The following is a 215,159-nucleotide window of genomic DNA, read 5'->3' on the forward strand; positions in this document are numbered from 1 at the left end:
TCTATTTATTCATTTATTCATTTTGTACATATCTATTCTATTTATTTTATTTTGTTAGTATGCTTGGCTTTGTCTCCCCCTTTTAGACTGTGAGCCCACTGTTGGGTAGGGACTGTCTCTATATGTTGCCAATTTGTACTTCCCAAGCGCTTAGTACAGTGCTCTGCACACAGTAAGCGCTCAATAAATACGATTGATGATGATGATGATGCCTGTCCACTTGTTTTTTTTATTGCCTGCCTCCCCCTTCTATTCATTCATTCAGTCAATCCTGTTTATTGAGCACTTGCTGTGTGCAGAGCACTGTACTAAGCGTTTGGGAAGTACAAGTTGGCAACCTATACAGACGGTCCCTACCCAACAAGGGGCTCACAGCCTGGAAAAATAATGATGGGATTTGTTAAGCACTTACTACCCATCATTCACTCATTCAATCGTATTTATTGAGCACTTACTGTGTGCAGAGCACTGAACTAAGCGCTTGGAAAGTCCAAGTCGGCAACCTATAGAGACGGTCCCTACCCAACAACGGGCCACAGCCTGGAAAAATAATGATGGGATTTGTTAAGCACTTACTACCCATCATTCACTCATTCAATCGTATTTATTGAGCACTTACTGTGTGTGCAGAGCACTGTACTAAGCGTTTGGAAAGTCCAAGTCGGCAACCTATAGAGACGGTCCCTACCCAACAACGGGCTCCCAGCTTAGGAGAATAATGATAGGATTTGTTAAGCACTTACTATTCATCATTCACTCCTTCAATCATATTTATTGAGCGCTTGTGTGCAGAGCACTTTACTAAGCGCTTGGGAAGTACAAGTTGGCAACATATAGAGACGGTCCCTACCCAACAGTGGGCTCACAGTCTACGAGGGGGAGACAGGGAACAAAACCAAACATATTAACAAAATAAAATGAATATAATAAATATGTACAAATAAAATAAATAAATAAATAGAGTAATAAATGCGTGCAAACATATATACATGTGCTGTGGGGAGGGGAAGGAGGTAAGGCGGGGGGATGGGGAGGAGGGGAAGAGGAAGGAGGGGGCTCAGTCTGGGGAGGCCTCCTGGATGAGGTGAGCTCTTAGTAGGGCTTTGAAGGGAGGAAGAGAGCTAGATGATGATGGCATTTGTTAAGCGCTTACTACTACTACTAATGATGATGATGACATTTATTAAGCACCTACTATGTACAAAGTACTGTTCTAAGCGCTAGGGGGAGTTACAAGGTGATCAGGTTGTCCCATGGGGGGCTCACGGTCTTAATCCCCATTTTACAGATGAGGTGACTGAGGCCCAGAGAAGTTAAGTGACTTGCCCAAAGTCACACAGTAGACTATTGGCGGAGCAGAGATTTGAACCCATGGCCTCTGACTCCAAAGCCCGGGCTCTTTCCATTGAGCCACGCTGCTTCTCATGCTGCTACTATATTCCAAGCACTGTTCTAAGCGCTTGGGGGGGATACAAGGTAATCAGGTTGTCCCCCGTGGGGCTCGCAGTCTTCATCCCCATTTTACAGCTAATGTAACTGAGGCGCAGTGAAGTGACTCGCCCAAAGTCACACAGCTGACAAGTGGCGGAGGCGGGATTAGAACCCATGACCTCTGACTCCCAAGCCCAGGCTCTTTCCACGGAACCACGCTGTTTACTGTGGTTTGTACTCTCCCAAGCGCTTAGTACAGTGACCTACAACCAGCAAGCACTCAATAACTACCATTGATTGATTGATTGATTGATTTGGGGTTGGGGTTAGAAGATAGGATGAACTGAGATCTAGAGAATTTGAAGGTGAAGGGAGTAATAATAATAGTAATAATAATAATGGTGGTGTTTGTTAAGCACTTACTATGTGCCAAGCACTGTTCTAAGCGCTGGGGAGGAATACAAAGTGATCACAGTCTTTTAATCCCCCATTTTGCAGATGAGGGAACTGAGGCACGGAGAAGTTAGGCATATAGAAGCAGCGTGGCTCAATGGAAAGAACCCGGGCTTGGGAGTCAGAGGTCATGGGTTTTAATCCCGGCCCTGCCACTTGTCAGCTGTGTGACTTTGGGCAAGTCACTTCACTTCTCTGTGCCTCAGTTCCCTCATCTGTGAAATGGGGATAAAGACTGTGAGCCCCATGTGGGATAATCTGATTACCTTGTTTCCCCCCAGCGCTTAGAACAGGGCTTGGCACATATTAAGCGATTAACAAATAATCATCATCATCATCAATCGTATTTATTGAGCCCTTACTGTGTGCAGAGCACTGTACTAAGCGCTTGGGAAGTACAAGTTGGCAACATATAGAGACAGTCCCTACCCAACAGTGGGCTCACAGTCTAAAAGGGGGAGACAGAGAACAAAACCAAACATACTAACAAAATAAAATAAATACAATAGATATGTACAAGTAAAATAAATAAATAAATAGAGTAACAAATATGTACAAACATATATACAGGTGCTGTGGGGAAGGGAAGGAGGTAAGATGGGGGAGATGGAGAGGGGGACGAGGGGGAGAGGAAGGAAGGGGCTCAGTCTGGGAAGGCCTCCTGGAGGAGGTGAATAAATGCCATTATTATTATTATTAAATGACTTGCCCAAGGTCACACAGCTGACAATTGGCAGAGTCAGGATTTGAACCCACGACCTCTGACTCCAAAGCCCGTGCTCCTCCCACTGAGCCACGCTGCTTCTCTAATACAGTCTAGTACACTGACCTGCACCCAGCAAGCCCTCAATAAATACTATTGATTGATTGATTGATTGATTGATTGATTGATTGATTCGGGGTTGGGGTTAAAATAGGAGGAACTGAGATCTAGAGAATTTGAAGGTGAAGGAAGTACCAGGTGGAACAGAAGTTGGTGGGGAGAGAGAGGAGAACCGTTAAAGCTAATAATCCAGAATTTCTGTTTGATGCCTAATGGTTAATAAATAACCCCAGAACGGTGGCTGGGGAAACACCTGAAAAAGAAAACATCCTGAAGTTCCTAAAAGGTCTATTTATTTGTACCTATTTATTCTATTTATTTTATTTTGTTAATATGTTTCGTTTTGTTGTCTGTCTCCCCCTTCTAGACTGTGAGCCCGCTGTTGAGTAGGGACCGCCTCTAGATGTTGCCAACTTGGACTTCCCAAGCGCTTAGTCCAGTGCTCTGCACACAGTAAGCGCTCAATAAATACGATTGATTGAATGAATGAATGAATATTAGAGTTACTGATCAAGGAAGTACCTTGGCTCAATACAGTTCAGAAGGAGAATGGAGGAGTTAGATTAGTTATTAAGGTACCTAAGGTAAGTTAGGAAGAGTTTGTTCATTTTGGCTACCCATCCCAAAATTAAGGCTTTTATTAGGGGGGAAGCTGGAGGAGGAGAGATAGCTAAAACCCTCTCTGATCCCTCCCAAGTCAACAGCCCGTTAGGTGGATTATTCACCCCAAGGACAATTAGTAGTGACTAATAACCAGAGGACTTGAAAGCAAGGGGTGTGCACACAATAAATGCTCAATGAGAAGCAGCGTGGCTCAGTGGAAAGAGCCTGGGCTTGGGAGTCCGAGGGCCTGGGTTCTAATCCCGGCTCTGCCACTTGTCTGCTGAGTGACTTTGAGCAAGTCACTTCACTTCTCTGGGCCTCAGTTCTCTCATCTGTAAAATGGGGATGAAGACTGGGAGCCCCCCGTGGGACAACCTGATGACATTGTAAACTCCCCAGAGCTTAGAACAGTGCTTTGCACATAGTAAGTGTTTAATAAATGCCATTATTATTATTATTATTATTATTATTATTATTCTCTGTGCCTCAGTTCCCTCTTCTGTACAATGGGGATTGAGACTGTGAGCCCCCCGTGGGACAACCTGATCACATTGTAAACTCCCCAGCGCTTAGAACAGTGCTTTGCACATAGTCAGTGCTTAATAAATGCCATCATTATTATTATTATTATTATTCTCTGTGCCTCAGTTCCCTCATCTGTACAATGGGGATTGAGACTGTGAGCCCCACGTGGGACAACCTGATCACCTCGTCTCCCCCAGCTCTTAGAAGAGTGTTTTGCATATAGTAAGCGCTGAACAAATGCCATCATTATTATTATTAATGAATATGAATGAATGAATGAAAATAGGTTAAAAAGGGCACAAAGATTCATTCACTCATTCAATCGTATTTATTGAGCGCTTACTGTGTGCAGAGCACTGTACTAAGCGCTTGGGAAGTCCAAGTTGGCAACATAAGATGAAATAGGGGGATCCACAGAGTTTGTCTGATGTGTTCTGGGTTTTAGCCCATAGGGTCAGTGTTCAGAACTGGGGCAGGAATCAGATTTGGATTGACCTGTTATTGATTTAGAAAGCGATACCTCATAAATTCCCTTTTTAGAGTAGAACCTCCTATACCCAGTAACCTGGTCCTATGTATTCCAGGAAGGGAGAAGGGGGCTTGAGATCCCTCCAAACTAAAGGCCTTCCCTCTTACTCCCTCTCTTCTTTGGAAAATCCTTGGAATCCTGGATAAAAAATTAAAGAATGGATGGTCGCGGTCTCGAAAGTTCTGTACAAAAGAAAATATTCGTTTTGGTTTTGAGATCTCCCCGAACTAAAGGCCTTCCCTCTTACTCCCTCTCTTCTTCGGAAAGTCCTTGGAATCCTGGATAAAAAAAATAAAGAATGGATGGTCGCGGTCTCGAAAGTTCTGTACAAAAGAAAATACTGGTTTTGGTTTTGAGATCTCTCCAACCTAAAGGCCTTCCCTCTTACTCCCTCTCTTCTTTGGAAAGTCCTTGGAATCCTGGATAAAAAATTAAAGAATGGATGGTCGTGGTCTCGAAAGTTCTGTATAAAAGAAAATACTGGTTTTGGTTTTGAGATCTCTCCAAACTAAAGGCCTTCCCTCTTACTCCCTCTCTTCTTTGGAAAATCCTTGGAATCCTGGATAAAAAAATTAAAGAATGGATGGTCGTGGTCTCGAAAGTTCTGTACAAAAGAAAATATTCGTTTCGGTTTTGAGATTTCTCCAAACTAAAGGCCTTCCCTCTTACTCCCTCTCTTCTTTGGAAAGTTCTTGGAATCTTGGATAAAAAATTAAAGAATGGATGGTCGTGGTCTCGAAAGTTCTGTACAAAAGAAAATGCTGGTTTTGGTTTTGAGATCTCTCCAAACTAAAGGCCTTCCCTCTTACTCCCTCTCTTCTTTGGAAAATCCTTGGAATCCTGGATAAAAAATTAAAGAATGGATGGTCGTGGTCTCGAAAGTTCTGTACAAAAGAAAATATTAGTTTTGGTTTTGAGATCTCTCCAAACTAAAGGCCTTCCCTCTTACTCCCTCTCTTCTTTGGAAAATCCTTGGAATCCCGGATAAAAAATTAAAGAATGGATGGTTATGGTCTCGAAAGTTCTGTACAAAAGAAAATATTAGTTTTGGTTTTGGGATCTCTCCAAACTAAAGGCCTTCCCTCTTACTCCCTCTCTTCTCTGGAAAATTCTTGGAATCCTGGTTAAAAAAATTAAAGAATGGATGGTCGTGGTCTCGAAAGTTCTGTACAAAAGAAAATACTAGTTTTGGTTTTGAGATCTCTCCAAACTAAAGGCCTTCCCTCTTACTCCCTCTCTTCTTTGGAAAATCCTTGGAATCCTGGATAAAAAAATTAAAGAATGGATGGTCGTGGTCTTGAAAGTTCTGTACAAAGGAAAATACTAGTTTTGGTTTTGAGATCTCTCCGAACTAAAGGCCTTCCCTCTTACTCCCTCTCTTCTTTGGAAAATCCTTGGAATCCTGGATAAAAAATTAAAGAATGGATGGTCGTGGTCTCGAAAGTTCTGTACAAAAGGAAATATTCGTTTTGGTTTGTGAGTCTCAATCATTTAGTCAACGGCATTTATTGAAAAGTTAATTGTGCGCGGGGCACTGTATGAAGCACTTGGGAGAGTACAATACAAAAGAGTTGGTAAACATAACAGGATTTTACAGTCTAGAGACCAAAACAAATTATGGGTACGTATAAAAGTGCTGTAGGGCTGAGGGTGGGATGAATATCAAGTTTTTAAAGGATACAGATCGAAGTGCAAGGGCGATGCAGAAGGGAGAGCGAGTCAGGGAAAAGATGGCTTGGAGAAGTCCTCTTTGAAGAAGATGTGATTTAAATTCTGTAAAATGGGGATTAAGACTGTGAGCCCCCCGTGGGACAACCTGATCACCTTGTATCTACCCCAGTGCTTAGAACAGTGCTTTGCACATAGTAAGCGCTTAACAAATACCATCATTATTATTATTATTATTATTTAAATAACGCTTCGAAGGTGGGTAGAGTGGTGGTCTGCCAATAAATCAATCAGTCGCATTTATTGAGCACTTACTGCGTGCAGAGCACTGTACTAAGCGCTTGGGAGAGTACAGAATAACAGAGCCGGGAGACACGATGCTGAGAGCCAGGAGTGGACGGTTTAGAAAATGTTTCCAGGAGAAGGGGATGGTCCACAGTGCCGAAGGCACCTGAGAAGATGAGGAGGATCGGAGTGGAGTGGACATCAGCCCGGGAGTCCGAAGGACCTGGATTCTCAACCCGGCTCCACCATGTGTCTGCTGTGTGACCTTGGGCAAGTTACTTAACTTCTCTGTGCCTCAGTTACCTCATCTGTAAAATGAGGATTGAGACTGTGAGCCCCACGTGGGACAGGGACTGTGCCCAACCCGATTTGCTTGTACTCACCCCAGCGCTTAGTACAGTGCCTGACACATAGTAAGCGCTTAACAAATACCATTATTATTATTATTATTCTCTGGGCCTCAGTTACCTCAGTTGTACTTCCCAAGCGCTTAGTACAGTGCTCTGCACACAGTAAGCGCTCAATAAATACGATTGATTGATTGATTGATTATGAGTGTGAGCTCCACAAGTTAACCAGGGCGGATGCAGTCCGTGTCCCGCATGGGGCTCACAAGGGCCTGGGAATCAGAAGGTCGTGGGTTCTAATCCTGGCTCCACCCCTTCACTGCTCTGTGACCTTGGGCGAGCCTCGCTGTGGGCAGGGAATGTGTCTGATGCTCCATTGTCCTCCTCCAAGCGCTTAGTACAGTGCTTTGCACACAGTAAGCGCGCAATAAATACAAATCAAAGGGACGAATGAAGGAGTGGAGTCACTTCTCTATTCTATTTATTTTATTTTGTTAGTATGTTTGGTTTTGTTCTCCGTCTCCCCCTTCTAGACTGTGAGCCCACTGGTGGGTAGGGACCGTCTCTAGATGTTGCCAACTTGTCCTTCCCAAGCGCTTAGTCCAGTGCCCTGCACACAGTAAGCGTTCAATAAATACTATTGATTGAACAGGTACCATTATTATTAACGATAAGCGCTTAGTACAGTGCTCTGCACACAGTAAGCGCTCAATAAGTACGACTGAATGAATGAATAACAACAGTCTATTATTACTCTAGTAGTCTATTATTACTCTATTACTCTAAATATTACTCTATTTATTTATTTATTTATTTTACTTGTCCATGTCTATTCTATTTATTTTATTTTGTTAGTATGTTTGGTTTTGTTCTCCGTCTCCCCCTTTTAGACTGTGAGCCCGCTGTTGGGTAGGGACCGTCTCTCTATGTTGCCGGCTTGTACTTCCCAAGCGCTTAGTACAGTGCTCTGCACACAGTAAGCGCTCAATAAATACGATTGATTGATTGATTGATTGATTGACAGGGACTGTGTCCACCTGCTTACCTGGTATCTACCCTAGTGCTTAGTACCTGGCACATAGAAAGTGCTTAACAAATACCATTATTATTATTGTTATTATTATTATTATTATTATTATTCAGCAAGCCGTAGCTTGTCAGGGGACTTACTGTGAACCCCTCCAGATCTGCGGCTGAGAAGCAGCGTGGAAAGAGCCCGGGCTTGGGAGTCGGAGGTCATGGGTTCTAGTCCCGGCTCCGCCACTTGCCAGCTATGTGACTTTGGGCAAGTCACTTCACTTTTCTGGCCTTACTTCCCTCATCTGGAAAATGGGGATTAAGATGTGAGCCCGACATGGGACAACCTGATTACCTTCTATCTACCCCAGAGCTTAGAACAGTGCATGGCACATAGTAAGTGCTTAATAAATATCATTATTATTATTATTATTATTAAAGAGCCCGGGCTTGGGGGTGAGGGGTCATCAGTTCTAATCCCTGCTCCATCACTTGTCTGCTGTGTGACCTTTGGAAAGCCACTTAACTTCTCTAGGCCTCATTTACCTCCTCTATAAAATGGGTATTAGGACTGTGAGACCTATGTAGGACAACCTGATGACCTTGAACCTCCCCCAGCGCTTAGAACAGTGCTTGGCACATTGTAAGCACTTAACAAATAAGCGCTTAACAGAGAAGCAGCGTGGCTTAGTGGAAAGAGCACGGGGTTTAGGAGTCAGGGGTTTTAATCCCGCCTCCGCCACTTATAATAATAATAATGTTGGTATTTGTTAAGCGCTTACTATGTGCAAAGCACTGTTCTAAGCGCTGTATATCAGCTGTGTAACTTTGGGTAAGTCATTTCATTCATTCATTCGATATTTATTAAGCACTTACTGTGTGCAGAGCACTGTACTAAGCGCTTGGGAAGTACAAGTCAGCAACATATACAGTCCCTGCCCAACAATGGTTAACTTCTCTGTGCCTCAGTTACCTCATCTGTAAAATGGGGATTAAGACTGTGAGCCCCGCGTGGGACAACCTGATCACCTTGTATCTCCCCCAGCGCTTAGAACAGTGCTTGGCACATAGTATTGATTGATTGATTGATTGATAGTAAGCACTTAACAAAACCATCATTATTAGAGAAGCAGCGTGGCTCAGTGGAAAGAGCACGGGCTTTGGAGTCGGAGGTCATGGGTTCAAATCCCGGCTCTGCCAATTGTCAGCTGTGGGACTTTGGGCAAGTCACTTCACTTCTCTGGGCATCAGTTCCCTCATCTGTAAAATGGGGATTAAAACTGTGAGCCCCCCGTGGGACAACCTGATCACCTCGTATCCCCCCTCAGCGCTTAGAGCAGTGCTTTGCACATAGTAAGCGCTTAACAAATATTATTATTGTTATTATTATTATTGACCCCCGGCCCACGTCATCCCCCGGCCTGGAATGCCCTCCCTCTGCCCATCTGCCAAGCTAGCTCTCTTCCTCCCTTCAAGGCCCTGCTGAGAGCTCACCTCCTCCAGGAGGCCTTCCCAGACTGAGCCCCTTCCTTCCTCTCCCCCTCGTCCCCCTCTCCATCCCCCCATCTTACCTCCTTCCCTTCCCCACAGCACCTGTATATATGTATATGCATATATGTTTGTACATATTTATTACTCTATTTATTTATTTATTTTACTTGTACATATCTATTCTATTTATTTTATTTTGTTAATATGTTTGGTTTTGTTCTCTGGCTCCCCATTCTAGACTGTGAGCCCACTGTTGGGTAGGGACTGTCTCTATATGTTGCCAACTTGTACTTCCCAAGCGCTTGGTACAGTGCTCTGCACACAGTAAGCGCTCAATAAATACGATTGATGATGATGATGTATATGTATATATGTTTGTACATATTTATTACTCTATTTATTTAATTATTTTACTTGTACGTATCTATTCTATTTATTTTATTTTGTTAATATGTTTGGTTTTGTTCTCTGGATCCCCATTCTAGACTGCGAGCCCACTGTCGGGTAGGGACTGTCTCTATATGTTGCCAACTTGTACTTCCCAAGCGCTTAGTACAGTGCTCTGCACACAGTAAGCGCTCAATAAATACGATTGATTGATTGATTGATAGTATTGATTGATTGATTGATTGATAGTAAGCGCTTAACAAAACCATCATTATTAGAGAAGCAGCGTGGCTCAGTGAAAAGAGCACGGGCTTTGGAGTCGGAGGTCATGGGTTCAAATCCCGGCTCCGCCAATTGTCAGCTGTGGGACTTTGGGCAAGTCGCTTGACTTCTCTGTGCCTCAGTTCCCTCATCTGTAAAATGGGGATTAAAACTGTGAGCCCCCCGTGGGACAACCTGATCACCTTGTATCCCCCTCAGCGCTTAGAGCAGTGCTTTGCACATAGTAAGCGCTTAACAATTATTATTATTATTATTATTATTATTATTATCATTACTATTATTGTCCGCGGACCGTCCAGTAGGGGGCGATCACCGGCCTGATACAGGGCCCGGTACTAGCATCTCTTGCCCACTAGAGGGCGGTCGTTGAACAAAGATGACATGACTCCAACGCCCTTGAATTCAAAGAATTAAAATGCAAGAGGGAACCTATAGAATTCAAAGAATTAAAATGCAAGAGGGAACCTATAGGTCATTGAATTTATTCCTGGCTTTCAGACAAGGCCCGGCCTGAAGCATTCACTCATTTTCAACGGTGCTTTCCAGCTCTCATAGCTAGAGACAAAAAGTCACTTAGGCCAAAAATGGACCTTAAAGCATCCCAGCCCCGGATCAGTTACATCTTAAACACGCTAGAAGCTTTCCAAGGATCAGGTAGATGAGGAAGGGAACTGCCTGTTTACTTGTTCTGATGTCTGTCTCCCCCTTTCTAATAATAATAATAATAATAATAAAATAATGGCATTGGTTAAGCGCTTGCTATTTGCAAGTGAGCCCACTGTTGGGTAGGGACCGTCTCTATATGTTGCCAACTTGTACTTCCCCAGCGCTTAGTACAGTGCTCTGCACACAGTAAGCACTCAATAAATCATAATAATAATAACATTTATTAAGCGCTTACTATGTGCAAAGCACTGTTCTAAGCGCTGGGGAGGTTACAAGGAGATGAGGTTGTCCCACAGGGGGCACACAGTCTTAATCCCCATTTTACAGATGAGGGAACTGAGGCCTATAGAAGTTAAGTGACTTGCCCGAAGTCACACAGCTGGCAATTGGCAGAGCCGGGATTCAAACCCATGACCCCTGACTCCAAAGCCCGTGTTCTTTCCGCTGAGCCATGCTGCTTCTCCATGCAGTGTGACCTTGGGCTTGATCTTTGGATCTCAGTTTCCTCATTTATAAAATGGGGACATGATAGACTGAGAGGGACAGGGACACTGTCCAATCTCATAACTTTGTATCTACCCAAGCAATTAGCACATAGCATTAATAATTGTGGTATTTGTTAAGTGTTTATTATGTGCCAGGCACTGTACTAAGCACTGGGGTAGGTACAAGCAGCGTGGAAGCAGTGTGGCTCGGTGGAAAAAGCACGGGCTTTGGAGTCAGGGGTCATGGGTTCAAATCCCAGCTCCGCCAACTGTCAGCTGTGTGACTTTGGGCAAGTCACTTAACTTCTCTGTGCGTCAGTTACCTCATCTGTAAAATGGGGATTAAAACTGTGAGCTCCCCGTGGGACAACCTGATCACCTTGTAATCTCCCCAATGCTTAGAACAGTGCTTTGCACACAGTAAGTGCTTAACAAATACCATTATTATTATTATTATTATTATTACAAGGTAATTGGGTTGGACACAGTCCTTGCCCACATAGGGCTCAAGTCTTAATCCCCATTTGCCATATGAGGTAACTGAGGCCCAGAGAAGTGAAGTGATTCGACCAAGGTCACAGAGCAGACATGCGGCGGAGCCAGGATTAGAACTCAGGTCCTTCGACTCCCAGGCCTGTCCTCCAACCACCAGGCCACATAGTAGTACTGTCTGCCAAGCCTGCACACAAGTGGAAATTAGAATGCAAAGGTGAGAATTAGACTTCATCCTTGACAGGTCACAATCAATCAATCAATTAATTGTATTTATTGAATGCTTAGTGTGTGTAGGGCTCTTTGGATTCTGGGGTTTCTATGGAATAAAGAGCCAATTGGTGTGATTAAGCTGAGCCATTTTATTTCAAAATGCCTGCTTCCTAAATTTGACTCCACACTACAAAATTCAAATCACTCCCTTTACTTCAGAAAGTATCCTAATATTGGCAATATTTGTTAAGGGTTTACTGTGCCCCCAACACTGTGCTAAGCACTGGGATAGATAGTTTACTTCAGAAAGTATCCTAATATTGGCAATATTTGTTAGTGTTTACTGTGCCCCCAACACTGTACTGAGCACTGGGATAGACAGAAGATAATCAGGTCAGACACCATCCCTATCCCTCATAGTTCTTACAGTCTGATGGGGAGGAGGAACAGGCATTGAATTTATAGATGAGGAAACTGAGGCACAGAAATTTTAAGTAACTTACCCAAGGTCACACAACAGACAACACACAACAGACAACACACTCCCAGACTGAGCCCCCTTTTTCCTCTCCTCCTTCCCCTCCCCACAGCACCTGTATATATTAATTAATCAATAATGGCATTTATTAAGCGCTTACTATGTGCAGAGCACTGTTCTAAGCGCCGGGTGTTCGTACAGATTTATTACTCTATTTATTTTACTTGTACATATTTACTATTCTATTTATTTTGTTAATGATGTGCATTTAGCTTTAATTCCGTTTGTTCTGACGACTTGACACCTGCCCACATTTTCTTTTGTTGTCTGTCTCCCCCTTCTAGACTGTGAGCCCGTTGTTGGGTAGGGACCGTCTCTAGATGTTGCCAACTTGTACTGCCCAAGCGCTTAGTACAGTGCTCTGCACTCAGTAATTGCTCAATAAATACGATTGAATGAATTAATGAATGAAAGTGGTCGAGCCAAACTTAGATGCCCAGGCCTACACTCCTTCCACTGGGCCACGTTGCATCCCAACATACTTTGTGGATCTCTGGGGAATTAAAGACTTCTCTCCTGCCTGTATTTTTCACTCTGATGACACCTAGGAATATTTCCATCTGTTGTCAGTTTAGATTCTCCTTCCCTCTGCCCTTTTGGCAATTGATCAGTGGCAATTATTGAGCTCTGTGTGCGGGGCCCTATACTTTGCACTTTGGAGAGTATAATATAAGGATTGGTAGACACGTTCCCTGCCCACAAGGAGCTTACAATCTAGATAGACATTAAAATAAATGATGTTTATGTACATAAGTGCTATGGGGCTGAGGGCGGGGGGGGATTATCAAGTTATTAAAAGGAACAGATATAAGAGTAGAGGTGATACAGAAGGGAGAGGGAGCGGGGGGGAACGAGGGCTGAAATCGGGAACAAAATGTGCAGTCTGGGTTGTAATAGGAAATCAGTGAGGAAAGAAAGGAGGGGGAAAGGGGATTGAGGGCTTTAAAGCCGGTGGTAAGGATTTTCTCCTTGATGCAGGCAGCCACTGGAGGTTCTAGAGGAGTGGGAAATGTGGGCTAAATATTTTTCTAGAAAGATAATCTGGGTAGAAGAGGGAAGAATGGAATGGAGGGGGGAGAGACAAGAGGCGGGGAGGTCAGCGAGGAGACTGATGCAGCAGTCAAGGTGGGAGAGGATAGGTGCTTGGATCAGGGTAGTAGAAGTCTGGAGGGAGAGGAAAGAGTGGATTTTAATGTTGCTGGGAGGGTAGAAACGACAGGATTTGGTAACAGGTGGATGAGTGAGATGAGTCAAGGATAATGCCAAGATTATGGGCTTGCAAGTCAGGGAAGATGGTGGCCTTGTCAACCGTGATGGGAAAAACAGGGAGAGGACAGGATATGGGTGGGAAAATAAGGAGTTCTGCTTTGGACATGCTATGCTTGAGGTGTCTGCAGGACGTCCAGGTAGAAATATCCCGAAGGTAAGAGGAAATGTGAGACTGTGGAGAAGCTACGCGCAGGGAGGCAGCTGTAGAAATCTGGCTGAGGCAGTAGAAGGGAGATGTCACACCAAATTCCCGACTGGAAGCCAACTACTCAGAGCTGCCATTTCCCCTGGCCTCCCGTTTCTCCGCGGAGATGTTGCTGCTTGCTATGCAGCTCGATGTGGGCAGGGAATGTGTCTGTTTACTGTTGCCTTGTATTCTCCCAAGCTCATAGCACAGTGTCCTGCCCACAGCCAGTGCTCAGTAAATACGACTGCCTGACTGTGAAGTTACTTTAGAGTTACTTTAGGGTCACAAGACCATTTGAGAAGCAGTGTGGCCTAGTGGAAAGGCCTGGGAAGCAGAGAAGCTGGGTTCTAATCCAGGCTCTGACACACAACCTTGGGCAAGTTGATTGATTAATCAATAGTATTTGCTGAGCACTTACTGTGTGCAGAGCACTGTGCTAAGCTCTTTAAGGCAGAAGAGTGTAGTAGAGTTGGTAATCACATCCACTGCCCACAATAAGGGTGTAGCCTTGAGTTTATACAAGAAACAGTCAATCATATTCATTGAGTGCTTATTGAGCACTGTACTAAGAACTTGGGAGAATAAAATAAAATAAAAAACAGATACATTCCCTGCTCACAATGGGCTTTCCTCATCTGTAAAATGGGGATTCAATCTTATTCCCTCCAACCTATCCTGCAAACCCCATGTGGGACCGAGACTGGGCCCAATTTATTAACCTCATATCTACCCCAGCGCTTAGAATAGTGCTTGCCATGTAGTAAAGCACTTAATGAACAACATAATTATTATCCTAGGGCCCATTCCTCTACAGTGCCTCTGTACTCAGGAGGAACCGATCCTGGATTTCTGGTCATGACTTCCTCTTTTAATCTCAACCTAAGTCCTCATTCCTTAAGAGTTCAAGAAAAGTACCATAAGAAACTAAGGAGAATGGGAGAGGGTCTCTTTATCTTGAGGAATAAAAATGTAAATTCTCCCTCATTAACTTAAATAATAATAGTAATCGGAGTGGTATTCATTAAGCATTTACCACGTCCAAAGCACTGGAATAAATGCAATAGAAGCAGATGGGCTCACAGTCTAAGGGAGAGGGAGAAGATATATTTATGGAACTACCTGAATGAAAAGCAAATTTTACTGTTAACTTTTCTCCCAGCACTCATTTCGAAATGATTTTATCTAGGGATCATTTTACCTGCCAGTATTATGAAATTAAAATTTAACAATAGGGAATTAAAGATATCAAATTGAATATTTCAACAGTGTTCTTTTATTCCGCGAAGTCTTCTGGAAAGTCATATGTCAGGGCGAAGCAAGGTAAAAGGTATTATTGTGTCCAATAATCTGGAAAAGGAAAACTTCTGGATGGAAAGTATTGGAAGGGAAAAATAATTAAAAAAATTAAAGAAAGCTTTTATTCTTACAGCAAAAATGTTGAGAGAATCGACCAGGATGTCTCTTCCAAAATTTCCCCTCTGCCACCCATCTCGTCTCGACCTACATTTAGCTTGTGCTTAAATGATCAAATTTCTAGAAATTTGAAACTACCCAGACCCGCAACCGCCCTTATTGAAATAGTTCTTCCTAACTAAATTTAGTGAAAAACAAGTAACAGCGGCCCATATCCTGCCTCTCCAGTGACTGCCCTTGTTTTCAACGTAACTCATCTGATCTGGGCCTAGAAGATGGAGAACAGTGATTAGATGGTGGTAATGGAGCCCAGCAATGAGGTCAGATTGATTTAACAGAGTACCATTCATTGTTTAAAAATCTGCTCCAAAAGTTTAACCAGAACAAGAAAAATGAAAGTTGATACATGGAGATACCCCTAGATTTTCCTCCATATTTCAGCTCAATGTGACTATGAAAATGAATGCGTTTCGGAGGAGCCTGAAAATGTAGCTTGTTTCAAAGATTATTAGAATTCTAATAAAAAACTAATAACCATAGTAATTGTTAAGCACATACCGTGTTCCAAGCGTTGGATTAAGCACAGGGATACATGCAGGGTTATGCTTTCCCAAGCGCTTTGTATAATGATGATGGCATTTATTAAGCACTTACTATATGCAAAGCACTGTTCTAAGCACTGGGAAGGTTACAAGGTGATCAGGTTACCCCACGGAAGGCTCACAGTCTTAATCCCCATTTTACAGATGAGGTAACTGAGGCACAGAGAAGTTGTATAATAATAATAATAATAATGGTAGCATTTATTAAGTGCTTACTCTGTGCCAAGCACTGTTCTAAGCACTAGGGAGGTTACAAGGTGATCAGTTTGTCCCACGGGGGGCTCACAGTCATCATCCCCATTTTACAGATGAGGTAACTGAGGCTCAGAGAAGTGAAGTGACCGGCCCAAAGTCACACAGCTGACAAGTGGTGGAGCCGGGATTTGAACCCATGACCTCTGACTCCAAAGCCCGTGATCTTTCCACTGAGCCACACTGCTTCTGTCTGCACCTGGTAAGTGCTCTGTACATATGACTGGTTGATTGGTTGATAATCAGGGCCGTCTCACCAGGGGATCAAAGTCTAAGGAGGGGGAAAAATAGGTTTGGAATCCCCATTTTATAGAGGAGGAAACTGAGGCCCAGAGGACTTAAATGATTTGCCCAGAGCCACACCAATTTCTTTCCTTCAAGACAAGAGCCTTTCATTCAAGAGCCTGACTTTGCTTCCTCCTTTGAGAGGAGAGGTGCTGAAGGACTATGCATGGACCTGTGGCTAGAATAGTTCCATATTGAATGGGCAAGCCCAAAGCCCTTCTATGAAAAGATGTTCATAGATGCCAATTTGTACTTCCCAAGCGCTTAGTACAGTGCTCTGCACATAGTAAGCGCTCAATAAATACGATTGATGATGATGATGTTCAACCTGGCCCAACCTTGCAATACCTGTTAACAAACCTTGCCCCATTCAAACTGCCTCCCTTCTGCGGGGCTGAAGGAGGGAGGAGTAAGAGAATCTGGAGAGGATTCAACAGTGACTCTTTGGAGTCAGTCGGTGGTATTTATTGAGCGCTTACTAAGTGCAGAGCACTGTACTAAGCCCTTAGCACTGTACTTTGGAGCAAGTACTGTCTCCACTGTCAACCCAGGACAGACCAAGCTAGGAAGATTTTAAGTGAGGGCAGTTGGTTTCCTTCCCTAGCCTTTACATAATAATAATAATAATAATAATGGCATTTGATAAGCGCTTACTGTGTGCAAAGCACTGTTCTAAGCACTGAGGAGGTTACAAGGTGATCAGGTTGTCCCACGGGGGGCTCACGGTCTTAATCCCCATTTTACAGATGAGGGAACTGAGGCCTAGAGAAGTTAAGTGACTTGCCCAAAGTCACACAGCTGACAATTGGGGGAACCGGGGTTTGAACCCACAACCTCTGACTACAAAGCCCGTGCTCTTTCCATTAAGCCATGCTGCTTCTCTACATAACTAGGAATGTGGTAGCAAGAAGAAGCCAGCTCACTGCCCTCCCATGCAGACTAGCTGTGCCGGAGAAACTGGAGATACCTGGGTTATAATCCAGCTCTACCACTTGCCTGCTGTGTGACCTTGGAAAAGTCACTTAACTTCTCTGGGCCTCAGTTTCTTCAGCTGTAAAACAGGGATTAAAAACCCTTCTCCCTCCCACTTACGCTGGGAGATAGAGGTGGAATAGGGTCTTTGTCCAACTTACACATCTTGCCCCTACCCCAATGCTTAATACATTGCTTGGCACATAGTAAGGACTTAACAAATACCGCAATTATTCTGAATACGGCAAAGAGGTTGTGTGGTACGTCTATCCTGGGAGCGAAGGGAATAGAACTTACTGATTTGAAGCAAAAAAATGAGTTGAATTTTTCTCAAAAGAAAAAGCTTTTTCAAGCACCCGCAAGTGGAAAGCACATATATTAACCAAAGAAAATGTACAGGCCCAAATGTTTCTCAGCAGTCTGAGCCAAATCATGTCTTATGAATTTAGTACCACCCTCCTTGGCTTAACAGTATTCACAAATACCGCACACGTATTCCTCTGAAGCTTTTTGACACTTTTCTTTGCTCTCCAATACCCATTTCCTTTCCATATTGTCTTTGGAAGCAGGAACAAATTGGCAGTTACTTTGAGTTATTACATGCGGGAAAAACTATGACTTCCTAAATTTTCATTACCGTTCCTCATTATGGCAAGCCTGAAGCTTCCTGGTCAGTCAGTCATTCAATCACATTTATTGGGCACTTACTGCATGCAGAGCATTGTACTAAGCGCTTAGGAGAATATAATATAGCAATATAACCAACTCATTCCCTGCCCACAACAAGCTCACAGTCTAGAGGGGAAGGCAGACATTAATATAAATAAATCAAATTATAGATATGTACGTAAGTGTTGTGGAATTGGGATAGAGAGTGAATAAAGGGAACAAGTCAGGGTGAGGCAGAAGGGAGCAGGAGAAGAGGAAAGGAGGCCTAGTTAAGGAAGGCCTCTTGGAGATGTGCCATCAATAAGGATTTGAAGGTGGGGAGAGTATTGTCTGACTGATATGAAGAAGGAAGGCATTCCAGGCCAGAGGCAGGACATGAGCCAGAGTCAGTGGTGAGATAGATGAGATTGAGGTACGGTGAGAAGGTTAGAATTAGAAGAGTGAAGGGTGCAGGGTGGGTTGTAAATAGGAAAGTAGCATGATGAGGTAGGAAGCGGCAAGGTGACTGAGTGCTTTAAAGCCAATGGTGAGGAGTTTCTGTTTGATGCACAGGTGGATGGGCAATCACTGGAGGTTCTTGAGGAGTGGGGAAGCATGGCCTGAACATTTCTGTAGAGAAATTATCTGGGCAGCAGAATGAAGCATGGACTGGAGTGGGGAGAGATGAGAGGCTGGGAGGTCAGCAAGGAGGCTGATACAGAAATTAAGGTGGGATAGGATAGTCCTGTTCTGCTTCATTCTCCATAGCTAATGAGGTTAAGTAGTTCTGCAGTGTAAATCCAGATCAATCAATCAATCAGTGATGTATACTGAGCAGTTGTTATGTGCAGAGCACTGTACTGAGCTCTTGGGAAAGTACAGCAGAGTAGGAATATGTGATCCCTGACCATAAGAAGCTTACAGTCTACAAGGGGTCAGATTAGATCAGTTTATTCTGCTCAGTCACTTTGAAATTTCCATCAAGAAGTCTGTACGTTGACATTAGTTCCATATATGCTCTGATCCTCCAGGAAACTGTTCCAAATCAATGATCTGTGATCATCATCAAGAATCCTAGAGACACTGCTTCATGCTCTTTGGGAGTTGGAGAGGATTGAGCCCAAAAGGTCTGTAATAATAATAATAATTGTGGCACTTGTTAAGCACTAAGTCACAGTGCTCCTCACCTGTAGATGAGGGTGAATCAATCTGCAGAATTAACCCGGTGGTATGGAGTTATGATAAGACTGAAGAATCTGCCTAGTGGATAGAGCATGGGCTTGGGAGTCGGAAGGACCTGGGTTCCAATTCCGGCTCTGCCTCTTATCTGCCATATGGCCGTGGACAAGTCACTTCACTTCCCTGTGTCTCAGTTACCTCATCTGTAAAATGGGGATGAAGACTGTGAGCCCCGCGTGGGACAGGGCCAGTGTTCAGCTCGATTTTCTTGTATCCACCCCAATGCTTAGTACAATGCCTGGCACATGGTAAGCACTTCACAAATACCACTATTATTGTTGTGATAATAATAATAATAAGCTCCCTCTAGACCCTAAGCCCGCTGTGGGCAGGGAACATGTCTACCAACATTGTTATATTGTACTTTCCCAAGATCTTAGTACAGTGTTTTGCACACAGTAAGCGCTCAATCAAGATGATTGATTTTGATTATATCCCCTCTGGAAGTCTCTCTGAAGCAGCTCACTTTAGTCACCTCTCCCACTGCTATTCCCTTGGCCATTGTCTAGGACCCTTGGAAAAGTGTTACTTATTTCTGGTTGAGACAATGACGGTGCTCTCCATATTACTTTGACCGAAAACTGAGATGTCAGAGAACATTTCTGACTTCTGTTGGAGACCTAGAGGCAAGCAAGAAAAGGTGGGGAACTGCGGTATTCGCTGGCGGAATTCTGATCCATCTGGACAATGGCTCATAGAGTGATGTGGGGGCCTAAACTGGGCAACTTCTGATGCAGATGTAGAAATTTGAACATTTAATGCTGGTGACAACAGTTGGGGGATGAATAATTTATTTAGGATACTCCTAATTTTGGAACAGGGTCCATTGGAAAGAGCCCAGGCCTGGGAATCAGAGAACCTGATTCCCTGCCAAGCACTGCTCTAAGCACTGGGGTAGCTACCCTTTAATCAGGGGCTTACACTCTTAATTCCCATTTTCCAGATGGGGGAACTGAGGCCCAGAGAAGTGAAGCAACTTGCCCAAGGTCACACAGCAGAAACGTGGCAGAGCCGGTATTAGAACTCAGGTCCTTCTGTCTCCCAGAATCGTGCTCTCTCCACTAAGACATGGGTTCTAATCCCAGCTCTGCCCCTTGCCTGCTGTGTGACCTTCGAACAAGACACAACTTCTCTGTGCTTCAGTTTCCTCACTTTTAAAATGAGGATTCGATATCTGTTCTCCCTCATTCTTAGCCTGGGAGCCCCATGCAGGACAGTGAATATGACCAACATGATTATCTTGTATCCACCCCAACACGTAGTAATATGATTGGCACATAGTAAGCACTTAATAAATACCACAATCATGGTATTATTATTATTATTACTGTTGCTCAGGGCAGTATTCAAAAACTTGAACTCCTCACAACAAACCAAGCTATGTGGAAAAGCATGAAATTTACTTAAACAAATGCATGAACCATGTCTTTCCTTCATTTTTCAGCAATTTCCTCTTCCCTCCCAAACTAGGACAACACTTTACAAAACCACCCACAGTTTATCATCCAAGAGGTCTCATAAGTTTTCCGATCATTCCACCCACTACGGAAAAAGTACTCGATTACCTAGGAGGCTGAGAGAGACTTTTAATTTTGATGTTTCTCTTGGGTGCTCACCCTCTAAGAACAGGTTAGGGATATGAGAATGCATAAAATGAAAAGGCAGAAAGACGGAGAGTGCAAATCACAGGGGAAAAACTACAATCTGAACAAGCAATAAAAATAAATCTTTTCAAAACACGAAAGGCACTGTTATGATTTCAAAACCCATAATTTCACTTCCTTTGTATTTGAAAGGAAAAAAAAAACTGTTGACCTTTAAATACGTTGAAAAATCACCCACCCTTCCATCACTTCATTTTTCAAATCCAAAAGGCCTTATTTTGGTTGGACTCAAATGGTATTTAGTATGGGCCTCCTACCAGCTCTGCAGCTGTAGATCCCAAAATCCATTTTCCAAACCCTGCTGGTCATGTACCATCAAAGGATCAGAGGCTCAGCGACCACCTCTGGGCAGGACCAGGAGAGGGAAATCAAAAGCCCAATTCCCCTTGTAAATCACATGCCTCTTCTGGAGAATTTCCCTTGGGCACCAAAGAAACAGACAAAGTGTGGAAGAAAAGTCCTACTAGGTGTAGAAAATGTCTACATAAATATATACATATATATATATTTTAAAAATACAATTTGCCCTCAGCTGACAGTTGAGGGCGTGGGAAAACGGGGATCTTAAAAGTTAAGATCAGTTGAGTATTTTAATGGATCTGCTTTCGTCTTTCAGAGCAAAAAGAAAGAATTTGCATTAACTCTTACTAGCTGGTAGTTCACATCCCTGGCTCCCATCTCAGCCTCTTTAAAGCAGTGTTCATTGCCTTGTTGTCTTTTTCAAGAGGAGGCAGTCCTGGGGCCAGTGTATGCCAGGATAAGGGTTGGGAGAGGGGAGAGAGGTAAAGGAAGAAAAACTTCAGGTTGGAAATGGGTACTTGAGGGGTACAGCATGCTAAACCACAACTCCCTCTACATTTGGAAAGCTTCCGGGCATCATTACAGTTCTGCCTCCTCCAGGAAAGGGACAGGGAATAGTAACCTAGATAATAATGATTTGATAATAATTTGGGTATTTGTTAAGCGCTTACTATGTGCAAGGCACTGTACCAAGCACTGGGGTGGATACAAGCAAATGAAGTTGGATACAGTACCTGTCCTACAAGGGACTCAAACTCTTAATCCACATTTTACAGATGAGGTAACTGAGGCACAGAGAAGTAAAGTGCCTCAGTTACCTCATCTGTAATGGGGATTGAAACTGTGAGCCCTATGTGGGACAGGGACTGTGTTCAATCTGATTAGCTTGTATCTATCTACTTAGAACAGTGCTTGACATATGGTAAGCACTTAACAAATACTATTATTATCATTATTATTCATAATAAACTGGCCTGGTGGCTGATTGCAGAGTGAAGAGATGCAGTCTATCTAGGAAGTGGATCCGTTTCTGTCTTTATTTCTCTGTGCTTGCTAACCAGTCAGGACAAAATATCCCAATTCTCAAATTCCACATCAAAGCAGAAGTCATTTACAATCAATCAATCATATTTACTGAGTGTGTACTGTACTGAGAACTTGAGAGAGTTGGTAGGTATGTTCCGTGCTCACAACGAGCTCATGGTCTAGAGGAGGAGACTGATATTAATACAACTAAATAAACTAGGGATCTGTACCTAAGTCCTCTAGACAGTAAACTCATTGTGGGCAGCAAATGTGTCTATTATAGTGTTGTACTCCCATTCATTCAGTCGTATTTATTGAGCACTTACTGTGTGCAGAGCACTGTACTAAGTCTTGGAAACTACTCTCCCAAGTGCTTAGTATTCATTCTTTCAATCGTATTTGTTGAGTGCTTACTGTGTGCAGAGCACTGTACTAAGTGCTTGGGAGAGTATCGTACAACAATAGACACATTCCCTGCCCAGAATGGGTTTAAAGTCTAGAGGGGGGAAGACAGACATTAATAGAAATGAATAAATTACAGATATGTACAAAAGTGCTGTGGGGTGGGGAGGGGAGAAGAACAAAAGGAGCAAGTTAAGACCATGCAGAAGGGAGTGGGAGAAGAGGAAAGGGAGTGAGGGGGGGCTTAGTAAGGGAAGGCCTCCTGGAGGAGGGTACAGTACAGTGCTCCATGCACAATAAGCGCTCAATAAATACAACTGATGGATTTCTGTGGGGTTGAGGGAGGAGTGAATACAGGGTGCCGAGAATCAACATTTCATGATTAGTACTGGACAATCCCAGGTGCTTAGTCCAGTGCTCTGCACACAGTGAGCACTCAATAAATACCATTGTGAATGATGATAATTTTGCTTTGGCTCATAAGGGGCACTGGTAACGGGGCACTGATTGTGGGTTTTTGTGGCTGTCCTCAGCCAGGCATGGCTCAAGGGTCTGGTGGCGTGCAGACACACACACACACACACACACACACACACACACACACACACACACACACACGTCGAGTTATCTGAGCTGAGTTTGGCTCTCTAGAGGGAGAGATAGACATGAATATAAATACATAATTTATAAAATCCCCAAAAGGTCAGGAAGTACAACTCCCACGGCCGACTCATCTAAATGAGCCTTGAGGGACCAAAATGGTGTGTCTGCTAATTTGGCACAGTAAAAATGTCTATTTGGTTACAAATCACTCAATCAATGGCATCTATTGAGCGCTTACTATGTGCAGAGCACCGTACCTCGTTCTCGCCTCTCCCGCCGTCGACCCCCGGCCCACGTCATCCCCCGGGCCTGGAATGCCCTCCCTCTGCCCCTCCGCCAAGCTAGCTCTCTTCCTCCCTTCAAGGCCCTGCTGAGAGCTCACCTCCTCCAGGAGGCCTTCCCAGACTGAGCCCCTTCCTTCCTCTCCCCCTCGTCCCCCTCTCCATCCCCCCATCTTACCTCCTTCCCTTCCCCACAGCACCTGTATATATGTATATATGGTTGTACATGTATATTACTCTATTTATTTATTTATTTATTTATCTTACTTGTACATTTCTATCCTATTTATTTTATTTTGTTGGTATGTTTGGTTCTGTTCTCTGTCTCCCCCTTTTAGACTGTGAGCCCACTGTTGGGTAGGGACTGTCTCTATGTGTTGCCAATTTGTACTTCCCAAGCGCTTAGTACAGTGCTCTGCACATAGTAAGCTCTCAATAAATATGATTGATTGATTGATTGATTGATTGATACGGAGCACTTGGGAGAGTACGATGCAGTTGTAGACACAATCCTGGCCCAAAAGGAGCTTAAAGTCTTGTGCGGGAGACAGATGTCTAAGTAAGCCACTTTTTAGAGAAGCAGCGTGGTTCAGTGGATAGAGCATGGATCTATGAGTCAGAAGGTCATGGGTTCTAATCCTACCTCTATCTCGTGTGTTCTGTGTGATCTTGGGCAAGTCACTTTACTTCTCTGTTCCTCAATTCCCTCGTCGTAAAATGGGGATTGACTGTGAGCCCTATGTGGGACAGGGACTGTGTCCAGTGTGCTTACCCGTGCTTAGAACAGTGTTTGGCACACGGTAAGCACTTAACAAGTACCATTTTTATTATTATTATTAATAAGGAGGAATTTAAAAGGAGAAATTTGCTATTGTGGTGCTTACTGCAATGGGGGCAGAGTGAAGGAAGAAAGGAATGGAATCTGTTCTTCCACTTAACTTCTGCGGGCCTCAGTTACTTCATCTGTAAAATGGAGATTAAGACTGTGAGCTCACTGTGGGACAAGAACTGTGTCTAACCTTGTATCTACCCCAGCGCTTAGTACAGTGCCTGGCACATAGTAAGCACTTAACAAATACCACAATTGGGAAGCAGCATGGCCTAGTGGCAAGAGCCCGGGCTTTGGAGTCAGAGGTCCTGGGTTCTAATCCCAGCTCTGCCACTTATCTGCCTTGTGATCTTAGGCAAGTCACTTAACTTCTCTGTGCCTCAGTTACCTCGTCTGTAAAATGGAGATTAAGACTTTGAGCCCCATGTGGGACATGGACTTTATCCAACCTGATTATCTTGTATCTACCCCAGCATTTAGAACAGTGCTTGGCACATAGTAAGTACTTAACAAGTACCATTATTATTATTATTGTCATCAGTCAGTGATATTTATTGAGCCTTTACTGTGTGCAGACCACTGTACTAAGTGCTTGGGAGAGTACAATAGAACAACAGACACATTCCCTGCCTACAGCGAGCTTACAGTCCAGAGGGGAAGACAGACATTAATAGAAATATATAAATTGCAGATATGGACATAAGAGCCACGGGGCTTTCTGAGAAACTACGCGGTAAGATCTTGTCAAGCATCTCCCTCTAGACTGTTTTCTTCCCCTCTAGACTGTGAGCTTGTGTGGACAGGGAATGTGTCCGTTTATTGTTATCTTGTACTCTCCCAAGCACTTGGTAAAGTGCTTTGCGGACAGTAAGAGCTCAGAATATAATAATGATGGTATTTGTTAAGCGCTTGCTATGTGCAAAGCACTGTTCAAAGTGCTGGGGAGGTTACAAGGTGATCAGGTTGTCCCACGGGGGACTCACAGTTTTAATCCCCATTTTACAGATGAGGTAACTGAGGCGCAGAGAAGTTAAGTGACTTGCCCAAAGTCACACAGTTGGCAGAGCCGGGATTTGAATCCATGACCTCTGACTCCAAAGCCCGTGCTCTTTCCATTGAGCCAAGTAAGAATGAATGAACGAAGTCTCCGCCATTTAGTGGGCTCTTAATTCCACAGGCAGCATGGAGAATGTCGTAGTCACTTTAAACAAAACAAGTCAAGGCCCGGAGAGGCCCTAACCATACCTCGAGGTCACTGGCAGGCAGCCAGACCACCCCCGGCCACCGGCTCAGTTTAAAGCACTTTTTCTCCCGAGTTTCCATACCATAAGAGGATCTGTAATAGGAGGCCTTCCCAGACTGAGCCCCTTCCTTCCTCTCCCCTTCGTCCCCCTCTCCATCCCCCCCATCTTACCTCCTTCCCTTCCCCACAGCACCTGTATATATGTATATATGTTTGTACATATTTATTACTCTATTTATTTATTTCTTTTACTTGTACATATCTATTTTATTTATTTTATTTTGTTAGTATGTTTGGTTTTGTTCTCTGTCTCCCCCTTTTAGACTGTGAGCCCACTGTTGGGTAGGGACTGTCTCTATATGTTGCCAACTTGTACTTCCCAAGTGCTTAGTACAGTGCTCTGCACACAGTAAGTGCTCAGTAAATACGATTGATTGATTGATCTGTCTACCCAGAGCCGAACTGAACTACAAGAGGGCCCGATATTGTTTTCAGCAGGTTATAGGAGACAGGGCATGACGTAGTGGCTAGGGCACAAATCTAGGAGTCAGAAGGACCCAAGTACTAATCCCAGCTCTGTCATCTGTCTGCTTTGTGACCTTGGGCAAGTCACCTTTACGTCTCTGGGCCTCAGTTACCTCATCTGGAAAATGGGGATTAAGACTGTGAGCTCAGCGTGGGACAGGGACTGCGCCCAACCCAATTACCTTGTTTCCACCCCAGCGCTTAGTACGGTGTCTGGAAAATAGTAAGGGCTTAACAAACACCACAGTTATTATTATCACAGAACCAGCCACCACCTGGAGCTTACCACCCAGTAAGCATGCAAAAAACACCACTACTAAGAGAGACTGTTTAGTCCAGAGAACATTTTTCGCCCCAAGAGCCTCCTCAGGCTTTCTGTGGAGTGAAGTTGATAGGCCACATCTCGATCCAGGCTAGATTAATTAACGTGCTTTCATCCTGTGATTGGCCTTTGGTTTCTAAACGTCCTGGACCTATAGTGAGGAAACTGAGCCACCTCAATAATAATAATAATAATAATCATGGTATCTGTTAAGTGCTTATTATGTACCAGGCACTGTATTAAGCACTGGGGTGGGTACAAGCAAATCAGGTTGGGCACGGACCCTCTCCCAAATGGGACTCACAGTCTCAATCCTCAATTTATAGATTGAGGCCCAGAGAAGTGAAGTGACTTAACAATAATAATAATAATTATGGTACAGTTTAAGCACTTACTATGTGCCAAGCACTGTTTTAAGCAGTAGGGTAAATAGTTGGACGCAATCAAGTTGGAGACAGTCCCTGTCCCACATAGGGCTCATACTCTTGATCCCCATTTTCCACATGAGGTAACTGAGGCCTGGAGATGTGAAGTGACTTGCCCAAGGGCACACAGTAGAAAAGTGGTGGAGGCAGGATTAAAACCCATTACCTTCATCATCATCAATCGTATTTATTGAGCGCTTACTATGTGCAGAGCACTGTACTAAGCACTTGGGAAGTACAAATTGGCAACATATGGAGACAGTCCCTACCCAACAGTGGGCTCACAGTTTAAAAGGGGGAGACAGAGAACAAAAACAAACATACTAACAAAATAAAATAAATAGAATAGATATGTACAAATAAATTAAATAAATAAATAGAGTAAAAAAATATGTACAAACATATATACATATATACAGGTGCTGTGGGGAAGGGAGGGAGGTAAGATGGGGGATGGAGAGAGGGACGAGGGGGAGAGGAAGGAAGGGGCTCAGTCTGGGAAGGCCTCCTGGAGGAGGTGAGCTCCTTCAGACTCCAAAGCCCATTCCCATTCACTACGCCACGTTGCTTCTCCGCCTCAAACCCTCTACTCCTTTCCTGGGAGTCAGGATCTCTCATTCCTGGATAACTGGCCCTCAGTCAGCCTTATATCCACCCCCACTTCGATGAGGTCAGCGCTCTCATTTCTCTTTTGGAAACTGTAGCCAAAATACCCTGCATCTGGAGTTCTATCAATCTTTGCATTGTTCCTGCTGGCCTCTCCGTAGCCTTTTAAAGGAAGCACTTTAGTCCATTTAGTTGCTGCCTTTTCTTGGATTTCGGCCAGGGCATTATCAGGTCACCACCGAAAGGGAAAATTACACTGGCACACAGAACAATAGACACTGCTTAGCAGAAGAAAATGTAAGGGAGATGTGTTCATTAACTAGATCGCAAGTCGAAAGATATTTGGGAGTGGAGGAGAGAACAATAGAAATTTAGCTGGTGACTACAAAAAATCAAGAGTAACTTCCTTGTGCAGTCTTTATTTAGTAGATTTATAAGAATGTGCCAATCATAAAATTTCTGGGCACACGTACAAAATTTTGAAAGACTGCGACGTGATGGAATGACATATATCCAAACACAATGATTTCTCTCTTATTGTCCTTTTCAGCCTAACACACTACTGGGGAAGATATTTGTCTCCTGGAAAGGCAAGAAAATTAAATTTGATTGAACCCAACAAGGCGGCAAGTAGAAAAGCTGACTCATTTTGAGTTTCCCTTCCTGTTCCTACCCCCTCTTGTGAACAGAGACCTGAATCCGAGAGCCGGAAGGAGGAAAAGAATCCAGCAAGAGGAATGGATAATGCACAAATTGGATAATCCACCTGGGAACAATTAAGTGCAAATAATCACATGGATTCCAGCTGTCAGCTCTGAGACTAGCTCCCAAGCAGAGTCCGTTGTTGAGTAGGAATTGTTTCTATTAGTTGCCGAATCGTACTTTGCAAGCGCTTAATACAGTGCTCTGCATGCATTAAGCACTCAATCAATATGATTGAATGACTGAATCCTTGGTGAAACTGTTTTTCAGGATTCGATAACAAATAGGATGATAATAAGAATAATAACAATAATAATAAGTTAATCAATCAATCAATATGTACTGAGCACTTTTTAAATTGGCATTTGTTAAGGATTTATTATGTGACAGGCACTATACTAAGCATTTTGGGAGATGGGAGACAAATCATTTTGGACACAGTCGATGTCCCACAGTGGACTCACAGTCTTAATCCTCATTTTACAGATGAGGGAACTGAGGCAAGGAGAAGCTAAGTGACTTGCCCCAGGTTACATAGCAGACAAGTGGCAGAGCTGGGATTAGAAACCAGGTCCTCTGACTTCCAGCCTGTGCTCTTATTCAATAGTAATAATAATAATTGGCATTTAGTGTTTACTCAGTGCCAGGCACTGTACTAAGCATTGGGGTAGATACAAAGTATCAGGTTGGACACAGTTCATGTCCCACTTGGCCCTCACAGGCTTAATCCTCATTTTACAGATGAGGGAACTGAGGCACAGAGAAGTGAAGTAACTTGCCCAAGGTCGGACAAGTTCAACAGCAGAGTAGGAATTAGAACCCAGGTCCTCTTTCCACTAAGCCACGCTGCTTCTTATTTTGTTGTATTGTTCTCTCTCAAGTGCTTAAGTGCTCACCTGTATATATGTATATATGTTTGTACATATTTATTACTCTATTTATTTATTTATTTTACTTGTACATATCTATTCTATTTATTTTGTTTTGTTAGTATGTTTGGTTTTGTTCTCTGTCTCCCCCTTTTAGACTGTGACCCTACTGTTGGGTAGGGACTGTCTCTATATGTTGCCAACTTGTACTTCCCAAGCGCTTAGTACAGTGCTCTGCACACAGTAAGCACTCAATAAATACGATTGATTGATTGATTGCTTAATACAGTGCTCTATACATAGTAAGCGCTCAGTAAATACCACTCACTGATTGATTTCCATTAGGCCACAATGCTTCTCACTGTGAAAAGAGCACTATACTAAGCACTTGGGAGAGTCCAATACAATAGAGTTGGTAAACATATTCCCTGCCGGTGGGGAGCTAGCAAAGTGCTAACTATGTGCACAGCACTTAGTGGACCAGGAATCAAACCTGAAGGTATAAGAGTTCTGATTCTAGACTCTAAGCCCTACTTCTAGACTAGAAGCTCCTTGTGGGCAAGGATCATGCCTACAAGCTCACTGTATTGTACTCTCCTGCACACTCAGTACAGTGCTCCACACTCAATAAATACCACTGATTGATTGATTAATTGATTGGGTCCCACCAGCCAATCCCTAGAGCCCCTAATAATACTAATTATAGTATTTGTTAAGCATTTACTATGTGTCAAGCGCTGGGGTGGGTACAAGCTAATCAGGTTGGACACAGTCCTTGTCCCACATGGGCTCACAGTTTTAATCATTCATTTCATTCAATCGTATTTATTGAGAGCTTACTGTGTGCAGAGCACTGTACTAAGCGCTTTGGACGTACAGGTTGGTAACATATAGAGATGGTCCCTACCCAATAGCGGGTTCACAGTCTAGAATCCCCATTTCACAGATGAGGAAACTGAGGCACAGGAAAGTAGCCTCTGCAGATGAAGAACCCGGCAGACCCCCACCCGGTGGCTTCCTGGGCTAGAAAGATTTTTTTCTGGCTGGAACTCGCTCCCCATCCTGCTTTCCTCCTTTCAGAACCAGATAATGGCTGTTTGGTAAGGGACACTTGCTTGTGGTTGATGATTTCTACTGTCACCTCTGGCGGGCTGCTTCTCCATGCTGGGGGAGCCAAAATTGTTAGGGCAGGGTGGGTACAGAGCCATGGCATGCAGTTCTACCAGTCACCCCTTCTGGCCCTGCCTTCTTAATAATAGTAATGATGGTATTTGTTAAGTGCTTACTACGTGCCAGGCACTGTACTAAGCCCTAGGGTAGATACAAGCAAATCAAGTTGGACACAGTCCCTGTCCCACACAGGGCTCACAGTCTCAATCCCCACTTTACAGCTGAGGTAATTGAAGCACGGAGAAGTGAAGTGACTCATCCAAGGCCACTCAGCAGAAAAGTGGCCTAGCCAGGATTAGAACCCAGGACCTTTTAACTCCCAGGCCCGGGCTCTATCCACTAGCCATGCTGCTCCTCTTCTGCGGCCCTGCAGCCTGGCTCACATTCAGAGGCAAGGACCTGCCCCCACTCCCACCAACCTCTTGAACTCAGAGGGCTGACACATCTCTGGATCAATTAATCAGTCAGTGGTACTTGCTGAGCACTTACTGTGTGCACAGCACTGTACTAACCACTTAGGGAAGCACAATATAACAATGTGAGCCCCATGTGGGACAGGGGCTGTGCCCAACCTGATTATCTTGTATCTGTTATCTTGAGAAGCATCATAGGTAGTGGATAAAGCATGGTCTTGGGAGTCAGAGGGACTTAGCTTCTAATCCTGACTCCACCATTTCTTCATTCATTCATTCAATCGTATTTATTGAGAGCTTACTATGTGCAGAGCACTGTATTAAGCTCTTGGAAAGTACCATTCAGTGATAAAGAGAGACAATCCCTGCCCACAGCAGGCTTACAGTCTAGAAGGGGGAAGAGAGACATCAAAACAAGTAAACAGGCATCAATATAAATAGAATTATAGATATATACACATTGAAACAAGTAAACAGGTATCAATATAAATAAATAGAATTGTAGATATATACATAAGTGTTGTGGGGTGGGGGGAAGAGCAAAGGGAGCGAGTAGAGGTGACGTGGAAGGGAGGGGGAGCTGAGGAAAAGGTGGGGCTTAGTCTGGGAAGGCTTCTTGGAGGAGGTGAGGCTCCAGTAGGGCTTTGAAGTGGGGAAGAGTGATTGTTTGGTGGATTTGAGGAGAGAGGGCGTTCCAGGCCAGAGGTAGGACATGAGCCTGGGGTCGACGGCGGGACAGGTGAGATGGAGGCCCAGTGAGAAGGTTAGTGGTACCAGAGGAGCGGAGTGTGCAGGTTGGGATGGAGAAGGAGAGAAGGGAGGTGAGGTAGGAGGGAGCAAGGTGATGGAGAGCTTTGAAGCCGAGAGTGAGGAGTTTTTGTTTGATACGGAGGTTTACAGGCAACCACTGGAGATTTTTGAGGAGTGGGGTGACATGCCCTGAGCGTTTCTATAGAAAGATAATCCAGGCAGTAGAGTGAAATATGGAGTGACGTGGGGAGAGGCAGGAGGCTGGGAGGTCAGAAAGGATGCTGAGGCAGTAATCCAGTCGGGACAGGATGAGTGACTGTACTAACGTGGTGGCGGTTTGGATGGAGAGGAAAGGGTGGATTGTGGCGATGTTATGAAAGTGAGACCGGCAGGATTTGGTGACGGATTGGATATGTGGGGAATGCTGTGTGACCCTGGCCAAGTCACTTCACTTTTCTGGGCCTCAGTTACCTCATCTGTAAAATGAGGATTGAGAATGTGAGCCATATGTGGGACAGGGATTGTGTCCAACCTGATTAGCTTGTATTTACCTCGGCTTGTAGAACAGTGCTTGGCACATAGTTAAGTGCTTAACAAGTACTATTATTATTATTATTTACCCTAGCTCTTAGAAAAGTGCTTGGCACGTGGAGAGCACTTAACAAATACCGTTACAAAAAAATAAAAATACAACAGAGTTGGCCGACACGTTCCTGGCACACAAAGAGCTCACGGCCCAGATGGGGAGATGGATAATACTGTAAATAAATACGCTATCGATACGTACACCTGTTTCGTAGGGCTGAGGGAGTGGTGAATTGAGAGTGCAAATCCAAGTGCAAGGGTGAGGAAGAGTCTGGAGGAAGAGATGAAGGTGGGGGCCTGAAGGGAGGGAAGACTGATGATGATGACCACCGGGGAGGGGGCGAGATGGACGAGGAGGAGTGATGGTCATCCTCGCCATTCCTCTACTTTCTAACTTGCTTTCTCCCTGCTTGTACACTAACGAAGGCATGTTGTTGGAAATCTCTGGGGTTATCCCGCTGACTTGACAGTCCACAAAGGCCTCTTGCAGTTCCTAATAGATCTTGGCCATGCATAATGTATGAGCTTCTTCTAAAAAAGCTGGGTGGGATCAATAGGGATAGAAATATGTCCACTGTTGTGGCGGTCTTGGCCCCGGCTCCTCTTTGATGCTTTGCTCTTCTTCTCAAGAGGTCCATTGAGCGAATTAAAATACCAGTTGCTTTCCTTCAAGTCGATCAAACCCTTTATTCATTCATTCATTCAGTTAGTCGTATTTAATGAGCGCTTACTGTGTGCAGAGCACTGTACTAAGCGCTTGGGAAGTCCAAGTTGGCAACATATAGAGACGGTCCCTACCCAACAGTGGGCTCACAGTCTAGAAGGGGGAGACAGACAACAAAACAAAACATATAACCCAAATAAAATAAATAGAATAAATGGCAGTGTGAGAGACCTGGCCATGCTACTACTACTACTACTACTACTACTACTACTACCATTAATAGTAATTATAATAATTATTATGGCATTTGTTAAGCACTTACTATGTGTGAGGCACTTTTTTTTGTGTGCTGGGGTGGATATGAGATCATCAGGTCAGATACAGTCTCTGTCCCACATGAGGCTCTCCCAATCTAAGGGGGAAGAAGAAAAAGTATTGAATTCCCATTTTATACATGAGGAAACTGGGGCCCAGAGAAGCTCAGTGACTTGCTCAAGGGCATACAGCATGCAAGGGGATTAAAATTCACGTCCTCTGATTCCCAGGCCTGTCCTCTTTTCACTATCATGCTGCTTCTCCAGGCACTTAAAAATGCTCTTCCTAGTCATTGCTGGAACCAGTCTGGATTCTGATCTGGTATAAGAAGAGCTCTGGGGTGGCAACAGTGTCAGGAGGATGGAGAAGGCTAGGCCAGCTGGAGAGGGGATGAGCTCCTCCCTGTCCCTTGCCTCAGTTTCCTCATCTGTAAACTGGGGACTAAATCCTTCCCTGTTAGAGCATGAACCCCATGTGTGGTAAAGGCTGTATCTGACCTGATTGTATGGTATCTACCCCAGTGCTTGGGATGTAGTGAGGGCTTAATTAGCCAATCAATCAATCGTTCAACTGTGGAAACAAAGACTCAGTGATAATAGCTGGGCAAGTCAGGCCAGAGAACTGATGTGCTCTTTTGATGTGACTGTAAAGAGCCAAATCTGGAGTGTATGAAAGGAGGTCAAAGAGAAAAGCGAAACAAGAAAGGTAAAAATCAGATTCCATCTGTATACCCACCAGCAGTTTTCCTTTAACACACATTTCCAGGAAGGGGCCGTGTCACCCCGACAAGACCGTCTCTTCCACTTCATCGCTGCTCCCCGAGACAAACCCATCCCTTCCCGGTGAGCTCCACCTCATCCCAGACTCACCCCAAAAGCTCCACCGCACAGAGGTCAAGCCCAGAAAATCCATCACACACCTGTAGGCTCTGCAATTCCTAATAGCCTTGAAAGCCCCTGGAACTATGAGATGACTTATCTTCTTCCATTCCAGAAGTTACACAGCTCCAGCTTTCTCAACACCGTGTAACAGATTTAGTCACACACACCGCCTGGGCTGTGATGCAGATTCACAGAACTTTGACGCTACCCTTTTAATTGTTTGCTCTGTTGCAGAGAGAAACCCATCCAGCAGTGGAAATAATTATCGTGGAGGTTTCTAAGAAATGCCCTTGTTGTTAACGTCCTCCTGTATAGAGAACTTTTAAACGGTATTTGGCTGGTTGTCATACGGGAATCACCCTTAGGTTCCCGAGAGGATTTCCCAGGAGAAAATTCCTTTTTTTTAATGGTATTTGTTAGTGCTTACTACGTGACAGGCCCAGTACCAAGCGCTGGGATAGGTTCAAGATAATGGGGTTGGACACAGTCCCTGCCCCACACAGGGCTCACACTCTTAATCCCCATTTGACAGATGAGGTAACGGAGGTACAGAGAAGTTGAGTGACTTGCCCAAGGTTGCACAGCAGACAAATGTAGGAATTGAGATTAGAACCCTTGTACTTCCCAAGCGCTCAGTACAGTGCTCTGCACATAGTAAGTGCTCAATAAATATGATTGAATGAGTGAATGAATGAACACAGGTCCTCTGATTCCCAGGCCCGTGCTCTTTCCACTGCTTCTCGTTTTTGCGTGAGTTCTCTGGCTGCATAGGGCAGCCTGCTTTAAATGCTCTTTTCCCTATTTCCCTGATTCCTTCTCCCTTCCTGCGTCGCCTCAGCACTTGGATCTGTATCCTGGATCTGGATCAAAGCCCTACTGAAGGCTCACCTCCTCCAAGACGCCTTCCCAGACTAAGCCCCCCTTTTCCTCAGCTCCTACTCTTCCTCCCCACCACTGCAACTCGCTCCTTTGCTCTACCCCCCTCCCTGCCCCACTGCACTTGTGTATATTTGTACATATCTATATTTATATTAATGCCTGCTTACTTGTTTTGATGTGTATAAATCTATAATTCCATTTATTTATATTGATGCTATTGATGCCTGTTTACTTGTTTTGGTGTCTGTATCCTCCCTTTTAGGCTGCGAGCCCACTGTGGGAAGGGATTGTTTCTATTGCTTAGAACAGTGCTTTGCATGTAGTAAGTGCTTAATAAATGCCATCATTATTATTATTGCTGAATTGTACTTTCTAAGGGCTTAGTACGGTGCTCTGCACACAGTAAGCGCTCAATAAATACAACTGAATGAATGAATGAGTCTGCACTTGGTATCACCCCACCCCCAGCCCCACAGCACATAATCCGTAATTTATTTTAATATCTGACTCCCCAATCTAGACTGCAAGGTCTTTGTGGGCCATAATCCCCTAAGTGCTTAGTACAGTGCTTTGTACACGGTAAGCACTCGGTAAATACCAGTGATTGATTGATTGATTAATTGAGGCTTGTGCCAGGAATCCCACTTTGAAAGTCACCCAGAACCTCTGCTGTCAGCAGGTCTGTCTCTTTGACAGACTGCATTTCGGTCTTTTCCCCCGGGCCATGTCTTTCCTGGCTGTCTTTTCCCTGGAAGACCTCGGAGGAAGGGCCAGAAAAGGTAAGAACAGGGCATCACAAGTCCCAGCTTTTAGCCCCAGCAATGCCACTGACCTGCCGCATCATTTTGAGCAAGAAACCCTTTCCGGGCCTCAGTTTCCCCATCCAATAAAAGATGTAGGCAGGGAATAATAATAATAATGATGATGATGATGGGATATGTTAAGCACTTATTATGTGCCAGGCATTGTACTAAGCGCTGGGGTGGATACAGGCAAATCGGGTTGGACACAGTCCCTAGCCCACATGGGGCTCCCGGTCTCAATCCCCATTTTACAGATGCGGGCACTGAGGCGCAGACAAGTGAAGTGACTTGCCCAAGGCACATCAGACAAGTGGAGGAGGCGGAATTAGAACCCATGACCTTCTGACTTCCAGGCTCTCGCTCTATCCACTAAGCCATGCTTATTCATTCATTAGAGAAGCAGCAGGGCTCAGTGGAAAGAGCCCGGGCTTGGGAGTCAGAGGTCGTGGGTTCTAATCCCAGCTCCACCACTTGTCAGCTGTGTGACTTTGGGCAAGTCACTTCACTTCTCTGGGCCTCAGTTACGTCATCTGTAAAGGGGGGATTAAGACTGTGAGCCCCATGTGGGACAACCTGATGACCTTGTATCTTCCCCAGAGTTTAGAACAGTGCTGTGCACATAGTAAGCACTTCACAAATGCCGTCATTATTATTATTCAGTCATATTTATTGAGCCCTGACTGTGTGCAAAGCACTGTACTAAGTGCCTATTGTTGTACTGTCCTCTCCCAAGCACTTAGTGCAGTGCTCTGCACACAGCCAGCTCTCAATAAATACGATTGACTTGAATTTACTCTCTCCAGACTCTAAGCTCGTTGTGGGCAGAGAATGTGCCTGTTTATTGTTGTATTATACTCACACAAGTGCTTAGTACAGTGCTTTGCACATAGTGAGTGCTCAAAAAATACGATTGAATAAATGAAAGAAGGATAAAATACCTGCTCCTAAATAATCAATGATATTTGTTGAGCGCTTACTGTGTGCAGAACACTGTACTAAGTGCTTGGGAGTGTACGATATAACAAGTTAACAGACACATTCCCTGCCCACAACGAGTTTACAGTCTAGAGAGCTTACATTTGGACCGTGTGGGATTTGATTCTCTTGCCTTTACCTCAGCGTTGTTTACAGTGCTTGGCACTTAATAAATACCACAGCCGTTGGAAGTCTTTGAACTCCAGCTGAACTCCAGGACTTGGGGGACCCCAATATTTGGGGTTAGGGTCAAGGACAGCTGTTTCTTCTGGCTGCTGAGAGTTGGTCTGGCCCCCACTTCCAAAAGGCTCTGGCTGAAGGTAGATGGAAATTCTCATTTTTAGTGGGGATTGTGTCTGTTTATTGTTATATAGAAGCAGTGTGGCTCAGTGGACAGAGCATGGGCTTTGGAGTCAGAGGTCATGGGTTCAAATCCCGGCTCCGCCAATTGTCAGCTGTGTGTCTTTGGGCAAGTCACTTAACTTCTCTGTGCCTCAGTTACCTCATCTGTAAAATGGGGATGAAAATTGTGAGCCCCCTGTGGGACAACCTGATCACGTTGTAATCTCCCCAGCGCTTAGAACAGTGCTTTGCACATAGTAAGTGTTTAATAAATGCCATTATTATTATATTGTCCTCTCCCAAGCGCTTAGTACAGTGCTCTGCACACAATAACCCTTCAATAAATATGATTGAAATAAATGATAGCTCTAAGATAGACGGCCCCCCAAACCACAGGATGTAAAGTCTTTTACATGTTGTGAGCAGGGAATGTGTCTGTTTATTGTTGTATTGTACTCTCCCAAGAGCTTAGTACAGTACTCTGCAAACAGTAAGCGCTCAATAAATATGATTGAATAAATGAATGAATGTAATCACCTCAGTGGACAGTAACTGCCAACAGAGCCGGGATTCTGCTCGAACTAAGGTGTCCTCCCCTGTGAAGCAACATGGCCTAGTGGAAAGGGCACAGTCCTGAAAGTCAGAGGACCTGAGTTCTAGTCCCCCCCCACCGACACTTGCCTGCTCTGTGACCTTGGGCAAGGAATCGTAATCGTGGTCTCTGTTAAGCGCTTACTATGTGCCAGGCACTGTACTACTCACCTGGGTGAATACGCAGTCCCTGTCCCACACAGGGCTCACGGTCTTAATCCCCATTTCACTGGTGAAGTAACCGAGGCACAGAGAATTGAAGTGACTTGCCCAGGGTAATGCGGCAGACAAGTGGTGGAGCCGGGATTAGAACCCAGGTCCTGCTGTCTCCCAGGCCCAGGCTCTAACCATTAGGCCATCCTTCTTCTCCCTTAACTTCTCTGGGCCTCAGTTTCCTCATCCGTAAAATGGGGAGTAAATCCCTCTCTGTTATGGTATGAACCCCTTATGGTGTAAGGACTGTGTCTGATATGATGGTATCAAATCTCCCCTAATTCAATCATATTTATTGAATGCTTACTGTGTGCAGAGCACTGTACTGGCACAGAGCGCTTAACAAATTAATGATCACTATTGTTATTATCATGGCTCCTTCTCCAGGGAGATGAAGAACCCCTCCCAGCACTTGCTAGGAAATGCACAGCCCTCATTAAAGTGGGAGGATTAAGGGAAACTGAGCCAATAGGGCATATTGCTGATCCTTTAGAAGGAACTGAGAAGATGTTTCTCTTCTTTCCCTGCCACCCACGTTGTGTTTATCCCTAACGACGCAAAGCTGAAGATTTTTTCCCTCTTAAGAACAGTAACAATTTTTCCGCTCCCCCTCTCTTTTTCCAGAGCACAAGTCTCATCAAGGCGAGCAGCATGGGCTAGTGTGTAGAGCATGGGCCTGGGAGTGAGAGGACCTGGGTTCTAATCCAGACTCTGCCACTTACCTGCTATGTGAGCTTGGGCAAGGCACTTAACTTCTCTATGCCTCAGTTTCCTTATCTGTAAAGTGGGGATTCAATACTGGAGTAGCAGCATGGCATAGTGGATAGAGCATTGTCCTGGGAGTCTGAGGGGTTTTAATCCCGGCTCTGCCACTTGTCTGCTGTGTGACTTTGGGCAATTCACTTTACTTCTCTGTGCCTCAGTTACCTCATCTGTAAAATGGGGATTGAAACTGAGCCCCGCGTGGGACAGGGACTGTGTCTAAACCAATTTTCTTGTATCCACCCATGCTTAGTACAGTGTCTGGCACACAGAAAGTGAATAACAAATACCATTATCATTATTATTATACCTGTTCTCCCTCCTACTTAGGCTGTGAACCCCATAATAATAATAATAATAATGGTATTTATTAAGCACTTACTATGTGCAAAGCACTGTTCTAAGTGCTGGGGGGATACAAGGAGCTCAGGTTGTCCCACGTGGGGTTCACAATCTTAATCCCCATTTTACAGATGAGGTAACTGAGGCACAGAGAAGTTAAGTGACTTGCCCAAAGTCACACAGCTGACAATTGGCGGAGCCGGGATTTGAACCCCTGACCTCTGACTCCAAAGCCCGGGCTCTTTCCACTGAGCCATTCTGCTTCTCTCATGTCCCCCATGTGGGACATGAACTAGTATCTCAATCAGTCAATTGTATTTGTCAGTCAATAGTATTTATTGGGCACATATTGTGTGCGGAGCACTAGTATCTCAATCAGTCAATTGTATTTGTCAGTCAATAGTATTTATTGGGCACATATTATGTGCGGAGCACTGTACTAAGCACTTGGAAGAATACAATACCACAAGTAACAGACACATTCCCTGTCCACAAGGAGCTTACAGTTTAGAGGGGGATACAGACACTAGTATCATCATCATCAATCGTATTTATTGAGCGCTTACTAAGGGCAGAGCACTAAGCGCTTGGGAAGTACAAATTGGCAACATATAGAGACAGCCCCTACCCAACAGTGGGCTCACAGTCTAAAAGGTGGGCTCACAGTCTAAAAGAGTACCTACCCAGTGCTTAGAACAGTGCTAAACACATAGTGAACACTTAACAAATTACTATTAAAAAAAGGGATGGGGCCCTCAGGTCAGCTTTCACCTTCCTCCCTGTTCCACCTTGTCTTATGGAAAGTCGGGTTGGATGAGCGTTTGCCTCAGCGGAACAAGGGAAATGTTTTTACTGAGTATTTCGACATCTGCGATTAACACCCTGCCCTTGCAAGCTCCGAAGTAAAAATAAATCCTTCCCACAGGCATGTTTTCATTTGGTTTCAGCTGGGCTTGTCAGAAAGGCGTCCCTGAATGTGGGACATTTGATCTCATTCTCCAGTGATTCTAATAATAATAATGACTGTGGCATTTGTTAAGCACTTATTGGGCATTAAGGACTGGGCACAGGGGTAGATACAAAGTAACCCGATAGGATACAGTCCCTGTCCCGCCTGGGGCTCACAATCTAAGAGGAAGGGAGAAGAGGAATTGAATCCCCATTTTAAGCGTGAGGAAACCAAGACTCGGGGAAGTTAAGCAACTTGCCCAAGGTCCCACAGCGAACAAGTGGTGGAGTCGTGATTAGAACCCAGGTCCTCTGAACCCCAGGCCCGTGATCTTCCCATACGGCCATGCTGCTTCTCCCTAGTTCCTTCTCCTTCCAAACCCACTTTTTCCTCTAAAAATAATAACCGTGCTATTTGTTAAATGCTTGTTATGTGCCAGGCACTGTACTAAGCGCTGGGCTGGATCCCAGCAAGTTGGGTTGGACACAGTCCTTGTCCCACATGGGGCTCATCGTCTCCATCCCCATTTTCCTGCATATATGTATATATGTTTGTACATATTTATTACTCTATTTATTTTACTTGTACATATCTATTCTATTTATTTTATTTTGTTAGTATGTTCGGTTTTGTTCTCTGTCTCCCCCTTTTAGACTGTGAGCCCACTGTTGGGTAGGGACTGTCTCTGTATGTTGCCAATTTGTACTTCCCAAGCGCTTAGTACAGTGCTCTGCACATAGTAAGCGCTCGATAAATACGATTGATGATGATGATTGATGATGATTTTCCAAATGAGGTAACTGAGGCCTAGATAAGTGAAGTGACTTGCCCAGGGTCACACAGCGGACAAGTGGTGGAGCTGGAATTAGAACCCAGATCCTTCTGAGTCCCGGGTCATGCTGATTCCCTCTGTAATGGACTCCAAACCCTAACTCATCTTGGAATTGGGGGATGTTTCCTGTGGTTCTCCCATGGGCCATGACTGTCTTCCTGCCCTTCTGCCAGTTCCCCCTCACTCAAATTTTCATTTCAGAGAGATAGCTCAGTTCAGTCCAGTCTTCCACCCGACGAGAAGAGCGCTGGTTCAATTAAGATCCAAAAGGAGTGTCCCAGGGTGGTAACACTGTACAATTCCACCCACTGTCTCTCAAATGGAATTAAGATTAAAAAAAAAAATTCCAGTCTGTGGAGCAAAGGAAAAATTCCTTCCTGGCCAAACTCAGCTCCACTTTAATTCTGCTGATAGTCTGGGCTGCCAGTCAGATCATCTTCAGATAGCTTCACCCAACCAGCACTAGTGGAGTGCTTGCAGGAGTAGGGATCATGAGTTCTAATCCCAGCTTTGCCACTTGTCTGCTGTGTGACCTCGGGCAAGTCGGTTCACTTCTCTGGGCCTCAGTTATCTCCTCTGTAAAATGGGGATCGAGACTGTTTAACCCCCTTAGGGGAGAGGGCCTGGGTCCAACCCGATTTCTAGACTGGGTAGGGACTGTCTCTATATGTGGCCAACTTGTACTTCCCAAGCGCTTAGTACAGTGTTCTGCATACAGTAAGCGCTCAATAAATACGATTGATTGATTGATTGATTGATTGATTTGCTTGTATCCACCCCAGTGCTTAATACAGTGCCTGGCCCATAGTAAGTGCTTAACAAACACCATCATTATTACCATTATTATTATTGTTATTAGGGGATAACAATATAATATTAGGGGATATAATAATAATATATTAAGGGGTATAATAGTAATAACTAGGCTGGGATACTGAGAAGCAGCGTGGCTCAGTGGAAAGAGACCGGGCTTTGGAGTCAGAGGTCATGGATTCAAACCCTGGCTCCGCCAATTGTCAGCTGTGTGCCTTTGGGCAAGTCACTTCATGTCTCTGGGCCTCAGTTACCTCATCTGTAAAATGGGGGTTAAGACTGTGAGCCCCCCTTGGGACAAACCTGATCACCTTGTAACCTCCCCAGCGCTTAGAACAGTGCTTTGCACATAGTAAGCGCTTAATAAATGCCATCATGATTATCATACTGACCCCAAGGACCAAGTCTCCTTTTTAAGAAAATGAAGGAGAAGTACAGTTTTGCTGAAGTGCATAAAGCACTCTTTGGGTCATCATCATCATCATCAATCGTATTTATTGAGCGCTTACTGTGCGCAGAGCACTGTACTAAGCGCTTGGGAAGTACAACTTGGTAACAGCCTCCTCATTCTTCTCCCTGCCTCCAGTCTTTCCCCTCTCCAGACCCTACCTCACTCTGCTGCCTAGATCACCTCATACTCCATTCTCCCCCTTTTAGACTGTGAGCCCACTGTTGGGTAGGGACTGTCTCTATATGTTGCCAATTTGTACTTCCCAAGCGCTTAGTACAGTGCTCTGCACATAGTAAGCACTCAATAAATACGATTGATGATGATGATGATGATGATACTCATTCAGTGGTATATATTGAGCACTGTATTAAGCGCTTGTGAGTGTATAATACAACAATAAACACACATCATTCTGCATCTCCCAGACTGAGCCCCTTCCTTCCTCTCCCCCTCGTCCCCCTCTCCATCCCCCCCATCTTACCTCCTTCCCTTCCCCACAGCACCTGTATATATGTATATATGGTTGTACATATTTATTACTCTATTTATTTTACTTGTACATATCTGTTCTATTTATTTTATTTTGTTAGTATGTTTGGTTTTGTTCTCTGTCTCCCCCCTTTTAGACTGTGAGCCCACTGTTGGGTAGGGACTGTCTCTATATGTTGCCAATTTGTACTTCCCAAGCGCTCAGTACAATGCTCTGCACATAATAAGCGCTCAATAAATACGATTGATGATGATGTATCCCCGCTTCTCAAAAACCTTCAAATTTTTCTCTTTGCATCTAGCAGAAATGGCTGCCCACTGGTTTTAAGGCACTGAAACAGCTCTCTCCCTCCTACTTACCCACTCTCGTCTCCCACCACACACCCGCTCACTTCCTTTGTTCTTGTCAAGTCAAACAACTCACTGTCCCTCATTGTCATCTCTCCGAGAATTGTCCTGTTGCTGGTGCCCTCTCCCCTGTCCCGTTTCATATCCCACGGAACACAGCTCTTCCCATCTTCAAAGCCCCCCTGAGATCACGTATATTCCGGGGAGGGTGGGGGGGTCTTCCCCTCGTCATGGGTCATGGGTTCAAAAGCCGCCAACTGTCAACTGTGTGACTTTGTTCAAGTCACTTCACTTCTCAGTGCCTCAGTTACCTCATCTGAAAAATGGGGATTAAAACTGCAAGCCCCCTGTGGGTTAACCTGATCACCTTGTAACCTCCCCAGTGCTTAGAACAGTGCTTTGCACGTAGTAAGTGCTTAACAAATACCATCATTATTATTATTATTATTATTATTATTAGTCATAATAATAATACCATCATTATTATTATTATTATTATTATTAGTCATTTCTAACTTCCACACCTTATATCTCTCAACTGTTATTTACAGTTTCACCTAAACACTAAATTGCCACAACCCCTGTATCACTTATGTACATATCTCACCCACTCTATTTCTCCTGCTACCTGAAATGTATTTAGAGAAGTAGCATGGCTTAGTGGCAAGAGCACGGGCTTGGGAGTCGGAGGTCTTGGGTTCAAATCCTGACCACTTGTCAGCTGTGTGACTCTGCGCAAGTCACTTCACTTCTCTGTGCCTTGGTTACCTCAACTGTAAAATGGGGATTAAGACTGTGAGCCCCACATGGGACAACCTGATTACCTTGTATTTATCCCAGTGCTTAGAACAGTGCTTGGCACATAGTAAGCACTTAATAAATACCATTATTATTATTATTATTATTATTAATATTATTATTATTATGAGCCTGCCTCTCCAACTACATTAAAAGCTTCTTGAGAGTAGGAAGTATGTCTTCTAACATTTTTGAACTCTCTGAAGAACTAAATATACTGTATTGCACACAATAGGGGCTCAATAAACACTACTGCTTGAGGATTGAATGATTATGACCTTTGTTTCTTGTTCCCATCTTCCCTCTGGCTGTTGCTGATTCACCCCTCATAATAATAATAATAATAATGGCATTTATTAAGCACTTAATATGTCCAAAGCACTGTTCTAAGCACTGTGTGGACAAGGATTGTCTCTATTGCTGAATTGTACTTTCCAAGCGCTTAGTACAGTGCTCTGCACACAGTAAGTGCTCAATAAATAAGGTTGAATGAATGAATCCCTTTAAGATGATTTAAGAATCCTGTACAAGAGCAAAATGCTACTTGCACTTTCTCTTTCCTGTTCTTCCCATTTTTCTCTTCAACCAATCCCCGCAAAACTCCCCCCATCAGCTCCTGCCAACAAAAAAACAATGAAAAGAATCACAGTCATTCTATAACTATTCAATGCATCAACGAATACAAAATTTTTCCAAAGAAGGTCCAAAGATGATTTTTATGCCAATGGAAATGTCGATTCATTTGACCCTTAGCTTCTGATGAAATCCATGGAAACTGCACCCTCAGGTTTCAGAATCTCGGATTACACTTTCCCCTTCTGTTTTTATGGAGGATCCCATAAAACAGCTCCAATTCCAAGTCCTGGGTCAGTTCCTAGAATTCACATGTAATTCATTAACTCAGCAAAAATGTTGGAGAAAAAAAAAGGTCTTCAGTTAACTATTGACTTTGCCTTTCGACACAGCAATGCAGAGTTGGGCTTTCAAGACTTGGGGCTTCAACTGCTCCATAGTCTCCCCCAAAAGATGTGAGACCATCTTCTACTTTCCACTATTTCCCTTTCCCAGTGCTTAGTGCAGTGCGCTGCATACAGGAAGCACTTAATAAGTACTATTACTACTACTACTCAAATCTCACATTCAATTTACTGCCAAGTCAGCCTGGTTCTTTTTATATAACATCTCCTGGATCCGCCTCTTCCTCTCCACATAGTTACAAGCCCTGATCTCAACCATGGTTAGGGCAGACACAGGCACATCTCCTCCAAGAGGCCTTCCCTGCCTAAGCCTTCCTTTCCTCTTCTCCCATTCCCTTCTACGTCGTGCTGACTTACTCCTTATGTTCATCCCCCCTCCCAGCCCCACAGCACTTACATACGTATTTGTAATTTATTTATTTCTATTAATGTCCCCTTCTGGACTGTAAGCTCGTTGACGGTAGGGAATTTGTCGGTTGGATTGTTAGATTGTACTCACCTGAACACATAGTACAATGCTCTCCCCACAGTACGTACTCAATAAATATGACGGAATGAACAAAAAGACATGTTCTTTGCCCACTAGAAAGCTTCTTATCTGGTTTCCTTCTACTTCTGAGTTTCTATGTAAGAGTTTTCTAGTTTTATTCTAATGCTTGGTAAGAAGCTCTGTTCTAAAGCTTGTGAGAAGCAGTGTGGCCAAGTGGATAGAGCACGGGCCTGAGAATCAGAAGGACCTAGGTCCTAATGCCAGTTCCGCCACATGTCTGCTGTGTGACCTTGGGCAAGTCACTGCACTTTTCTGTGCCTCAGTTACCTCATCTGTAAAATGGGGATTGAGACTAGGAGCCTTGTGCGGTACAGGGACTGTGTCTAACCTGACTAGCTTGTAACAGCCCCGTCACTTAGAACAGTGCCTGGCATATAATAAGCCCCTAACAAACACTATTATTATTATTATTTTCATTTTTATTATTAAGATGCCCCAGGAAATCAAGGCGCCTTGTCTCTTCAGTATAAAACTGTAAAGATTCATAATGTTAGAAAGTTCCGGATACAATTTTTCTCTTCGATATGTCACATGACACAACCTCAAAATCCCGAGAGACAAGAGAGAAGCAGCATGTCTTCGAGAAAGAGCAAAAAACTGGGAATCAGGAAATCATGTCCCTCAGTTATTTTCCTGCTGTGTGACCTTGGGAATGTCAAGCTCCTTGTGGTCAGGGAATGTGTCCACCAGCTCTGTTTTATTGTACTCTCCCAAGCTCTTAGTACAGTGCGCGGCAGACAGTAAGCACTCAATAATTATGATTGATGTTGATTGACTTCTCTGGGCCTCGGTTTTCTCATCTGAAAAATGGGGATTAAATACCTGATCTCCCTCCCCCTTAAACTATGAGCCCCAAGAGGACAGGGACTGTATTAGCTATTCATTCATTCAATCGTATTTATTGAATGCTGACTCTGGGCAAAGCACTGTACTAAACAGTTGGGAGAGTACAATATAACAACAAAAAGACACATTCCCTGCCCACAACTGGCTCCCAGACTAGAGGGAGGGGCAGACATTGATATAAATTAATGAATTACAGATATATACATATATATGATTTATGATTATGATAGTTGAGGTTATTATTATGGTTATGATTGTGTTGTTTCTTACTGAGTACTTAGCCTATAGTTACTGCCTAACAAATACCACAATTAGTCTTTATTATTACAGGATCTATTTGTGGAAGAACAAGCCCAAACTCTACAGATACCTTCCTTCCAATGCTTAGAACAGTGCTTGGCATATAGTAAGCGCTTAACAAATACCATCATTATTATTCCCAAAATGGCCAACAGAAGCGATGTGATACAAACACCAGAAGGTGCAATATTCTCCAGCCAGCTCAGGCTAAGTGAGACATGATGAGCTGAGAAAACTGGATGGGGTCAAAAAATAGGATGTCTCTATGGGGGAACGGCACAGATAACAGTAATAATAATGGTGGTATTTGTTAAGCATTTACTAAGTGTTATACACTGTTCTAAGTGCTGGGATAGATACAAGGTTATCAGGTAGTCCCACGTGGGGCTCACAGTCTTCATCCCCATTTTACAGATGAGGGAACTGAGGCACAGAGAAGTGAAGTGACTTGCTCAAAGTCACACAGCTGACAAACAGCAGAGCCAGGATTAGAACCCATGACCTCTGCCTCCCAAGCCTGGCTCTTTCCACTAAGCCATGCTTAGTGTATGGGAGAGAAGGCAGGTGAGGAGGTTGTGGTCAGATAGAGGGATTTCAGAGCTGGTTAGGGTAGCGACTGCGGAGTGGCTAGAGTTGAGGAGAACAAGTGTGTGTCCAAGTTGGTGAATGGGTGAGGAGGGTTGGAACAGGAAGTCGGTGCAGTTGAGAAGTGATAGAAGGCGGACTGAGGAAGGGTAATCAGGAACATCTATGTAGATATTGAAGTCCCCAAAGATCAATGTAGGTATGGAGAAAGAGAGAAGGAACGCGAGAAAGGGATCAAAATCGTTAAAGAAGTTGAGGTGGGACCTGGGGCCTCCCACTCTCTTCTGTGTCCTACTGACTTGCTCCCTTTATTCATCTCCCCTCCCAGCCCCACAGCTCTTATGTAGGTATCTGTAATTTATTTATTTCTATCAATATCTGTTACTCCCTCTAGACTAAACTCGTTGTGGGCTGGAAATGTGTCCCTACAAGTTGGGTAGGGACCGTCTTTATATGTTGCCAACTTGTACTTCCCAAGCGCTTAGTACGGTGCTCTGCACACAGTAAGCGCTCAATAAATACGATCGAATGAATGAATGAGTGAACGGGCTCACAGTCTAGAAGGGGGAGACAGACAACAAAATAAAACATGTAGATAGGGGTCAGAGTTGTCAGAACAGATAGAATTAAAGCTATATGCACATCATTAACAAAATAAATAGAATAGTGAATATGTACAAGTAAAATAAATAGAGTAATAAATCTGTACAAATATATACAACTGCTGCGGGGAGGGGAAGGAGGTAGGGCTGGGGGATGGGGAGGAGGAAGAAATGGAAGGGAATGGATATTACATGGTAATCAGGAAGTCAGAAAGGTTTATCATCAAAATAATAAAAGTGAGAAATATTCATTCATTCACTCAAACGTATTTATTGAGCACTTACTGTGTGCAAAGCACTGTACTAAGCTCTGGGAGAGTACAATATAACAATAAACAGGCACATTCTCTGCCCACAATGAGCTCACAGTCTAAAGGGGGAGACAGACATTAATACAAATAAATAAACACATAAATGAGAAAATTCGCAAACAACAGCTGAAGCACATAAGCTATTATATGGCCTATGGACTACACGGAAGTGAAAGTTGGTCACTATTAGATAAGCAGTCAAAGAAAATATTGGCCGTTAAGGTGAGGTTTCACAAGAAGTTTCAGTTTATATATTAAAATCAGATAAAGATGTGAGGCAGAAACAAGCTAGGGCTGGATTGAGAAACATCCTGCGTGATAAAGACATCAAGAACCAGCCTGGCCCAATGGAAAGAGCGCAAGCCTGGGAGTAAGAGGACCTGGGTTCAAATCCCTGCTCCACTACTTGTCTGCTGGGTGACCCTGGACTAGTCACTTCACTCCTCTGAGCCTCAGTTTCTTCATCTGCAAAATGGGGATTCAAAAACTGTTCTCCTTCCTACATAGACTGTGAACCGCATGTGGAACTTGATAATTTTGGTACAGTGCTTGGTGCATAGTAAGTGGTATTTGTTGAGCACTTTCTACGTGCCAAGCATATATATATACACATAACCAACTTTCACTTCCATATAGTCCACAGGCCTTGTAATAGCTTATGCGCTTCCAATTTTGTTTACAAATTTTCTTGTTTATTTATTTGTTTATTTATTTATGTAGATGTATATGCCTGTCTCCTACTCTAGACTCTGAGCTCATTGTGGGCAGGGAATGTGTCTGTTTTGTGTATATATATGCTTGACACGTAGAAAGTATATATATATATATATTCATTCAGTCGTATTTATTGAGCGCTTACTGTGTGCAGAGCACTGTACTAACTGCTTGGGAAGTACAAGATATAAACTCTAAGTTCTGTGTGAGCAGGGATCACATCTACCAACTCTCTTGTATTGTACTTTCCTAAGTGCCTAGTACAGTTCTCTGAACACTGTAAGTGCTCAATAAATACCATTAATTGATTGATTCAGAACCTTCGGGCGACTATCTGAAACTGATTATAGGCCACCTATGTAGTCAAGCCTTCTGATTCCATTTTTTCAAAACTTCTAATTCTCTCTTCATATGGAAGGGACAGCAAATTAGTTCATATATAAAGAAATGCTTGGGAATCAGAGAAAAGTCAGTGCCTGAATCAAAGGGGGTGATGAGGTCTTATTTTTCATTTTCTAGAATGTCAGTGCGATGTATTCTACGGAGGGAGCATCTTTTGAAAGCACGCAAATTTATTATTCTTCAGAAACTGACAACGAAACATGGGGCCCTGGAGGAAATTTGCGGGAGTTGGAGGTCAGATTATTATATAATTTCTGCCACATCCATTTTGTTGGTTTGTTTGGTTGGTTTTGGGGGGATCTGCTAAGATCTTACTATGTGCCAGGCACTATACTAAGCTCTGGTGTAGACACAAACTAGTCAAATTGAACACAGCCTTCTCAGGGTAGGCCTAAAGCTAAGCACTAGCCTTCAGCCACAGTTTCAGAGCTTATGGATACGAAACAGACAGTAAAGAGCCTTAGCACGCCAGCCCCATCGCTAAAGACACCTTTGAATTCTTCTGCCAGTGTGTCTAAATGTACACCTAAGTGGTACAGAGTAGTAGCACTAATAGTAGTAGCAGTGGTAATAACAGTTTTTATTAAGAGCTTACTACGTGCAGAGCACTGTACTAAGTGCCAGGAGAGAAGCAGAGTGGCCTAGTGGATAGCACACAGGCCTGGGAATCAGAAGGACCTGTCACATAAAATAAAAATTGATGGTATTTGTTAAGCGCTTACTATGTTCTAAGCACTGGGGTAGATACAAGGTCATCAGGTTGTCCCACGTGGGACTCACATTCTTCATCCCCATTTTACAGATGAGGGAGCTGAGGCACAGAGAAGTTAAGTGTAAGTCACTTCACTTCTCTGTGCCTAGGTTACCTCATCTGTAAAATAGCGATTAAGACTGTGATCCCCATATGGAACATGGAAGGTGTCCAACCTAATTAGCTTGCTTCCCACCCAGTGCTTAGTACAGTGCCTGGCACATAGTAAGCGCTTAACAAATACCATAAAAAATACGCAGGTGGGAATTAATCATAGCCCTTGTCCCTGGGGGGCTTGCTATCTAAGAATATAAGTGGGCAGAAGGGAATGGAGACAGACGCATAAGAAATGATGAAATATTAAAACCAAACACAGACAAGTACACAAAATAAAAACAAAATCAATAGGGCGCTGAAGCGAGATGTTGTGGCTACACCCGTAACCTATGCGACCACTACAGCAGTCACCAGGCTTCTCAAGTCAGTCAACCGTATTTATTGAGGGTTTACTGAGTGCAGAACACTGTACTAAGCGCTTGGGAGAGTACAATAGATAAATATAACAGACACATTCCCTGCCTGCCACGAGCTTACAGTCTGTGCGGTGGGGGGAAGACAGACTTAATAGAAATAAATAAATTCTCTAGATTTGCGGAGGCCTCGTGCTGTGGGTGGCTTTCCCTTTCCCTGCCGGGGTGGAGGAAGGCAGGGTGGAATGGAATCTCCTCGATGATGTGGAGGAGAGTCGGGGATTGGCGGTAACAATAATAATAAAATTCGTGGTATTTGTTAATAATGGTATTTATTAAGTGCTTACTATGTGCAAAGCACTGTTCTAAGTACTGGGGAGGTTACAAGGTGATCAGGTTGTCTCATGGGGGGCTCACAGTCTTAATCCCCATTTTACAGATGAGGTCACTGAGGCACAGAGAAGTTAAGTGACTTGCCCAAAGTCACACAGCTGACAATTGGCGGAGCTGGGATTTGAACCCATGACCTCTGACTCCAAAGCCCGTGCCCTTTCCACTGAGCCACGCTGCTTCTCTGTACTGCTTCTCCGCTGCTACTGTACTGGACATTGTACTGTACTGGTACTATGTGCTGGACACTGTACTAAGTGATGGACTAACACAGCTTTAGGGACAGTGTGGTGACAATAGCTTCAATAGCCAAGTTGCAATCTAGACTGTTAGCTCATTGTGGGCAGAGAATATGTTTGGTTATTTTTATACTCTCCCAAGCACTTAGTACAGTGCTTTGCACACAGTAAGTGCTCAGTAAATATAAGTGAGTGAATGAATGAATGAATCTACATTGGCCACAATAAGAACCAGTTCTCCTATAACGCAAGGGACACATTCTCAAAGAACCCCAGTTATGGCAATATTGCTTTGAGTTGTCCAGTGCCACATAATAATAATGGTATTTGTTAGGTGCTTACTGTGTGCCAAGCACTTTTTTAAGCACTGGGGTAGATACAAGGTAATCAGGTTGCCCCACATGGGGCTCAAAGACTTAATCTTCATTTTACGGATGAGGTAACTGAGGCATAGAGAAGTTAAGTGACTTGCCCAAGGTCGCACAGCAGACAAGTGGCGGAGCCTGGATTAGAACCCATGACCTCTTATTCCCAAGCCCGGGCTCTTTCCATTGAGCCACGCTGCTTCTGCAGCCATGCTCTACCAGCACTGATTGAGCCCCTTCCTTCCTCTCCCCCTCGTGCCCCTCTCCATCCCCCACATCTTACCTCCTTCCCTTCCCCACAGCACCTGTATATATGCATATATGTTTGTACATATTTATTACTCTATTTATTTATTTATTTATTTTACTTGTACATATCTAGTCTACTTATTTTATTTTGTTAGTATGTTTGGTTTTGTTCTCTGTCTCCCCCTTTTAGACTGTGAGCCCAATGTTGGGTAGGGACTGTCTCTGTATGTTGCCAATTTGTACTTTCCAAGCGCTTAGTACAGTGCTCTGCACATAGTAAGCGCTCAATAAATACGATTGATGATGATGATGTTCTATCCAGATGGAAGAACATGGTTTAATTCCCCCAAAGTGCCCAACCCAAAACACACAGTGAAAGCACATCTTATGTCAGAACTGACCACTGTAGCTAGCAAGCCCCCTTTTTCGTCAAACGACGACTGCTGCATTATTAAACTCTATAGCCATCTGACCCCTCCCTCAGACATATTCCTTGTAGGCACCATTTACAACCTCCGCTTCCTCACTCTCTATAAAGAAGCTATTGTATTGGTATCGACTCTATCAACCTTCCAGGATGTTACGAAGGTAACGGACATTCAGAGTATCTTTGTACGAAAGGCAAAGAGAAATTATCATTATGACTCCATCTCTTTCAGCGTCTGTAGAATCAATAATGAGACTTAGAATCTTGTTCTTTAGACCTTCAGTTTTACCTGACCATCGAAACTGGATCACATTGGCATGAGGATGATGTGTTCTGCAGCAATAGGAGTCCTTTTTTACAGGATGAGCTAGCAAATTTAAATGACAATTTAATAATACTTGTTTCTAGACTGAAAGCTCATTGAGGGCAGGGAATGTGTCTGCTTATTGTTATATGGAACTCTTCCGAGCGCCTAGTACAGTGCTCTGCATACACTAAGCTCTCAATAAATACTATTGGCTGATTGACTGCAAAAGCAGTACTACTGGGGGCAAAACAATAATAATAGTAATTATGATATTTGTTAAGCGCTTACTGTGTGCCAAGCGCTCCGGTAGATACAGGATTATCAGGTCCCACATAGGGCTCACTAAGTCATAAGGAGGAGGATTTAATCCTTATTTCACATTGTCAATAAATCAATCAATGGTATTTAGTGAGTGCTTGCTATGTGCAGGGCACTCTACTAAACTCTTGAGAGAGTATTACAGAATTAGCTCATACGTTCCCTGCCCTTAACAAGCTTACAGTCTAGATGGGGAGATAGACATTAATATGAATAAATAAGAAATTTATAATATATGATTTAAAGATATACATGTAAGTAAGTGCTGTGGGGCTGGGGGTGGGGAGAATAGCAAACATCCACAGGGCACAGATCCAAATGCCTAGATGATGTAGAAGGGAGAGGGAGCCTGGGAAAAGAGGGCTAAATCAGGGAAGGCCTCTTGGAGGAGATGTGTCCTTAATAATCCTTTGAAAGGGGAGAAAGTGGTGGTCTGCTGTATATGCATATGGAGGGGGAGGGAGTTCCAGATTAAGGGGAGGAAGCGGGAAAGGGCTCAGTGGTGAGATAGATGAGATTGGGGCACAGAGATTAAGCTGGGGCCAGAGGAGCAAAGTGAGTGGGCTGGATTGTAGTAGGACATAAGTGAGGTGAGGTAGGAGGGGGAAAGGTGATTGACTGCTTTAAAGCCAATGGTCAGGAGTTTCAGTTTGATGCAGAGGTGGATGGGCAGCCAGAGGAGGTTCTTGAGGATTGAGGAGACATTGACTAAACATTTCTGTTGGCAAATTGTCCGTGCAACAGAGAGAAGTATGCATTGGAGTGGGGAGAGACAGGAGGCTGGGAGGACAGTGAGGAGGTCAAGCATGGTAACAGTTTGGACGGAGAGGGAAGGGTAGATTTTAGCAATGCCTTGAAGTTCGAACTGACAGGCTTTGGTGACAGACTGAATATATGGGTAGAATGGAAGAAATGAGTCAAGGACAACACCAAAGTTATGGGTTTGTGAGGCAAGGAGGATAGTGATGGGAAAGACAGGGGGAGGACAGGGTTTTGGTGGGAAGATGAAGAGTTCAGTTTTGGATGTGCTTCATTCGAGGTGTGGACAGGACAACCAAGCGGATATGACTTGAAGGCAGAAGGAAATGTGAGATTGCAGGGAAGGAGAGAGGTCAGGGCTGGAGATGTAGATTTGGGACTTATTGCGGAGAAATGGGAATTGAGGCCATGGAAGTTAATGAGTCCTCCAAGGGAGTGAGTGTTGAGGAAGAATAGAAGGGGCCTTAGACCTGGGCCTTAGGGGACCAGGTAGGTGGCAGAGGTAGGAGGCAGCAAAAGAGACTGAGCAGGAGCGGTCAGAGAGATAGGAGAACCAAGAGAGGACAGTGTGAGTGAATCCAAGATTGGATAACGTTTCAAGGAGAAGGGGGTGGTCTACAGTGTCAAAGGTGGCTGAGAGGTCTAAGAAGATTAGGATGGAGTAGAGGCTGCCAGATTTGGAAAAAGGAAGGTTATTGGTTACTTTATAGAGGGCTGTTTCTGTGGAGTGAAGGGGGAAGAAGCCAGATTCGAGGGGGATCTAGGAGAGAATTGGAGGAAAGGAAGTGGAGACAACGGGTGTAAATGACTCTCTCAAGAAGTCTGTAGAGAAATGATAGAAGGCAGTTGGGGTGATAACTGGAGGTCAAGGAAGGGCTTTTTTAGGTTAGGGGATACATAAGCACGTATGAAAGCAGTGGGGAAGCAGCTGTTGGAAAATAAACAGTTGAAGGTGGAAGTTACGGAGGGAAGAAGGAAGGGGGGTGAGTGTTTTAAAAAGGTATAAAGGGCTAGGGTCAGAAGCACAAGTGGAGGGAATAGTTTTAGAGAGGAGGCAGAGCTTTCATCCGATCTGCCCAAGGCATGTGCCGATTTGGAAAATAATTCTAGTGCTGAGCTCTTAAATCCGTCCCTTAATCCTTTAATCTATCCCTTATTTATTGAGAATTTACTGTATGCAGAGTACAGTAATTCATTCATTCATTCAATCCTATTTATTGAGCGCTTACTGTGTGCAGAGCACTGTACTAAGTGCTTGGGAAGTACAAGTTGGCAACATATAGAGACGGTCCCTACTTGGAAGAGTACAATAGAATGGTAAACTACAAGACCTCCCCTCAAGGAACTGTAATCTAGCAGCAGATTCAGACATTAAAATAAATGACAGGGGAAGCACCTGAGTTTAAGGATATGTATCTAAGTGCTGGGCGAGGGGCAAGTATAGGAGTGAGTCCCTAAAGCGCTTAGGTGGCGTGAGGACTCAAGTGCATAGGCGATGTAGTATGGAGGGAGAATAAAAATGGGGCGATAGGAGATTAGTCAGAGAAAGAGATCACAGGCCTGGGAATCAAAAGAGCTTTGCTGTGCGACCTTTGGCAAATCACTTAACTTCTCTGTGCTTCATCTGAAAATGGGGATTGAATCCTACCCCTACCCATTTAGGCCACGAGCCCCATGTGGGATATGGACTGTGTCCAACCTGATTAGCTTGCATCTACCCCAGTGTTTAGAACAATGCTTGGCACATAGTAAGCTTTAAACGAGAAGCTGCGTGGCCTAATGGCATGGGCTTGGGAGTCAGAAAGACCTGGGTTCTAATCCTACCTCAGCCACTTGTCTGTTGTGTGATCGTGGACAAGTTGCTTTACTTCTCTGTGCCTCAGGTACCTCATGTGTGAAATGGAGATTAAGACTGTGAGCCCCATGTGGGACAGAGACTGTCCAAGCTGATTAGCTTGTATCTACCCCGCTACTTAGTACAGGTCCTAGCACATAGTAAGTGCTTAACAAATACCATAAAAGGTACCATTGTTATATTAGTAGTAGTAGTAGCATTATAGCTTCCTGGAGAAGCTATGATTTTAGAAGGGAGAGGGAAGAAAGTGAAAGGAATAGAATTTCTTACCCAAGGAAGTCGTGTAAGCAGAAAATTTAGTTTGCTTTAAGAGAGGTTATTTGTCCCTTTTCCTTACACTACTTTAATGTTTCAGTGTTTCATTGCACTCAACATGAATATCTCCAGCCCCCCCACCTCTGATATTCATAGATTGTGAGCCCCTCTGAGGAACACAGTCAGTTCTAATTCCCACCTATGTACCATTCCCCAGCACTTAGTACAGTGCTCTGCACACAGTAAGTGTTAGTAGGAAGAAGGAAGGAAATAAAAGGAAAAGAATCCTCACCCAAGAAAATTGTGTGTGCTTAATAAATATTGTGAGTAATCACTAGGAATTCCTGAGAGAATAGTCCATAATGACTCACTAGAGGAAAAGTAAGGGTGGTTACAAGGGGAAAGTTTGGACACTTAGGTGGTCTATCTTTAAGCGTTAAGATAAAAATTCATGAGGGCAACAATCACAGCATTCCTTCCAACTTACTGTGCACCTGTCAGAGACTCACTCCTGTGCTGGTGAAAGAGACACCCTACTGGCATTATGCATGGTTTTAGATTATTATCTGCCTCTAGAAAGCTGTATGTAATTCTCATCTCTGGGGTCAAGGAAGGTAAGGAGCAATCACTGCAATGGCCAAAGAACTGGTGTCAGTGTCTTTGGTTGCTGCAATCTCTGTTGTTGCAAATTACCTCCTCCTAATACGGATATTCTACCAGAATGATTGCAGGTGGAGAGCGGGGTATTCGGGAAGAGATGTGTCCGTGGTGTCTCTTGTGGGTTGGAAACGACTCGACAGCATAAGACAAGACCAGTATTCCTGGTTCTGGGCTCTAGCCTCTCCCTGGAGTTCTTAGCTAAGCCACCACTGCTAAAAATAATAATAATGATGGTATTTGCTAGGTGCTTACCATATGCTGAGCACTGTTCTAAGTGCTGAGGTAGATACAAGGTAATCGGGTTGCCCACGTGGGGCTCACAGCCTCAATCCCCATTTTACAGATGAGGTAACTGAGGCAGAGAAGTAAAGTGACTTGCCCAAAGTCACACAGGGGACAAGTGGCAGAGCTGGGATTAGAACCCATGACCTCTCACTCCCAAGCCCATGCTTTTTCCACTAAGCCACAGCTGCCGTCCGAAGGGCCCGAGTGCAGACCTCTGCCTCACTCCTTGTGGTCAGGGAATGTGTCTGTTGTTGTACTGTACTTTCCCAAGTGCTTAGTACAGTGCTTGGCATACAGTAAGTGCTCAATAAATACAACTGAATGAACGAATGAAGAGCTTACAGTCTAGAGGGGGAGCAAGGAGTTCATTTTTATAGACACAGTAGCAGGTTTGAGACGGACTCAAGAGGAGAGAGCAGAAGTGCAAGATGCAGGGAAATGAAGAAGGTCATAATAATCCAGGTGTGAGGTGCTCAATTCCTGAGTCAGAGATTTTGCCATAGGGGTTTAGAGGGAAGATTAGATCCGCTAGAGTGATCAAGAGAAGGTGAAAAAGGAATCAGCCTGGAATGACTCATCCACCAGCAAAGCTAGCTCTTTTCCTCCCTTCAAAGCCCTACTGAGCACTCGCCTCCTCTAGGAGGCCTTCCTAGACTGAGCCCCCCCTTTTCCTCTCCTCCTCCTCCCCTCCCCTTTGCCCCTCGCCCTACCCCCTTCCCCTCCCCACAGCACTTGTGTATATTTGTACATATTTATTACTCTATTTATTTTATTAATGATGTGTATATAGCTATAAGTCTATTTATTCTGATGGTATTGACACCTGCCTATTTGTTTTGTTTTGTTGCCCGTCTCCCCCTTCTAGACTGTGAGCCCGTTGTTGGGTAGGGACCATCTCTATATGTTGCCTATTTGTACTTCCCAAGCACTTAGTACAGTGTTCTGCACACAGTAAGCCCTCAATAAATACGATTGAATGAATGAATGACTCCAAGGTAGTATCTACCACTTACTTTATCAAATAATGATAGTACTGAGCTCCATCATTCCAGTAAGAAGTAAATTGGACACTTTGGTAGCTCTTTGTGTTAACTCTTTCAGTTAAACTAAAGGACCGCTTAGCCCATTGCAGCACACATTGTGCAAGCACTTCAGCAATACCCTAAACAGTCCTCTAGTGAAATGAAAGAGTTAATGCTTCTCCCAAAGTGCTTACTTTACTAAGAGAAGCAGTGTGGCTCAGTGGAAAGAGCCCGGGCTTTGGAGTCAGAGGTCATGGGTTCAAATCCCGGCTCCACCACTTAGCTGTGTGACTTTGGGCAAGTCACTTAACTTCTCTGTGCCTCAGTTACCTCATCTGTAAAAGGGGGATTAAGACTTTTAGCCCCATGTGGGACAACCTGATCACCTTGTATCCCCCCAGTGCTTAGAACAGTGCTTTGCACATCATAAGTGCTTAACAAATACCATTATTATTATTATAATTATTATTAAGAGGAGGTAACCGGGTAAATTGAGCTAGCTACATTTAAAAAAGCTCTTCAAGAGAAAGACCAGAGCGGGCAATGAAAACTAATATTTGATAGAAAGAGCATGGGTCTGGGCGTCAGAAGATCTGGGTTCTAAACCTGACTCGGCCGCGTGTCTATTGTGTGACCTTGGGCAAGTCATTTAACTTCTCTGGGCCTCCGTTTGTCTCTTCATCTGTAAAATGGGGATTAAATCTTTCTCCCTCCTTTTACAAAGGAGGGAACTGGGGCACTGAAAGTTAAGTGACTAGACCAAGGTCACCCAGCAGACAAGTGGGAGAGTGGGATTGGAACCCAGGTCTTTTTACTCTCAGTCCTTTGCTCTTTCTACTGTCCTCATACTCAATAGAAGATGTTGCCCATGATGTAAAGACCCACCTGGTGGAGGCTCAAAATTGTCTTTTTACCTCTTCGATAGTTTAGGCAAGACTGAACTTGGAATAATAATGCTTGTCAATGAGTATAATGGTGAGCAACAGTTTCTGCAAACTGAGCAAGCACTGGTAAGGCTTGGAATCTTTGGAGGAAAACATTTGACAAGGTTAGTGTTCATTTTGTTTTTCCTTGTAAACAGTCGGCATTATTTTTTGGAACACTGGATACCATCTTATGATAGAAAACCACTGTGTTGTGGTAGGAATGAGATGAATCCCAATGTCTTCTATCTACCCCAGTGCTTGGTAGGGTCCTTAACACATAGTAAGTGCTTAACAAATCAATCAATGATTATTATTAATGCAGATTGTGCTTTGATGCACCCCACCTGAGAAAACCATACCCATACACACAAAATGATTTGAGACATATTAGGCAAAGTCAGAGATTGAATCAAGTAAATTGTTTTCCCAAATATCAAGGTATCTGCTTTGAGAAAGCAACTCTGTCTACTTTATCCAATGTCAGAGAAGTCTTTAATAATAAGAATGACTCCATCATATTGATAAGGAAACAGCAAGGATAAAATATTGGTGAAAAATAGAGCCAGCCTATTGAGCTCTCCCCAAGTTCTCAATTCAAATGGAATTGAGTTCTTTCTGCCTCTATCAGCCCAACCTGTTTTTTTAATGACATTTATTATGCGCTTACTATGTGCAACGCACTGTTCTAAGCGCTAGGGAGGTTACAAGATGATCAGGTTGTCCAACGGAGGGCTCACATTCTTAATCCCCATTTTACAGATGAAGTAACTGAAGCACAGAGAAGTTAAGTGACTTGCCCAAAGTCACACAGCTGACAAGTGGCAGAGCTGGGATTTGAACCCATGACCTCTGACTCCAAAGCCCATGCTCCTTCCACTGAGCCATGCTGCTTTGTTGATCACGCAGCTGGCATTTTCAGCCACACTTCCTTACATGAAGAGAAACAACAATAGTAGCAGCATCTTTAAACACAAGTGACAAAAGCACAATTAAGCACAGTAGCAAATAGCCCAATTTTGTGCATATTCATGGGCAATGAGCTAGCTTTCCCCACAATTCTACCAGTGGCTTTTTAAAAACCACAAACCCTTAGGTCTTGAGGTTGATACTAAAATGGAGAGCACATGATTTATGCCTCTTAAATCCAGTTAATTGAAAAAGCATCTGTTCTAGATTAATCAATCAATCAATGGTATCTATTGAGCACTTACGGTGTGCCGAACACTGTACTACATGCTTGGGAGAGTACAATGCAACAGTGTGGGTAGACATGTTCCCTGCCCAAAAGGAGTTTGAACTCTAAAGTCGGTCAGCTGTATTTATTGAGCACATACTGTGTGCAGACCACTGTACTAAGCCCTTGGGGAGCACAGTACAACAATAATTAGGCACATTCCCTGCCTAGAAGGAGTTTGCAGTCCAGAGGAAGGTCATTCCCTTTGTCTGTATGTATTGCAACTAGAACAAGTTAATCCCTTTGCTCTTATCTTCTGAGAGAAAGTCTTAGTTGTGTGTTCGGATAATGAACTTCTTGGAAAAAGTTTAAACAAAACTTTTAAATAATTTAGCAGACATTCTGCAGAGTCTCCTAGTGACTGACTCTCCCTTTTTTTGTTTATTTATATTTTTAACAGTATTTCTTCATTCATTCAATTGTATTTACTGAGCACTCACTACATGCAAAGCACTATACTAAGTGCTTGGGAGAGTACAGTATAACAGACACATTCCCTGCCCACAACTAGCTCACAGTCTAGAGGGGGAGACAGACAATAATATATATAGATAAATAAATTACAGATACATAGATATCTGCTGTGGGGATGGGAGGAAGGACAAATGAAGGGAGCAAATCAGGGTGACGCAGAAGGGAGTGGGAGAAGAAGAGGAGAGCTTAGTCAGGGAAGGCTTCTCAGAGGAGATGTGCCTTTAGTAAGGCTTTGAGGTTGAGGAGATAAATTATCCATCTGTTATGAGGAGAAAGGACATTCCAGGACAGAGGTAGGACATGGGCGAGAGGACGTGGGTGGCAAGGTAGGCGAGATCGAGGTAGCACTAGAGGAGCGGAGTGTGTGGGCTGGGCTGTAGAAGGAGAGAAGGGAGGTGAGGTTGGAGGGGGCAAGGTGATTAATTGTTTTAAAGCCAATGGTGAGGAGTTTTTGTTTGATGTGGAGGTGGTTGGGCAGCCAGTGGAGTCTCTTGAGGAGTGGGGAAACTCCATGGGAACTCAATAAATTATTGTTGATTGACTGCATACTATAGGATGCATCCAATGTTAATATTTAACATACTGTAATGGTCAAATGAGTCTCAGGTAGAAATTACTCTCAAACTTTAATATTTAACATACTGAGTCTCAGGTAGATATTACTCTTTCTGCTTCCTCTGCCCAGTTTGTCCTTTGCCATAACCATTCTGGCCCTTCCCATCGATGGTCTATTAGACTGTGAGCCCACTCTTCTAGACTGTGAGCCCACTGTTGGGTAGGGACCATCTCTATATGTTGCCAACTTGTACTTCCCAAGCGCTTAGTACAGTGCTCTGCACACAGTATGAGCTCAATAAATACGATTGAATGAATGAATGAATGTGTCTATTGTTATATTTTACTCTCCCAATGCTTTGCCCACAGTAAGCGCGATATAAATGTGATTGAATGAATGAATGAAAGGCCAGCTTTTTCTTCTAAAACTGTGTAAATGTGGAAGTCTTTTTAAAAATTCTTAATTGCAATCAATGTAGTACACAGTATTCCCTCTTTAGTACCTAAACATTTTCTTTCCCAGTCCACCTTCAAGTAGCTTGCCTCCTCTCCTGCAGCCAGCCCCTTGTCTTCACTTCGAAGACAGACATCTTAGAAACTCAGTCTTGTCCACGCAGAAATGCACTTTCCTCCTCATCCCCCATTATTTTCTAAGGCACCGAGTTCACTTCCCTGTTTATTTCAGCCTGGCCATGTTCTAATCAATCAGTGGTATTGATTGCGTGCTTACGATGTGCAGAACAGTGGACTAAATGATTAGGAGTGTACAATGTTAAGGGGCAGGGATTGTGTCTGTTTATTGTACTCTCACAAGCGCTTAGTAGAGTGCTTTGCCCACAGTAAGCGCTCACTAAATGCGATTGAATGAACGGAGTTGGCAGAAACATTCCCTTCCCACAACAAATTTGTGGACTCAAGGGTTTTATTAGCTTGCTGCCTGTTCTGAGGACTGCTTTTTTATGAGCAATGAATCAATTAACTGGACAAATGATATAATTGCTAAGAAAAAATGCAGTTATTACTCTCTTAAGCAGTGGAAAGTGGGAATCAGAAGACCTGGTTTCTAACCTCCACTCCACCACCTGTCTGGCGTGTGAACTTAACCGCGTCATTTAACTTCCCTGTGCCAGCTTCCTTATGTACAAAAAGGGAATTATGTCCTCCTCGCTCCTCTTTAGAGGGTGAGCCCCAGGTGGAACAGGATGAGCTTGGCTCCCCTCCCCGCCCCGCACTCAGTACAGTGCCTGGCACTTAGTAAGCACTTAAACACCATGGTCCTTTTTATTCAGTGTGGCTCAATGAAAAGAGCCCGGGCTTGGGAATCAGAGGTCGTGGGTTCCGATCCCAACTCTGCCACTTAGCTGTGTGACTCTGGGCAAGCCATTTAACGTCTCTGGGCCTGTTACCTCATCTGTAAAGTGGGGATTAATAGTGATGGTATTTGTTAAGCAGTTACTATGTGCCAAGCACAGTTCTAAGCGCTGCAGTAGATACAAGGTAATTAGGTTGTCCCATGTGGGGCTCACAGTCTTCACCCCCATTTTACAGATGAGGGAACTGAGGCCCAGTGAAGTGACTTGCCCAAAGTCACACAGCTAAGTGGCAGAGCAGGGATTAGAACCAACGACCTCTGACGCCCAAGCTCTTGCCCATGTGGGACAACGCGGTTGTCTTGTATCTACCCCAGCGCTTAGAACAGTGCCTGACGCATAGTGAGGGCTTAATACCAAAATGATGATAATCACCATAATATTCTTATTTCTGGTGTCCCCATGACCCAAGTCAGTTCGGAGTGGGGAAGGGGACTAACCCAACCCATCACCCCGGGTGCCAAGCGGACCACTTTGGCTTGCCCCAGCGCCAAAAATCTCCTGCCTCTCTCCAAGGCCGCTCCCTATAAATAAATAATCCGTCCTGGATCCCAGCAGGGCAACTCCTCAACGTGGAAGAGGGAGGAAGGGGGCGGGATTGGATTTCCCACCCCTGATCCTGCCCAAACCACCTTTCTCCACCCTGGCTGTCCAGCCCTGCAGAGCGGTCAGCATAGAGTTGAAGCCCCCACCACTCACCTCTCCCTGCCCCTTTAAAAGAGGGCTGGGGGGGTGGAGATTGCTTTCTTTGAAATCGCACCGGTTTTTCCAGCCCAGCCCTTGCAAAGCGAAAAGGAACAGCAGCAGCAGCAAGCCGTTGGGTGAGTCACTGCTTGGAGAGGGCGGGTTGTGGGATGGTGCGTTGTGATGTGTGTGTTTGTGTAGGGGGGAGCAGGATGAAGGGTGTCAGGTGGGGCAGAGGAGGAGCATGCAGCCGGCTGTAAACACAGACCGAAGGAGGAGAAAGGAAAAAGAGCTGCTAGTGGGGGGAATTTCAGTGCTGCGCCTTGCTGGTCCAAGGACCCGCCCTGGGTCCCATCAGCATTAAAAGAGGCTCCTTCTGAACAAGGAGAAACCCGGGAGGAAGGAGGAGAAGTGGTGATTTTATTTTTCTCCCCCCACCACCGGCCTTCCCTGCCTGCATCCGCTGGGTTTAGGTGTGTGTTTTGGTTTTTTCCTAGTTTGCATCCTGGCCTTTTAAACCGGTACAGAGGCTCCTCCGAAGCGCCCTCTCCAACTTGCAACCATCTTTAGGTGAGTCAGTATGGGGAGATTTAACTTCATTTGCCAGCCGGGACACACGAAAGGTCAGACAGGGTCAGGGGATGGATGATGGATGGATGGATGGGTGGGTGGGTGGTTGCCACCCCCTTCTCCCCCTGACATTGCAGGAGAGACCCAACCCCCTTTCTGTGATGTCGACAGAGAGCTGGACACTCCCGGATTTTCTTCTGGTCGAGCAAACGAATCCACTGCCCGACCCATCAGCTGTCCCTATTCAGGAAATCCTGGCATCAATCAGGGCCTTCCCTAATTCCTTTCCCAGGAGCTGTGACCCATCCCTTCTGGCTGCTGGGAAATCCATCTTCTGCAGGAGACCGTCTGCAATTTAGATCCTAAAATACTTCAGATCACCTGTGCAGTCCATACTCTGATTAACCGGTCACGTTTAAGCACTTCAACAGGATTTAGGCCCAATTTAACGGTAAAGGTGTGTTGTCTGAATCCCCCTCCCACTGCTGAGCCCTGCCCACTGAATAAGGAACTTTAACGAGATGGTTTCTGTGCAGCTGCAGCTCTTTAGAGTTTCACAGCTTAAATGATGGTTTTTGTTTGTTTTCTAAATTCCTAATTGACATGAGTGGGTTTGGCGGGGAGAGAAGGGAGGGGAGAAGAAATTGTTGCTATGAGGTTTTGGCTTTGTTTTGGTAAAGTGGATGGTGGACCTGCCCCTGAAATCTAGGATGTGTTCAAAGTGAAAGTCAGGTGAATTGTTTTACAGAAAACTTGATAAGATGCACGGAGTTTCAAGTTTCAGTATACAATGAGCATTGTTTCCGAAGGTAGAACTGTCGGTTGTCAAAGAGGCTGAACCTTTTGCACGTGTGGGGGGCTGGGGTGGGGAGGGGTGTCTAAACAGCAAGTTAGTGATAAAACTAAGGGAAATATTTTGGTAAGAAGTTGAAAAGTTTTTTTTCTTAATGCCCCAACCTCAGGCATTCTTTTGGAAGGAGATATGAAGGCTTCCGAGATCCATTTAATGGACTGATAATGTAGCTTTTTTAGGTATTTTCTCTTTTTAAGAAAGTTTGGTAAACAATATGTACATAGTTGAAGATCTTAGGGAAAAACCTCTCTCTAGCTTGCATCCTTTTCAAAGCTCTTCCCCCTTCCTTCCTCCCCTTCACCATCCCAACGTGTTTGCACCCTACCACAAAAAATCGGAGGAACTTTATCATTTAAATCTGAAATTTAAAGTAAAGTTCAGACGTGTTATTTTGAGTGTGACCATTTTCAAGTCCTCAACACACCTTCCCACCAAAAAAACCAAAAACAACCCCAAACCCAGACTCTTTTAGAGAGTGATATAGGGTCTGAACTTAAAATGTTGGTCCAGGTATTAAAGGATGGCCAAAACTGAAGCAGATTTTACGCTAGTTGGATTATTGTGGGGACAGAACAGGACTCTCCCCATGGGTTAAACAGTGAATGAAAATCAATTATGAGGTGGAATTAAGATATTAAAAAATATGCTTACTTGGGGTTTAACAGTGAGAATTACAGGCTCAACTCCTTCCACCTGTAAACTATCAATTTACAGTTATCTTTTGCAGCGATCCCATCCATGATATTTACATGTTTTGCCCCCAACTAGTCTCTGGCTATTTGGATATGTTTAGCTGTTTGGATATATTTAGATATCTGAATACCTTGTATTGTACTCAAGTGTTTAGTACAGTGTTCTGCACAAGGTAAGCACTCAGTAAATACCATTGATCTTGAATGGTAGTTCAAATTAACCAAAATAATTGGACAAATACCTATTCATGAAAACGGATCAGTTGGTGGCATTTACTGAGGGATTCCTGAGTGCTTACTGTACTAAAAACTTGGGATAATGCAATAGACTTAGTAGACATGTTCCCTGCCCACAAGGAGCTTTCAGTCTTGAGGGGAGGAAGACATTACTATAAATAAATAAATTATGATTATGTACCTAAGTGCTTTGGGGAAATGGTCAAATCCAAAATTTGAGTTTGACTATTGATTATCTGATCTAAACTCAGATCCAGTTTAGATAATTTACTTCTACATTTTTCAGAGTTTTTTTCAGTCTAGTTTTCCTTCAATTAATTTTCTTAAAATAAAAACTCAACATACAGGCTTTCCAAAACAGTGGTTTGAATCTTATTAGCAATGAGGAAACTAAACCCTTCTTTGAAGGACTAGGATGGTGCTGATTTTTACTGTTATAAAATGTCATGAATTCTCTGTTAAGTACAGTCTGTAAAAACCTGTTCAACTCTGGAGTCACTTAAGCTATTACGGGTCCCGAGTCTGAAAATACTGTTAATGGGTATTTATCACAAAATAAAGGAGTTATAATCCTCGGCCAAAGAGACATTTTATTTTGGCATTCAGAACGCTGCAGTAAGCCTTTTTCTTAAGCTTAGACGTGTTGGTACCCTTCAAAGTAGTTATTTTATAAACCACTTTTTAAAATAATATACACAAATGTGTTTCTGAAGAGGTGCATTAATAAAAAGAGGTGCTTTTGACTGACTAATAGCTTAGATCCTAACCTACTAATAGTAATTGTGGTATTTAAGCATTTACTATGTGCCGCGCACTGTTCTTAGCAATGAGGTAGATACAAGCTAATCACAGCCTAAATAGGAAGAACAGGCATCGAGGCCTCACTTCACAAATGAGAGAACTGAGACCCGGAGAAATGAAGTGACTTGCCCAAGGTCACCCAGCAGACAAGTGGCAGAGCTGGGACTGGAACCCAAGTCCTTTGACTTCAGGCCAATGGTCTTTCCGTTAGGCCATGCTACCCTGCTTATGGTCCTGCAGAGGAACCGCTCTGAGAATCAGGAGTACCGGGCTCTAGTCATGGCTCTGCTAATTGGGGAAGGCCTGCTTGGCTCAGGCTATAGAAGATTTCTGATTGAAGAATGACGGAAGGCATCGTACGAGGTGGGCAAGCCCAGCAGAAAGAATGAAAATTTCGGACTCCTACGGGCGGTCAAGCCCGCAGCAGCTTTGAAAGCAACCACCTGCTGGTTGTGTCCAATCCGATTTTGCTTGTATCCACCCCAGTGCTTAGTATAGTGCCCGGCACATAGTAAGCACTTAACAAATATCATCATTATTATTTTGGAGCAGTGTAGGCACTCTGCTGCATTTACGTGGGCTAAAAATGAGTCCTACTTTATTTTTTATTTTTTTTAAATCAATCAATGGGATTTGAGAATGTACTCTGTTACGGGCAGGAAACCTGTCTGCTAATTCTGTTGTATTGTGCTCTCCCAACTGCTAAGTACTGTGCTGTACACATAGCAAGTACTCAATAGGGAAGAAGTGTGGCCTATTGGTTATACCTTGGGCCTGGGAATCAGAAGGACCCGGATTTTAATTTCCACTTCACCACTTGTCTGCTCTGTGGCCTTTGGCAAGTCACTTCACTTCTGTGCCTCAATTACCTCGTTTATAAAATGGGGATTAAAACCATGCTCACAGGCCATGTGGGACGACAGGGACTATGTCCAAACCACTCATTTTATGTCAATCCCAGCACTTATTACAGTGCCTGTCACATAGTAAGTGCTTAAGTACCACAATTACTAGTGTTAATAAATATCGTAGATTGATTGCTATCACTGTGTGAAGCGTTGGGGAATCTACAACATGAGAGTCTGTCGGCATAATCGCTACCCTGAAGGAGCTTATACCCGTGCTTTAGCTACTCGTTCATTGCCTTCCGTGAGCCAGCAGGTTTACAGCTGGCACTATCACATAATCAATCACTTAGCCTAGATTCTTGCCCCCGAAGTTTCAGGACCAAAGGTCAACCACCATTCTCAAAGGGAGGGTTTAGTGTTGCCATCATCACCTAGCCTATATAACCTTCCCTCATGCATGGCAGATATTGGGTTTGTTCCTTGACAACTTAAAAATATACAGGCACCATCAAGTAAATTGATTTCATGATCCCTGCAGAAAAATCTATTTAGATTTTAGTATTGGTTATGTTTCTCCTTATTTTTTTATTTTTAGATTGAGCCGGCTCAGGGACAACTCTCACCTTTCTTTACCAGCATCTTAGTTCAGTGCTCTGCACACAATAAGCACTTAATAAATGCCGTACTACTACAAATACTATTAGTACTAAGCATCATTTTTTGCGAATAAAATAACTTGCGACAGCAGCCACTTAAATTCTCGGGCCCAGGCAAAGTCTTGAAGAGAACTAACTGTGTTTCTGCCCATGTTATAGGGAAACTTTCAAGCTCAAGACTGCTCTAAAATTTCAAAACTTAAGAATATTTAACCTAAAGTTTTAAACACAAGAAGCTGGAGGAAAAAGAGCTGAGAGGGTCGAAATGGAAGAGAAGGTCTTTTGAGGGAAAGGGTTGGCTGGGGAAGAAACCGGAAGGGTGGGATCCAGGTCAAAAGCAGCCAGGCCTTGGTGTGTGGAGTTGCTGAGATTTCCTTAGAGCTTCATCTCTGGTAGTGCCAGTGATGAATGTTGAGGGTAGGAAAGGCCAAATGATGGATGCTTTCCATTCTGGGCCAATAATGTCTGGTTTTCAGTGCTGCCTTCTGCTGTCTAAGCTCTATCCCAACTGTGAATATTGGCGGCTTTCTTCAGGATATACTGACACAGTCACCTGAATGCCTTCTGCATGCATCCCTTCTTGTTCCTTTCTTCTTTCCCCTCCTTCCCCACTCCCCTCCTACCTTCGATATTCTCCCTTGGTTGTGCCTAAATTCAGATGGTCTCTGAAGGGACGGCATCTTGGAATTCTGTTGGCATTTTGAGTTCTAGCTGGCGGATGTGCACCTTTATTTCCAACACCAATATTGAGTAAATATTGTGCCTATCTTCCCTTATTTCATTCTCAAGGTTTGAAATATAAAATCATCACCTCATGTATGGAAATTATTTTTCATTTGACTTTTCCCAACCACCTGTGGTTTTTAATGCCACGCTCCAAGTGCTCTGTCCACAAGGCATTTCACAATGCTGTACTCAGATGGTTCTAAAGTGAGCTGTCATGGCTGTGAGGCATTAAAGCGACAAATATATAATACTGCTCAATTCCCAGCAGATGCTGGGTAGGTAGTGGAACACAGCTGCTACTGTCCCTAGAGATCTGGTTCTTCTGGGAAAATTATTTGTACCAAGATCTCTACTGTCCCAGAAAATGCTGGGAGACATGAAGGATCACAAACACCACTGTCTCAGCAGATGCTGTGAGTCTTTAGGAGCTACAAAAGGCACTGATGAGAAGGTTTATGGAACACAGATGATTCTGTTTTCTGCAATTTGCATTTGCTGAGTTCTTTTACTCTTCTGGGCATTACTGCTCAATAGTTGTTACTCAACATTCATCACTGCAGAGGATAGTGTTTCACTCATTTGTGACTGTTTTATTTGTCACTCTTAAGAGTTTCATTATTGTGTATGTGAGTATACATATTCTGAATGCTGAATGAGAAAATAACTCCCTTGGTATGAGTTTGAAGCTTCTTAGAAAACCCTAACTTTTTAAAGTGTTATTTAAGTGCTTGCCATGTGCCAGGCTCTGTACTAGATGCTGAGATACATATGAAATAATCAGATCGATCTTGGTCATTGTCCCATTTAGGGCTCATGTTCTTAATCCCCATTTTGCAGGTGTGGTAACTGAGGCACAGAGAAGTGAAGTGACTTGCCCAATGTTACATAGCAAACAAATGGCAGAGTGGGATTAGAACTCACAATCCCACTCCCAAGCCCACACTCTTTTCACTAGGCCATGCTGCTTCTCAGTGTAAGCACCAAATCAAGACTTCTTGACTTCTTGTGACTTCATCTCGTGTCACCTCTTCCAATGTATAAAGTTGGTGTGGGTTTGTCCATATTCAATGGATCCATTTTATGATCACTTGGTTCTATTACCTAGGAAATTCAATTTGAGACTCACCTAAAAAATCAACAAACCTAAGTAGCTATTACTTTGGATTGCCAAAAAGTAAATTTAAGGTCAGAAAGAGAGATGGATTTTTATTCGTATTTGATTCTAAACTTCAATACTTCCGTAAAATTGGTTCATGCTTTACTAACTTGCAAAAGCCTACACAGTATTGTTTGCAAAATAATTTTGTTTGAAGCAACCTCATGTGGGCTGTGTGGCAGCAGGCTGCCTAGGTCTTGTAAAGTTTTCGCTTTTTAGTTCCCTAAGGCTTGGGGCATTTTGGCAATGGGGAATTGTTTAAAAACAAAATTACAATCTTACCAGTAAATATTCTTGCATAAAGAGTGTGTACTTCAACAATCGTGGTAAGGATAAAGGATGCTAGCCATTTGTGATCTACTGAAGCACTCAAAATTGGCATCTGAATGCTACTATTCATTCATTCATTCAATCAATCGTATTTATTGAGCGCTTACTGTGTGCAGAGCACTGTACTAATGGCTGATACTGGTCAGTGACTGGCATCCTGAAAGGGACAATTTAAGGGAGAAAATGCTAATAACTAATTACAGATTTTCAAAATTTTAATAGAACAAATGCAATTGAGATTTGAATTTTATTTTTTCATGATAGTGTTTTTTTCTGAATTGATTCAAGTGTTTGGTTCTTTTAACCAGTAATTCAGTAAAAGGAAACGTGCTGCATTTTATAAAATATTCACTAAGAGATCCAGTTATGGAGAAAAGTGCACCTGAACAAATAAAAAAAGCCCTCATTATCAGCTCATGTTCCACGATCAAAAGGACAAAGTCATAAGCTTTTATTGTCTTACATTAAATATTGTATTTTCTGAATAGACCCTTTTTAAGTAATTGCCTGAAGGCATTCTAGTCTAGAGCATTCCTACTATGTCCCAAAGCATTCGGTTTAAAAATCCAATCTAAGGTTTGGGTTCAACCTACTTTTATGTTCTCTTTCCCACTTGTATGAAACGGGAGCTGGCCGGCTCCTCTCTTTCGTTGTGGATTTGCTATGAACTACTCATAACAGAAAATTTCTGAGGTTGATGTAGGTTTCAAGCTTGTTAAAAAGAACATTTAGAGAATGCTTGGTGCAATTATCAATCGGTCAACCCGTGACACGTATTGCGCACTTACTGTGTGCAGAACACTTTATTAAATGCCTGGTTAAAATGCTTCCATTGATGACAAAGTGCTTTTCACTGCTTTTGACATCTTGTTGAATACGACCATTAGACGAAGTCTGCTCTTTCTGGGTACTCCCAGAAAAGACATTCTTAGTACTTTTGTGTTCCCTAGTCTCAAGCCTTTTTTTCAATGTATTTTCATGGTTTTTAAAATGCTTCATATGCTCCAGGCACTGTTCCAGGCGCTGGGGTAGAGCACGTGGCTAATCGGGTTGAACACAGTCCATATCCCACGTGGGGCTGAGGCCCAGAGAAGTGAAGCTACTTGCCCAAGGTCACAGAGCGGACAAGTGACGGAGCCGAGATTAGCAACCTAGGTCCTTCTGATTCCCAGGCCCAGCTCTAGCCACTAGACCACACTGCTTCTCCTCACTTTGCCAGTGTGTCATTAGTTCTTGACAGTTTATGTAGTCAATTCAAAATCAATCATATTTATTGAGTGTTTACTGTATGCAGGGCACTGAATTTAGTGCCTAGGAGAATACAACACAACACTGACAGACACATTCCCTGCCCAAAATGAGTTTATAGTCTAGAGGGGATGTTTTAAAATCCTACCCTTCCTCTAGGAGTCCTTTCCCAGTTAATTTTTCTTCTCCCCCATTTGTTTCCTCCCAGCTTTTCCATTAGGGCCCACACATATTTATTCACAGCCACCTGTTGCACGCACAAGCTGCTTCATTTCTCTGTGCATCAGTTCCCTCACCTGTACTGTAAAATGGGGATTAAGACTGTGAGCCCCACGTGGGACATGGACTGTGTCTAACATGATGAGCTTGTTTCTACTGCAGTGCTTAGTACAATGCCTGGCTAATAGTAAGTGCTTAACAAATGCGATTTAGAAAAAAATAAGTGATGGAATAGTAAGATGAGTGCTTGGGGGGGGGGGGGGCAGTCAATCCCTGATGCTTAATGTGTGCTGAGCACTGTCCTAAGTGCTAGGGAGAGTACAATAATACTGAGTTGATGGATACATGTTTGAGTACTGAAGACCCCAGGTCATACCAGTGTGGCTCAGTGGAAAGAGCCCGGGCTTGGGAGTCAGAGGTTGTGGGTTCTAATCCTGGCTCCACTACTTGTCAGCTATGTGACCTTGGGCAAGTCACTTCACTTCTCTGGGCCTCAGTGACCTCATCTGTAAAATGGGGATTAAGACTGTGAGCCCCACGTGGAACAACCTGATTACCTTTTATCTGCCCTAGCGCTTAGAACAATGCTTGGCACATAGTAAGCGCTTAACAAATACCATCATTATAATAATAATTATTATTCCCTAGTGCTAGAACAGTGCTTTGCACATAGTAAGTGCTTAATAAGTGCCATCATTGTAATTATTATTATGCACAAGTGCTGAAATGGCAGTTTGGGGTTATAAAGTGGGAAAATTAGAAATTTACTGCAACTTTCCAGAGGGGCATACTGTAGGGGGAAAATAAAACCCACTCCCAAACAGCTTATTCAAGCCCAAGCACCTTTATTTCTACTTTCCAGGTCCCAGCACACGTCCACAGGTCCAGGCCCAGAACTCGTGTTTCCAGCAAAATTTGTCGGTCTTAGCTTTTGTCCATTTACTCAATCCCTTCCCGCAGATAGTCATGCTGGCATAATCCTCCATGGCCTCCCATTGGTTGTTGGGTTGTCAATCTGGTACCTAAGCCCATCAGTGGTGGTTGCCCTCAGCGTCCCCTCTCCCAGGGCTCCCTGCTACCACAAGGTCAGAGTCCGGGGTTTAAACGCCGGGCGTAGGAGAGGGGTCAGGGCCAGATGGATATCTGCCAGACTCAGGAGTGCAGGGAGGTGGAACGCGGTGTCCCACCATGAGGCTAAGCATTGGGGAGCGGGAGGGGAAGGGGACATCTTGGAGGCTGGGGGTGTTGGGTGGAGACCACGTTTTGCTCGACTTCCAAAATGATGGGGTGGGGGAGAAGGAGGTGGAAGGGTGATGGAGCCAGGATTCTGATCTCTGAAGAGAGGGGGAAGCGGGTGCCGTCCCTGAGTAGTAATAATAATTATGTTATTTTCTGAAGCGCTTACTATGTGCCAAGAGCTGAGGCAGATACAAGATAATCCAGATGGCCCACGTGGGGCTCACAGTCTCAATCCCCATTTTAGAGATGAGGCTACTGAAGCACAGGGAAGTTGAGTGGCTTGCCGAAGGTCACACAGAAGACAAGTGGAGGAGCTGGAATTAGAACCCACATCCTCAGCCCATGCTGTTGCTACTAGACCATGCTGCTTGCTTGCTGAAGCAGCCCGGGTTCTCGGTGAGGTGCATGTGCCTACCGAAGGACAGCCCTCCTGTGCTCCCACCCCCACCACAGCAGGCCGAGCGCTTGGCTCAGTGTACAAGCCTGCCCTCTTTCGCAGCCACATCCCAGACCCAGCTCTCTCTGTCCCCTGATACTGCTTGCCCACATCCCAGGAACACCAAAACTCCCAACTTCCCCCCCCACCCCCTTCAAGCCACCACAGGAACACTCCAGGCCAGGATCCTGGCTTCTTCCTGGCCGTGCAACCAGCACAGCCCAGATCCATGGCTCCCGCCAACCTCGATATCGGACAGGGTATCCCCCTCTACCTGGTAACGCTCCCTCCCCTTTCATTCTCATGGTCGATTAGTCTCATAAGGTCAATGTAACAGTATGTCGTAATGGATAGAGCACAGCTCTGGGAGTCAGAAGGTCATGCATTCTAATCCTGGCTCAGCCACTTGTCAGCTGTGTGACCTTGGGAAAGTCACTTCACGTCTCTGGGTCTCCGTTGCTCTCTAAAGTGGGGATTGAGACTGCAAGCCCCACATGGGAGAGGGACTATGTCCAACCCAATTTGCTTGTATCCACCCCAGCTCTTAGAACAGTGCCTGGCACCTAGTAAGGTCTTAACAAATGCCATCAACATCATTAGTAGTATTATTATTAAACTTCCTTCTGTGGTTTCCCTTTTAATTGTGATAAATTTGCAAGGCAAGTTTTCCCTTCACCTCCCTGTCACCCACCAATTCTAGGGCCAACCAGACACATCGCCAAGAGGGTGCCTTCCCAAAGTGGGACCTGAAATGCCCCTATAACTGGTCTAGAGTACCTTATCCACTGTATGAGACAAGACTGGTGTGGTACCATCCCTCGTGATGATGATGATGGCATTTGTTAAGCACTTACTATGTGTGAAGCACTGTTCTAAGCTCGGGGCGGGGGGGGGGGGATACAAGGTGATCAGGTTGTCCAATGTGGGGCTCACAGTCTTCATCCCCATTTTACAGATGAGGGAACTGAGGCTCAGAGGAGTTGAGTGACTTGCCCAAGGTCACACAGCAGACATGTGGCGGAGTCAGGATTAGAACCCATGCCTTGTGACTCCCAAGCCCGTGCTGTTGCCGAGGCACAGAAAAGCAAAGTGACTCACCCAAGGTCACACAATATACAAGTGCTAGAGCCGGTATTAGAACCCACATTTTCTGACTGATTCCCAGGTTCCCCCTCCTTCCATTGGGCCACACTGCCTCTCACCTAGCCACTAAGTCCTAGTTTACAAAACCCTGGCTGATGGTTATTCCGAATCAGCAGGGCAGAGGAACCACTTTCTGTAAATCTCAAATCATCACAGCAGCAATAGCAAGTTGTTCTGATGATTTTGACACCAGTCACCATGTTTTGTTTTGTTGTCTGTCTCCCCCTTCTAGACTGTGAGCCCATTGTTGGGTAGGGACTGTCTCTAAATGTTGCCGACTTGTACTTCCCAAGCGCTTAGTACAGTACTCTGCACACAGTGAGCGCTCAATAAATACGATTGAATGAACGAATGTATCTTCTGCATCACATTGAGCCTTGTCATTCTTGTGGAGAAATCTTGGCAAGGTTGGTGGTGGTAACCCTGTAAATGCTGCTTTGAAAGGCTCAGTAAAATAAGCCAAACCATGCAATGAAAAACCCTAGAAATAGCTTATTTAGCTCAAAGAGCGACTGCCTAGGGTGAGCTGTTGTGTCAGGGAAATAGCAGAGTATATCGATCAAATAAAAAACAACCAGGCCCAGTGTAATAAAGATCCATATTTGGAGTCTCCTGAGTGAGGGCAGAGATCATTTCTACTAATTCTTTTCTACTCCCCCAGGTGCTTAGAGCAGTGTTCTGCGTTCATAGTAGGTGCTCAATAAAAATAATAATAATAATTGGGGTATTAGTGCTTACTATGTGTCAAGCATTACAGTAAATGCTAGGGTAGATGCAAGATAATCAGGGTCTGATACAGTCCCTGTCCCACATGGGGCTCACGGTCTAAGGTGTGGGAAAGCAAGTATTCAGTCCTCATTTTGCTGATGAAGAAACGAAGCGGAAAAAGGTGAAGTGACTTGCCAAAGGTAACACAGCAGGCAAGTGGTAACCCTGGGATTAGAATTCAGGTCCTCCGACTCCCCCAGGCTCCTCAGTAGGCCACAGTGCTTCACAATCAAATACTATTGATTGCTTCCCCTTAGCAGAGAGAAATATGCTGGGATAGAGCGTGGACTTGGGAGTCAAAAGGACCTGGATCCTAAACCCAGCTTGGCCACTTATCTTCTGTGTGACCCTGGGCAAATCACATCACTTCTCTCTGCCTTGGTTACCTCATCCGGAAAATGGGGATTAGCCCTGTGAGCCCCATGTGGGATGTGGACTCTGTTCAACTTGATTCACTTGTATCTATCTACCTGGCCCATAGTGAGTGCTTAACAAATACCATTTAAAAAGAAAATTCCCACAAAACCTATTCTGGGCCTTTGTATACTATCCAACTACAGCTCCCTAATTTTTCTCCATCTTTCTACTCTTGAAGGATTTTTATGAAACCACTGCGCACCTGTCATTGCCTACCATGAGAAGCAGCATTGTGTAGTGGATAGAGCACGGGCCTGGGAGTGAGAAGGTCATGGGTTGTAATCTCTGCTCTACCATTTGTCTGCTGTGTAACTTTAGGAAAGTCACCTCCCTTCTCTGGGCCTCAGTTACCTCATCTGTAAAATGGGCATTGAGACTCACAATGAGCCTCACTGTGATCCTCATGTGGGGCAGGGACTATGTCCACCCCAATATTCTTGTATCCACACCAGTGCTTAGTACAGTACCTGGCACAAAGCAAGTGTTTGACAAATACCATAATTATTATTATTATTACCAGGATCATACTGTTTGAATTCACTCTTGTTCCACCAAAATTTGTTAAAGAGCTCGGTCCCCTTTGAACAAGCTGGGGAAAACCGTGATTTTACTGCTCATAGATACTGCATATTGTATTGGTTCCCACTGATCCTTTTCATGGAATGGATGTAGAATTCCAGTGATTTGTCACCTCTCAATCAATTTTTGGCTTGAAACTGATCTCCTTCCCTTTCAGCTCACCCTCTAATTCACTTGTTTTCCACTTAAATGCTGTTGTCCTCATACTGCAATACTTCAATTACGGAAGTTGCTGAGGAGATAGGGTATCAGTAACAGAGGGTTATGGCTTCAGCCCATATCCTGCCTCTGCCCTGGAATGCCCTCCCTGCTCAAATCCACCAGACAATTACTCTCCCTCCCCCTTCAAAGTCTTATTGAAGTCATATCTCCTTCAAGGGGCCTTTCCCGACTAAGCCCTCCTTTCTCTTCTCCCACTCCCTTCTGCGTCACCCTGACTTGCTCCTGTTATTCATCCCTCTTCCCAGCCCCACAGCACTTATGTACATATCTGTAATTTATTTATATTAATGTCTCTGTCTACCTCTAGATTGTAAGCCCATTGTGGGCAGGGAAATTGTCAGTTGAACTCTTCCAGGTGCTCAGTACACTGCTCTGCACACAGTAAATGCTCAATAAATACGATTGAATAAATGAAAGCTAAAAGGATACGAGAAAGCTTGTGTTCTCCTGAAACACTCATTCTGTTTTCTTGTAAATAGGCCCAAGGATAAAATGGAGTGTGTATGTGTGTGTGTGTGTGTGTGTGTGTGTTTGGGGGATGGCAGGGGGAGAATATGCAACTGTATATGTGTAGCTTGGATATTTCTAAAATATTTAGAAGTGGCTGGTCACCTGAAGGAGCGCTGAACCATTCATTTCCAGCTCCATAAATCCTGAGGGAGGGGAATGTGGCAAATACCTAAGTGCTTATGGGTTAAGGACTCCAGTTTTAGGTGAGGCATAAGGGAGAGAAATAGTGTGGTAAATTCTTTCTCGTGAAGGTACTTAAAACACCACTCTCTGGAAGAGGAATGTTTAATATATTTCATGTTTGCATGACACATTTTCCTTGGAAACGCTGAGCAATATATCTATTCTGGTTCTTGCCACTTTGAACTCTGGTTTAAAGGGAAACAAGGAATTTAGAATACTCTTTTTTTTTTTCCTTAATGTATACTTGAAGGAAAACAGAATTAAGTGATTATAAAGAAAACCGTGGATTTATTATGTACAATGAAATCCAAGTAGGAGATCCCAAATATTCAAAGAACCTTTTTTCAGGGGAAGGGGAGAGAGTAACTGCTATTAGTCTCCTAAAGCAAGCTTCACTGTAGTTGGTGACTGTTTGGAAAGGTGCCATCGCATGATGGTATTGATAATATTGTGGTATTCTTAAGTGCCTCTTGGGAGGCAAGCACTGGGATGGGTATGAGAATGTTAGATCAAGTCTGACCTCATGCAGACAGTTTATCACTGTCTGAAGAGGGACAATAGAAAAGTCATGTTGTGAAAGTAGTGAATGAAAGGATGTTAGAGAGTTTACTTTTTGGTTGCACATAAAACATATGCTGCATCTTGAAACTTGGGGGTAACTTAATTCCTTTAAGGTGATCCTGAAGCAGCGTGGTGCTTCTGTAAGACTGTAGATTGTAAGCTCCTCGTGGGCAGGCAGCATGTCTACCTGAAGGCATATCTCCTCCAAGAGGCTGTCCCAACTAAGCCTTCCTTTCCTCTTCTCCCATTCCCTTCTGCATCACCCTGACTTGCTCCCTTCATTCATCTCCTCCTCTCAGCCTCAAAGCACTTATGTACATATCTGTCATTTATTTCTACTGAAGTCTGTCTCCCCTTCTAGACTGTAACCTTGTTTGGGCAGGGAATGTGTCTGTTATATTGTTATATTGTACTCTCTCAAACAGTACAGTGCTCTACACGCAGTAAGCGCTCAGTAAATATGACTGATTGCCCGACTACCAATTCTGTTATATTGTTTTGTCCTCTAAGTGTGTAGTACAGTGCTCTGTATTCCCCGCCTGCAATGAGCTAAAAATCTAAAGGAATGGAGGAGCTGGACAACCATGAGCAAATCATTGTTTCTGGTTAGCAGCTTCACTTGGAGAGATGAGCTCTCTGCTAATGGAAGTTCTGGGATTTTTCTAGTGGCTCCCTTCTTAATAATAATAATTATGGTATTTAAGTGCTTACTATGTGTCAAGCACTGTTCTAAGCCCTGGGGTAGATAAAAGGTCATCGGGTTATCCCACATAGGGCTCACCGTCTTAATCCCTATTTTTACAGATGAGGTGACTGAGGCACAGAGAAGTCAAGTGACTTGCCCAAGGTCACACGGCAGACAAGTGGCGGAGCTGGGATTAGAACCCACTACCTCTGACTCCCAAGCCTGTGCTCTTTCCACTAGTAGCTAATAGAAAGTCAATTGGAGCTCTCTAGTGAAAGGTGGGCATGTGAAGCGCTTAGTACCATGCTCTGCACACAGCACTCAATAAATATGATTGAGTGAATGCCCAAGCAGTACCAACAACATTGGCCCCTCTACATGGCTGAAAGGAACCCATCCTCTAGACACAGTATATAAGGTTAATGCAGGTTTTTTTATTGTTTCTGATGAAGAACTCCAATATACCCAAGCAAGGTTTCCCACCTAGACTGTGAGCTCTTTGTCTCCAACCTGAAAAATTCATATCTATCCCAGCACTTAGAACAAGTATTATCAAAAAAATAAAATAATTGGGGTATGTGTCCTGTAGATTCGAAGATCCTCCTGTAGTTAGTTGTATTTATTGAACGCTTATTGAAGTAGTAGTAGTAATAATTGTGGTACTTATTAAGCACTTACTATGTCTGTACTAAGCGCTGGGGGGAAATACAAGCAAGTCAGATTGGACAAAGTCCCTGTCCCACACCAGGCTCACAGTCTTCATCCCCATTTTATGGATGAGGTAACCGAGGCGCAGAGAAGTGAAGTGACTTGCCCGAGGTCACAGCAGACAAGTGGCAGAGCTGGGATTAGAACCCATGACCTTCTGACTCTCAGGCCCGTGCTCTAACCACTAGACCATGCTACTGTGTGCAGAGCACTGTACTAAGTGCTGGGGAGAGTACAGGATAACGAGAGGGGAATCGGTAGTATTTGCTTGGGAAGCAGTGTGGCCTAATGGAAAGAGTATGGGCTTAGGAGTCAAACTGTAGCAGGGATTGTGTCTACCAACTGTATTGTATTGCACTTTTCAGTGCTCTGCACACAGAAAGCATTCATTACCATTAAATGATTGATTCATCAGGTGTTTTTACTATGTGCCAAGAACTGTTCAAAGCACTGGAGTAGATTCAAGACAATCAGGTTGGATACAGTCCCTGCCCGACATGGAGTCTGTGATCTAAGGGGTAGGGAGAACAGTTATCATCTTATTCCCATTTTACAGATGAGGAAACTGAGGCACAGAGAAGTGAAGTGACTTGTCCAAGGTCACCCAGCAGATAAGTGGCAGAGTCAAGATTTGAATCCAGGCCCATGCTCTTTTCAGGTATAAAAGTAGGGAGAGGGAGTTGTGACCAACGCACAAGGAGTGAAAACCCGTGCCTTGTGATGAAAATACCCAACAGCACTGCATTGCAAATGCAGCGTCAGACTAGCAAATGCCTCTAATGGCAAACCTCGTGGAGAAAAGTGTATGGCACTTAAAATGGAACAATAAACATTTTTTTTGGAATAAAGCCAGTATCTCTCAGCAAAATCAGACATGGTCTTCTGGAGAGAGGAGCTTCATTTTCAATTTTTCTGTCCCATGGGGGATGAGCCTTTTCAAACACAGTACTGGATGCTCCCAGGGGGATCCCGATAAAACACCACTTGGGGGATGAGTCGGGCTCGCTGCTAGGTGGGGCTCCTTCAGACTGTTATTTTGCAAATGTCTGAGCCCAGCGTTTGTGGTTAAGGCGTGTGTGGGGAGGCTAGGATGAGAGAGAATTTCATTGACTGAGGCTTTCAACTTCCGAGCTTCCTTTTAGCATCAGAGTACAAATGGCGTCTCCCCATGTAATCGTGACTAATATGCGTGTGCGATGCAAAATCCAGTGGTCCTGCCATGTTGAGACTGCAAATTAAGCCTTTCGAATCCTGAAAACCAAGCTTAGATTCTCAGATGCTGTTTTTTTCCCTACACCATATGCAGTATATAATAATCTCTATGTTTAGCAGTCTTAAGTACATGTAGAATAAAAACAAATTTAGGTTAGTCGTTGAGTGTCGTGGGTGAGTTCACATGATTGCATACACCAATCACTTTGTTATCTTTCCCAGAGGGTGTTCATTTGCAGTCTTAAGCATTCTATTATTATTTCATCTCTTGGCTCTTCTGTTGACCCTATTGTTTTGGGAATCAAGACTCCTGGGTGCTAATCAATCAGTCAGTGGTATTTATTGAGCACTTACTATGTGCAGCACTGTATTATTATTATTATTAATCAATCATATTTATTGAGCACTTACTGTGTGCAGAGCACTGTACTAAGCGCTTGGGAAGTACAAGTTGGCAACATAGAGACAGTCCCTACCCAACAGTGGGCTCACAGTCTAGAAGTGGGAGACAGAGAACAAAACCAAACATACTAACAAAATAAATAGAATAGATATGTACAAGTAAAATAAATAAATAGAGTAATAAATATGTACAAACATATATACATATATACAGGTGCTGTGGGGAAGGAAGGAGGTAAGATGGGGGGATGGAGAGGGGGACGAGGGGGAGAGGAAGGAAGGGGCTCAGTCTGGGAAGGCCTCCTGGAGGAGGTGAGCTCTCAGTTATTATTATTAAGCCCTTATTATGTGTCAGAAACTGTACTAAGCACTTAGGGGATGCTGTGTACTATGCAAATCAGGTTGGACACAGCCCCTGTCCCACATGGGGCTCAAATTTTCAATCCCTATTTTACAGATGAGGTAACTGAGGCACAGATAAGGGAAGTGATTTGCCCAAGGTCACATAGGAGACCAGTGGTGAAGCAGAGATTAGAACCCAGGTCCTCTTACTTCCAGGTTAACGCTCTATTCTCTAAGCCATACTGCTACTGCTGTACGAACGTCTTGGGAGAATACAGTATAATACAGGGTTGGAACGTGCATTCCCTGTCCTCAGTGAGCTTACAGTCTTAAAGTTCTAGTCTTAGTTCTACCTGCTGGTGGTCACTGGTGAAGGTTTCCGGCCTGAGAATCACCAGAGCCATTCTTTGCGGTGGACAGACCCAGCAAAAAAAAAAATCCCTAAAAATGGTGGGCTCACTGGGGTAGTGGAGATGACCCCCAGGAGACCCCAAGCCAACTAACTGCTGGCTTGTGGTGCTAGATGCTAGAACACTATAGGCTGTAAACTCATGCCTCTGGGGAATGTCTGCCAATGCTGCATCATCTGTGCACTTCAGTCTGTGACCTTTGGGCACTTGATATTTTCCCCAGCCAGAAAAGCAGTGTGCACATATCTTTAAATTATAGATTATTAATTGCTCATTTATTAGAATTAACGGCTCTCTCCCCCTCTAGACTGCAAGCTCATTATGGGCAGGGAATGTCTGCTAATTCTGCTGTACCCTTTACTACACATAGCAAGTGCTCAAGGAATACTAGACTGTGAGCCCGTTGTTGGGTAGGGACTGTCTCTATATGTTGCTGATTTGTACTTCCCAAGTGCTTAGTACAATGCTCTGCACACAGTAAGTGCTCAATAAATACGACTGAATGAATGAATTGAATTCCATTGTACTGTACTCTCCCAAGTGCCTAGAACAGTCTGCACATGGTAAGTGCTCAATCAATCAATCAATCAATCGTATTTATTGAGCGCTTACTGTGTGCAGAGCACTGTAATAAATACCATGGATTGATTGGATTACGTTGGCAGTATTCTCTGAGCACTTCAGTCCCAAGAGGGTCCTACTCAGAAAAACAAACAAAACTTGTTTTGCTTCAAACTTGTCCATCTTGCTCATTGCATCGAGAACGTGATGGATGGGGGTGCTTAGCACAGTGCTCTGCACACAGTAAGTCCTCAAATACAGTTGGATTGAAAAAATGTGATACAGCACAAGCCACAAGTAATATTGGTACTCACTCCAGCCCCCCAGCACTTACAAACATATTATTATGATCTAATATTTCCCATATTAATTTATTTTCATGTCACTCTCCCCCTGCTAGACTGTAAACTCTTTGTGGGTTGAGACTGTGTGTACCAACTCTATTACGTTATACTTTTCCAAACACTTAGTATGGTGTGCTGCACAAGTAAGCACTCAAATGTTACTGATTTATTTCATCTTGTGGATTCTTGGTCCCAGAGCAATATGGCTCAGTAGAAAGAGCACGGGCCTGGGTGTTAGAGGATCGGGGTTCTAATCTGTGCTCCACCACATGTCTGCTGAGTGACCCTGGGCAAGTCACTTCACTCCTCTATGCCTTAGTTACCCCACCTATTAAATGGGGATTAAAACTGTGAGCCATGTGCAAGACTGTGTGCAACCCAATTACCTTATATCTGTCCCAGAGCTTAGTACGCTGCCTGGCACACAGCACTTAATAAATACCTTTTTTTTTTTTTGTTAAGTCTCAGAATGAAGTCCTGTCCATAGTCACCCACTGGGAATTATCTCAGATCTCTGGGTTGATTTTATTTTGATTTTGCATTTCCCTCAATTATCTCCTAGAATTCCAGGTTTTTATGTTTCCATGCCTCAGAAGTTGTTCAACAGTGAATTCATCCCGCAGAGAACCAGTAATGGCTGTATCCATTTCCTCCTCATCATCATCCTTCTGTACATCTTTAAGAACTGGAAGGGCCTGAGAAATTTCCCAACTGCTTTTTTTTTTACCTCCCATCGTTTGCCATAGCTTTTACAGGACAGAAAACCACCTACTGACCCTCTCAGGGTCACACCTGGAGAGTTTCCAGTACTCTACCAGTCTCGATTTACAGGAGGAAGAGTCAAGCAGAGGCATGCCCATTCCATCCCTAGCTTGGGCAGGAGCTAGTGGGTATCATCATCATCATCAATTGTATTTATTGAGCGCTTACTGTGTGCAGAGCACTGTACTAAGTGCTTGGGAAGTACAAGTTGGGAACATATAGAGACAGTCCCTACCCAACAGTGGGCTCACAGTCTAAAAAAGGCAGTCTGCTAAAAATCAAAACTCCCCTGTGCTGGGCAACAGCGGCATGGGAGGGAGTTGAAGGCACATTCTCGTTTACTGCGTGAAAGGAGGCAATGGTAAACCACTTCCATATTTTTACCAAGAAAACTCTCTGGGTACTCTACCAGAAAGATTGCAGATGGAAGTAGGGCATTCTTGGGAGAGATATGTCCATGGCATCACTATGGGTCGGTCACGACTCGGCAGCATGACTACAAAAAAACACCTTTCGAGTTTTCACAAGCAAAAAGGCACCCTGAGCAACGTTCTCTCATAGCTTTTGGTATTTCTGCAGTAATGATTGATCTCGGACTCGCCTGTACTTTCAGATGTGTTTTTGTGGCTTGAGCTGGTTTATAGGGTAGGGTTACTGTCAGACGTTACTTTCAAGAGAAGAGAATAATATGTCCTTCTGAATGGCAAAGATTACTATGTTAAAAGGCAGGATTTGAATGTTTCAGATCAGAGCCGTAAATAGACTTTTATAACTCATTTCACCACTACCGTCCTTTTTGTTACGATAATGTTAAGAAATAGCTTAGTGGAGATTTTGCCTGGAAATTTTAGTCACCCACAAGGGTGGATTGTTTGTCAGCCAGTGGATTGTATTGATTGCTTACAATTTGCAGAGCACTGTGTCGAGCATTTGGGAGAGTACAATAGAATTAGTAGCCGTGATCCCTTACCTCAAGGAGTTTGTCAGTCGTGTTTATTGAGCACTTACGGTGTGCAGAGCACTGTTGCAATAACAATAATTGTGGTATTTAATGTTTACTAATCAATCAATAGTATTTACTTAGTACTTACTATGTGCAGAGCACTGTTCTAAGTGCTTTGGAGGGTACAGAACAAGAGAATTAGCAGACATTATGAGTTTATAGACTAGAGGGGAGTTTAGTGTCAAGCACTGTGCTGCCTAGATACAGTGAGCTTTAGATTGTGAGCAGGGAACATGTTCACCAAGTGCATAGCACACACAGTAAGCGCTCAAATACCGCTGCTGCTGCTGATACGTAATAATCAGATTGGATCAAGTATCCCACATGGGGCTTATGTAGGAGGGAGAACAGGTTTTGAACCCCCATTTTACAGAGGAGGGAATTGAGTCTGAGAAAAGTTGAGATTTGCCCAACGTCACATGGCAGGTAAGCGGTAGAGTCCTCTGACTCCTGGGCCCGTGCTCTGTCCACTCAGCCATGCTGTTGCATAATAATAATAATAATGGCATTTATTAAGCACGTACTATGTGCAAAGCATTGTTCTAATTGCTGGGGGGGATACGAGGTGATCAGGTTGTCCCTCGTGGGGCTCACAGTCTTCCATCCCCATTTTACAGATGAGGTAACTGAGGCCCAGAGAAGTTAAGTGACTTGCCCAAGGTCACACAGCTGACACATGGCAGAGTCGGAATTCGAACCCATGACCTCTGACTCCCAAGCCCGGGCTCTTTCCACTGAGCCACGCTGCCTCTCAAAAAAAAAAATGCTTCAAATGTAAGAGCTAAATTGCTTCCCTGGCTACAACTATCACCACTACCCAGATAACTCCCAAACTGCCTTTCCAGCCTTGAGACCACACACCTTCTCTGAAATCTACCATTTCTTCCTGCCTCCAGAATACCTAATAGTAAATAATTATGGTACTCGTTAAGCACTTACTATGTGCCAAGAACTGTTCGAAACCCTTGGGTAGATACAATTTAATCTGGTTGGACACAGCCCCTGTCCCACATGGAGCTCATACTCTTATCCCACTTTTCCAGATGAGGTAACTGAGGCACAGAGAAGTTAAGGGACTTGCCCAGGATCACACAGCAGACAAATGGCGGAGCCGGGATTAGAACCCAGATCCTTCTCACTCCCAAGCCCCGTGCTCCATTTACGAAGCCACACTGCTCCTCAGGTTCAGGTTGATGGGATCCTGCCCATATTCCGACTCATATGCTAGTGGGACTGTGAGCCATTGAGATTGGAGTGGCATAATGGTGAAGTCCATCAGAGAAGCCATTTATTTGGCCGAGCTGAAAAATCACTGGTCTGGGGGTCAGAGACTCAAGTTCTAATCTCAGCTCCCTCACTTGCCTACTGTGTGACTTTGGGCAAGCCGCTTACCTTCCCTGGGCCTCAGTTTCCAACCTCTGTAAAATGGGGTTCATTACCTGCTCTCCCTCCTACTCAGATTGTGAGCCCCATGTGGGACAGGGACTGTGTCCAACCTGATTAGCTTGTATCTGCCCTAGCGCTTAGTACAGTGCTTGGCACATAGCATTTAACCATTAATACCATTTTTAAAAAATGAAGAGGAAGGGCTAGAGTTGTCATCTCCTCTTATTGACCACCCTCTCTGGCACTGGCCTGCAGTACTCCCCCAAACACTATGTTCAAGCCATCTCCATTCCCAGAAAGAACCCAAATTAAAATGAACCAATTTTTAGCGATTGTTTTCCCCGACCCTTCTGATACATCCAGCCCCAATCTGGCATTCACGGAAATGGTAATGATCATACCTGAACTTTTCCTTTTTTTTCCCCTTTCCTCTTCTCCCTCCTCACCTGGTCAAACAAACACACAGCACACCTTGACTTGGAAGTGGAAAAAAGAAAACCATCTACACCCTGAGTGAACACAGATGCTGTCCTGGGTTAGCCTCACCTAATGCGTGATGTTCTTTTGTTAGTCGAGGGGAGGGAGTTTTCTGGCTTCAGTGTTTCAGACTAAAGTCGCCTCTGTTAGGATGAAAACCTCAGTTGAGAAATTTGCTACCGTGCCCGGATCCCGTGGGAAATACAGGGATTGAAATGGCATGATTTCTTAAATATTTACGGGGTGTAGGTAGGAATGAGACGACGATAAAACTCTGTCAGCTGGAAAGAAATGCCTCATGTGTTGTTATTGAAAGCTGTGTTTTTGTCATAATATCTTGGCTAAACCCCAGTTCAGTAAGTACATCCTGTCTCCCTAAGTACCCCTGGCAATTTGGTTTGGAGAGAATGGTGGCTTTGTTTCTTCCTTCTCACCTGTGTTACAGGTATTGTTCTGTGCCAGTAAACAAATGACCTGCTCTATTTCAGCAGTGAGCATCGCGAATCAGATATGGCTCTCCGTTTCCCGCCTGCTCACTAGCCACCTTTCCCTGGCGTGACCTCCCCCATCCAAATTTCATTTTCTTCTTTTTTCAGTGGAAAGAGCATGGGCCTGGCCTTCAGAGGACCTGGGTTCTAATTCCACCAATTGTGAGCCGTGCGACCTGAGGCAAGTCACTCTACTTCTCTGTGCCTCAGTTCCCTCATCTGCAAAATGGGGATTTAATACCTGTTCTCCCTCCTACTTGGACTGTGAGCCCCAGGTGAGACTTGATTAACTTGTCTGCTGTGTGGCCTTGGGCAAGTCATTTTACTTCTCTTTGCCTCAGTTCCCTAATCTGTATAATGGAGATTAAAACTGTGAGACCCCTGTGGGACAGGGACTGTGTCCAACACGATTTGCTTATCAATCAATCAATTGTATTTATTGAGCGCTTACTGTGTGCAGAGCACTGCACTAAGCGCTTATACTTTGCTTATATCCGTCCCAGCGCTTACTACAATGCCTGGCACTTAGTAAGTGCTTAACAAATACCTCAATCATTATCATTGGCACATAGCACTTAACACATACCACTGTTGTTGTTGTTGTTATTAATAATAAGGCTCTTCCACCACCATCCCTACTGTTCTTGGTTTTTAACATGTAGAAAGGAGGGCCTGGGAGATTATGGTATATGTTGTCATTCTTATTGGCACTGTAAGTAGCTTAAAATTTTATTTTGTTAATCTTCCTTGAACCTGGCCCATTCTCCCCTCAAGAGGACTGTGTACTGTGGAACAGCATCTTTTAAGGGACTAAATTCACATTTATAGGTATGCATATTTTTACTTCCTGAAATCTTGGGTTTGAAAAGAAAAGGTTAGTTCAGGTGTTTGTGTTTTTTTTTTCTTTTTAATGGTATGTAAGCATATACTATATGCCAAGCCCTGTTCTAAATATTCTAAATACTGAGGTAGATACAAACTGAACAGGTTGGATCCAGTCCATATTCCACATTGGTCTCACAGTTTTAATGTCTGTTTTATAGACAAGGTAACTGAGGCATAGTGAAGTGATTTGCCCAAGGTCACACGGCAGATGGGTGGCAGAGCAAGGATTGGAACCCTTGGCCTGTGATCTATAACAATAACAATAATAATAATGGTATTTCTTAAGAGCTTACTATGTGCCAGGCACTGTACTAAGCACTGGGGTGGGTACAAGCAAATCAGGTTGGACACAGTCCCTGTTCCATAAGGGGCTCACAGTCTTGGTCCCCATTTTACAGATGAGGTAACTGAGGCCCAGAGAAGTGACTTGCCCGAGGTAGTATATGGGTGAGGGATTAGTGGTAAGATAGCAGCATGGCATAGTGGATAGAGCACAGACCTGGGACTCAGAAGATCATGGATTCTAATCCTGGCTCAGCCACTTGTCTGCTGTGTGACCTTGGGCAAGTCACTTCATTTCTCTGTGCCTCAGTTAGCTCATCTGTAAAATGGGGATAAAGACTGTGAGCCCCACCTGGGACAGGGACAATGTCTATCCCAATTTGCTTGTATCCACCCCAGTACTTAATACAGTGCCTAGCACATAGTAAGCATTAAACAAATACTATTATTATTATTATAAATATGATCAAAACACAATGCGTAGATTGGAGCTAGAGGAGGCAAGTGTGTGGTCTGGGTTCTAATAAGAAATCTCTGAGGCGAAGTAGGAAGGGTTCAGTGATTTAGTGCTTTGAAGCTTATGGTAAGGAGTCTTTGTGGAGGTGTTGAAAAATGATCTGGGCAGCAGAGTAAAGTAAGGACTGAAGTGGAGAGAGGCAGGAGAAAGGGAGGTTAGCGAGGAGGCTGATGCGCAGTCATCAAGTTAGGAGAGGAGAAGTGCTTGTGTCAGTGCAGTAGCAGTTTGGAGAGGAAAGGGCAGACCTTAGCGATGTTGTGAAGGTCGAACCAACAGGATTTGGTGACAGATTGAATATGTGGGTTGAATGAGAGAGGTGAGTCGTGGATAATGCCAAGGTTACGAGGCCTGTGAGACGGGGAGGAGGGTGGTGCTGTCTTCAGTGATGGGAAAGGCTGCAGGAGGACAAGGTTCGGGTGGGAAGATGAGGAGTTCTGTTTTGGAGAAGAGAGCTGAAGATTCGTTCATAATTGTATTGAGCGTTTACTGTGTACAGAGCACTGTACTAAGCACTTAGGAAGGTGACACAGTGAAGACACAGGGATGGATGGATAGCAGCCCTGGTTCAAGGCTAGACCAAAAGGATTCACACTCTTAAACTTCCCTAAGTCCTCCTTTCCTCTTCCCCAACTCCCTTCTGTGTCACCCTGATTTGCTCTTTTTCTTCATTTCCCCCTCCCAGCCCCACAGCCCTTATGTACATAACTGTAATTTATTTATATTAATGTTTGTCTCCCCCTCTAGCCTATAAGCTCGTTGTGGGCAGGGAATGTCTGTTATACTGTACTCTCCCAAGTGCTTAATACAGTAAGTGCTCAATAAATATGATTGAACTGAATGAAGGATTCTAGAAAGATTAAAGCTAGAGGGGATATGATTGAAATTTACAGCTTAGAAATCACACTGAGAGCAGTGCCTTCTTTGACCTTGAAGGACAGAGATACTCATGTAGTGCACATATTCTGGACCTGATTCATTCATTCAATTGTATTTATTGAGCACATACTGTGTGCAGAGCACTGTACTACTAGCTTGGAAAGTACCTGATTTTTTAACATGTGGAGACAAAACCTCTTCAGCCCATTTTGGTTCCCATTTTTGTAAATGGGTGAATCTAATAACTGTGGGATTTTTTTGGCACTCTGTGCCAATCCCTCTTCTGAACATTGAAGCAGATAATCAAGTCAGATACAGGGTCCTTGTCCTACAGGGGTGGGGGTGGGGGGTTCACAAGGAGGGGGAACAGGTATTTAGTCTCCATTTAAAGATGAAGAAACTGAGGCACAGATAAGTGAAGTGGCAGCAAGTGGCAGAGCAAGGATTTGAACCCTGGCCAATGCTTCTTCCACTATGCCACACTGAATCTCTAGAACATGTCAAACAGTCAGAACAGCATTAAAATGAGTATGATCTTTAGTGCTTTCATTCACAATTACAGCTGATTCTTGCTTTATCTAAATATATCCCGCACCTAGATCTCCAACAGCATAGCTGCAGCTTCTGATCTATTAGCACAGGCTCTCTTTTATTTGCTCTCAGTTAACTGCTGTCTCAAGACTTAATGACTGATAACAACTTCAGTTGCAGCAAGGTTTATTCTTATGATGGTCCCTTGTCCAGTTCTACTTCTGTCAATTGTGGCCGGTGAGGCCGAATATTTTGACTCTAAAATGTTGATGCATTCCCCGCCTGGAAACTATCGTCTCCGGTTCCAGTTGTGAAGTTCCGCACATTAGTCTTGTCGTGTATTTCATTTCGTCTCAGCTGGGCTGCCGAGTTGGTTGACTTTTATGAGGTTAACCTTGGAGCAGTTACAATATCTCAGCCTTAGTGGCTTCCTCTGTTTCTTGTAGGTTCAAACCATCAGCCTCCACTGTTGCTCCACCTATGAATAAATGAACCTTTAATTATTGTTTTCCTTATTGTGACAACTCTGTTCTTCACTGGGAACTTCCAACCCGTTCTTTGATTAGCAGTGCTCTGTAAGTTAGCCCTGCCCTTGACTCTCGTGTTTGAGGATTGAAAGCCGGGGTTTGGTGATGAGTGGTTATTACTGTTATTGTTGTTTTTATTGCTAACTATGTGCTAAGCTCTTGGATAGAGGCAAGATCATCAGGTCTGACACAGACCCTGTCAACCCAAGGGACTCGGCCTTAAGTTGCAAAGAGAACAGGTATTGAACCCCCGTTTTGCAGATGAAGAAACTGAGACCTAATGAAGTTAATTTACTTGCCCAGAGTACCCAGGTGCTCTGATTCCCGGGTCTGGCTCTTTCCACTAGACCATGATGCTTCTCATTATTACCATCACCGTCATTATCATTGTAATTATTTCTCTTAAAGCCCAGTAGACTAAATAGAGGGAGGAAGTACTGATAAGAAATGCTGAATAATAATAATTATGAATAATAGCATTTTGTTAAGCGCTTACTATGTGCCAGGCACTGTACTAAACACTGGAGTAGGTACAAGCAAATTGAGTTGGACATAGTCCCTATCCCACTTGGGTCTCACAGTCCCAATCCGCATTTTACAGATGAGGTAACTGAGGCACAGAGAAGTCAAGCAACTTGCCTAAGGTTACACGGCAGACAAGTGGCACAGCGGGATTAGAATACGTAACCTTCTGACTCCAAAGCCCATGCTCTATCCACTATGCCATGCTAATATTATGTGCAAAGGACTGTATTAAACACAGGGAAAGGAAGGCATGGATAAGGTAGAGACACAGTCCCTGGCCTCCGAGGGATTCCAACCTAACAGTGAGGAAGGGGTGGTTTGCGGCAGACTTAAGAAAAGGCGAACAAAAATAAAGAACGCAGGACTAGACATTGGTGCCTCCCTTAAACTGTCTTCGAATCAGTATTTAAGAATGTTTCTCTGCCCTCATTTTAAACCAACAGCCCAGTCTGCCATCCATCACCCTTCCACTGCCCTATAATAATAATGATAATAGTATTTGTTAAGCCTCACTATGTGTGAGGTGCAATACTAAATGCTGATAATTATTGGTATTTGTTAAGCACTTATGTGCAAGGGTGAATTACTATGTGAATTACTATGTGAAGGGTGTATTAAGCGCTGGGGTGAATACACGCAATTTAGGTTGGACACAGTCCATGGCCCGCATGGGGCTCATGATCTGAATCCTCATTTTATAGATGTGGTAACAGAGGCAAAGATAAAGTAATAAAGAAGCAGCGTGGTGTAGTCCATAGACCATGGGCCTGGGACTCTGAAGGTCAAGGGTTCTAATCCTGGCTCTTGTGGCAACTTGTCTGCCACTCCTCTGCCACTCACCTCCTTACTGTACCTCATTCTTGCCTGTCCTGCCGTCGACCCCCGGCCCACGTCCTCCCCTTGGCCTGGAATGCCCTCCCTCCGCACATCCGCCAAGCTAGCTCTCTTCCTCCCTTCAAAGCCCTACTGAGAGCTCACCTCCTCCAGGAGGCCTTCCCAGACTGAGCACCCTTTTCCCTCTCCTCCTCCCCATCCCCCCCACCCTACCTCCTTCCCCTCCCCACAGAACCTATATATATGTTTGTTCAGATTTATTACTCTATTTTACTTGTATTTATTTACTATTCTATTTATTTTGTTAACGATGTGCATTTAGCTTTAATTCTGTTTGTTCTGACGACTTGACACCTGTCCACATGTTTTGTTTTGTTGTCTGTCTCCCCCTTCTAGACTGTGAACCCATTGTTGGGTAGGGACCATCTCTTTATGTTGCCAACTTGTACTTCCCAACTGCTGAGTACAGTGCTCTGCACACAGTAAGCGCTCAAATAAATACAATTGAATGAATGAATGCTGGGTAACCCTGAGCAAGCCACTTCACTTCTCTGTGACTCTGTTACCTCTCTGAGACTGTGAGCCCCACCTGGAAAAGGGACTGTGTCCAACTCGATTTGCTTTGCCTGACACATAGTAAATGCTTAACAAATACCATTTTCATGATTATTATTATTATTACTATTATTGTTACACATCAGACAAGCGGCGAAGTGGGATTAGAACCCATGACCTTCTGACACTCAGGCCTGTGCTCTACCCACTAGGCTACTCTGACCCTTCTCTGTCAGTGGGGATTCCTCGTGGAAGGATTGGAGCGGGGGAAGGAGAGGGGTGTCTCTGCCGCAGCCTACTCCTGGGCTATTTCTACCCATGTGCCTTCCTGCTACAGCCGAGTCCAAAATCTAAAGCTCAGAGGCAGAGAGCTGAGTGGATTAAAATAGCCCAGGAGTTCGTTTTACCCAATAAGGTGTAATTCCAAATCCCCTCCTTTGTCTGAACAGCTTCATGCCATTAAAGAGTTAGCGCTCTATTCCAGAACTTTTCCCCTACCTGCTGCTCACTGGGTAGCTTCTACGTAGTTTTTTTTTAAAATGATATTTTTTGAGTGCTTACTGTGTGGCAGGCACTGTGCTAAGTATTGGGGTGGATACAAGCTAATCAGGTTGGACACAGTCCCTGTCCTTCATGGGACTCATAGTATCTTAATCCCCAATTTACAGATGAGGTCACTGAGGCACTTAGAAGTGAAGTGCCTTGCTTAAGATCACACAGCAGACAAGCAACGGAGCCAGGATGATGATGATGATGATAATTATTATATTTAAGTGCTTTCTAAGTGCCAGGCACTGTACTGACCTCTGGGGTGATACAAGCAAATCAGGTTGGACACAGTCCTTTTTCCACGTGGGGCTCACAGTCTCAATCCTCATTTTACAGATGAGGTAACTGAAGGAAAGAGAAGTAAAGTGACTTGCCCAGGGTCACAATGCAGACAAGTGGTAAAGCCAGGATCAAAACGCATGATCTTCTGACTCCCAAGCCCCTATTCTATCCGCTAGCCCAGGCTAGGTTTGGAAATGAGTCTGTGTAAAAATAACCATTCCAACCCTCTCAAAATATCCCCTTTCCTCTCATCATTATGAAGTGTCCACTCATCTGTGAGGCTAGGTGATTGATTACTCAGGAGGACCTGAGAACTTGCTGTTAGAGACTAGATACTGCAGCCATCAATGGTATTTACTGAGCACTAGCCGTGTGCAGAGCACTGTACTAAACCTTTGGAGATATAGTACAACTGAGTTTGCTAGCTAGGATCTCTTCCATCACGGTATTAGGCCCCAGGGGAACAGGGACTGTGGCTAGTTTCCACCTGTATATTGGTATATTCTTTCCCAACACTTGGTACAGAACTCTGCACACAATGAACTCTTAATAAATATGACTGTGACTTCTCCCAGTCTAGATCTTCTGGCTAGACCACAGGCCTGGGAGTCAGAAGGACCCACATTTTCTAATTCCAGCTCTGCCACTTATCTGCTGGGTGACCCTGGGCAAGTCACTTCTCTATGAATCATTTCCTTCATTTGTAAAATGGGGATTAAGACTGTGAGCCCCATGTGGGACAGTCTACCCTAGCGCTTAGAACAGTGTTTGCCAAGCATCATCATTATTATGAGTAGTAGTAATAATAATAATAATAATAGTGGGTTGGATGGAAACTGAAAAGTAAAAAAAAAAGTTGATAATTTTGATACCTTTTCTGGATAGGAGGCTTGGGAATCTCAAAATCAGCACAAGGGAAGTAAAAAATGTGGAGGCAGCTATAGTTTTTTGTCTTATGCTTTCGAGTCATCTCTGACCCATAGCGACTCCATGGACACATCTCTCCCAGAACACCCTGCTCTCCATCCACAGTCATTCTGGTGGTGTATTTGTAGACTTTTATTGGTAAAAATCCAGAAGTGGTTTACCATTACAGCATGTAAGAAGGTAAACATGAGTCTCCGCCCTTGATCTCTCCCATGTTGCTGCTGCCCAGAACAGGTGAGCTGTAGTTTAGAAGATGGAAAAAGGAGAAGCAATGATCTATTGAGGGAGAAGCAAGTCCACCATTCTGATCCCTTGTAGACTCTAAGCTCATTGTGGACAGGGAACGTGTTTACCAACTCTGTTATATTGTACTCTCCCAAGAGCTTTGCACACAGGAAGTGCTAAGTATATACGATTGATTGCCAAGGGATTGATTGGACTGAATACAGCCCCACAATTCTCTAAAGCTTCAGTTTTTATTTAATCACACACCTGGGAGCCCCTCTGCTTTTTCACCATGCCATCCTGGGGCTTCTTTCCCAACCTTCCGGGAAGCATTCTCACTATGGGCAGGGAATGTTTCTGCTAATTCTATTATACTGTACTCTCTCAAGCGCTTAATAGGGTGCTCTGCACATGGAGAGTCTCAATAAATACCACTGATTGATTCAGTTGCCAGCAGCAGGAAACATTTACAAATTTTAGATCATGGGGAAGGCCGACACCCAGTCAGTGGCCGTGACTTGTAAACGTTGCACTCTGACCTGTGATGAAGCCTGAAATTCCTCTCCTTTAGCCAAAGTATCCTAGCCAGACAGTCAATAACCGTATTTGTCTTAAGTACCATTTTCCTTGCCTTATATCACTTAGAGGCAGCGTAGCTTAGTGGAAAGAGCACGGGCTTGGGAGTCAGAGGTTCTAATCCCAGCTCCGGCACTTGTCTGCTGGGTGACCTTGGGCAAGCCACTTCACTTCTTTAGGCCTCGGTTCTCTCATCTGTAAAATGGGGATTGAGACTGTGAGCCCCACGTGGGATGACCTGCTTACCTTGTATCTACTCCGGTGCTTGGCACATAATAAGCGCTTAACAAATACCATAATTACTATTATTATTTTGTGAGTTTATTGCTCCATCTTCCTCGATATCACCTTCCAAGTGTCTCCCCTGTCCCTGTTATATGACTATTAGATCGTAAGCCCTTTGGAGGATAGGGGATTTGGCCTCCTGCTTATCTCTGTACTTTTCCCCAGTGCTTAGAAGAGTGCTTTGTACCTAGTAGCTACTTATGAACTTAGTGAACCCCTACTACTACTAACGATTCTCCACTGTCTTTTCTGAAAGAACAATTTGTATGTACAATTGAGGGTGGGTGGTTGGCTCTTAAAGTCAGTATCAGTTTTTATCCCCTCTCCTGTTTCTGGAAATGTACCATCGGATTAGGCGTCCGTTTTCTGCTAAGGACCTTCGGACACTTAGTAACATTTGTGAAATCATCTTTAACAATAATAATTGTGATGTTTAAGTGCTTTCTTTGTGCCAAGCACTGTTCTATGCTTGGGGGTAGATACACAATAATTAGTTCTGACACAGTCCCTGTCCCTTATGGTGCTCACAGACTAAATAGGAGACTAGGCATTGAATCTCTGTTTTACAGATGAGGAGACAGTGAAGTGAAGCCCACTCTTTTTAGTCAGCATCCTAATTTACCCATCATCACTCCTTTGCTCAGTAATTGGCTTCTTCCCCATCTCCTAACAGTCCATTATCCACTATTTCCTCCAAGAACGAGATACAGGGATTTCCAGACCACAGTTTGGGAAGTGCTGGATTAGATTCCGCCTATTGTTTGTCATGAAATACGCTTAACGTTTACAGGTTTCGACTGCTTTTGTATCTGTAGCCTAAGAACAGAATGGCTTAGCCTTTTAAAGGTGAGAGTGGTCTGATAAGAGAATTCTGACCGCAAATCTCGATTCTTGAGTTAATAGGTTCTAGTACAGTAGAATTCAAGAGTTTTCACTGGAGTAAAGATTGAGATTTCTAACACCTAGCCTCTTTCTACATAAAATGTTAGTACTTACTATATGATTTTGGAACTTGGCTCATCTGCAAATTCAGGGCTTTAGCTGCCATCATCCAGACTCTACCCATAATGGAAATGAACTTCATACTTGTATTTATGAGAGGCTGGTGTAGGACTTTATTCCAGATGATATCTCAAGTCTATTTGTCTTAAAAACAGGGCCACCTCTGGGAAAATTGATCAGCAACCTAAGCATCCCGCTACTCGAGTTCTAGACTTCTACATTCTGGGCACCCATGGCAGGGCAGGGTCTTTGAATCCTATTGGTGACAGGATTTGGAAGCATATTTAAAAAATCCACCCACCTTAACCCATACCGGTCAAGTGAACCCAACCATTCCTTTTAAGATTGAGTTCTTTTCTCTCCAGATTGATGTGGGTTGTCGAAGGAGCATTTGCAAATTGTCCAAGAACATCCTATCTGGATCAGGCCGTGAAAACCCCTGCTCTAGGAGAACTGAGGGTAGGAAGTAATCACACTACTTCTCAGACTAGGGACTGTATCCAACCTAATTAATGTGTATCTATCCCAGCGCCTTGCACGTAGTAAATATGTAAGAAATTTTATGTTTTTAAATTTTTTATGGTATTTAAGCACTGTGTGCCAGGCACTGTAACAATAATAATAATGGTAGCATTTGTTAAGAGCCTACTATGTGCGAAGCATTGTTCTAAGCGCTGGGGTGAATACAAGGTGATCAGGTTGTCCCACGTGGGGTTCACAGTCTTAATCCCCATTTTACAGATGAGGTAACTGAGGCACAGAAAAGTGAAGTGACTTGCCCAAAGTCACACAGCTGACAAGTGGTGGAGCCAGGATTAGAACCCATGACCTCTGACGCCCAGGCTCTATTCCCGAGGCAATGCTGCTCTAATTTCATATTGAATAGCGTTTATCATTACTATTAATAGTGTATTGAATTTATATTCAGTCAATCGTATTTATTGAGCACTTACTGTGTGCAGAGCACTGTACTAAGCACTTAGGAAGTACAAGTCGGCAACATATAGAGACGGTCCCTTCCCAACAGTGGACTTATATCTTATCAAAATGAATTAATGGGGGAAATCAATCGATCAATAGTATTTGAGTGCTTACTGTGTGAAGAGCACTGTACTAAGTTCTTGGGGAGCAATTTGGGAGACTTACAAAAATGACAATATATATGTATGTAAATATACACATATTAGCGCCTCTATCCTAGTGCTTAGAACAGTGCTTGACCTTGGTTAAATCAAACACTGGCCCCCAAATACTCTACCTGTGAGTAACCATACAGCAAAAAGCATCTAGCCCTCTTGTCAAGCTCAGCTTTCTGAGAGCATTAGGGAAAGCAAAGTGTACAAAGAAGCCACGTGGCTTAGTGGAAAGAGCATGGGCCTGGGAATCAGAGGACCTGGGAGCTAATCCCGGCTCTGTCAGTTCCCTTTGCTGTGTGACCATAGTGAAGTCAGTTAACTTCTCTGTGCCTGTTTCCTCAACTATAAAATCAATCAATTATACTTATCCAGTGCTCACTACGTGCAGAGTACTGCACAAAGCACTTGGGACAGTACAATAGACCAGAATTAGCAGTTACATTCCCTGCCCATAAGAAGCTTACAGTCCAAAGGATTAAATCCTACTCCCTCCTTTTTAGACTGTGAACCCCATGTGGGACAGGGGCCGTGTCCGACCTGATAAAACTTCTATCTACCCCAAAGCTTAGAACAGTGCTTGACACATAATAAGTGCTTACCACATACAAGTGAATGGGACTTGAGTCACCTCATAAGCACATGGCGTAGTGGATAGAGCAGGGACCTGTGTTCTAATTCCACCTCCATCACTGTCTGCTGTGTGACCTTAGGCAAATCACTTCACTTCTCTGGGCCTCAGTTATCTCCTCTGAAAATTAGGATTGAGACTGTGAGCCCCATGTGGAACAAGGACTGTGTCCAACCTGATTTGACACGTAGTAAGTGCTTAACAAATACCAGAATTATTAATATTATTATTATTACCCTAAAGTAAATAAAGGGTCTCTTTCTGATGAGCAGGATGGCTCTCTTTCTCATCACCACATCTCTCTAAGTAAAAGCCAAAAAGCTCTTCGAGTGCCTTTATGATGATTCTGACCTTCTTGGCTCACTGTCAAAAGAAAATACTGCTTAACTGACTCAACTGTGTCTTTTGGAATGTCTCACCGAAAGACTCTAGGAAAACATTTGCAAACAGAGCTTTCGTTGAGTTAACTGTCATGTCATAACTTCTTGTAACTCAGCCATTACTAATAAAGCTGATTATTCATATATAAATATAGAAATATATTCGTGCATAAATACAGAGAAGAGGCGTGACCTAGTGACTAGAACACGGGCCCACGAGTCAGATGACCTGGGTTCCAATCCCAGATCTGCCACTTGTTTGCCATGTGACCTTGGGCAAGTCACTTCCCTGGGCCTCAGTTCCCTCATCTGCAAAATGGAGATTTATAATAATAATATAATGATAATAGCCTTTATTAAGCACTTACTATGTGCAAAGCACTGTTCTGAGCGCTGGGGAGGTTACAAGGTAATCAGGTTGTCCCACGTGGGGCTCACAGTCTTAATCCCCATTTTACAGATGAGGGAACTGAGGCACAGAGAAGTTAAGTGATTTGCCCAAAGTCATACAGCTGACAAGTGGCAGAGCCTGGATTCGAACGCATGACCTCTGACTCCAAAGCCCGTGCTCTTTCCGCTGAGCCACGCTGCTTCTATATCTTTCTTCCCTCCTACTTAGTCTGTAAACCCCATGTGGGACGTGATTATCTTGCATCTACCTTTGTGGTTACTATAGTGTTTGTCACATAGTAAGTGCTTAACAAGTACCACAATCATCTTTATTATTACTATTATTGTAGGAATATGCAGATGTGTGCACACACATATCCAGAGGTTCTTTTGCTGGAGGTATTGGTATTCTTCCCCCACCCGTCTTGGAGTGACTGCATTGCCTAACCTGAAATGCTAACCTTCTCACTCTACCTCGATCTTGTCTATCTTGTCAGTGACATCATAATAATAATAGCATTTATTTAGCACTTACTATGTGCAAAGCACTGTTCTAAATGCTGGGGAGGTTACAAGGTGATCAGGTGGTCCCACGGGGGGCTCACAGTCTTAATCCCCATTTTACAGGTGAGGTAACTGAGGCCCAGAGGAGTGAAGTGACTTTCCCAAAGTCACACAGCTGACAATTGGCGGAGTCGACATCTCATCCACATCCTGCCTCTGGACTGGAACACCCTCCCTACTCATCCGACAATTACTCTTCCCCTACTTCAAAGCCTTATTGAAGGTGTATCTCCTCCAAGAGGCCTTCCCTGACTAAGCTCGCTTTTCCTCTTCTCCCACTCCCTTCTGCATCACCCTGGCTTGTTCCCTTTATTCATCCCCTCTCCCAGCCCCACAGCACTTATGTCCATTTCTGTACTTTAGTTATATTAATATCTGTCTCCCACCTGCCCCCACCCCCCTTCAGACTGTAAACTCATTTTGGGCAGGGAATGTGTCTGTTTATTATTATATTGTACTCATCCCAGTGCTCAGCACATTATAAGCGCTCAGTCAATACAACTGACTGACTGACGTGTCCTATCAACAGGGCCCGGTTTGGGCTTTTGCTGGGGAGTTTGCTCGTTATTTTCCCTGAGAGGCGGGGACCTCGGGGAGCTGACATTGCAACTCTTTGCCTATTGGAAAAAAAAATGAATTTAAAGGTAATTCTTGGGAATTTTCCCCATGGGGTATCAGTTTCATTGGGAGCATCCTCAAGAATTAACTGTAAATTCAGGGATGGAGAAGCAGTGTCTTCATGCCCTAAACCCAGTGGCAGCAGAGAATACTAATAGATTCTTCCTCTTTGACATCACATTCTTCCTGAAACTTTGACTCTGAAAAAGCCCTCTTACTCCTGAGGACTAATACTAGGGTGAGCTGCCTGTCACTATGGCCCAAAGCAATAGTGTAATGATAAATCAATCAATGGTATTTGGTGCTTAGTGTGCAGAGCTCTGTTCTAAGTACTTTTTAAACAGTTTTACGAACTTGTCATTCATTCAGTCTTATTTATTGAGCGCAGCATTGTTCTAAGTGCTGAGGTAGATACAAGGTAATCGGATCAGACCCGATCTCTTTTCCCAAATGGAGTTCACAATCTAAGTAGAAGGGAAATCAGGCGTCAAATCCCCACTTTGCAGTTGAGGAAACTGAGGCACAGAGAAGTTACTTGCCCAAGGTCACACAGCAGGCAAATGGCAGAGTCAGGATTAGAACCCAGGTCCTCTGGCTCTCAGGCCCATGCTTTTATCCAGAGACAGTCCAACCTTATCATCTATCTCCAGCACTTAGTACAGTGCTTTTTTTTAATGCTATTAGTTAAGAGGTTATTATGTGCCGAGCACTGCACTAGGTGCTGGAGTAGATACCAGATAATCAGGTTGGGCACAGTCTTCATTCCACATAGGACTTAGTCTTAATCCCCATTTTACAGATGAGGTAACTGAAGGACAGAGAAGTGAAGTGACTTGCCCAAGGTCACACAAGTAGCGGAGCCAGGATTAGAACCTGGAGCCTTCTTTTTCCCAGGCTTGTGCTCTGTCCATTAGACCATGCTGCATCTATGTGTTGGGCACACAGTAAGCGCTAATGCCATTATATTATTATTAATTATTACCTCAGAATTCAGATGGAACATCTGGGTTAGCCTGGATCTTGCAGATGTGTAGATATCATAATTCTGTAGACCCTCAGTTCTTCCTGAAATCCAAGACCACATTGTCACCACTCTCTGCTGTAGAGAATGATTTTTAATGGAAGGGGAATTTTCCCAGCTGTCTGTCCTTATTTTTGTTGTTTCTCTGATGGTGTATAACAAATGGAGACAGGTAACGATGTCTACAAGTGTTTCAGTTGTGGTGTACATGGCTTTGGTGGCCTTATTTTATAAACTCTTCTAAGACACTTAGAAGACTTTTAAAAATATAAATCAACCTCCTTATTTTTAATGCCTTTTTTTAAATGGTATGTGTGAAGCGCTCCTAAATTGCTTCTTAACTTATTCCCCTTATTGATGGTATAGCCTTCTTAAACAGGTACCTGCTTTGAATCTTGTTTGGTGTGTGCTTTTTGTAGGTCATATAGCACAGAATGAGCATAGAAAGAACTCTAAATAAATCCTCAACTGAGGAAACTGAGGCATCGAGAATTTAAGTGACTTGCCCAAGGTCACAGAGCAAGCAATAGACAGAGGCAGAATTAGAACACAGATCCTCTGACTCCTAATAATAATAATAATAATGGCATTTGTTAAGCACTTACTATGTGCAAAGCACTGTAGTAAGCTTTGGGGGGGATACAAGGTGATCAGTTTGTCCCATGTGGGGCTCACAGTCTTAATCCCCATTTACAGATGAGGTAACTGAGGCTCAGAGAAGTTAAGTGACTTGCCCAAGGTCACACAGCAGACATGGGGGAGCCAGGATTCGAAACCATGACCTCTGACTCCAAAGCCCGTGCTCTTTCCACTGAGCCACGCTGCTTCTCCTAGGCCCAAGCTCTTTCCATAGGCTATACTACTTCTCAAATCTGTTGTGCTTCCATCTTTCTTACTGCAGAATCTTGTTCAGTCCTGTGATTTTCCCCCCAGTAGATCATTAAAAATGCCGCTGCCTAAGAAATGTAATGGCTGATGATGGTTTTGCCCAAGTTCTTTCTATATAAACCAAAGAATAAAAATTGCGGGTGGTTAGGTGACGGAGGGGAAAGTCCTTTAAACGAGAGAGAGAGAGCAGGAGCACCCCGGATACTTCGACATCCAGATTTTTTCTTTGGAAGTGACACTGATGTTCCAAGGGACCAGGGAAATACTTATATTTGGTTGTTAATGCTTGCCAAAACTTGAGTTTAAGCCTCCTGGAAGGCAGCCAGCCACTGAAATTGGTGCGGGTAGATTCCTAGTCAATGACTGCCAGTTCCTGTTTCCTGGGAGTTGGCTGCTTCTCTGGCCTAAAGAGCCGTTAAGGCTTTATAATATTGACCTGTCTATAGATTTCCCTTACTCCTTCCCTCCCTCTTGCCATTTAACCTTGTGTTCATTGATTGTGTCAGTTTCCTCAAATAATCACCCAACACTAGGGAATGAAAACACTCCTTTTATCCTCTGCAGAGTTCTATGTAATGGGCCTTGTTTATTTCCAGTCAAGACCCTTGTGGAGTTATACTTTGTGCGGATAATGGCGCTGTGCGACCTTGGCTAAGTCACTTCATTTCTCTGTACTTTAGTTCCCTCATCTGTAAAATGGGGGTAAGAGTGTGAGCACCAGGTGGGACAGGGACTGAGTCCGACCTGATTAACTTGTATCCACCCCAGCACTTAGGACAGTGTTTGGCACATAGTAAGTGCTTAACAAGTACCATTATTATTGTCGTTATTATTACTTCTCTGGGCCTCAGTTCCCTCATCTGTAAAATGGAGATTGACTGTGAACCCTGTGTGGGACAGGGACTGTGTCCAAATTGATTATCTTGTATCTACCCCAGTGCTCAGTACAGTGCTTAGCACATAAGCAAGCACTTAAAAAGTACCACATTTTTTTTTTTTCATTATTATCTAGGCCGGAGGAGATTTTCTCAGGAGACTCCATCCAGGGAAGATCTTGCTTGCCTTTGTGTTGGCCAAGATACTCTTTTCCTGTGTCTTCTGCAGCTTTTGCTTGGGAAAACAAGCTTTGAGCCCAGGAGAGGTGGAATCAGAATGCAGGGACATGGAATCAAAGATAGACATGTTTCCCAGTGGTTGGCAGCTTCAATATTACTAATAGAGTGCCTGTTAATAATGATAACAATGATCTTATTTGTTATATGCTTACTGTCCCATCAAGCACTGTTCTAAGCACTGGGGTAAATACAAGATAATCAAGTTGGACACAGTCCCTGACCCACATGGATCTCCCACTCTTAATCCCCCATTTTACAAATAAGGGAACCGAGGCACGGAGAAGTGAAATGACTGGCCCAAGGACACACAGCAGATAAGTGGCGTAGCCGGGGTTAAAATCCAGGTCCTTTTGATTCCCAGGCCTGTGCTCTATCCATCTGGCAATGCTGCTTCTCTTTTTTCCCAGGCCATACCAGGTTTTCTGATTGGGAAGGTTGCCAACTTAATGAATCAGACATGTAGTTGCTGGAGAAAATTCTCCCCTAATTATGGCGTCCACTATCCGTGACTCAGTGCTACTGTAGAGTAACTTTCCATATGCTGAGAGAGAGAAATGCCCTGATGGTCATTTCTAAGGTAACTTTACCTCTTCCCTAATGTATTTGCTGTTGAACATGGTGTCATGATGGGAAGTGATTTATGTAGAAATGACAATTGGCTCCTTTATATCATGGCCAAGCATGCCTTGAGGCTGTGGTTCTTACCTGAAACTTCAATGGTGAACTACTCTAGACTGTAAACTCATTGTGGGCAGGGAATGTTTCTGTTTATTGTCACATTGTCCTCTCCCAAGCACTTAGTACAGTGATTTGCATGTAGTAAGCACTCAATAAACACGATTGATTGAATGATCTTAAACTTGAAGTTTATTTAAATTTAGATAGTTTATTGGGTCAAACAGGATTGTGCCAGATTATTCCCCCATTGTTCTATATCTGCTAAATCTGCTTACTCAACAGCAACTTTATACCCTCCCACACAGAGGTGCATTTCTCCCCTTCTCACTCCTCTACCCAATCACATTTTATAAATAAGTTTCAGTTGGACTAATTCGAATAATGTTGGCCTTTATCAAGTGCTAGTTAGAGCCCAAACATTAGGCTTAACGCTGGGTTCGACACAAGGTGAGCAGATCAGACACAGTCCCGGTCTTACGTGGCATTTAGGATCTAAGAGGGAGAGCATGCAGTTTATTCCCATTTTCCAGATGAGGAAACTGGGGCACCGAGAGGTTGTGACTCATCCACAGTCACACAGCAGACGAGTGGTTGGAGCCGTGACTAGAATCCGGGTCTTGACCCCCAGGGTTACATGCTTTTTCCTCTTTAAGTTGTGTCGCTTCCTATTTCTCTGGTCATGGGATATTGATCGTCAACAGTGTTATTGATTGAGTTCTTACTGTGTGTCGAGCACTGTACTAAGCACTTGGGAGAGCACAACAGGATTGGTGGACACATTCCCTGTTGGGTAGAATGTTCTTGGGACAAAACTATTCTCACCTATTATAAAATTTCCTAAAATAAAACCCTGGTGAGGAGGGGGTAACTCCTTGCATCTGGTTTGTATTTGTCTCTAGACCGTGAGCTCGCTGTGGGCAGGGATTGTTACTGTTTATTGTTGCATTGTACTTTGCCAAGCACTTAGTACAGGGCTCTGAGCACGGTAAGCGCTTAATAAATACAATAGAACGAATGAATCCGCAGCCTCCCGGTAGCCTTGTATTTGGGGGCTGTATCTGGGGTCTGGTTGGTCCATTACTTCAGTTGGATTCTGCTGTCACTCTCTCTTCTGGACTGTAAGCTCCTTGTGGATGGGGAGCGTGTCTACCAACTCGGTTATGTTGTACTCTCCCAAGTACTTAGTATCGTGCTCCGCACACAGTAAACATTCCATAAATACGATTGATCGATTTCCTTTTCCTCCATTTCCCAAAGAAGAAAGGAATGAGACTTTTAGATCTCCCAATCAAATTGCAATAATTAGGGATTCTGCATTTTTCAAAAGCTGTCGATTGCCTTCCTACTGTACTTTGATCTCATCTATCTAAGCGCCTACCTCTCGCCCACATCCTACCTCTGGCCTGGAACGCCCTTCCTCCTCATATCAGACCGTTAATTTCTCTCCCCTGCTTCACAGCCTAATTGAAGGCACATCTCCTCCAAGAAGCTTTCCCGATTAAGTCCTCCTCTCCTCTTCTCCCACTCCCTTCTGCGCTGCTCTTACTGGCTCCTTCATTCATCTTCCCTCCCATCCCCACAGCACATGTGTGTATATCTGTGACTTATTTATCTATTTATTTATATTAATGTCTGTCTCCCCCTCTAGACTGTGAGCTCATTGTGGGTCGGAATGTCTGTCTGTTGTTATATTGTACTCTCTCGAGCACTGCACAGTAAGAGCTCAATAAATATGATTGAACGAATGATTGATTAAATGAATGAATTGTCTTGTTTTCCCCCTGGGTAATGTGCCGTCAAGTTGATGATTGATAACAAGGAAAGATCTGAGAGGATTATATGTTGTTTCTTCCCTAGATGGACTTCCACATACTGGTGGTTTTTATGGCCCCTGTAATTTATCTTTCAAGCATCATTTAGCTCTGCCGTCCTCTCCAGTGCCATCTGTGAAAAACAGTCCTTTCAGTGTGACTATTTGTTCTTGTCAGCGGTGACTCGTTGGGGTGACATTTCCTGAAAATAGTTGAGATTGAAATTCTATTCGAGTGATGTCTATAGTGTGCTTCTGAGTCATGACTGTTGCTTGGCAATGTGTTCGTGTTTAGCAAAATGGGTGGTGATTTAGCCGGGGAACGGTTGGGTACATAGCAAGCTAGCTATTCAGCCGTGTCCGTGCCCTTTCAACGGAAAAGTGACCGACCATTCTTAGCCTTGATTTCCGGTTTTTCCCACTTTCCAAGTAAGTGACTCCTTGTTTGAAAGAGGACCCTCAGGAGAAAACATAGAGAAAATCCCAGCTTTATCTATTAAATAACTGCCCCATTGTGTCCCTCTCCACCAAACCCTTGCTCAGAACCCTCCCTTTTCCCTAAAACTATCTCCTATTCTTTTCTTAACGGTGCTTGTAAAGCACTTATGCTGCGCCAGACACTGTGCTAAGCGCTGCGGAAGTTACAAGGTAATCAGGTTGGACCAGTGCACCCCCATTTTAATCAATCAGTTATATCTTAGCCCTTAACCGTGTGCCGACAACTGTACTAAGTGCTTATTTTTTACATTTTACAGATGAGGTAACTTGGGCACACAGAACTAGTGACTTGCCTGAAGTCATACAGCAGACAAGTGGTGGAATCCAAATTAGAACCCAGTTCTTCTGGCTCCCAAGCCAGTGTTCTTGAGAAGCAGCGTGGCCCAGTGGAAAGAGCACAGGCTTGGGAGTCAGAGGCTGTGGGTTCTAATCCAGCTCCACCACTTGTCAAATGCGTGACCTTGGGCAAATCACTTTTTAACTTCTCTGGACCTCAGTAACCTCATCTGTCAAATGGGGATGAAGACTGTGAGCCCTTCCTGGGAAAACCTGATTACCTTGTATCTCCCCCAGCACTTAGAACAGTACTTGGTACATAGTAAATGCTTAACGAACACCAACGTTATCATTATTGCCACTAAGCCAAGATACTTCTTATAATTGACGTACCACCACCCTGCCCATCTTCAGAGTCCTACTAAAATCACATCTCCTCCAGGAAGCTTTCCCTGACTACCCTTGGGAAAAGCAGTGTGGCTTACTGGATAGAGCATGGGCCTGCAAGTCAGAAGGACCCGGGTTCTAATCCCAACTCTGCCACCTACCTGCTGTGTGACCTTGGGCAAGTCATTTAGCTTCTGTGGGCCTCAGTTCCCTCATCTATAAAATGGGGAATAAGACCGCGAGCTCCTTGTGAGACATGGATCGGGTCCAACCTGATTAGCTTGCATTTATCCCAGCTCTTAGTACAGTGCCTGGGGCATAGTAAGCGCTTAGCATGTACCATAAAAACAAAACAAAAGCAACCAAAAAAAACCCCCCTCTCATCTCCTTCTGCCTCCCCTATGCACTTGGATCTTGGGTCCATATCCTTATACCCTTTTCCTCCCTATCTGTAGTTTCTTTTCATTTCAGTCCACTAGAATGTAAACTCCTTGAATGACGTCTACTGATTCTACAGTATTGTGCTCTCCCAAGCACTTAGTATATTGCTCTGCACCTAGAAAGCATTCACTAAATACCACTGATTGACTGGGCAGTGAATCCAAGAAAATTCTAGCTGGCTTCTGCAAGTGATGCAAAACCAAAGACTGCTCCTCTTTGGGCATACTTAGGGTGAAGGACAAAATAGCTTCATTTCAGACCAGTTTCTGAACACGGATATTATGACCTGTAACATTTATTGAGTGCCTGGGTTGGTTCCCAGGTAGCAATGATATCTTGGAAATGTTTGGAGTTGGGATTTTGGCAACCTTTGGATTTTATGGACAGGTATCTCCACTGAAATTCAGAATATTTCAAGAGCCTATTTTTAACTTAACTGGTGGAGAAGGGTCTGGATTTTCAAATGAAGTTTTATTCTTCTGCTTCTGGCCCATGTTATAATAGGAAATACTGAGCTAGAACCTTCTGAGGTATACATTATTCCAAAAATGTTATACATCTGGAGGATATGTCAGCCTAGGTCTCACAATTCCCTAAAGGAGTTCCTGGGCTTTTTAGAATGTCTTTTGATTTGTTGTTCTGTAAATCTGTAACCTGGGCAAAATTAATTGTCATTATTTATAATGAATTAATAGCAAGCTGTATTTACTGTATAAAGAGAGAGAAATGGGAGAAGAAATAGTTACTATCCGGACAAATGAACTGAGGGGTTTTGGAGTTGTTATTTTTGGTTTGTTTGGTTTTCTTTTTAACCAGTTCATACATCTTTATTGCTTCCTGGAGAAAGGCAGAATGAGGGGGCAAGCTGCTCTGGTCTGAGCAATCCTGACAGCATGAGGTCACTCCCTCCTTTCTCTTTTTTCCACCACCCCAAACAGCATTGTGTCCCTTTTCTCACAGGCCACTCTGAGCAAGTTGAGAAGCAGCATGGCCTAGTGGAAAGAGCACGAGGTTGGGAATCAGAGGACCTGGGTTCTAATCCTGTCTCTGCCATTTGCCGGCACATCACTTGATTTTTTTTTTTTTTTTGGACCTCAGTTTCTTCATCTGTAAAATCAATCAACCAATGGTGTTTGCGTGGCCTAATGGATAGAGGACCGGCCTGCAAGTCAGAAGGACCTGGGTTCTAATCCCAGCTCTGCCACTTGTCTGCTGGGTAACATTGGGCAAGTCACTTCACTTCTCTGGGCCTCAATAACCTCATCTATAAAACAGGGATTAAAACTTTGAGCCCTATGTGGGACAGGGATTGTGTCCAACCCAATTTGCTTGTAGCCACCCCAGCACTTAGTATAGTGCCTGGCACATTGGAGGTGCTTAACAAATGCAATTACTATTACTTATCAAGTGCTTACTACATGCAGAGCACTGTACTAGGCGTTTGGGTGAGCACGGTGCAACCGAATTAGCAAACTGTCCCTGCCCATAATAAGCTTAGCTCGCTGTGGGCAGGGAATGTCACTGTTTATTGTTGTCTTACTTTTCCAAACGTTTAGTACAGTGCTCTGCACACAGTAAGTGCTCAATAAATACGACTGAATGAAGGAATGTATAAGGATTGTGCCCAACCTAATCATCTGGTATCTATGCCAGCACTACAGTAAGCACTTAACAAATACCACTATTATCTTAGGTTAGCAAAGCCCCGCGGGAAGAGGAGGCTGGCTAACTAAAGAGGAAACCCAAAACCTCAACTGAAACTGGCTTTGTCTCCAGACATCTCTGGCATGGACTGGGGTTCTTGCTGGGAAGACAGGGCAGGGGAGGACCCTGGATCAATCAGACAATCAATCCATGGTATTTAGTGGGTGCTTACTGTGTGCCGAGCAGTGTACTAACCGTCTGGGAAAAGTCCAGTATAACAGCGTTGGTAGACCTGTCCCCTGCCCATCATAAGCTCAGATACAGTCCCTGTCCAACATGGGACTCTCTCTTAATCCGGATTTTACAGATGAGGTAACTGAGGCACGGAGTAATGAAGTGACTTGCCCGAGGTCACCGAACAGAAGAGTTGCAGAGCTGGGATTAGCAACGCAGCAAGGCGTAGTGGCTAGAGCACAGGCCTGGGACTCAGAAGGCCATGGGTTCTAATACCGCTTCTGCCACTTTGCTGCTGTGTGACCTTGGGCAAGTCGCTTCACTTCTCTGTGCCTGTTACCTATCTGGAAAATGGGAATTGAGACTGTGGGACAGAAGTATGTCCAGCCCGATTTGCTTCTATCCACCCCAGCACTTAGTACAGTGCCTGGCACCTAGTAAGCACTTAACAAATGTCATAATAATTATTATTATTAGAGAGGATCATTGCCTGCAGACTATGCTGAGCTATGATTTCTGCCTGCTCCCTGAATCAATCAGCCAATCCGTCATAGATAGTGGGTAACTACAATACAACTGCTCCCCTCTTCCTCTGCTCTCCTTCCCCTTCCTGCCCCACAGTGCTTGTGTACATATGTACGTATTTATCTCTATTTACTTTTATTAATAATGTGCATATTTCTATAATTCTGTTTATAATGATACTACTGTTGCCTATTTACTTGTTTTGATGTCTGTCTCCCCTCTTCTAGACTGTGAGCCCACTGTGGGCAGGGTTTATCTCTGTTGCTGAATTATACTTCCCAAGCACATAGTACAGTGCTCTGCACACAGTAAGAGCTCAATAAGTGCGATGAAATGAATGAATGAAAGAGACACTGTCCCCGCCCTTAAGGAGCTCACAGTTGAATGAGGAGAGGGATGGGCATAAGCCTTTCACAAAGACTTGGAAGAGAATAATAATAATAATCATAATTATGGTATTGGTTAAGCACTTACTACGTGCAAAGCACTGTTGTAAGTGCTGGGGAAGATACAGGGTGATCAAGTTGTCCCAGGTGAGGCTCAGTCTCAATCCCCATTTTACAGATGAGGTACCTGAGGCGCAGAGAAGTGAAGTGACCTACCCAAGGTCACGCAGCAGACAAGTGGTGGAGCCAGGATTAGAACCCATGATCTTCCAGGCCCTTGCTGTATCCACTATGCCATGAAAGAACCCCGATTCCCCCTCATCCCCCACCTCCTTCCCTCATAAACAAGTTGGAAAAATAGCTGATAAGAGAAGTTAAGGGAAATTAAGATAAAATGTGCTAATCCTAGGTGAATAAACATAAGTGCTAAGAAAGGCTATTCCACAGCTGTGACCTGTGAAGGTGGAGTTGGATTGGGAAGTCAATCATCATTATCAGTGGTATTTTTTGAACACTTATTGCGTGCAGAGCTGTTCTAAGGGCCTGGGAGAGTCCAGTGCAGCAGAGTTGGTAGACATGTTCCCTGCCCACAAGGACCTTACAGTCCAAAGGGGACTATCAACCAGTCAGTGGTATTTATTTAGTGCCCATTCTATGCAGAGAGTATAATAAAGGTACAGCCCTGACCCTCAGGAAACTTACAACCTAATGAGCCAACAAAACTGAACAACATTTGCACTGTTGTCTCAGCAACTGCTAATGGATACTGCAATCAAATGAGTCATGTCCTGGCCCTGATAAGTATTGAAGGGTTGTGAAGCTTAAAACTTTTATTTTCCCTTCCCATCTGCTGGACTGAATTTAGTGATATCCTTTTCGCTTTCCCTGCCCCATCCTGTGTAACTTTTTAAAAAAATTTTTCTGGGACCCTCTTACATCCCACGACGTAGATGGAAGCAGGGGGTCAGCTTCGATCCTGGGTCTTCGGGATAGGGAGAACCTGTTGGAAGGAATTGCTTATTCATTCATTCTGCTGAAGTGATGGTGGTGGCTTACTATGTGCCAAGCACTGTTCTAGGCGCTGAGGTAGATCCCTTTCCTCTTCTAAGTGGTTATCAGAGGTGCTTGAGACATGCTCTTCCTCCTCCTCCTTCTCTAGCCAAGGCAGAAAGCAAAAACAGATCAAAACTTTGGTTTTTTTGTTGGTTTTTTGTTTTAAGTGGTACTTGTTAAGCACTTACTACCTTCCAGGCACTGCACCAAAGTGCTGGGATTCATACAAGATAATCGGGTGGGATACAGTCCCTGTCCCACATGAGGCTCCCATTCTTAATACCCGTTTTACAGATGAGGTAACTGAGGCACAGAGTAGTGAAGTGAATTGCCCAAGGTCACATGGCAGGCAAGTGGTGAAGGCGGAATTAGAGAAGCAGCATGGCTTAGTGGATACAGCACGGACTTGCAAGTCAGAAGGTCATGGGTTCTAATCCCAGCTCCGCCACTTGTCTGCTGTGTGAATTTGGGAAAGTCACTTCACTTTTCAGTGCCTCAGTTACCTCATCTGTAAAATGGAGATTGAGACTGTGAGCCCCACCTGGGACAGGGACTGTGTACAACCCGATTTGCTTGTATTCTCTCCCCCCCCCAGTGCTTACTATGGTGCCTGGCACGTAGTAAGCACTTAACAAGTACCACTGTTGTTGTTGTTATTATTATTATCCTAGGACTTCTGACTCTCAGGCCTTTACTCTATCCAGTATTCCATGCTGTTTCTCCAAACTTGCCTTCTCCCTCCTATTGGATGCCATATCCTTTCTGGCAATAATTGCAGATCAGAGCCTTTTTGTAGGTATTGAGAAGGGATTTGTCCAGTCAGGTGGGTTAAAATTATTTTTATTTTAATAGAAAGCCACTTTTCAAAAAAAAAAAAAGCATTTCATGGATGTGAAGAAGAGGTATTGTCTTTGGCCAGGGAATGTGTCTACCAACTCTGTTTAATTGTACTCTCCTAAGCACTTACTACAGTGTTGTGCAAACAGGAAATGTTTAATAAATATGATTGCCTCACCTAGATGCCTGGGTAATAGCCAACCTTCCCTTGTGGCTCATTCTCCAGAATGTACGCTTGTTCTGAGCTGGAAAGCTATTATGTTGTATTCTCTCCCAAGCACTTAGTGCAGTGCTCTGCACACAGTAAGCATTCAATAAATATGATTGACTCAGCTGGGGAGACGTGATCAAACAATCAATTAATGGAATTTGAGTGCTTACTATGAACAGAGCACTGTAATAAGCACTTGTGAGAATACAATACCCCATAATTCACAAGAAAAATTCTAAGGCCATTTCAGATTGTCTCTCTAACACAAAATCAAGTATTTCTGTACTTACAGTCCCTAGACTGTAAGCTTGTGAGCAAGGAATATGTCTACTGACTGTTGTCTTCTTTCTTTAGTGCTTATTGCACTGCTCTGTGTACTAAGTGCTTAGTAAATTCCACTGTTGACTAATCACTAGTCGTATGTGTTAAACTCTTAAAATTTTGGATGTGAATACTTTATTGTTTAATGTAAGACCTCATTCAATTAATGGTATTTATTGAGTGTTTACTGTATGTAGGGCGCTTTACTAAGCGCTTGGGAGACCTAAGTCGGTGATTCTCCCTCCTGTGTCCCGTCCCCATCCCTGCTCCAAAAAAACCTGAGGAAATGCAGTGGAAAATTAGCCTTGTGTGAAAACCCTGGGGTTGACAAAGAAGTTGATTCAGTTGCATATTCAGAATGCTTGTTCTTTCCCACCCAAAAGCTTTCTTAAAATAACAAAGCCTAAAATAAACCATTGATCTGCTTCACAATCCAGTCACTTCTTGCTTGCAAAGCTACAGAAAGTTACAATCTGTCCCGCTTTGAAACCTCATGGGAGACGCATCTCCTCCAAGACGCCTTCCCTGACTAAGCCCTCCTCTCCTCCTCTTCCACTCCCTTCTGCGTTGCCCTGACTTGCTTCCTTTATTCATCCCCTCTCTGTCCCGTGCACTTATTTACATATCCATAATTTCTTTATATTAATGTCTGTCTCCCCCCTGGATGGTAAACTCAATGTAGGCAGGGAATGTGTTTGTTATATTGTATTCTCCCAAGTGCCGTGCACACAGTAAGCACTCAGTAAATACGATTGAATGAATTAATGAAAAAGTTATCAGGCCCTGCATAATGCTCATTCCTGTCCAGTAGAGCCAAACCTACCTACCGGAGCCAACTCCCTCTGCCTAGAAAATTGGCCTTTCGGATAGAGCCTGGCCTATCCAAATCTGCTAGGAAGCAGCATGACGTAGTGGATTGAGCTTGGACTTGGGAGTCAAAAGGCCATGGGTTTAATCCTGGCTCTGCCAATTATCTGTTGTGTGACCTTGGGCAAATCATTTCACTTCTCTGGGCCTCACTTACTTCATCTGTTATATTGAGGCTGTGAGTCCCACGTCAGACAGAGACTCTGTCCAACCCTATTTGCTTGTATCCATCCCAGCGCTTAGTGTAGTGTCTGACACATAACTGCTTAACAAATACCACAATTATTATTATTTTCTGTAAAATGGGAATTAAATATCTGTTTTCCCACTTCCTTAAGTCGTGAGTCCCGTTTAGGACATTCTCTGTGTGATCTGCTTGACAAAAAGTGCATAGCAAGTGCCACAGTGATTGTTATTATTTCATATAACAAACCCTGCTATCCTTCGTTGGGTGAGACTGTCATTTTGGCCACGGTTTCCCACAGGGTAAAATCATTTTAATGTCTGTTTTCCTCCACCCAGACTGTAAGCTCATTGTGGGCAGGGAACATGTCTACCAACCCTGTTGTACTATACTCTCAAGTGTGTACTACAGTGCCCTGCAAACGGTGAGCGCTCAATAAATACCACTGACTGATTGATCTCATCATGAGCAGCATTGTTTTCTAACATAAAGGTTTTAGGCAGACACACGTAGCAAGCTTTGCTTTGTTAAAAAGGTCTGTGCTTTCCCTTAGTTTGAATTTTCAACACACCCCAAGTGTGGCTTGTTTTCAAAAATTTGGAAGCCCCGTGTGAAAGACTTTGGAACATTTAGATTGTCATAGAAGACATGGCTCTGCTTGGGATTGAAGCATGTGAACTCCAGTACAGGGAAGAATGCCACTCCCTTTGAAAATTATCAGTACCACAGGTAGCAACAGAATGAGATTATGGTTAAGTGCCTCTGTGTCTGCACCAGTAACCATTATTTCCATCAATGGAAATGTGATTAAATGTTGAATTACTCATTTGAACTTCCTGATCGAACTTAAATTTCCTTTTTTTTTAAAAAAAAAAAAGTGCTGTAATTTTATAGCACTCCTTGTCAGCATTTTGTCTGGATACAAATGTGTTTTGTTTTCATTTGCCAGTGCAGTGGAAAAGTCTGTGAGATGCTGCTAAACTTTCCGTTCCATAACAACCTTCACGGCCCTTTCCCCTCCACGTGGTTTCATGAGTCCACCGAGTCTTCCCCAAATTAAAAACCAAAAACTTGTTTTGTTCCGCTCTGACGCTGCAGTAGATCTTGGAAACTCTCAGGGACCCCTGGAGAACTGAAAGGTTGGGAGAAAGCCAACTCACCCCCATTTTTCCTCATCTCCCAATCCCTTCTGCGTCAGCCTGACTTGCTCCCTTTGTTTCCTACCCCCCGCAAAAAAAAAAACCAGCCCCAAAGCACTTACATAACTATCGTCTGTAATTTTATTTATTTGTATTGATGTCTGTCTCCCACTTGTAAGCTCATTGTGGGCAAGGAATGTCACTGTTTGTTGTTGTATTGTACTTTCCCTACCACTTAGAACAGTGCTCTGCACATGGTAAGTGCCCAATAAATACGATGGAATGAATGAAGCCGGCAAAAGATTGGGAGAGTTCAATACAACAGAATTGTCCCCTGTCCACAATGAGCTGATAGTCTAGAGGTGAGTTTATAAATCTAGAGAATCACCTGGGTTCTTGAATTCTTTCATTTCATTTTCTCTAGGGTTTTCTTTAATTTTCTTTGTGGCTCCCTTCTGGCTCACCTCCAAGTTCTTCACACACTATTGAGACTGGTGATAGGTATAAGTGGAAGATGACCTTTTGGAATCTCCGTGCTTTATTTAAGGATTCTGTGCACTGTATCTAAGAAGGACTCAATGAGTACCATTGATTGACTGAAAAGCAGAGATGGCTTCAATCAGTCAGTGGCATTTAATGAGTGCTTACTGTGTGCTGACCACTGTACTGAGTATTTGGAAGAGTGCAGCAGAATTGATAGATGCATTGCCTGCCCATGTCCTGCCTTTGGCCTGGAACGCCCTCCCTCCTCAAATCTGACAGACAGTTATTTTGCCCGCCTTCAAAGTCTTACTGAGGGCACATCTTCTCCAAGAGGCCTTCCCAGACTAAGCCACCCTTTCCTCTTCTCCCATGCCCTTCTGCATCATCCTGACTTGCTCCCTTTTTTCATTCCCACTGTAAAGCACTTACGTACATATCTGTAATTTATTTAGTTATATTAATGTCTGTCCCCCCTGCCTTCTAGACTGTAAGCTCATTGTGGGCAGGGAATATTGTTTTCTTATATTGGATTCTTCCAATCACTTTCATTCAATCATATTTATTGAACACTTACCGTGTGCAGAGCACTGTACTAAGTGCTTGGGAAGTACAAGTTGGCAACATATAGAGACGGTCCCTCCCCAACAATGGGCTCACAGTCTAGAAATAATGATGGCATTTATTAAGCGCTTACTATGTACAAAGCACTGTTCTAAGCACTGGGGAGGTTACAAGGTGATCAGGTTGTCCCACGGCAGGCTCACAGTCTTAATCCCCATTTTACAGATGAGGTAACTGAGGCCCAGAGAAGTGAAGTGACTTGCCCAAAGTCACACAGCTGACAAGTGGCAGAGCCGGGATTTGAACTCATAACCTCTGACTCCAAAGCTTGTGCTCTTTTCCATTGAGCCACGCTGCTTCTCACACTTAGTAGAGTGCTCTGCACAGAGTAAGCACTCAACACATATGATTGAATGAAGGAATGCCAACGACAACCTTACAGTCTCACTCTGACACTGGTCAAATCCTTCCCTGGACCAGAGAAGGGGTCACTGAGACCACCCACCCCCACCAAGTCCTGGGGGGAGGGACTTCATCCTTCACATGAGGCTGGGCACCGAAGGTCAGGAGTAAAAGGAGTGGCATCTGACTCATATGACTGACTTGGGTTTTTCCAATCAGTCAATTAATCAGTGGTATTGAGTGCTTAACGAGTGCAAAACCCTATACTAAGCACTTGGGAGAGTTCAGTGCTGCAGAGTTTGTAGATGTGGTCCCTGTCCCCAAGGAGCTTGCAGTCTAAAGGGGGAGATGGACAAGAAGGTAAATAAATCATCGTCATCATCAATCGTATTTATTGAGCGCTTACTGTGTGCAGAGCACTGTACTAATCGCTTGGGAAGTACAATTTGGCAACATATAGAGACAGTCCCTACCCAACAGTGGGCTCACAAATTATGGATATGTATGGAAGGGCTGTGGGCCTGAGGGTGGGATGAATATCAAGTGCTTAAAGGGTACAAATCCAAATGCAAAGGTGATGCAGAAGGGCGAGAGTAGGAGAAATGAGGACTTAGTTGGGGAAGACCTTGTAGAGGAGATGTGAGTTTATAAGGCTTTGCAGGTGGGAAGAATGGAGATGCGTATACATTTACATTAACACAAACACATGCACTTATCCTGACACAGTGAAAATCACCCAGGGGATACCTCGGAGGCTGAAAGCAGACGAATGAGTGCAAGCTTTTTATTCAGACTCACCAAATATGGTGCTGGTACACAAATCGGCCAGTTTCCTCAGAGTTTCCCCAAACTAAGGACTGTACCAGAGAAATGCAAATCTCCCTTAATTTTAAAGCTCTCCAGAGCTGCTTCCTTCTTATCCATCTTCTCTCCTCCACTACCTCCCGTTCACACTCTTTACTCTTCCCAAGCCAACCTGTTGTCAATACACCTAAAGATTACTGTCCTGAGTTCAAAGATGATTCTAGGCTGTGAGTCCGTTGTTGGAGAGGGACCGTCTCTATATGTTGCCGATTTGTACTTCCCAAGTGCTTAGTACAGTGCTCTGCCCACAGTAAGTGCTCAATAAATATGATTGAATGAATGAATGTCTCCAATTGGGATATTTTTATCTGCTGTTACAGGTGTGGCTTATAAAAAGCAATGTGTGATTGGCATACCTTTCTGCATCATGGCGACTGGAAGATTGCCTTCAGCTGCATTATCGCATTTGCCAGTCTCAGTTCTTGATGCTGTTTTCATTTCTCCTCCTATGCCATTACTTTACTTTAAATTCCTACATGAAAGTGGGAATGTCACATTGCTTAGATTTGCTTTATTGTGTCTTTTAAAGCCTGCCCTAATGACTGCGGCATTAATATATGATTCCACTAAAATTTAGCAGTTTCATTTTAACTCTGGGGGGGAAAAATGGAACCACACAGTTTCGGGATGTTCTGTGTTATGTGTGTGACAAGACAGCTATTTGGGAATAGATTAAGACTTCGAGTGGATTTGGGTGGTGGTGTTTCATTGCAAATTTTTGTGCGTGGCTATTTTAGAGAAATTTCTACTGTATTTCCTCATCGCTAAATAAGGTAGTCTTGTGTGTGTCAATTTGTAAGGCTCTAAACCGAGGTGACAGCCCCATCCATCCTCAATTCAAAGACATTTTAAAAGGCAGTGGGCAAAGGTAGACTGTGTGAACAAACACAGTACCCCATTCTAATGTTTGTTTAGGGGGTATTTGATGCAGTTCCCTGTTGTGTCTATTCTAAACCAGTGGTTTTCAAATATTTTTTTTTCTGAGGACCCTTTTTGCATTGACTACATTTTGAGATTTTACTTTTTTCTCCATGTAACACTCCTCCCTTATGTCCAATGTGATTTTCCTGCATGATTTCTTCCCATCTTCCCCTCTTAAACCTAGCTTTCCTTTCTTTTCAGCATCATTAGGAACTGCTACCATTTAAGATTGGCCCCGCTATTTGGAAATAAGCACATCTGCCAGTCTCCCCCATTAGATTATAAGCTTCTTGAGGGCAGGAGACATGTTTTGTTTCTAGTGTGCTCTTTCAAGCACAAAATGTAGATCTGCCCCACAGGTTCTTTATAAAATACCACTTGGTGATTGCTATATTCAGTTCTATCATAATGCACGCTTTCACTTTGCCTTCTGGCTAGAACATTGGTAAAGAACAAGGGCACTCTTTGCTAATGATGAATCTGTTTCGACACTGCTTGCCTCGGGGTCAGAAGATATAATTTGTGGGCAAACCCACAGCATCGGATGATATGAGTTTCTTTAATGCAAGGTTCTGCAAGAACATGTCTCTGTGTTACAGAAGAACTGGATACATCTTACAGTTTTTGTTCAAAGAAACTATTTCAAGGTCATTCAGCCCATTGTCCTGCTCCTTATACATTCATTACTGACCTGAATATCTCGTATCTACCGAAGTGCCTAAAACAGTACTAGGCACTTCACAAATATATATTTATATTTATTACACTTTATGTTTAGACTGTTTACATAGCCATGCAAATAGTCAAGTTGTCAAGTGCTTATTGTATGCCAAGCACTGTGCTATGTGCTGGAACAGATACAAGATCATCAGGTTGGACACAGTCCCTGGCCCCCATGGGGCTCACACTCTAGGAGGGAATAGGATTTGATCCCCATTTTACAGATTAGGAAACTGAGCCACAGAGACTTATCCAAGGTCATACAGAGGACGAGCAGCAGAGCCGGGATTAGAAAATAGGTCCCCTGATTCCCAGCCATGTGCTCTTTCCACTAGGTCATGCTGCTTTCTGCAATCATTATTATTGTTATTATCATCATTCCAGGCAGTTGTGTGTGCTTCCTATTTTTTTTTTTTTTTTTTTTTTTTAGGAATGGCCCAGAGAAAGGAATTCCAGGAGGGGTCTCTGCACTCCTTAGGCATTCAGGAAATACTGAGGATTCTAACTACCAGCTGGGAGACCATTTTAGGGTTCAGCAACCCCCATTATCACCCATCATCAATTATAATAATAATTACGGTACTTAAGTGCTTCTTATGTGCCAAGCACTGTTCTAAGCACTGGGGTAGATACAAGTTAATCAGGTTGGACACAGACCCTGTCCCTCATGGAGCTCACTCCTAATCCCCATTTTACAGATGAGGTAACTGAGGCGCAGAGAAGTGAAGTGACTTGCCCAAGGTCACACAGCAGACACGTGGCAGAGCTGAGATAAGAACCCAGGTCCTTCTGAATCCCAGGCCTGGGCTTTAGTCACTAAGCTACGTTGCTTCTGTTCATCAGAGTTAAATCCTCCAGGTGGTGGACTGAAATGTCTTTCTTTCTTTTTTATTGTTTAAATTCACAGAATCATTTACAGGAAAGGAGACCAGTGAATCCTTAGACTGCGGGCCCTGTATGATAGATTATCGTCCATCTACTCCAGTGCGTGGCACCTGGTAAGAGTGTAACAAATACCACAATTGTTATTTTTACCTGGTCTGAAAGCAGGGGACTGACTAAGCTGCCCAAGGCTCATTGACTTGGTTTACACCGTGTTGAAAAATTTTTGACTTCCTTCAGAAGCTCATCCCAATTACCTACACAGTCAAGAAGGGTATCCAACTGAGCACAGGGGTATTCTAATAAATCTGTTTTCTTTACGGGCTGTGAAGGAAGCTTGTCTCCCAGCTCTGTTATATTGTACTCTCCCAAGTGCACAGTGCACAGCATACAGTAAGCACTCAATTAAAAGCCGTTGATTTATTGAAGTAACATCCTTTTCTTAAAGCCCTGCCCTTCCAGCCCAATTTCAGAACACAACATTCACCAACATATTAGTGTAGTACAAAGAGCCCGGGCCTGGAGGTCAGAGGACCTAGATTCTTAATCCTTTCTCTGCAACACCCATGCTGTGTGACCTTGGGCAACTCACTTAACTTCTCTGTGCTTCAGTTTCCTTATCTGTATAATGGGGACTCAATGCCTCTTCTCCCTTCTACTGTAAGCCCCATGTGCGTCAGGAACTGAATCCACACAGGATAATTTTTTTTCTATTCCAGTGTTTAGAACAGTGCTTGATGCATAGTAAGTGCTTAATATCTTTAATGGTATTCAAGTGCTTACTATGTACCAAGCCCTGATGTAGAGACAAGCTAATCGCGTTGGACACAGTCCGTGTCCCACGTGGGGCTCACAATCTTAATCCTCATTTTACAGATGAGGTAACCAAGACCCAGAGAAGTGAAGTGATTTGCCCAAGATCACACAGCAAACAAGTGGCGGAGCCGGGATTAGAACCCAGGTCCTCTGACTCCCAGGCTTGTGTTCTTTCCACTAGGCCACTCTGCTTCTCAAATACCATAACAAATAACATAATAATACCTGGCACATAGTAAGCACTTAACAAATGCCATTTAAAAATAATAATAATGATAATTCTTATGCCTGCTCTACTCCGGGAGATTCCTCTGATGAATCAAACTTTAAAGTCAGGGTGAAGTTTAATTCTGGGGAAGAGACAGGAGAGAGGAAGAGAGCACCTGTACTTTGAGAAAGGGTTTCAAAGCTCTGTTACAAGGCTTGAGTGGTGATCACAGTGAACGATAGGGGCATGGGAATAGTAGCGGGAGATCATTTCATTCATTCATTCATTCATTCATTGAATCGTATTTATTGAATGCTTACTGTATGCAGAGCACTGTATTAAGCGCTTGGAAAGTACAGGTTGGCAACATATAGAGACGGTCCCTACCCAACAGTGGGCTCACAGTCTAGAAGAGTGGGCTCATTTAATCATTCCAATTATGCTTTGGTCTTCTTTTTCATTTGCTTGGTTGCCTATTGTATTCCTGACTCAGCCCTCCTGGATACTTGCTGACTGCTGTCTTTAAATCCATTCCCACTTTTCTCTGAGTTTCCTCTCATGTTTCTCGCTGGAACATGCATTTTGTTTTTTCAGTTCTCGCCCTCTAGACCGTAAACTCACTGTGGGCAAGGAATGTGTCCACCACCTCTCTTATATTGTACTCTCCCAAGTGCTTTGTACAGTGCTCTGCCCACAAGAAGTGTTGACTGAATGATTGATTTTTGTTTTGGTTTTCTTCATGGTATTTAAGTGCTTATTATGTGCCATGCAGTGGCCTGAGTCCTGCAGTACAGGCAGACTGATCAGGTTGGAGACAGTCCCCGTCCCAAGTGGGGCTCACAGTCTCAATCCCCATTTTACAGATGAGGGAACTGAGGCACCGAGAAGTGAAGCGACTTGCCCAAGGTCACACAGCAGACAAGTGGCGGAGTCGAGACGAGAAGCCAGGTCCTTCTGACTCACAGGCCTGTGCTCTATCCACTAGGCCACACTGCTACTATTAAGGGATCTGGCACAGTCTGGAGGGTCAGTAATCCCCCAGAACAAGGAAGAAAGGCAGATGTGCCTCCTCCCTGGGCTGTTTTGGAGTCCATCTCAGAGCCAGGCCCAGGATAGAGAGGCTGGAGCCGGAATCCAAGGGGTCTCAGCACTTGGACTTACGGGGCAGAGGCAGGAAGCCAAACTGCCTTGCCTGTCCTGCCAATATCCATAACAGGATGTCTTGGTTTTCAGGAGGTAGATAAGAAAAAAATAACTGTCGTATTTGTTAAGCGCTTACTCTGGGCCGAGCACTCTGCAAAGTACTGGGGTGGTACAAGATAAGGTGGGACACAGTTCTTTTTTTTATGGCATTTATTAAGTGCTCACTATATGCAAAGCACTGTTCTTATCCCACCTGGAGCTCACACTCTAAGTAGGAGGGGCAGCAGGTATTGAATCCCCATTTTTCAGATGAAGAAACGGATCAGGCTACTGAAGAAACTGAAAGGATAATCATAACACAGAGTATTGTACTCTCCCAAGCACTCAGAACAGAGCTCTGCTTACTATGGTAAGTGCTCAATAAATGCCATTAATTGATTGATAATAATAATGATGGCATTTGTTAAGCGCTTACTTTGTGCAAAGCACTGGTCTAAGCGCTGGGGGGATACAAGGTGATCAGGTTGTCCCACGTGGGGCTCACAGTCTTAATCCCCATGAGATGAGGTAACTGGGACTCAGAGAAGTTGTGACTTGCCCAAGGTCACACAGCAGACGTGGCAGAGCGGAATTAGAACCCATGACCTTTGACTCCCAAGCCCGGGTTCTTTCCACTGAGCCACGCGGCTTCTCTGATTAACTGATTAAGCAGTTACATCTTAGAGTCTGTTGTGTTGTCCAAGGATGTTGTGGGAGGTTTTAAAGTCGAGGTACATTTGACTTCAAGCTTCTTATTTCCCATTGACTTTGTGATTTTTTTTTTCTATGGTATTTGGTAAGCACTTACTGTGTGCCAGGCAGTGTTTTAAGCACTGGGATAGATACAAGGTAATCAGGTTGGACACAGTCCCTGTCCCATGTGGGGCTCACAGTCTTCATCCCCATTTTACAGATGAGGGAACTGAGGCCTAGAGAAGTGAAATGACTTGCCCAGGGTCGCACAGCAGACAAGTGGCGGAGCTGGGACTAGAACTCACATCCTTTTGACTTCCAAGCCCATGCTCTAACCACTAGACCACACTGTTTGACTTAGCATTGTTGGAAACACACCAGCCCCGCGGCACTTATGTACGTATCTCTAAATTTGATATATTGTAAATTATTCCTTCATGTTAATGTCCATCTTCCCCTCAAAATCAATCAATCAATCATTTATTGAGCGCTTACTGTGTGCAGAGCACTGTACTAAGCGCTTGGGAAGTACAAGTTGGCAACATATAGGGACAGTCCCTACCCAGTAGTGGGCTCACAGTCTAGAAGGTAAGCTGGTTATGGGCAGGGAACGTGTCTGCTAATTCTGCTTTATTGTACTCTCCCAAGCACTTAGAAAAGCACTCTGTACATAGTAAATACCATCGATTGAATGATTAAACAGTCACATCTTAGCATCTATTGTGTTTTCCAAGGGTACTGTGGGAGGTTTTTACCCATTAAGAAGCCCTCTCAGTCTTTTATTCTTCAGTTCCTCGTAGACTGCTCTTCCATTTCTTGGAACTTTTTTTTTTTTTTGTCATCGTCATTCTCTTCTGAACTCTTGCCAAGTGTGGTGTCCCAAATTCTGATGAAAGTCTGCATCTGACCAATGCAGAGTACGGCGAGGCGGTTACTACCCAGGTTGAAGGTTACTCACTTGTTACAAACTTTTCAAATGTTCGTTTTAATCAAGGTTTAAGAAGTCATTCTCCTCCCCAGACATCCTGGGATAGAGTGATTATTACTGACTCAGTGGAGTTTACCCTTTGGGAAACTCTTGTCTAAATGCTGCTAGTCACACTTGTAATGATGATAATAATTAATAATAATTGTGGCATTTTTAAGTGCTTACTGTGTGCCAAGCACCTCTCTAAGCACTGGAGTAGTTGCAAGGTGATCAGGTTGGACACCGTCCCTGCCCCACATGGGGCTCACAGACTTAATCCCCATTTTGCAGGTGAGGTAACTGAGGCACAGAGAATAATAATAATAATAATAATAATAATGGTATTTGCTAAGCACTTAAGGTGTGCCAGCCACTGTACTAAGCTCTGGAATGGATACAAGCAAATTGGGTTGGACACAGTCTCTGTCCCACGTTGGGCTCACAGTCTTGATCCCCATTTTACAGATGAGGTAACTGAGGCACAGAGCAGTGAAGTGACTTGCCCAAGAACATACAGAAGACAAATGGCAGAGACAGGATTAGAACCCAGATCCTTCTGACTCCCGGGCCTGTGCTCTATCCACTAGTCCATGCTGCTTCTCATAATAATAATCACAGTAAGCACTTAACAAATATCACCATTATTATGTGCCATGTACTATACTAAGCACCAGGGTAGATACAAGAAAATTAGGTCCCAAGTGGGCCTCCCAGTTTAAGAAGGAGGGAGAGCAGGTTTTGCTGATGAGGGGGAACTGAGCCCCAGAAAAGTGAAGTAATTTGCACATATAGTAGACAAGTGACAGAACCGGATTAGAGTCCAGGTCTTTGGACTCTCAGGCCCACGCTCTTTCCGCTAGGCCCTTATGCTTCTGACATTAGTTCTAAGTTCACTAAACTATCTTATCACAGCCTATATTTCCTCCATAAATGTCCTGGCCTCCATTTCCTTATAAGATTTTGGTACTAGATGAGGGGACATTTTGTCTTTGTTATGGGGCTGGGTTTTTTTTTTTTTTATCATGAATGCATTGGAGTAAACAGCACTGGCATAGTGGAAAGAACACAGGCCTCGGAGTCAGAGGACCTAGTTTCCAATCGCGGCTCTGCCACTTGTTTGCTGTGTGACCTTGAGCAAGTCACTTCATTTCTCTGGGTTTCAATTCCCTCATCTGCAAAATGGGGATTCAATGCCGTTCTCTCTCCTGTTTAGACTGTGAGGCCCTTATGGCACTTGATTGTCATGGTTCCTGCCACCCCCCCCCAACAAAACTGGTGTCCAGTAAAAAAGGATTCCTGGTATCTGCTCTCTCCTGCAGGGCTATCTCCCTAAGTGACTGGGAGATATGGAAGATGGGATGGGGGCTGGGGTAAGAGAGGAGAACGGGAAACAATGGAAACTGTGGTTTAGCTTCCTTCAGCCTTTAGCCATTCCATCCTAGTCTTCATGGGGCAGGTCACTAACCAGGAAGAAGCCCCACCTGGGCTCAAGAAGACCCTTCACCAATTTAGGCCCCTCCCAGCTTCCTTGTGGAAATGCTTCCCAGTTATTTATTCATTCATTCAATCGTATTTATTACTGTTATTATTATGGTATTTAAGTGCTTACTATATGCCAAGCACTGCTCTTAGCACTGGGGTTAGCAACCTGATGCAAGGTAGTCAGCTTGTCCCACATGGGGCTCACAGTCTTAATCCCCATTTTCCAAATGAGATTTATTGAAGCAGCGTGGCTCAGTGGAAGGAGCATGGGCTCTGGAGTCAGTGGTCATGGGTTCAAATCCCGGCTCCGCCAAATGTCAGCTGTATGACTTGGGGCAAGTCACTTAACTTCTCTGTGCCTGTTACCTCATCCGTAAAATGGGGATTGACTGTGAGCCCCCCATGGGACAACCTGATCACCTTGTAACCTCCCCAGCGCTTAGAACAGTGCTTGGGTATAAAAAGAGACAAAATTAGAGGTTATCTCTGTTCTCAAAGAGTTCCTACTCTGAGAAGAGAAACAATTAACAGTTCTGGGTTGGAAACTCAGATTTTAACTATTGTCTATGAGAAAAAAGGTCTAGGCCAACTTCCAGCAGGACTCTGGACCAAAGTGTTTGGAGCCTCATTGAGCCCGATCAATCCATCATATTTATCAAGCGCTTACTATGCACAGAACACTGTACTAAGTGCTTGGGAGAGAACAGTATAATAGAGTTGGAAGGCAAGTTCCCTATCCTCAACGAGCTTACAGTCTATAGAAGAAGACAGATATTACTATACAGTAATGGATGAAATTGCTGTGGGGCTGAGGGAGGGATGAATAAAGGGAGCAAATCCAAGTGCCAGGGTGAAGCAGAAGGGAGTGGGAGAAGAGGAAATGAGGGCTTAGTCAGGGAAGGCCTCTTGGAGGACTGGGTCGGGACTGAAACAGGGCAGACAGTGGTTTTGAGGCCCGAACTGTGGTCCGCTTTTTCTAGCTTTGTCTCTGAGGTAACTAACCTGACAGGTTTCATCAACACCACATTCGGCGAGGAACACAGAAGGGAGAGTTATGAAAGAGCGGTCGAAAACTTTAGGCTTCATGTGAGGTAGTATCGTTTTAAATAGAAATATGTTCTCTTTCACGTTGCTATGACCAAGACGTGAGAAATACAATCACCAAGGTACTGCGGGCTACAGATGTCCTACTTTGGTTAAGAGCCAGAACTTTCGCAGCGCCCGACTAAGTTGCTATAGCTTCCTGCCCTCTTCTGGACACCCAACAGACAACCCCCTGAATAAAAATAATAATGATAATAGCATTTAAGTGTTCACTATATGCAAAGCAGAGGGGTAGAGTACAGTTAAATCAGAGCCCCTATCGTACATGGGGTTCGTAGCCTAAGAGGGAGGAGGGAGAACCATATTTAATCCCCATTGTTCAGATGAGGTAACCGAGTCACTGAGAAGTTGTGACTTTTTTATGGTATTTGTTAAGCGCTTACTATGTGCCACATGCTGTACTAAGCGCCGGGGTAGATACAGCGCTGGGTTCTGTTGTGGTCCAAGGTCACACAGCAGGTGAGTGGCGGAGTCAGGATTAGAATCCAGCTCGGAGTTATAACCCCATTGTCTACCCTGGAGGGAGTCCTGACTCCCTGAGCCTATAAGGGATGAGGAGGTGGGGGTAACTCATGGCTTTTACCTCCCACCCGCAAATGCCATTGTTTCATTTTCTTCATTTTTAATTTCTTTCCTGGTGGCTTTTCAGGTTGAACTCTAATCTGGGTTTGTTGCCCAGAAAAGCCCTTCAATCAGGGCGTGATCAAAGAGCAGCTTTTGTTCAGTCTATTTGAGAGTTGCCGACGCTACCCGCAAAATTCACTTCGAGGTCTGCAGCAGCAAAGATGGCCACTCAAAGCCATCACTTCCTGAAGAGTTTGCGTCCTTTTCTTTCTTCAGAATTCCTGGACCTTTTGTTACAGCTACCCTATTGTCATAAGTCAACTGCCTGCCATCAGCCCTCCTCATCCTTATTCATGAGAGTAACAGTAATAATGATGGAATTAGCCAAGTGCTTACTACATGCCAAGCACTGTGCTAAGTCCTGGGGTAGAAACAAGATACTCAGGTCAGACTTAGTACCTGTTCCCCGTGAGGCTCCCAGTCTAACCGGGAGTAAAAACAGGTGTTCAAACCATCATTTTACAGGTGAGGAAACAGAGAAGTTCAGCAACTTCCTTGCAGTCACCCAGTAGAGAGGTGGCAGAATCAGGAATAGAGCTCGGGTCCTCCTAATCCCAGGGTCCTGCCCTTTTCGCTAGGCCACACACAGACCACCCCCAGTTCTCAGGATCATTTGCAATCACTGCCCTTGCAGTCAGTTTAGCCTCTTTCTTTGGCTCCTTCTCCCAACTTGCCCTGACCCTCTAAACTGATAACAGGACCTGTACTGTTCACTGGAGGACCTGTGAAACCTCGATTTGGCTGAAACTTTCCACATCCTTGGATAGTCCAAAAAAAAAAAAAATTTGGAAGGGGACTCAGTGTTCTAACCAAGTCTGGAGACCCTTTTATCTCCTCTGAAGTGTAGTTCCAACTCATACCAATTCATGAATTCTGTTAGAATGGCCATTATTGGAGGCCTGTTTTCCATCAGCACATTTTGTTTAATTACAGGCCATCACCAAGGGTTTATTCTTAGGGGAGCAAAGTTTACACGAGTTTTATTAAACAGCTTGCTTTTCATAGCCTTTACTGTAAGCTTGTCCACAGGAAATTTAATGTCGTGTAATTTTTTTCCCTAACCACTGCTAAAAAGAGGTGTTCAAAAGGGTATTGTAAAATTTGGAAAGGAATAAAGAGCTCTTGGAATATAACCACAGGCTACATAAAATGTAGTTTTACAGTCCTGCCAAAGCACCTTATCTTTGTGAATTTAGCTTCTGTCCTATTAGCCCATGCCCAAAGAATGGGAGGTAAGCAACCCACTTGAACACTTTTCTTATTTGGGAAAACCATGTGGTTGTGTGTCATTTAAAAAAAATAATAATAATGTGTGGAAACCTTCATTCTGCAATTGGCCAGAATTCCTCTCCCTGTCAGAATTTAAAGATTTCCCAGCAGGGTATTGTAACTGGATTCAGTGTTGAGTCCAAAATCTTTTAAATGTCTTTGGTGTGAATTGTATTATGATAACTAGAAGATATCTGTTCAGACTCTCGGGTTAGTGAAACTTGGCGGATGGGTTCAAAAGCTGTTTAACTTGGCTCCTTCTCTGACCTTGTCCTCCCCCTGAGTTTCCCATCACTACAGACGGCACCACCACCCCTGCGTCACAAGCCCCTAACCTTGGCATTGTCTTCCCCCTCTCCATCCCCCTCATCTTACCTCCTTCCCTTCCTCACGGCACCTGTATATATGTATATATGTTTGTACATATTTATTACTCTATTTACTTATTTATTTTACTTGTACATATCTATTCTATTTATTTTATTTTGTTAGTATGTTTGGTTTTGTTCTCTGTCTCCCCCTTTTAGACTGTGAGCCCACTCTTGGGTAGGGACTGTCTCTATATGTTGCCAACTTGTACTTCCCAAGCGCTTAGTACAGTGCTCTGCACACAGTAAGCTCTCAATAAATATGATTGATTGATTGACCTCACCTTAGGACCTCATCATCTCTCTGCCACGGTTTTGGGGATCCTGTAGCAACCATGGTGCCAATCGAGATTTAGTTTTAGAGGTGATAAACGATACTTAGCTCGATCAATCCATGGTATATTTTGAGCACTTACTTGAAGAGCAACTAATCAATTGTATCTACTGAGCTCTTATTGCGTGTTGACCACTCTACTAAGCACTTCATTCAGTCATATTTATTGAGCGCTTACTGTGTGCAGAGCACTGTACTAAGTGCTTGAGAAGTACAGTTCAGCGACAGAGACAATCCCTGCCCACAATGGGCTCGTATGATGTAGTAGAATTGATAGACAAGTTCCCTGCCCACAGCGAGTTTACAGGCTAGAAAGGGAGATTGGTATGGAAATAAATTTTAGGTGAATAGATGTCAGGGGTGGGGTGAATATTGTAGTGCTTACCAGGTGCGGATCCAAGTTTAGAGACCACACAGAGGGGAGGGTGATTTGGGTAAATGAAGGCTTAGTCAGGGAAGGCCTCTTATCAATCAATTAGTGGTATGGAGACCAAATGGGACATGATGACTTTGGAAAACTGGAAGGGGTTGGGAAATGAGAGATCCCTGTATAAGAACAGGACAGTTTTCTGGAGTTTGTGGGAGAGAAGGCAGGTCAGAAGGTGGTCGTTGGAAAGTGGAATTTGAGTTGAGGGTAGAGAAGAAGCATTGCCTAGTGAATAGAGCACATCCTGCGAGTCAGAAGTTCATGGTCTCTAATCCCAGCTCTGCCATGTGTGTGCTGTGTGACCTTGGGCAAGGCACTTAACTTCTCTGTGCCTCAGTTCCCTCATCTGTAAAATGGTGATTAAGACTGTGAGCCCCATGTGAAACAGGGACTGTGTCCAACCTGATTAGTTTGTGCCTACCCCAGTGCTTAGAACAGTGCCTGGCACATAGTAAGTGTTTAACAAATGACATTATTATTAGTAGTAGTAGTAGTACAGTGGCTAGAGAGGAATAGCTTGAACCTGTGTCCAAGTTGGTGAGTGGGTGAGGTGATGTGGAGGTTGGTGGAATTGATGAATGAGAGAAAGCGGGTAGTGGAAGGATCATCGGGAAGCAGTGTACCCTAGTGGAAAGAGCACGGGCCTGCAAATCAGAGGACCTGGGTTCTAATCCCACCACTTGTCTGCGGTGCGACCTTGGGCAAGTTACTTAACTTCTCTTTGCCTCAGTTACCCCATCTGTAAAATGGGGATCCTCCTCCCTCTGATTTAGAGTGTGAGTGCACTGTGGGACAGGGATTGTATCCAACCTGATTATCTTGTATCTAACCCAGCGCTTAGAACAGTGCGTGATGCATAGTAAGTGCTTTACAAATACCATTAAATAAATTATCTTCCTCCTCCTCCATATCCTCCTCCTGCTCTTCCTTCTCCTCTTCCTTTTCCTCCTTTTTCTCCTCCTCCTTCCTCTTCCTTTGCCTTTTCTTCTTTTTCCTCTTCTTTTGACTCTTCTTTTTCCTCTTCCATTGCCTCTTTTGCCTCTTCCTATGCATCCTCTTCTTTTTCCTCTTCCTATGCCTCCTCTTCTTTTTCCTCTTCCTATGCCTCCTCTTCCATTTCATCTTCCTATGCCTCTTCCTTCTCCTCCTCCTCCTATCATCATCATCATCATCCTCATCATTATTATTATTATTTCCATCGGCTTCAAAGTCCCCAAGGATTGCCGTATGCCGTAGGGATGGAGAAAGAAGAAATAGGAGAAAGAGCTCAAAGTAGTTCTGAAAGCTGGAAGAGGGGCTGGGGGTGGCAGTGGTAGATGATGGAGACAGGTTATTGAAGTGGATGGTGGAGGGGGATGATGTGAGTTTGAAAGGGAAGGAAAGGGAAGGTTGTGGGAGTGGGGAGGATGGGATGAGCCAACCCACCCCATTGGCTGCTGTGTCTGAGACAGAAGTTATATTCATTCATTCATTTATATTTGTGGAGCGCTTACTGTGTGCAAAGCACTCTATTACACGCTTGAGAGAGTACAATATGACACATTCCCTGCCCAGAGTGAACTTACTTCACACTGCCCTATGGGGGCTGCAGTCCTCTATCTAACCTACTGTTTATTTTTATATCTATCTCCTCCATAAGCCTGGGAGCTTCTCAAAGTCAGGAATCATATCTACCAACTGTATTGTACTCACCCAAGCACTTAGTTCCCTGATCGGCACAAAGGTAGCAGCAGAAGTAGCATGGCCTCATGAGAAGCAGGGTAGCCTAGTGGATAGAGCCCAGACCTGGAGGTCGAAAGGACCTGGGTTCTAATCCCAGCTCTGCCACTTGTCTGGTATGTGACCTTGGGCAAGTCACTTCTCTATGCCTCAGTCACCTCATCTGTAAAATAGTGGTTAAGATTGTTGAACCCTCTGTGGGACAGGGCCTGTGTCCAATCTGATTGACTTGTATCTATCCCAGCACTTAATACAGTGCCTGACATAGTAGGTGCTTAACAAATACCATAGGGGAAAAAAAAAAGCAAGTGTTCAAAAATACTATTGATTGTTCTGATGAGTGGTATCAGTCAAAAAGGGCTGTCGCCAGGTAAAGCAGATGGAGTGATAACTTTAACCGAGATCCTCCGGCCCCATATGCGTATTTTCCAGCTGAGCAAAGATCAGAATCCATCTATGCCTGAATGGAAGAGCATTGTCCAGATATGTCAGACATCACCATTTAACAGGGTCATTGTGAAGTTCTGGACAATACTGCATGGCTCAGCAGAAAAAGCACAGGCTTTGGAGTCAGAGGTCATGGGTTCAAATCCCAGCTCTGCTGATTGTCAGCTGTGTGACTTTGGGCAAGTCACTTAACTTCTCTGGACCTTCTCATCTGTAAAATGAGGATTAAGATTGTAAGCCCCACGTGGGACAACCTGATCACCTTGTATCCCCCCAGCGCTTAGAACAGTGCTTTGCACATAGTGCTTAACAAATACCATCATCATCATTATTATTATTATTACTGAGCCATTGGCTGAAACATAAATGTATTGAAATGTGTGATATATCACCATCCTATACATTTTACATTCCTTCATTCAATCATATTTATTGAGCGCTTACTGTGTGCACAGCACTGTACTAAGCACTTGACATCCTTCCGCTGCAAAACCCTGGGCTAGTCACCTTTCCTTTGCATTAGTCATTGCATGGGAATAAGATACCTGTTACGAATACAAACACGGACGACAATCGTGGTGTTTGTTGGGCACTTACTATGCGCCAAGAACTGTACTAAGCCACCAAGTATTTGAGTGCTTACTCTGTGCAGAGCACTGTACCAAGCACTTGAGAGAATATCAGTCAATCAATGGCTTTTTTTTAAGCATTTACTATGCAGAATTCCCTCTGCACAGAATCAATCAATCAATCAATCAATCGTATTTATTGAGCGCTTACTATGTGCAGAGCACTGTACTAAGCGCTTGGGAAGTACAAATTGGCATCACATAGAGACAGTCCCTACCCAACAGTGGGCTCACAGTCTAAAAGGGGGAGACAGAGAACAGAACCAAACATACCAACAAAATAAAATAAAATAAAATAAAACAGAACTGCATAGAACTAAGTGCTTGGGAAAGTACAGTTAGTAGACAAGATTCCTGACTTCAAGATGCTTCCAGAGTAGTGGCGGAGACATATTAAAATAGAGTTAGCTAGTTGGAGGACTGCAGCCTCCATAGAGCAGTGTTCCCTCTGCTCATTCCCTGCCCATGATGAGCTTACAGTCTAGAGGGGGAGACAATCTAAAGTGCTCAATACAAACTGCTGATTGATTGGAATAACCTGAGTTTGAGATGCCAAAGAGAAGTCTGAGCCTTAAAGGAAATCCTGGCCCTACCTATACCTAACTAAAATAGAAATGAAAATCTCTTTTTTAAAAATTTTTTAAGGTATTTGTAGAGTGCTTCCTGGGAGCCAGAGACAGATACATTAATAATGGTATTTGTTGAGCACTTACTATGTGCCAGGCGCTGTACTAAGCACTGGGGTAGATGCAAGCAAATCGGGTTGGGCGCAGTCCCTGTCCTCCATGGAACTCATAGTCTTCATCCTCATTTTACAGAAGAGGTAACTGAGGCACAGAGAAGCGAAGTGACTTGTCCAAGGTCACACGGCAGACAAGTGACTGATTCCAAGGCTCTTTGCAGTAGGCCACGCTGAAGCTTTTCCTTGCTTTTTTCATCAGCTGGAGGGTTTGGGCTTCTACCACTAAGATGGGCTCTCCTCACTGCCCTCACCTCACCCCATCTATTCTTGGAACTTTGAAGATAGGGTGGCCTTTGCTTTAAAAAGGAGGGGGATGGAAAAAAAATCCAAATGAGAAGAAGCTTTATGGTCTCCTCTGTATGTGTGTGTTTGTGTGTATACCCACACTTAGGGTGGGGAATAATTACAAGGTCTAAAAGTCTCTTCGGGAGGTCGGACTGTGGGACTGGCCCAAAATAAAATGGGAGTTTTCTGAATAAAGAACAGCTGGGGCAGTGATCCTAGCTTGTATAAAATTTCCTGCGACTGCCGATCATTGTACCCCAAGTCCTCTGACCCGTCTTTTCCCCCATTGAATTTAAGGTCTGCCCTGGGGATGAGCAGATTCTTCTTTTCCCTCTGAATAAAAGGTAAGGACCTGACTAGGGGTCAATGGGAATTTTTTTTTGTTTGTTTTGGTTTCTGGCGGGGGGTTTTGTTTGTTTTTTTAATGGTATTTGTTAAGCACTTAGTATTTTCCAGCCACTGTACCAAGCTCTGGGGTAGATACAAGCTTAATAGGTAGGGCACAGTCCCTGTCTCACATGGGGCTCACAGTCTCAATCCCCATTTTACAGAGGAGGGATCTGAAATGCAGAGACATTAGGTGACTCGCCCAAGGTGACACAGCAGAGTGGCTGTTATATTATTAATATTTATTCTGATGATTTTGACACCTGTCTACACGTTTTGTTTCATTGTCTGTCTCCCCCTTCTAGACTGTGAGCCCGCTGTTGGGTAGGGACCATCTCTATATGTTGCCAACTCGTACTTCCCAAGTGCTTAGTACAGTGTTCTGCACACAGTAAGCGCTCAATAAATGTGGTTGAATGAATGAAGTGGCAGATCTGGGATTAGAACCCAGGTCCTGTGACTCCCAGTTCTGTGCACTTTCTACTAGGTCATACTGCTTATTTTTGTTGGTTTTGCTGTTTGATAGAAACCGAATCAGGTTTCGGGCTTATTGTGACGGACGGTATTTGAGTACGCGGAGTCACCAACCTGCTGGTTCAGTTGCAATAATGATTTGTGATGTAACAAATGTGATGTGGCAACGGTTTGGGGGAGCACTCACACTTTACTTTTGCTGCTCAGCCCTACTCCAGGAACAGGTAAAGACTGTTTGATCCCTTTCCTTAATAAGCCAAACTTGGCTTCACTGCAAGAATAAAGATGGAATAAAAAGACATCTTCTTGCATAAGCTCTAATTGTACTTCAGAAGAGAGACTGCTGAATTTTTGCCTAGGCATGTAATAAAAGGTGGGTTTCTTGCATCTTGGGAGCATCATCAGGGTGTAGGTGATTTTCCTTTGAAATATTCATAAAGATGAAGATTTATACAAACATTCACGGGCGGATCAATATGCAGGTTCTAACATATTATGACCTCACCGTTAACGAGTAGTGTCGGCCGATTGGCGTCTTTGAGAGTGGTGCTTTCCTAATTTTAAGAAAAACGGGGAATTGATTTCTCTGGTGTTTTCATCTGTGTGGCTTCCAGAACCACACCGAGGCCAGAATTCCAAGAACAAGTCTCGGTTCTTGTAGTTCTTGATGAGATCAGAATGAAGCGAACGGTCGCTTTCCTCGATTAATACCGCTTTTCCATCAGAGACCAGTGAAGCTCATGAATGTGATCTTTTTTTTTCAGATGGAATACGGTTGTCTCTTGGAGTAAACAACTTGGATGCTCTCCCTGGTGGATCCTTTCCTGAATGGAAAGGAATCGACTCGGACGGATAGCGTCCAGTTTGGTCGTCAACACAATCGGCCGGATGAGAATGTGGTGATTTCGGTCCTAGAAAGAGAAGAAAAGGGAGAATAGATTGGTTCTTCCCAATTACCGGAATATTTTACATCCCGGTTTGGCCGAAGGTCTGGAAACCATGGATGCCATAGGGACCGCAAAACTTGAAGGACATCCAGAAGATCCGCCGACCGACCCCGCCAATGGTTTTCCGAGTCCCCCGGAGCCGGCGGAGGAAGAGAACAAGAATGGCAATGGCAAGCCCAAGGGCCTAGCCAATGGTTTGAGAAAGGGGGCCAAGAAATATCCAGACTATATCCAGATTTCTATGCCCGCTGATTCGAGGAATAAATTTCCCTTAGAGTGGTGGAAGACAGGCATCGCCTTTGTGTACGCCCTCTTCAACCTCATCCTGACGACCGTCATGATCACAGTTGTGCACGAGAGGGTGCCTCCCAAGGAGCTCAGCCCTCCATTACCAGACAAGTTCTTCGATTACATTGATCGTGTGAAATGGGCGTTTTCTGTATCAGAAATAAATGGGATGATACTCGTTGGATTTTGGCTCACCCAGTGGCTGTTTCTGCGATACAAGTAAGACACTCCGGTTACACTTTCCATAATGGAATTTTTTTGTGATAAGCGTTTATTATGTGTCAAGCACCGTTCTAAGCTCTGGGGTAGATACAAGTGAGGTCGGACACAGTCCCTGTCCTACATGGGGCTCAGAGTCTAGGAGGGAGAACAGGTATTGAATCCCCAATTTGCAGTTGAGGAAACAGAGGCACAGGGAAGTTAAGTGACTTATCCAAGGTCACACAGCAGGCAAGTGGCGTAGCTGAATCTTGTGGTGACTTGTTCTTTACTTTTGTTTTATCTATCAGCTTTGAACTAGGACATGAGGCCAAAATGAGTGATTCTCTTCATTGCCTAGCATTATTGTTTAATGAGAAAATAGCGGATGAAAAGTTTCTTGAATTGCCACTGGCCAATCTAAGTACATCCATTTTTCCCAATGCTTGGTTTTCTTCAGGAATGCCCCCCGCCCCCAATGCACGCGCACACACACACACACACACACACACACACACACACACACACACACACGTTATAGGAGAATTTATGCTGTTCATCCTCTCTGTCCTTGTCTTTTCTTGTCGTATGCCGTCGAGTCGTTTCCGACCCATAGCGACGCCACAGACGCATCTCTCCCAGAACACTCCGCTCTCCATTAGTGAATGCTCTGGTAGTGGATCCGTGGAGTTAGTGCTGAGTTAATGCACACAGCTGTTTCTTTCTCTACCATGGTGTGCTGTCCAGGCTCACAATCCCTGAAGAAAGGTATCTAGTCCCCTAACAGGTTTTTAGCTAAATATCTGGTGTAATGCTATGCCAGAATAAAGGTGGGGTTTATATAAAGGGTTCAGCATAGCTAGATTCTAAACCCCTTAATGGCAGGGATTGCCAAAGTCTTGTACTCTCCCAAGAGCTTTGTTCAGTACTCTGCACACAGTAAGTGTTCAGTAAAACAGTTTTGATTGATTAATAGATTGCCGATAAGTTTCTGGTGATAGTCACGGTAACCGTAGCTTCCCAGCCCTAATGAAAGTGAGGTGGGATGGGATGGATGAATGCAATGTTCCTAATGTATTATATGTTTTATTTGACAGAATAGAGGTGAGTCCTTGGTTATTTCTCTTATCCCTTGCAAATAGAATCCAATACCTAATGTGTATTTCCGTCTAGACTGTATAAATTCATTGTGGGCAGGGAAGTATCTACGTACTCTATACTGTTATACTCTCTCTCAAGTGCTTAGTACATTGTTCCTCTCATAGTTAGCACTCAGAAAATACCATTAATTGATTCCATCAATCAGAGGAGCTTAGTGAGCATCATACTAAATGCTTGGGGGAGAAGAAGAGCATAGGAAGACACGATCCCTTTCCTCGAGAGTTTGAGAAGCTAGTTTCCGAACTGGGTCTTTATGGCGAACTTTCTGATCTCTAAAGCAACTGTGCTTTACTTGCTGCTTCTCCTTGGTGCTACCAGGGGTGAAGCTAGTCCGGTGTTTCACGGGCAGCCTTCATTGGCACCTTGGAGGACCCAGATGCAGTGCCCAGAGGAATAGAACTGTAAAATAAATGCGTCAAGAGAGTTGCTAAAGCTGATTAAATTTGTTGATAATTCTCTAGACCGATCAGGAAGCAGCATGGCATAGTGGGTAGAGCACGGGTCTTGGAGTAGAAAGGTCATGGGTTCTAATCCCGGCTCCACCGTTTGTCTGCTGCGTGGCCTTGGGCTAGTCACTGCACTTAGAGAAGCAGTGAGGCTCAGTGGAAAGAGCATGGGCTTTGGAGTCAGAGGTCATGGGTTCAAACCCGGCTCTGCCAACTGTCAGCTGTGTGACTTTAGGCAAGTCACTTAACTTCTCTGCGCCGCAGTTCCCTCATCTGTAAAATGGGGATTAAGCCTGTGAGCCCCCTGTGGGACAGCCTGATCACCTTGTAACCTCCCCAGTGCTTAGAACCGTGCTTTGCACATAGTAAGCACTTAATAAATGCCATTATTATTATTATCTGGGCCACAGTTTCTTCCACTTGTCTACTGTGTGGCCTTATCTGGACCTCAGGTTCCTCACCTATAAAATGGGGATTAAAACTATGAGCCCCACATGGAACCGGGACTATGTCCAACCCGATTTGCTTGTATCTAGTATGGTACCGAGTAAGCGCTTAACAAATACCACAATTACTATTATTATTATTATGCCTGAGAGGAAGAATACTCCCCTCCCCTTGGCTAAAAGTCCTTCTATCGACACACCTTGGCTATGCACCATCTCACAGCCGATCTGGAAAACAACTGTACTTATTTACTGAACCCCCCTCCACAGCGTATGTCCAACTGGCCCCTAGGTGAAGTAAATCTTGCCTCAGTTCCTGATGGTCTCCTGTTTCCTTCTCCTACCCAACCTGTGGCCCTGCCTTCCTGTTCCGGCCTAAACTGTGGGTGTAGGGAGAGGTTGGAGGCTGTGGGAATGCCGGGGCCTGCTGATGCCTGTGGGCTAAGTTGTAAGCTCATTTTGGGTAGAGAACATCTCTGCCAACCATTATATCATACTCTCCCAAGTGCCTAGTACAGTGCTTTGTCCACAGTAGTCGCTCAATAAATTCCACTCTTGACATAAACTCGTCTCTAGACTGTAAGCTCGTTGCAGGCAGGGAACTTGTCTGCCAACTCTGTTATAGTGTGAGCCCAATGTTGGGTAGGGACTGTCTGTATATGTTGCCAGTTTGTACTTCCCAAGCGCTTAGTACAGTGCTCTGCAGATAGTAAGTGCTCAATAAATACGATTGATTGATTGACTATAGTGTACTCTCCCAATCACCCAGTGCAGTGCTGTGTCCTCAGCAGATGCTTAATAAATTCCACTCCAGACGTAAACTCGTCTCTAGACTGTAAGCTTGTTGCGGGCAGGGACTGTGTCTGCCAACTGTGTTATATTGTACTCTTCCAAGGGCTTAGGACAGTGCTCTGTCTGCAGTAGTGGCTCAAAAAATTCTGCTCCAGATGAAAACTCCTCTCTAGACTGTAAGCTCGTTGTGGGCAGAAAATGTGCTTATCATTTCTGTTATACTCTTCCAAGTGCTTAGTGCTCTGCATACTCTTCCAAGCACTTATTACAGTACTGTGTACACTGTAAGTGCTGAATAGATTGATTTAAAAAAAGAAAAAACAAGAAAACTACCATAGCTGCAGGGGAATTGGTGGGTAGAGGGGAGCGTGGGAATGGGAAGACAGGATGTCTCCCAGGACTGGGGTGAGGTGGGATTTGCCTAAAATGCTCCATCAGCCCAACATTGTTGATTCTGGAATGAATCCTAACTTAAAACCGGTAAATTCATGGGAAAACAAATCAGATCAATCAATCAGTCAGTGGCATTTATTGAGGGCTTATGTGCAGAGCACTGTACTAAGTGCTTCGGAGAGTATGGTAAAACAGAGTTGGTAGATATGTTCCCTGCCCACAAGGAACTCGTGAGATTTGCCTATAATATTTTGGGGAAAAAAAATCAAAGTACACATTTTCCTTTCCAAGCCATGTTGATGTAAAACGAATGAAGGTATGCTTAAAATACATACAATTGCCCAGATCTTTAATGCTAAAAATGCAGCATAGGAAAATCAAATAGGAAATTCCATATCAGATTTAAATTAATTTGATGGGAAAAACCACAAGATCATTTTAGAACAAAGTAGTATGGCTAGTTGTTAGAGCACGAGCTTGGGTGTCAGAAGGACCTGCATTCTAATCCTGCCTCTGCCACTTGTCTGCAGCCTGACCTTGGACAAGTCACTTCACTTCTCTGTGCCTCAGTTACCTCATCTGTAAAATGGGAATTGAGACTGTGAGTCCCATGCGGGACAGGGACCGTTTCAACCTGATTAATTTGTATTAACCCCAGTGCTTAGAACAGTGCCGGGCACATAGTAAGTGCTTAACAAATACCATTTAAAAAAAACACATAAAAAACTAAGGATATGGATTCTCTGAACCTTTAGGGTAAAGGAAATACAAAATTTTTCATTCCTAATTGGAGATTTCCAAATAGCTCACATTGCTACTGTTTGAAGTTATAATTCTCTTATTGCTATAGCCCTTGGTTCATCAGCCAGAATTTTCCCTAAGATGATATAGAGTCCTTATTTCTTTCAAGAGTAATTCTTTCCTTCCTGGTACAAGCAGAAGCCAGTCTGATGATGTGACAGTTCTTATTAAATAATTAGGAACCCTTAAACCTAAACCCCACTAGATCATAAGCTCCTCGAGGGCAGGAATTGTATTTTCTTATGCCATCGTATTTCCACAAGCACTAAGTACAGTGTTCTGCACACAGTAAGTGTTCAGTGTACACCATTGATGGATGGAATTCCCAGTTACCAAAAAATTAGTTTGAACCTTAATTTTGTATTCAGCAAATAAAACAAACTCAGTCGTCTGAACTGTACAGAGCCAACAATACCTTGGGAGGCAGAGGAACCTGGATTTCGTCTTTCACCCCAGAGTGCAGAACAGGGATTAGGAGCAAGAAGCTGTTAGGTTCCAGTGCATGCCCAGTGAAGGGAAACTTGCAACTGTCTCAGTTCCCATTAGGATGATAGTAATAATAATAATAATTATGGTATTAAACATTTACTGTGTGTCAGTCACTGTTGTAAACTCTGGGGTAGTTACAAGCAAATAGGGATGGACGCAGTCCCTGTCCCATGTTGGGCTGACAATCTCAATCCCCATCTTCCAGATGAGGTAACTGAAGCCCAGAGAAGTGAAGTGGCTTGCCCAAAGTCACACAGCGAACAAGAGGCAGAGCTGGGATTAGAACCCACGTCCTTCTGACTCCAAGGCTTGTGCTCTATCCACTATGCCATGCTGCTTCGATGACCTTTTCTGTGGGCTGCTGAAATCTTGATTATGTTAGCGAGGTTACAGTCAAGTTGGGGGCAGATGGAGGGGTGATAAACTGAGCATACAGTGGTAAAAAAAAAAAAAAAAAAAGGATAAAAATCAAAAGGTGAAGGACAGAAAGCCCCCTAACAAACCCCCTATGGCAGAGTTAGTCTCTGCTTTCCCTTATTGATGACTGATTCTCCATTGCTGTCCCACAAATCTTACTTTCTTTCCAACCTGGCCTTTGAAGTACCAAGACCTCTCAAGTGTTTTCAAAATTAGATTTACTGAAAGTCTGTCAGGGGAAGAGGGTGTTGAAGTTTCAGTACGTCAAAGGTGCTGAAATGGCCTGGCTCTGAAAATAGGCTTGTCTGGAGCCTGATTTACATATGAGCTATAATAGCCCCTCCTTACCCAATTATTTAATATCACCACCATGCATTCCTCTGTGGTTTCTCATTCATTGTCGTATTTATTGAGTGCTTATTGTGTTTAGGTCAAGATCTGGCCCGACCCCTGAATAGCTAAGCTGGTCTGCAAGGACTAGGTTAAATAATTGTGCTATTTGTTAAGCTCTTCCTATGTGCCAAGCATTGTGCTAAACTCTGAGGTAGATCCAAGAGAAACATGTTGGACACAGCTGGGCTTCCCATAGTCCTGAATTGGAAAGCTGCTGTGTCGTTGCAGTTCTGGTTTTTTTTTTTTCCAGTGGTATTTAAGTGCTTAAGTGGCAAGCACTGTGCTAAGCCCTGGGGTTGATACCAGCTAATCAGGTTGAACACAGCCGCAGTCCCGTGTGGGTTTAGAGTCCAGGTAGGAGGGAGTAGGATTCAATCCCCATTTTACAGATGATGAAACTGAGGCACAGATAAGTTAAGGGACTTGCCCACAATCACTGGGCAGGCAAGTGGTAGATCCACTATGTCCAACTTGATAAACTTGTATCTACCCCAGCATCTGGATCTCAACAAATATCATTAAAAAAAAAAAAGAGGGATTAGAACCCAGAGGCTCTGACTCTTAGTGTCTGGGCTCTTTCCTTTGGGCCATGCCGCCTCTCAGCTGAAAAGAAAGACAGAGGTGATTCTCATCATCATCATCATCAATCGTATTTATTGAGCACTTACTATGTGCAGAGCACTGTACTAAGCGCTTGGGAAGTACAAATTGGCAACATATAGAGACAGTCCCTACCCAACAGTGGGCTCACAGTCTAAAAGGGGGAGACACAGAACAAAACCAAACATACTAACAAAATAAAATAATGTGTAAGCTCACTGTGGAGAGGGAATGTGGTTTTTTTCATTGTTATATCGTGCTCTCCCAAGCGCTTAATATAGTGCTCTTCACACAGTAAGCGCTCAATAAATACTATTGAGTGAATGTTTTTCTTAAAATGCAGCTGTGCATAAAGGTCACCCTGGTTGAAGCACCCCCACCCCTTATACACCATCATAATCTTCATTTTGTATCTCACACAACCAAAGACCTAACTAAGGAATCCTTCTTTTCCATCTTCCAGGGCCATAGTAGGACGCAGATTCTTTTTTATAATGGGAACTTTGTACCTGTATCGCTGCATTACTATGTATGTCACCACCCTGCCTGTACCGGGGATGCACTTCCAGTGTGCTCCAAAGGTAAGAACCCGCACTCGTAAATACCTGTGTTAGAAAGACTTTGTCCATAACGAGTACAATATTTCTACTTGTCATTCAGTAGCGAGTCATTAGTCTTCTCGGTATAATTAGTTGCAGAAAAGGTGTGCTGTTGAGCAGATGTCCACTTTGTTTGCAGCGATTGGATTCGTTGCCCTGCCAGAGAGAATATTTAGAAAATGAGTATTTGCATTGGCGAATTGCACTAAGACCGGTGTTTACCGTGACTCTTTAATTATCCATTTTCTATTTTTGCTTCTGTGTAGTTGGATCCAAACACTCTCTAAAGGAGGGCTGTAAAAAGTATTCGCTCAGCCCCCTCCCAAAAAAGGTTGTAATCCAGTGAGACCCTGGTCTGCCTTAGTTGGTAAACTAGAGAACCAAAACCGTCGGTTTTCCGGGAAATTCAGGACGGTGCTGTTCTTCTGAACACCGAACAGATGTCTGAGGAGGAGAGGATAAAGAGAGCCCTTCTAAAGCATCACTGGTTTCTCGAACCGCACATAGGCGTGGTTTGGGGAGACTATAATTTTTCTGAGCCCTCAGAGCACAAAGCCGCTGCAATTAAAACAATGTAGGTATTGAATTTAAGCATCGGGTGGCTCGTGGTGAAGCTGTAATTAAAGAGGCGACATCCAGAAGACACAAATTTATGTGCTTTCCCCAGTGTGCTTCTCAGCGATGAATGCGGGGAAGCCCAGCTCGTTCTCGTAAATGAGGAGGTCCAAGGTCTGGATGACAGTAAATAGAGAAGGAAAGCAAATTTTAAAAATGTCGCGAGTCCGGAGTGGCTTCTAAAGCCACCCTAGTGGGTGGTCCTGCAAACTCCAAATGGCCCCTCTGAAGATCCCAGGAATCTTCAGGTATAAGTACAGATGGGCTGTATTTATTTTATTTAAATATCAGGTTTGGGAGCCGGAATTCTAAAAAGAAAAATCTGAAATTTATACATTTATATTAGTGTCTGTCCCCCTGCCCTAGACTGTAAGGTCATTGTGGGCAGGGAATGTGTCTGTTGTTCTCTCCCAAGCACTTAGTACAGTGCTTTGCGCACAGTAAGTGTTCAATAAATGCGATTGACTGAATCATATTTCTGATTGACTGAATTATATGACTGAGGCATATCTGTGAGTAGATAAGCCACCAAAGAAGTGATGTAACAGGGAAAGTATCGACCGACTCTGTTATATTGTACTCAACCAAGCACTTAGGCGCGGTGCTGTACACACACTAAGCACTCAGCAAATACCACTGATTGATTGATGTAAGGGTACAGTCTGTAAATCCTTTTAGAAAGTGTTAAAGTGTACCAATTGAAGTCGTTGTATCTGAGTAGCCCCCCGATCATCATCAATCGTATTTATTGAGCGCTTACTGTGTGCAGAGCACTGTACTTGGCGGTGGTTGTCGTGATGGTCTGTTTTCCTGAAGCATTTTTTAATGTGTTTGTGTGTGCACAGCTCAGTATTTCAAACACACAGTTCCATTCTCTGTGCTTGAGAAGCTTTCCACTTCTGCCCGATTTCACAGTGTCAGAGCTCTGCCGCATTTTCAGGCAGAAGAGCCGAACAAAGTGCAACTTTTGAGCAGATGGGGTTCAGAGAGCCAATCGTCCATCATAAATAGGAGCTGGCAGTAGAATGAACAAACTCTTTAGGAGCTGAGGTTTCTGCTGTTGCCATGTCTTAAATACCTCCTCCTCTGCTCCTTGGGATCTGTCTGAGGGTGGCTGGATGCAGAGAGTTGGGGGCAGTGAGTCTTTTCTTCTAGTGTGAGTGGGCTGGGGGAAGCCCGGCTCAGTGCGGCTGTGGGGAATGTTTTTTCCCCTGCATCTCCCACCTGCTGGCTCTACCACTTGTCTGCTGTGTGACCTTGGGCAAGTCGCGTCACTTGTCTGGGCCGCAGTTACCTCATCTGGAAAATGAGGATGAAGACGGTGAACCCCATGTGGGAAAGGGACTGTCCAACCTGATTAGCTGGTATCTACCCCAGTGCTTAGAACAGTGCTTGACACGCAATAAGCGCTTAACAAATACCATCATTATTAATAGTATCATTATTACATCAAAAGCAAGATACACAATCCCCGCCCTCAGGGCCTTTACAGTCCACTTTTAATAATAATGTTGATATGTGTTAAGCGTTTATATGTTAAGCGCTTACTATGTGCCGAACACTGGTCTAATCACTGGGCACTGGTCTTGCAGTTCCAGATCAATCAATCAATCAGTCGTATTTATTGAGCGCTTACTGTTTGCAGAGCACTGTACTAAGTGCTTGGAAAGTACAAGTTGGCAACATATAGAGACAGTCCCTACCCAACAGTGGGCTCACAGTCTAGAAGGGGGAGACAGAGAACAAAACGAAACGTATTAACAAAATAAAATAAATAGAATAGATATGTACAAGTAAAATAAATAAATAAATAAATAAATATATCCAGATATTTTTATCCCTTGGGAAGAATGAACTTATTTTATTAATTGCTTATTTTCTACCACTTAAGTCCTGTTTTTCAGCAACGTAGCACCCTCTTTAGGATCCCATAGTCTTCTGATTCTCATCATGACAGCTTCTTATTATTATCATTATTCTTAGTAATAAGTAACAGTATTGAGTAATTCTTAGTAATAAGTAACAATACTAAGTAATTCTTAGTAATAAGAATAATGATGATGATAACTGCAGTTTGCATTAAGCTCTGGTTCCAGCCCTGGGGTAGATACAATATAATCCAATTGGGCACAGCCCCTGTACCTCACAGGGTTCGATGTCTAAAAAGGAGGGAGAACAGATATTTATTACTATTAATAATAATTTAAGCACTTACTATGTACTAGGCACTGTACTAAGCACTGGGGTAATTACAAGCAATTTGGGTTGGACACAGTCCCTGTCCCACATGGGGTTCACAGTGTCAATCCCCACTTCACAGATACTTAATTGCCATTCTACAGATTAGGAAACTGAGGCATAGAAAAGTCAAGGGACTTGCCAAGGGCAAGTGAAAGAGCCAGGAGTAGGATTTCCAATTCCTAGTCCTGTGCTCTTTCCACTAAGCCACACTGAATTCCTAGTCCTGTGCTCTTTCCACTAAGCCACACTGCTTCATCTCCAAGATCTTTGAACCTGTAAGAGAAAGTCCCGGCCTCTTCTATGGTCCATTTTTTTTACACAGAGATTAAATCGTCCCAATTTCCTGCATATTACTTGAGGCTAAAATGAAGTGAAAAGGTAACTATCACATAGGAAGTGCTTTGGAGCAGAGATAAAGTCTAGGTCATGTTACACGGGCATGCCTTTCTAAACTGTTGCTGGAAATACCTCAAATTGCCCTAGATTTCTCCCTTTAAACTTACGATGCTTCAGACACTGTTCTAAACACCGGGGTAGATGATACCAGTTAATCGATCAAAGTATTGCAAGTTTACTGTGTAAGTGATCGGAAGAGTACAGTACAGAAGAGTTGGTTGGGAGACACGTTCCCTGCCCACAACGTGTTGGCAGTCTAGAGGGAGATGTAGACGTTAATATAAGTTCAACGTTAAGAAGCAACATGCTGTAGTGGATAGAGCACGGGCCTGAGAGCCGGAAGGCTGTGAGTTCTAATCCTGACTCTGCCACTTGCCACCTGTGAGCCCAAATCCTCCATCCCTGCATCCCAAGATCACTCCTGGCTGTTGTCTTCTACCATCCTTCTGCCCCACCTCTGCACTTCTGAGTGACTTAGAGTGACTGGCTGTGAAGAACACGGCCTGACAGTCAGAGGACCTGGGTTCTAATTCTGCCTCTGCCCACCTGCATGCCGTGTTTTGGGTTTTGTTTTGTTTTTTGTCAAGCACTTCAGAAGCAGCATGGCCTAGTGGATAGAAAACAGGCCTGGGAGTTAGAAGGACCTAGGTTCTTAATCCCAGCTCCACTACTTCTCTGGTGGTGTGACCTTGGGCAAGTCACTTTGCTTCTCTAAGAGAAGCAGCATGGCTCAGTGGAAAGAGCTCGGGCTTTGGAGCCAGAGGTCATGGGTTCAAATCCCGGCTCCACCAATTGTCAGCTGTGTGACTTTGGGCAAGCCACTTCACTTCTCTGGGCCTCAGTTACCTCATCTGTAAAATGGGGATTAAGACTGTGAGTCCCCCCCCATGGGACAACCTGATCACCTTGTAACCTCCCCAGTGCTTAGTACAGTGCTTTGCACATAGTAAGCGCTTAATAAATGCCATTATTATTATTAATAATAATTATTATTATTATTATGATTATTATTCTCTGGGCCTCAGCGACCTCATCTGGAAAATGGGGATTGAGACTGTGAGCCCCACATGGGACAGGGACTGTGTCTGACACAATTTGCTTGTATCCATCCCAGCTCTTAATACAGTGCCTGGCACATAGTAAGCCCTTAGCAAGTATCATAATCGTTATTAAATATAAATGGTAAAGTCAAATAATACCATTGTTTCCAACAGGAAAGCCTTTGGAAGATTGAAGTTAGGAGGTTTATTTTATTTTATTTTTTTAAGCCTTGTTTTCCCTTTGAACTGGGAACACTGAGGGCAGAACAGTTGTTCCTTTTGTTTGGCCTGTGTTTTCTCAGCTGTTGGTAATAAGTTCAAGAGACCTACTTCTTGAAAGGATTTGGGATATCTTAGTAAAGGTGATTAGCCTGTGTGGCATAATTTTCCAGTTTTGGGGTGGAGTAATTTAAAGTACATCAAATAGACATCAAAAGTCATTTCATTAGGTTTTTTCCACAGCACTTTCTGTGACCTGCAAAGGTCACACAGCAGGCAAGTGGCAGAACGGGGATTAGAACTCAGGTCCTCTGATTCCCGGGCCCAGGTTCTTTCCACTAGAGCACACTGCTTTTCAGCCTAACGTCTCGTGGAATCAGGGTGGGTGAGGAGAGCGAGAGTACGGAAGACAAGAAAGCATCAAAGTCACTGAGACACTGGAAGTTTGGTCCCGGAAAAGCAGCGTGCCCCAGTGACAAGTAACTCTGTTCAGTGGAAAGAGCATGGGCTTTGGAGTCGGAGGTCATGGGTTCAAATCCCGGCTCCACCAGCTGTCAGCTGTGTGACTTAAGTCACTTGACTTCCCTGGGCCTCAGTTCCCTCATCTGTAAAACTGTGAGCACCCCTGTGGGACAACCTGATCACCTTGTAACCTCCCCAGTGCTTAGAACAGTGCTTTGCACATAGTAAGCGCTTAATAAATGCCATCATCATCATCAAGGGCACGGGCTTGGGAGTCAGAGGATGTGGGTTCTAATCCCGGCTCCGCCACTTGTCTGCTGTGTGACCTTGGGCAAATAACTTAGCTTCTGAGTGCCTCAGTTCCCTCATCTCTAAAATGGGGATTAAGACTGAGAGCCCCATGTGGGACAATCTGATTACCTTGTATCTCCCCTAGCTCTTAGAACAGTGTCTGGCACATAGTAAACGCTTAACAAATACCATAATCATTATTTTCATTTCTACAAGTAGAAGCTACTTGTAGGCAGGGAACATCTCAATTCAATACTCTGTACTTCCTAAGCGGCTGGTCCAGAATAATGGCTCAATAAATGCCACTATTACTGACTATTTTCCCCCCAGTCCTATGCCCTCCCACCCTTTCCCCCGCATTTCCCAGCTTGGACCCCGTATAAACGTGGTCTGTGGACCTCCCCCGACTCTACTGTGAGCAACCTTCCCTTTGTCCCACCCTCAGTGAAAACTAGCTCGCTCCCAGAAGACCCTTTATAGTATTAATAATGATGATGATGATGATGGTATTTATTAGGCACTTACTATGTTCCAGGCACTGTATTAAGCGCTGGGGTGGGTACAAGCAAATAGGGTCGGACACAGTCCCTGTTCCATGTGAGGCTCACAGTCTCCCTTTACAGATGAGAGAACTGAGGCCCAAAGACGTGAAGTGACTTGCCCAAGGTCACACAGCAGACTGAGTGGCGGAGCTGGGACTAGAACCCGTGACCTTCTGGTTCCCAGGCCCATGCTTTAGCCACTATGCCATGCTGCTTCTTAGTTCTTTCCCAAGCGCTCAGTACAGTGCTCTGCACACAGTAAGCGCTCAATAAATACCCCATCATGACCCCAACTCTGCACTTCTGAGTGACTCATCACGCCCGGCTGGGAAGAACACGGCCTGGGAGTCATGGGACCTGGGTTCTAATTCTGCCTCTGCCCACCTGCATGCTGTGTTTAGGTTATTTTGGTATTTGTCAAGCACTTCAGAAGCAGCATGGCCTAGTGGATAGAAAACAGGCCTGAGAGTCAGAAAGACCTAGGTTCTTAATCCCGGCTCTTCCCCTTGTTTGGTGTGTGACCTTGGCAAGTCACTTAACTTTTCTGTGCCTCAGTTCCCTCATCTGTAAATTGGGGATTAAGGCTGTGAGCCCTATGTGGGACAGGGACTAGGTCCAATGCAATTAGCTTGTATCTACACCAGTGCTTATAACAGTGCCTGGCATACACTAAGCGCTTAAGAAATACCACAATTATCATAACTCGTCTATGTTGCCACTGACCTCTCGCCCACATCCTGCCTCTGGCCTGGAAGAGTATAATACAATCCAATTGGAAGACGCATTCCCTGTCAATAAAGAGCTCACACTCTAGAGAGGGAGACAGACATTAAATAATGAATATGTACATGTGCCCATATGACACAGATCATTTCATCCCAAAGTCCACTGATGTACATATTGAGAATAATAATAATAATTATGGTATTTGTTAAGCGCTTACTATGTGCCAGGCCCTGTTCTAAGCACTGGGTTGAATCGGGGTGGACACAATCCCTGTCCCACATGGGGCTCAGTCTCAATCCCCATTTTCCAGATGAGCTATTGATCTACAGACTCTGGCCATTCACTTCTCTAATTTTCCTTACTATTCCAGTCATGTTTTTAACCTGTCTTCTCTTCCTATCAACTGTAAATAATTTGTGTGTCTCCCCATCCCTGGGTAAAAAAGGTCCTTGAGGGCAGAGATCATGTCCTTTCCTCTATATCTGTAATTTATTTATGTTAATGTTCATCTCCCCCTCTAGACTGAAAGCTCGTTGTGGGCAGGGAATGTGTCTGTTTATTTTTATACCATTTTTATTTTTATTTATATAAATTATATAATAAATATATATAATATATTATTATTATATATAATAAATATAATAATATATAATAAAAAATATATTTTTATTCTTGTACTCTCCCAAGCACTGAGTACAGTGCTCAGTAAATGCGATTGACTGAGTACTGTACACACCCAGTATGTAGAACCATGCTCAGTCAATGGAGTACTGAAGTGATGAGTTGTCATCACTTCTAAAAGCTCTGCTCTGGATTGTAACCCCACACTGTACATACGTAGTATAAGAACAATGCTCCAGTGCTTAGAACAGTGCTTGGCACATAGTAAGTGCTTAACAAATATCATCGTCCTAGTAGTGGCAATGTAATTATCTAAAACTTTTCGACAAGAACTTGCCACGGTAAGAGAGAATATATTTCAAGGAGCCTATCTCTCCCCCTTCTTTCCCAAAACTCCTCCATTCCTGCCTGGAGTTTCTTGGTAAGTGGGAAGAACTTGTTTTCTTCATTCAGTTGCGCAGTTCACAAATTCCGGTGACAGAAAATGGACTAAATCAATAGTATTGAGTGCTTACTACGTGCAGAGCACTGTACTGAGAGCTTGGGAGAATACGATAAAGTAGAATTAGCATAAATGTTCCCTGCCCATAATGAGCTTACGTTCTAGATGCATCGTCAATCGCATTTATTGAGCGCTTACTGTGTGCAGAGCACTGTACTAAGCGCTTGGGAAGTACAAGTTGGCAACATATAGAGACAGTCCCTACCCAACAGTGGGCTCACAGTCTAAAAGGGGGAGACAGAGAACAAAACCAAACATACTAACAAAATAAAATTAATAGAATAGATATGTACAAGTAAAATAAAATAAATAAATAGAGTAATAGATGCATAGTGGATAGGGATTTGGAAGTGGTCCTAGGAGTCGGAAGGTCATGGGTTCTAATTCCAGCTCTACCACTTGTCGGCTCTGTGCTTTGGGCAACTCACTTCACTTACCTGTTCCTCGGTTGCCTCATCTGTAAAATGGGGATTAAGACTCTGAGCCCCATTTGGCATAGGGATTGTGTCTAATCCGATTTGCTTGTATCCACCCCAGCTCTTAGTACAGTGGCTGGCACATAGTAAATGTTCAACAGATACCACAGTTATTATTATATGCACACTAACAGGTTGGTGGCCAACTTTTAACCCTCTCCGTGTCCTCTTTTTATCTTGCAGCTGAATGGAGATTCTCAGGCCAAAGTTCAGCGAATCCTTCGATTGATCTCGGGAGGAGGATTATCTATTACTGGGTCACACATCTTGTGTGGAGACTTCCTCTTTAGTGGCCACACAGTCGTGCTGACACTCACGTACTTGTTCATCAAAGAATGTAAGTCCTCTTAAACTTAAATGAATCTCTGCCTTTCTGTTCTCCCTCCTGCTTAAACCAGGATCTCCATGCGGGACAGGGACTGAGTCCGACTTAATTACATGTACCTTCCCCAGCGCTTAGTGAAGTGTTTGACACATGTGTCCCATTAAAAAAAAATTGCACCCATAGACACCTCGGTTCTGTGAGACTCTTGGGCTATTTTTAGTACCACTGTGCAGTAGCTTAGATGTTTAGATGACCAATCAATGGTATTTATCAAGTGCTTGCTGTGTGCAGAGTATTGTGTGAAGCGCTTGGGAGAGTACAAGTACAGTACAGCAGAGTTGGTAGACATGTCCCCTGCCCACAAGGAGCTTACGGTCTAGACTCAACAGTTTAAAGCAGTGTTCTTTGTTCCATTTGCTGCATCTTCCCACCCTGGGCAACCACATGATTTTACTACACTGAAGCAGTGTTGCCTAGTAGATAGAGCACAGCCCTGGGAGTCAGAAAGTGGAGAATGGCCAGAACTCCACCAGAAAGATTAATTGGATGAGCAACAAAGCCAATTCTGCTCTATTGTAACCTCCTAATCACTTAGCACAATGCTCTGCACACAGTAAGCTCTCAGTAAATATAATTATAAGAAGCAGCATGGTGTAGTGAATAGAGCACAGGCCTGAGAGTCATGGGTCCTAATCCCAGCTCCACCACTTGTCAGCTGTGTGACTTTGGGCAAGTCACTTCACTTCTCTGGGCCTCAGTGACCTCATCTGTAAAATGGGGATTGAGACCGTGAGCCCCGCATGGGACAGGAACTGTTTCCAACCCGATTTGCCTGTATCCACCCCAGTGCCTAGTACAGTGCCTGGCACATAGTAAGTGCTTAACAAGTACCATTGTTGTCATTATTATTATTATTATTATGCACTTCTCTGGGCTTCAGTTCCCTTGTCTGTAAAATGAGGATTAAGACTGTGAATCCTATGTCAGACAGAGACTGTGTCCAACCTGATTAGATTGTATCTACCTCAGAGCATCGGACAGTGTTTGACACATAGTAAGTGCCTAACAAATACACTTACTGTCATCATCTCCCAAATCTTTAGCAATGGTTCACCTCAATCCCCCAGTTTTTGCACAGCTCAGGAATTTTGAAGAAGTTCATTCATTCATTCATTCCATCATATTTATTGAGTGCTTACTGTGTGCAGAGCACTGTACTAAGTGCTTGGGAAGTACAAGGTGGTAATATATAGAGATGGTCCCTACCCAATAGTGGGCTCACAGTCTAGAAGGGGGAGACAGACAACAAAACAATACATATTAATAAAATAAAATAAATAGAATAGTAAATATGTACAAGTAAAATAGAGTAATAAATCTGTATAAACATATATACAGGTGCTGCAGGGAGGGGAAGGAGGTAGGGCAGAGGGATTGGGGGGAGGAGGAAAGGAAAGAGGGGACTCAGTCTGGGAAGGCCTCCTGGAGGAGGTGAGCTCTCAGTAGGGCTTTGAAGGGAGGAAGAGAGCTAGCTTGGCGGATGTGCGGAGGGAGGACATTCCAGGCCAGGGGGAGGACGTGGGCCGGGGGTCGATGGCGGGACAGGCGAGAACGAGGCGCAGTGAGGAGGTGAGCGGCAGAGGAGCGGAGGGTGCGGGCTGGGCTGGAGAAGGACAGAAGGGAGGTGAGGTAGGAGGGGGCAAGGTGATGGACAGCCTTGAAGCCGAGAGTGAGGAGTTTTTGCCTGATGCGTAGGTTGATTGGTAGCCACTGGAGATTTTTGAGGAGGGGAGTAACATGCCCAGGGCATTTCTGCACAAAGATGATCCAGGCATCAGCGTGAAGTATAGATTGAAGTGCGGAGAGACAGGAGAATGGGAGATCAGAGAGGAGGCTGATGCAGTAATCCAGTCGGGATAGAATGAGAGATTGAACCAGCAGGGTAGCGGTTTGGATGGAGAGGAAAGCGTGGATCTTGGCGATGTTGCGGAGGTGAGACCGGCAGGTTTTGGTGATGGATTGGATGTGAGGGGTGAACGAGAGAGCAGAGTCGAGGATGACACCAAGGTTGCGGGCTTGTGAGACAGGAAGGATGGTAGTGCCTTCAACAGTGATGGGAAAGTCATATAGAGGGCAGGGTTTGGGAGGGAAGATAAGGAGTTCAGTCTTGGACATATTGAGTTTTAGGTGGTGGGCAGACATCCAGATGGAGATGTCTTGAAGGCAGGAGGAGACACGATCCTGAAGGGAGGGAGAGAGAGCAGGGGCAGAGATGTAGATTTCTGCTTACTGGAGAAATCACTAAGCTCACCCACGCCTAAGCTGCTTGGGGTAATGAGTGTCACGTGGTGTTGGCTCAAAACAGGCTCTTCAGGCCAACCTTTCTTACTGAGCTGTCCCAAGAGCTTAGTACAGTGCTCTGCGCACAGTAAACAATTAATAAATGCAGTCGATTGACTGCCTTAATTGACCTGCTCCCAGGCATCCGGATTTCAAGCCTATCTCAAATCTGAGGGATGGGAAATTGAAAGCCAGAAAGGTGTGAAGCATCCTGATGGCTTTCACCTTCCTGTATCTGTGAGAAGAGAAGGAATCAGGATCACAAAGCAGTGTCCTTTCCACAAGTGAATGCCCTGTATCCTTGGGACAGCCTTCTTTGAAAACCCAAGGGTGTGCACCTCTCTTCCAAATGTTGAATTTTCAGAGAGCACACTAAAATGTTATCCGAAATAACAGGATGGTTAGGAAGAGGATCATGGCTTTTTTGGAATGACGGCAGAACCCGTGGTCTTTAATAACGACCGAGTCTGCAAGACACCACATTCCCATAAATTGAGTAGATCAAAACATAATCAGTAAGGGGAATCTGTTTTAGGGCTTCATTTGGGGGAAGGATAATTTGCAGTCTTCAGATCAGAGGGGAGGATTGGAAGTCTTGTGTTCCTCCCTATCCCAGTTCCCGGTGATAAACATAATTTAGAGGCTTGCCATTTCTATCCTTTGCATTTCTCGGCTGCGTAATTGGGGTGTGCAGTTGTTAAGGGCTACACCCGGGGGCCTGTTTCCTATGTAATTAGGAAAATTATGTCTTCCGGGGTGGGCGGGATGCTGGGTCTCTGCTCTGAATCGGGGGTGGTTCTGTGGGGTCTTTTGAGAGGACAGCGGTTACCACATTTGAGGCACGTCTGACTCTTTCCATTTTCCATCTGGTTTGGGGCTTGCCGGCCCTGCCTCCCATCTGTGAGCCCTCGTCTGTTGTGGGTGGATTATGCTTTTAGATAAAAGCCGGGCAGAACTTTTCCTGGACCTCTGATGCTTTGTACCAAAGCTGGGACATGCCTTCTCCCAGATGGGCAAATATCCATGTTCAGAGTCAAAGTCATTACCTAGAGCAGGAGAAGATCTCACTCCAGTAATTATCTTAATCGTCGTAGTAGGTATTAAGCACTTACTCTGGGGTAGATACCGGAAAATCTGGTAAGACACAATCCCTCCCCCATATGGGACTCACCGTCTAGGGAGGAGGGAGTTCAGGTATTGAATCCCCATTTTACAGACGAGGAAATTGAGGCACCGAAGAGTGAAGCCACTTGCCCAAAGTCACATAGCAGACAAGCGGAAGAGCTGGGATTAGAACCCACGTCCTCTGACTCCCAAGCCTGTGCTCTTTCCACTGGGCCACACTGCTTCTCATCATTATCATCGCTGTGGTGTGTGTGAAGGGCTTACTATGTGCCAAGCACTGTGCTGAACGCTGGGGTAGATACAATACCATCAGCTCAGATTTGATTGCTTCCTCTACCATCTAGTGTATGAACTCCCACGCTGAGATCAGTTCCACAGTGTGCGTTGCGGATGAGAAACTGCAAAACATTTTCAGAACTGGGATGGTGGGGGAGATAAAATGAGAACAAATGGGAATACTATGGAAAATGATCCTATTGTCTTCCTTGTACAGTACGTCTCCTCTTTCTCCAGACTGTAAGCTAGTTGCCAGCAGGGAATGTGTCTGTTCATTGTTATAGTGTACTCTCCCAAGCGCTTAGTACAGTGCTCTGCACACAATAAGCGCTCAGGAAATAAGATTGATTCATAAATTATCCTCCTATAGCCCTGCCCAGAAATGTTGGCTTTACTTTTGTGTGTCTGTGTTAGTCAGAACCTCCATCAATCCTGGGTTTTCTTACTGCATCTTGTTGGGGTAAGTGGTGATTGGATGGGTGCCCATTTGAGCCTGGGCAAGTCGTTTCACTTCTCTGGGCCTCAGTTACCTCATCTGTACAATGGAGATTTTCCACCGCCCATTTTTTAAACGTTACAAATAACCTGTCATGTGTTGCTGAGTGAGTCTGTTTTCGAGGCATTAAATTCTTGTCGATGAAGTTGATGATTGGAAGGAGGGAAGTGGGAAAGTGGAGAATAGATAGGACTCCACCAGAAAGATGAAATGGATGAGCAACAAAGCCAATTCTCCTCTATTGTAATCTCCCAAGCACTTAGCACAATGCTCTGCACATAGTAAGCTCTCAGTAAATACAATTATGAGAATTGATAATAATAATAATAATGTTGATGGCATTTGTTAAGCATTTATTATGTGGCAAGCACTGTTCTAAGCACTGGGCTAGGTTATGAAGTTGTCCCACATGGGGTTCACAGTTAATCCCCATTTTACAGATGAGGTCACTGAGGCACAGAGAAGTGAAGTGACTTGCCCAAAGTCACACAGCTGACAAGTGGCGGAGGCGGGATTAGAACCCATGACCTCTGACTCCCAAGCCCAGGCTTTTTCCACTAAGCCACACTGCTTCTCGTAGTATTGTCATAGTGAATAGAGCCTGGGCCTGGGAGTAGGAAGGTCATGGGTTCTAATCCCAGCTCCACCATGTGTCTGCTGTGTGACTTTTGGCAAGTCACTTCACTTCTCTGGGCCTCAATGACCTCATCTCTAAAATGGGGATTGAGACTGTGAGCCCCACATGGAACAGAGATTGTGCCCACCCCAACGCCTAGTACTATGTCCAATGAACATAGGAAGTGCTTAACAAGTACCATTGTTATTATTATTATTATAAATACAATTATAAATACGTAAGTATAGGAGACGGGTGCTTATTAGAAAATGTACCATCACTATCTGAGTGCATTGGTCAGCTCATCTAGGTTTTCCTGGCTTCTGCCTAGTGCTGTTTTCCTGCAAATCAATCTGTCCAGAAAATCCTGGAGCTTCCAGTGACTCTTTTTCCCCACAACTCTCATGGAGCGAGCTCATGGAAAAGCTCTTCTCGAAAATCATCCAATCAATCGCATTTGAGTGCTTTCTGTGTGCAGAACACTGTACTAAGTGCTTGGGAGACTACATTGTAACAGAGGTGATACACTTTTTTTAGTGGTATTTGTTAAGCGCTTACAATGTGCCAGGCACTGTACTAAGAACTGGGATGGTTACAAGGTAGTCAAGTTGGACACACAGCTTCCAGCTGAGGTAACTGAGGCACAGAGAAGTCCAGTGACTTTCCCAAGGTCACACAGCAGACAAGTGGCAGAGCTGGGATTAGAACCCATTTCCTACTGGATCCAATTCCTGTGCTCAAAACACTATGACATGCTGCTTTTTGTGCATGCTCCCTACCCACAAGGAGCTTACAGTCTAGAGAGGGAGATAGACATTAAAGTAAAGTGTTGTGGGGCTGAGGTGAATAAAGTGTGCAAATCCAAGTGCAAGGGTGATTCAGAATAATAATAATAATGATGATGATGCAATTTAAGTGCTTACTATGTGCAAAGCACTGTTCTAAGCACTGGGGGGATACAGGATGATCAGGTTGTCCCACATGGGGCTCCCAGTTTTAATCCCCATTTTACAGATGAGGTAACAGGCACAGAGAAGTTAAGTGACTTGCCCAGAGTCACACAGCCGATAAGTGGCAGAGCCAGGATTAGAACCCTTGACCTCTGACTCCCAAGCCCGGGCTCTTCCCACTGAGCCACGCTGCCTCTCATAGCCACACTGCTTCTCATTCAGCGTGCTTCCTTCTCATACAGAGAAGCATGCAGGGAGCTTCCTTCTCATGAAGGAAGAGGGAGTAGGGAAAAAGAAGGCTTAGTTGGGGAAAGCTTCTTGAAGGAGATGTATCTCTAATAAAACTTGAAATTTGAGGAGAATAGTGGTCTGTCGGATATGAAAAGGGAAGGAGTTCTTGCCAGAGACAGGACATGGGCAAGTGAGAGGCAAAATGGGCAAGTGAATAGGCTGGCATTAGAGGTGAAGTAGATGAGCTGGTTGTTGTCCACCCAATTTACACACCCTGCTACACATCCAGGCAGCTTCATCGGGCACCTCGCTTTTCAGTGATGCTTTCCTTTTGCGTGCCCTCCTTTAGGGCCCAAATTAGACTATTTTAGTGCCTACAGGTAGGTAATGACTCAAAAAAGAAATGTTCATCCCAACTTTCTTAACAGACTCGCCCCGTCACTTCTGGTGGTATCATTTGATCTGCTGGTTGCTGAGTGCTGCCGGGATCATCTGCATTCTCGTGGCACACGAGCACTACACGGTGGATGTGATAATCGCCTACTACATCACGACAAGACTTTTCTGGTGGTACCACGCGATGGCTAATGAAAAGGTAAGGAAGGGGGCTGACTTGGAAATCGTCCTATGGTTCTGAAGTTGTGGTTTTAAAGGGCATTCTTTTTTTCCCCCCCGCTGCTCCACTTAAGATGGGGTAACGGGTAAGGAATAATACGGCATTTGACTGGCCAAAATGTGATGCTCGATATCCTTGGGAAGCGACTGGGATCTTGACTAAAGTGTCGTTAGGGCTTAGGAGTGGTTCCCCACGGGTTTCTGGAGTGGCATTAAAATTCCTGAGCTGCCTCTGGATAATAGATCTGGAATACTGTTCCTTCTTTAAGAGTAATAACCACTGTGGTATTGGTTAAGCACTTACTACATGCCAAACATAATTCTGAACAGTAGGGTGGATACAATACAGTCATATCGGACACGGTCTCTGTGCCGCATGGGGCTGCCAGCGTGGTTTAGTGGAAAGAGCTCGGGCTTGGGAGTCAGAGGAAGTAGGTTCTAATCCCTGCTCCACCACTTGTCTGCTGTGTGACCATGGGCAAGCCGCTGAACTTCCCTGTGCCTGTTACCTCATCTGTAAAATGAAGATTATGACTGTGAGCCCCACGTGGGACAACCTGATTACCTTGCATCTACCCAGCGCTTAGAACAGTGTTTGACACATAGGAAGCCCTTAACAGATACCATTATTATTATTTTGTTATTATTATTAAAGGCGAAAAGGAACAGATATTCTCCATTTTACTGGTGAGGAAACTGAAGCACAGCCAAGTTAAGTGACTTGTCCAAGGTCTCCTAACAGTCAAGTAGTGGAGCTAGTAACCAAACCCAGCTCTCCTTACACCTAATTCTGTGGTCTATGGACTAAACCACCCTGCTTCACCAGCTGGTAGGCTTTTCGCCACATTCATGAGACATGCGAAGCGGTAGGGCCTAATGGAAAGAGCAGGGGCCTGTGGACTGGAGAATAGGTATTCTGATCCAGTTCTGCCACTTGCTGTGTGACCCGGAAGAGTGACGAAATGTCTCTTTGCCTCAGTTTCCTCAGCTGTATTACAGGGGTGAAATACTTGTTCTCCCTCCCACTTAGACTGGAAGCCCTATGTAGAACAGGGACTGTGCCTGACCTGATTTTATCGTGTCTACTGCAGAGCTTATTACAGTTCACTTGGCACAAAGTAAGTGCTTAGCACCATTATTATTATTATCAGATATTCTACCGCGGAGCTTATTACAGTTCACTTGGCACAAAGTAAGTGCTTAACACCATTATCATTATTATTATTAGATATTCACCCAAATTCCCTTTGACTTAAATGAAGCCTAGATTTTGGGAGTTGCTGTTTTACCCTACTTCTCCTGAAATTGACAAAGCTGGCATCTCCCACCCTTCTTAGAAAAGTGAATGAATAAATGTTTATTTGACTAAAGGGCATTACCAAATCTCCTGTCTCTAGTGACCCGTTAAATCAGCTTCTTTTTGGAAAAAAGTCACATTTTCATTGATTTCCATGTCTCTGTTTTTGATCATTGCTTTTACTATTGCTAAGATTATTTTAATTTTGCCAATATTTGTTTTAATATCCCCTCTACACTGTAAGGTCTTCTCTAGACTGTAAGCTCCTTGTGGGCAGGAAACATGTCTATCAAATCTCTCCCAAGCACTTAGTAGAGTGTTCTGCACACAGTAAGCACTTGATAAATACAAAGTGATTTATGGGTTACTGTTTTTGAAATCCAATAGAAGGTGAATTCATGTCCCGGAGCAGATCATCACTCCCTTCCTCACCTCTCCTTTGACAGCATCAGTGTTTCACATGTCAAAAGAAGGCACTCAAGAGGTTAGCATTGCAGGGGGAATCACTGCACTGCTATTACAAAGTGAAAGTGTATGGTCAGCTTTTCCATAATCTGTGTTGTCATTACACAGTTCAGTTAGAACATTATTGAAAAACTGAATGATTTTTTTCCCACGATTCTGACTGCCTTGGGTAGAATACGACTCACCAATCATGTCTACCCTGTGCTTAGTACAGTGCTTGACAAATGGAAAGCGCCTAGATGAGATCTTAAAAAAAAATTAGAGGTTTTGTAAGAAGAAACAGTTGCCCATACACATGTGCTGTTGCACAAGGAACAGATAACGCAACAAAAGATTCTTCAAGAGCCAAACTATTGGGTTAAGCTGAGGCCTGGGTGGCCATTTGCTTCTCATTGCCACGACTGACTCTGTCCAAGATGATTAGTCCTCTGAAGTGACTGCTATTAGAGAGTCGCCTTGGTCCTAGGTGAGGTGACTCGGAAAGCCAGGGAAAGTTTATTCCTTGAGGCGAGGTAAAAGTTGATCTTGAAAATATCTCAAAAATCCCACAGGGCTTCCTTCAAAGGTTGTATTTTTCACATTTTAGCCGTAGTCCATATTTTGTCATCCGTTCCCCAGACCAGTTGTGCAGGTTGAATTTTCGACGATTTTAATTTCGCTCATGTTCCTCCCTTTTGACAGAACTTGAAGGTCTCTTCACAGACAAACTTTCTGTCTCGGGCGTGGTGGTTCCCCATCTTTTACTTCTTCGAGAAAAATGTGCAAGGCTCAATTCCTTGCTGCTTCTCCTGGCCATTATCCTGGCCTCCTGGCTGCTTCAAATCCTCGTGCAAAAAATACTCCAGGGTTCAGAAAACAGGAGAGGACAATGAAAAATCCACTTGAATGGAGAATCGTGCAGGACAAATTCATCTGCTCTTTTACCAAAATATTTAATGCTGTTACCAAAGGTATAGTTTTGGGTTTTGTTTTTTGGGTTTTTTTTGTGCGGGGGGGGTTTGTTCTGAGGACTAGCTCATCTATGAAGAGTGGACTAACGTTTGTGTGAACAAGAAGTAAGATGGTTATAAATGAAGTATTGTTCCCTTGACCTGGTTTTTATTCATCTAAAAAAAAAGATCTATTTTCGTGCAACAGTGCACTTCGCCGAGAGACAAGCGCCAGAACTGTGATTCACCATGAGGCTGCAGATGTAAAAGAGGTGCCAGAGTTACCCATCACTCCTTGTGGTAGCCCCTCTCACACATTCCCCAGACTCCCCAGAATAAAATCTGTGTCAATTCTGGAGGGTTTTTTTTTTTCCAAGGGCAAGTGGATCTATTACTGTTTTAAAGACGCAACAGCTGGCTAGGAGGAGAAGTACAGTATGAAGAGAATGTCCATCGTGGGGCTTGGCTTCCTCCATCATACCCGCTAGAGAGGATGGGCATTGTAGTCACCGTGTTGTGAAATCTCCCTTGAGATTTCACGGTCTTCCTCCCTATTGGCGAGGAGTCCTATCCTAAGGCTCGGGAATACTCGCTGATACTGCCGCCCAATGAACTGTGTATGCTATTTTTTCCTTGTTTTTTTTAATGTGATCATTTTACGAAAGAAGGGGGAAAAAAAGTGATGGGCCGGTCAACAGCGATCCTCCTAGGTTAGAAATGTCAGTGTCACAGAGAGCCTAAAAGTGTGTGAACTTTTCATTTTTAAAAGCCAAGTTAATAAATGTCAAGGACGCAATTTGGAGAGTTTTGCATATTTATGTCCTGTACAGAGTTTTAGATAGTTCTAACGCTGTATCGTTTGAGCTAAGAATACTGATGTGGTGACCTGGAAGGAATGAGTCTACTGTTCCTACTCCAAGGTTTGTCAGAAATGTGGCTGGGTGTCATTGAGACTATAATTACTCTAAAAAAAATTTTAGCAAGAAATCTCATTTCTGGCTGGAAGTACTCTTTCTTTGTGAGTGATTGCTTAGTTTCCACCTTCTCTTGCCTATTGGCAAGGTAAAAATCAGACATACGCAAACTGGTAGTAGGACCCATATCCTGCAATAGTGCAACCTCAGCTTCAACCCAAGAGATTTATTCTCGTGCTGCACTGTACTAGTTTCTCACAAGTTAAGACTTGTGGGTCAAGCCATTTTATGGGAAGGGACCATTAGTTTGATGGGATGATTTGTTGTTTCCTAAGGCCTAACGAGATGGAAGGACAGATTAGTTGAGCAGAGTCCTCTGTATTGCATATCACTTCAGAGGAGGCCCTATCTGTAGGCAGGTAGCTATTTAATCTGTGTTCGTGTCCTTAACTACTTGAATACCATTTTTTAAGGCTTCACGTGTAACCTAGCAGATTATACCTCCTTTGAAAAGGACTTTAAAAGTCCTTAGTGGAGAATTTGATGACAGGAAATGTGGCTGTGAGCCTTCATTTAAGAAATCAAACATCCAAACTATGTAAAAACTGATGTCTCCATTGTTAACAGGTATCTTAAAGGGCCAGAAAAATCATCCTAGTTAATACTTAGAAAATGTGTGGTAAAGGCATAGGTGTTTATTACAGAGAAAAAAATCTTTCCTCTGAGCTTCTTTCTTTTCATCAGAACCAGCTAGCCTTTATAGATCCAATCATCTGAGTTTATCTTAGTAAAGCACAAATAGAATCTATATAGGGGGATTGCCTTTGGTGCTAAAACTCTACGTTTGACATTGAACTTTTTTTTTAGAACTAAAGAATTTATGACGGAAAATGGGCAGAAATGTTAGATGAAGAAAACCTTCAATCCCAAGTATTTGAAATAAGAATTGTTTTGGGTGGGTTGTGGAAAAAATACTCAAGTATCTGTGTCCAGTCAGAATTTCACAATCTTGATGCGAAGGGACCGTGGCCAGCTTTGAACAATTTTCCTTTCCTAGGACCTAAAATCTCTGCTGTCTGTAATAGTGGAAAATGACTACTTATTTGCCAGGCTTGTACATATGTTGCTGCTATCCAAACACTGTCCTTTGAATCTCTAATTCAGTGAAGACCTCTCCAATGGGCATCACGGGAGTATTACTTAATCTTTGGATATCCCACTGGGAGTAACAGAACTTCTACAGCACTGGTTAAGCTTTAAGACTAGGCCTTTTCAGCCCTTTTGAACAAATCAATACCAAAAACGTATCCTTTTCTTTGATTTAATCCAGTCGGTAGGAAAAAACAAATGTCACCAATGTCTTTTTTCAGGGACACGTTAAAAATGTGGGCACTTTTTTTTCGTAGTCACATTCCTCGCACTTGTGTAATCATTTCTGTAAATGAAAAGAAACTGAAGAATGCGGGTAACAAACCCTATTGAACTCCAATTGAGAATGGATGTGGGATACATGGGGGATGTTGTGAGGCTGCTGATTTTTGAATCTGGGAAAGGTTGTATTGGATTTTGGCCACTTGTCGTCCTGGAATGACAAACCTGGGCAAATGTTAAATAAATTTAAATTTTGCCCTTGGAGCATACTGTAGGTGGTTTATTTCCAAGTCTCACAACAGTTCTTCACCAATCCAGGAGAGCCATCGATCTGTCCCATTCTGCTTTTCTGACTGCTTTAGATTTGAGCAATAACTTTTATGTGAGTCGGTGACATCTTCCGAAACATTTTCCTACACCTCCCCAATTCACAGACCTTTCCCAAACCATGGAGCTTCATGGGAATTTCCAGAAACACCCCTAGAAATTTGAAAGAGACCTCCCGCTAGCGTTGAAATGGAGGGGAAGCCAGTTTCTACTCCAGTTTCACAAGCTACACGTGCCAAACTCCATTCACAGTCATCCTAGCTTGCGGTTTATTGGTTTCTCTGAAAATCAAAGTTTTGCTGTTTCGATAAAAGTGCACGAATCAGATCATCACTTTTGATCGCTGGTCTAATTCTGGAATATCAGTGCCCCCTTGTGGGGCTATTCTATTTAATCTTTTTAATTTCCTTTTCTTTTTAAGCAATTGGATTTAGATAGGGAAAACCACACAGCCTTTCTGGTGCTTTAAAGCAGAGTAGAGCCTTTTTCATTTTCAAACACTGCCTTTTCCTGGTTTTGGCCATAAGGGGAAGGACCATGGAAAATACATTATTCCTGAGGCCTTTAAGCTGGTCCCGGTTGACAGTGGACAGGGAAGCCGATCGGTCTAACTCCAGTGGACTGCAGTGTGCCTGAAGAAGATCATTTTCCACTCGCCAACACCGGTGTCCGAATCGCTTCCCTCTCTGACCATCCTCGGAGATCCCCAAACCAGCTGCCTCCTTTTGCCTTCTGTTTACTTTTGAATTCTCCTCCAACCCAAACCAGGTGTCATGAAATCGTTTTTGAGACGTGAAAATGTCTCCCAGCCTCTAATCTTGTCACTTGCAAGGTATTTTGAGCATCGTGTGCATTGCACAGCAGGACCGTTTGAAGGCTCACGCCAATCTTTCCACATTCCCCTGATTTTAGCTTTAAAGAAATGTTGGAATACCTTTGAAGGAGGCCGTCTACCCCACCCAGTCCAACACACAATTGCCACTTTGAAGGATTTTTTTATTTATTTATATGCATGTAAAAATAGGGGCCTGATACGTTATTCACGTCGTTTCATTGCCGTATCCTACCCTTAGGCTTAGATCCTAAGCGTGCTGCTGTTGGAAGGCAGTGAGACTGACAACGAAATAATGCTAAATTGAGTCCGAGATATCTCAGTAAAGCTCTATTACACCCAGAAATTCACCTTGACCTACTCTGCAGCTTATTCTAAGTCCCATTTGAATCGGTACTGTGGCTGGGTGGTTGTCTGCGTGATGCGTGAAAGGGAATAATAGTTCACCGTCGTGTGGGGTGACTTGAAGTCTTGAAAGTACGCAATCTTTTTTTAAAAAAATGAAGACGAACCCCTAGAACCATAAGCTGATCCCGTTGCCAAGTTGGAACACTTTAATTTACCTCCTATGCAATGAATGATGCTGCAGGAATCCACGGTTATGTTATGGTGTGCTCTCAAAAAAGCAATTTTATTATAATGGTTGAAAAGTAGCCAATTGTATTCTTTTGAAAATGTACTGTACTGTTTTGATGTGTTTAAGTGCCTTGTTGTATAGTACAATTTTAGGTCTTCTCTAGAGTTTGTTATTTTTCTTGACTTGAATATTTTTCATTATAAAAGAAATATCTATGCTGAATGCTATTGTATAACTTATAGTTTTATTAAATACACTTACCTTTTAATGAAATCCTAATATGTTTTAGAAGCTCCTCGTTTCATATATCCTCCAATACCTTGGCAATGGCTTACGATGTAGAATTGAGTCTCTGTGTATTTGCGGAAAGGGAAGGAGAAATAGTTGAGTATGGTTTAGAAATGAATTTGTACCTTTGCAGTTTTTTTTATACACATTTCAGAAGGTTAGGAGTGCTCACACACTTCTAAAATGCCAAACTTCTCCTTTTTTTAAGTGCCTCAATTTGAGCTTCGATTATCTTTATGTTCAGGAACCATAGAGGTGGTGTACACACAATGTGGTTCATTTCTTTGGTTTGTCTCATTTTTGTCTGTTGTTTTTTTTAATTGAGATATAAAGCTCTTTACAGTACTTGATATTTACTCAATAAACTACAATGAGGTATCAGATGTGTTTTTCCAAAATTGGTACTGCCTCTGGTCTGGGTTTCGTGGGTTAAAAGTTCTTGAAAGCTGCTGAAGTCTTTTCAGTTTCTCAAGTGCGGTTTTGTAATCAATTGCAAAAGATTTCTCCTAGTTTTGTTTTTTTTTCACGGAAAAAGTGCAATCAAAGGAAAGGAACCTGTTGTTCGGGCTCACAAATATTTTAGTGCTTGCAAAATTGAATTGCAAAATACGATTGATTGAACCCCATTATCCCGTTGTTTTGATTTATATAAACTATCTTACAGTTTCTGATTTTATGTGGGACTGAGATGATTAGGATTTAAAAGAAAATATGAAGTACTCTGAATTTAATTGCTCTTGAGGGGGTTCTCAAAACTTGGGTTCCAATAGAGCCACGGTGGATCTTGCAGGCTGATGGATCCAGTGATCTCGTTATCTACCCCAGCGCTTAGTACAGTGCTTGATGCATAGTAAGTGCTTAATAAATACTCCCATTTATCATTACGATGATGGTAGTTTTGTATTCCCAGAGGTTCAGCTTAATTGTATCATTTAGAAGATAAGTAGGGATTCTTCCTCAGGAAACTTTCAAGTTGTTAAATCTTTTCAAATTCTCCTATAACTAACTTAACCCCCTATTGGAAGTTTATTTTCCCTTTACTTTGTCATACTGATCAGTTTTTGTGAATGCTGCCCAAATAGGACATTAGAATGAAAAATAGCCTCCATTGGCTTCCCTGGCCTTTCTGCATCAGGCCGATAAACTTCCTTTAATCATGCTGCACAACCTAAACTGTTCCTATTGGCCACAAAGGGAAATAATTTCATTAAAAGCTCAGTTCTTACATTTGAAAGGACTAACTCTGGCAACCGTTTGCAAACATTGATTCCTGGTTTTTAGAAAAATGCCTTCCTGAGAAACATGACATCCAAGTGCTTCTTGGGAAAATCCAATCCTGGGAATTTTAGGGTGTGTTGGACTCTCCCCTCGGGCAACAGCTGACTGGTGGAGGCACTTCAGATAAATTGTCAATAAAGAACCATACATCATCAAAAAAGAGACTGGAGACTGACATGTAATGTCCAGTCACGGCTTCCCATCTCAGAGATGCTTTTACACATTTGAGTTTGAGAGACGGCGAGTCTCCGTCCATCGATGACTAATCTATAGTATCCCTAATCGTAACTGCGGTATTTAAGTTCTTACAATGTGCCAAGCATTTTACTAAGCATTGGGGTACGTAAAGGATCATCAGGTCCCACATGGGGCTCACAATCGAAGTAGGAGGTATTGAATCTCCATTTTACAGATGAGGGCACTGAGGCATGGAGAAGTCTTCTAGACCGTGAGCCCGTTGTTGGGTAGGGATTGTCTCTATCTGTTGCCGAATTATACTTTCCAAGCACTTAGTACAGTGCTCTGCACACAGTAAGCGCTCAATAAATACGATTGAGTGAATGAATGATCATACCATAGACAAATGGGATTAGAACCCAGGTCCTCTGACTCCCAGGCTTTCTCTTTCGACTAGGCTGTGCCATTTCTCTGTTTCAAGTATCGCAGTGTGTAGTAATGACCAGAAATGTTTTGGCAAGCTTAGAAAATCTATCATATACATAAATGGAGACTGTGTGTGCTGTGTGACCTTGGGCAAGTCGCTTAACTTTTCATTCATTCATTCAATCGGATTTATTGAGTGCTTACTTTGTGCAAAGCACCGTACTAATTGTTTGGGAGAGTAGGATACAACAATAAACAGATTCCTTGCCCACAGTGAGCTTGCTGTCTTGTTTCCTCAACTGTAAAATGGGATCCAGGACTTCCCCTACCTGGCTAACATGAACTGGGATGCTCAGTAATCCCTCCCCAAGAAGACTGGAAAAGCCCTGTTCTACAAGTTGTGTTCTGTAGGTCCAGCCCTCTACACAAAATAAATACCCTGCAGGGGAAAAGCAAACGTGATTTGGCTAATTGCTTTGGAATGCAGTTTAAAGGTGATGATCACAATTATGGTATTTGTTAAGCGCCTACTATTTGCCGGAAACCGGTCTAAGAGCTGGGGAGGATACAAGATAACCAGGGGCCTCATGGGGCCCACAAACTAAGTTGGAGCCAGTAGGATCTAAGCTTCATCTTCCAGATGAGGTAACTGAGGCACAGAGAAGTGAAGTGACCTACCCAAGGTCACACGGCAGCCCCGTGGCGGAGCCGGGATTAGACCCATGTTCTCTGGCTCCCAAACCAGTGCTCTATCGCTTAGGCCATGCTGCTTCTCATCCACATTCTGATTCCAGTGAAGAAGCAGTGTGGTCTAAAGATTAGAGCCCAGGCCTGGGAGTAAGAAGGACCTGGGTTCTAATCGCAGCTCTGCCACACGCCTGCTGTGTGATCATGGGCAAGTCACCTTGCTTCTCAGTGCCTGTTACCTCATCTGTAAAGTGGGGATTAAGACCGTGACCCCTATGTGTCCAACCTGATTGTCTTGTTTATACCCCAGTGCTTAGTATAGTGTCTGGCACATAATAACTGCTTAACAAAAAAAAAATCCAAAAAGGCAGGGTCTAAATCCTTCAATCCTTAGGGGTCCAGAGAGAGAAGCAGCATTGGTGTGTGAGAGAGGCAGCATGGCATAATGGATAGAGCACAGGCGTGAGAGTGAGAAGACCATGGCTGCTTTTCCCGGCTCTGCCACTTTCTTCTGTGTGTGACCTTGGGCTAGTTACTTCACTTCCCTGGGCCTCAGTTACCTCATCTGTAAACTGGGGATTAAGAGGGTGAGGGCAGCATCACACGCCAAGGTCCACAGGGTGCACAACTTTCTTAGTGCCTCATCAATCAATCAATCAATCATATTTATTGAGCGCTTACTATGTGCAGAGCACTGTACTAAGCACTTGGGAAGTACAAATTGGCAACATATAGAGACAGTCCCTACCCAACATTGGGCTCACAGTCTAAAAGTCAAATAAAGCTGTGAGTCAAAGCTCACAGTCAAACTCTTATGAGTTTGTCTCTCTGTTAATTTAAACCACCAAAATAAACACCTGCCCTGAGTGGGGCAAGGGGGTTTATTTGGAGGTGAGTAAACCGCAAACCCCAGCTCCAAGTGGGCTTCCTTTCTCTTCTCATCTCTAGTTGCTTAGCTGACACCTGGGGTGGGAGGCCCGGAGGAGGGGGTGTTAGAAGCTAGACACCCCCTCCCATTGCCAACATGCTGCTTTTATGTTCTTTTTTAGGGTATTTGGCAAGCACTTGCTATGTGTCAAGCACTGTTCTAAGCACTGGAGTAGGTACAAGTCCTACATGGGGCAGGCAGTCTAAGTAGGACGATTAAATATCCGCAGCTTTGAGTCCACTAGGAATGGCTTGAGACTCTGGAAATCGAAGAGGGTGAACTATCCAGGAAGACCTGTGGAAGTGCGTGACCACACAAGAGCTACTTAGAACAACCTGGGTTCTAATCCTGGCTCTGCCACATGTCTGCTGTGTGACCTTGGACAAGTCATATTTAATCATTCATTCATTCAATCATATTTATTGAGTGCTTATTGTGTGCAGACCACTGTACTAAGTGCTACTGGCAACAGATAGAAACAGTCCCTACCCAATAGCAGGCTCACAGTCTAGAAGGGGGAGACGGACAACAAAACAAGTAGACAGGTGTCAATACCATCAAAATAGAAAAATAGAAGTATAGCTATATGCACATTAATAAAATAAATGGAGTAATAAAAATGTACAAATATACACAAGTGCTGTGGGAAGGGCAGAGGGTGGGGGTGGTGGGGAGGGGAGGAGGAGCAGAGGAAAAGTTGGGGGCTCAGTGTGGGAAGGCCTCCTGGAGGAGGTGAGCTCTCAGTAGGGCTTTGAATGGAGGAAGAGAGCTAGTTTGGCGGATGTGTGGAGGGAGGGCATTCCAGGACCCGGGAAGGATGTGGGCCGGGGGTCGACGACGGGACAGGCGAGAATGAGGCACAGCGAGGAGGTTAGCGGCAGGGGAGAGGAGGGTGCGGACTGGGCTGGGATGAATCACCCTGCCTGATGTTCTTCTCTTTCTTGGCTAGATGCTTCTTTTTCTTATGAAGCGGTTTGGACTCCAGGATCATTTCTTCCAGTTCAAATGTGGGGTCACAGTTTAGTTGGCCTTTATTGGCAACGAAGCCTGGAATCAACCTCTTCTGAAACACAGCATCCCAGTTCATGTTAGCCAGGTAGGGGAAGTCCTGGACCCCATTTTACGGTTGAGGAAACTGAGGCACAGACAAGACAGCGAGCTCACTGTGGGCAGGGAATCTGTTTATTGTTGCATCCTACTCTCCCAAGCACTTAGTATGGTGCTTTGCACACAGTAAGCACTCCATGAGTCCGATTGAATGAAAGAAAAGTTAAGCGACTTGCCCAAGGTCATACAGCAAGCAACTGGCAGAGCTGGAATTTGAACCCGGGTCCTCTGATTTCCGGCCCGATCTCTTTCCGCGAGGTTGCATCGCTTCTCACCGTTCTGTTTCTAACAGTTCAACTGCCACGGTTCACCTGCTGAAAAGTGCGTACTTCTTGGTGCTCACTGACTCTGGGTTTCCCAGCCCACCTGGGTTCCCTTGATAATCTCAAATCCTCATCTCAACCCACAGAGTTCCTTTGAAGTTTTCAAGATTGGTTCTCCTAGACATTCATTCCATCGTACTTATTGAGTGCTTACTGTGTGCAGAACACTTTATTAAGCGCTTGGAAGGGTACAATCCAACAATAAACAGACCCAGAAATCACTGGTTCTGGCTCTGCTGAATCCAAACCTCTTCCCAAGCCAAGTAGGAAATGGTTTCCCACCTTCCTTTTGGTTTAGTGGATAGAGCTTGGGAGTCAGAAGGTCATGGGTTCTAATCCCTATTCTTCCACTTATCTGCTGTGTGACCTTGGGCAAGCCACTTCACTTCTCTGGCCCTGGGTTACCTCATCTGTAAAAGGGGAATTGAGACTGTGAGCCCCCCACGGAACAGGGATTGTGTCCAACTCGATTTGCTTGTAGCCACCCCAGCGCTTAGTACATAGTAAGTGCTTAACAAATACCATCATTATTATTTTGCCAATCATACAACCTTCTTTCCTTTAAATGGCAACTCTAATCTCACCCGTTCCAAGGTAATTTCCCTAATTAATGCCAACAATTGTCCATCCCATCCTTTTTTAACCCTGCCGGGATCTATATTGGTTTCCCTTTTTTCATATCACTGGCACTTTTCTATCTCTGTCTCTATTTTTCTGTCTCTATATGTTGCCAACTTGTACTTCCCAAGTGCTTAGTACAGTGCTCTGCACACAGTAAGCGCTCAATAAATACAATTGATTGATTCTATCTAATGGTGTTCTATGTTTGTCCTGTTTCCTCCATAGACTGTAAATTCTTTTGCTCTTTCTTTGTATAGTGCTTCTGCCCTGTGTCTGTCATTCTCCATATCATCTGGTTCAGTGTTCAACACAATGTAGATGCTTATTAGTACAGTGCTAAGCGTTCAGTGCGGTGCTTTGCACACAGTAAGCGCTCAATAAATACGATGGAATAAATACAATTGAATGAATTATTAAATCCTGTCGATGCTGATCCAGTTTGGGTTTTCACACTCTGTAAGGGATGTCAAGAATTTCAGAAGGTTCAGAACCAAAAAACGAGTTCCAGGAAGACTGTCATTCGCCTCTCATATCCTGTCTACTGCTAAAACCTGCAAAGTGTTTCCACAAAAGACATTTCACCGATCGAATCCTACCTCTTCACCCATAAGGTCACTGCTTTCGTTCCCCACTAGTTTAAATTCCTTGAGGGCAAGGAACATGTCTACCAACTGCAGTGTGTCTTAGAACACAGGCCTGGGAGTCTGACGATCCGGATTCAAATCCCTGCTCTGCCCCTTGCCTGCTGTGCGACTTGAGGCAAGTCCCTTAACTTTCCTGTGCCTGACTTTCCTCAGCTGCAAAATGGGGACGAAATACCCATTCTCCCTCCTACGTAGACTGTGAGCCCCTACAGAGACTTTGTCAGATCTGACGGCCCCGGGGCGTAGTACAGTGCTTGGCACATAGTGCTAAACAAAAAATAGCTGTAATTATTTTGTGACTTCCCAAGCACTTTTTACAGTGTTTTGCACACCGTAAATACCTTTGGTTGATTGATTGGTTCAAGAGCTTCTTCCTCCCTCCAGCCACTAAACCCCTTCAGTCCGTACTCCACATTCCCGCCGAGACCATCTTTCTGAAATGTCTCTCAGCACCCGGCCGCTGTTTCCAAATCTTCCAGTGTTGCCCATCTTCTTCCCTATCAGCCAAAGAGTCCTGTCCACCAGCTCTTGTCTCCTATCTAGCCGCTCTCCTTATTCCCTATTCTCCTGCTTGGGCTCATCCTTCTCCCAAAACTGCCGTTTTAGATGTACCATGTACTCCTCCTACCCACCTACAGCCCTTATTCTTGTTATTCTCTTCCCCTCCAGCCCTCCCCACCTTCAAGATGAGAGCTTTGAAATCCCACCCCCTCCAACGGACTTTCCCCCAACTAATTGTCAGTACTAGATTCTTAACCAACTTTCAGCCTCCTTTTCCACTTGAGCATTTATTAATATCCATCCCCGGCACGTGAGAAGGTGGTGTACATTTGCTATTTCGATGCCCTACTCCCCCATTAGAGTGTAAGTTCCTTGAAGGTGAGAAACAAGTCTTGTGCTTCTGTTCTAGCTCTCAAACAGTTAGTGCAGTTCACTGCACTCAAAAGGCATCCCATAGATAGGATTGTTTCTACAATCAACTGGGATTATTTTGACTTGAAGAAGCAAAGGCTGAAAGTGTTCCGTATTTTACAAATGAGAAATCTCTGATAGTCACCACCTAGAAAAAGATGACTTGCACTCAATCTTTCAATCAATCAGTAGTAATGGACCTTATGTATTTTGCTCCCTGACAATATACCACTGGCAATTTCATAACCGATCCCCTTTGGCCTCCAATATTTTGTACATTCTCTTGGAGCCTAGCAGACATGCAGCTGAGCGCTCGGAGATACTCTGTTCCACAACCACAGATCAAGCCTCGACGCCCAGGGACGACCTCGATAAATGATTGATTTATCAGATCTGAGGGCCTCACTCAATAATGGTGCCCAAATTGGAGGAGGGCACAGCAGACTCTGAGACGCATACAGGCCTTTAAGTCAGAAAGTCCGGGTTCGAATCCTGCCGCTTGTCTACCGTGTGATTCCGGGCAAGGCAGTTCTCCGGGCCTCAGTTACCTCATCTGTATAAAGGGGATTAAGGCCATGAGCCCCCCTTGGGACTTGGACTGTGTCCAAGCTGATTAGCTTCTATCTACCTCAGCGCTTAGTACAGTGTCTGACCCGAGTCGGCAGTTAAAAAAAAAAAAGCTTCTGAAAGAAGTCACAGGAATTATTCTGTCTGGCCATCAGCGAGGCACAATCTGGATGAGGGTAATCAACCAATCACTCAATCAGTGATATTCACTGAGGGCCTACTGTGTGCTAAGCACTGTACTAAGCACTTGGGAGAGTAGACTACAACAGAGTTCCTAGACACTCCCTGCCCACAATGAGTTTTCAGTTTAGAGGGGGAGACAAACATTAATATGAATAAATCATTTATGGATCCTTACATAAGTGCTGTGGGTCTCGGGGTAGCGTGGCATAATAATAATAATAATGATAGCATTTATTAAGCGCTTACTATGTGCAAAGCACTGTTCTAAGCACTGGGGAGGTTACAAGGTGATCAGGTTGTCCCACGGGGACGCTCACGGTCTTAATCCCCATTTTACAGATGATGTAACGGAGGCCCAGAGAAGTGAAGTGACTTGCCCAAAGTCACACAGCTGACAATTGGCGGAGCTGGGATTTGAACCCACGACCTCTGACTCCAAAGCCCGTGCTCTTTCCACTGAGCCACGCTGCTTCTCATAGTGTATAGAGCCCAGGCTTTGGAGTCAGAAATACCTGGGTTCTAATCCCGGCTCTGCCACTGGTCTGCCGTGTGACCTTGGGCAAGTCACTTCACTTCTCTGGGCCTCAGTTACCTCATCTTTAAAATGGGGATTAAAGCTGTGAGCCCCCCACCGTGGGACAGGGACTATCTCCAACTTGATTAGCTTGTATCTACCACAGAACTTAGTGCAGTGCATTTAGTAAGTGTTTTAACAAAATATCGGAGAAAAAAGAACTGCTGCTGAGAGAATGCACCAGAGCTATTGGCAGAACAAGGCCCTATCCGGATGAGGGTAAATCAGGATCTGCTGTTTAGAAAACAATTAATCAATCAATGGTATTTACTGAGTGCTTACTGTATGCAAAGCACTGTATTAAGCGCTTGGGAGAGTGCAATTTAAGGGTAAACTGATACATTCCCTGCCCACAGCTTACATTCTACAGAGGGAGACAGCCGTTAAAATGAAGAAATAATTTACAGATATGTACATAAGTGCTGTCCCCTCTCAGGGTCGCATCTGGAGAGTTTCCAGTCCTCTACCAGTCTCGGCTATGGGAGGGAGAGTCAAGCAGTGGCCTACCCATTCCATTCCTAGCTTGGCCAGTGGCTAACAAGTGGAAGGCAATCGGCTACAAGTCAAAACTCCCCTGGTCAAGGGCTGAGACTCGAATTTAATGCGCGGAGGGAGGCAATGGTAAACCACTTTGGGATTTTTACCAAGAAAAATCTGTGGATCCACTACCAGAACGATTGCAGATGGAGGTGGGGCGTTCTGGGAGAGATGTGTCCATGGCGTCGCTCTGGATCGGAGACGATTCGACGGGCATAAGACAATACGTAGGTTCTGTGGGGCTCGGGGTGGGGGAAATACCAAGTGCCCAAAGGCCACAGGTCCAAGCGCATAGATGATGCAGAAGGGAGAGGAAGGAGGAGAAGAGAGGGCTTAAAGGCTTCTTGGAGGAGATGTGACCTTAATAGGGCTTTGAAGCTGGGGAGAGTGGGGGTCTGACATATATGGAGGTTATGGGAGCGGGGCCGGGGGTTTCCAGGCCAGAGGGAGGACGTGGAAAAGGGGTTAACAGCGAGAAAGATGACACTGGAGCACAGTGAGTAGGCTGGCCCTAGAGGAGCAAAGTGTGCAGGCTGGACTGTAGTAAGCTCACACCCTGCCTCTGGCCTGGAGCACCCTCCCTCCCCAAATCCGACAATGACTCTCCCCCTCTTATTGAAGGCCCATCTCCTCCGAGAGGCCTTCCCTGACTGAGCCCTCCTTTCCTCTTCTCCCTCTCCCTTCTGAGTCGCCCTAACTTGCTCCTGTTCTTAATAATAATAATAATATTAATGATGGTATTTGTTAAGTGCTTAATATGTGCCAAGAACTGTTTTAAGCACTGGGGTAGATACAAGGTAAGCAGGCTGTCCCACGAGGCCTTCCCTGACTGATCCCTCCTTTCCTCTTCTCCCTCTCCCTTCTGAGTCACCCTGACTTGCTCCCGTTCTTAATAATAATAATAATGATGGTATTTGTTAAGCGCTTAATATGTGCCAAGAACTGTTCTAAGCGCTGGGGTAGATACAAGGTAAGCAGGTTGTCCCACGTGGGGCTCACAGTCTTCACCAACTTGTACTTCCCAAGTGCTCCAACTCGTACTTCCCAAGCGCTCCAACTTGTACTTCCCAAGCGCTTAGTACAGTGCTCTGCACACAGTAAGCGCTCAATAAATACGATTGATGATGATGATCCCCATTTTACAGGTGAAGTAACTGAGGCACAGAGAAGCTCAGTGACTTGTCCAAAGTCACTCAGCTGACAAGTGGCAGAGCCGGGACTAGAACCCACGACCTCTGACTCCCATGTCATCCCCCCTCCTAGCCCCGGAGGTCTTATGTCCATATTGGTCATTTATTTATTCATATTCATTTCTGTCTCCTCCTCTGGACTGTGAGCTCTCTGTGGGCAGGGAATGTGTCTGTTTATTATTGTATTGTACTCTCCCCAGCGCTTAGTACGGTAAGTGCTCATTAAGCAATGCTTGAGAAGCAGCGTGGCTCAGTGGAAAGAGCGGCATTGGAGTCAGAGGTCATGGGTTCAAATCCCGGCTCCGCCAATTGCCAGCTGTGTGACTTTGGGCAAGTCACTTAACTTCTCTGTGCCTCAGTTACCTCATCTGTAAAATGGGGATTAAGACTGTGAGCCCCCCATGGGACAACCTCATCACCTTATAACCTCCCCAGCGCTTAGAACAGTGCTTTGCACATAGAAAGTGCTTAATAAATGCCATTATTATTACTATTATTATAAATACAACTGAATTGAATGAATGAATGAACATATCTATTCTATTTATTTTATTTTGTTAGTATGTTCGGTTTTGTTCTCTGTCTCCCCCTTTTAGACTGTGAGCCCACTGTTGGGTAGAGACTGTCTCTATATGTTGCCAACTTGTACTTCCCAAGCACTTAGTACAGTGCTCTGCACACAGTAAGCACTCGATAAATACAATTGATTGATTGATTGATTGATTGAATGAACAGTAAAGGCCCGATAAATGCCACTGATCCGTTGGAAGGGACAGGAACAGAAGAGAGAGAGAGGCCTGAGGAGGAAAGAGGGGCAGTGAAATATGCACCTGACTCTCTCAATGACACTCTCTCTCCTTTCCATTCTTGCAAGCGACCACCATGGCCACTAGCTCCGTAGCCTTGGTTGCCAGAGGGCAGCTGCAAGGTGAAGCTGGCTGAGCGCTCAAAGGAAACCCAGAGAAAACCCACTCCTTCTCTCTTCCTGTCTCCTCCCTGCATCTTGCACCCTGGGTAGTTCACCCCCGCCTATAGGTACCCCCTCCTACATCACCAATCTTGTTCATTCATTCATTCACTCGTATTTATTGAGCGCTTACTGTGTGCAGAGCACTGTACTAAGCGCTTGGGAAGTGCAGGTTGGCAACATATAGAGACGGTCCCTACCCAACAGTGGCCTCAAAGTCTAGAAGGGGGAGACAGAGAACAAAACCAAACATACTAACAAAATAAAATAAGTAGAATAGATATGTACAAGTAAAATAAATAGAGTAATAAATATGTACATACATATATACAGGTACTGTGGGAAAGGGAAGGAGGTAAGATGAGGGGGGATGGAAAGGGGGACAGGGGGAGAGGACGGAAGGGGCTCAGTCTGGGAGCTTACTGTGTGCAGAGCACTGTACTAAGCGCTTGGGAAGTGCAGGTTGGCAACATATAGAGACGGTCCCTACCCAACAGTGGGGTCACAGTCTAGAAGGGGGAGACAGAGAACAAAACACATTAACAAAATAAAATAAATAGAATATGTACAAGTAAAATGAATAAATAGAGTAATAAATATGTGCAAACATATATACAGGTGCTGTGGGGAAGGGAAGGAGGTAAGGCGGGGAGGATGGAGGGGGCTCAGTCTGGGAAGGCCTCCTGGAGGAGGGGAGCTCTTAGTAGGGCCTTGAAGGGAGGAAGAGAGCTAGCTTGGCGGATGGGCAGAGGGAGGGCATTCCAGGCCCGGGGGATGACGTGGGCCGGGGGTCGACGGCGGGACAGGCGAGAACTCTCCCACGCACTTAGTAATAATAATAATGATGGCATTTATTAAGCGCTTACTATGTGCAAAGCACTGTTCTAAGCGCCGGGGAAGTTACAAGGTGATCAGGTGGTCCCACGGGGAGCTCACAGTCTTCATCCGTGTTTTACAGATGAGGGAACTGAGGCCCAGAGAAGTGAAGTGACTTGCCCAAAGTCACACAGCTGACAATTGGCTGGGGTTTGAACCCACGACCTCTGACTCCAAAGCCTGTGCTCTTTCCACTGAGCCATGCTGCTTCTCTACAGTGTCCTGCGCACAGTAAGCACTCATAAATACGATTGACAGACTGATCTCCTAGTACAGCCCAGCCATTCACTTCACTCCTCTAGCGCCAGATTGCTTACTGTGTCCCAGTCTCATCAGAGAAGCAGCATGGCATTATGGATAGAGCGTGGGTGCTTAGTACAGTGCTCTGCACACAGTAAGCGCTCAATAAATACGATTGATTGATTGATTGATTGATAAAAAGGTCGTGGGTTCTAATCCCGCCTCCCCCACTTGCCTGCTGTGTGACCTAGGACAAGTCACTTCACTTCTCTGGGCCTCAGTTCCCTGATCTGGAAAATGGGGGCTGAGGCTGTGAGCCCCACGTGAAGCAGAGAAGCAGCGTGGCTCAGTGGAAAGAGCCCAGGCTTGGGAGTCAGAGGTCATGGGTTCTAATTCCGCCTCCCCCACTTGCCTGCTGTGTGACCTGGGGCGAGTCACTTCACTTCTCTGGACCTCGGTGACCTCATCTGTAAAATGGGGATGGGGACTGTGAGCCCCATGTGGGACAGGGACTCTGTCCAACTCCATTTGCTTGTATCCACCCCAGCTCTTAGTACACTGCCATGGCACAGAGGAAGAGCTTAACAAATACCGCAATTATTATTATCAGTCGGTGTCGCCCACCCCTCCGCTGTGATTGGTCGTTGTCGCCCGGCCCCTCCTCTGTGATTGGTCGGTGTATCCCGGCCCTCCGCTGTGATTGGTCGGTGTCGGGAGCCGGCGGCGCCCTGGCCCCGCCCTCCCGCCGCGGTGGATAACAGTTCAGAGCTGGGGGGCGGTGCTCTCCCCGCCCTCTAACCTGATTGGTCGGTGTCGCCCACCCTTCCTCTGTGATTGGTCGGTGTCGGGAGTCGGCGGCGCGCTGGCCCCGCCCCCCGTCGTGTTGGCTAACAGTTCATTGGTGGGGGGCGGTGCTCTCCCCGCCCTCTGACGTGATTGGTCGGTGTCGCCCGCCCCTCCGCTGTGATTGATCGGTGTATCCCGGCCCTCCGCTGTGATTGGTCAGTGTCGGGAGCCGGCGGCGCGCTAGCCCCGCCCCCCGCCGTGTTGGATAACAGTTCGTTGTGGGGGGGCGGTGCTCTCCCCGCCCTCTAACGTGATTGGTCGGTGTCGGGAGCCGGCGTCGGCCTGGCCCCGCCCTCCCGCCGCGGTGGATAACAGTTCGGAGCTGGGGGGGCGGTGCTCTCCCCGCCCTCTAACGTGATTGGTCGGTGTCGCCCACCCTTCCTCTGTGATTGGTTAGTGTGGGGAGCCGGCGGCGAGCTGGCCCCGCCCCCCGCCGTGTTGGATAACAGTTCGTAGTGGGGGGCGGTGCTCTCCCCGCCCTCTGACGTGATTGGTCGTTGTATCCCGGCCCTCCGCTGTGATTGGCCGGTGTCGGGAGCCGGCGGCGCCCTGGCCCCGCCCTCCCCCCCGCGGTGGATAACAGTTCGGATCTGGGGAGCGGTGCTCTCCCCGCCCTCTAACGTGATTGGTCGGTGCCGCCCGGCCCTCCGCTGTGATTGGTCGGTGTCGGGAGCCGGCGGCGCGCTGGCCCCGCCCCCCGCCGTGTCGGATAAGAGTTCGTAGTTGGGGGGGGCGGTGCTCTCCCCGCCCTCTAACGTGATTGGTCGATGTCGCCCACCCTTCCTCTGTGATTGGTCGGTGTCGGGAGCCGGCGGCGCGCTGGCCCCGCCCCCCGCCGTGTCGGATAACAGTTAGTAGCGGGGGGGGCGGTGCTCTCCCCGCCCTCTAACGTGATTGGTCGTTTTATTCCGGCCCTCCTCTGTGATTGGTCGGGGTCGGTAGCCGGCGGCGCCCTGGCCCCGCCCTCCCGCCGCGGTGGATAACAGTTCGGAGATAGGGAGCGGTGCTCTCCCCGCCCTCTAACGTGATTGGCCGGTGTAGCCGGCCCTCCGCTGTGATTGGTCGGTGTATCCCGGCCCTCCGCTGGGATTGGCCGGTGTATCCGGCCCTCCGCTGGGATTGGTCGGTGTATCCGGCCCCCCGCTGGGATTGGTCGGTGTATCCCGGCCCTCCGCTGGGATTGGGGGGCGCCCGGGCCGCTGTAGCCGTTCCCGGTTGGGAGGCGCGCGTTCGGCCTCGGGGAAGCCGGCGGGCGGTCATGTCCCGGTTCTCTTTCCCGGGCTTCGAGTCGTCGCTGCCGGCCGCCGCCGCCACCGCCCTCGTCCTGCTCCTGGGGCTGCTGTGGGAGCTGCTGCTCCTCCTCCGCCGCCGCCGCCGCCCGTCCCTCCTCCGGGAGGGCCGCCCCCGGCCGCCGCCGCCGGGCCCCCGCGGCTGGCCCCTGCTGGCGCGGCTCGGGGGGCTGCCGTGGGCGGGCCGGAGCCGCCCCGCCGCCCCGCCCCTGCAGCTGCTGCGGGAGCTGGGCGGCCGGTTCGGCAGCGTGTGGTCGCTGCGGCTGGGCCGGGCCCCGCCGCGCTTCGTGGTGCTGGCCGACTTCGCCGCCGTCAGCCGGGCCCTCCGAGAGCAGGCCCCGTTCTTCGCCGACAGGCCCCCGCTGCCCCTCATCTCCATCATCACCCGAAGGAAAGGTACCTCCGGCCCCGCCGGCATCCTCCCCCGCGCCCCCGGCAGCTCACAACAGCGCCCGGCACCTACTAAGGGCTTGTTGAGCGCTTACTACGTGCAAAAGCACTGTACTAAGCGCCGAGGGGGGATACAAGGTGATCAATCAATCAATCAATCAATATTTATTGAGCGCTTACTATGTGCAGAGCACTGTACTAAGCGCTTGGGAAGTACAAATTGGCATCACATAGAGACAGTCCCTACCCGATAGTGGGCTCACAGTCTAAAAGGGGGGGAGACAGAGAACAGAACCAAACATACCAACAAAATAAAATAAGTAGGATAGAAATGTACAAGTAAAATAAATAAATAAATAAATATAAACAGAGTAATAAATATGTACAACCATATATACATATATACAGGTGCTGTGGGGAAGGTGATCAGGTTGTCCCACGGGGGGCTCACAGTCTTCACCCCCATTTGACAGATGAGGGAACCGAGGCCGCGAGAAGTTACCTCCTTCCCTTCCCCACAGCACCTGTATATATGTATATATGTTTGTACGTATTTATTACTCTCTTTATTTATCTATTTTGCTTGTACATATCTATTCTATTTATTTTATTTTGTTAGTATGTTTGGTTCTGTTCTCTGTCTCCCCCTTTTAGACTGTGAGCCCACTGTTGGGTAGGGACTGTCTCTATGTGATGCCAACTTGGACTTCCCAAGCGCTTAGTACAGTGCTCTGCACATAGTAAGCGCTCAATAAATACGATTGATTGATTACACAGCAGACGTGCGGCGGAGCCGGGATTCAATCAATCAATCAATCAATCCATCAATCAATCGTATTTATTGATTGCCTACTGCGTGCAGAGCCCTGCACTAAGCGCTTGGGAAGGACAAGTTGGCAACATACAGAGACGGGCCCTACCCACCATCAGCAGCATCATCAGTCGTATTTATTGAGCGCTTACTACGTGCAGAGCGCTTGGGCAGTACAAATTGGCAACAGCGGTCTAGAAGGGGGAGACAGGCAACGAAACCGAACATATCAACAAAATAAAATCAGTAGAAGAGATGTGGACAAGTAAAATAAATAGAGTAATAAATACGTACAAACATACGTACAGGGTCGTGTTTGCACCCGCAGAACAAACCGAGCGCTTCAGAGGACCCAGCAGCGGGCTCACAGTCTGGAAGGGGGAGACAGAGAACGAAACCAAACGTATTAACAAAATAAAATCAATAGAATAGATAGGGACAAGTAAAATAAGTAGAGTAATAAATACGTACAAACATATATACAGGGTCGTGTTTGCACCCGCAGAACAAACCGAGCGCTTCAGAGGACCCAACAGCGGGCTCACAGTCTAGAAGGGGGAGACAGACAACAAAACCGAACATATTAACAAAATAAAATCAATAGAATAGATATGGGCAAGTAAAATAAGTAGAGTAATAAATATGTACAAACATATATACAGGGTCGTGTTTGCACCCACAGAACAAACCGAGCGCTTCAGAGGACCCAGCAGCGGGCTCACAGTCTAGAAGGGGGAGACAGAGAACGAGACCAAACATATCAACAAAATAAAATCGATAGAATAGATATGGACAAGTAAAATAAGTAGAGTAATAAATACGTACAAACATATATACAGGGTCGTGTTTGCACCCACAGAACAAACTGAGCACTTCAGAGGACCCAACAGCTGGCTCACAGTCTAGAAGGGGGAGACAGACAACGAAACCAAACATATCAACAAAATAAAATAAATAGATATGGACAAGTAAAATAAGTAGAGTAATAAATACGTACAAACATATATACAGGGTCGTGTTTGCACCCACAGAACAAACCGAGCACTTCAGAGGGTCCTAAAGTGACTTCTAAATGCAGCTGTAACCACGGCACAGGGTCATTATGGGCAGGGAATTATGTCTGTTATCTTTTCCGTTGTGCTCTCCCAAGCATCAGTACAGTGCTCTGTACATGGTAAGCGCTCAGTAAATACAATCGACTACCTGACCGTGTCTAATGACCACCTTGTATTCTCTCCCTGTGCTTAATACAGTGCCCTGCACACGGTAAGCATTTAAAAAATACTTTTACTACCACCGGGTGACTAAGTTAGTAACTTTCTTCATATCCTCCCAAACACTTAGTACAGTCCTCTGCACACGTAGGTGTTTAAAGATACTACTATTACTACCCAGTGACTAAATTAGTAACTTTCCACATATTCTCCTAAGCACTTAGGATTCGAACCCATGACCTCTGACTCCAAAGCCCATGCTCTTTCCACTGAGCCACGCTGCTTCTCTTCCTCCCTTCAAAGCCCTCGGGGCTCAGGGGAAAGAGCCCGGGCTTTGGAGTCGGAGGTCATGGGTTCAGATCCCGGCTCTGCCAACTGCCAGCTGTGTGACTTTGGGCAAGTCACTTCACTTCTCTGGCCCAAAGTTCCCTCATCTGTAAAATGGGGATTAAAACTGGGAGCCCCCCGTGGGACAACCCGATCACCTTGTAACCTCCCCGGCGCTTAGAACAGTGCTTTGCACATAGTAAGTGCTTAATAAATGCTATCATTATTATTATTATTATTATTATCCCGACCTCTGCCTCCCCCTGCATCCACTCCACCGCCAGTAGCAGCTCAGAACAGCGCTTAGCGCTTAGAACAGTGCTTGGCATGTAGTAAGGGGTGTCATCCTCCCTTCAAAGCCCTACTGAGAGCCCCCTTCTCCCCCTCCCCATTCCCACCACCCCTGTATATATGTTTGCACACATTTATTACTCTATTTTACTTGTGCATATTTATTCTATTTCTTTTATTTTGTTAATATGTCCTGTTTTGTTGTCTGTCTCCCCCTTCTAGACTGTGAGCCCGCTGTTGGGTAGGGACCGTCTCTATATGTTGCCAACTTGCACTTCCCAAGCGCTTAGTACAGTGCTCTGCACACAGTAAGCGCTCAATGAATACAATTGAATGAATGAATGATTGAACAAATGCCATCATTATGATGATTATTATCAGTGGCATGATCGGGGGGTCGGTTAAGCGCTCACTAGGGGCCCGGCACTGTGCTAAGCGTTGGGGTGGATATGAGCCAACCAGGGTGGTCCAAACCTTCACCTCCTCTTCCTCTTGCATCCTCACCAACTGCAGCAGCTTAGAACAGCACTTAGCGCCTAGAACAGTGCTCGGCACGTAGTAAGCACCTAACAAACCGTCATAATGGTGATTATTATCAGTAGGATGATCGTGGGCTCTGTTAAGTGCTTGCTAGGGGCCGGGCACTGTGCTAAGCGCTGGGGTGGATACGAGCGGACTGGGGTGGTCCAAACCCTCACCTCCCCCTGCATCCTCACCGCCAGCAGCAGCAGCTTAGAATAGTGCTTAGTGCTTACAACAGTGCTCGGCACGTATAAGCGCTTAACAAATACCATCATTAGGGTGATTATTATCAGTTGCATGGTTGTGGGGTCGGTTAAGCGCTAGCTAGGGGCCCGGCACTGTGCTAAGCGCCGGGGTGCATCCGAGCTGACCAGGGTGGTCCAATCCTCCTCCTCCTTCATCCTCATCCTTCTCGCCATCAACAGCATCAGTAACAGTATTGTGGGGTCGGTTAAGCACTCATTGAGGGCCGGGCACTGTGCTAAGCACTGGGGTGGATACAAGCAGGTGGTGGTGGTCCAAACCTTCACTTTCACCTCTCTCTGTGCCTTAGTTCCCTCATCTGTAAAGTGGGGATTAAGATTGGGAGCCCCACGTGGGATAGAAACCCACCTGATTAACTTGTACCTACCCCAGCGCTTAATACGGTGCCTGGCACAGAGAAAAATTCAATTAAAAAACCAAACTAACTGGCAATGACGACCCTTCCCTTAAGGACTGTGACCTGGGGGCGACAGGAAGTGTGTCCAATCTGATTATATTGTACCTACCTCAGCGCTTGGCACATTTACCACCGTTATTTTGACATAGCTGTCCCTGCCAGTTCAGCCGGTCTTGTTCCAATGGAAGGGACCGGAATCCTCCCGGTGGAGAACGGGGGACGGAGAGGATTGAGGGTGGAGGAAAAGCCACTCAGGTCAGAAACCACCCAGATGTGTTTGGATCAGGGCATAGGAAGAGAGGAGAGGCATCTTTTCAAGAAAGGAAATGTGGAAAACAAGTCAGTGAGCCAGAGCCAAAAGCTCTGAGGATGTGAGTTCTGGGATGTTATTTATTAAGCACGTACTTTGTGTCAAGCCCAGTGTTAAGCATTGGCAAAGAGACCAAGATATTCAGATAAAAGTCAGTCTCTATCCCTCCGGGGATTTGCTGTCTACTAGGTAGCAAGAGCGGGTATCTTATCCCCGCTTTACCGATGAGGAAACTAAACTGCAGGGAAGTTAAGGAAGCAAGGTCACCCAGAGGACCTAGATTCTAAGGGTGAGCTCTGCACACAGTAAGCGCTCAATAAATATGATTGATTGATTTGTGAAGCACTGACTATGTGCCAGGCACTGTACTAAGCGCTGGGGAGGATAGAAACAAATCAAACTGGACACAGTCCCTCTCCCACGTGGGGCTCACAGTCTCAATCCCCATTTTACAGGTGAGGTAACTGGGGCACAGAGAAGTGAAGAGGCTTGCCCCAGGTCACACAGCAGACCCGTGGCGGAGCCGGGATGAGAACCCATGACCTTCTGATTCCCAGGCCCTTGCTGTTTCCGTGAGACCACACTGCTTATCCCAGCTCCCAGCTGAACCACTTGCCTGCTAAATATACTAGGTCAAGTTACTCTTCTGTATCTCGGTTCCTTCACATGTAAAATTCATTCATTCATTCATATTTTTTGAGTGCTTACTGTGTGTAGAGCACTGTACTAAGCGCTTGGAAAGTGCAATTTGGAAACAGATAGAGACAATCCCTACCCAACGGGCTCACGTGGAGATACAAGCTAAGTTCTCCCTTCTGTTTAGACTGTGATCCCCAACTGGGACGGAGTCTGCGCCCGTAAAGATTTTCTTGTCTCTCCCCCAAGTCCTTCGTATAGCATTGGGTGCGGAATAAGCGCTGAACAGATATGACAATTGCTATTATTAGGAAAGTGGTAGGGGCAGGACTAGAATCTGTGTCTTCTGGCTCTTTCCCCAGTGCCCGGCTCTTTCTCCTAGGCCACACTGCCTCCCGGGATCACAGACCAGTGGCTGATGGCAACAGGCTGCTCAGAGGTTCCCCGAGAACCTTACATAATCTCCAGTTCAGGAGGCGTCATGCATTCATCTGAGGGCCAGGAGTATCGATCAAGTTTAAACTCCCCTTCTAGACTGTAAGGTCTTTGTGGGAAGGGAATGTGTCTGTTTATTGTTATATCATACTCTCCTAAGCTCTTAATACCGAGCTCTGCACCCAGGAAGCGCTCAATGAATGTGACTGAATGAATTTAAATGGAGGAGTCCTAAAAAGTCTTCGCCATCATCAGCAGAAGGAAGTAACAGAATATAAAGGTCTGCATGCTAAGTGTTTAAGTGGCAAAGAAGTGGCAGTTGGAGAGATGTCTTCAGGAGTGGCCTAGAAATGTGATTTCAGAAGGGCTTTGAGTAAGGGGAGAGCCGGGGTCGACCAGTAAATCAATCAATCGTATTTGGTGAGTGCTTACAGTGTGCAGAGCCTTGTGCTAAGCGCTTGGGAGAGTCCAGAGCTGGTCGACAGGTTCCCGTCAATCAATCGTATTTGTTGAGTGCTTACAGTGTGCAGAGCCTTGTACAAAGCGCTCGGGAGAATACAGAGCTGGTCGACAGGTTCCCTACCCACATCGAGCTTACAGTCGTGAGAGGGAGGCGCATCTGAATAGAAATACCTAAATTACGGATATGTACGTATGGGCTGTGGGGTTGAGGGAGAGGTGAATAAAGGGAGCAAGTCCAAGTGCAAAGGTGATGCAGAAGGGAATGGGGCAGGAGGAAATGAGGGCTTAGGCAGGGAAGAACTCTTGGAGAAGTTTTGTCTTCAGTAAGGTTTTGAAGTGGGGAGAGTCGGCGGGAGAGAAGAGGATAGGGCATGGGGAGTTGGTTCATTCATTCATTCAATCTTATTTATTGAGCGCTTACTGTGTGCAGAGCACTGTACTAAGCGCTTGGGAAGTACAAGTTGGCAACATATAGAGACGGTCCCTACCCAACAACGGGCTCACAGTCTAGAAGGGGGAGACAGACAACAAAACAAAACGTGAACAGGTGTCACGCTTGTGAGGCGTGAAGATTGTGCACTGGGGTATAATGGGAAAAATAATCGATTAGTAGATAAGAGAGAGAAGCATCGTGGCCTCCTAGAAAGAGCATAAACCTAGGAGTAGGTTCTCATCCCCTGCTCTGCCACACATCATCTGTGTTACTTTGGGCAAGTCACTTAACTCCTCCGGTCCTCAGTTACCTCATCTGTCAAATGGGGATTAAAACCATGAGCCCCGTGTGGGACACGGACTGTGTCCAATGTGTCTAAGTTGTATCTAACCCAGTGCTTACTACAGTGCCCGGCACATAGTAAGCACTTAACAAATGTCATTTAAAAAGAGAGAGAGAATGAGAGAGAGGTGATTGAGTCCTTTAAACCCAATGATCAGAAATTTCTGCTGGTGGAACCGTCACAAGGTTACATTGGGGAGATGTGCTCGGGATGATTTTTGGATAATGATCCGGGCGGCCGGGCGAAATACCAGCTCGATTGGGAAGAGGTTGGAGGCAGGGAGATCAGCGAAGAGGCTGGTGTAGAAGTCAAGCCGGAATAAGGTAAGGAACTGAACGAGCATGGTGGCCATTTGGGATGCAGAGGAAGGGAAAATCCGGGAAGCCGAACCTCTGGACTGTAAGCTTGTGAGCGGGGAATATGTCTACCCATTCTATTGTGTTGTACTCTCCCAAGCGCTTAGTACAGTGCTCTGCATTCAGTAAGCACGCAATTTATCGTCGATCAATCGATTCAACTATCATGATGTAAAAACTGACAAGATTGGGAAGAAGATTGAGTATGGGCTTGAAACAAAGGGAAGTCTCAGAACCCAGCCTTGAGGGAGACCCATAAGTTAAGGGGTGGGAGGAAGCAGTCTGGTGGGACACAGTCCATGCCCCAGTTGGAGACTCAGAAAGCTCCCTCCTGGTCCCTGAAGCCTGATTGGGAAGTCAAAGGAAAGCTCATGACAGCTCTGGAGCATTGCCCGAGCTGTAAGAAAAGCTAGGCCCGAGCAAGGGGGTCCTATTTATTTCGATGGTATCGATGTCTCTCTACTTGTTTTGTTGTCCGTCTTCCCCTTTCTAGACTGTGAGCCCGTTGTTAGGTAGGGATTGTCTCTATCTGTTGCTGAAGTGTACTTTCCAAGCGCTTAGTACAGTGCCCTGCACACAGTAAGCCCTCAATAAATACGATTGAATGAATCCTCCAGGCTCAGCTTAAGGAAAACCCACTTGCCAGCGTGGGGCACCAAGTTAAGCCACATCTTGACTCCGTTTCTAGCTCCAGCCGGCTCGAGGGGGAGTTTGGCTATCTATCAGTGGTATTTGCTGAGCATTTATATGTGCAGAACACTGTACTAAGCCGGGCCCAGAGCACGCGGGCTATCGATCCGTGGTATCTATTGAGCGTTTATGTGAGCAGAGCACTGTATTAAGCTGGCTCAAGGGCGAGTTGCTTATCGATTGGTGTCATTTCTCCCCACCTCTAGACTGTGAGCTTGTTTTGGGCAGGAATTGTCACTGTTTATTGTTGTATTGCACTTTCCCAAGCACTTAATACAGTGCTCTGCACAAAGCGAGTGCTTAATAAATGCGATTGAACTAATGAATGAATGAATTGAGCGTTTATGTGTGCAGAGCACTTTGCTAAGCGCTTGGAAAAGTACAATGTAATAGAGTTGTTCTCTGCCCACAAGAAGCTTACAGGCTGCAGGGGGAGACAGGCATTAACATTAATTACAGAAAGGAGAAAATAATAAGAGCATAAGGATATGTGCTGGAGTGTTGAGTATCAAAGCATAGTCAATGCAGAGCGGGAGGGGGGCGGCCAGGGGAAATAAAGGGATCACATCACATCACCTCCTCCAAGAGGCCTTTCCTGATTTTAAAAGGGTTTGGAAGATGACGAGAGGGGAGGACTGTCATTTAGCCTAAAAATCAGTGGGACAAAGGGACAGTCATCACCAAGATCTGCCCTTGGAACAGTGCTTGGCACATAATAAGTGCTAAACAAATACCATGATTATTATAACAGCCCCTCTTCCAGAATTACTTAGGTATTTATATTAACGTCTATCTCCCCCTCTAGAGTGTAAGCTCATTTATGGGCAGGAAACGTGTCTGCCAGTTCTGTTGTACTGTCCCAAGCGCTTAGTACGGTGCCCTGCAGATAGTAAGTGCTCAACAAATACCATTGATTGATTAATAGTAACCTGGGTTGGAGGGTGTTCTTTGTTGTTTTTTGGATCAGCGAAAACAGAAGGGGGTCACTTCAGGATACCTGAAATGTTTGCAGGCGATTGCAAAGAACACGGGAGGGTAACTGGTGGTCATCGGCCAGGACCGCAGTTAGGCTGTGACAACAAATGTGAGGTCATGTTAACGCACTCGTGCCTGGGAGTGGAACTGAAAGACATTTTGGTGGCCGTGGGAAGCTAAAATGGAGCTGAAGGATGTGGTGTGGTCTTCCTGACTAAGGAAAGAAGCAACATGGCCAAGAGGATAGAGCCCAGGCCTGGGATTCAGAAGGACCTGGGTTCTAATCCCCGCTCGGCCACTTGTCTGCCTTCTGACCTCCAGAAAGTTAGTAAACTTCTCTGTGCCTCAGTTGCCTCATCTGTGAAATGGGGATTAGGACCATGAGCCCCAAGTGGGAAAGGGACTGTGCCCAACCTGATTAGCTTGTATCTAATCAATCAATCGTATTTATTGAGTGCTTACTGTGTGCAGAGCACTGTACTAAGCACTTGGGAAGTACAAGTTGGCAACATATAGAGACGGTCCCTACCCAACAGTGGGCTCACAGTCTAGAAGGGGGAGACAGAGAACAAAACCAAACATATTAACAAAATAAAATAAATAGAATAGATATGTACAAGTAAAATAAATAGAGTAATAAATATGTACAAACATATATACAGGTGCTGTGGGGAAGGGAAGGAGGTAAGGCGGGGGGGATGGAGGGGGGAGGAGGGGGAGAGGAAGGAGGGGGCTCAGTCTGGAAAGGCCTCCTGGAGGAGGTGAGCTCTCAGTAGGGTCTTGAAGTACCCCCAGCGCTTAGTACAGTGCCTGGAATGTAGTAAGCACTCAACAAATAACATCAAAAAAATTAAAAGAGAAAAGACATGTCAGGGGGCCAGGAAATAGAAGCAGCCAGTAGCCTGCTTCACACCGTCCCCCTTTGGACTGCCTGATTCCCAGAACAACTTGACCGACTGGCTACCAGATTAATAATAATAATAATAAAGCTATTTGTTAAGTGCTTACTGTGTGCCAGGCACTGTACTAAGCGCTGGGGTGGATACAAGGAAATCGGGAGAGACGCATGGAGCTCACAGTCTTAATCCCCATTTTTACAGCTGGGGTAACTGAGACACAGAGAAATGAAGCGACTTGCCCAAGGCCACACAGCGGACAAGATTCCGCTGACTACGACGATGGGACAAATGCCTCTGTAATGTTTAGGACTTGGGGGAGGCTGTTGAAGTTTGGAACTGTTGGGAATGGAAATTGGGAAACTGAAAGCTAGGAGGTGTTGCAAGGACACAGTGGAAAACTGGGAATGGATCGCTAAAGCACGGCTTACTGCTGTCCCGAAGGGAGTGGTTCTTTTTGAGCAAAAGCTTCCTGAGGAAGGAGAGATGAGGAGACAAAAGAGAATACGGTATCAGGGGAAACAAGCATTCAATCGTATTTATTCATTCAATCGTATTTATTCATTCAATCGTATTTATTCATTCAATCGTATTCATTCAATCATATTTATTCATTCAATCGTATTTATTGAGCGCTTACTGTGTGCAGAGCACTGTACTAAGTGTTTGGGAAGTACAAGTTGGCAACATATAGAGACTGTACTAAGCCCCTGTACTAAGAGTACAATACAGTAATGAATGGACACATTCCCTGCCCATAATGAGCTTCTACAAATATTCTATTTATTTTATTTTGTTAATATGTTTGGTTTTGTTCTCTGTCTCCCCCTTCTAGACTGTGAGCCCACTGTTGGGTAGGGACCGTCTCTATATGTTGCCAACTTGTACTTCCCAAGCGCTTAGTACAGTGCTCTGCACACAGTAAGTGCTCAATAAATACGATTGATTGATTGATTGATTACGGTCTAGAGGGGGAGACCGTCAATGTGACTAAATAAAGAAAGAAATTACAGCTACGTACAGAAGCACTGCATGGCCTAGTGGATAGAGCACGGGCCTGGGAGACAGAAGGACCTGGGTTCTAATCCTGGCTCCGCCACTTGTCTACTGTATGACCTTGGGCAAGTCACTTCACTTCCCTGGGCCTCAGTTCCCTCATACGTAAAAATGAGGACTAAGACTGTGAGCCCTATATGGGACAGGGACCGTCTCCAACCCATTTACCTTGTATCAACCCCAGTGCTTAGTACAGTGCCTGGCACATAGTAAGCGCTTAAAAAATGCCATTAGAAAAACTGAGCTCTTACTGTGTGCCGAAGACTATGTTAAGCACTTTGGAGAGTACAAGACAACAGAGTTGGTAGGCACATCCCCTGCCCACCATGAGCTTACAGTCCAGAGGGGAAGACAGACATTAATATAAATAAAATAAGAAAACTTCATTGGTCTGGTGAAAGAGGCTAGTCAACCAGATATTATCTGGGAAAGCAATTTAGTGGATTAAGAATTGTCTTGTTTTTGCTTTTCCCCAGTTTTTGCAAGAAATTAAAAAAGAATCCTCCCCTTAAGTAAGTCAGTCTGAAATTTATACTCAGTGATCAATCAATGAGGCTTATGAAATGGTTGGGAACACAGTGCTGTTTGCTGGTATTGAGGCCTCAAAGATATTTCTGTTCCATGTTCACAATCAAGCAATCAATCAGTGGTGTTGATTGAGCGCTAACTGGGTGCAGAACACTGTACTAAACGCTGGGGAATGCACTCAGAGAAGCAGCTTGGCCAGTAGGAAGAGGATGGGCCTGGTAATCGGAAGACCTGGGTTCTAATAATAATAATAATAATGATGATGATGATGGTATTTGTTAAGCGCTTACTATGTGCCAAGCACTGTTCTAAGCGCTGTGTGGGGGGGTCACAAGTTAAGGTTGTCCCATGTGGGGCTCACAGTTTTAATCCCCATTTTACAGATGAGGGAACTGAGGCCCAGAGAAGTTAAGTGTCTTGCCCAAAGTCACACAGTTGACAAGTGGCAGCGCCGGGATTAGAACCCATGACCCCTGACTCCCAAGCCCGGGCTCTTGCCACTGAGCCACGCTGCTTCTCTGCCACGTACGCGCTGTGTGACCTTAGACAAGTCGCTTCACTTCTCCGTCACTCAGTTCCATCATCTGCAAAATGGGGTTTCAATACCTGTTACTTCTTCTGTGGCTTATATCTCTATTATATAAGGCTTATATAAGCCTTGTGGCTTATATCTCTATTTATCTTATATCTACCCCAGTGTTTAATAAAGTGCTTGGCACTTAGTAAGCACTTAACAAATACTGGTATTATTTTTATTGCAGTCCAGTAGATTTGATAGACCTGATCCCTGCCACAAGGAGCTTACAGTACCCAGGAGGAGCTTGCACCATCAAATGCCTCGCATTTTCCCAAGTGCTTAGTACAGTGCTCTGCACACAGTAAGCGCTTAATAACTGTGATTGAATGAATGAGATAGTGTGACTGACTCAATGAAGAAGTGGCAAGTAGTAAAAATGGTGTGGTGGGGCAGAAATGCTAGACTGTAAGCTCATTGTAAGCAGGGAACATGTCTGCCAAATCTGTTGTATTCTCCCAAGCGCTTAGTAAGCTTCAGTAAATACCGTTGATTGACCGATGAATTGATAGGTTTAAAAAAAAGTTATTTGTGGGATTCAATCTTTCATACTTTTCTAACCCAATTTCTCCCAGATAATCAAAGTTCAATCAGTGTATTTATTGAGCACATGTGGTGTATAGAACACTATATTAAGCCCTTGGGAGAGTATAACAGACATGTTTCCCTGCTCACAAGTTGATCCAATTTGCGTTATACTTGGGACACGATGGTAGGTTTGGGGATGCTCTGGATTGCTGAGATAGACTTGCTATGAACTGTCGGCCCATCTGCGATGCAATGTTTACATTCTCATCATCATCAATGGTATTTATTGAGCACTTACTGCGTGAGGAGCACCGTTTTAAGTGTTTGGAAGGGTGCCATGCAACGGATTTGGTAGACCCGTTCCCGCCGCACGATGAGCTTATGGTCTAGAGGAAAAGATTGTGTTGTGTCGACTCTTGTTTCAATGGTAAACAAGGGGCTGGCAAAAAGAATTGAAACAGTACCCGAAGAAGGCCAGGAACCACCAGCCTCTTATTTATGCATAAATAACGTTTTAGAAACAGTGCATCAGTTCTCCAGCACTGTACAAGGAATTAATTTTTAGCTGCCTAGAGTTCAATTCTCCATAAACGTTTGGTAGCAGTGGACTTTAAAAGCTTATACAATTAGTTCCTTATGAAATGCTAGCGTTTTGATGCCGCATTTCTGGTCCAGAAACACAATGCAGTCTGAATTTCCTGAACCTATGCATAGCACGTCATATGGGAAGGGCCTGGGTCTGTTTATTGTTGTATTGTACTCTCCCAAGCGCTTAGTACGGTACCCGCTCAATAAATTTGATCAAATGAATGAATGTCCAATTTGCAGCCGCATCAGAGGGCTCAGGATTTTCTACTCTTCCACACTAAATAGGTGGTTCCTGTCAGGAATGGCTGAAATTGGATTCGTGGCACCGAGAGATTAATCCATCAATCAGTGGCATTTATTGAGCACTTATTGTGTGCAGAGCACTGTACTGAGCGTGCGGGAGAGTACAGTGCACCTGAGTCTGTAGACATGATCCCTGACCACCAGGAAGATTATGGCCTGTGCCGAGTCCCACTTCCTGCATCTCACTTTAGTGGATGGGAACTTTTCCGCTATGTGACCTTGGGCGAATCGTCTCTCTTCTCTGTGCCTCAGTTCCCTCATCTGTAAAATGGGGATTGAGACTGCGAGTCCCACATGGGACAACCTGATCACCTTGTATCCCCCCCAGCGCTTAGAACAGTGCTTTGCACATAGTAAGCACTTAACAAATACCATTATTATTATTATTAGAAGCGAGGTGGAGGGACAGACTGGGTAAATAGAAACTCCCTTCTCGGGTGACCGACATGGCTGTAGCCAATGCCTCATAGCCCTAGGTATGTGAAACTGCCCGTACAGGTGACTGACAGGGCCATAACCATTTCCCCATAGCCTTCGGCCTGTGGAAACGGCCCCCACAGATGACTGACAGGGCCATAATCAATGCTCTGTAGCCCTCAGCGCGTGGAAATCAATCAATCGTATTTATTGAGCACTTACTGTGTGCAGAGCACTGTACCAAGCGCTTGGGAAGTACAAGTTGGCAACATATACAGACAGTCCCTACCCAACAGTGGGCTCACAGTCTAGAAGGGGGAGACAGCGAACAAAACCAAACATATTAACAAAATAAATAGAATAGATATGTACAAGTGGAAATGTCCCCCACAGGTGACTGACAGGCCCATAGTTCATTCATTCAATCGTATTTATTGAGCGCCTACTGTGTGCAGAGCACTGTACTATGCGCTTTGGAAGCACTAGTTGGCAACATATAGAGATGGTTCCTACCCAGCAACGGGCTCACAGTCTAGAACGGGGAGACAGGCAACAAAACAAAACATGTGGACGGGTGTCAAGTCGTCAGAACAAAATAGTTGACTCCCTGTAGCGATCGGCATATGGAAACGGCCCCACAGATGACTGACAGGGCCATAGTCAATGCCCTGTAGCCCTCGGCACGTGGAAATGCCCCCCACAGGTGACTGACAGGCCCATAGTTGATGCCCTGTAGCATTTGGCATGTGGAAATGGCTACCAATCAATCTGCGCATCAGGCAGAAACTCCTCACCCTGGGCTTCAAGGCTGTCCATCACCTCGCCCCCTCCTACCTCACCTCCCTTCTCTCCTTCTACAGCCCAGTCCGCACCCTCCGCTCCTCCACGGCTGATCTCCTCACCGTACCTCGTTCTCACCTGTCCCGCCATCGACCCCCGGCCCACGTCCTCCCCCGGGCCTGGAATGCCCTCCCTCTGCCCATCCACCAAGCTAGCTCTCTTCCTCCCTTCAAGGCCCTGCTGAGAGCTCACCTCCTCCAGGAGGCCTTCCCAGACTGAGCCCCTTCCTTCCTCTCCCCCTCGTCCCCCTCTCCATCCCCCCATCTTACCTCCTTCCCTTCCCCACAGCACCTGTATATATGTACATATTTATTACTCTATTTATCTTGTACATATCTATTCTATTTTGTTAGTATGTTTGGTTTTGTTCTCTGTTTCCCCCTTCTAGACTATGAGCCCGCTGTTGGGTAGGGACTGTCTCTATGTGTTGCCGACTTGTACTTCCCAAGCGCTTAGTACAGTGCTCTGCACACAGTAAGCGCTCAGTAAATACGATTGATTGATTGATTGATTGGAAATGGCCCCCACAGATGACTGACAAGGCCGTAGTCAATGCCCTGTGGCCCTCGACGTGTGGAAAAAACCCGTGCAGGTGACTTTGGGGCCAATGCCCAGAAGCCCTCACCCTCTTCAGCCCTCAACAGGGAGGAGAGCGTGAGCGACCGGTCTTGGGCCGCCCCGGATCCGACCTCGTCCTGCCCCCCCGCCACTCCCCCCCTTCCTCCGCCCCCCACCTTCTCACCTTCCCAGACCAGCCCACGGCCTACAGACAGACCACGTCCATCTCTCTTTCTCTCCCCCAACCCCGGCAGGTATCGTGTTTGCCCCTTACGGGCCGGTGTGGAAGCAGCAGCGCAAGTTCTCCCACTCGACCCTCCGTCACTTCGGCTTGGGCAAGCTCAGCCTGGAGCCCAAGATCATCGAGGAGTTCCAGCACGTGAAGGAGGAGATGGAGAAGCACGGGGCCGGTCCCTTCAACCCGCTGCCGCTCATCAACAACGCCGTCTCCAACATCATCTGCTCCCTGTGCTTCGGCCGGCGTTTCGAGTACACCAACAGCGAGTTTAAGAAGATGCTGAGCCTCATGTCTCGCGGGTTGGAGCTCAGCATGAGCAATCCGATCCTGCTCGTCAACATCTGGTCGTGGCTCTATTATCTCCCCTTCGGGCCTTTCAGGGAGCTGAGGCAGATCGAGAAGGATCTGACGGCCTTCCTGAAGAGGCTCATCCGGGAGCATCGGGAGAGCCTGGATCGGACCGCGCCCCGGGATTTCATCGATATGTATCTCCTGCATATGGAAGAGGAGCAGAAGAAGGACTGCAATAGTAGCTTCAGTGAGGAATACCTGTTTTATATCATCGGCGACCTGTTCATTGCCGGCACGGACACCACGACCAATACCGTGCTGTGGTGTCTACTCTATATGTCCCTGAATCCGGACGTCCAAGGTAAGGGAGGCTTCTTTTTTTTTTTTAAGTTGTATTTGTTAAGTGCTTACTCTTTGCTAAGCACTCGGGGGGATACAAGCTAATCAGGTTGGTCGCAGTCCCTGTCCCACATGGGGCTCACGGCCCTAGTCCCTATTTTGCAGGTGAGGGAACCGAGGCACAGCGAAGTGAAGTGACTTTTCCTCAAAAACGTTCGGGATATGTTTCCCCACTTCTCGGGAAACTCCAGTGGTTGCCCACCCACCTTCGCATCGAACAGAAATTCCTCACCGTTGGCTTTAAAGCAGTCAATCATCTTGCCCCCTCCTACCTCTACTTTCCTTTCAAAACCCATCCTGCACACTTCAGTCCTCCAGTGCTCACCTTCTCACTCTCATCTAATCTCGCCTGTCTCGCCTACGACCCCTCTCCCATGTTCTGCCTCTGGCCAAGGACGTCCTTCCTTTTCATATCAAACAGACGATTATGCTCCCCTGTTTCAGAGTCTTATTGATGGCACACCTCCTCCAAGAGGCCTTCCCTGACTAAGCCCTCCATTCCCCTCCTCCCACTCCCTTCTGCGCCGCCCTGACTTGTTCCCTTTAATTATCCCCCCTCCCAGCCCCACAGAACTTATGTACATATCTCTAACGTATTTATTAATATTAAATGTCTGTCTCCCCGTCTAGACTTTAAGCTCACTGTAGGCGGGGAATGTGCCTGCTTACTGTTATATTGTAGTCTCCCAAGCGCTTAGTACAGTGCTCTGCACACAGTAAGTATTTAAGAAATACAGTTCAATAAATGAATGAATGAACTTGCCCAAGGCCACACAGCAGACATGCAAGCTTGGTTATTGTCAGGGAATGTATCTGTTATATTGTTACATTGTACTCTCCCAAGCGCTTAGTACAGTGCTCTGCACACAGTAAGCGCTCAATAAATACGATTGACTGACTGACTGACATATGGCATAGCTGGAATTAAAGCGCAGGTCTTAGTTTCTTCACCTGTAAAATGGGGATTAAGAGTGTGAGCCCCATGTGGGACAGAGGCTTTGTCCAAACCGATTATCTTGTATCTGTCCCACTGTATAGTAAACACTCAACAAATATCATAATTACTCATAATTACTATTATTATTATTTGAGCCAGGAGATTATTGTGGGGAAAGTGGAGTAATAGAGTTGACCTCTGGGGTCAGAGTCCAGTTGGAGAGGGGGAAGGCCAGGAAGTTAGGAAGCATCCAGAACATGAAGATAGAGAAGGAGGAAAGCAAAGGAAAGCCAGACCGAGGCCCGACAGTTCTAGTGCATGTACAGAGGACAAGACGCCCGTGGCTTGTTTTCCTCTGGAGTTACAGTTAACTTGACTAGCCAAGAGTCAACAAAGTCTGTCTTCCTACCACGCAAACCGCAACTTCCAGCTGACTTGTACTTCCCAAGCGCTTAGTACAGTGCTCTGCATACAGTAAGCGCTCAATAAATACGATCGAATGAATGAATGGTCTTTATTGAGTGATTACTTTGTGCAGAGCACCGAGCTAAGTACTTGGGAGATTACAGTACAATAAGCATGCCTGGATAGAGCACAGCCTGGGAGTCAGAAGGACCTAGGGTCTAATCCCGGCTCTGCCCCTTGTCTGTTGTGAGGCCTCGGACAACTTACTTCACTTCTCCGTGCCTCAGTTGCCTCATCTGTAAAACGGGGATGAAGACTGTGAGCCCCACGTGGGTCAGGGACCGTGTCCAACCTGATTTGCTTTTATCTATACTAAGGGCCTGGCACAAAGTAAGTGCTTAACAAATACTACAATTATATTATTATTAGTAGACATGGTCTCTGTCCTCTAGGTGCTTACAAGCTAGAGGGGAGAGAAAGACATCAAAATAAATTGCCTTCGGGGCCCAAGCCATCTCTGCTGTTGGCCACATCAGTCAATCATCATCAATCGTATTTATTGAGCGCTTATTGTGTGCAGAGCACTGTACTAAGCGCTTGGGAAGTACAAGTTGGCAACATATAGAGACAGTCCCAGCCCAACAGTGGGCTCACAGTCTAATCAATGGTATTTATTGAGCACTTACCGAGTGCAGAGCACTGTACTAAGTGCTTGGGAGAGTACAATATAACAGAGTTGGTAGTCACATTCCCTGCCCACAGCGAGCTTTCAGTCCCTTTGCTGCGTGGCCCTTCATTCAATCAATCAGTCGTATTTATTGAGCGCTTACTGTGTGCAGAGCACTGTACTAAGCGCTTGGGAAGTACAAGTTGGCAACATTTAGAGACAGTCCCTACCCAACAGTGGGCTCACAGTCTAAAAGGGCGAGACAGAGAACAAAACCAAACATACTAACAAAATAAAATAAATAGAATAAATATGTACAAGTAAAATAAATAAATAAATAAATACAGTAATAAATATGTACAAACATATATACAGGTATATATGTATCAATCGTACAATCAATCGTACGATCAATCAATACTCAGTCGTATTTATTGAGTGTCTACTTGGTTAAGCACTGGGGTAGATAGAAGATCAGGTCTCTCATAGGGTTCATAGTCTAAATAGGAGGGATAGTAGGTATCGAATCCCTATTTAGCAGATGAGGGAACTGAGGCACAGAGAAATTAAGTGACGTGCCCAAGGCCACACAGCAGACAAGTGGTGGAGCTGGGATTAGAACCAATGTCCTCCAACTCCCAGGCCTGGGCTCTTTCCACTAGATCCTAGTTAAGAAATGACCAACTCTGTTATATTGTACTCTCCCAAGTGCTTAGTACAGTGCTCTGCACACACTATGCATCTGATAGATAGCATTTGTTGTGGTCGGATAATGTGTCTGTTTATTGTTGTATTGTACTCTCCCAAGTGCTTAGTACAGTGCTCTGCACACAGTAAAGGTCTGATAATAATAATGATGGCATTTATTAAGCACTTACTATGTGCAAAGCACTCTTCTAAGCGCTGGGGAGGTTACAAGGTGATCAGGTTGTCCCACGGGGGGCTCACAGTCTTCATCCCCATTTTACAGATGAGGGAACTGAGGCCCAGAGAAGTGAAGTGACTCGCCCAGAGTCACACAGCTGACAACTGGTGAAGCCGGATTTGAACCCCTGACCTCTGACTCCAAAGCCCGTGCTCTTTCCACTGAGCCACGCTGCTTCTCTTAAGCATTCGTTGTGGGCAGGGAGTGATTCTGTTTATTGTTTTATTGTATTTACTGGCCCAGATCATTGGCCAGCCTGGGTGACCCTGGATTGGGGCCTTTTCGGGAAATCTTTATTATTGTCAGCAAGTCTTGCCTCTCCTTGAGGTGTGTGCTTCCTTCATCCTCAGAGGGAGAGACCTCAGCCTGAGGAAATGCCAAAAGTCATGGGGTAACGGCAAGGCCTAGTGGAGAGAGTGCAGCCCTGGGTGTTAAGGCCCTAGGTTCTAATCCTGACTCCACCGCTTGTCTGCTGTAAGACCTTGGGCAAATCACTATGCTTCCCTGGGCCTTTGTTTCCTCAGCTGTAAAATGGGGGTTCATTCTCTCTTCTTCTTAGTGGTTGTGAGCCCCCTGTGAGGCGATGACTGTGTCCGACCCGATTGATTGGTATCTTACTCCAGTGCTTAGAATAATAATAATGATAATAATAATAATAGTAGTGTTTTTAAGTGCTTACTATGTGCTGTACTAAGCCCTGGGGTAGATGCAAGGTAATCACGTTGGACACAGTCCCTGTCCCACGTGGGACTCACGCTCCTAATCCCGATTTGACAGATGAGGTAACTGAGGCACAGAGAAGTTAAGTGACTTGCCCAAGGTCCCGCAGCAGACAAGTGGTGGAGTCGGGATTATACCTCAGGTTCTTCTGACTCCCGGGCCTGTGCTCTAACAGTGCCCTACACGTAGTATGCACTTAACAAATATCCCCCTTTTAGACTCCCCCTTTTACTCCCCCTTTTAGACTGTGAGCCCACTGTTGGGTAGGGACCGTCTCTATATGTTGCCAACTTGTACTTCCCAAGCGCTTAGTACAGTGCTCTGCACACAGTAAGCGCTCAATAAACACGATTGAGTGATTGAAATACCGTTTTAAAAAGTCACCTGACTTGTCTGCCATTTTCAATGGAATATTCCCTCAGCAGCAGCTGTGTGTGCCTTCACGGTGACCCCGTCTGAGAGTGCATCCATTTGTTGGGGGTGGACGGGAGGCTCGCTCCTTCGCTAAACTCCAGTCTGCTCACCTCCTTTCCGGCCACTTTTCCCCAGAAAAAGTCCACCAAGAGATCGACAAGGTCATCGGTCGGGACAGGGTCCCCACCCTGACCGACAAAGTCCACATGCCCTTCACGGAGGCCACCATCATGGAGGTTCAGAGGTTGGCGGTCGTCGTCCCCCTTTCCATCCCTCGCATGACTACGGAGGAGACCGGTGCGTGGGGGGCATCTTGCCTAATCAGGTTTTCAAATGCGGCAAACGCGACTTGGACAGAAATGCCCGTATTCATTCATTCATTCAATCATATTTATTGAGCGCTTACTGTGTGCAGAGCACTGTACTAAGCGCTTGGGAAGTACAAGTATCTAGCCCGGGGATGGAGGAGAGAAAGTGGAAGAGTCCCGCGTGGGTGACAGTTCTGGGGATTGACCCAGCCGGACCCCCAGAGTACCTGGTCTTCGTCCCCATTTTGCAGATGAGGTAACTGAGGTACGGGGAAGTGAAGTGATTTGCCCAGTGATTTTAGTCAGGATTTAGTTTCTGTTTGGGCCCACAGGATGCTTGGAGGTGCCATGTGATGGCTAGCATCCCACACCTCTTTCCTCGTGGTTAGGGATAAACCAGCTATCGTCCCTGGCTTTCCTCCCACTCTGGGGGGAAATGGGGACACCCAGCCATGTAGACTAAGCTAAAAATCATGATTTTTCAGCCTGTAAACTATAAACTACCTCAAAAAACAACTAGATTTACGTTCCCCTTGTGATGGAAAGCTGAGCTGGGAACACACGATCTACTGAGTAATGTGGACCTCAGATTTTTTTTTTCCCTCAATGAACTTTGGTTTTGTTTTCTGCAGGCATGAGTCTTGGATGTACAATTTTGGGTTGAAGGGATTTTTTTTTTGTTGTTTTTTTTAATGAAAGCACTAATCAAAGTAAAATACTCCCTCTTTTTCATCCCTTCTCCCTCCTCTGTCTGCTTCCTTCACCCCCTCGGTACCCACCTCCTGAGGTACACTGATGCCCTCCCCCAAAATCTGCTCCACCCTTTAAATGAAAAGTGGGCACCCCAGGAGCAGAGATTCCGGTAGGCATTTCTGTAGTCAGTGCGTCAGTGAGAGCCAAACTCGTCCTAATTGCAACTGGATTTTCTGTGTGTTTCAGTGCTCCTGGGCTACACCATCCCTAAGGGCACTGTGATTTTGCCAAACTTATGGTCCGTGCACAGAGACCCAGCCGTATGGGAGGAACCAGATACCTTCCTCCCCGAACGATTTCTGGATGAACAAGGACAACTGGTCAAAAAGGAAACCTTTATTCCCTTCGGGCTAGGTAAGTGACCCTTCGGGAGATTTTGATTCACTTGAGAGGGAGCGGGATTGAAGAGGCAATTGTATCTGGTTTCACCTCCTGAAGTTTTCTTTTTCTTTCCATTCTGTTGGGAATCCGGGGTCAGAACGCAAATGACATCATTCGCTAATGCCCCGATTCTGTGATGGCGATTTCAGCTTTATAAAAAGTGGAGGAGGGGAAGGGAGCCCCAGATTTTGAGTTTGCTTAGTGAGGTAGAGTCTTCCTGCACCTGCCTCGTGGAAGGTACACTGTCTCTCTTGGGGGTCACTAAGGTGTGGAAAAAGGAGGGATGACTGTGAAGGCCGCATCTTTCCAGCTCAATCCTGGCTCTCCGTTCTTCTTCAGTCCCTGATGTTCAGATTAACTTGGGGGCCACCCGGATGTGGTACTAACTGGGTCTCATAAATTCATTCGATCATACTTGTTGAGTGCTTTATGTGTGCAGAGCACTGTATTAAGCGCTTGGGAGAATACAATACAACAATAAACAGACACATTCCCTGCCCACAGCGAGCATGCAGACTGGGGAGGGGAGACAGACATCAATATAAATAAGAAAATGACAGATTCGTACATAAGAACTGTGGGGCTGGGAGGGGGGGGAAAAACAAAGGGAGCAAGTCAGGGTGATGCAGGAGTGGAAGAAGAGGATAGGATGGGGGGGTGGTTTAGTCAGGAAAGGCCTCTTGAAGGAGATGTGCCTTCAATAAGGCATTGAAGGGGTAGAGAGTAATTGTCCGTCGGATTTGAGGAGGGAGGGCGTTCCAGGCCAGAGGTAGAAAATGGGCCAGGGGTCGGTGGAGAGATAGGAGATGGAGGCACAGTGAGAAGGTAAGCATTAGAGGAGAAAAGTGTGTTGGCTGGGTTGGATTAGGAGGAGGGTCTCCAAACGCTACCCTCAATCATCTCAGATAAGCAATATGGAGAAGCTGATTGAGCTGGGCGAAGCATGTCTCATGTTCAGGTCACATCTTCTCCAAGAAGCCTTCCCCAATTAAGCCCTCTTTTTCTCCAGCTCGCTCTCCCTTCTGTATCCTCTTAAGCACCTTGGATCCGTGACCTTTGGGCAGTTGATATTCACTTCACCCTCAATCCCACCACGTTTATGTACACATCTTTAAATTTTATATTTTAAATTATTTCTATTAATGTCTGTCTCCCCCTCTAGGCTGTAAACTTGTTGTGGGCAGGGAATGTCACTGCTTATTATTGTATCACACTTTCCCAAGCGCTTTGTATAGTGCTCTGCACACTGTAAGCACTCAATAAATATGATTGAATGAATGAATTATGGGCAGTAATAATAATAATAATGATCGTATTTGTTAAGCACTTACTATGTGCTGAACACTGCTCTAAGCGCTGGGGTAGATACAAGGTAATCAGGTTGGACACAGTCCCTGTCCCTCATGGAGCTCTCAGTCTTAATGCCCATTTGACAGATGAGGGGACTGAGGCCCAGAGAAGGGAACTGACTTGCCCCAGGTCACACAGCAGACAAGTGGAAGAGCCGGGATTAGAACTCATGACCTTCCAACTCCCCGCCCCGAGCTAGAGTCTGCTAATTCTGTTGTATTGTGCTCTCCTAAGCGCTTAGTATTGTGCCCTGCACATAGTAAGCACTCATTAAATACCATTTTTAATTGAAAGCGTGCGAGAAGGGATTGACATTCCCTCCATCCTCCCAGTTCCCAGCATGCCCATGGGATCGTCCAATTAGAAGGAGACTCAATCTAGGCAGTGGCGACCTAGGTGCTTGGCACAAAGTAAGCGCTTAACAAATGCCAACATCAGTATTACTATTATTATTATTATTATTATTATTATTATTATTATTATTATTATTTTATTATTCTTATATGAGGTTGCCCTCTCTGATCTGGTGCTGTTCATTGTTACTCCAGTAGCGTCCCCTAGTGGTGCACAGTAGTGACTACAAATTCCAGAAGCATTTCCAAACCAATTTGTGAAATGGGAGATTGGGGCTGTGATCATTCCATATCCTGTAGAGGTGCATTACATCTACATATTTTTTGAAAATGGGCTGCCCAATTTCTCTTAAGGCTGTAGAATTTTCATTTCTCTCCCTGTCATTTGCTAATTCCTACCCACCTCCCCCCAACCCTTGACCAGCTTCACTTCTAGACTGTGAGCCCGCTGTTAGGTAGGGACCGTCTCTAGAGGTTGCCGACTTGTACTTTCCAAGTGCTTAGTACAGTGCTCTGCACACAGTGAGCGCTCAATAAATACGATTGAATGAATGAATGCTCAGTAAATACGATTGAATGAATGATGATGATAGCTCTCTTCCTCCCTTCAAAGCCCTACCGAGAGCTCACCTCCTCCAAGAGGCCTTCCCACACTGAGCCCCCTTTTTCCTCTCCTGCTCCCCATCTCTCCCACCCTCCCTCCTTCCCCTCCCTACAGCACCTGTATATATATTTGTACAGATTTATTACTCTATTTTACTTGCCCATATTGACTATTCTGTTTATTTCGTTGATTCTATTTGTTCTGACGGATTGAACACCTGTCCCCATGTTTTGTTTTGTTGTCTGTCTCCCCCTTCTAGACTGTGAGCCCGCTGTTGGGTAGGGACCACTTCTATATGTTGCCGACTTGTACTTCCCAAGCGCTTAGTACAGTGCTCTGCACACGGTAAGCGCTCAATAAATATGATTGATTGATTGATTCATGTCACTAAGCCGAGAACCCAAGTTTCACCTCAGCAGATCCTCCTGCCATGGGTCAGTCAGTGTTCTTAAGTTTAAAGGGACCAATCAGTAATAATTGGAGCTTAAGCAGAATTTATTAAGCCACCTATTTTAGATCAGCAAAAAATTCAGCTGACCGCCGAGGGGCCATTTGACGGTCCGACCCCAAGAGTTGCAATTCTGACTGCTTGAGTCCGAAGTCACTACACCTTCGAGGCTGTGGATTCACCCCCTCATTCTCTCTGCTCTGCCTCCTTTTAGCCTTCCCTCTTCCTCCACCATCTCCCCATCCTCGTCCCATTTCCTGGCTGACTTTAACCGACCCATTTGTCAATAGAGTGGAGACAGACGGGGCAGAGATGAGAAGCCATTGAAGGAGCAGGATGGAGGTGGTTCATTCACTCATTAATTCAATCGTATTCATTGAGCGCTTACTGTGTGCGGAGCACTGTACTAAGCGCTTGGGAAGTACAAGTTGGCAACATATAGAGACGGTCCTGACCCAACAACAGGCTCACAGTCTAGGAGGTGGTTGTGAAAGGCAAGAGACGGAGCTTAGCTCTAGGGGAAACTGAGTCACTGTGGGATTTGGTGGGGGGTAGGGGACAGAGAGAAAGAGGACTACAATAGTATACAGATGGCAGGAAGTACTATTGGCCTATTTATCACCATTTTATCCCCAGCCAATTTCATCGAGGCTATTTGGAGGCAGGTTGGCTCAGCAACAGTGCACTTCATTGCCAGCTAACTTCACTTAACCCATGTCCGATTTGTCATCAGACCCAAAACTTTGACTACTAGGGAAAGCTCCTTAGAAAGAAAATGGAAAACTGTGGACATACCCTGGACTGAAAATCTTGAAATGCCAAATAGGAAAACTTTGAGAAGGCCCTTTTAAGACAGTTTTGCCATAATTATTAATCGAAGGTATAGATCTTGAATTAATTGGACATGTTCTGTGTAAAGTCCTTAATACTTGCAGTCGAAAATGACCAAGTTCAGAATTTATCTAAATTTGACTTTCATTGATTCATTCATTCAATCGTATTTATTGAGCGCTTACTGTGTGCAGAGCACTGTACTAAGCTCTTGGGAAGTACAAATCGGCAACATATAGAGGCGGCCCCTACCCAACAGCGGGCTCACAGTCTAAAAAGGGGAGATAGACAACAAAACAAAACATGTTCGTGACTTTAGAGCTATGAAGAAAGAGGTTGAGAATCGGGGAGGGAGAGAGGACGGAGAGAGAGAAGGGTCTTATCTTTCAAATACTTATTTTGATTCCTGTTTTCTTTCAGGGAAGCGCGTGTGCATGGGAGAGCAGCTGGCCAAAATGGAATTATTCCTGATGTTTACGTGCCTAATGCAGAGTTTCACCTTTGCCTGGCCAGAGGGCTCAGAAAAGCCTTTCCTCTATGGCAGATTCGGTCTGACGTTAGCCCCACATCCATTTAACTTAATCATCTCAAAGAGATGATCCCTCCCAAGAAGAGATGATGAACTGATTTTTTTTTTCTCTAACAGACCCTGCCTGATTATTACATTAAACGCAACAGCCGTTGAGGTGTGAAAAGCTGTTTACGCACAGACAAGCTGGGACTGAGATGGGAGAAGGAGTGTAGCAAAAATGGAGCTAGAGGGGGACTCCTTGTACTGGAAGCCCATCGGTCTCCTGGGGGACGGACCCGTTGGGTAAATAAATGTCCCGGTATCCACTGGGGCCATTTTAAGCCCACAGGAGCGTAACTTCCCTGAGGGAGGTGGGGGAACGGGTATGGATTTTACCCCTCGGTGTCATGCCGCCGAGGAAGTGACCTTAGGCCAAGTCCGCTTCATCCTTGAGGACCAGGTTGACTGGAAAATAAAGCCAAATCAGAATTGTCCTGGCAGGGACACCTCTGTCACCCATTTTTTTCCTGCCAGATCTTCAGATGAAGGTGGCATTTCTGCCCTGTACATGCACCTGAGGCATTGGTCTGCAAGATTGCATATTGGAGGAGGAGAAAGAGAAGAAGGCGGAGGGGAGATAATGCCCCTTGTGATTATGGGCCTTGAAAAATGGGCAGTGTCCTTACCAAATGTGTCCCCCCCCTTAGGACCCTTAGTCATGTCTTTGTCCACCCCATCCACGGCTGCAGTTCCCCCCTCCCGACCTGTTTGGGGACGGCGGGGACTTCTAGGACCAGCACAAAAAATACTTTAACCAGTGAAGAGTGACAATCTTAAATTCGTATTTTTGCTTTGCTTCTAATTGTGAATTCTTTCTCCTGGCATTTCTGAAATGCTCGCTTACACGCCTGGCATTGAACTAGGTGCTGGACCGGCCCCACTCTCTAAAGAGCTTCAGGTGAGAAAGGTGGAATTCATTTTATTTTTAACACAAGCATCCTTTAAACAGGACAACGGCTAATGAAAGGCCAGGTGAGGGTTGAGACAGCAAGCTGAAAATGGGGAAGGTTATAGTAAGTAGGGACATGGAAAACACCGTCTGTCAGCCCATTATCCCGCTTAATAAAAAGAGATTATGCAAGACAAGAATTTGTCCGGGAACTCAGTGGCTAGGGAAAACGAAATGTAATTTGAATGTTTGTGTGTGTGTGTGTGTGTGTGTGTGTGTGTGTGTGTGTGTGTGTGTGTGATTATCTTTTGCCAGTACAGGCTTATTGTTCTGTGTAGGTGTTCGATTTACGATTGATGTTATTAATGAAGACTGACCTTTATTTCATCCACCTTCAGAAATCCTTTATTGCCAAAGGTAAATCCGTAAAGATCAATGAGGCGAACGTTTGTGAAGCCAGGTGCATTGTGAGTACCCCTGGGTCTTGGTGGGATTTCTTTGTACATTTCTCTTTCAGCGGGTCGCCCCAAAACCAGAGTACGTGAAATGCATCTAAAGGACTTTTGTGGAGTAAGGGCATCGGGAGTAAGAGCCTGACTCTGGTCTGAGTAGCCCATTACAACATTTCCAGCCCACGGAGGAACCATTTGAGCTGGTTACTAGAGAAACAAGGCTAAGGTAGCCATAGGGCATCAGATCAATATTGCAGAATGACTACCTATCTGAATTCTAATAAATTAGGAGGGTTTCTCCCATTTGCTCATTTTTGTTCCTGTCTTAATTTTCTTCAGTGTCTAGCTTCTAATTCCCCAGAGCTAAAGGATCGAGTTGTTCATCATGCGATAGCAGTCATTTAGGAAGTAGCGTGGCCTAATGGATAATAGAGCTCGGGCTTGGGAGTCAGAAGGACCTGGGTTCCAGGCCCGGCTCTGCCACTTATCTGCTGTGTGACCTTGGGTAAGTCCCTTGTCTTCTCTGGCTCTGAGCTACCTCATCCGTCAAATGGAGATTAAGACTATGAGCCTCATGTTGGACATGGACCGTGTCCAACCTGATAACTTGGTAGCTACCCTAGAACTTAGAACAATGCCTGGCACATAGTAAGCGCATAACACAAACCATAAAAACATAAAATAAATCAGTGAAAAGGAAGGAAGTCCAAGGGTTGGCCGACTGAAGTTCTGGAAAGTTTTACTTCGAGAGCGACGGGGTCACCCGCCGTTGAATGCCGTAGGGGCCTTGGACTGGTAACAAAGACTTTAGGGTGAGCCTGTGCCCTGAGGAACTGAACGTGTCTGCTGATTATTTTTGCAGGGCCATTCACGCTCTCTCGTCCCTACCAGCCAGGTTCCCCTTGAGCCCGGGGTGTGCCACAGTAATAATAATAATAATAATAATAATAATAATAATGATATTTGTTAAGCGCTTAGTTTGTGCAAAGCCCTGTTCTAAGCCCTGGGGAGGATCCAAGGTGATCAGGTTGTCCCACGTGGGGCTCCCAGTCTTAATCCCCATTTTACAGATGAGGGAACTGAGGCACAGAGAAGTGAAGTACCTTGCCCAAAGTCACACAGCTGACAAGCGGCGGAGTCGGCATTAGAACCCATGACCTCTGCCTCCCAAGCCCGTGCTCTTTCCACTGAGCCACACTGCACAAGCGAGGAGGTGAGTGGGGTGGTGCCCACCGCTATGTGCGTGCAATCATTTTATGGACAGAAGTCATTTATGGCCAGTGACTGCAGCGTACCAGCATTTGGTTGCCAGGATAACCAGTTAGCCATCTATTTTCAGGACCCGCCTGACTGTCCACCACAGCAGGCCACCTTGATGGCTCTCTGGGCAGAACGAGCACGGGCCTCGGTGTCTGTGGGGACCTGGGTTCTAATCCCAGTGCGGCCCCCTGCCTGCTGTGAGGCCTTGGGGAAGTCACTTGGCTTCTCGGGGCCTCAGGTTCCTCATCTGTAAAAATGAGGATTTGTGATCTGTTCTCCCGCCCTCTTAAGACCCATGTGGGGTGATTATCTTCTACCTACCCCAGCGCTTAGTACAGTGCTTGGTGCAGAGTAAGAACTTAAATATCGTCATAATAATAAAAATCTTTCAGTGGCACATCCCCAACAGGCCCTCCCCCACTGCACCACAGTGAGGTGTGCGGGGAGCTTAAGAAAACCGTGTATTGGAAAGATTGAGCCCATTTTTATCTCCATCAATGTATAGTTTGACTTTTAAAGAGATTCTGTCCTCATGGAGGGGTCAGGCCTCCTCCATGAGGAGAGAGGTAGGTTTGGGCCATCTGCCTAGTCTCTGTGCACAGAGAGTCCTTCGTTGTTCAACTTTGTAATACGGATTTATTTTAACTGGGGCGTTTTTAGGGAAGCAGTGTGGCTTTAGTGGGAAGAGCATGGACTGAGATTCAGAGCACCTGAGGGCTAATCCCAGCTCTATCACTTGCCTGCCATGGGCCGTTGATTTCTCAAGTGCCTCAGTTTCCTCATCTGTTAAATGGAGACTAAATACCGGTTCTAGCTCCCGTAGAGACCGCGAGTCCCATGCGAACCAGGGACAGTGTCGGACCTGCTTATTTTGTATGTACCCCAGTGCTTGGCACAGAGTAAGCGTTGAACCGTTATTATTAGGAATAAATTGATTTGCATCTGCTTGGCCAAGAATTGCATTCGTGGTGGGTCATTTTACTGGTGGATGTTTCATATCCACCATATCCATATCCAGTGCTCTGCACATAGTAAGCGCTCAATAAATACGATTGATGACGATATCCCCTAACAGCTATCCCTTTGTGTCGTTTACCATTTTAAATCACTTTTAATGACTGTGCAGTGTTGTGGAGTCAGATTTGGTGAACTGTAGATGAAAGCTTCTAGAGGGCAAGGATCCTGTTCTTGGGTGCGTGCTGCATAGCACATTAATGTTTCAGGCACTCCTGAAAGCTCCCGGGAATATTCTTGTCGAAAACAAAATTGTGGTCGGGGTTGAGGCGGGGAAAGAAAGTGCTGTGGCCTTGATGCGTCTGTGAGGAGGAATGGCCCCGAATGCGGAGATCTTTCTTGGTAATCTGATTAACTGCTTTTGGTTCTTCGCTAGATTCAGCGTGGCCGGTTCTTCTTGGCCCACGGGAAAGGATTTCTGTTGAGGATTTGTCAAAATAAAAATACCTGGTCAGCAGGCGGGGGGGCTTCAGAAGGGTGGAACGGGAGTTCTCTTTGTTCAGCTCCTTCAACCAGTTGGTACCGAGCTCTGAACAAACTCCACCCCATCCCAAGAAAGAGGAAGCGCTGCAACAGGGAGGGAGAAACTCTTCCTCGGACTCTTTTCCCAGAGTCACTGATCGAATCAGCATTCCAGCTGTCTGGCCTAAGGGCAGACTTGCTCCCAGCAGCCTGAAAAAGAGCAACCAGGTAGGCCCCAGAACGCCTCGCTCTGTGGACCATTCTTTCAATTGTATTTACTGAGCGATTACTGTGTGCAAAGCACTGTACTGAGCACTTGGGAGAGTACAATAGAACACCAACATAACAGACAGAAACATTCCCTGCCCACAATGAGCTCACGGTCTAGAGCAGAATGGCGTCTTCCTGTTGGATGAGCCCGTGACCTTGGCGCTGCCCTTGACTCATCTCTCCCATTCAACCCGCACATTCGATCAATCCCGTCGGCTCTATCTTCACGACATCTCTAGAATCGTCCCCTCCCGCTCCACCCGAAACTGCTACCGCGCTGATCGAAGGATTTATCCTCTCCCACCTTGACTGCTGCATCAGCCGCCTCTCTGACTTTCCCTCCTTCCTGCCTCTTCCCCACTCCAGTCCTTACTTCACTCTGCTGCGTCGATCGCTAATAGAAAAGACCTTTCAGGCCATGTTTCCCCACTCCTCAAGAACCTCCGGTGATCGCCCGACCACCTCCGCATCAAGCAGAAATGTCTGTCCATCGGCTTTGTAGCACAGGATCGGCTAGCCTGCCAGACTTTGCGGATCTCCTGCTACAACCCAACCCTACACACTTTGCTCTTTTAATAATAATAATAATAATGGTATTTGTTAAGCGCTTACTGTGTGCCAAGTTACCCAATCTCTGGCACCAAGATAGCAGACACCAATCGGGCTGATAAAACTAATATTTTGCAGGGGAGCCATTTATTTGTTGTTACCTCACCTCCAGTCCTACCAGGGAACAGTGGCCTTAGCTTGGATACCCAATGGAACAATCATTTCCCTGGTCACAAGAGTTATTTGGGGACCCTTGGACTTCAGCCTCTTCAATTACTGGACAGGGCCAGTCACTTCAGTTGCACAACTTTATAAATCAGCAACAGATAAGAGCAGCAGCGTGGCTCAGTGGAAAGAGCACGGGCTTTGGAGTCAGAGTTCATGGGTTTAAATCCCGGCTCCGCCAATTGTCAGCTGTGTGATTTTGGGCGAGTCACTTAACTTCTCTGTGCCTCAGTTCCCTCATCTGTAAAATGGGGATTAAGACTGTGAGCCCCCCGTGGGACAACCTGATCACCTTGTAACCTCCCCAGTGCTTTGCACATAGTAAGCGCTTAATAAATGCCATTATTATTATTATAATTCCTAGGACATTCCTAGGAAGACTTTAGGTGGAAAGTAACTACCTTGGAATAGGGGATCTCAGTGACGAAAAGTGACATTCTTAATATGGCAAGAGCAATGCAGTGTTTCTTCATATAAAAAGGAAGTAAAGAGGCAGGACCCTTCTAGGACAACCAGGCTGACTGGAACTAAACTTACAGAAAAATGTCGTATCTGTAGCAACCCAACCTGTTGCCTTTGTTTCCTGAGTCTCCAATTAAAGGTTAACAGATCCCAAAACCTTGACTCCCCTCTCCATCCCCCCATCTTACCTCCTTCCCTTCCCCACAGCACCTGTATATATGTATATATGTTTGTACATATTTATTACTCTATTTTACTTGTACATATCTATCCTATTTATTTTATTTTGTTAGTATGTTTGATTTTGTTCTCTGTATCCCCCTTTTAGACTGTGAGCCCACTGTTGGGTAGGGACTGCCTCTATATGTTGCCAATTTGTGCTTCCCAAGCGCTTAGTACAGTGCTCTGTACATAGTAAGTGCTCAATAAATGCGATTGATGATGATGATGATGACTAGCAAACACAGCAGGTTTCTCCGACCATCAGTGGTATTTCTTGAGTGCTTCCTGAATGCAGAGCTCTGTACTAAACACTTGGGAGACAATAATACAACAGAATTGAGAAGCAGCATGGCATAGTGGATAGAGCATGGGCCTGGGAGTGAGAAGGACCTGGGTTCTAATGCTGGCTCTACCACTTGTCTGCTGTGTGATCTTGGGCAAGTCATTTCGCTTCTCTGTAGCTCAGTTACCTCATCTGTAAAATGGGGATTAAGACTGTGACTGTGTCCAACGTGATTAGCTTGTCTCTACCTCGGCACTTAGAACAGTGCCTGGCACATAGTAAGTGCTTAACAAATGCAGTTAAAAGAGATGGTAGACACATTCCCTGCCCACAATGAGCTTTCAGTCTAAAGGAAGAGCTCTAGTATAATCATTATCATTAGTATTATTATTACTATTGTTATCTGTTACGCGCTAACTGTGTGCCAAGCGCTGTTCTAGACCGTGAGTTAGATACAAATTAACCCAGTCAGACACAGTCCCTGCCTCACATGACGCTCACAGTCTACGTAGGAGGGAGAACAGGCATTATTATTACCTAGAGCCATTAAGAAACATCTGAATCCTGAAATTTTGTTTTTCTGATGGGTTAAAATTCCATTAAAATTGCCACTGTCCTTAAGATCTAGTGCTTGGAGGAGTTCTCTTTATTTTTTTCTCTTTTTTGAAATGGTCGACTATATTAGTGATTCACAAAATGCCAGGTGGAAGAACGGACTCATGAATCAACATAAGCCTAAGATAAGGAAACCAGCATCCAGCGCTTAGAACAGTGCCCAGCACTTAGAACAGTGCCCGGTGCTAAGAACAGTGCTTAGCACATAGTAAGCACTTAAATGCCATTATTATTATTATTATTATTAGAAAGAGCACCAGCCTGGGAGTCAGATGACCTGAGTTCTAATCCTGACACCATTCACCTGCTGTGGGACCTTGGGCAGGTTACTTCACTTCTCTGTGCCTCAGTTTCCTCAACTGTAAATTTTCTCCCTTCTGTTTGGATTGTGAGTCCTGTGTGGGACAGGGACTGTGTCTGACCTGACTGTCTTATATCTACCCCAGTGCAGTTTTTGTTTCTGTGGTATTAGTTAAGCACTTAATACGTGCCAAGCACTGTTCTAAGTACTGGGGTACTTCTAGACTGTGAGCCCACTGTCTCTATATGTCTCTATATGTTGCCTGTCTCTATATGTCTCTATATGTTGCCAACTTGTACTTCCTAAGCGCTTAGTACAGTGCTCTGCACACAGTAAGCGCTCAATAAATACGATTGATTGATTGGGGTAGATACAAGTTGTTGGCACAGAGTACCACAAGTATTATTATTATTATGAAAGCAGATGCTTAGGAATGCCACTCTGTCTCACCTCACTCCAGTCCATAGTTCACTGTGCTGCCCAGATCGTTTTTCTACAAAAACATTCAGACCGTGTTTGCCTACTCCTCCAGAACCTCCAGCGGATGCCCATCCACCTCTGCATCCAACAGAAACACCTTGCCAACGGCTTTAAAGCACTCAATCACCCTGCCCCCTCCTACCTCACCTCTTCTACAATCCAACCCACACAATTTACTCCACTAACACCGTAATGCCAATTTACTCGTTCTATGTTAGTTTTGCTTCCAATCCTTCACCCACATCCCGCCGCTGACCTGGAACTAACTCCCTCTTCATGTACGCTAGACCATCACTCTTTCCTCATCTTCAAAGACTTAACAAATACGCACTCTTACCATAGCCCACACTCTTACCCTGCCCACCTGGGCAAGCATCCGAGCATCCGGGGTACCATTTCCCCCTTACTTCTGGGTCGCTTGGTGCCCGGGCTAGCAGATAGACTCCGAGCATCCCAGCCCACCCCTTGGGCAGCAGAGTTATCGGGGGAAATGCTCTCTGCGGGCAGGGATCACATCCACGGAAGTGCTTAGTACAGCTCCTGGCACACATTAAGCGCCCCACAAATACCATCGACTGAGAAGAAGTCGGGAAGCGGGTAGGTTTCCCTGGGCAAGCAGCCTTCCCGTAATGGTGGCTGTAAGCAGGTATTGTGACAACCAGCTCTATGGTACTTTCCCAAGCGGGTAGTACAGTGCTCTGCACAGGGGAAGCACGCGATAATTTTTTTATGGTATTTGTGAAGCACTTACTATGTGCCAGGCACTGTTCTGAGCGCTGCGGTAGATACAAGTAATTATGGTGTTTAGGTGTTCAGCACTGTCCTTAAGCACTGGGGTAGATCAATCAATCAATCATATTTATTGAGCGCTTACTATGTGCAGAGCACTGTACTAGGCACTTGGGAAGTACAAATTGGCAACATAGACAGTCCCTACCCAACATTGGGCTCACAGTCTAAAAGGGGGAGACAGAGGACAAAACCAAACATACTAACAAAATAAATAGAATAGAATAGATAAAAGATAATCAGGTTGGACGCAAGATAATCAAGTTGGACACAGTTCCTGTCCCACATGGGGTTCACAGTCTTAATCCTCATGCTACAGATGAGATAACCGAGGCCCAGAGAGGCGAAATGACATAGCCGAGGTCATCCAGCGGACAAGTGTGAGCAAAGGTGTTAGAACTCAGATCCTTCTGACTCTCAGGCTTGTGCTTTATCGCCTAGGACGTGCTGCTTCTCAGTACAACCCAGTACTTTGAGAACAATATCTGGCACATAGTAAGTGCTTAACAAATATTATTTAAAAATACAATGCAATCAGGCGACACAGTCCCTGTCTCTCGTGGGTTAACAGTCTGAAAGAGGGAGAAGAGCTGTTTTATCTCCATTTTACAGGTGTATTTATCCGTATGTATATGTAACTCATTTATCTATGTATTTATTTATATTAATGTCTGTCTCCCCCTCTAAACTGTGAACTCACTGTGGGCAGGAATGTGTTGTTACATTGTACTCTCCCAAGCCCTTAGTACAGTGCATCGGACACAGTAAGCGCTCACAAAATGTGATTGAATGAATTTAATGAAAGATGTGGAAACTAAGGTCCGGAGAAGTTAAATGATTTGCCCAAGGTCACTCAGCAGGCAAGTGGCAGAGCTGAGATTAGAACCCAGGTCCTCCGATTTCCAGGCCCTGCTCTCTCCACTAAGCCACGCTGCATCTCGTACTCTGAATTCACAGTATACACATAGTCATTCAATCAGTACGTACATAGTACGGTCTCCCACAAAGCGTCCCCAAAACCTCATTTAGTTTTTATATCAACTTTTTGTTTCCCCTGGGGACATTTCCTGTTTCCCGTAGTGAGATCCTTTAGCTCCCGAGACGGGATTTGAGAGGGAGAGATACGCCGAACAGCTACAGTTGCCTGTGTAAAATAGAGGGCCCTATCCCTCAGAATTATCCCACTTTTCCATGCTCTGACTTGTCCCGGCGGACCACAATTTCCATAAAGCAATCCGATATTACAGCTGAGGAGGTGCTGCCGGTACCACCAATTAAAGTCATTTCTTAATCCGTTTATTTCACCTCCGGCACGGTGACTGTGCACTTTGGATTTCAGAATCGTAACCTGAACGGTGCTGATCCCGGGGGCGGTCATTCATTCATTCATGCATTCGATCGTATTTATAGAGCGCTCACGCCGTGCAGAGCACTGTACTAAGCGCTTGTCGTCGGCACAAGCCGGGGGGAGCGAGGGGGGGACCAGGACAGAAGTTTAACCAGATGTAAAACCCTTTCAGGGGTGGGAGGGTATAAGAGCAGAAGTCTGCTCTTAAAACTGGTTCTTTCCCCCTTCCCTGTTCAACGTGACAGATGCCACCCCAGCCTCTCTGCCTTTTCTGGCCATTCTGAATCAATCAGTCAATCAATCGTATTTATTGAGCGCTTACTATGTGCAGAGCACTGTACTGAGCGCTTGGGAAGTACAAATTGGCAACACATAGAGACAGTCCCTACCCAACAGTGGGCTCACAGTCTAAAAAGAACCCCCATTCTTTCATTCAATCGTATTTATTGAGCGCTTACTGTGTGCGGAGCACTGTCCTAAGCGCTTGGGAAAGTACCAAATAGCAATAGAGACCGCCCCTGCCCACAGTGAGCTCACAGTTTAGAGGCAGGGGTGCAAAGGGGTGTGGGTCTGAACCCCGAACCTTCTCTTCCTTCCCACAGGACCCGAGGAAATGGCCCTAATACAACAATAAAAATAGACAGACAGATCGCATACAGTGCCTGTCCGCCCTCCCACCCCGCCGGGGGCTCACACTCGAAGGAGGAGGAAGAACAGGTATTGAACCCCCATTATACGGACAAACAAACCGAGGCATGGAGAAGCGAAGGGACTTGCCCTCGGGTTAACCAGCGGGCAAGTCAGGATCATCATCATCATCATCATCATCATCAATCGTATTTATTGAGCGCTTACTATGTGCAGAGCACTGTACTAAGCGCTTGGGAAGTACAAATTGGCAACATATAGAGACAGTCCCTACCCAACAGTGGGCTCACAGTCTAAAAGGGGGAGACAGAGAACAAAACCAAACATACTAACAAAATAAAATAAATAGAATAGATATGTACAAATAAAATAAATAAATAAATAGAGTAATAAATATGTACAAACATATATACATATATACAAATATATATTTGCACATGGTAAGTGCTTCATAAACGCCGTTATTATTAAAATAGATAATATTTGTTAAGTGCGTACTATGTGACACGCAGTGAGGTGGGATTCAAGATCATCAGGTCCCAAATGGGGTTCATAGTCTAAGTAGAAGGAGGAGCGAGTATTCAATTCCCGTTCTGCAGACGAGAAAACTGAAACACAGAGACTGGCCCAAGGTCAAACAGCAGACAAGGGGTGGAACTAGAATTAGAACCCAGGTCCTGTGACCCCCAGGCCCGGCATCTTTTCACTAGGCCGCTTGGCTTCTCAACTTAAAAAAAAAAAAAAAATTGGGGGAAAAAAAGAGAAGCGTACAAGATCTTTGAACTGTAAAAACAGGTCTATGGTGTTCAAATCACAGGGACAGCAATTGGGTCTTTAAAATGCAATTATATTTGACAAGCACAAACACACAGCGGTCAGTAAATACAGAGACAAATCTGATTAATATATTAATGGCCTGGGGACAAAGGGCTCCCCAGGATGAAAACCTGGCCTTCAGGCCCGTGCATCATCATCATCAATCGTATTTATTGAGCGCTTACTATGCGCAGAGCACTGTACTAAGCGCTTGGCACTGTACTAAGCACTTCCCGCTAGGCCACCGTGCTTCTCAGTGGAAACACTTTGCAAAACTCGACTGGAGCATCAAATCACACAGTCTTATGAATGACGACAGAACCAGGTAGCAGGACATCAGATAGCCGCCTTTAGCGACGCATCTCCCGAAGAAGGGTCGGTGGATAGAGCGTGGGCCTGGGAGTTAGGAGGGACCTGGGTTCTAATTCTGACTCCACCATTTGTCTGCTGCGTCAAATTGGGCAAGTCACGTCCCTTCTCTGGGCCTCAGTGACCTCATCTGTCAAATGGGGATTGACGGTGAGCTCCACGTGGGACGGGGACTGTGTCTAACCTGATTACCTTGCATCTTTTTTTTTTTTAAATGGCATTCGTTAAGCGCTTACTATGTGCAAAGCACTGTTCTAAGCGCTGGGGAGGTTACAAGGTGACCAGGTTGTCCCTCGTGGGGCTCACAGTCTTCATCCCCATTTTACAGATGAGGGAACTGAGGCACAGAGAAGTTAAGTGACTTGCCTAAAGTCACACAGCTGACAAGTGGCAGAGCCGGGATTTGAACCCATGACTTCTGACTCCAAAGCCCATGCTTTTTCCACTGAGCCACGCTGCTTCTCCAGCCTCCATCCCCATTTCACCCTCTTCCTTGCGTATATATAATTCTATTGATTTATTTTGATGCTTCTGATGCCTGTCTACTTGTTTTGTTGTCTGTCTCCCCCTTCTAGACTGTGAGCCCGTTGTTGGGTAGGGATTGTCTTTATCTGTTGCCGAATTGCACTTTTCAAGCGCTTAGTACAGTGCTGTGCACACAGTAAGTGCTCAATAAATACGATTGAATTTTACAGACGAGGTCACTGAGGCCCAGTGAGGTGAAGTGACTTGTCCAAGGTCACACAGCAGACAAGCGGCGGAGCCGGGAAACGGCCAGTGGTGTTTTGGGAAGCAGGAAAGAGCCCGGGCTTGGGAGTTAGAAATTGTGGGTTCGAATCCCCGCTCCGCCACTTGTCTGCTGTGTGACTTGGGGCAAGCCGCTTCACTTCTCTGGGCCTCAGTTCCCTCATCTGTAAAAAAGGGGATTAAAAGTGTGAGCCTCATGTGGGACAAGCTGATTACCTTGTATCCCTGCCAGCGCTTAAAACGGTGCTTGGCACATAGTAAACACTTAATACCATCGTTATTATTATTAGAGAAGCAGCATGGCTCAGTGGAAAGAGCCCAGGCTTGGGAGTCAGAGGTCATGGGCTCTAATCCCGGCCCCGCCACTTGTCGGCTGTGTGACTTTGGGCAAATCACTTCACTTTTCTGGGCCTCAGTGACCTCATCTGTAAAAGACCGTGAGCCCCATGTGGGACAAACTGATCACCTTGTATCCCCCCAAGTGCTTAGAACAGTGCTTCACACATAGTGCCTAACAAATGCCATTATTATTATTATTATTATTATTATTATTATTATTATTAATCCCAGCTCCGCCACTTGTCTGCTGTGTGCCCTTAGGCAAGCCACTTCACTTCTCTGAGAAGCCTCAGTTCCCTCATCTGTAAAATGGGGATTAGGACTGTGAGCCCCCTGTGGGACAACCCGATCACCTTGTAACCTCCCCAGCGCTTAGAACAGTGCCTTGCACATAGTAAGCACTTAAGAAATGCCATTATTATTATTATTATTAATTATTCTCTGGGCCTCAGTTCCCTCATCTGTAAAAGGGGGGTGAAAAGCGTGAGCCCATATGTGGGACAGGGACTGTGTC

The 215,159-nt window shown here is 44.8% G+C and overlaps 2 protein-coding genes and 1 non-coding gene across 3 annotated transcripts; all 3 read left to right on the plus strand.

The window, feature by feature from the left end:
* Positions 1 to 62,600: 62,600 nt before the first annotated feature.
* SGMS2 (sphingomyelin synthase 2) lies at positions 62,601 to 162,375 on the plus strand. Its single transcript, XM_038755088.1, has 8 exons — positions 62,601 to 62,716; positions 117,788 to 117,878; positions 131,356 to 131,402; positions 132,684 to 133,373; positions 139,754 to 139,871; positions 148,204 to 148,357; positions 154,808 to 154,974; positions 157,438 to 162,375. The coding sequence occupies exons 4-8, from the start codon at positions 132,919 to 132,921 to the stop codon at positions 157,639 to 157,641; spliced, it is 1,098 nt and encodes a 365-aa protein (XP_038611016.1). The 5' UTR covers positions 62,601 to 62,716; positions 117,788 to 117,878; positions 131,356 to 131,402; positions 132,684 to 132,918; the 3' UTR covers positions 157,642 to 162,375.
* An 8,472-nt stretch (positions 162,376 to 170,847) lies between these two features.
* LOC119935930 lies at positions 170,848 to 170,985 on the plus strand. Its single transcript, XR_005453528.1, has one exon. It is a non-coding gene; the product is annotated as a small nucleolar RNA SNORA7 (small nucleolar RNA).
* Positions 170,986 to 176,335: 5,350 nt separating this feature from the next.
* Positions 176,336 to 203,188, plus strand: LOC119935614 (cytochrome P450 2U1). Its single transcript, XM_038755039.1, has 5 exons — positions 176,336 to 176,762; positions 191,765 to 192,400; positions 196,642 to 196,803; positions 197,754 to 197,921; positions 201,955 to 203,188. The coding sequence occupies exons 1-5, from the start codon at positions 176,336 to 176,338 to the stop codon at positions 202,131 to 202,133; spliced, it is 1,572 nt and encodes a 523-aa protein (XP_038610967.1). The 3' UTR covers positions 202,134 to 203,188.
* The last annotated feature ends 11,971 nt before the right edge of the window (positions 203,189 to 215,159 follow it).

The sequence above is a fragment of the Tachyglossus aculeatus genome, chromosome 12, assembly GCF_015852505.1.
Source record: "Tachyglossus aculeatus isolate mTacAcu1 chromosome 12, mTacAcu1.pri, whole genome shotgun sequence".
NCBI lineage: Eukaryota > Metazoa > Chordata > Mammalia > Monotremata > Tachyglossidae > Tachyglossus > Tachyglossus aculeatus.

What these genes read in the sequence shown, in the direction of transcription:
- SGMS2 (XM_038755088.1), top strand. Translation starts at nt 132,919, where the DNA reads ATGGATGCCATAGGGACCGCAAAACTTGAAGGACATCCAGAAGATCCG. An exon ending in GTACTTGTTCATCAAAGAAT is followed by an intron (nt 148,358 to 154,807) that starts GTAAGTCCTCTT and finishes CTTTCTTAACAG; the next exon opens with ACTCGCCCCGTCACTTCTGG. An exon ending in ACGCGATGGCTAATGAAAAG is followed by an intron (nt 154,975 to 157,437) that starts GTAAGGAAGGGG and finishes CCCTTTTGACAG; the next exon opens with AACTTGAAGGTCTCTTCACA.
- LOC119935614 (XM_038755039.1), top strand. Translation starts at nt 176,336, where the DNA reads ATGTCCCGGTTCTCTTTCCCGGGCTTCGAGTCGTCGCTGCCGGCCGCC. An exon ending in CCTGAATCCGGACGTCCAAG is followed by an intron (nt 192,401 to 196,641) that starts GTAAGGGAGGCT and finishes ACTTTTCCCCAG; the next exon opens with AAAAAGTCCACCAAGAGATC. An exon ending in CTTTATTCCCTTCGGGCTAG is followed by an intron (nt 197,922 to 201,954) that starts GTAAGTGACCCT and finishes GTTTTCTTTCAG; the next exon opens with GGAAGCGCGTGTGCATGGGA.